Raw genomic sequence first — 286,852 nt, 5'->3', positions numbered from 1 at the left:
ACTGCTCCGTGGACTCCTTAGGGTGGGACAATGAGTCACTCCCTAACATTAGCGTGGTTCCTGAGATACAATCCAGGGCCACAAATGGAACCTGCCAAATGGTGACCCAGGAAGAAACTCCAGTCATCCAGGATGTAAACGGTGGTCAGCTCCACCCGATCCCATCCCTCCTGCAGAACAAGACATCACAGTGGTCCTAATGAGACTCAGCCAGATGCAAAACTTGCCCAGGAGCTTATGAAGTAACCAAACTGAGAGCATAACCCGGTGAAAGGCTGGAGTACATGATGAGAGCACCTGTGGTCCCAGCTACAGGAGGCTGAGGCTGAGGATCAACTGAAGTGCTGGAGTTCAAGGCTAGCCTGGGCAACAAGACAAAACACTAAAAATAACAACAAAAAAATCCAAGCAATGAAAACTTAAAAACAAAAAAATTAAATATCACTTATAATAATAATATTAGAAAATATATGAACCAGGCATGGTGACATATGCCTTTAATCCCAGTACTCAGGAGGCAGAGGCAGGGAGATCTCCTTAACTTCAAGCCTGCCTAGTCTACACAGCAAATTCTAGGCCAGCCAGAACTACATAATGAGACCCAATCTCAAAACAAAACAACAACAACAAAAAAGTTGCTCTAGCAGAGGCCCTGGGTTCAGGGTTCAATTTCTGGCACCTACATGGTGGCTAACAACATTCTGTAACTCCATTTCCAGATTGTCTAAAGCCCCCTTCTAGCCTCATAGGCACTGCATGGACATGGTGCACAGATACACACACACACACACACACACACACACACACACATCTTAAAAAAAATAAAATTAAATCTGGGCATTGGTAGCACATGCCTTTAATCCCAGCACCCAGGAGGCAGAGGCAGGTGGATCTCTGTGAGTTCCAAGCCAGCCTGGTCTACATAGTGAGATCCGGGACAGCCAGGGCTACACAATACAATGAAACCCTATCTTGAAAAAAAAAACAAAAAAAATTAAAAATATAAAATATATCAGCCTTATTTCTATTCAAAAGAACCTATGGACCACATGTTGTAAGTGGACCTTTGTTGAAGTTTTCAATTTCTAGGACCAGACTAGACCTGAGAGCATATTTACCTATAGCCATTGATATAACTATTGTTACAAAGATTGAGATTGAAGCAAAAACAGGAACATGGAGGGCTGGGGATGTAGCCAAATTGGTACCGTGCTTGCCTAACACACACAAAGCCCTAGGTACAGTTCATAACACTGTGTGTATCAGCCATGCTGGTACATGACTGTAAGCCCCACATTCAAGAGATGAAAGCAGGAGGAACAGACATTTAAAGTCATCCTCTGCTACATGGATTCGGAATCTGAGGCCAGTCTAAGGCACATGAGACTGTAGTGATATTATGTCCCCCAATATATTGTGTACCCTAATAAACTTATCTGGGTCAGAGAACAGAACAGCCACTAGACAGACATAGAGGCCAGAAAATGGTGGCACACACACCTTTAATCCCATCACTTGGGAGGCAGAGATCCATCTGGATCTCTGTGAGTTCAAGGCCACACTGGAAACTACCAGGCATGGTGACACACACCTTTAATCCCAGGAAGTGATGGCACGAAGCAGAAAGGTATATAAGCCGTGGTGAGGACCAGGAACTAAGTTTGGTTAAGCTTTTAGGCTTTTAGCAGCAGTTCAGCTGAGATCTGTTCAGATGAGGACACAGAGTCTTCCAGTTTGAGGAAACGAGATCAACTGAGGAATTGGCGAGGTGAGGTTGGCTGTGGCTTGTTCTGTTTCTCTGATCTTTCAGCATTCACCCCAATACCTGGCTCGGGTTTGTTTTTAAAAATAAGACCTTTTAAGACTCGTGCTACATGAGACTTCGTCTTCAAAGATGGAAAAGTGATGAACACCTGGTCCAGCGGCCATCAGCAGGTGAAATGGGTCACTATGCTGGCTTGTTTTGTCGACTTGACAGACACAACCTGGGATCATCTGGGAAGAGAGGACCTCAATTGAGAAAATGCCACCATCAGCTTGGCCTGTAGACAAACCTATGGGCCATCTTCTTGATTAATGATTGATGTGGGAGAGCCCAGCCCACTGTAGGTGGCAATACCTCTAGGCAGGTGGCCCTAGGTGCTTTAAGAAAGCAAACTGGAGCTGGAGAGATGGCTCAGGGTTAAGAGCACTGGCTGCTCTTCCGGAGGACCCAGGTTCAATTCCCAGCACCCACATGGCAACTCACAACTCTGTAACTCCAAGATCTAACACCCTCCCTCTCTTCCTCCTTACCACCCTCCCTCCTCAATTAATAATGAAAATAAATCTTACAAAAAAGAAAAACCTACCAGACAGGATCAGACATCTGTGGTCTAGGACCTTGTAGGACCAGCATAGCATAAAACATATCCGTCAAGAAAACGAATTGTCCGAGGTTCTGTCCTAGGTGCCTGGGTGGCCATTGCAGTTCTATCGGGGCTTTGATCTTGACTTCACTCTCTGCCTCATACCACTTATGGTCAATCTATGTATGTCAACATTAACAAGTTGCATGGCTACCTTGCCCATTCCCTCTTTCCGAGCACACTGTCTATATTGTCCAGCCCCCATGTGACTGGTTTTTAACCAGTGGTGTATAGGAGGAAATGACATGGTGCCATCTCAAAGCACAGCCATGTGTCCTTTGTGTCCTGCCTCATGGTCATCAGTTGAATGGATGCGGAGGATCCAAAGGAAGCCACCAAGGTGCAGAAGCCTATGTCCCCTTCAGTGGTAAAACATGGGAGGGATCCAATCAGATGATGCTTGGGGGAGGAGGAGATACACCAGTGTTGAGGAGTGTTGATTCCAGCAGCCAGTGTCTCCCTGATACACATCTGAGCTGTTCTCCTTTATAGCTCCCAGCGGATCAATAAATGTCTGGAATGCTAAACATCACTGGGATCACCATAAAAGTGCAGTAGTTTTACTGATCTTTGTAGGTAGAGTGGGGAGGCTGGACAGGGGCCCTGCAGCTCCATTTATGGTAAGCCAGGCTTTGAACTGAGCACTGTCTGCTCCTCCACCTCAGCCCAAACGAAGAGGTGGTTAGAAGTTGATCAGACTCCGGGCTTCTGCACACCTGCTGTTGTGACTTACAGCAGAAACTCCTCCACGCCCCACAGTAAGTGACGTCATTTATGTATGATGCCTTTGAGCTTTATGTCCCCATCATCCCCAAGCACTCAAAGTAGGGGCAGTTAAAATGACGACCATTTTCTCCAGTTGGCCATCTCAGTGTCCTAGAATCCCATCTTTTGCCATGCAAATACCTTCCCCATCAGCTTCTTCCACTCATAATGTCTGTTGTGATTCAAGTGAGAAATGTCTTCCATTGGCTCAGATATACAAACACGTGATATTCCAGCTGGTGGCGCTATTTGGGAACAAGGTGCCCAAGGAAATCCCTCGCCAGGGGCAGGATTTGAGAGTTCTTAGCCTTGCCCTACTTCTGGCTTGCTCTCTCCACTTGGTGTTCACAATTGAGGATGTAAGCTCTCAGCTTTCTGCCCCTGCCCCCATTCCTGTCCCCAGCTACCATTCCTTCTCTGCCAAGATGAACTCTTAGCCTTCTGAAACCATTAAGCCACAACGGACTCTTTTGTAGCTTGATTTGGTCATGGCATTTTGTCACAGCATCAGAAAAGTGGCAGATACGGTCTGCTCTGTGTCTCTCTTACCTAAATAATCACATCTTCGTCCTCCCTGCAGTCATGATGGAGCAGACGGCAGAGCCTCCCGCTAAATCCTGGTGTCCTCGTCTATCAAATGGGGACTCGAGACCAACCATGTACAGCCATCACTCAATAACATAGCAAAGCCAGGTGTGGTGCACACCTGTAATTCTAAAACTCAGGACGCTGAAGCTGGTGGATCTTTGTGAGTTTGAGGCCAGCCTGGTCTACATAGCAAATTCCAGGCCTACCAAGGCTAACTACCCTTTCTTTAAAAAAAAAAAAAAAAAAAAAAAACTTGTATGTGTATGTATGTGTGTGTATGTGTAACATGAATCTTAAAAGGTCTTGTTAATAAAAAACCTGGAGCCAGATATTGGGGTGAAAGCTGGAAGATCAGAGAAGCAGAACAAGCCAGCCACAAGTTCTTACCTCTACGAAATCCTCAGCCTCAAGAGAGTGAGTTCCTGTTTCTTCACACCTTATATACCTTTCTGTGTCCTGCCATACTACTTCCTGGGATTAAAGATGTATGTCGCCACTGCCTGGTTCTCTTTCTCTCATGTAGCCCAGTGTGGCCTTGAACTCACAGAGATCCAGACGGATCTCTGCCTCCCGAGTGATAGGATTAAAGGTGTGTGCCACCACTGCCTGACCTCTATGTCTAATTTAGTGGCTGGCTCTGTCCTCCGATCCCCAGGCCAGCTTTATTGGGGCACACAGTGTATCACCACATGTATGTGTGTGTGTGCACACCCATTATAGCTAGAAGTTGGAGATACAACTCAGTGACAGAGGCAGCAATTGCCTAATGTGTGTGTGCAAACCCCTGATTTGAGTCCATAGAGCCACAAACAACAGCAAAAAACACCCAAACAAACAAACAAACAAAAAGGGAATTTATAGCAAGATGAAAGCACAAAAAAAAAAGAAAAGAAAAACAGCCCAGACACAACTGCTGCTTTCTTTTTAGAATGTAAACTAATCTTTTTCTGTCACACATATATGCATAATTTACCATAATGAGCTTATGCAGCAATACAGGTTTCTACGTTGCTTTTTCCTTAGCCAATAACTCATCATGGTTACTTTACACATTAAAGATTCTCCCAGGGCAGAGTGTTTAATGGTTTGTCAGTGTCTATTTATGGAAGCATCTTGATTAAAAACAAAACCTGGGGTGGTGAAATGGCTCAGCAGGTAAAAGCATGGACTCTGCAAGTCTGAGAGCCTGACTTCAAATCCCTGGAGCCCACAGTGAAAGGAGTCTTCTGATATCCCCGCTCCCTCTACACACACACACACACACACACACACACACACCTGCTGCTACTAGTAATAATCCTAACAATAATAAAGTAGATGACACCCCCCCTGGCCAGTGTTTCACTGTTGTTTTCTTCTGAGCATCACCAAGCATCTTTACATGCATCCCTTCATCTTAACTATTTTCTTAGGACCCACAAGTATAACTCAGTATCCAAAGAAGAGCATGTGGTCCATCTTTTTGCTCTCCCTTCGACAAATAGCCACAACTCCACCAGCAGTGTATGAGAATGCCATAAAAACAACAACAACAACAACAACAATTACTACTACTAGTTTCTGGGAAAGAAGATGACTGTGGAAAAAAAAAAGACGATAAGCATTTGCTAAAGGCCACCCCACGGCAGCTGTGTTTATTTGTTGAACTCTATCTCCATGTCCATGGACCAAACACCCATGATCCTTTAGATTTGTAGTTTATATAGTACATCTTTCAACACCCTGAAACTTTGACCCAGGTTGTAGCTGAAGGAAAGAGGGTTTCTGGTAAATACAGTTTCCAGTCGGGAATCCCAAGCCAAACCTTCCCATCCCTCTTCCTGGAGAGGACCACCTCTGTGGTTAAAACGTCTGGCAATCCATCAAAAAGGGGGGCGGGGTGACTTGGAGCTGAAACTGTAAGTGCTTATAAGAAATGAAAGACAAGGTTTGGGGTGAAAAAGTCATGCTTCCGGGTACAAAGGCAAAACCACTAATAACCCAAGGATTCGGTGTTCCGTCTGACCTGTTCTGATGCTGTCACCATGGCGATGGTCTCCATAAACAGCTACAAAATAACCAGATGAAAAGGAAGGAGAAACATCGACCCCGTTGATCTGGAGTTATTTTAGGGACCAAGGCGATGTCATGTGGGGTAAATATGGAATGCAGAAACTGTTCTTTTAATAACCATCCTCCCTTCCTTTTGTGAGGTTGAACAAAGGTTCTGGCAGATCACAGAAAGAAGCCCCGGCCCAGTGTCTTCAGGGTTCAGAAAGTGCAGCCAAAAGAACTGAAATAAATGGGTACAGACGCTCAGATTCTTCACACACCCTCCGCCTGGGACACTCAGCTGAGCCTTGTGTGGAGTCCAAGGGTGGAACAAGGCTAATGTTCTTTGGAAAAGAGGCTGGGTCTGGGACTCCAGGGAACTGGATTTGGTTGCCTGCCCCTGACCTTGATCCCTGAGCCAGCAGCAGTGATGGAGGGAAGCATCTTCAAGCCACACCATGTCTCTGGGGCATCTGCATCTGCTGCAGATTCCTTTACCACTCCTGGCCTCCTGCTATTCTCTTTGAATCCCTGACTCAGCGCGCCCCAGTTCAGAGAGCAGAACCAGCTATGTGTTTATAATGCCAAGAAAAAACTTCAGGCAGTATGCTTTGCCGACTTCTTCGCTGACCCTGAATTCTTCACTGACCCTGAATCACTTCCTCTTCCAACTTAACCCCTTGCACTCTTCTCTTCCAGTCTGCTAAATTGAAGAGCCTAACACAGAGACTGTGTTCTCTGTTGGCCAATAGAAACAGAATCCAAGCCAGCGGTGGTGGCACACACATTTAATCCCAGCACTTGGGGGGCATAGACAGGCAGATGTCAGTGAGTTCGAGGCCAGCCAGCTCTCCTAAATGGACATACTCCAGCAAGCCTGTGACTGTGGCCATCTGTTCATTTAGTCAACAAGCATGTATTGAACACCTACTAGGACTCAGTGAGGAATGGAGCTACAGGGATGAGCAGGATCCTGGGCTCTTCCTCTCCCTCTCTCTCTTTCCAGCAGTAAGGATTGAACTAAGGACCTCAACCATGCTAAGCGCTCTCTCCACAGCCACCTCTTTTGGAGAAGGTCTCATAGTGTGTCCCTGGTTTGTCTGGAACTCATTACAAATTCATACTGTCTTCCTGCCTTTGCCTCTCAAGTGCTAGGATTAAAAGTGTGCTCCACCACACCTGGTTTAACTTTTAATTTTGAGAAACAGCCTCAGCCTCTGAAATAGCTGGGATAAAGGCTTGTGCCATCAGACTAGGAAGAGATCATATTTTTTAAATAGTGTGTGCGTGAACATGTGCCATGGTGTACGTGTAGGGATTGGTCCTCTCCTTCCGTCATGTGGGTTCCAATGATGGAACTGAGGTCCTCAGGCTTGGCAGCAGGTGCCTTTATCTGTTGAGCCATCTCACCAACCCCAGAACCTTATATTCTTGTGGAGATTACATTCTTGTCTGAGCACTATGAACGATTTCTGTTACCACAGAACTTTCTCTGACATTTGGACATAAACTGCACTATTTCCATGGAGGCTATAGAGATGGGTCAGAAGTTAAGAACACTTGCTGCTCTTCTAGAGGACTGGAGTTAGGGTCCCAGCACCTATGTCGGGAAGCTCATAACCGTCTATAACTCCAACCCCAGGGATTAATATGCCTTGGTCCTCTGCAAGCTCCTGCACTCACATGCACATACCTACATGCAGACACACACACACACACACACACACACACACACACCTATACGTAATTAAAAATAACACAGATAAACCTAAAACGGTTGCATTTATTCCTCCTGTGTTGGTTTTTCTTCCTTGCTCATTCTGCCTACACCATCTGTCTTCCTGTGAATAAGTACAGCAGCCTCTTTGAGGATACTTCTTCCATGGGATCCCATGCTGAATCCCTGGCATGGAGAACCAGCCTCAGCACCCAGCAGGTGTCATAGTCTGTTAAGTATGACAAGATGTCACAAACTGATGTCAGCCATGGTGGCACATGTCTGTTATCCCAACAGACCAAAGTGATCCATTTGAAATGTAAGTGAGCCGTTTGAAGATGTGGTTCAATGAGTAGAACATTTGCCTAGCATGCATGAAGCCCTGGGTTCAAACCCCAGCACTGCCTAAAAAGGGCCTGGTGCTGCAGGCCTGTCATCCCAGCACTTGGGAGACAGAGACTAAAGAATCAGAAGTTCAGGGTCAGCCTGTCTCCATAGGGAATTCTAGGCCAACCTGGGCTATGTAAGACCCTGTCTCAAAACACCTAAAAAGGAAATGTAAATAGTAAGATGTCTGTGTGAATTCTCATGAGTGTAATAAGTAGATCACTTAATGTGCGACAGGCAAGTACTTGGGATAAATAAAAATCACAAGCTACAGATGAAATGCCTTTCCCAGCATGTATGTGAAATAGAACAGTGCTTATGTGAAAAACGGGGAAGAAACTCATGAGAATGTCCATAACCATGTGATGAGATTTCCAAAGATATTTCGCTCTCTAGTTGCTAATATTGCTGTAATGCAGATAAATGGCTTTTGCAATTTACAGCTTTCAAATGAAATTAAGTCAGGTGTGGTGGTGCACACCTTCAATCCCAGCACTCAGGAGGCAGAGGCAGGTGGATCTCTGAGTTCCAGGACAGCGAGGGCTACATGGAGAAATGCTGTCTCTAAATAAATAAATAAATAAATAAATAAATAAATAAATAAATAAATAAATAAACAAATAATAAAATTAAGAGCCTCTGTTCATGAAACCAGTAGCATTGCCCACATGGCACATGGATGGCAGGGACTGTTTCAAATCGCTAACCAAATAGGTGGATTTCCTTTGGTATCTGCTCAAACCATAGAGCCGAACCACCTCTCTCCCCTGGTCCCCTTGTGTGTGCTTCGGCATTCTAAATAAACACAGGTGATTTCTTAAGCACTTAAATGTTTCACAAGCTGAGTATGGCAGTGTGCAGCTGTGACAACACTCAGGAGGCTGAAGCAGGAGGATCTTGAGTTATTGGCTAGCCTGGGCTATATACAATGAGCTACATAATTGGCTATATAATGGGACATAAATCTGGAAAAGTCAGGCAGTGAAGGAAGGAGGAAGGTTGGAAGAAATAGTTTTTATGTCAAATGTTGTCAGTGAGACTTCCTGAAGTCCCACGTGTCAAGCACTGTACATACTTGGTTCTCACTTATTCCTCACAACCACGCAAGGTTGCTTATGCCCAACAATATTCCCTAGAAGAAGACACTGGAGTTCAGAGGAGTCTCCAAACTTGCCCAACCTCATGACCCTGAACCTCCAGATAAAAAAGCTCCTGCACTTTCTGTTATACTGACCAGTCTCGCGGGGTATGCCAGGCCTCATAGAAGGATTCTGATTGGTCACCCTTAAGACCCACGTGGCCTAGAAAGACTGGCTATCTCTATTGGTCAGATTCGACCAATGAGCTCATGGTCTACCATTAACGTGGATAGGGACAGTGACTGACTGTCCCATCCAAACCGTCAAAGAACTTTAGAGCGGAGAAGGATGAGGCCGACTAAAGGAAGCCCTGCTGCTCACTTACACCCATTCAGCTTGCTCACATGCTGACCTCATTTTATGAATTAATCAGAGAAAACACTCCTGACAGTCATTGAAGGTAAAGGCCCCATGCCCTGTGCATGCTCACACTTGAAACTCCGTCGTTTCTCTTTCCTTTCCTTTTTATTATTGCGTTTAAATTTTATCTGTATGGGGTTTTTTGTCTGTGTGCACATCTGTGCACCACTTGTACACCTGGTGCACACGAAGGCCAGAAGAGGATGTGGGATCATCTGGGACTGAAGTTATAGATGGCTGTAAGCGGCCATGGGGGTGCTGGCAATCGGACCTAGGTCCACTGAAAGAGCAGCCAGTGCTCTTAACTCCAGAGCCACCTCTCCAGCCCCCTCCATTGCTTTTCAATAGAGTTGGGCTGTTTTCTTGCTTTGGCTAGAAACAGGTTGTATTTTCTAGATGCTCAGACTTGGTCTTCCCAGCTTCTCTATGGTCTGTTTCTCACCTTTTGCAAGATGATCTGGTTCAATTCAAGGCCAGTCTTTTGCCCTGATGTCTGCCCTGCCTTTGGGAGTTAAGTGAAGGAGACCTTCATGCCCAGGACTGTTCACTATGTTGATCACCAAGGAGGCCCAACTCTGAGACAGTCCGTGGGCTTCACAGGCCAGCCTGGGAACTGGACAGTTGAACAGACCATCAGATGCCCTCCTGAGGTCCACTGAGATCTGAAAGGTCTGTTCCAGTGGTCCTGGGAAAAGGAGGAATGTCCCAGAGCCATAGCTTCTCCTTGGATTGAATCCAGCCTACACAAGAGCCGCTTGGGACCCAAGCTGTCTAAGTAAACATGGATTCCTTGATGAATTTCCAAAAATCAGGAGTGCTGTTTGGTCTGAACAGGCTGTGCACCCTAAATTACCCCTTACAGATCACTGGGGCCCTGTGTAAATATTTTAGCCATAGATTTCGAGAACACGGTGTTTTGGGGATTCCCATCCCTTCTTTTCAAGACTTGGAATCTGAACTGTGTGGTGCTTCTGTTGTTAGATGGAAATCAATTATGTGTTATAGCTATTCATTGGCAAGTCCAGGCCTCTACTTGGATTATAACCCCTTTGGATGTGTCTCTATGGAGGTTGCTGGAGTATGGGAAGATCCCAGAAAATAACATACCCTCTTCCTGATTGAATCCAACAGCAAAGGGAGATAGGTTGTGGGTGTTTATTAGGCAGATTTAGCCACTCAAGCCAAAACAATGCTGGGCAGGGGCCGACCTAAGCCTCAGAAGTCAAGCCTGCCCTACAGGACTGAAGGCGTTAGACACACTGTCTAAGAGAACAAAGGGAAGGAAACACTGAGTCTACACTCTGTTGCTGGACTGAAATACCGAAGTCGTGTAATTTATAAAGGAAAGAGGTTTATTTGGGCCCATAGTTCTAGAAGTCCAAGAGCTTGGCCCTGGCTTCTGTTCAGCTTCTGGGAAGAACCATAAGGTGGCTTGTAGTGGGTAGCCATTCCAACCTTGATCTGGAAGTTCCAACCCCCTTTGAGGCTTCGGTAACTGTCACGCCTACAAGGTGGGGCCAAGAGAGGGCCCCGAAGACAGGAGATCTGGATGCGCCGCCCTCTCTTGGTTCCTGGACCCTGGACGCTGGAGGTAGACCGAGCAGAGTTCTCCAGAGAACACTGCCGAACTGAGCTACGTCTTTCCCAGACCCTGCAACCTACCTATCCCTTCATTTGTAAGTTATGCCACTAAATAAACCTCCCTTTTAACTACGTGGAGTGGCCTTAATAATTTCACCAATAGTGGCTCAACCTTTAGTGCAGAGTGGGGAACAGGGAAAGACAAAGAGGTCAGACAGCTTGCTCTCATAATAACCCCTCCTGCGGGAATAACAAGAACCTTTCATGACGGCAAGCCCCCGTGACCCAGACACCTCCTTCAGGCCCTATTGCCTCTCAGTGGTGTGACACCAGAAATGAATTTCAACAGTTTTGGCAGGAACAGACCACATCCAAGCCAGGGCAAGTGTAGCGTGTTCAATTCTTTCTCTCCCGCCCATCAAGTAGTTATCTCTCGTCCTGTGGGAAGCAGTAAGAGAGGGACCAAACGGTAGGGATATAACTGTTAGAAGAGTGAAGCCCTGATTCCATCCTCAACACTCCATAAAGTAGGTGTGGCGGCTCATACCATAACCCCAGCACTCAGGAGCCGGAGGAGGGAGGATCAGAAGTTCGAGGTCATTTTTTGGCCACATAATGAATTCCAGGCTGGCCTGGGATACATTACACCCTGTCTCAATCAGTCAATCACTAAAAAAAGGAGGGATAAAGCAGCTAAGATGTTACTCTGATGGCTCCTGCCCCATGGATACCTGAAGCTCACCACCAACAGACACCTTGAGGAATGACACAAAGCTAGTGTTCATCATTGATCGCTTCCAGATCCCCCGATTGCGACCAACAACATGTAACTGCTAGAATCAGGAAGCAGAACTTGAGTGTGAAGAGGAAGTTGGCCCTCAGGCTTAGTTTCAATCCTGCGACACTCCATTTTCTCTTTCTTTCTTTCTTTCTTTCTTTCTTTCTTTCTTTCTTTCTTTCTTTCTCTCTTCCTTTTTTTTTTTTTTTAATTATTTTTCAAGACAGGGTTTCTTTGTGTAGCTTCAGAGCCTGTCCTGGATCTTGCTCTCTAGACCAGGCTAACTTTGAACTCACAGAGATCCACCTGGCTCTGACCCCCGAGTGCTGGGATTAAAGGCGTGCACCAACACTGCCACCGGCAACACTCCATTTTCTAAGTAGAATAAGTAACACTGGGCACGGGGGTACATTCCCATGATCCCAGAGCTGGACAGACTGAGGTTGGAGGATGACGAGTTGAAGGTCAGCCTGGGCTACATTAAAAAAAAAAAAAACCGTACAAAAAGAAAACTAAAGAGAGAAGCAGATGTAGCTCAATTAGTAGGGGGTTTGTCTAGAATGAATGAGCCCTGGGTCCCATCCTCAGTCCCATACTAAGCAGGCATAGTGGCACACCTACAGTCTCAGCATTTGGGAGGTAGAGGCAGGGGATCAGAAGCTCCAGGTCGACTACTGCATAGCCTGGGCTACATCATGTAACAGGAAGGTGGTGTATAACTATAATCTCAGCATTTGGGAGGTGGAGGCAGGAGGATCAGAAGCTCCAGGTCAACTACTGCATAGTCTGGGCTACATCACATAACAGGAAGCATCACTCACAGATCTTTACTGATAGCATTCCTGAATTCTAACTTTAAAAGCACAACTTTTCCTTTTCCTACTTTTTTGTTGTTGTTGTTGTTCTGTTTTTTGAGACAGGGTTGTGTGTGTGTGTGAGTGTGTGTGTGTGTGTGTGTGTGTGTGTGTGAAACCCTGGCTGTCCTGGAACTAGCTCTATAGACCAGGCTGGTCTTGAACTCACAGAGATCCACCTGCCTCTGCATGCGCCACCACCGCCCGACCCTTTTTCCTTCTTTTTTGTCTCTTTTTCTGATACTGACCAACAGCCTGTGCGTGCTTTCCCTGCCATTCTGAGTTTGCTCAGTGTTCTCTGAAGACACACACACACACACACACACACACACACACACACACACACTTCCGTTTCTTTCTACAGCTACTTGTTTCACTCCATGAAGGCACCAGTACTTGTAAGTGTGTGCACATTTGGGCACAGGCACACACACACACACACACACACGGAGGGGAAATAGTAAATAAATATATTTTGTGTGTTTTTTATGTGTATGAGGGTTTCACATGCATGTTTGTATGTGTACCACGTGCATGCCAGGTGCCTACAGAAGGAAAAGAGGGTATCAGATCTCTGGAACTGCAGTTACAGATGGTTGGGAGCCACCATGTGAGTGGTGGGAACCAAACCCAGGTCCTCTGCAAGAGCAGCAGGTGCTCTTAACCCAAATAAATGTAATTTTTAAAAATCTAAAAAAAGGCCGGGCGGTGGTGGCACACGCCTTTAATCCCAGCACTCGGGAGGCAGAGCCAGGCGGATCTCTGTGAGTTCGAGGCCAGCCTGGGCTACCAAGTGAGTTCCAGGAAAGGCGCAAAGCTACACAGAGAAACCCTGTCTCGAAAAACCAAAAAAAAAAAAAAAAAAAAAAAATCTAAAAAAAGAGTAGCTGGGAAGATCACTCAGCCATTTAAGAGCATGTATTACTCTTCCAGAGGATCTGAATTTGGTTCCCAGCACCCACATCATGGGACCCAATGCCTTTGGCCTCCATGAAATACCATACATGTAACTGAAAATATCTAAAAGTAAATCTTAAAAACAAATAAGCAAACAAATCTAAACAAAACAAAAACCAAAGGATTACCTTGGCCTTGGCCAAGGATTCCCCCACTCCCTGCCCCACAGCACCTCCCTTCTTGACTGGCAGGGGGAGGGGGTCTGGGTCGTCACCGTACATAATGGTATGTACTACACTTTCATACGCATGGCAGGTCTGTTCATGCCAGCCTGGCCACAGACAGTGAGCAGTGCAGTCTTGCTGACGTTACCAGGCCACAGGGAGTTGTCATTGTGGTTATATTTATGCATTGTGTGTGCACTGCAAAACTGAAAAACAACAAAAACAAGCTTGGCAGATAAATCTTGCCATCATAGACAAGATACACACTATCTTAACATTGACCATCCTCCCTCCCCCCAAAAAAAAATCCAACTCAATCTTACAGATCCTTTTATAAACAAATAGAAAAATACATATTAAGCGAGTTCCAGGAAAGGCGCAAAGCTACACAAAGAAACCCTGTCTCAAAAAAACAAAACAAACAAACAAAATACATATTAAAAGACACTACAGAGGTGAAATTGGCCAACTAGTATGTGGTAGGTTGAATGTAATCGGCCCCATAATCTTGTAGGGAGTGGCACTATTGGGAGGTGTGGCTTTGTTGGAGTGGGTATGACCTTGTTGGAGGATGTGTGTCACTGTGCGAGCAGGTTTTGAGGTTTCCTACGCTCAGGATATTGCTGAGTGTCTCAGTTGACTTCCTGTTGCCTGTAAGACGTAGCACTCTCAGCTCAGGCACCACACCTGCCTTCACGCCACCATGCTTCCCGTCATGAACCCTGAAACTGTAAGTGAGCCACCCCCTTAACTCTTTCTAAGAGTTGCTATGGTCATGGTGTCTCTTCACCGCAATAGAAGCCCTAACTAAGACTGTGTAGAAGATAAATGAATGACATTTTTAAAAAAATTAAGGGACTAACGGACTGGGAAGATGGCAGACAAGCCACTAGCCAAAAAGCCCGAGGGTCTGAGTTCTATGGCCCATACCCAGCAAAATGAGATAGGAGACATAATGAGAGAGACAGGAGAATTAGCTAGAAGCTCACAGGTCCGCCAGTATGGAGCACACAGCCCAGCAGACACAGGAGAGGACTGCCTCAACACACTGAAGGGAGAAACAGACCCTTTTAAAAATAATGATTTTTGTTTGTGAGTATTCATGTGTACCTGTGGATGTGAGTGGCCCTGTGTGTTGCAGGTGCCCTTGGAGTCCAGAAGGGGGACTCTATGGAGCTGGAGACAGGCAGCCATGAGCTGCCCCGGCTGCTCACATCCGAATCTGGGTCTATGGACAGAGCAGCAGCAGCAGGCTTTTTGTTCTGTTCTGTTTTGTTTTTGAGACAGGACTTCTCTATGTAGTGATAACTTCCCAGGAACTATGTAGACCAGGCTGGCTTTGAACTCACAGAAGCCTCAAATGCTAGGACTAAAGGCGTGTGCCAGCACACCCGCCCTTCTTAACCACTGAGTCTCTCTCCAGAACCCCTCTCTCTTTTCAAAAGATTTATTTTTTTAATTTATGTGCATATGTGTGAGCTGTAGGAGTATATGTGTAGCATATACATGCAGGAGCCCTCAGAGACCAAAAAGGATGCAGGTCCCTACGAACTTGAGTTACAAGTGGTTGTGAGCCATCATGTGGATGCTGGAATCAAACCCGGCCCCTCAGAGCAGCAAGTGCTCTTACCCACTGAGCCATCTCTCCAGCCCCGCTGGACCAGTTAAGCCAGGAGGAGGAGAGGTGGGTTCTAGGACAGCCAGGACTGAATGGTGACACCCTGTCTCAAAAAATTTTACGGAGCTAGAGGGATGTCTCAACAGTTAAGAGCACTGGCTGTTCTTTGAGAGGACCCAGGTTCAAAGTCCAGTCCCCACATGGCAGCTCACAACTGTCTGCAACTCCTGGTCCTTGGGATCTGACAGACATGTGTGCAGGCAAAACACCAACACACATAAAATAAAAGTAATTTATTTTTTTTAAATTTTATGTGTATGTACCTCTGTGTGTGTGTGTGTGTGTGTGTGTGTAACACATGTGTGCTTATACGTGGGAGACCAGAAGTCAAGTGTTGTCCTTTATTGCTATCATTTTTATTTATTTGTTTATTTATTTAGAGACAAGACCATTTCAGCTAGGCATACTGGCCATTTTATGTGATTTGAACCAGGTCCCTCTTGCTTTCACAACTAATGTTCTTCCCCAATGACCTGGCTTCCATGTAGCCCTAACTGGGCTTGAGTTTGTCATGATCCAGCCTCCCAGCACTGGGATGACAGGTGTACACTATCACATCAGGCTACAATTTTCCTTCCATCCCGGATCTTCCAGATGTGGTGTGTGTTGTCCAGGTGCAGCGTACCTCAGTTTGGCCTCGTCACACTTAGCCATGTGTCACTAGTGACCACAGTGTTGGAGGAGCAGGGAGCCGACGCGGGGCTCCTGGTTGAGTGGCCAGGCCTTCTGGAGTTTGGTTCCCGGGATTTTCTCTGCATCTAGTTTTCATTTGGTTCTTAAGACAGTTTCTTTTGGTATTTTGTTGTTGTTCATTTTCCTTTGTGGTTTTATTTCTGTTTATTTTTCTCCTTGGTTTGTTCCTTTGGTTTGGGAGGGAGGTTGAGTCAAGGTATCACTGTGCACTTCTGTGCACCTCAAACTCACAACATAGACCAGGCTAGCCTGAAACAGAGATCAGCTTGCCTGTGTTTCTCAAGTACTGGGATCAAAGTGGTGCCCGCCACGTCCAGTTGTTTTTGTTGATTTTTTGGGACAGTATCTCTTGTACTTAGGCTGGCTGAGAACTTGCTATGTAGCTGAGGATGACCTTCAATTTCTGATTCTCCTGCCTCTACCTTACCAATGCTGGAATTACAGGCATGTACCACCAATGAGCTGACTCCTTCATATATATCTGCAAAGGGACATTGCTCAGAAACCAGAATGGTGGCTCAGTGGTTAAGAGCATTTGACTGCTCTTCCAGAGGTCCTGAGTTCAACTCCCAGCAGCCACATGGTGGCTCACAACCTTCTATAATGGGATCAGATTCCTTCTTCTGGTGTGCATGAAGACAGAGCACTCATATACATGAATAAATAATTTTTTAAAGAAACCAGAATGGTGGGTTTCTTGTCTACTCAACAGAATAAAGAGCCTGGCAAATTCTTTCCGGGTATGTTATAAATTCCCTGTTGGCCCAGACCTTCCATTGCGGAACCGAAAACTGGAGAAAGAGTCAAATTACCACGCAGACTCATCAGCGGTCTAGACCTGGCTGTTCCCCAAGCCTCACCCCCAGGCCTGTAAGGGAAGATGAAGCAGAATTTAGCAAGTGACGCTCAAAGACATCTCTGTTAGGGATGACCAGATGTTCTCGCACCCAGGAATACCATCTAACCACATTAGAAGTCTTCTCCAGCACCCATGGAACAGGAGAGCTTGACTCCCTGGTGGGCAGGACGCTGAGCTTCTCGGTGTGACCCAGGAGGCTTTCCTAGGAACTAAAGGGCACTGTGTAGATAGCACCGCCATCCTGACTTTGACACCCACACTACCCACCGCTCCTCAGGTGAGAGGCCTTGGCTCCAGGAAGATTCATTGTCCCACAAGTGTTCCTGTCTATAAACGACTGGACTGGATCAAAACAGGGGTGCCCCCATTGTTCTTTTTTAGTGACATTTTTACAGAGAAGCCCACTGTATTAAAGAGAGCATAGAGACTTCAGCATGGAATAGGGACAGGGAGCTGGCTCTACTTGAGTCCTATTGCACTGACTGCACATCTGGTCTACCCTAGGTCATCTACTATTCCACACAAATCCCCTAAATAATGCTGTGAGGAAGGAATTATTTTGACCCACAGTTTATATGTGGCAACAGAGGCCCAGAGAGGTTGAGTAAGTTGTTCAAGGCCACAGAGCAGGATTCAAACCTAGATAGTCCTATTCCAGGACTCATGCTTCTCACTTCTCCGAGCGATGTGGTTCTATCTTCACATAACCTGGGATGCACTCACAGCCCTACTATTCACCTCTGCCAGAAATGCACTTACAGCCTTATTATTCACCCCTGCCAGGGATGCACTCATAGCCCTATCACTCACCCCTGCCAGGGCCAAATTCTCTATGAGGCACAGTAAGCGCAGGCCTAGGGCCCATGAGACTTTCAGCAGCCTACAAAATTACAAAATGGTTCTATTTAAATGTGTTTTGCTCAACATTTTAAATTTTTCTTTATTATAATCATCATCATCATCATTATTAAGAGAGAGAGAGAGAGAGAGAGAGAGAGAGAGAGAGAGAGAGAGAGAGAGCGCACATGTGCCACAGCACGCTTGTGAAGCTCAGAGGACAACTTGCAGCTCTTTCCTTCCACAGCATGGGTTCCAGGGCTTAAACACATCATCAGACTTGCATTGAGAATATTCTTAAGTGCTGTGGATATCACTCTGTATAAATAAAATGCTGATTGGCCAGTAGCCAAGCAGGAAGTATAGGCGGGACAAGCAGAGAAGAGAATTCTGGGAACAGGAAGGCTGAGTCAGGAGACGCTGCCAGCCGCAGCCGTGAGTACCAACATGTAAGGTACTGGTAAGCCACGAGCCATGTGGCAAGGTATAGATTTATAGAAATGGGTTAATTTAAGTTGTAAGTACTAGACAGCTAGAAGCCTGAGCCATTAGGCCAAACAGTTTAAATAATATAAGCGTCTGCATGTTTATTTTATAAGTGGGCTATGGGACTGTGGGGCTTGGCAGGACCTGGAGAGAAAAACTCTAGCTACACTTAAGTGCTAGGATTATATGTGTGTACCACCACGACCAGTTCGTGGCGTGCTGGGAATCTGATCCAGAGCCTTGTATGTTAGGTGAGCATGTTTCACTGAGCTACAGCTCCATCTTCTTTAATTAAATTTTTTTGTTTAATTAAATTTTTTTTGTTTAATTAAATTTATTTAGCTGGGCGGTGGTGATGCACGTCTTTAATCCCAGGACTCAGGAGGCAGAGCCAGGTGATCTCTGTGAGTTTAAGGCCAGCCTGGTCTACAGAGCAAGATCCAGGACAGGCACTAAAACAACACAGAGAAACCCTGTCTCAAAAAAAAATATTTATTTGGAGTGTTTATGTACGTGCAAGCTATGGTGTGTGTGTGTGTGTGTGTGTGTGTGTGTGTGTGTGTGTGGTGTATGTGTGTAGTGTGTGAGCGTGTGTGTGGTGTGTGCGTGTGTTCGTGATGTGTATGTAGGGATCAGAGAACAACTAACAGGACTTAGTTCTCTACTTCTACCATGTGGATCCTAGGGATCAAACTCAGACTGTCACGCCTGATGGCAAATGCCTTAACTGGCTGAGCCATCTTGCCAGCCCCACCCCTCTTTTTTTAATGTAGTGAAGTGATCCACAAAGGCAAGATTGCCTTAACTAAGCCCTTGGGTTTCAATACACCACTCTGTGAGACCAAGGTAACTGCTATTTTTTTAATATTTGTTTTTAATTTATGTGTATAAGTGTTTGCTTGAATGTGTGTGTTTACATGATAGTCTGCTGCCCTCTTAGGTCAGAAGAGGGCATGAGATCCTCTGGAACTAGATTTACAGACAGTTGTGAGCCCACCATGTGGGTGCTGGGAATCAAACCTGAGTCCTCTGCAAGAGCAGCCAGTATTTTTAACCACTGAGCCATCTCTCCAGCTCCCAAGGTAACTTCTTGAAGACAGACCATGTGCAGGGACTCAGATAAGAGTGCTTCCATCCAGGCCTCAGGCTTGGCCACCACATGAGAGGAATAGCCAGCATGGTTGTCTGTGGCCGCAGGGATGCAGGACAAAGGTGAAAATGTGCATGAAGTCTTCTGCTCAACGAGGTTTCTGTGTGATGAGCCCCACCTGACCTTCGACCAGGACAGCAGCAGGGACTAGACCTGCTCTGAGAGCCAGCCAGCTGACAGCATCTGGGACCAACACCTCATCAGACTCACCAGCCATTCCAGAACACCTTCACAGCAGCCTCCAGAGACATTCTGATGGGTTCTTCATCTGACTAAGGGAGATCCATGCTCATAAAAGCTTCCAGACCTCTGAAGTAATTTCCCCCTTCCCACCTCCTCCCCAGTCCCTGAGGACCCTCCCATCTTGACTGTGGAGGAAGAAGGACAGAACACACAGGACACTCACACATGTTGAGTGAGTGAAAAAGAAGGAGCCCAGACTGGGAGCTCTTGGTTGGGGGACCTGGAGGGGTGGGGTGCAAAAAAACCACCTGGGATAAGTTAAGTCCGTGAAACATGAGAGTCCTCAAGCAAGTAACAGATCTACACCATTAAAGATGCTAATAATATCTGTGAGTTTGAGGGCAGCCTGGTCTACATGATGAGTTCCAGGATAGCCAGGGCTATGTGGAGAGACCCTGTATAAAAAAAAAGATGCTAATAATAATAATAGGGGGCTGGAGAGATGGCCCAGTGGGTAAGAGCACTGGCTGCTCCTGCAGAGGACTCAGCGTTGATTCCCAGCACCCACATGGTGCCTCCCAACAGTTTGTTGCTCCAGTTCTAGGAGATCCGATACCCTCCTCTGGCTGCTGTGGGTACCAGGCATACATCTGATGCACAGATAGACAGCCAGGCAAAATAACCACACACACAAAATAGACTTTAAAAAATATTTAAAAAGAGACCCTCTAACCCTCTCATGACAAGAAAAGGCACAGCCATCTATGAGCCAGAAAGGAGAGCCTTACTTCACACTAGATCTACGGACTTTATTGCCTTGGGCTTCTCTATCTCTAGGTCCATGAAAAATAAACCTCGGTCATGAGGCGTCCAGTAGTTTTGTTGCAGCAACCGGAACAGGCCAAGACAAGTTTCAGTTCTGCTGTGGCTCTGGCCCCGGAAGACCTTCCCTTTCTAAAGCTAAAGTGTACTTTTAGTTTTTGTTTTTAAAACCAGCTTCTCATGAAACCCAGGCATGCCTGGAATGTACTATGTAGCAAAGGAGAACCTTGAACTTCTGATCCTCTTGCCTCCCAAACGCTGGGGTTACAGACATGTGCCACCCCACCCTGCTGAAATGCTGCTTTAAGCTGCTGTGCTTGAGGATCATTTGTTCCACAGCAATACACACACTTTCCTTGTGGAGACTTCTCCGTTCATTCTCCAAGGTTGCTTTCAAATTGTTCAGAAAGCCTTAATGCCGTACTTTACCGGTGACATTTACCGGGACTGTGTTGTGCCTAGTCATCGATTAGGGACCTCCTCTCTTCAAGATCTCAGGTTGGCCGCCTCCTGACATGGTCTGTATTCCACATCTCCACTGGACCAGGAGGGGGAGAAGTCAGGCTCAGGAGCGGGCTTCCATCCAATCAGTAGCTCATGTTTGGAAGCATCTTCTTGTCTGTTTCAGGAGCATCACCGCAGAGAGACTATTCCCTTACTAACAGTTCCCCGGCTGTTTCCGCAGGAGCTCATCCTTTCCCCTTCTTTGGAAACAGCTTCCCTAGCAAGTCGTGTGTCCCCTCGGCAATGAGTGGAGAGAGCCCCCGTAGGCCTTTGTGCTCAAGAAAACGCTGTCTGTCCTGGGAATTCTCATTTCATAGTAAGCATATTAGCCATCCGTCTGGCCCAAGGGTATAGCGGTGGTGCCAGACAGACTTTGGGCTAGTCATTGCGCTAGTCTCCGGGGATAAGGCCAAGACGCAAAAGCAGACGAACAAAGTCCCGGCCCTTTAGCCCTGATGTGGATGCTGGGAACCAAACTCTGGTCCTCTGCTAGAGAAGCAAGTGCTCTGAACTACTGGGCCATGTCTCTAGCTCCTAATTTGTATTTTTTTAGTCTAGCTGCGGGAGGCAGGCAAACATCAGAGTAGCCAGCCGTGAATTTCCTATCGGGCAGGAACTGAGCACAGAGCACCTGGAGCATGGAAGGTCCCTGGGCCTTTGGAAGCGAAGCACCAGATCTGGTGGGGACCGAGGGAGAATGAACCACATGCAAGAAGCTAGGGAAGGTTTCCTAGGCAAAGGGAAGGGCCCAGTTATGCCTAAGCTAACCAGGAAGCTCGCATGTGGCAGGGGAGGCATGAAATGGAAGAGGGCCTTGCTGTCGTGTAGAGTTGGGGACCATCCTGGAAGTGTCAGGCAATGGCTAAAGGCTTCTGCAGAAAGGCGGCAAGACCGGGTCTAGATTGGGAGATGTTCACTAAGGCCACCCTGGGGAGGCTGGAGCTGGAGGCTGGAGACAGACAGGTCTGTGAGATAGCTGTGACAACATGTCCAGCCAGCTTTGGAAGTAGCCTTGGGAATGGAAATGAGGGGAGACACTCGAAGAATATAAGGCTTCCAACCACAAGTCAAGTCCGAGAAGCACTGGGTCCCCCAAGTGCTTGGTCATTGTCACTTCTGGATTGGCTGGGGTCTAATTTACATTGTCCTGTTCCTCTTAGAGTCAGGTGGAAACATTAACAGACAAATTGGATTTGCCCTTTGAAGGAAAGTCTCCCTAATAGGCCCACAAACCCACTTCCAGTTTCTGATAAGGAGCCCAGACAACGGTCGAATGCAGACTTCTCTCCGTTCCTCACAGAACCCAGGTCTTAGCTACTGTCCTCTCTTGATGGGGCTATTTCTTCTTTCTTTTCTTTTCTTTTTGGTTTTTCGAGACAGGGTTTCTCTGTGTAGTTTTGGTGCCTGTCCGGGATCTTGCTCTGTAGACCAGGCTGGCCTTGAACTCACAGAGATCTACCTGGCTCTGCCTCCCGAGTGCTGGGATTAAAGGCGTGCGCCACCACCGCCTGGCCATCATTCCCTGTTTAACAGGCCTTCCATTCTAGTACCTCCCTTCCCATGGCCTGTCTAACCCTGTGTCTGCTTCTGCCCACCCTGGAGCCTCCTCTTTTGTCCTGCCCTTCTTGCCCAATGTGTTCCATATGCTGGTTCTTGCCCCCAAACTCCTCTTTCCAATGTGATCCCTCCATTCACGTAGACATGTTTATATGTTTATGTGACATCGGCTCTGTGCCACCCACGGGGAACAAAATGAACACAAATTTCTACTCTTGAGGAATATACATATGTATGGATGGATGTATGGATGGATGTATGGATGGATGTGTGGATGGATGGATGGATGTATGGATGGATGGATATGAATGAACAGGGTCTGGTGTCCAAGCTGACCTCAGACTTTTTGTGGAGCCAAGTTTCTCCTGAGAGCACTGGCCCCGAAAACCGGAATGATTCACACACCCAGGAAATGAGCTCTGCTTGGAACTATGTGGACAACCATGATCGTCGTTCTCAACTGCAAACTGAGAGAAACCACCTTTCCTTGCCTTAAAGAAAAAAGGAGTGTGTGCCAAGGAGATTAGCTTAGCTTGTATGAAACCCTGGAGTTATCTCCAGTGTAGCAAAACAACAAAACCACCAACCAGCATGCTAGCTGCTTGCAAGCTGACACTGCAGAGTTCTGAGGGTACAGCCTCAGTGACCTCAGTACCTCTCATCTGGCTCCACCTCCTGAAGGTTCTGCCTCCCAGCAGTTCTGTCCTGAGGGCAAAGCCTCCCAGTCAATCACAGTGGGCCTTTGGTGGACATGATTAAACTATATGATACGGTGTTTGCTGGCATGTGTGAAGCCCTGGATTAGAGCGCAGTGTTACAAAAACCTGGTGTGTTGGCATGTTCCTGTAATAGAAGCACTTGGGAGGTAGAGGCAGGAGGATCAGAAGTTCAGGGACATCCTTGGTATGTAACAAAGCCACATGGGGCTGCATAACACAAGAGAGACAAACACTTAGAGGGTATGTAATGTATGTTTAACCTGATTCAAACATTATACAATGTATTTGTGTATTAAATAACATTTGGAGGGGCTGAAGAGATGGTTCAGCTGTTAAGAGCACTGGTTGCTCTTCCAGAGGACCTGGGTTCAGTTCCCAGCACCCACATGGCAGTTCACAACAGTCTGTAACTCCAGGAGTTCCTGGGGGTCTGACACCCTCACATCAATGTACATTAATAATTAAAAAAAAACACTTGGAGGGCTGGAGAGATGGCTCAGAGGTTAAGAGCACTGACTGCTCTTCCAGAGGTCCTGAGTTCAATTCCCAGCACCCACGTGGTGGCTCAGAACCATCTGTAATGAGATCTGGTGCCCTCTTCTGTGTACATAATAAATAAACAAATCTTAAAAAAAAAAGTATTAGCCGGGCGGTGGTGGCGCGCGCCTTTAATCCCAGCCTCGGGAGGCAGAGCCAGGCGGATCTCTGTGAGTTCGAGGCCAGCTTGGGCTACCAAGTGAGTCCCAGGAAAGGCGCAAAGCTACACAGAGAAACCCTGTCTCGAAAAACCAAAAAAAAAAAAAAAAAAAAAAAAAAAAAAAAAAAAAAGTATTAAAAAAAAAAGAAAAAAAACACTTGGATACATATATACTACCAATATGTACAATTTTTATGCTTTTAAAAATATATGTATTTATTAACTACATGTATTTATGTGTACTTTCAGAAGCTCAAGTGTACCATGTCCTTGCAGGTGCCCACAGAGGTCAGAGGGCATCAGATCCCCTGGAACTGGAGTTTTATGTAATTGTGAGCCACCTTACGGGTGCTGAGAATGGACTCCAGGTCCTGTGCAACAGCACTAAGTGCTCTTAACCACTGAGCCATCTCTCCAGCCCCCAATTTTCTGCTGTTATTGTTGTTAGTTTCTGTTTTTCCAGACAGGGTTTCTCTGTGTAGCTCTGGCTCTCCTAGAACTCTCTCAGGCTGGCCTCAAACTCCTAGAGATCCACCTGCCTCTGTCTCCTAAGTACTAGGATTAAAGGTGTTCTCCACCACCGCCCTGCCCATTATTTTTGTTTATTTGTTTTTTGTTTTAGACAGGGTTCCTCTGTGTAACAGCCCTGGCTGTCCTGAAACTCACTCTGTAGACCAGGCTGGCCTCATATTTACAGAGATCCACCTGCCTCTGCCTCCCAAGTGCTGGGATTAAAGGCGTGTGCCACCACCACCACCACCACCACCACCACCACCACCACCACCACCACCCAACCATCTTTTTTAATTACAGATTTTTAAAATTATTTTCAAATTATGTGTACATGTGCCAGTATGGTGTGGGTATGTGCATGTGAGTGAGTGTGCATGCCCTCAGAGGCCAGAGACATCAAACCCTGCAGCTGGAATGACAGACCTTTGTGAGGGCACCCACACCAATACTCTGGTACTGAGAACTGAACTCAGTTCCCTGCAAAAGCAATTAGCACTCTTAACCACTGCTGAGCCGTCTCTAGTCCCAAAACAATCTTTTTAAGTCCTCTAATGAAAGTGTTCTGCTGTTTGGTTTGCCAGCTTGGAAGCTCTGAGCAAAATGTCTCCACCATCGACGCGACACCTGAAGTGACAGGTGCCTAGACAACTTCCTATCTTAACCTGCCTCTTAACGCATCTGATTTCTTTTCTCTCCTGACTTTTGCTTAGTCCTGACTTCAGCAGTCACCTTAAAAAATAAATAAATAAATAAACAAATAAAAGAAGGAAAGAAAAGAAACTGCCTGATATGTATTTAGTAAACCCTCTTTGGAACATGGTAGAACATATAAATAAATCAAACAGAAGGGAACAGTATTGACGAAACATCTTAAGTTGTGAGATTCTAAGCATCATCAAGGCATTCCTTCCAAGGATAAACAAAACTCCAGCAACTCTATGAAGTCTGTCTCATAGAGCAGGAAAAGTCAGCAAAACACTGAAGCAGACCCCTTCAAGCAGCATATCTCATATCCCTTTGCAAACAGGAAACACACGTTTCTAACCGTCAAGCCCTGATGAATGGAGGAGAGGGAGTGGCTGGATCTGTGAATGAACAAATTAGGACTGGGAAAACTTATGATGCCACACAACCCTGGTCAGAGAACACAGGAACTTGGGGCTGATAAGAAGGGGTTAAGTTGCTTGCTACCAAGCCTGATGACCGGAGTTTGCCCCGCTCCACATGATGGAGAGTGAGAACCAGTTTCCACAAGTTGTCTCTGACTTCCACATGCATGCTTATCCATGTACACACAGGCACATGTATACACACCCACAAAGAAACGTAATTTTGAAATTACCAGTTTTAGCCAGACAGTAGTGGCACACATCTTTAATCCCAGCACTCAGGAGGCAGAGGCAGGCAGATCTCTGAGTTCCAGGCCAGCCTGGACTACAGAGCAAGTTCTAGGACAGCCAGGGCTATGCAGTGAGACCCTGTCTCAAAACAAAAAAAAAATAATTTCTGGCCCAGAGGGATGACTCAATGGATGATGGAGCTTGGGTTTGATCCCTGGGACCCACTTATCAGATGTAGAGAAGCAACTCCTGGAAGCTGTCCTCTAGCCTCCATATGAGAACCATAGCATGCACACTTGCACATATACCAAATAATTAATTAATAATGATCCCATGATGACGCATGATTTATGGCCCTAGCACGTGGGTAGGCTAAGTAAGGCAGAAAGATAGTCTGTGACCAACCCGGGCTGCGTAGTAAGGCCTTATCTCAAATACTACAAGAGTCATTTTTCTTTGAGCTGATTCTGATCAAGGACGTTTTTGAGGAAACGGAGCATCTGTCCTCAGCTTGGCTGTCAGGGTCACTTTCTGCTCTTCTTCGTTTTCTCTGAACTACTTGTGCACTTCGTAAGTTGTACAACGTTGGCAGTGACACAAATGATCCTTGTCCACAGACGCGCTTGCGCGCGGTGTGTCTCATGAAAGGCAGTCAACCCCTGTGTGTGGATCCTGGCCAGCATCGCCGGCTGTGAACCCGTGTGAACCTACTGCAAGTTCACCTCCCTGTTCCCTCTCTGATTAGCATTGTGGAATATTCGGACTTCCCTTCATCTCCCGAGAATTTCTGGACAGCTCCTTCATTACTTAGTAAGTTCCATTAAAATGTTTTGTGTGTGTGTATGTGTGTGTGTGTGTGTGTGTGTGTGTGTGTGTGTGTGTGTAAGAGAGAGAGAGAGAGAGAGAGAGAGAGAGAGAGAGAGAGAGAGCGCACATGCTCTCGAATGCACATACAATTTGGAAGCTGACTTTGGGTGTCTTCCTCAATGGCTCTCCATTTAGACTTAGTCTCTCACTGAACCTGGAGCTCACTTGTTCTCAGCTAGGCTGGCCAATCAATCCCAGGGATTCTTCTGTCTCTAAGTCCCCAGAGCTACGGTTAAGCAGCAGGCCCACCACACCCAGCTTTTTGTTTTGTGTTTTGGGGTTTTTTGTTGGTTGGTTGGTTTTGATTTTTCAAGTTTGGTTTTTCAAGACAGGGCTTCTCTGCGTAGTTTTGGTACCTGTCCTGGATCTCATTCTGTAGCCCAGGCTGGCCTCGAACTCATAGAGATCAGCCTGCTTCTGCCTCCCGAGTACTGGGATTAAAGGTGTGCCCCACTTTTACATGGGTTCTGGGGATTGAATTCAGATTTTCATGCTTGCATGGCAAACACTTTATTGACTGAGTTCTTTCCCTAGCCCCATTCCACTCATTTTTTTTTTCTGGAGTCTTTATGAATCCCTCTGCCAGGCTAGAGTCCCTCCTTCAGTCTTTGCATCTTCCCTCTGAAGCTTTTGTAGTAATTATGTTGCAACTGTCAAGTGTTCTGTCTAATCCATGAGCCCCACATTAACCCAGGACGAGTCTGGCTGGATCTCATAGCACACAGCTGGATCCTACAGCAACCCCAAGTGCTAGAGCTGAGACTTTGCGATGCAGATGTGGGGCACGTGCTTTGCAGAGCTGACCCAGAACCCCGGTTCCCCTGTCCTCTGACGGCCTAAGCTCCCTGGGTCCCAGGAAGCCCTAGGGATCATCTAGGCTCCTCAAGAGGATGCCCAGGGCCACTAGCCTCTCGTGACTTTCTATTTTGTCTTCTTGTCATTTTTCCAAATCAAATTCCACAAACCCAGGTTTAAAAATAACCAAGAAATGCAATCTTCTCCACCAGGCAGCTTGGCAAAAACAAACCCTCAACAAGAACCAGTGAGCAACTCGCTTCACACTTACTGATGTTCAGGCCCCCAGCTTAGCTCAGTTCTGGGCAGGGAGGAGCGAGGAAGCAGGACTCCTGGTCACTGAGGACAAGGGCATGGCAGCCGGGCCACCAGCCCAGAGTGGATGGGAGGCCCTCCTGGATTTTCAGGCACACGCCCTAGTAGGAAGACAGCTGCTGGGGACTGCTGAAGAATCATTTGCTTTGGAGTCCTGGCTTGCTAGTCTCCAGCCTCACACTGGGCAAGAGATCAAAGCTGCCCTGCAGAACTGTCTCCATTAGTAATCCAAAAATCTAGCTCCTTCCCTGGGGAAGCATCGCCTGTGTTCCAGGCTGTCCTTCCCCATCTTGACTCTGGAAGCTGGCTGGTATAATAGGAAGAATACTTTGGCTGGAGACCCATTTCAAACATCCCCTCCCAATCTCTTTTTTTCTACATGGTCTATTTTTCAAACACTCACCTTTATTTATTTATTTTTTTAATGCCCATTTTGTGGGCAAGAAAAAAAACGTGTGATGGAATGGTGGACGGTGGACATTCAGGTCCAGGCAAGGCCCGGAAAGCAGTCCAGGTTTGTATTCCCTCCTCCTCTGCATCAGCACCTAAGCCCCGAAGTGGGCTTTTCCTGCCCGTGATGGTGTACCTCCCTGTTAAAACACTGTTTGCTGCTTTTTCCTTTCCCTGCCCCTGGGTAACTTATTCCAGGGAACTGCTTTCCACCTCAGGGGGAAAGAGTGGACAGGAAAAAGTGGTCCTGTGGTTGGCAGCCCTGGCTCCCTGTGGATTCTGCGCTTTTTTTTGAGAATAGGACACAAGCCTCACCCTCTAAAGGGAGTTTCCAGGAGCTCTGTGCCAACAAGGGGAAGATACTCCTTCTAGATCGTGCACATCTAGGAAACACCCACAAGTTGCCGAGTCCTTTTCCAACCTGTTTGCTTAGTCCCTGCACTCTGTGAGACGCACTTAGTGACTTATTGGTTACAGACAGCTTAGAGAGATCGGTGAGCTGCCCAGGCCGCACAGCTGTTAGCAGCAGAGCTGGGATCCCAGTTTGTCTTTTACTGTATGCGGGGTGTGTGTGTGTGTGTGTGTGTGTGTGTGTGTGTGTGTGTGTGTAGGGGGGGGTGACCACAGAGATGGCTCGGAGGTGGAGTGCTTGCTGTTCTACCAGAGGACCAGGGTTTGGTTCCCGACATCCACGTGGCGGCTTGTAGTCACAAGCAGCTTCCCTTCCAGGGCATCTAACACTCTCTTCCGACCTTGGAGGGCACCAGGCATGCAACACGGCGCACAAACATACATGCAAGCAAAACACCCATACACATACAATAAAATAAACAGATCTGAAAACATTTTTGTGTATATGTATGTGTCTGAACCCAGAGCTCCTCTATTTGGTCCGTCTAACCAGCTTGCCCTGGGGATCCCCAGTCTCCCAAGAGCAGGGATTACAGATGAGCCATCACACCCACCGGTGATTACAGAGGCATGGCATCGTGCGCTGACCTCCATGTCTGCTTTCTTATTTTATTTTATCACTATTATTGTTATTGTTGTTGTTGTTATTATTAATTGTTTTGGTTTTTTGAGACAGGGGCTCTATGTAGCTCTGGCTGTCATGAAACTCACTATGTAGACCAGGCTGGCCCTGAACTCACAGAGATCAGCCTGCTTCTGTGTCCCAAGTGGGCCACCATACCTGGCCCATTTCTGATTTTTTGTTGTGACTGTTCACTATAATATCTGCCAATCACTTCTTCCTTCCTTCCTTCCTTCTTTCCTTCCTTCCTTCCTTCCTTCCTTCTTTCCTTTCTTGGTTTTTTGAGACAGGGTGTTTCACTATAGACCGGGCTGGCCTCGAACTCCTAGGCCTGCCTCTGCCTCCTTAGTGTTGGGATTAAAGCTGTGCACCACTGTACCTGGCTGTAACCTTTGTGACTGTAAAGTAAGTCTTAACTTACTTTACCGAGCATCTTTTCTGTACCATCACTTACTCTTGCCACAGCAATGAGCAAACTACAGGGTCATGTGATAAGATGGCGTGCCAGAAGCCTCAGGACCTGAGTTCAATCCCTAGACCCCACAAGGTGGAAGAAGAGAACCAATTCTTTTTTTTTTTTTGGTTTTTCGAGACAAGGTTTCTCTGTGTAGCTTTGCACCTTTCCTGGGACTCGCTTGGTAGCCCAGGCTGGCCTCCAAAGCGAGTTCCAGGAAAGGCGCAAAGCTACACAGAGAAACTCTGTCTCAAAAAAAAAAAAAAAAAAAAAAAAAAAAAAAAAAAAGGCGTGCGCCACCACCGCCTGGCTGAGAACCAATTCTTAAAAGTTGTCCTTTGACCGGTCAGTGATGATGCACCCTTTAATCCCAGCACTTGGGAAACAGAGACAGGTGGATCTCTGTGAATTTAAGGTCAGCCTGGTCTACAGAGTGAGTTCCAGGATAGCCAGGGCTACACAGAAAAACCCTGTCTTGAAAAACTATTAAAAAAAAAAAAAAGCTGTCCTTTGACTCCGACACTCTACTGTATAACAAGGGTGTGGACACACACGGGGGATACATATAAAAAGTAAAGATCCACTGTGGATCCTACACTGCAGTTGAAGATGGACAAATACATAACATGAGGTCTGACACACTAAGCATAAGAACACATTCGAGCAGAGGAAGGGGCCTGGGAGGGCTAGAAAAAAATAATTGCATGTTTAAATAGAATAATCAGAATAGGATGTACAGGAGTAACAGTTGCCCGAAAGCGTCCTAGAGATGTGAGGGTGGGGTGTGTGTGTGTGTGTGTGTGTGTGTGTGTGTGTGTGTGTGTGTGCTTGCCTGGTTCATCTGTGAACAGTGAGGTCTGGAGGCCTGCAGCAGGGTGAGCAGAGGCCATGCACAGGACGTGAGAGTGGAGTTCAAGGAGGATGGGTGATGGGGACTCCATGGGGCCCAGACTGGGAACCTCGGTGGTCAGATGTGGATTCGTCAGAAAGCAGACTACCTGGGCTTCCTGATAGGTTGGCAGGACCTGAGACTCTAGAACTCCAAGGTTTCTGTGGACATCTAGAGAGGAAGCTAGCATCCACTGAGCTGAGCCGGGGAGGCAGATCTTGGGCTGCAGGGGAGACCAAGAACTTGGTTTAGGGCATAGTGAATCTGTGACGTATGACTGTTCTTAGCCCAGGGCCCTGGGAACCTGAATGGGAAATGCACAATTCTGTTTTAAAACTGATGAACTTCATGGCACTGAGTAGTGTTGCTTCTGATGTGGATCTCAACAGCAAAATGATTCTTAGGAGGAGTAGGACCCACTAACCATCACCAATGAACACTTCCAATATATTGCCAGGTGGTGGATCTCTGTGAGTTCAAGGTCAGCCTGGTCTACAGAGTGAGTTCCAGGACAACTCTGTCTCAAAAAGCAAAAAGGAGGAGGAGGAGAAGGAGGAGGAGGAGGAGGAGGAGGAGGAGGAGGAGGAGGAGGAGGAGGAGAAAACCTTCAATATAGGGCTAGGAATGTGGCTCGGTGGTAGAATGTCTGCCCAACATGCATGATGCTCTGAATGTGATCCCCAGAATCATATAAACCAAGCATGAAGGCACACATATGTAATCTCAGCACTCAAAAAGTGGAAGCAGGAGGATCACGAGTTCAAGGCCATCCTCAGCTACATATCAAATTCAAAGTCAGTCTGAGCTACCTGAGACCCTCTCTTAAAAAACAAGAAGACGCCGGGCGGTGGTGGCACACGCCTTTAATCCCAGCACTCGGGAGGCAGAGGCAGGCGGATCTCTGTGAGTTCGAGGCCAGCCTGGGCTACCAAGTGAGTCCCAGGAAAGGCTCAAAGCTACACAGAGAAACCCTGTCTCGAAAAACCAAAAAAAAAAAAAAAGAAAAAGAAAAAAAAAAAAACAAGAAGACTAGGCTTGGTGACACAGGCCATTAATCCGAGCATTTGGGAAGTAGAGGCAGGCAGCTCTCTGTGAGTTCAAGGTCAGCCCGGTCTACATAGTGAATTCCAAGCCAGTCAGAGCTACATGGTAAGACCCTGTCTCACAAAAAAAAAAAAAAAAAAAAAAAAAAAAAGAGTGGGGGTGAGGGTGGGGATTGGGCTCAGGGCCTTGGACATGGCTGTACCACTGGCCTATACCCTCCACCCTTGGGGTTTTTTGAAACTAGGTTCTGTTATTCTGGTTCAAGTGGGCCCTAAACCCACTGTGTAGCTCAGCTGGTCTTGTTTTGTTTTGTTTTGTTTGAAACAGTCTCTCCTACAGTCCAGGCTAGCCTTGACTTTATAACCAGGACTAACCATAAACCCCTGATGCTCCTGCCCCATCTTCAAGTACTGGGATTATAGGTGTGTAGCACCACACTCAACCTGAATTTTGTTGCTCTTCTTTTCCTTGTTTTTAAAATTATTTTATTTTAGTTTTGGCACTGGAGATTACATTTTATGTCTTGTAAATGTTAAGTAAATACTCCACCAATGGGAGATATCCCAGCCCTCTTTTTTACTTTGTATTTTCAGATACACACTCACTAAGTTGCCCAGGCTGGCCTTGAACTTGAGATTCTCCTGCCTCAGTTTCCCCAGTGACTGGAATTAGCAGCCTGAGCCACCATGCCTGCTCAGTCTTGAAGTTTTTATCCTTATGCTTCAGCTCCTGAGTGCTGGGGTGTACTAGCATGTGTTAGCATAGCTGCCTAGGACATGTGGATATGGGGGGGGAGGCAAGTATGCGTGTGTGTATGTGTGTGTGAGACAGACAGAGACAGACAGAGACAGAGACAGACAGAGAGAGACACAGAAAGAGATGTATATGTGCGTTTGTGTGTATATGTGGAGACTGGAGTAGGATGTTGGGTATCTTCCTTTGAGAGAGGGTCTCTCACTGAACAGGAAACTTCCCATTTTGGCAAGCCTGGCAGGCTGACTAGTGAGATTCCAGGATCTACCTGTTCTGCCCCTAAAGCTGGGATTATAAGTACATGCATTATATTCATGACTTTTTTAAAATTAGTGTTATTGTTAGTGGTGTTTTTTTTTTTTTTTTGGTTTTTCGAAACAGGGTTTCTCTGTGTAGCTTTGCGCCTTTTCCTGGAACTCACTTGGTAGCCCAGGCTGGCCTCGAACTCACAGAGATCCACCTGGCTCTGCCTCCCGAGTGCTGGGATTAAAGGCGTGTGCCACCACCGCCCGGCTGGTGGTGGTTTTTCAAGACAGGGTTTCTCTGTATTCCTGGCTGTACTGGAACTTTCTCTGTAGACCAGGCTGGCCTTGAACTCATGGAGATCTGACTTCCTCTGCCTCCCGAGTACTGAGATTAAAGGCGTGCACCACCATGCCCAGCTATTATTATTATTGCGCATGTATGGGTGTTTTACCTGCATGTATGTCTGTGTACCGTGTGTAGTACCCATGGAGGCCAGAAGAGGGTGGCAGATACCATGGAACTGGAGTTATAGACAGTTGTAAGCATCTGTGTGGGTGCTGGAAACCAAATCTGGGTCCCCTAGAAGAGCAGTCAGTGTTTAGCCATTGAGCCATCTCTCCAGGCCCCTGACTTTTTTTGTTTTAATGTGTATTCTAGGATTCAAACTCAGGTCCTCATGCTTGTTCATTAAATGTTCTTACCCATTAACTTACCTTCCTGACTACAACAATCTTGATACTCACTGTTTTTTGGCTTCCCTGGTCTCAAGTAATTATTCTTACTATTATGGTTATTCATTATTATGGCTATTCTTGGTTGTCAGCTTGACTATATCTGTAATTAACTATACCCAAGTGGCTGGGGAACTTGTTCTTAATTAAATCATTTGACGTGGGAAGACCCACTTTTTTGTTATGTGTTTGTTTTTTGAGACAGGGTTCTCTATGTAATAGCCGTCACTGTCCCAGAACTCACTTTGTTGAGGAGACTGGCCTCAAACTCACAGAGATCCACTGCCTCTGCCTCCCAAGTGCTGAGATTAAATGCATGTGCCACCATGCCCAGTTCAGGAAGACCCTCTTTCAATGTGGATCTTTAGAGGTGGGAAGATCCATCTTTAATCTGAGCCACACCTTTGCCTGGCAGCCTGTATAACGAACATGGAAGAAGGATGCTCTCTCTCTCTCTCTCTGCTGCTTGCCCTTGCTCTTGCTAGCTAGTCCGTTCCTTCACTGGCAGTAGAGACTACTTCTTGGGGATCCTGGCATCTACTGAAGACCAGCTGAGACATCCAGCCCTGTGGACTTTCCATTGCTAGACAGCCATTGTTGGACTAGGTAGATCACAGCCTCGAAGCCAGTCTGATAAATTCCCTTTCTCGCTATTTATAGATTCATTCCATCAGTTCTGTTCCTCTAGAGAACCCTGACTAATACAGCAGCTTCCCCGGTTATTCACGAGGTTCTTGGCATAAAGGAGTTAAGGTCCCACACTACAGAGGTTAGAGTCACCCAGCCAGTTAGTGCAATACCAGGCCTTCCATGTCAGAGCCTCATCTTTCTAAAGACTGTCATTTATGTCAGCAAACAGCCTCAGGTCTGGCAATCAGCTCCATCCTCTGGGTCTGCTCAGTGTCATTGCCAAGCACAGGAGCTGGACCAGGACCTAACCATGTCACCAGCTTAGCCTTTCTGTGTTTTGTTTTGTGTGTAAGTCTCATGATGGAGATAAAGAATTTTGTCTGCCCAAGACTAGTAAGGGGATAGTAGAATGTGGACCCACAGTGCTGGCTTTCTAAGATTTATTTATTATTTTATTTATGTGTATGTATATGTGTATGTGCCTGTATGAGTTTACGTGGACCACATGTGCTATTGGATCTCTTGGAACTGGAGTTACAGGTGGTTGGGAGCTGCTACAGGCACTAGGCACACATATATGCAAGCAAAAAAACTCTTACACATAAAAATAAAGAAATCTTGGCCAGGCGGCGGCGGCGGCGGCGGCGGCGGCGCACAGGCACTAGGCACACATATATGCAAGCAAAAAAACTCTTACACATAAAAATAAAGAAATCTTGGCCAGGCGGCGGCGGCGGCGGCGGCGGCGGCGGCGGCGGCGGCGGCGGCGGCGGCGGCGGCGGCGGCGGCGCACGCCTTTAATCCCAGCACACGGGAGGCAGAGCCAGGTGAAGCTCTATGAGTTCAAGGCCAGCCTGGTCTACAGAGTGAGTTCCAGAACAGGCACCAAAACTACACAGAGAACCCCTGTCTTGAAAAACCAAAAAATAAAATAAAATAAAGAAATCTTAAAAAAAAAAAAGTTTTAAGTTATATTTATTTATTTACTGTGTGTGGGAAAGGCAGCATAAGTGTGCTGAAGTGTGGGTGGAAGTCAGAGGACCACCTTGGGGAGTCGATTCTCTTTCCATGAGGGGTTTCAGGGATCAAACTTCAGTCACCAGGCTTGGTGGCAAATCCGTTTAGCTCCTGAGCTATCTCACTGGCCCCAAAATTAAAAGTTCCAAAGAAGATCTTCATCTCTTCATGCTTCTCTTCCCCCACCCCTTCTTTCCTTTTTCTACGAGTTTAAGGTTTATTTTATAATTTTTAATTATTATTTAATTAACATAATTAATGTGTGTGTGTGTGTGTGTGTGTGTGTGTGTGTGTCTATGGGTATGTGCATGTGACTGCAGGTGTCTGTGACAGGGCAAAAGTTCTTCCATCTTGTTTCAACCGGAACCATTTTTGGTTTAAAGTGAAACTGAACCCCGCCTCCTGCCTCCTGCCTCCCTTTTCTACCCCCACGGGTGAAAAGTTCTGTGGGAAAGTACCCAACCCTGTTCTAGAAACTCCAGGTTGAAATGCCCCAGGTGACTGCATGCTTTTGGCTTCTGTTAAACTGCTTGCTCGATTTACTTCCTCCTGTAACTGCCAACCAGGATGTAGTTTTTCTGTGTTCTTTGTCTTTAAAAGCTCCCTGTAAAGGGCATTGGAGGCTCCTCTGTGAGAAGTGCTTCTCTCTAGGAGAGGCCAGTCAGCTTAATACCGACTCTCAAATGGGACTTACTTGGACATACAGAGTGGGCTCTGGGTCTCTAACCTACAACAGTGCCCCCCTGGAGCTGGAGTTACAGGCAGTTGTGAGCCACCTGATGTGGGTGCTGGGAATCTCACTCAGGTCCTATGTGAGAAGTAAGTTCATGGCCAGGCGTGCTAGCACATGCCTTTCATTCCAGTAAGTGGGCTGGCTGAGGCAGGTAGATCTCTGAGTTCAAAGCTATCCAAAGCTACACAGTGAGCCTCTGCCTCAACAACAGCAAACATTTTGGTTCATAAAGAGACCACCACTCCAGCTGAAGTGTCTCCACAAAGCAGAACTTTTCTCTTGATCAAGAGCGTGCATTTGGAGCTGGATAGTGGTGGCGCACACCTTTAATCCCAGTACTGGGGAGACAGAGGCAGGTGAATCTCTGAGTTTGAACTAGCCTGATCTACAGAGTAAGTTTCAGGATGGCCAGGGCTACAAGACAGAGGGTGTGTTTGGAAAAGCAAGAATATTGGGCCAAGAAGAACACTAGGTTTTTTTCCTAAGGAAGTAACTGTGTCTCTTCCCATTGGCTGGGGTCTGACCTCAACAGTGTTAGAATTCCTGGCCACTACCCCAGCTACATGACCACATGGGCGCTGGCAAGATGCTTAGTTATCCCAGGGCCTTACATCCTACGTAATTCTTGTGCTGTGTGATCACGTAATCTATGCACATGTATGGCAAAGTTTTAAATTCCAGGCTGGGCTTGGAGGTGCATGCCTTTAATCTCAGCACTCAGGAGGCAGAGGTGGTGGATCTCTGTGAGCTCGAGACCAGCCTGGTCTACAGAGCAAGTTCCAGGACAGCCAGAGCTACACAAAGAAGCCCTGTCTCAAAAAAAAACAAAAAACAAAAACAAAAAACAAAAAACAAAAAACAAATAAACTAAACAACAAAAACAACAACACAAAATTGAAATTCCTTGTTATGAACATCAGTTTTATGGTGCTGGATAGTAAAGCCTCATATTTATCTATTATTATATTTTATTTATTTATTATTCATATTTATTATATCTTACTGTTATTACTCCTAGCCACTTCTGGAGTCACATGACTGCACATGCGCTGTTAGCAGTTAGGCAAATGCTTAGTCACTCCAGGGCCTTAAATCCTACGTAATCCATGCACAGCGTCGTCATGTAATCTATGAACATGCGTGGTGTGGTGTAGCTACACAAGCCCATATACGCATGTGTGTGTGAGGTGACCTATAAAAGCAGTCTCTACCCCGTTCCCTGCTCTCTCCCTCTCCTCAGAGGTAGTGCGCACCTGTCCCCGCCCCACCCCCGGGCCCACACCTTTCTTTTCCGTAGACCTACCCATCTCCACCCTTTCCCTTCCCTAATAAAATCTCTTGTAGTGGGTTCCGTTGTGCCTCGTGTTTTCTTGCGCCCAGTAAATAACGCTGACAAATAAAGAACACAACTCTGGAAGAGGAGAACATGCTCAAACTGCTGAGCCATCTCTCTAGCCCCTATTCAACTCTCTCTCTCTCTCTCTTTTTTTTTTTTCGAGACAGGATCTCTGTGAGATCCCCCTGCCTCTGCCTCCTGAGTGCTGGGATTAAGTGAGCCACCACTGCCCTGGGCTTGTCTCCTTTTTATAAACAGTAGGTGATCTTGAACTTCTGATCTTCCTGCCTCCATTCCCAAAGTTCTGAGATTTTGGGCTCCTGCCACCACACCCAGTTTATGGAGTGCTAGGGATCAAACCCAAGGCTTGCTGCATGCTGGGCGAGCACGTACTGATTGAGCTGCATCCCTGCCCCTCTCCTCGCTGTTGAGAAGGGCTGTGGAGGCATCATCAGACTACCAGTCCATTGACATCTCTTTAAATGGCCGGGAGTGGCATATCAAGTCTGGGCCAGAATGTGATTCAAAGTCACAGCACACACCCCCGGTTTGTCTGGAACCTTTCCCGACCACCTCCTTGTTTTTCCACCCTGCTACTCCTTGTGCAGAAATTTCTTGGTTCTCAACTCTCTTTGTTTTGGCTGCAGACACAGTCTCTCTCCTCCACCCATCCCTTTGCTGGTCTGCGGGGCGTGACTCATTTTTCCGGATCTCCACAGCCCCAGAGTTCCAAGTCACTGCTTTGGGTCTTTGTCCTTGAACCTCACCCCCACATAGACAGCATTCTGGGGAGTAGGCTATCTGTGGGGTCTGCTAGATGTAACTCACCTCTCAGTAGAACCATAGGGTGGTTGTGCCGGCCTGCAGCTTTGAGATGGTAGACTAAAGCCACTGTTGCTTCCTGAAAACAAAACAAAACAAAAAACAACAAAAAAAAACTCACCTCCAAAGGGTTAGGATTATAACTACCATCTTGCTGGCACATGCCCATAATCCCAGAATTAAGGGGGCAGAGGCAGAAGGAATAGGAGGTCAAGGTCACCCCAGGACACCTAGCAGCTGAGTCTGAGGTTAGTTGGGACTGTTTCCCCCCCAAAAAAAGGTGGGGGAGGAAGGAACAAGGCAAAGGCAGACAACAGCACACACCTGTAATCCCAACATGTAGAGGCTGAGATAGGAAAAGCACATGAGTTTCAGGCTAGCCTGCACTAATGGGCTACATCTAGTGATCCTGTCTCAAACAACAACAGGATGGGGAGGTGGAGACACAGAGACCATAGGAAGAAACAGGGCAAAGACCCCAGGTTCTCCTTTTGGGGACATGAGATGTGTTGAACTCAGGACCTCAGACATGCGGGTCAAGTACTCTGCCTCTGAGTTACATCCCCTAACTACCCCCAAGGTTCTTTGTACATTGGCAGTCATTTGGGAACTCTCTGAGAAACATCAGGCTAGACTTTAACCTAGATCTTTTTTTTTTTTTTTTTTTTTTTTTTTGGTTTTTCGAGACAGGGTTTCTCTGTGTAGCTTTGCGCCTTTCCTGGAACTCACTTGGTAGCCCAGGCTGGCCTCGAACTCACAGAGATCCGCCTGGCTCTGCCTCCGAGTGCTGGGATTAAAGGCATGCGCCACCACCGCCCGGCTTAACCTAGATCTTGAAGACAGAGTTCAATGTATGCAATCTTCATTTTTATTTTATTTTATTCATATTTTACAGTCTCTATGTGTTTATCCTTAGAGCTTAGCATGGAACTTGCCCAAATCAAGTTGTTGGTAAACACCTGATCAAATTACTCTGTCTAGCTCACAAAACAGTCATCAGTATTTCAAGGCTTTTTTTTTTTAAAACCATAAAGAACTGTCAAAGGTGCTTACTGCTGACTGGAGAGATGGCTCAGAGGTTAACAGCACTGGCTGCTGTTACACAGAACCCAGGTTTGATTCCCAGCACACACATGGCTGCTCACAACCACCTGTAGCGTCAGTTCCAGGGGATTTGATGCCCTCTTTCTGTCCTTGTCGGTACTGCACACAGGTAGTGCATATACATACATACAGGTAAACACACATATAAAATAAAAATAAGTATAAAAACCATGTTTACTGCCTTGCTGAGGAAAAGAACTCTCGGAAACACCTCTGCCTTGCTGCTTAGCATTTCATAGCTTCAAACAGGTACATTGGCTTATATGTGTGGAGGAGGTGGTTGTTATTGCTGCTTTGCAGAGCTGGGGATGGAGCCCCCACCTCACTCCCTCCCCCATGCATAGCTAGGTAATTGCTTTGCCACTGATCTATCCCCACCCCAAGGTACATTCTTAAATTCACAAAGCCCACCCTTTCATTAGCCCTGCTTTAGTCTTTCATTGTTTTAACGTGAATTTGGTTCCCATGGGATCGGGACTTGATAATTACATTCAGCCTTTTGCAATTATTGGTGAGGAACCAGGTAACGGCACTGACATTTAATATTTAATTGTTTTTGATCAGCATTAATTAGTCACAGATGCATACCAGATTCCCATTTAATTAAATACTCTTGGGAACATATTGCAGGCTCGCGGATTGTAACCACATCAAAAAGTAAGCATTCAACTTTAAAAGTTGGGCCCTAGAGATGCAAGCAGCCATGGAGAGGAGATTCCAGATGTCTAGAATTCCCTTTGCCTCAAAAACAAACCTCCTGCCTCCAGGTCTCCAGACCTCAAATCTCAGTGTTTCTTCTGGGAATTTCCAGACTCCCCTCTTTTTTCCTTCCTCCCTCCCTTCTTTTTCCTTCTCTGTCTCACTCATCACTACCACCACCACCATTATTGTCTCTACCATCTCCGCTGAATCATTCCCCTGCCCGTGCAAACACAAGCGATTATTTCTCCCAAGCAAAACAAGCCCTCTATGGACCCTTCCTCTTCCCACGCTACTGCCGCTTCTCTTTGTCCCATTTTGGAGCAAATCTCAATGATGTCATGTGGGGCTGGGTAAACTTAAGTCAGCTGGTAGAGTGCCTGTGAGCCTCAAGTTCAACTCCCAGAACTACGTAAAAGGGATGTGGTGGTGCAAGCATCCAAGCTCAGCAGTTAGGAGACAGATTCGGGAGGATCAGAAGTTCAAGGTCATCCTCAGCTACAACAGCAAGTTTGAGACCAGCCTGATCTACATGAGACCCTGTCTCCAAAATAAATAATAAATTAAACAGAGTCTGCACTTGCTATCTCAGATCAGGTTCCCTTCATCCCAGTCCGACTTGAGCTCACTCCCTTTGGCATTTGATCCTGGACAGTTTGGTTCCGGTCACTCCGTGCATAGCATCCTTACCATTGTTACCAGTGGTACTTGCTTGATGCCGATTCTGGTGATAGTCACTATGCATTTCCTGACCTGGCTGTGTCTGATTTATTTTGCTTCCTTTTGGAGAGATTGGATCATGCTATGCACCACCCACTGTCCTTAAACTCCTGAATCTCCTGCCTTAGTCTCCTCAGAGTGCTAAGATCAAACCATGTCCTCCTTCAATAGATGTGAAGTCTGCGTTATGTGATCCACAAACACTATTCATTTTATATGAAGGACTGGAACTTTCCTACATTTTGGTACCTTCAAGGGTACTTTACCATTTGAGCCTTTTCCCAGCCCTACTTTTATCTTTCTCTCTCTCTCCCTCCCTCCTTCCTTCCTGTCTTAATTTTTTATTGTTTGTGTGCCACCTGCGTGCAGAGGTCAAAGGGCAACCTTGGGTGTCAGTCTTCCCGCCAATTCTCATTTAAGATGGAGTCCTATTGTTTACTACTGTGTACACCAGGCTAGCTACCCTATGAGCTTCTGAGATTCTCCTGTCCCCATCTCCCATCTCCCGTGCCATCAAAGCTTACAGAAGTGTGATAGCGCATCAGGCTTTACAAGGGTTCTGGAGTTCTGAACTTACTTCATGCTTGAGCGGCAAGCATTTACACAATGAGCCTGCTCCCAGGCCCTGAACCTTCTCTTTCATAAGAGACGGAGGTGCTGTGGCTCCGCCCTGAGTCTCTGGAGATGCTCTTCTGTGAATGAGAGCCCAGCTATGCTTTCCTGAGCATGTGTGGCTGGCTCCAGGACCACCTTCTGTTTGCATTCCCTAGTTGCCTGCCTCATTTCCTTTCCTCCTCCCTCTTTTCTAATAGAGCGTGGGTGTGGAAGCTTTGCCTCAGGCTGTGATTTCTATGGAGCCCAGGCTAAGTCAACATTCCAGTGGATTTGCAGAGCAAGCAGGGTGAGGTCACTGCTAGAGATAAAAATTGGGGCTTAAAAAGCATAGATAGTCACCTCTTGGTATCCATGGGAATTAGTTCCAGGACCCCCCGAACACTGGGTACCAAGACTCATATAAGTTTAAGTTCCCTAATATAAAATAATGCAGATGAGCATGTAACCTGTTCACATCCTCCTGCTCTGGATCTGCTTATACTTAATGTAATGGAAAAACTATGTGACATTTTTAATGCATTTATTTATTTATTTATTTATTTATTTATTTATTTATTTATTTTTTTGTTTTTGGTTTTTTGAGACAAGGTTTCTCTGTGTAGCTTTGCGCCTTTCCTGGAACTCACTTGGTAGCCCAGGCTGGCCTCGAACTCACAGAGATCCGCCTGGCTCTGCCTCCCGAGTGCTGGGATTAAAGGCGTGCGCCACCACCGCCCGGCTATTTTTTTATTTTGTGTGTGTGTGTATGCACAGATGCCACAGCACTCATGTGGAGAACAGAGAACAACTTTTTTTAAATTACACTCATGATAGTCACTAATTATACTCATGATATTAATCACATTTGTGGTATTTATTGATTACATTCACAGTATTCATTCAATAACTATCTTTATGATATCATTAATTACATTAATTGTATTGATTTATGACATTCATGATATTATGTCCTGATACTACTGTTCATTTGTGGGGTTTTTCCATCACACAAAACAGAGATTCTGTGCTTAGGAAATCATTGCTCTATATTCCTTTCTTCCCAATCCTGAGATAACGTCTAATCTTTCTGTCTCTATGAATTTGTATATTCTATATATTTCATGTAATGCAATTCTATACTATTTGTCCTTTTTTTAATGTAAAAACATTTTATGTACAACTGCAGGAGAAATAATACTCAGATAAGCCTTTTTTCAGACAAGGTTTCTTTTTTTTTCTTTCTTTGAGCTGAGGATCAAACCTAGGGCCTTGTGCTTGCTAGGCAAGCGCTCTACCACTGAACTAAATCCCCAACCTCTGGAACACGCCTTTAATCCCAGCACTTGAGAGGCAGAGGCAGGCGGATCTCTGAGTTCGAGGCCAGCCTGGGTTCCAGAGTGAGTTCCAGGACAGGCTCCAAAGCTACACAGAGAAACCCTGTCTCGAAAAACAAAAACAAAACAAAACAAAAAACAGGTTATAATTCAAAAGTCCAGGGTTATTTTAAACAGTAAAATATTTTCTCTATAGAAAATAGTAAAAATTATAACATTTCCCAATAAGCCCTTTTAAGCCAAATGATAGCTGAATTATACATATAAATATTGATTAGATTCTGGGATACAGAAGAAACCTATCTTCATCTGTTCAGAGAGCTATGTTTTACTTAAGTTGTATAAGTGAGATTCCCATACATCTTCCCCTTCACTGTTTGAGAAACCACCATACTGGTTTCCACAGTGGTTGTACAAGTTTGCATTCCCACCAACAGTGGAGGAGTGTTCCCTTTGCTCTGCATCCTCTCCAACATAGACTGTCATTAGTGTTTTGATCATAGCCATTCTGACTGGTGTAAGGTGGTATCTCAGAGTCGTTTTGATTTGCATTTCTCTGATGATTAAGGATGTTGAGCATTTCCTTAAAGGTCTTTCAGCCATTTGAGATTCTTCTTTTGAGCAGAGAACAACTTTTGAGAATCAGGATTTGCTCTCTACCATTAGGGTCCTGAGAATTGAACTCTGGTCATCAGACTTTGTGGCAATCACCTTTATCCCCTTAGCCATCTTGTTGGCCCCATACAATGAGAGCATTTATACTGTGTTATTTAGGGGATGACAAGGAATACATGCTCAGTCTAAGCACACGTTGAGAATGGAGTGCTGGGGATCAAGCCTAGGGCCTTGCACATGCTAGGTGTGCTCTACATCTTTTTAAACACGTATTTTAACCCACAATTGGTCTAAGACTCCTCTGTGCACTTCCCTCAGCTTGTACACTCTACTCCAGCCGCCTTGTGCCTCTAAAGAGCCCAGAAAGCTAGAACCCCAGATCTTTGCATCTGCACCTCTGGGTGCCCTTTAGAATCTCTCCAGTTATCTGTGTGGCTTGCTCCCTCTGTCCCTCTGAAACTTAACATGTATACCCCACTGCCTGTCAGCCAGAGGAGGCTCCATGGAGGAAAAAGGACCTGAGGATGGGAAACTTAGTGTAGCTAAAATTCCTTTCCAGGGTGTGATGGCTCTTCTTGGTTGTCAACTTGACTGCATTCAGAATGAATGAAAACCCAAGTGACTGGTAAACCTGTAAGGGATTTTTCTTATTTAGATCATTTCAAGTGGGAAGACCCACTTCATACACACACACACACACACACACACACACACACACACACACACACACATTAAATATTTATTTTAAATTATTTATTTATATTTTATAGATGAGTACTCTGCATATATACTTACAAGCCAGAAGAGGACATCAGATCCTATTGTAGATGGTTGTGAACCACCATGTGGTTACTGGGAATTGAACCTGGGACCTCTGGAAGAACAACCAGTACTCTTAACCAGTGCTCTCCAGCCCCCAATCCAGATCGTTTGAGGTGAGAAGATCCACCTTTAATCTGGGTCACCCCCCTTTGTTTTTTGTTTTGTTTATTTGTTTGTTTGTTTGAGACAATGTTTCTCTGTGTAACAACCCTGGCTGTCTGAGAACTCACTCTGTAGAGTAGGCTGGCCTCTGCTTCCTGGGTGCTGAGATTAAAGGTGTACACCACCACTGCCCCGCTGGGTTACCCTTTCTGTTGGTGGTCTGTCTAAAGAATATGGAAGAAGGATGCTCTCTCTCTTTACCTGCTTGCCCTCACTCTTGCTAACAAGTTCATTCCTTCGATGGCAATTAGAGCCTATTTCTTCAGGTTTCCAGTGTATACTGAAGACCAGCCGAGACATCCAGCCTCATGGACTGAACAGTTACTGGATTCTTGGACATTCTGTTTGTAGACAGCCATTGTTGGACTAGCTGGGCCACAGCCTAGAAGCCATTCTAATAAATCCTCTTTCTCTCTATAGACTCATTCTACCAATTCTGTTCCTCTAGAGAACACTGACTAATATACAGATGGAGACATATGCAATTTCTACCCCTTTCCCTAAGGGTCCCAACTACAAAGGCGTGATTTGGCCAAAGTTCACTCTGGGGAATCAAAGAGTTCCCTGGGTTTTGGACTCTGGTGTGGCTGAGGGTCAGAAATGGAATGTTAAAGGCAGCCCCACAGGGAGAAGCAAAGGAAGGTTAGAGCCCTTGGCTTAGGCCAGGCTTGCTCAACCTCAGGAATTCTTGATAACCAAGGTCAAGGTCAAAGTGACTATGGGCATCACTGCCCTCTGCTGGAGAGATTGGCATCCTGCCCAAGATCTGTGTTTGGCTCAGGACCAAGGTGTTTTTTACTCTCTTTAAACATTAGGTTCCTTTGAGAACGTGAAGAAAGCTTGAGACTTGAAGAAAACTTGGCTATGCAAATCCACACATGAAGGTTTGTATAAGGGCTGGGCTTGTAGCTCAGTGGTAGAGTGCTTACCTAGGTTTTTGTTTTTTTTTGTTTTTTTTTTTTTTTCCGAGACAGGGTTTCTCTCTGTGTAGTTTTGGTGCCTCTCCTGGATCTCACTCTGTAGACCAGGCTGGCCTCGAACTCACAGAGATCTGCCTGCCTCTGCCTCCTGAGTGCTGGGATTAAAGGTGTGTGCCACCAGTGCCTGGCGCTTACCTAGGTTCTTGAGGCTTTAGGTTCTGCCCCAAGAATGCAAAGAATGGGAAGGGATTTGCCTAGAGTTTCAGTGATTGACAGACAAACCCTCTGGAGCCCATCCAATGTCCCAAGCGAAGATGTGACTTTAGAAGCTGATGGGTCTGTGGTCTAATCCCACATTCGGGAGGTGGAGGAAAATCAGGAGTTCAAGGTCATCCTCTGCCACATAGTCTGGGCTACATGAGACTCTGCCTCCAAAAAAAAACAAAAATAGCCAAGCAAACCAGTTTAGTGCCAGTTCAGGTCTTCTCTGGTTTTGAACAGGAAAAATTAAGAAGCAGCCAGGCATGCCGGGAGGTGGTGGTGCATGCCTTTAACCCTAGCACTTGGGAGGCAGGTGGATCTCTGAATTCAAGACCAGCCTGTTACACAAGACAAACCTTGTTTTGGAAAAAAACAAAAACAAAAAAACATAACAAACAAAAAATGCATTGGATCAGGATTTTGCTGGGTGTGGTGGCGCACGCCTTTTATCCCAGCACTCGGGAGGCAGAGGCAGGCAGATCTCTGTAAATTCAAGGACAGCCTGGTCTACATAGCGAGTTACAGGCTGCTGGGGCTAGAAAAAGGGAAAAGGAAATGATTCCTGTTAATATTAATTAATTAATTAAGGAACTATTAATTAAATGCTTACCATGTACAACCACTATGCAAAGCATCAGGAATGTATAACTTAGCAGAGCCCCCAGGGATGGTAGTCCACACCTGTAATCCCAGCACTTGGAAGGTAGACACAGGAGCATCATGAGTCCAAGGCCATCCTCATCTACTTAGCAAGTTCAAGGCCAAACTGGTCTATATGAGACCCTGACTCAAAAAAGAAAAAGAAAAGAAAAAAAAGAAAGAAAACAAGAAGAAAAAGAACAAAATTAATGGACATGCCTTCGCCTGCCCACCTCCCATCTTGCTACCTTGCTGCAGGAGTTCTGGGAATACAGATGTGGCCATGGGACATTCAGCTTTTTACTGGGGATCATCAGGCTCACAAGGCAAGTGCATTTAGCCACCGAGCCATCTCCCTGGCCCTTAATCTATGCGCAGGTTTTTCAGCACTTTGTGTGTTTGTTGTATTCTCACAAATACACGCATGAAAGGGGTTAAATAAAACAGTGAGGAGTAGCCCCACGACTCTGGGTACATTCCGGAGGGAGCACAATGATGCGACACCCCTCTTGGAGAAGGAAGATGTGAAACAGAAGGTGTGAAGTCCCCTTTAACAAGGAATTTACTTTTGATTGACGGGAAAGCATGAAAGGAGTCAATGGTGTCTTTATTTATGCAGGTGCGATGCAATAAAGCAGTTGAATCGCCCTTGTTAATGACTCTGACCTTACAACCCAGTAAGTCAGACAAAGGGACTGTTTCTAAGTGATGAACCAGTGAGATTAAAATCAACCCTACTTATGTAACAGCTCTGACTTCTCAATTTTTCTTCAGTTCAGATACTGGTTGTCTTGATGCGAAATGGCTTTGCCACAGAAGTTTGTTTTACCTGCTCGAAATGCAAACTACGTTCTTTGTGAAACCAGTGCCTGGTGACTAGGGACCTGCTCCAGGTGCGGTGGGCTTTCTCAGGGATCCAGTTAGGAGCAATTAGGAGCCGATCACTCTGAGGTAGCGCATGCTCACTAAAAGTTTGGAGCACAGATCTATAAAAACAGAATTTGGAAGGTGGGGACAGGAGGATCAGGAATTCCTGGCTAGCTTTGGCTACATTGCGAATTCTAGCTTAGCCAGGGCCACAGGAGGCTCATCTAAAATACAGATGTGTGTGTGGGAGGGGGATGGAGAAGTCGCTCAGCAAGAGTGCTTGCCACTCTTACAGAGTACCCAGGTGTGATTCCTGGCACCCACATGCCAGCTCACAAAGACCTGTGTGTGACTCCAGTTCCAGGGAATCAGACACCTTCTCCTGGCATCTTCCCTGCACCTATACTCACAGGGGCACGCGCACACACACACACACACACACACACAGGAATGAAAATCTAGTTTCTGGTGTGGTGGCAAACATCTTTAATTCCAACACTCAGGAGGCAGCCAGGAGGACTACATAGTGAAACTCCATCACACACACACATACACACACACACTTTAAAAAAAATTTTTTTTGGTTATGTTTGGTGGTTTGAAAGAAAATGACCCCTATAGGGAATGGCACTATTAGGAGGTATGGCTTTGCTAGAGTAGGTGTGCCCTTGTTGGAGGAAGTATGTCACTGTGGGGGTGGGCTTGAGGTCTCTTATGTTCAAGCTATATGCTCAGTGTGACACACAGTTTCTTCTGCTACCTGTTGATCATGATGTAGAACTCTCAACTCCTTCTCCAGCACCATATCTGTCTGCAGGCCACCATGGCACCTGCCGTGACAATAATGGATTAAACCTCTGAAACTGTAAGCTAGCCCCAATTAAATGCTTCCTTTTATAAGAGTTGCTTTGCTTGTAGTCTCTTCACAGCAATAGAACACTCCCAAAGATATACATACAACAAACACAATAATTAGATAAATATGCAGCCCTCTTGTGTGTACATGAGTGTATATGTTTATTTCTTGACCCTGTTCTGAGCCAGGGCCTTCAATAGCAACCAGTAGCGACAATCAAGGCTACATCTTGCTCCTAATACCATTTTCTGGACCTGTGTGCTTCCACTACCCCATTTTTAGTGGGTGCTGGAGTTTAAACCTGGGGAGGATGACATTCCCTTCACTGAAATACACCCACAGCTAAATACCATTTTTCAAACTGTCTGTAAAGCAATGGTTCTGGACTGGTGGGTCACAACCCCAAGGGGTCGCATAGGAGATGTTTATATTACAGTTCATAATAGTAACAAAATTACAGTTATGAAGTAGCAAAGAAATAATCTTATGGTTGGAGGTCACCACAACATGAGGAACTGTATTAAAGGATCACAGTTTTAGGAAGGCTGAGAACCACTGCTTTAAAGGCTCCTAAGTAAAGCACTATTAACTGCACGTGGTGGTGTATACCTTCAATCCCACAGCGGAGGCATTCTGGACCAGCCAGGACTACATAGTGAGACCCTGTCTCAAAAATAAATAAGTACCTTAGGTCCTTGGAAAAATGATTGAGACCCCATGCTTGGACAGGGAACGCACAAGATAAGCCTAAGAGTATCTTGTGTCACAAACTAAGGAACTTTTCAAAGGATGACAGTGACATATATTGTCTTCTAAGGGTTTTTATTGCTGTGAAGACACACCATGATTATGGCAACTCTTATAAAGGAGAACATTTATTTGGGGCTTGCTTACAGTTTCAGAGGTTTAGTCCATTATCATCATGGTAGGAGCATGGCAGTACATAGGCAGATGTGGTGCTGGAGAAAGAGCCAAGAGTTCTATATCTGGATCCACAGGCATCAGGAAGGAGAGAAAGAGAGAGAGAGACACTTGGCCTGGCTTGGGCTTCTGAAACCCAAAGCCATTGCCCAGTGACATACTTCCTCCAACAAGATGACAACAATTCCAACAAAGGCCACACCCTCTAATCCCTCTCAAGTAGTGCCACCCCTAAAGACCAAGCATTCAAATATATGAGCCTATGGGGGCCATTACTATTCAAACCACCCCAGTGCACATGTGTTTGTGTGTGTATGTGAGGTCCAGAAGAGGCCATCAGGTATCTTCAATCACTCTTTGCTTTATTTCCTTGAGATAGGGTGTCTTAGTTAGGGTTTCTATTGCTGTGAAGAGATGCCATGACCATGGTAACTCTTATAAAGTAAAATATTTAATTGGGGTGGCTCACTTACAGTTTCAGAGGTTCAGTCCATTATTATCAATGACAGAGAGCATGGCAGTGTGCAGACAGATGTGGTGCTGGAGCTGAGAGTGCTACATCTTGCAGGCAATAGGAAGTCAACTGATGATCACACTGAGGGAAGCTTGAGCAAAAGAGACCTCAGAGCCCGCCCTCCTTCCTCAAACAAGGCCACACTTCCTAATAGTGCCATTCCTTTTGGGGGCCATTTCCTTTCAAACCATCACACAGGGTCTCTTGACAACTCAGGTTGTCAGGGTTGGTGGCAAGTGCCTTCAATTGCTGAGCTGTCTCAGTAGCCTTAATGTGTGTGTGTAGGGAAGTCCATACCCTGGTACACATGTAGAGATCAGAGGACAATTTTCAGGAATCAATTCTTTTTTTTTTTTTTTTTTTTTTTTGGTTTTTCGAGACAGGGTTTCTCTGTGTAGCTTTGCGCCTTTCCTGGAACTCACTTGGTAGCCCAGGCTGGCCTCGAACTCACAGAGATCCGCCTGGCTCTGCCTCCCGAGTGCTGGGATTAAAGGCGTGTGCCACCACTGCCCGGCTCAGGAATCAATTCTTGAATGAAATGAGGACATGACTGCTCCTAGGTATGGGTGAGGGTAAGATTTTAATTGTGGATATGAGGGAAAGTACAGCCAGAGCTATCTAGAAGAGTCCAGAGCAAAGAGAGAAAGTAGTGGACTAAACATGGCTGGCCAGTAGACTGAACCAAGCCATGAGAGGAGAGAGAGGAGAGAGGGAGAGGGGCAAGAGAGACCAGAGAACCGAGAGCGAGAGAACCAAGAGAGCAAAGAGAGCGCGTGGCCAAATGGCAGAGTTATATAGGAAGAAGCTGGGGGAAGGGAGGCGAAGCCAGTGTGCTGGAGAGGTTTAGGGTAGGGGCAGGTGAGAAGAGCTGAGAGGAGCCACAGGAACTGTGTGAGCCTGGAGACGTGCATATGCTTTATTTGGTATGTGGCACCACAGTCAGCCTTTTGTCCCAAGTTTCTTTTGGATCTGACCGTTCTCTCCTTCCATCGCGGATCTTATGTCAAACACAGTTCGTAAGGGTTGCATAGCAAGCTTGTCTACCCACTTGTGTGGCAGCCCTTTCTTTACATTTTTATTACATTTATAGCATGTGTGTGTTGGGGGGGATGGGTGTGTTTCATGGTATATGTATGTAGGTCAGAGGACAATTGGCTGGAATCGGTGCTCAAATTCATGTGGTCAGGCCTGGTGCAGGGAGTCTTGACCCCCTGAGCCATCTTGCTAATTCTTTTTGTTTTTTCTTTTTTAATTACACTTATGATATTCATTAATTACACTCATGATATTAATTACATTTGTGGTATTCATTGATTACATTCGCAGTATTCATTCAATAACTATCTTTATGATATTCATTAATTACATTAATTGTATTGATTTATGACATTCATGATATTATGTCCTGATGCTACTGTCCATTTGTGGGGCTTTTCCATCACACAAAAGAAAGATTCGGTACTTAGGAAATCATTGCTATGTATTCCTTTCTTCTCCATCTTGAGATAACGTCTAATCTTTCTGTCTCTATGAATTTGCATATTTTATATATTTCATGTAATACAATTCTACAGTACTTGTCCTTTTTTTTTTTTAATGTAAAAACATTCTGTGTACAACTGCAGGAGTCATAATATACAGATAGCCTGAACATAAAAACAGGTTATAATTCAAAAGTCCAGGGTTATTTTAAACAGTAAAATATTTTCTCTGTAGAAAATAGTAAAAATGGTAACATTTCCCAATAAAGCCCTTTTAAGCCAAATGATAGCTGAATTATACATATAAATATTGATTAGATTCTGGGATACAGAAGAAACCTATCTTCATCTGTTCAGAGAGCTATGTTTTACTTAAGTTGTGTAAGTGAGATTCCTATTCATCTTCCCCTTCACTGTTTGATTTACGGCAGACATTTTTCTATAGGCTAATCCATAATCTAAAGAGATTTTAGCCTCCCCTCCTGAAAATATGGCCAGCATTTTCTTTCATTAGCTTGATACAGTACAAATTCTTATCCTAATAGTGAAATGTTTCACTAAAGCTTGCCCAGTGATTGGGCAAAACCAAAACTTATAAGCCACAGTCATCCTACAGTCCTCCCTGCTAGGTAGCCTCCCTGGATCTGTGGGTTGCAGTCTGATTGTCCTTTGCTTTGTATCTAGTATCCACTTATGGTGAGTACATACCATGTTTGTCCTTCTGAGTCTGGGTTACCTCGCTCAGGATGATATTTTCTTCCATCCATTTTCCTGCAAATTTCATGCTGTCATTGTTTTTCTCTGCTGAGTAGTATTCCACTGTGTATATGTACCACATTTTCTTAATCCATTCTTCAGTTGACGGGCATCTAGGTTGTTTCCAGGTTCTGGCTATTACGAATAGTGCTGCTATGAACATAGTTGAGCATGTATCTTTGTGGTATGATTGAGCATTCCTTGGGTTTATGCCCAAGAGTGATATGGCTGGGTCTTAAGGTAGATTGATAACCAATTTTCTGAGAAACTGCCATACCGATTTCCACAGTGGTTGTACAAGTTTGCACTCCTACCAACAGTGGAGGAGTGTTCCCTTTGCTCTGCATCCTCTCCAACATAGACTGTCATTAGTGTTTTTGATCATATCCATTCTGACTGGTGTAAGATGGTATCTCAGAGTTGTTTCGATTTGCATTTCTCTGATGACTAAGGGTGTTGAGCATTTCCTTAAATGTCTTTCAGCCATTTGAGACTCTTTTGAGAATTCTTTGTTTAGTTCTGTAGCCCAGTTTTTAATTGGATTGTTCAGTTGTTTGATGTCTAGTTTCCTGAGTTTTTACATACTTTGGAGATCAGCCCTCTGTCAGATTGGGGTTGGTAAAGATCTTTTCCCGTTCTGTAGGCTGTCTTTTTGTCTTATTGACCATGTTCTTTGCTCTACAAAAGCTACTCAGTTTCAAGACGTCCCATTTATTAATTGTTGCTCTCAGTGTCTGTGCTACTGGTGTTATATTTAGGAAGTGGTCTCCTTAGTGCACTTGTTTTTTATCCTAACTCCATTGGCTGGGGTCTGACCTCACAGCCTTTTGTAATTGGCTAGCTTTCAATTAATTTGAAAAGGGAAATGAAGGTCAGAGGAAGGGGATGGTCACTTTAGTTGTGAGCATGCAACAGTGCTTTTGTGTAAACAAGGTTTTATTAGGTTGGGTTGGGATTTTAAAATTTTAATTCCTCTTTGTAAACACAAGTTTTCCAGTGTTTGATAGAAAAGACTGATACTTAATGTTTCTTACACACTCATATGAATGGGGTAGACATGTCATCTGGAGCAATACACAACAACAGTACTTCACACAACTTAGAAGCAGTGGTTCTCAACCTTCCGAATGCTGCAACCCTTTAATACAGTTCATTTTTAGGTCTCAAACTTGGGACAAACCGCTGAGGTGCCTATTTAATATATCAAAGTGGGTCTGGCTGCCAGGTTCTCCCAGCATCCCTCAGTCCCTACCTGTTACAGGGTATGGCTGGCATACCCCACCCCTACTCTAAACTCCGGGTTGAGAGGGGGCTGCCCTTCCCTATATAATCCAGCAATTTTGATTACCTGGCCCTTTTGGTCTACCCTTTACCCTCCTGGTCTCTTAGCCAGTGTCTTGGCCCAGGCCGCCCCTCGGCAGCTCCTCTCTCGCTTTCTTTCCCCCCTCTCTTCTCACATGTTCACTTTGGGCTCTCCCAGATGTCCCTGCCTCTGCCTACGCTCTCCCTTTTATCTTCAATAAACCTTCTCCTCCACCATACTTAAGAACAGTCAGGTCCTTCCTTTTTATTTCCTTCCCTTCACTCATGTTGTGGTGACGGCTGACCATAAGATTATTTCATTGTGTTGCTACTTCATAACTATAATTTTGCTACTGTTATGAATCGTAATGTTAATATGATATGCAGGATATTTGACATGTGAGCCCCCCCAGGGGTCATCCCTCAAGTTGAGAACCACTGATTGGAGTGAACATGCTTAGATGGAGGTGTGAGAATGAACATTCTAAACAGGTAGGAAAACAAAAGAGAGGCCTGGAGGAAACTGTCAAATTAGGGAAGGGTGGCGTCATGCAGTTATGAAGAGAGAAGGAAACAAGGAAGGTGAGGAGGCAGGGACATTTGGGTTGAGGCTCCACAGTGTTTTTAAAAAAAATCTAGAGCCGGGCGGTGGTGGCGCACGCCTTTAATCCCAGCACTCGGGAGGCAGAGCCAGGCGGATCTCTGTGAGTTCGAGGCCAGCCTGGACTACCAAGTGAGTTCCAGGAAAGGCGCAAAGCTACACAGAGAAACCCTGTCTCGAAAAACCAAAAAAAAAAAAAAAAAAAAAAAAAAATCTATTAAAGGCCGGGCGGTGGTTTTTCGAGAAACCCTGCCTCGAAAAAACAAAACAAAACAAAAATCTATTTAAAAAATTCATTTGTAAATTGTTCATGTTCCAATAAATAATGCCCCACCACGGCCATGCAAGCTACCCTAATTAAACTCAGTGGGTCCTGGCCAGTCTGTGGTGATGCACGGCTTTATTCCAGCACTTGGAAGGCAAAGACAAGCAGATCTAGCTGAATTCGAGGCCCGCCTGGTCTACAAAGCGAGTCCCAGCACAGTCAGGGCGGTTATACTGAGAAACTCTGTCTCGAAAACAACAAAAAACCCTCTGTGGGTCCTATTAAAAAAGGGGGGTGGAGCCGGGCGGTGGTGGCGCACGCCTTTAATCCCAGCACTCGGGAGGCAGAGCCAGGCGGATCTCTGTGAGTTCGAGGCCAGCCTGGGCTACCAAGTGAGTTCCAGGAAAGGCGCAAAGCTACACAGAGAAACCCTGTCTCGAAAAACCAAAAAAAAAAAAAAAAAAAAAAAAAAAAAAAAAAAAAAGGGTGGGTGGGTGGGGAGGGAGGCTTGTTAAGAAAGGGTTCAGGGGGTACGGGATGGGGGATGAGAGAGGGTAATGGGGATGGAAATGACCAAAATATATTATATACAAATATAAAACACAGGCGAGGAACGTCCTTCTGGACTCTAGATGTTCATCAGGAAGCTGTCAGTCTTCGCCACCTTTCGGTGTATCTCCAAGGTCAGGGTCACCTCCGGCTTCCAGGCAACCTGTCACCTTGACGACAGAGCATAGAAAACCGGAAGAGACGGAAGACACACGTGATCTCGCGATATCTGGAGCGCCGGCTCCTGCCGGAAGCCTACGGCGGCGGCCGGCTCTCGCGAGAGTAGTGATCAGTCGGAGCGCGGGGGCCGGCCGTGAGGAGCGCTGGAGTTACCGGAGGGGAACATGTCGGAGTCCGACCTGGGCAGAAAGTGGGACCGGTGCATGGCCGACGCGGTGGTGAAGCTAGGTGAGCGCGTCTGTCTCTGGTAGGCCCTGTCCGGAGCCGAGCGGCCCGCGCGCGGACGGAAAGCCGCAGGGGTCAGGCCGCGGCCTGCTGCAGCCCCGCGGTGCGCTCTGAGCTGCGGGGCGCCGACAGGTGACTGTCAACCCGGGCGGCGGGGACGGCTGGCGGAAGGGCGCGGGCGAGCTCCGGGGTAGAAGGAGGTGCAGGCTCGGGGGCGAAGCGGCGCTCGGGGAGTGGGAAAGAGTGCGGGAGGCGCCGTGGAGCTCTGCCGGTCCATGCCACACGTCCCCTGCCGGAGCCCACCCTGCTGCCCAGCTGGGAAAGCTGCCTTCGGAAGAAGGTCAAAGGGGCGTTCTGTAGCCTCCGCGGGGCCGCGGTGGGAATTGCTGTCGTGCGGGACGTCATTTATCTGAATCTGACCATCTCGGGTCTGGAATTGGAGACGGTGGTGATGCTCCGGAAGAACTGCCCCAGACAGTACGATCGTGGTCACTGCATGCCTCCTTGTTACTCCAGGTTGTCTTTTCCACACGCGTTCTGTGACGAAACACTTTATGAGGTCATGGGGTTGGGGAAGGAACACCGAGGGGATTCCACTTAGCGTGCTGCAGATGTTAGGCGTGCTGCTTGAAACTAGGCGTGAGTGTTTTTTCCACGTTGAGAGTCCAGTGAAGCAATTTGCCTGGAATCTCATTGCTAATCTGTGGCATAAGTTTAGCATTTCCCCTAGGATTTCTGGCTCTGGGTCTCGGGATGGCTGCTGATCATCCTCCTCTGCATCTTTCTCGTGTGTGTGTGTGTGTGTGTGTGTGTGTGTGTGTGTGTGTGTGTGCGCGCGTCACCTGTGCCTTGCAGGTATTGATATGTAGGTCAGAGGTCGATGTGGTGTCTTACTCAATAGGTCTTTACCTTCATTTCTTTATTGAGGTGGGATCTGAGTATGTAGCCCTGGCTGGCCTGGAAAGCTGTGTTGACCAGGTTAGCCTTAAACTCATGAGACCTTCTCTGCTACTGCCTTGGGAGTGCTGGGATTAAAGGTGTGAACCTTCTGTTTTGAAAGGGGATCTCAGAAATTGGAACTCAACAATTTGCCGAAACTGGCTGCCAGTTGAGTTTTTTTTTTTTTTAATTGCCTGTCTCTCCCTCCCCAGTAGGAGGATTTTTGCTTGGGTGCTGAGGATTCGAGCTCAAGTCCACATGCTTTTAAGGCAAGGGCTTTACCTACTGAGCTATCTATCTCCCCAGTCCCCCAAGACTCTTTCTTCTGTACTAACATTTATTGTTGCAAATTCAAGTGTTTTTTCTTTGAGACAGGCTCTCCATGTATAGCCCTAGCTGGCCTCAAACTAACAGATCTGCCTGTTTCTGCCTCCTGAATGCTGGGAGTAAAGGTGTGCGCCATCACACATCGGTTCATATTTTATACTTACTGCATAGAAATCTATTTAAGAGAATTTAGGATTATATTCTTAGATGAAGATATCAGGAAAGAATAAAATCTTAAGCTTAGTGAAGTTCTAAGCTTAAGAATTTCTGTTTTTCTCACTGTTTTTCCCTGAACCCCAGAAGAGTGTAGTGTAGTTGTTCAGGATGAGCCTGGCGGCCTTCTCACACGCCTTTAATCTTAGCACTTGGGAGGCAGAGCCAGGCGGATCTCTGTGAGTTCGAGATCATCCTGGTCTACAGAGTGAGATCCAGGAAAGGCACCAAAACTACATGGAGAAACCCTGTGTCGAAAAATTATTCAGGATGAATCAATACATGGAATATTTTATCACAGTTACTTTTTTACTCCCAGATTTAGCCCTAACCAGTTTTGCCACAAGGGGCAAGTTAGCTAATGACCCTACCTCTATTTCCTCATTTTAAATTGTCAGTAACTGTTACTATCTTAGAGGGCTTCGGAGGATTAAATGGGCTAAGTTATTATTAGAAATGAGTTATTCTGGAAGTGGCCAAAAATGTTATACTTACTGTGCATGAGTGATTTGCCTGCATGCATGTCTGTGCATTATGTACATGTCTGCTGCCGGAAGAGGTCAGAAGAGGGTGGTGGATCTGCTAGAGCTGGAGTTACAGACAGTTGTGAGACTTGAGAATTGAACCTGGGTCTTCTGCAAGAGCAGCAAATGCTGTGAACCACTTAGCCCTCTCTCTAGCCCAAAATATTATTTTTCCAGGACTATACAAAGAAGCCTGTCTCAGGAAACAAACAGACAAACAAACAAAAAACAAAAGAAAATAAACAATTATTTTCAATGGTTTGTAATTTGAGAGAGGAGATTTATATACCAGCATAGTCCCTAAACAGTACGATGGGGAGTTTAGAATGCTCTTTGTCTGCAGAGACAAGGTTTAGTCACTCACTTTCTTCCTCATCCTCACTAATTTTTTTTCCTTTGCTTTTGTTAAAATCTATTCCTCAACCCCGAATGGAGATCAAGCTAAAAGGATAAGAAAACTTGGCTGCTCCCCTTTAACCCCAGCACTCTGGAGACAGAGGCGGGCAGATGACAGTGAGTTCCAGGCCAGCCTGGGCTGTTAAACAGAGAAACTCTGTCTTGAAAAACCAACAAAACAAAACAAAACAAAACCAAAGGTAAAGAAAACTGGAGGAAGTGGGCATAATGGCACACACTTTTGGTCCCAGCGCAAGAGGCAGAGGAAGATGGATCTCGTCCAGATTGAGGTCAGCCTGGGCTGTATAGGTAGACCCGGTCCCAAAACCAAACCCCCGCCTCCACCGAAACCTGCAGGAGAAAGCTGTAAATCCTTAGCACGGACTGCAGGTACCTAAGCAGGCATGGTGGAATGTGAGTGTTGATGCTGCAGGGTGTCTGAGGTGAGTTTGGTGCTGCTGGAGGGGAGCGGACAGAAGCAGAATAGTGAAGTGAGGCCAGACAGTGTCGAGAGCAGATGAGAGGGCACTGAGAGTGAAGTAGTTTCTGCTGGAGAGCCTCTGAATTGATTAGAGAGTGGCAGAGCCCTCCAGTGAGAGACAATGTGAGAGCACAATGGCTTGCATTTGGGTAGTATTTTGTTTTTAATTTTAAGTTAAATACCTTTTTTCAGACTGTCCTCAAACTGGAAATGTAATGGGGCCTTGAATTACTGATCTTTCTGATTCTCCTTCTAATCTGCCTCAGCTTCTCAGCACTACCAGGTCCTCTAGACCCCGACTACATGAGTAGGGTTTTGTTGGTTTTTTTCGATACAAGGTTTCTCTGTGTAACAGCTCTAGCTGTCCTGGAGCTGGCTTTGTAGACAAGGTTGGCCACCTGGCCTCCAAGTCGCCTGCCTCTGCCAACCCCCCCCCCCCCCCAAAAAAAAACCACTGGGTTTACAGGTGTAAGCCACCACACCCAGCTATAAGTGGATATTTTTAAGCATATGAAAACATTTCTTAAGCCCGTTGTAGAGTAGGAACTCAGTCAAGGTGATTGTCTCTCCTCTTTCTCATCTGATTAGCTTGTCTGCATTTCTTAGAAGGATAGTACCAAGACTGGAATTTTCCTTCATGGTAATTTTTTTTATTTAAATTTTTATTTTGTGTGTGTTTGTTCCTGCCATGGTGAGCATGTGGAGGTCAGTGGGGCAACTTGTAGGATTCAGTTATGTCCTTCACAGTGTGGATCCTGGGGTTCTAACTCAGGTCACCAGTTACCCACTGAGCCATCTCCCTGGTCCACTGGTAAAGTGCTTGATCAGCATTTGGAGTAAGCTGAAGGGGTGCAGATAAGCCTCATCACACTAAGTCACAAGACAGAACTGATTGTACATCCCAGTGCATACCAGACCACAGTGAGGACAGGCCATGATTTCAGTCACTTCTAATGGTTGGATTTGAACATGATCCAGTAACACTTGAGAACAGGCTTTCAGGTTTGAGGGAGCACCAGAGTTGAGACTCTAGTGGGCCGACCCGCTGACAATGGGCTTAGAGAAAGAGCAGAAACGTAAGGGACAGGAGCCCGGGGTCCCCAGACTGAAGAACATTGCTCTCCTGCAGCTCTCTTCTACCAGTTCCTATAGGTTCCCAGAGGTGTTGGGCGCTCTCTGAGTCTCCTCACCAAGTGCTTTCCTAGCGCTTGAGAAAGGAGATGGAGCCTCAGGGAGTGACAGTCTGCACTGAGATGTGGAGTAAGATGCAGGCTGGGAGAACCAGTCGCTGCAGCTTTCAGTTAGGTCTGTTTGATGATTTTGCTCTGGCTCTGCAGACTGCAGAGCAGCCACTGTGATTGGATGGAAGCCGCTGTGAGCCCCTCTCCGTGCCGGGGGTGGAATCCAAGACCTTGCATTTTAACTCTGAGCTCTACCCCCAGCCACAAGAGGACTATTTTTTATTACAAGTGTTGTACAACTGGGCACTTTTAAGAAGTGTTCTTAGCCAGACTATGGTGGCACACACCTTTAATCCCAGTACATGGAAGGCAGAGGCAGGCAGATCTCTGTGAGTTGTGAAGCCAGTCTGGTCTACAGAGCGAGAGAAACCTTGTCTCGGAAAAAAAAAAAAAGAAGCGTTCTTCAGGCTAGAGATGGGCTCAGCAGTCAAGAGCACTTACTGCTCTTTCAGAGGACCTGAGTTGGTTCCCAACACCTCGATCACAGCTCACAACCACCTCTAACTCCCGCTCTAAGGGATCTGATGCCCTCTTCTGACCACCGTGGGTACTGCACTTGGATGTACAGACTAATGCAGCACCAACTACAGCCCCACCACACTCCACCCCTTTTTAAAAAGATTTATTTTTGGGCTTGTGTGTGTGTCTGCCTTTATGGACTACTGAGTGTGGCTATCCACAGAAGACAGAAGACAGTGTTGGACCCACTGGCTGGAGTTTGAAGCAGTTGTGAGCCACTTACTTGGGTGCTGGGAACCAAATCCAGGTCCTCTGCAAGAACAGCAAGCATTCTTAAGCACTGAGCTGTCTCTCTAGACCCCGAGAAACAGTTGTTTCCCCTGTTGATTCTGTTAATCTATCCTGTTAATCCCTGTTAAACTACCCATTTATCTTGTTGCAGTTAGTGTTGAAGAATAGGTAATTATAGATTATCTGACATGGCTCCCTGACTTTGGACAGAAGGTACCAAGGGACAGACAGACAGATCCTTGCTCATTACATCAATTTTGCACATTTCCTCAACAACCCGTATTCTTTTCCTTTTGTCTCCTGTACCGCCCCACCCCCCACCCCCCATTTGTATTGCTGGGGATTGAACTCAGGCCCTAGAGCATGTTAAACAGGGTCTCTGGCAGACTACACTCCCACCTCACATTTTACCCTCCTCTTTGGTCGTGTTCATCCATAAATATGACTTTGTTTGTGCTGACAACCCTATTGGTACTTAGGAAGTTCTTCAGTGTCCTGTTTGCTGAGGTCAAAGTATTTTTCCCTAGAAGTGGATATTGCCATCTGAAGTTTGCAGTTTGTTTCTAAACTTGATTTTTGGTGAGCGACACAGTAGTTGTTAAGTGAATGGCATGTATTGCTGAGAATTTTGAAGCCCATGTTCTGTGCCCGTATCTGAGATTCAGAGTATATTTATTAACTGAATCAATTAGCATTTAAATTAAAAAGTCAACTATTTTATGTGAATTTTTGCTAGTTCACATACTTGATCATGTGTCTTTAAACTCTTGGGGAGTTTTGTTTTGTTTTGTTTTGTTCTGTTTGTTTTTCGAGACAGGGTTTCTCTGGGTAGCGGGTTGGCCTGGAACTCAGAGATCTGCCTGCCTCTGCCTCAAGAGTGCTGGGATTAAAAGCATGAGCCACCACTTCCCGTGGGGAGGGGGGCAGCTTTTTTTTTTTTAAACCAACTTTTATTTCCTTGTGGAGCATAAGTTATGGTCAAGAGGTCTTAGCATTAAAGTAGTGTTAAAGCCTGAGAGGCAAAGGCAGGAGGATTGCTGCAAGTTCAAGTCCAGGCTGGTCTACATAGTGATTTCCAAGCTAGCCAAGGCTAAATTCAAGACCTTATCTCAAACAAAGAAAATAAAAAGTGGTGTAAGCACTATTTGGGAGAGGCCGAGTGAGAGCATAGAGCAGAGAGCACTTGGTATTTAAACACGTGATGTTGTTTTAAGAGAAGTGCCAGAGCTTTATTGCGGGAAATTAAAAAGGAGTGAAGAATATTACATTTTATGAATGGCATGTTCCATTAGTTATATGTGAATACATCATTAAAGGTTTTGCCAATTTTATGAATTGATTTTTAAGTTTTATCAGATTTCTGGGATGCTCTGGTTTTCCTTTCCTCTCAGTTGAAGGGCTGTGCTGCTCCTCTTCCTTCATGTGCTGAGTGGTTCAGCCTGTGCACCCCCAGTGTGACAGCAGGAAAAGGAAAATGAGTTGTTTCATTTTTGTTTTTTGAGACAGGGTTTCTCTGTGTAGCCCAGGCTGTCCTGGAACTCACTGTGTAGACCAGGCTAGCCTCATCACAGAGATCGGCCTGCTCTGCCTCCGCGGAGCTGGGATTAAAGGGTGCATCACCACTCAGCTAAGGCACACAGTCTTTGTTAGTGGGCATGGAAGGCAGAGTGCCCCAGTTGGAGGAGGCCTGATTGTTCTGGTCTCTGCAGAGCTGGTGCCCTCAGTTTGGATTTACTACTCTGGGCTGCATAGGGATTGTTCGCTTTCTTTGTGTGCATGTGTGTTGGTGCATGTTCATGTGTATATGGACCTTCAAGGCCAGCCTAGTAGGCTACAGAAAGAGATTCTGTCACTAGAATAAAATAGAGTGTACTTCCTCAGATAGTTTAATACTAGTTACTGGGATAAGCTCTGGGAGTGGAGGGTGGTGCACACATATTGAGGTTCTGGGAAAGAAGGGAGTGACATTTTCTATCTTGAGAATATGTAGACTTAGAGGGTAGAAGGAGTGTTCCAGGTCTTAGAAGCTGTCCTGTGCCGTAGAGGAGAGAAAATCTGAGCTGGGCAGTGGTGGTGCATGCCTTAATCTCAGCACTCAGGAGGCAGGGGTAGGCAGATCTCTAAATCTGAGGCCAGCCTGGTCTATAGAGTGAGTTCCAGGGCAGACAGAGAAGCCCTGTCTCCAGGGAAAAAAAGAAAAAAAAAAAAGAAAGTAAGTCTGGGTCCCTCCAGGATGATGGGGTGGCAGCAGTGACAGCTCTTAACTGCACTCAGCATGCTGTCTTCTCAGCTCCTGTTCTCTGGAAGGGAGAACATTCTTCACATTTCTCCCATGAGGACGTGGGTGCCTGCCTATAGGGGCTGAGACTCTGGCTGCATAGTGTGTCCAGCCCCTTTTGTCTGCTTCCCTAAGCCATACTTGCGGCTACTATTTACTAATGGCAGAGGCCTGGGAAGTGTGTTAAAGAGCTCATGTGGGGGAGGGATCAGAATTGAGACAAGAAAGGTAGAAGGGAGGAGGTAGTTGAGGGGAGTCTTTACACATATTAAAAAGTTGGGATTTCCAGTGCTTGGGCAGCAGAGGCAGCCTGGTCTACAAAGTGAGTTTCAGGACAGCTAGGGCTGTTACACAGGGAAACCCTGTCTCTAAAAACAAAAGACCCCAAACCAAAAACCAAAACCTGCTTTGTTGAGGTGTATTTCAGGCACTATTAATTCTATTTAAAGTATTTATTCACAGAATTGTGCAACCATTCCCGGTCTCACTTCAGAGTATTTGTTCCTGCCTCAGAACCCCCAGACACCGGTGCTCCCGTTTGGAGCCCCTAGTCCCCGCAGCTCTTCCAGACACTTCACAAAACGAAAATATACACCATGTGGTATAGGTGTGGTGGCTCGTGCCGGTCATCTCAACACTCAAGTGGCAGAATCTGGACGGTTGGTTGGGGCTCAAGGCCAGCCTGAGCTACAGTGTAAGACTCTTATCTTTAAACAGAAACACAACACAACATGTGGTCTTTGGTGTCTGTGGTATTTCACTTAATTTAATGTTTTCTTGCTCTTTTTATGATTTAATTTTTAAGTGTGTGTGTTTACGTGAGGGGGAGGGCCTGGGGTTACAGGTGACAGAGGAGCCTGATGTGGGTGCTGGGAACTTGGGTCCTGTATGAGAGCAGCACACACTCTTAACCACTGAGCCATGTTTCCAGCCCAGCTTAATGTTGTCACAGTACATCCATGTTGTATGTGCCAGTATTTCATTATTATTATTATTATTTTTTTTTTTTTTTTCCGAAACAGGGTTTCTCTGTGTAGCTTTGGAGCCTGTCCTGGAACTCACAGAGATCCACCTGCCTCTGCTTCCAGAGTGCTGGGATTAAAGGCGTGCACCGCCACCACCGCCCGGCATCATTATTTTTTGTTACAAATGACATGTAGTAGTGAGGCAGTTCATCTGTTGTTTATTCACTAAAGTCGTTTGTACTGTGTGTGAGAATGTGGGCAACACTGAGTGCATATAGAAATCAGAGGACAACTTTCAGGAGTTGGTTCTCCTTCATCTTGGTTTGAAGCAGAATCTCTCTTACTTCTGCCGCCTCACTGTGAAAGCCAGACTTGCTGGCCTGCTGGCTTTTGGGCCATTCTCCTGCCTCTATATCCCATCTTGCCAAAGGAATGCCAGTTCTTACCATGTTCAGCTTTTTACCTGGGTGTCAGCCACCAGAACTTGGGTCGCCAGACTTGAGTGAGCAGCAAGTGCTTTCACACACAGAGCTGTCCCCCAGAATTCTGTAAATACTTTTGGCTGTTCTGAATTATGTTGCTATGATTAAGTGACAAGGTTTATGTGGACAAAGGTTTTCCTTTCTCTTAGGTGTGTGTACCTAGGAGTGGAATTGCCAGATTGTGTGGCAGCTCAGCTTAATTAACACTGAGGAAATTCATTGACTGTTGTGTTGAGCCTTAAGAGGAACATGGTAGAATTTCAGATTTCAGAAAAATCACTCTCAAGCACACGAGAATAAATTGGCAGGGGGTTGAGGGGGCAAAAGGAAAATGGGGATATGGGTTAGTGTGTTAAGGTAAAATCCGGCTGAGAGGATGAGGTGACAGCAGAACTCAGGAGCAGGAGTCCATGGATGGCAGGTTGACCTAAGACAGTGCACTAAACCTGTATGTGGCCGTTGGTGGCATGTGGCATGGCTGGAGTCGGTCATCTGCAGCTCAGTCAGAGGTGGAAGTTGCTGTTGTTTTGTTCATGAAAACAGAGGGTTTGGCCTTGTCCTTCCCTTGCTAGGAAAGCAGGACACTCCGGATTCAGCCTGACCTGCTTCTCATTTAGCCAGCAGAGCCAATAATCAAGTCTACTTAGATTGATTGTTTAAAGCTGTTTACTAAACATTTTACTGAAGGAGGTCATTGAATGAAGTCATGGAAAAAGAAAGAAAGCAGATTCATGTTTTTCTTAAAGTACCAGTTCATCCGATGAGTTTGGGTTACCACAGCATTGGTGGCTCACCAGGGAGTGCCTTTGTGTACCCCAAGTTTGTAAGCTGATGCCTGGCTCTTCATGGAGTATTATCAGTCAGGCTAAACTAAATACTTGAAAGGCTCTTGGTTCTGTCGAGTTCAGGTTTCAAATTAGTCCATGTTAATTGTTGAATAGTCATGCTTTGTTTGCTGCGAGGTTTTCAGAGCAGTGTGAGCAGACTTTTCTGTTTGCAGCAGCAGTAAAACTCATGGACATTGTGATCCTCCTGGAGAATTGCCTGCGGGCATTACAGAATAATGTAATTAGGCGCTATATGGAACTTGAAAACATTTAAATTGTGTTCTGCTGTGGTTTTATGCTTTCCTGAAATGTGGCCTGAAACAGTTTATTAGTAAATATGCTGAATTGCTTTCTTTGGCAAGTGTATTTCAGGATTGAGTCCAAGTAAAAATTTAAATATTTACTTATAGAAGTTGTTTGGTGTGGTAATATTTTTGCCGTGGCTGTTGACCCCCTGGTACAATTAGGGCATCGCTCCACTGGAGCTTGTCTGAGACCCCCTGAGAGAGGGGGGAAGCCGCTGACAGTACAGTACTTGCTGCTGGCATGTCTGCTACATGGACACGTTACCTGGTTGCTGCTGCTTCTCCTCCTCCTCCTCCTCCTCCTCCTCCTCCTCCTCCTCCTCCTCTCCTTTTTACTAGAAACAGGGAGATTGTAATATCTTCTCCTTTGAGAAAGGGTCTTACTCTAGCTGTGGCTCACCTGTGAGTGAGTCCATGTTGACCTCTAACTCACTTTTCCCTGTTTCAGTCTCCCCAAGTGCTGGGATCATTGGCATGTACCACCACACCCTGCTAGGACTGGTTTTTGTTTTTGTTTGTTTTTCTAGTGAGAGAACTAAGGTTTAAGGCTTGTATGGGAATTCAGAGGCTGACTTGTTGGTTTGGGTTTTGGTGCTGTGATGAAATCCTAGGCCATGGTGCATGCTTGCTGCATCTGTGTTGTATTACTAAGCTGCACTTCCTGACTTTCAAATATGTATGAGGGACTAGAGAGACGTGGTTAAGGGCAGCTGGCTACTCCTACAGAAGGCTTGGGTTTGATTCCCAGCACCCACATGGTAGCTCACAACCTTCCATAACTCCAGTTACAGGGGACCCAACCCCTTCTTCTAACCTCTCTGGGCACTAGGCATGCATGTGGTACACATACTTGCATACAGGCAAAACTTTATACACATAAAATAAATCCAAAATTAAAATAAAATAATCTATGCAAAAGTATAAACAGTTCAAATTCACAAAGGGGTTTTTGTTGTTGTTTTGTTTGTTTTTAGACAGTCTCATTGTAGTTCATGCTGGCCTTGAACTTGTTTTTGTTGTTGTTTTGTTTGTTTTTAGACAGTCTCATTGTAGTCCATGCTGGCCTTGAACTTGTTTTTGTTGTTGTTTTGTTTGTTTTTAGACAGTCTCATTGTAGTCCATGCTGGCCTTGAACTTGTTTTTGTTGTTGTTTTGTTTGTTTTTAGACAGTCTCATTGTAGTCCATGCTGGCCTTGAACTTGTTTTTGTTGTTGTTTTGTTTGTTTTTAGACAGTCTCATTGTAGTCCATGCTGGCCTTGAACTTGGAGTGATCTTCTCAACACTTGACCCCAAGTACTGGGATTACAGGTGTTAGCAGAATAATTTTTAACAAGAACAGAGCTGGGGACTTAATTACTCTGCTTAAGTACAAAGCAGGGTGGTATTGGAGGAAGGATATACACAGAGTAGTACAGAGTCTAAAATAGGCCAAGAATGTGTGTGTGGCCAGTTCATTTTTAACACACACAGTTTAATGGGGAGAGGAAAATCTTTTCAACAAACTGGAGCAACAGCTGTGTCCACACAGAGACAGAATGGACCTGATTTGATTGTAAAAGCTGAAGCTGCAAAACCTTGGGAAGGAAAAGTAGAGAGGAGTCCCTGTGAGCTGAGGGCGGAGGAGGGCTCTTAGGACACAAAGAGCAGCACTCACCAAGAAAAGCTACAGGACTTGTTCACATTTTAAACTGAGTTCTGAAAGACACCTGGTGATTTTTGAAGCCTTAGAATGGGAGAGGATCTTAGCAGTGCACACAGCCGACAGAGAGAGGACTTGTTTTGGCATATGGGGAACGCTGATCACAAGAAAAACTACGTAGGATGCTTGAAAAGAAGTTTTACTCCCAGTAACTAAGCACAGGAAAGGACAGCTCCATCTGCAATCACGGGAAAGATGTGGTAAGATTGAGCTATGCCATTAAGCATTAGAATCGCCAAGCTTTACAAGTTGTACAGTAGAATCACTGAGATAAGTAAGGGGCAGGCCCTGACGCTGTGCAGCACTGGTGGGAGAGGGCTGGGAGGGCTGTCTTGGCCCAGTGTCAGCCCTTTCTTAGGACAGGTCCACATGGACACTCAGGAGTGTCCGTCCCTAAGAGCCCCCAACCGGAGACGGCTGAGATGTCTATCTGCTGAGGAGTAGATAACCAACAGTTGTGGACTAGCTTACACTGAGAAACTCAGTCATAAAAGGAACTCATTGTGCTATCTCTGACTTACAATTCCAGTTATATATAAAATTCTAGAAAATATGCTCCACAATATAATGAAAGAAAGTAGGTAAATGATTTCAGGAGACTAAGGGGAGAGGGAGGAACGGGCCATAGAGGGTACTATAGAGGTAGTGTTTGTGGGTTTCAGTTCTGGTTGAACAGGCATGTACTTATTTTAAAAGTTTTACATTATTGTGGTGTGTGTGTGTGTGTGTGTGTGTGTGTGTGTGTGTGTGTGTGTATGTATGCACATGTGGAGGACAACTTGTGGGAATTAGTTCTCTCTACCATGTGTGTTCTGGTATATCAAACTCAGGGTCTGGGAGTTGGCAACAATTGCCTTTACCTTGCTGGCCCCAAATGTGTACGGGAAGGGGGGGTGCTGGGGTTGGGTGGGCATGGACTCTCAGACATGCTGGGCCAGCGTCTTACCACTAAGCAACTGTGTTCCCAGACCATGCCTGGGTAAGAAAGTAATTGAACCCAGTGGGTCAAACCCAGGGGGACTTGCTGGGGGAGGAGAGTTCCAGCAGGAGAGGGGGAAGGGGTGAAAATGGCAACGTAGCATCCGTGTGTCACATGATATGTGTCTAGAGGAAAACCTGCATTGGTCCTTACCTTCCCCAGGGTCTCTTGTTCCCTGTATGCAGAGCAGGCTAGCTGGCCCAGAGGCTGGAGAGTGTGCTCCTTCCTTCCACCTTTCTCCTCGCTACAGGAGCACTGCAGTCACAGACAGGTACTGCTACCACATCCCTTCCGCTGGTGCTGGGACCTGAACTCGGGTCTTTGTGCCTACTCGGCAAGTGCTTTGCCCTACCCATAGATAATCGTTTGTAAAAAGAAAAAAAATCAATCAGTGTCTCTGGTAGTTTGAATGTAATTGACCCCCATAAGCTCATAGGGTGTGGCACTATTAGGAGGTGTGGTTTTGTTGCAGTGGGTATGGCCTTGTTGGAGGAAGCGTGTCACTTTGGGTTTGAGGTTTCCTATGCTTAAGATACCGCCCAGTGTCATAGTCCACTTCTGTTGCCTTCTGATCAAGATGTAGCCAGCACCCTGTCGGCCTGCATGCTGCAGTGCTCACCACCATGATGATAATAGACTCTGAAACTGTAAGTGAGCCAATTAAATGTTTTCCTAATAAAAGTTGCTGTGGTCATGGTCTCTCTCTCTTTTTAAAGTATTTATTATTTATTATGTATACAGCATTCTATCTGCATGCATGCCTGCAGGCCAGAAGAAGGCATCAGATCTCATTATAGATGGTTGTGAGCCACCATGTGGTTGCTGGGAATTGAACTCAGGCCCTCTGGAAGAACAGGCAGTGCTCTTAACCTCTAAGCCATCTCTTCAGCCCTCATGGTGTCTCTTTACAGCAGTAGAAACCCTAACTAAAACAGTGAGTGTCTCACTATGTAACTCTGGCTGCCCTGGTATTTGCTGTATAGACCAGACTGGCCTCCAATGCAGAGATCTCTCTGCCTTTTGGTAGTTACTTTTTAGCTTGTTGTTTTTAAAAGTGCAGAAAACTAATTGGAAATATTGGGGCAGGCAGCACAGAGGGAACAAGAGCTCAGGGTAGACTTGGGCACAGAGTGGTGGGTGCCGGTGGCTAAAAGTGTCTCCTCCTGGTGAGGGGCTGTCTTAGAAGCTCATGGGCCACTGTTGATGCATGAGGGAGACTGTAGAACAGGGAGATTTGTGTAAGTTGTTCAGCTTTCCAAGTCCCTTCCTTACGGTAGAGTAGAAAAACTGGGTCAGAGTTGACAGTTTGGGAGAAGCCGAACCCAGTGCCTGCTTTAGTGTTTGCTGTCTAACCCAAGTCAGAGTGCCTAGACTCATCTCTGTTGTTGTTTTCTGAGACAGGGTTTCTCTGTATAGCCCTGTCTGTCCTGCAGCTTGCTCTGTAGATCAGGCTGGCCTCAAACTTAAAGATCCACCTGCCTCTGCCTCCCAAGTGCTGGGGACGAAAAGCGTGTGCCACTGCCCGGCTCATCTATTGTTTTTGCAGTGTGCTGACATGATGGTGGACAGATTTCTTCTCCAAGTACTTTGACAAAGTGTTTTTGAGTTCAAACAAATGCTGCTGCTTCTCCTCCTTTTCTTGTCTGAACTTGTACAAATTAGACCACTCAAACTTCTTCCTTCATAGATCTGAAACGGAAGCACATGACTGAGCTCCATCCTTCACTCAGTAGGAAGGTTTGTTCTAGAAGACTCCAGGTTCTTGTCATCATTCAGATGATGACGTTGAAATCTGGTACTTGCAGACTTTGTTCTTCACATCAGAATAAAAGCCACTCATCTTAGCTTTTCACAGAGCGGCTGTACTCTGTGAATGACTTGGACTTTATATCTGCTTCTAACTGCTACTTTAGAGCATTTCCCCCTTCACGAGAACTGTGTTCTTGGGCTCTTTCTTGGAGAGCTTAGTACAAGCTTGGAGCTTGTGGAGCTGTGCAGTTAAGGGCAGCAGAGATCTCTGCGGTGTCATTTCCTCACTGGACCCTGTCTGTGGCAGTTTAAGCAGCAAGAAAATGTTGCCACTGACAGAAGTCCTGAAAGTGAGGCAGGTCCATCCAGCACCTTTGCAAACACCGTGTGAGTATTAAGTTAAAAAACATTGATTCATGCCAAAAACATTTGTCCTGGGGCCGGAGGGATGGCTCAGTGTTTAAAGAGGACCCAAGTTCAGCTGGGTGTGGTGTGCATGCACAGTACTTGAGAGGCAGAGGCAGGTGGATCTTTGTTGTTGTTGTTTTTGAGACAGGGTTTTTCTCTGTAACTCTAGCTGTCTTAGAACTCACTTTGTAGACCAGGCTGGCCTTGAATTTACAGAGATCTGCCCACCTCTGCCTCTTGAGTGCTGTGATCAAAGGCGTGCACCACCACTGTCCTGCTGCAGGTGAATCTCTGAGTTTGAGGCCAGTCTGGTCTACAGAATGAATTATAGGACAGCTAGGGCTACACAGAGAAACCATGTCTGGAAAAACAAAAACAAAAACAAACAAACAAACAAACAAATCAAAACAAAAAACCCAAACCCAAACAACAAAAACCAGAGGACCCGAGTTCACTTCCTAGAGCCCAGGTCAGAACGCTTTTAACTATAGCTCCAAGGGATCTGTTGCCCTCTTCTGGCTTGGCAGGCACATCACTCATACATGTGAATGTACATATACACAATTTTTAAAAATGTATTTTAAGAAAATGTTTGTCCCTTTGCTGTCTCCATTAATCTTTTTTCCAGGATTTTTGCTGTGTCCTTCCCTCTGGATCCCTTAAGCTAAACACTGGTACCAGGCACAGCCACCCCTGATCCTTAGAAGTTCCTAGTGCCACCCAAGCCTGGCTTTACTTTATATTGTCTGGCTTTAAAAGCAGGTTCCACCTTTGTCTTCATGGAAATCTGGGATGGGAGAGGGAGGACTGTTGAGGACAGACAGAAAAGTGTAAGTTGCAGAAGAAGCTGCAGACTGCTGGTAGGGCCTAGGGTGTGGCTCGGGAAGAACATCACTCAGCTGCTTAGGCCCTGAGTTCCAAGAGCAGCACCACAAACCCAATCTGCCTCTGTGGAGAGAACTCTGAAGTCTGGATCCTGTCTCCTGCTGTTTCCCCTAATGTGGGAGCCCACAAAAGCTTCCTAGTTAGATCTGAGCTTGCTTTACACAGCAGGGCTGCATTAAGAATGGCTTGACCACATGCATGGTCACCAGGTGGTTGAGATAGTCTACACTTGGCTGTGCTAGGGGGCGGTCTTTTGCTCCACTCCTTTGCATTCCTTTAAAAGCTCTTTAGTAGGGACAGAAGGGGCTGGTGGGTTTTGACCTAGGCCCTCCCAAGGCTATCCTGTGTTTCTAACTGTCTCTCTCCTCTGTATTTTTATCTACATATTCCTCATTTCTCCCTGCTCGAAAATACCCTGGGGGGAAAAAGAGGGAGCTGGTCTCCCTCACCCTAACTACTCTCTCTGTCTTTTATGGTGCTTCTTAACTCCGTCCTCATTCTGCCAGTCAGCTGTGAAAGTGTACATCTGATGGCCACGTCCCCATTGGGAGCCCTCTACTGCTTCCCCGTTGCTCAATGGACAGCGGCCATGAGGCTGCAGCATTGGTTAGCATGACGCAAAGGCCAGTTTGCTTCACCTCCTCCCTCCAGCTGCATAACTTAGCAGCAGGGAGCTCCTGACAGCCCACTGTCACCTCCTTCTGCCATAGCCCTTTAGACTTCCAGTTTCGGATCATTACCCACCTCAACACTGGACAGTGCACTTATGTGGAGATGTCCTTTCCCAGAGCTTAGAACAGCACACAGTAGGTATTCAGTTGGTATAATTAGGGAATGCCCAAATTACTGGCCAGACTCTATTTTGGAAGGGTTAGTTAGTCTCTTGTGCTGAGTCTAAATTGATTATAATGGTTAAACACTTGCCAGTCTACCCATGTGTGACTGAAGGCAAGTATTTAACTTTACCGTGCCTCAGTTTCTCTTCTCTTAAATGGGGCTCATAGAAGTTTATTATAAAGATTAAGTGAGGAAATTGAATCCAGGAATGCAAGTGCCTACCTAGGGAGGGTTTTTCATTCTGCTACTGTGCAGTTCTTAAACACAATGTAGATTAAAAAACTTTCTTAAACCTTTATTTTGAGTGTATGGGTATTCTGCCTGGTTATGTCTGTATACCACATTTGTGCAGTGCTTGAAGAGACCAGAAGAGGGCATTAGATCCCTTGGGACTGGAGTTATAGGTTGTGAGCTGCCATGTGGGTGCTGGGAATCTAACCCAGGTCTCTGGAAGAGCAACCAGTACTCTTTAACTGCTGAGCCACCTCTCCAGCCCACTCTAGATGTTTTGAAAACTTGGTCACAGTTGAGAGAATTTGCTGTTAAAAGGCAGTTACTGTCTGCTATGGACAGCCCTGTCTTTACACACATGCACACACACTCATACTTGTCAGTTGTTAGGTTGTAGAATTATGCCAGCGAAGTCTCTCTTGCACTCCAGGTTGTTCCCACACCTCTCAGATGACCGGGGTGCAACTTCAGTCATGTTACTCCTTTTCCGCCTCTTCAGGAATGTCTGCTACCTCCAGAACTCCGGGCTCCTGTGCGGTCTGGCCTTTCCATCTTCTCCATCTGTTCTCCAGGATGTGTACAGTCAGGCAGCCTGGGTTTAAGCTGTGCTTTTTCAGATGTGTGTGCTTGAGTAAGTCACTTAACCCCTCTGAATTGTTTGTTTCTTCCTGTGAGATGGGTCATAATAAAGCTTGCAAGGTGGTGCAATGCTCAACACTGCTGTTAGAGCCAAAGCACACCCATCAGGATGAAAGCATTTATTTAACATGTTTATCTAAACTTAATAATTCTGTGTTATTTTCCCAGCCTCTCTAATAATGAATCTTCGAGCTGCTTCTCATTTTCCAACATAGTATTTCCACATGGGAACTAATTAGTTGCATGTCAGTAAAACGTCTACAGCCATGTTTATGCCTTCTTGAGGTCCTGCTGTACAGTGTTTGAGTTGAAGTGTGTTCTGTAGGCACTGCTTTAAAAGACTTGGGTTCCTCCAGCAGAGCATTCCATAAGGACTTCCACACAGCCTCTGTGTCTTCCTGCTGACTGCTCTGCCCACTCTGCTTAGAATCCTAGTGATTGACTTTCACCTAAATAGCTCCTGCAGCTCCAGCAAAATCCCATGAAAGAGCCACCTTCCTAGTCCTTCCTACAGAGCCCAAAGCAAGAGTGACTTCTGAGAAGCCAGTCAACACAGTCTCAGTCACTGGCTCTTGGACTTTGGTCTGGCACTGGCATCTTTTCTTGGCTAATTCATAGGACTTGCATTCACCTGTGGACACTTGGGACAGCCAGCTTTTGCCTTAGAGGATTAAGTAGCACCATTTAGAGCTGACTTAGAACTGTATTTTTTTTTTTTTTATCTCATAAGCTGGGCTTAGAGCATCTTTCATAAATCAGGAATGTTTCTTGGAAATGTGGTTCTCACTGAAGTCTGTCCCAAGTGTTGTTTATTCTGTAGTAACAAATGCTTTTGACTGTAATAGCATCAATAGAAACATGACTGACAAGAAAATGTGTCAATTTGTTTCAGTCCATTTCAGTGCATAAATACTGTTTTATTAAACAAGACAATGCTAGGGAAATCTCTATTACATTTTAAAACAAAATGATGCAGTTGAACAATAAAGCTGAAGGGAGTCTCCGTTAAAGAAAAGAAAGAGTTGGTGTGATGGTACACATCCTTTTGAGTTTGTGGTTCAAGGCCAACCCTAGTGACTGCTAGCCTTGAACCTCAAACATTCATACTGCTCTGAGTAGGAAAAGAACAGATTTTGAGCTGTGGCTCACATGATATAAAGTGATCCTGTGCGAGTCAGTGAGTTGTACTCTACGACAGGATTAACTGTTGTGCTTTTGACATCTTTGAGATCTATTTGAACAATGAATAGCTTACTGCTTCTTCCTGAACCCTTCATCAGGAAGCACTAGAGACTGTAGTGCTATTCGCGATGGGGCTGAGCAGGCTGGGCCTGGCCTGGTAAAGTAAGTGACCCAAGGTTGGAGGGTTGCCCTGGGGCCACTGTGCCACTGTCAGGAGAGTAGTCCTGCCAGTGTTAACCCTGTCTTTTTATCGTCCACTGTTGGGTGTACAATGCTGAGGGAATCAACACTGAGGAATTCTTATAGTTTTCACATTTGTAAACTACCAGTTGAGTGTAGTTCATGAGAGTTTTTCCTCCTAATACTGAGATGAGCTGTGCAAAATCAAGTGAAGTTGCTTTCCAACTTTAATTTTTAGATACAAATTAAGTTTTAGCCCTGATAACTATGCTGGTTCCAAGCTTATGAATAGTGAATCCTTGTTTAAAATGTTAAGTATACACCGAGGTCTTAGTAATGGTCATTTAAGAATCTGTGATACATCCCCCCAGGATGGTCTTGCCTTAAACACCTGGGTTCCCTTGTCCAGCCTCAGAAGTAGATGGGGCTACAGGCCTACAGCCTTTATCCCCCCGACCCCGTGGACATTTTTTATGTTTATTTTTAAATTGTTTATTAGATTTATTCACTTTATTTTATGTAGATGTATGTCTGAGCATGCACCACATGCATGCCTGGTGCCTCTGGAGGTCAGAAGACATGAGATTCCCCGGAACTAGTTACAAATGGTTGTGAATTGACATATGGGCGCTGGGAATCAAACAGGGGTACTTTGCAAGAGCAGCCAGTGCTTTTAACCAGGCTCTTCCCCAGCTAGTGATTTTTGTTTGTTTGTTATTTTTGTTTTGTTTTTTAAGGGTTTTTCTCTGTAACCTTTGGAGTTTCCTGGAACTCACTCTGTAGACCAGGCCAGCCTCAATAGAGATCCACCTGTCTCTGCTTCCTGAGTGCTGGGATTAAAGGTATGCACCACCACTGCCAGGCTGAGTGATTTTTTTTTTTTTTTTTAAAGAAATGTCCTAGGGTGGTTTTTGTGTGACTTTTTGTTCTTCCTCTGGGACTGATCATCCTTCGTGAGAGTGGGATGCAGTTCCGGCCTCTGCAGAGTGGGTCCCACAGCCCCTCCACCTGTTACTCCAGCTTTTCTGTGCAGAGGCTGGCACTGAAAGCAGTTCCCTCCCAGTCAGATTGTGGTGCCTGCCTGGGGCTTCCTGCAGGTTATTTCCTTATCTGCAGTGATGTGGAGCTTTGTGCTTAATCTAGAGCCTGGGAGCAGATTCCTCTACATCTAAACTGAAGTTGCTATTAACTGGAAATGCTCATACTGACCTCCAACACATGGTGCACCCCGTGTTTATCCAGTGATGGCGTACAGCATTCACTTGGTACCTTTAAGTTTTGCTTCCACACGCACTTAGGCATAAGATAAATCTGTACTGTGTGGTTGATGGAAATTGCATCCTCTGTTCTTTTTATTAATCAGTGTCAGGGGTTGGAGAGATGCTTCAGTGGTTAAGAGCACTTTACTGCTCTTGCAAAGAACTGGGTTTGGTTCCCAGCACCCACATGTGGTGGGTCACAGTCATCTGTAACTCCAGCTCCAGGGGATCAGGCACATACTTGGTGCACATACATAAATGAAGGTAAAACATCCATACACATAAAATAGAAATAAAACTTTGAGTGTTAAGACAAACATGCAAATGGTGTCAGGTAGGCCAGTGATTGCTTAGCAGGTAAAGGCACTTGAGTTTGCTCCCCAGGACTCACGATCAGAAAGGAGAACCAACTCCTGCAAAGTAATCCTTACACACACACACACACACACACACACACACACACACACACACACGTAATAGTAATTTACAGACTAATATCAAGCTGGGTGGTGGTGTTGCATGCTTTTAATCCCAGCACTCAAGAGGCAGAGGCAGGTGGTTCCCTGAGTTCAAGGCCAGCCTGGTCTACAGAGAGAGTTCTAGGACAGCCATGACTATGCAGAGAAATCCTGTCTTGAAAAGCCAAAACAGCAGCAACAACAAAAAACCCAGATGACCAGTTAAGAAACTGCCCCACCCCAAAGAGGTATTTCTTTGCTCGTTACTTTCGGGCACCAAACTCACCTCAGCTTGCACGGTTAGAATGATTTTGGAATAATACCTTTGAAAGAATTGGTGGCAGTTCTTTTTCCTCTCCTAAAGAAATGGCTGCAGAAAACTTGGGCTCTGGGCCTAATGTCGATTCCATAAGGCTCCTCTGTTGTTTTTCCCCTGTCCCTCTGCCATGCGGAGATGTGTGCTGATAAGCCACCCGCTCTGTACCTGAGGGTTCTTTGTCATTTCAGACAGCATGGGCTTTTGAGAGCGCCCCAGCCAGGGAGGCCAAGTTATATAAACTGCATTCATAGTTAAATATTTGCTTCCAGGGGGAGGTGAAAAATGCTTTGTACTTTTCCCTTTGGCTTTTTCCTCCAAAAGAGCTTGTCATGCAACAACAAGAAAAAGTGGCCAACGGCAGAGAAGGCTCTTCTCTTCCCGTGTTGGTTTGTTTTTGTAGTAAGGCAAACCTTTCCTGTTGTATTGTTCTAAAGCTTAAACCTGGCCTAGAGGTGCCAGTCTTGAGTGGAAGCAGCTGCAGAGCCGCCCGGGCCAGGTGGGACCGGCTTTGAAGCAGCATGCTGCCTTTTCAAAGCGAGCTGAACGAACGAACGAACCAGGGCTGAGCGAGCGAGCGAGGGCTTGACTCCGTAGAGCTGTCAGCATTCCACTGTTGTCATCTCTGACTGCAGGTTCCAGATTACATGTGAAGAAGACATGAGGTCCCTTTTCATCTACAGAGTAGTCTTGTTAGTGTGTGTCTTAAAAATACAGAAATGGTGGGGGGAGTCACTGTTAGCAATTAACAATGTAGCAGTCCCATCTAATTAAGACCGCAGAGAAGGTTCCTTGAGAACTGGGTTTGGCTTGTCTGCCTGGGGTTTTTGAGCTTGGTTAAACTTTCAGATAAGTGTAATTGGCAGGAGCCAGCTGGCTGGTCTCATATCCGGACTCTTGAGATGGAGGCTCTTGGTTGGTGTGGACATGTCTCGTCTTTTGATTGAGTGGTACTGGTAGCAGTGAGCTGAGCTTCACTTGTCTGCTGCTAGGAAGCATTGGGCATCAAAGAGCTTTTCTTCCTCTGGGAAAATGGAAGGGACAGGCATGGAGTTAAAGGGACAAGAAAATTACCAAAATGGTTTCCTCCGGGCTTTTGATACCCTTGCCAACAACTTGCCTCCAGATGGAGACGCACAAAATCCCCGATTGTAGACCAGCCTGCTTTCACTGGCCTGCCTCTGTGAGCCAGTCCAAACCCTTTACCTCATTCTCAGTACCCATCTGCCGTCCTACCCTCCAGCTGCAAGGGTGAGGCAAGTTGCCTTGAAACCGAACCTTCCACTGTTTCAACCAAGCAAGCAATAGCAGGTTCCTGGGCTTGGTGTAGCATGGCAGTGGCTTCCTTCCTCTGAAGTTCCTGGAGCAGTCCTGCCAGGTAGACTGTTGGGTGACGCGTGTGGTAAGAGGGTTCTGGGAAGGAATCTGAGCAAGCCCTGTGGCCCTGTGTGGGCTTGTTGCTAGCCTGGTTGCCTAGCACTCTGGGCTGGTGCATGGAGAGCGTGGTTCATGTTTGAACTGTATCTTACTTCACTGCTTCTAGAAATCTGGACACTCCAATTTCCTTTGGAAGGTAGTATTGGTGGGCTGAAAATAGAGGAGAATCCTGTGTCTGGATTACTGGGGACAGTGGCAAACTAAGACTGGCAGAATTGGGCACACTTGACTATTATAAGCAATAAGTTGTTCTTGGCAAGTTATTTTCTACAGCTGGAAAACAAGGGTATACCATCATAGTTTTAGTTAGTTTGTTGTTTTGAGATTCATCTGCGTCTGCCTCCCAAGTGCTGGGATTAAAGTTATGTGGCCACCACCACCTAGCTGGTAGTGTTAGTTTTTTAGGAAGGGTTTCATGTAGTTGAGACTTGTCTTGAGCTTGCTATATAGCTAAGCATGGCCTTGAGTTCTGATCCTTTTGCCTTCCTTTCCCATTGTTGGGATTTGTACTAGCACGACTGAAAACAAAACTGTTCGTTTTAAAAGACTTTTCTTGGGCTGGAGAAATGGCTCAGTGCTTAAAAACACTGGCTGTTCTTGCGGGGGTGGGGGAGTGGGGGGGGCGGGGAGTGGGGAGGTGGCGGCGTGTGTTCAGATTCGATTCCCTGCATCCACATGGCATCTCACAACCATCTGGAACTCCAGTTCCAGAAGATGGATCCAACACCCTCTTCTGGCACCATGGACAATAGCCATGCACATGGTGCACAGACATACCTGTAGGCAAAATACTCATACCATAAAATAAAATGAAAAACTTTTCTTGGAAAGGAGGTGCTGGGTACTCATGAGTAACATTCAGCGTTAATTCCCTTTCCCTTTCATTATGCTAGCCTCTGTTGGCTACTTACCAGACCAACCTTGGCAAACTACCTTCCCATGATTTTTTTGAAATGGAAATTGGGATGGCATTACTGATTTTCAGATACTGCATTTTAAAGTTGGCACCAAAATAGTTCATAGTATAGGGTGTATTGGATAGTGCCATAGCTGATTTTAGTTAGAATTTACATGGCATAGAGGCCAGCTGTGTATCCACTGTGTCACCTGTGCAGCTGTATTCTTAGAGATGCATCCTTAGGTGGTTTCATTGTTTGATCATGTTTTGTACTTAGGCATAAACAGGGTAAGTCCGCACACCAAGGCAAGGTCCCGGTGACTGTGCTCCCAGGCTGCCAACCTCAGGAGCACATTACTGTACTGCATGCTGTGGTAGCTCTAACACTGTGGCAAGTGTCTGTGCCCAAAGCCACGTGAGTGTCAGAGCAGCACAGTGCAGACAGGTGGAAGTGCAGTAGTGCAGCTTGCTCTGGAGCAGCTGGACACCGACTGGAGCCGTCCCTGCAGACTTCACAGGCATGCTGTGCTCAAACGGACACCGACTGGAGCCGTCCCTGCAGACTTCACAGGCGTGCTGTGCTCGGACGACCCTTGTTTAAAGTACTTTTATTTAAATGCGAGTACACACGCAGCCTCACTATGCAGCCATGGCTAGCCTGAAACTCACTATGTAGACCAGGCTGGGTTGATCTCAGAGATCTTCCTGCGTCTGTTGGGATTACAGGCATGGCCACCGTTCCTGGCAACCTTTTTATTCTTTGTAATTGCATTTAGCTTAAAATACAAACACATTGTGTAGTAGAAGTATTTCCTTTCATATTATGCAATCTTCTCTATTTTTCATTTTTTTTTAGACAATTTCTCTGTGTAGTTCTGGCTGCCCTGGAAATTGCACTGTAGACCAGGCTGGCCTCAAACTCAGAGATCCTCCTGCCTCTGCCTCCCAAGTGCTAGGATTAAAGGTGTGTGCTACAGATACTTTTCTTTTTAACATTTAAAATTATTTTTTGCTAAAATTTGGCAACCTACGTGCGCATGCATTTTCCTAGGCCTGGACCTGTTCCTAGGGTCAGAATCATTCATAGCACCTTCTTCCAGCTCCAGCTCACAATCTCCTGGAAGGTCAGCTGCAGTAAAGCACAGGGAACTGTCCCTGCCTGTGATGACAATGACACTTCCGGAGTACCTCGATGACCTGCTGGAGGTGTCCTCTTTTAGAGAGACCCAGGGTGCTTTGCTTTGCCTTTTTCTCCCTGGGTTTGCTGGTGGCAGAGAGTGGGCCGTGAACAGCCTCTTGGTGTGAGGTCCTGTTTAACTCTGTACAGAGCTGGTTGAGTCTTAAAGCAACTGCTAGGCCCATCCCTGGGAATTCTCCTGCCTTGTCCTCCTGTACTTGCCTTTCTCTGGTCTCTTCTTCCACCGCTGGTTCCGGTTTCAACCCCATGGAAATCTGTGTGCCACCATCACACATGTAATCTGTTGTTGCCACATGTTTGGTACTTGTCTGTCTATGAAAGAAACACAGCATGGCCCTGTATGTGGTATAATGACCAAAAACCTGCTGAGCATGCTGATGCCCACCACCACCCCAGTGTGTCTCTGTGTACAGCGCTGGCTATCCTAGGACTCACTCGGTAGACCAGGCTGGCCTCAAACTCAGAGACCCACCTGCTGTTGCTTCCCGAATGCTGGGATTAGTTTGTGCCACCACCGCCCGAAGTGGTGCACATCTTTAATCCAAGCAGAAGAAGCAAAGGCAGGTGGATCTCTGTGAGTTCAAGGCCAGCCTTGTCTACATGGTGATGCCAGGCTAGTCAGGACTACATAGTGAGACCCTGTATCTACAACCACCCCCCCAAACAAAAGAAAGTATTAATTATCATCCTGGGGACCAAGGAGGTGATTCAGTTAGTACAGTGCCTGCCATTCAGCTATGAGGATTTGACTTCAGTCTTCAGACCCACACTGAAAAGAAACAAAAGCCCAGCTTTAGAGGTGTGCTTATAATTCAGCATAGGGGAGGTGGGGTCAGGTGGATCCCTCAGGCTCTCTGGCCAGTGAGAACCTGTCTCTTAAAAAACAAAAGGCTGAGCCGGGCAGCAGTGATGACACATGCTTTTAATCCCAGCACTTGGGAGGCAGAGGCAGGCAGGTCTCTGAGTTTGAGGCCAACCTGGTCTACAGAGCAAGTTCCAGGACAGCCAGGCCTACACAGAGAAACCTTTTCTCAAAAAACAAACAAACAAAATAAACCTTGCCTTGGAGGAGGTGGGAATGGGGGGTGGATTGTGGGGGGGGAGAGGACGGGGGAATCCATGGCTGATATGTGAAATTAAGTTAATTATAAATTAAAAATACCATATAAAACAAACAACAAAACCCAAAAGGCTGATGTTTCTTGAACAATACCTGAGGTTGTTCTCTGGCCTTCACACATGAATGAGTGCATACACACCAAAAGAATAAGTAAAGGGCTGGACAGATGGCTCAGAGGTTAAGAGCGCTGCTTGTTCTTCCAAAGGTCCTGAGTTCAATTCCCAGCAACCACATGGTGGCTCACAACCATCTGTAATGAGATCTGGTGCCCTCTTCTGGCCTGCAAGCATACATGCAGGCAGAACACTGTATACATAATAAATAAATAAATCTTTAAAAAAAAAAAAAAAATAAGTAAAGGCCGGGCAGAGGTGGCGCACGCCTTTAATCCCAGCAGAGCCAGGCGGATCTCTGTGAGTTCGAGGCCAGCTTGGTCTATGGTGTGAGATCCAGGACAGGTACCAAAACAGCACAGAGAAACCCTGTCTCTGGAAAAAAAAAAAAAGAAAGAAAAAGTAAAGGAATAAAAAGAAACTATTGGTGTGAATAGCATGTGTACTGTACTAAATCTAACACCAGCTAGATTGTGCATGGGTGACAGAGTTCCTGGATCAAAAATACATACCTTGCTTGCTCATGGTGAGGTTTTCTTCTTCAGAACAGAAAAGTTAGCTTGCTTGAAGAGTACTCCGAGGTTTTGTGTTGCACTACCTAGAGAATTCTGCTTCTCCCTCCCCATTTCCCTTCCTCTCCTCTTCCCTCTCCCCTGTGTGTGTATATGTCTGTCTCTGTGTGTGTATGTGATATCCTGGAAGCTGAACGTGGGGCCTTATGCATGGGAGGTAGGTGCTGTACCACTGAGCCATATCCCTAGCCCAGTAGAAGAAACTTAGAATCCCAGTAGCACAAAGTTGGGCGGCGAGCGGTACACACCTATAATCCTAGCACTCAGGCCAAGGGCAGGCTGGACTTCAAAGTATCGTACCAGCCTGGGCTGCTTAGCAGGGTGCCGCTTCAAAAGACAAAACAGCAACAAAAGCCCACCAGATTTTAGCAGCAGCATAAATTTGGGAGAACCAGGACTTGTATGGCTTACTCATAAAGAGGTTGGTCTCAGGCTCTGCTGAGCTGTGGAGCAGACACACAGAACTTCAGAATAATCGGAGCACAATGTGCAGTCTGTAATCCCAGCAGAGCTAGGGAGGAGGATTGAGAATTGGAGAACATCCTGGGCTACATAGCCAGACTCTGTCTCAGAACCAAAACAGAGCACCAGGGTTCTGAACTGAATGTGTTGGTCTATAAGTCTGAAAAGGAAAACAGCCAGTTTGGCTGTGGCGGAGAAGTAAATTCATGCACTCTTATGTGAAGGTAAGGAGTCTGTTAGTAGACACCGTGGGACGAGTCCTTGTAGAATGGCGGTCGAAGGTTTTCATGCACTTGATTAGGATATACAGCTAGCACCTGAGTTGATCACGCCAACATTGTTATTTAAGTTGGGCTTCAGTTTACTCACTTTTGAAAGAAAATAACTAAATAATGGTATAGGTTACGTGTGGGCTAATGAGAAATTTTGAAGTTGGCATCAGAACTAGGGTTTGACGAATTCTGAGTCAGCTTATCCTAAAAGCCAGAAGTTTTTCCAAGCTGAGATTCAGAGTGAGGTGTTAACAAGGCTGGGGATGTAATTCCATGATACAGTCTTTGCCTATCATGAGGGCTCAGATAGGATCCCCAGCTCTGGCAAAGGGAAGCCCTTCTCCCTCTGTCTGGACACTGACTTGTGTGAGAGTGCAACCTTTGGGAATTGTTCTGGACCATTCCTTCTTCCTAAAATGTTAAGCATCACCCGGAGAAACAAAGTGACAAGGGGAGCTTTTTAGTGACTCCTGTGTGAGGTGAAGTAGGAGGTTACTACTGGTCAGTGCAGAAGATTCTGCAACAGTCTTTTGGGGTCTCCACCCTCACTTCCACCTTGCAACACTCCAGGACAGAATGATAGGGAATAAAGTTTTTCATAGACCGGAGGCATCTGCGTGTCCCTGTCAATGAGAAAGGTTAGCAACGAGAAAGCAACTTCCAAGTTATAAAAAGAAGCCTGTTGTCTTCTGTTCCTTTGGAGCGGTCTTAATTCTCCCTTTGTTTGGGGTTGCTGGATTACTGCATTGTAACACTGTTTTCCATTTTTGCAGGGACTGGTTTTGGACTAGGAGTTGTTTTCTCTCTCACCTTCTTTAAAAGTAAGTGACTTTCACCAGCTTCTCACTACAGTGTCTGCATAAAACGCTGCCAACTGGTCCATTGTAAAATGAGCTCAACAGACCGTGTACTCAGTCTGCATGGGTTGGACATCTCCGGTGTTCCCTGGGGGCAGTGAGTCAGGGTTGCCTGGTGTCTTAAACATGACATCCTTTCAAAAGCCTGCATTTCGTGCTGGCCAGTCCGCATGCCCACATATTTCTAAAGTGACCCAGAGATGTGGCTTGCTGTTAATAAAGGCAAGTGGGCCAGAAGTGCCCCTGCTCCTTCCTGAGTCTCCTCCTTGGGAAAACTTAAGTTGGAATATTGACTAGAAGCGAAACAGGTCACCTTGACCTCTTTTCCATGGAGAACTGACAAGGACTGGAACTAGAGAATTGTAGACGTGTAAGTAAACTCCATGGTTTACTGAATATAGCCAAAGTTTGTGAATATTGGTGAAATTAATAAACAGTTCAAACACCTTACTGACATGTTCCTTCTGTCAAGGTTAAGAAACTAGTTCAGGTGCACAGATGGTGACAGACTGGGCTATTTGCATCACACTTAGCAGCCCAGGCACTTAATAAGTGTGCTGGATTACAGTGCTGTGTGGCGGCCCGTCATGTCAGTCAGCAGTGATACCTACTCAGGGTTTGTGAATGCTGAGTACACATGCTGGGTGGAAGCTTTATTTTAACAATTCCCTGTTGGGATTTCTCTCTTCATGCCCAATAGGAAGAATGTGGCCGTTGGCCTTCGGTTCTGGCGTGGGCCTGGGCATGGCTTACTCCAACTGTCAGCACGACCTACAGGCCCCATACCTTCTACATGGAAAATATGTCAAAGTACGTACAGAATTGATAGTTCTCTCCCTGACAGAATTCTTCAAATTTTTACCAATTTTATTATTCTATGTTTATTTTATGAGTATAGGTGTTTGGTGTGCATGTATGTCTGTGTACCATGTGCATGCTGGTACCCATGGAGGCCAGAAAAGGGGCACCAGATTCCCCGGGACTGGAGTTATAGATGGTTGTGAGCCACCAAGTGGGTGTTGGACCCCAGATCCTCTGTAAGAGCAGCCAGTGCTTTGTCTAATGTTAGTTCAAGAAGAGCTGAGTGTTGTCCCGACCTGGTGACAGGCTGTTCCACTCTCCCTGGTTCTTCACCGTCCTGGCAGCAGAGCTTGGCTGAGAGTGGACAGCAAGGGGCAGGCAGAGCGCTGGGTCTTTCCATTGTTGTGAGTGTTTCTATTGTTCCAAGCTGAGTTGTCCTGGATGATGGATCAGAGGTGATTATGCGTAGTAGATGTTTAATGGCTGGGAGGTACTGTGGAAAATATTACATTTTCTGCAGCCTTGTACACGCTGCTCTAAAATAAATGGCCTTGTAACTTCATTTGGACTTGAGTCTGTGCCTAGATGTTGTCATCCTTCTCACATGGAGGAACAGAATCCCACTGGGGGCTTCTGCGGCATGGCTGTACTGTGGTAATTGCTGGCCAAGCATGGCCTGGGCCCCATGCACTACCCTGGGGACTTTCTTCATAGTCTTTTCCCCCCTCACTTCCCAATGGATTGTGGGAGAGGTGTATCCTCACTCAGCAAAGGGAGAGAATCTTAAAGAGGTGAGCCTACTAGCGACTGGAGTCAGCAGCTGCTGGTCAAGCTGTGTTTGGTGCTCACCCGGACCTCCTGGGTCACAGCTGAGTCTCCAGTCATGTCTGCCCCTTCCGGTCTTCTCCCTCTCAGCTGGGGCCTGTGCTTGTGAAATAGGTGAAACAGAAAGTTGGCCATGATTGGAGCCATGGGGTCTGACTGAGGCAGCAGCCAGTGGTATCAGAACGTCTGCTGCCAGTTCTAACCGAATGTCCTCGCTTTGTAGGAGCAGTGACTTATGCTGAGAACATCCCAGTGGGAGGAAAGAAAAACCGTGTTTATTCCTCAGGAATACTGAAGTGCCCTGGAGTGCGCTGACGTCCTAGGACTGTGCCATCAGCAACGCTTCCAACTCCAGCCACTGTTTATGTGTTTGAAACCAAGTCTGTTTCTTTTGTATTTTCTCTTTGGAAATTGTAAGGAGGTGATCTTAAATAAATTAAAAATGGGAAGCCCAGTGCAAGCCCTTCATTCCTTTCTGTGGCAGGAGGATTCTCTTTGAATGGTCTAGCTGTGGACTCCGTGACCTCTTGAAGCCACAGTCAGGCGTGTCCTCCCCATTCCCCTACTGTACGCCCCCCCCACCCCACCCCCCCGGAGACTGGTACTACCCCTGTGCAGTGATGGCCATGGTGGAGTCTTGAGGGGCGCCTTCCTGATGCTGCTCTAGGCCTGCGCACTGGCTCACAGTGGACCATGGCTGATCTTGGCCATACCTGCTGTGCTGACGTCTGCTCCATTGATGTCACTCCCAATACCACACGGAACTTCGTGCAATCTCAGTTCTGGCTGGCAGTATGAAGCTGGTGGCCACAGCCTGAATGGAAGGACATATAGAGGTTGGAGGACAAAGAGCCACTTCCCCTTGACTTGGTTCTTGTGGGTTCATGTGAAGCATGACAGAGTATTTTCCAGTTTCTTCTGATGTGTACAGCACACTTGTGCTCAGGCTTTTGTAGGTGTCCACTGTGGATGCTCTGGGTGATGGACGTGCTCATAGCTGGGAAATGACAGACAGGTCATGAGCTAGAGTGCAGGAAAGGCAGAGGTGGCAGCTGGAGGGGCCTCAGCCAGTGTCAGGCACATTGATTAGACCTCAGTCCTTGAAAGAGCTTTGGGGAGTCAATTCAGGGTGGCCTCTCCCCTCCCTCTGCTTTTCCTCCCTTATTCTTTGTTCTACCTCCCTTTCCAGAAACATGAGCTAGGCTGTGAACCTGAACAGGCGGCAGGGACGCTCTGCCAAAGTTGGGCTTTGCCCAGGCCAGCAAGTCATGGCCATGGCATGCCTCAGCCGCTTGGCTATTTTTCACACAGCTCTCTTAACCCATACAGAGCAGCCTATGCCGTTAGAAGAAAAATAGTCGTGCGCTGGGTTCCTCCCTTGCAGCTCTTCTCTGTATTTGCTTTACATATTAGTATCCCTTTAGAGTTAAGAATGACAGCCCTCCCCCATCCAAAAAGACAAAGGGAAAACCGCCCCCACATCCAGATAGAATGAGCACCCTTGGAGCTCTGCTGAAGTGCCCCAGGAACCTCCTCCAGGAGGACATGATTCTGGGCAGAAGCCAGGCAAGGGAGCGCTGGCTGTTTGTCTAGTCCCAGAGCGTTTTGTATTCCCACCTTGTATCTCTTAGCAGAGAGCATCGGAAGCACAGAGCCTGATCTCTGTGTGTGTGTGTGTGTGTGTGTGTGTGTGTGTGTGTGTGTGTGATCTCAGACGAGCCTTCACAAAATTCCAGCTTGTTGGCAAGGGGAAGCATTCTGTTCTACTTGAAGTTTCATTGGAAATTCAAGTCCTCTGGGGGCCCAGGTCCCTCGAGGGGGTTGTGGAGCTTTGAGTTCACCTCTCATCTGCCCTTCTGGAACCAAACACAAGGGAATTCTCAAACACAAGGGAATTCATGGGTTTTAAGAGCCACTACTGATGGGAACCCAGCTGGGCACAGGACACTAGGGCAAAGCTGTGGCGCCCCAAAAGTGGCCTGCGCTGCCAACATACATAAATACATACAGTCTGAACTTGAGACTGTATAATTTGGCCCAGAACAATATGTATTTTGAACTCATTTAGGTGAATGGTTTTTGCATTCCGAGTGGCTGGGGAGCCATTATTGGGACACATTTGCTGTCTACAGAAGCATGCCTTTGTTCTGAGAAGTGGCCTCGGAACACTTTGCTGAGCTGTCCCTTTGCGTGAATGTCATCTCTCACTGCTCTCAAAAGACCCAAGAATGCAGCCCCACAGTCCTGCAGGAAGCAGACACTGGGTGAAGGAGATGGCTCTTGTTTTTACTGTTGGTTCTCAAACCTCTGTTTACATTTTTTTTTAAATGTAACCAACCCATAATTGCATTTTACTTGTCATGGTTCAATCTGATTGCATTGTTGGAAGGACTATTTTTGAGCCTGTCCAAATAAACTCTGCAGAGTATTTCCACAAGGATGTAGTTCATGGAGCTGGGGCTGCCTTCCTCCGGACTGGTCTGAGACTCAAATGGTTTCCTGTTGCATGCTTTCTAATTGCATAAATGCACAGGGGTGGAAGGGAGAAAGTGGAAATTCTAAGTGCTGAAAAAAAAAATGTTAAATTTAGGATAATAAGCTCATCTGGAAGCCATCATCACTTCCTTCAAGTGTGCTGAGAGCGCCACTTCAACTCTGACACCAGTGGATGGTATCAGGAAACAACGTGGTCCCGGGCAGGCGCAGGGGAGATGTGTCCAACAGGCAGCTCTGTGTGGAATAGGACAGCAATGTAGGAGCAGAAGGAAGAGAGCAGATGGGCAGGAGGGGAGGCAGGGCTGGACAATAGACGTCAGGCCTACAGGCTCGATTGTCAAGCCCTGGACCCAAGCGCCTGCTCCATCCCTCACCTGCCAGGCACCAGGGGAGGTTCCTAGCCTGTAACTTCAGGTTCTTCATCTGTAAATGAGATCAGGGGAAAGCCCACCCTGTAGTCTTTGAGGCTCAGATGGGTGTGCCATTAGCACAAGCTTATAAAAACACCGTCTAGGGCAGGGCGTAAGTGCTCAGTGATGGAGTGCTTGCAGAGTAAGCGCAAGGCCCCAGGTTCTGTCCTCACCACACAGTGTATGGTAGTAGTACAGGGAGTCAGATGGTTGAAAAGAGCTGTTAAGGTTGAAATCTGTGTGCTCCGAGGGAGAGTGAATGAGGTGAGCAGTGTGAGCCGCTCAAATCAGACCTATTCAGTGGAAAATGCTCCCTCCTCAGAGTTAAGACGTCTTTTCCACCCGACTCTGCTTCATTCTGATGCATATTCATGAGACCACCAAGACTTCTAGCTTTCTTACTTGCTGCTGAGCACATGAACGTGGCCAGTAGCAGGCTAGGATGGGAAGGAGGAGAAAAGAATGGCAAAGAAATGGAGAACCTGTAAAACAGCTTCCAACCCGGGTCAGAACCGTGACTGCTGCTGCGCCGTCCAGGGTAATAGGCTTTGATTATCTGATCCTTACTTTGTGGGTTCAGAGCCAGAAGCTCAAGGGGGGCGGTGAGATGTCAAGAATTCTTGGAGGAGGTGGGATAAGTGAGGAGCCTTCAATAGGGAAGAAATAGAGGGTAGAAAGCTGGGCTTAGCAGCAATACTTTTAAGTACTCGGGAGGAAGAGGCAGGTGGATCTCTGTGAGTTCCAGACCAGCCAGGGCTATATAGTAAGACCCCATCTTTATAAAAAATTGAAAGGAAAAAAAAAAAAAAGAAGAGTGAGGAAAGGTAGGGGGGAAAAGTTCACTTTTATTACCATCATTTTCTGTGTCTAGCCAGTGTGAGCCAACATTACATACTTTGCTCGACTTAGATGACTAGGGTTAGCATTGATAGAGGATGTCGTACAGGCTAGTGACGGTTCTGACATATACCACACTTAGTTGCTGTAGCAATCCTGTGAGAGAATAGCACTTTCTCACTTCCTAAGTGAAGACAGGTTTCGGGAGCTGAATGAACTTACCTGAGAACAAGCAGGTTGAGGGCAATAATGGAGTAATGCCTTTGGCCTTGACCCCACAGCCCAGGCTGTTCCGCAGGCTCTGTGCTCCTCAAACACTGGGATGGGCCCTTGCCAAGTGGTTTGATTGTGCTTAAACTTGATTTGACTTAAACCAGTTTAAACTTGACTTGATACAATTAAGCCAGTTGAATTGGTAATGGCCTGTCTCATTGAAATGAAACTGGTAAGAATAGTTGATCCAATTTGAAATCAGCAATGTTTTTGTTTGTTTTAAATATCCATTTATTATTCAGAAATAGTTCTTTTTTTAAAAGATTTGTTTTATTATTATTATTATTATTATTATTATTATTATTATTATTATTATTTTGTGTGTGTGCCTGTATGAGTTTATGTGTACAGGCGCATGCATTGCCAGCAAGCATCAGTAGAAGGGATTGGCTCCTCTGGAATTGGAGTTACACATGGCTGTGAGCTGCCATGTAGCTGCTGAGGACCACACTTTGGGTCCTCTGCAAAAGCAGCCAGTGCCCTTTACTGCTAAGCCATCTCCCCAGCCATGCTTGGATTTTTATATGAGTTCTGGGGATCCAGACTCAGATCCTCATGCTTGGATTTTTATATGAGTTCTGGGGATCCAGACTCAGATCCTTATGCTTGGATTTTTATATGAGTTCTGGGGATCCAGACTCAGATCCTCCTCATGCTTGCATGGCAGGCTCTTTACTGACTAAGCCATCTCCACAGCCCCTTGGGGTGACACATTTGAAACCCTAAGTATCATAGCATCTGTATATGACTTTCTAACCCATTATTCACCAGGCATGGTGGCTCAAGCCTTTAATATCAGCACTCAGGAGGCAGAGGCAGGTAGATCACTATGAGTTCAAGGCCAGCCTGGTCTACCCAGAGAAACTCTATATTGAGAATCAAAACAAATAAATAAGCTAAACCCAATATTTCTTATTCTGTGAGACAGCCTCCACCCAACCCCATGCCCCCCTTTTTTCTGAAACAGGTTCTCATATGTATGTATTCTTGACTGTCCTATGTCGACCAGGCTGGCTTTGAAGTCACAGAGACCCACCTGCCTCTGTCTCCCAATTGCTGGGATTAAAGGCGTTCACTACCATGCTTCCCCCACCTTTTTTGGGGGGGGGGCTTTTTTTTGAGACAGGGTTTCTCAGTGTAGTTTTGGTGCCTGTTCTGGATCTCGCTCTGTAGACCAGGCTGGCCTCGAACTCATAGTGATCTACCTGCCTCTGCCTGGCTCTGCCTCCCGAGTGCTGGGATTAGAGACATGTGCCAGCACCCACCCAGCTGCTTCCCCCACTTTTAAATATTTTTAAGCTCCTTAAGCTAACTTTCTCTTTCAGCGGGTGACCTTGACTGATCACTGTGGATCAGTGACTTCAGCCTGAAGAAAGGCTTCCCTCTTCTTCACTCTAGAGCAATGGTTCTCAACCTTCCTAACGCTGCGACCCTTTAATGTAGTGCCTCGTGTTGTGATCCCCACCCATAAAATTATTTTTGTTGGTACTTCATAACTGTGATTTTGCTTTTGTTACAAACCGTATTGTAAATAATTTTGGAGATAGAGGTTTGTCAGAGGGTTGCAACCCACAGGTTGAGAACCACTGTTCTAGTTGGTCCCCTGCTCTCATCCCAGCACCTGGGTCTGTGTAACCATGAGCAACCAGTCTCTCAATCTCCTGGCACTCACTGGAAGACTGTGATGAGCCCTGTCTCCTCCAGCATCACAGTACAGATGGGATATCACTGAGGAAGAAAAGTGAAATGGCCAGTGAACTAATACCATGATCACATGTTACCATCCAAAGAATTGCTTTCCATACAGACTGTAGGGGGGATGGTTTTGTCCTCATACAGTAGCCTGTGCCTGAGAGGCTCCCCGCACTCTAGACTTCAGCGTCCCTCTATTACAGATAAAACCGGGTTCTGCCTGCTTTGTGAAGAAAACTCATTTTGTTGAGTATAGAAATGATGGTAGACTGGGTGGCGGTGGTGGCACACGCCTTTAATGCCAGCTCTTGGGAGGCAGAGGCAAGTGGATCTCAGTGAGTTCGAGGCCAGCCTGATCTACAGAGCGAGTTCCAGGACAGCCACAGTGGTTACACACAGAGAAACCCTGTCTCAAACTAAATATATGTGTGTGTGTGTATACATACATACATACATATATGTATTTATTTAAAAAAAAAAAAGGATGTTCGATCTTTCCTTTATCTACTGAGACTGCCTCTTGAGGGCTGGCAAACAGTCAGAGGAGGTAAAGCGTGAAATACATTACCCAGCAGCCATGTCCACAAAGGTTTTGTATGTTTCTGCCACAGTGGGACCAAGCCTGGAATTTCAAGCGTGTTAGGCAAGTGTTTACCGCTGAGCTATAGACCAGTCTGGATGGATTTTTGTTGTTTTTTTTCTCCTAATGAATTTATCTAGAGCACAGAAATGTCAAGGAAAACCCTGCCCTGTGGGATAGTAGGCTAACTCTCTAAGAAGGGAGAACAATTCTCCCGCTCATTGCGTACTTGTGGGCTGCTGGGAGCTGAGAAATGGAAGAAACGGAGAATGTGGAAGTGACCTGAGAACTAGTTGGTGCCATTTCTAGGCTGATTGATACAGATGAGAACTCAGTGCTGTCTGTTTCAGAGTGGGAGTGGTACAGGAGCGTGAGGGTATGGGATGCAGCCCACAGCACTCCTCCCTGTTAGGCTGGGCGGCACATACGAGCTCATTTCTCCTGGGGAGGCTCATCTGGGAAGCAGAAACTAGACAGTTGTGGGGTTGGTATTTCCATCTCAGAGTCCGTCAGTTTCAGTTCTCTGACCTTTCCACCCTCCTTCCCTCCTGAACTGGAGGCCTCGCCTCGGTCTCCCACCCTGAGAAGGGCATCAGGATCTCTTCATGGGCTAGAGAAATGGTTCAGCAGGGAAAGGCCCTACCACCTAGCCTGACAGCCTGAGTTCCATCCCCACAACCCAGAACCCACATTATGTACACACACGCGCACACACACACACACACACACACACACACACACACGTGTACGCAGGGACACACACAAACACACGCACATTCTACAGCACTAAAAAAGTGAACGGAAGAAAAGAAAGCTTTTCCCTGGACTTCATCCATACTGTCCAGGACTGGCCAAGGCATTACTTCCCACACCACTGGAGAGCAGACCATAGCCGATAGTCACCCTTTCTTGCTTGCTTCCCAGGCCCAGAGGGCACAGCCATGAATGCATAGGCCCAATGTCAGAACATCTGGTTCTGGGCCCAGACCTTTCTGCTACTGGTTTATTAAGTGAATGTGGGCCAGTCTTTTTCCTCTGTGGGAGAGGACAGTACAGCAATAATAGTAACTTCCATTTCCTGGGGGCAGAGTTTTGCTACCTGGGGGACCAGCCTCCAGTAGCACAGGGCTCAGAGGGAATCCACTGAGTTGGCGTACTGTGAGTATTTTATCTGAGGGGGTAAGGGAAAAGACACACACTCTCTTGATGGTTTCCTTCTTCTGTATTCTTTATTCTGTGTTCTGTATTCTTTTATCTCTATCCAGAAATGTCCCTTCTGTCTCTCTTGATGTTTTCCTTCTCACTCTATCTTTTTATTCTCTCCATTTTTCCTCTACAGCTTATATACCCCAACAAAATCTTTCAAGCAATATAAAATTACAGTGTGGTTATATTCTATTTTTCAAGTGAATGATTACAATGAATACAAGTAAAAAACATGTCTTTTGGTCTGGAGAGTTGGCTCCGCAGTTGGGAGCACTGACTCCTTTTCCAGAGGACCCAGGTTCAATTCCCAGCATCCACATGGCGGCTCACAACTGTCTGTGACTCCAAGCTCTAACACCCTCACACACACATACATGCAGGCAAAAAACACTAGAGCACATAAAAATAAAATAAATTATTTTTAAAAACCATGTTTTTTATTTCCCTTATATGATTTAACATTTTACGTATTACAGGTGAAAAACAAATCACCCCAAGAACCCTCATACATTCATACCCAAGTACCTTGTTGTAGGTTGACAGTGTAGACAAGCAAGCTATTCTTCTCAGCCAGTTCTTTCACAGGTAGGCTGCATGCTGCAGTTACAAAGAAAGGACCAATCACTGTATTACTTATCTTGAAGATCATCGTATAAGGAATCTTGAACCACAAACCGAAACATTTATACATGAAAAACAGTCAGATCTACTTTAAATCTTTAGAGTGCATACCCACTCATCAATAGTTTTTTCTATCAGGAAGTTGAGGGCAGAATTGGGAATTACAAGGAATTAATCATCTTGCAAGGAAAGTACATCAGCTAGCAATAATGGGGCTGCTTTGTTTTTTGATCCCCAACCTCAAAGCTATTATTAAAATATCTTAATCCAACCTGAGGTCATTCCAAAGCTTTGTTTCACCTATAATGCACTCCAAAACCTGTGAACACATCTTCCAACATTAAGATTAAAAGAATTTGAGCCAGCCTGGTTCCTAGGGACTCAATTGTTTTCCTTAATCATTAACCTGAGCTGCAATCTATGCAGCTCCTTAGGTGAGATGCATAGGCCCTAGCTGTGTGACATTTCCTTGTATAAATTTTTAATCATCAAAATTCTATTTAAACTAACATAATTATTATCAATTAGACATTAGGAACATTAACTTAAGAAGAAATCATCTTCATAACCACAGGTAAAAATGCCCAGTAGAATGGGGTGTTTCCATGAGATAAACACACTACATTACAGGCAGTGAGGATCTCCCAGCGTTATTCACACCATACCAGATTATCAGAGAAATGTGGCAGCAGCAAACGTGTGAAGGCACAGCAGAAGCAAAAGACATTCTGGAGTCTGTGGTGTTTAGATCTTGCCTGCACGAGATTCGCCCATCAGGTGAATCTTGCCTCCTGGTGGGCTGACTTCAATTGCCACCTGCCGCTCCTCTGCCATGGCCACCAGCAGCAGAGCCCATGCATGCTGTTTGATATGCAGGCCCCTCACTGGATCACTAAAAATGTTATCTATTCACCAGGCAAGGTGGCTCAAGTCTTTAATCCCAGTACTGAGGCAGAGGCAGGTGGATCTCTGTCACTTTGAGGCCAACCTGGTCTACACAGAGAGCTCCAGGTCATCTAGGCTACATAGTGAAATCCTGTCTAAAACTTAAAAACAAAATCACTTGTTTATTCTCAAGGCTGGAAAGATGACTCAGAGGTTGAGAGCACTGTTCTTCTGGAGGACCTTCTTTCAATTCCTGGCACCTACATAGTGGCTCTCAACCATCTATAACTCCAGCTCTACTAAATCCAATGGCCCCTTCCGGCCTCCAAGTATACTGCATATGTGTGGTGCACAGATATACATGCAGGCAAAACACCCAGACACAATAAAATGAAGCAACATTTTAAAAAAAGTATTCTCAATTTCATACATAGGTACATACTTTGATATATTTCCCCATTTCCTTTCTTATTTTCTTCCCCTTCTCAGTCCTCAGTAGGTTCCCTTCCAACTTTCGTGTCTTAAGTATGTATGTACAAATGTATTTTTGTGACCTACATTAAAAATACTTTTATTAGTATACTTATATATACATGGGGGAGGGGGTCTGTACGTATGAGTGCAGGTACCTGAAGAGGTGAAGCATCGAATTCCCCTGGAGCTGGAGTTGCAGGAGGTTGTGAGTCTCCTGACGTGGGTTTTGGGAATCAAACTGGGGTCCTCAGGAAGGGCAGTACATACCCGTAACCACTGAGCCACCCCTCCAGCCCTGACCCACTGAGTTTAAGTAGGGTTGCTTACTGTAACATAGGTGGGGGCTGCTTACTTGAGCAAGGGCAGCTTACCAGTGTCAGCGCCTCTGAAGAATGTGACTCCCCTCTCCCTCTCCCCGCAGCCTTTAACTGCCTGTGTCTCTCAGTTTCATCTCAGGAAATCACTAATGTTCCTAATTGCCAGATGAGGAAACTGAGGCTGAGCAAGTGTGCCCCTGGAGGAAGGCGAGGAAGCTTTGTGTTACCATCTGGCCTCCATCCAGGGAATCTGACTCCAGCGCCTCTGCTGCCCCGTGTACACGAACCTCCCTAAAGTAGCTTTCCTTTTATGGAGCACGTGCTATTTTCCAGGAACTGTGCCCAGCACTTTGCATCCATTTATCTCCTTCAATCCTGGCTCCTTCTCAGAATCTCACCTTAAACATCACCTCTGCCTTGTTTTCTGGAAGCTTCTCAAGAACTCTCCCCTCCCCCACTACCTTACTCACCTAGCTTAGTTCCCACACAAGCATAAAAGCCTCCCATCTGTTGGCTTCCTATGATGCCTTCCTCTCTCATTTCTTAGGCTCTGAATAGTTGGGTCTTTATTGGCCGAGGCCATTGTTGGGTCCCCAACATCTCATAGCTGCCTGGCACGTGGTGAACACAATGAATATTTGTTAAATAAGTGAATGAATGTTAGCAACATGCCTGGACTATATGTTCTTCCTAACTGCGTTTGGCAGATTGAGAAACCTAGGCACAAGCATGGAATAGTTTGCACAGAGCCCCATGAATGATGAAGAGCATGGAGTCAGACCATGTAGGGAGACTGCGGCTCTTCCCCTCAGCTCTTAGCAGTGCTGACGGGGGTCCAGTGGATGTTCTCAGGCTGTGAGCCTGAGCAAGAAGGAAGGCTTTTGGCTGCTTTCACTCTGCTTTCTCCAGGAGACTGCGAAAGTTTGGACCCCCAAGGAGGCCAGGCTGACAGGATTAGAGGAAACAGCTGGCTCGAGCCCCATGCCCCGCAGGAGGGAGCTTACATTCCCCAGGGACCCTGGAGGGGGCAGCTCCTTGCAGCCCAGTCACATTCCAGGTCAGTCGTTTTCCTGAGCCCAGATGTTTGCTAATGAGCTGGGGAGAGGGGCATTCAGCCCTCAGCTCCAGCTCTGGGCCCCACATTACCTCGGCCCCAAGAGACTGGCCCAGGGCCAACAAGCTCTGGCCATGAGCCTGTGCCCTGTGCCAGCCAGGCCTGCCTGGGCAGCTGGAGCTGTGCTGCCAACCAGGTGTAGCTCCTGGAGCTTGGAGACTCTGACTTGACAGGTTCTGCCTTTCCTGCTGGGGCCCCATTATCCTGGATCCCAGGGGTGCAGCATCCCAATGGGAGGGGCTCTGAGGCAGCCAAGAGTGTGTGGCAAGGAGAGGACCATGGGCTGTGCCTTCAAATCTAGCCTTTGTCAGTCACTATCAATGTGATCTGGGGATGGGGGTGGGGGTGGGGATGGCTATGACACTTTTGTCCTCACTAGCACAATGGAGCAATGGGATGTGGTGAAGAGTAGATGAGATACAACAGACAGACTGCTTAGCTGGGTATAAAACAGTAGCTGCTGAAAGATATTAAGTCCCTTTCTAGGTCCCCTACCCACACTGTAGCTTCCTGTCATCGCTGGTCTTCGCCAGACAGATGTAACTCAACTGCAAACCCCATGTCCTTGGTTAGGTGTTTGGAGCTGCTCTGGAACCTCTCTGTGTTTGAGAGGGTGCTGGGCTGCACTGCCAAGGGCGCTGGCTGGAATTCCAGCCTTCTCTTCTACGGTGTGTGTGATCTGATGAGCACATTACTCCACACAGTTATCCTCCTGCAGTGTGGGAACAGGGTCTGTCCTGTTTGTTTGGTTTTAAAATCACATTGATGTATTTATTTTCCTTTGTGTGAGTGTGTGTGTGTGCACACTTGTGCCACAGCACACCTGCGGAGGTTAAAAGACAACTCGCAGGAGTCAGTTCCCTCCTCCTCCCACAATGGGTCTTGGGGATCAAATTCAGGTTGTTAGAAGAGTCTCAGTGCCCTTACCCACTGAGCCATCTCACCAGCTTCTGTTTTGTTTGAGACAGGGTCTCCCGTAGCCCAGGTTAGCATGGACCGAGTTGAAGCTGGCCTGAGTACCTGACCCTTCCTTCAGTCTCTACTTTTCAAATGTAGGGATTACAAGCATGTGTCACCATGTCTGGTGGGAATGGGCTCTTACAGAACTTACAGAACGTAGACATCCACTCCTATCCTGCCCAAGGTCCGCACTGAGACTGCTGGCAAGCTTTGGCTGGAAAAACGCCCTACATATGGTATAATGCCTCAAGGCTGGTGTCTACAGTGCATGAGCCTCCAAACCTTAGCCTCTTACTGTGTAACTTTTTGGATGAGCTACTTAAAGGGCCCTTTCTGGGCCCTTTGCATGTATTAAATGGGGGTAACACTGAAATGGAAGGAAGATCTGCCTTTGAGGGGCTGATGGAGGCCATCATAAAGAGAGATCGGGGTGAACAAATGGATCCCAGGCTGCAGGATCACACCCGGAGGAGGAAAAAGTGCACACTACCTGAGGATCTTGGGAAGGCTTTCCACCCTAGTAGATGAAGACTGCACTGAATGGGACATGAAGGGAAGGGAGAATCTAGGCTGAAGAACAGCCTCACAGCTGTTGATTTGGAGACCAGATGACCTGGAACAGCCATGGTGTTACCACTAGGCCACTAGGAGGCCTCCTTGCCACTCCCCGACTCCACCCCCCACCCCCGGAGCTTGGCAGCTCAGAGATGTCAGATGAGCACGGCTGAGTCCATCTGAATGACTTAAATACATGGGCATATATGACTGACACAGATAGATCCCCAATTTTCACCATCCTGCTTGGTGCCCTGGGCTGTCACCTCCAAGGAACAAGGACACTACCTTCTTCCTCTTCTTAGGGTGGCTGTTTAGTTGACCCTGGGTCTTGGGTGGGCTCCGCTGGACCCAGTTTATGGGGTCCTGGGTATCAAAGCCAAGGTTTTCTGCATGCTAGGCAAGCACTCTGCCAACTGGGCTACAGCCCCGATCTAGATTGATCCTCTTATTCTGTTGGAATAGGCTACACCAGTGCAATTCACCTTAGTGGATTTAGGTAGATAGCCCTCCTTCAGGGGAGCTGCACTGCCCCCTCTTGAAGGAGTCAGAGTCGGTTTTGGCCTCTCAGACATTTCTCTGGATGCTACAGCTAAGTTGTTTGGAGGTAACTGAAGGTCAAGAAGGGTCGAGGACACAGACAGCCCAGATCGGAACCAGCCTCCTGAGGGAAGATTGGGCACAGCTTCGGATGGGCTCCTGGTGCCGGAACCCCAATAGGCTGGAGCGCTACACTCAGCAAGTGTCCAAGGGTTCGTCCGCTATTGTCACGCCAAGGCCTGGCAAGACCTGACGGCCCAGAAAAGCCTGGCGGAGGGGAATCAAAGCCTGGGAAGCGGCCGGGCGCCTGGCGCGTGCCCTTTCATCTCTGTCCCGGCCGTCGGGAGAGTGGGGCCCGCGGCCTGGGCGCCCCTGCTCGCGCGCGGAGGGAGCGGCCCTCGCCCGCCCGCCCGCCCTGCCCGCGCGTCCCTCCCCTCGCCGCCGCTGCCCCCGCCCTCGCTCCCTATTTGGAGCTGAGACACCCTGACGTCGGAGGCGCTCGGCCCGCTGCTCCCCCGCGCCTCGCGCCCGCCCGGGGCCGCAGACGGCCAGCAGAGCAGCCCAGCCGAGCCTCGCGGGGCCGCCCCAGCCCGAGGACCCCGGGTCTGCGACCCCCGAGGCCACCAACCCCCTCCCAGGACCCCCAGGAGGACGCGCCGCGCTCCCCCTGCCGCCGCGCGCGGTAAGTCTCGCCCGGGCCCGCACGCTGGAACCGGGCAGCCGGGGTCCCCTTGCTACCGCGCCCCACAGCGTCCCCAGAGTCCCGCAGTTCCTCTCCGCGCTCCGCCAGCCCGCGCCCCCAGCGCCGCGCAGTTCAGCGGCCGGCCCGGCGCCTCCGATCGCCCGCGCTGGGGACGTGGGCGCGGCTCCCTGGTGGCCAGGGGGCACCGGCGGCGTCCGGAGCCGGTCGCCAGCCGCGCCCCGGGGCTCCGTTTCTTGTAGGAGTTTCACCGTCAGGACTGAGAGTGGGAGGGAAAGCGTCGCCCGGCGGGCGCCGGGCAGCGCTGAGACTGGGCTCGTTGGTCCTCTGGCTCTATTCTGGTCCCCCACTCGATCCCTGTCTCCCATCCGCAGGTCTCTGGCTCTTTGCATCGCTCCATTTCCGCCCCCACGCTCTCTCAGGAGTTCTATCCCTCCCGTTGTCCCCCTGGTGCCTCGATTTTCACTTTCTCTGGGCTTACGTCTCTGCCTTCGTGTTTTCTCTCGGTGACTGAGCGCCTCCCTGACCTCCACCCTTCAAATCAAAGCATCCCGCCCCAGCTTCCGAGGCGCGGTCCCCCAGCTGGGCTCGTGCAGAGTTCCTCTGGCACTATGAAAGACCCCAAACCCTCCTCTTTCCTGCCCCAAAGTCTGGCCGGTTCATTCCCCCCTGCAGGGGCAGAGAGGGAGAGGGAGAGCAGGCGTGAGCGCCCGAGTTAGCTAGCCTTTCCAGGGGCTATAGCGAGCCTTGTAAGCATTCCACCCCAATGAGGCAGTGTTCACCGCAGGGCTCTGCTGCCGGCCACCTGCCCTCCAGCCGGCTCTGGCTCCCGGGCCAGGCGATGATCTTTTACAAGCGTCACTAAAGGGGGCAGCTGCTTGCCTTGGCCTGGCTGGGGGAGGTTTGGTGGGTGGGGGGGCGGGCGGGCATCAAGGGAGAAGGCCATATTTCCAGGCTTTCCGAGGCCCTTGCCCAGCTGGAAGCCACCAGCCTGCAATTCGGAACACCCCAGGAAAACAGCCTGTTGGCACAGGCTGAGAGTGGGGAAGTAAGTTGTCAACAGGCAGCCCCCCGCTCTTTGTCACTACGCAGCCAGCCCCCCGAGACTCCCACGGATGCTGGAACTGCCTGGGCGGGTTCGCCTTGAGTTCGAGCCAAAGAAGAGACAAGGCTGGGGCATTTCTTTGTGACCCCCACCCCTCCCCACCCTTCCCTGAAAGCCAAACCTCTCTCCTGGGCCTGTGTGTTGGAGGGATAGACAGGGGAGTGGATCCTGCGCCACAGCTGGGGTACAGCCTCCTTAAAGTGAAATTTCAGCTCTTTCCTCCTGCGGGCAACCCAGGGGTCGGAGGCTGTGGGGTGGGCAGGGTTGTTGGTGAGGTCTGAGCGCAACTTCTGTTGAGCAGATGTGTAAGCCTGCCCTGCAGCCGGTAGTTAGCATACATTTGTTTTGGAGACTGTTTTTGGTCTGTTCGGCCCGACTGCGTGCATAGAAATAAATACCCAGAGCCATAAGGTGGAGCCGCCTGGCCCTAGGAGGTAGGCCCGGGTGGCATGGGACGGACCCTGGGTATCAACCCACTGCACAGTTGGTTCATGCTTTGCCCTGGAGCAGAAGGAAGGAAAGCCACCCTGTGGTGCTCCTGGGGTCATGGAATCCTTGTGGCCTTAAGCGGCACACTGGAGCCAGACTCTCCCCAAGGGAATCTACTAAGCCAGATGTTCCCAGGCTACGCCGACGTCTATTTCACAGGTGGTAAGTGTGAGGCTTACTGAGGTGAAGTACAGGTCACCGACACGGTCTATATGAACAGCCCTGCCCCTAGGATACTCATTCTGAGACACCCCCCTCTCCCTCAACACCCAGGAATCCAGAGCTGGGCCTGACCGGTGTAAGCTGGACCTCAGGCTAGAGACGGCTTTGCCCCTTCCCCAGCTGCATTTTTCAGTTGCACCATTCAAGGAAGTCCCTGTACTCATTCCAAGACCTGGAGGATTGCCCCACCCTACCGATCCCCAAGCCCAGGGCAGCGGCCACAGGCACCACACCCTCTCCACCAGCCGCATGCGCAGTGGGTACCAGGCATAGCCTGAGTCTCCGTAGCTAGATCTTGAGGGGGCTGCGCTCTCGGGGCCTCTGTCTTCCAGAGGCATAGAGTTTGCATCAGGTCATGCCTCAGTTCCTACCCTGGCAAGTGGGCGTGTTGGGTGACACTTGGCAGCTAGTGAAACCGTTCCCAGTGATCTTGCTGCTTGCTTGAGTTTCAACTCAAGGGATCCCCCTAAATCCCTATCACAGCAGAAGCGTCTCAGATTGAGAAACATTAAGGATTAAACCGGATCTGGAGGGAGGAACAGAGGCTAAGATGGTTAAGTGACCCCAAGCCGTGCTCATGGTGACTTCCTGAAGCTGTAACCCCACCGTGATAACCTCTCCAGAACCTTCCATACGCTCTTCAGTTTACCCCTCTCAGCTGCCTGGGGAGAGGTCTTTACTGTTCCCACATCGCAGATAAGCAAACTGAGGCACAGACATCTTCAGTTGGCTGAGCTAAGGTTTGAACCTGAACCTGCGAGAGTTGTGGAGAGTGGAAGAGAGACCCCTCCCACACCATGTATGTGTGTGTGATTGTGTGTGTATTAGAGAGATTGTGTGTGTGTGTGTGTGTGTGTGTGTGTGTGTGTGTGTAAGACTGGGGATGTGGTGTGGTACAGCTACAGCCTACCTTGAAAATCCCAGCGGGGAAGGAGTGACCCTGACTTTTCAGAGTTAGCAAAAGAGGAAATGGAGGGAAGGGTTGCGGGGGAGCGGGCATAGTGTTGCATGCCTTTAATTACAGCACTTGGGAGGCAGAGGCAGGCAGATCTCTGTGAGTTCAAGGCCAGCCTGGTCTACAGAGTGAATTCTGGGACAGCCAGGGCTGTTACACAGAGAAACCCTGTCTGGAAAGTTTTTTTTTTGTTTGTTTGTTTTTGTTTTGTTTTTTGTTTGTTTGTTTTTTTTTGTTGTTTTTAAGAAGAAATAGTGGACAATTGTTCCCTCCAACAAGTCACCTCTTTGCGGTGTAAAGGCTTTAGTGGGTGGTGTTGGTGACTGTCCTTGAGAGCTAAGTCCACGCAGCATTTAGAACACCTGCTATAGGCGTTAGAATCCGGTGGTGGGACCGAGAGGATCTTGTCAGTCATGACATTAAGGAGGCCTTTTTTTCTGGGGAACAAGGAGACCACACATGGATCCTGACCCTGGGCCTCAGAGTCATGCAGGGAACACAGACAGATGCCCATTTAGGCCACACCCCGGGCTCTGGTGGTTTGATTTTGCAGGATAGGCCCAAGGCTTTCTACATTTCTGGTGAGCATCTCAGGGCAGCTGCAGGAGTCTGGCAGGTGTGCTGTGGGCCAAGCCTTGTGTATTCACAGCCCCACCCCCTGGCATTCCTGAAGGGCCTGTGAGTCAAGGGCCAGGGAAGCTACCAAGGTGCTTCCTGCCAGGGAGAGATGGACCGGCCTCTTTGTGACCTGTGTGTGAAGGCAGGGGTCAGCCTGTGGGTGTCGCCCTGTGGGGGCTTCCTTTCTGTACGAATGGCAAGGTGGGAGAAGGCCAGGCACAAGGAGGCCTGCGGGGAGCTGGACAGAAGAGCTACACATCTCAGAATCCAGCAGTTGCCGAGAGGTTCACCAGACATATGCTACCCACCCCCAGGTCTGAGGTGTGGCTAGGGTGGGCATCTGTCTACGCTCCACCTGTGCGAAGAATGCCACTGAGTTCATAGCAGGACATGTCCCTCCAGTATCTAGACCTAGGAGCCAGTTTCTGCCGTGACCACATGCTTGTCTTTGGGGAGCCAGGAATAGGGCTCAAACTCTGGTCTCTGAAGCCAGCTTCCAGATGAGGCAATAGCTAAACACCAGAGTTTTGACAGGGATGGGAAGACTGCCCCTAGGGCACCCCCAAACCCATTCCTGCTCTTCATTCCATAACCCCACTCCTGGACGCCTCTCTCCCCAATTCTTGCTTTCTCTTTCTCTCTCTTTGGTGAGCCTTCAATCTGTGAGGGTAACTGCCGCTCACCTGATTCATTCATGATCAGACCTTGGCTTTCCTATCATTGGATATGTGAGCGCTTTCAAATTCCAGCTGCCGCTGTTTTCATTCTTCAAGTAGAAAGTGGGGGAGACAGGGCCTACCCAGTGGAGTTATTGTAAGCTGACATGGTGCGGTTAGGACCCATTTCCCTGCCAGGCAGGAGAGGCCCCGGGCTGCCGGCTGTGATCCCCTCTGCCGACTTTTGCTTCAGCAGTAAACTCCAGCCAGGAGCGCCCCCGCCCTGGACCTTCACCATAACCTATTTGCAATCCTCTACTCCACTTGGAATTATGAACTTCTACCCCTCTCGCTCGGGCATCTGCATTTGCCGGTGGGATCTGAGTTTTGGAGGGGGTGAGTATAGCCCTTCTGCTTCACCCTCCCTGAAGACCCCCAGACAGGGAGTGCCAGCTCCAGGGAATGAATGGCCCCGGGGAGGGTATGGCTCTGCTCTTGCTGGAAGTGCTTTGAGACGACCTCTGCAGAGCTGGGTGTTGATCTGACAGATGGCTCGTTCCTGTCCTGCCCTGGCACTCTGGCACTCTGGCGTGTGACCTTCGGGGTGGAAGCTATGAGAAGCTGGGTGAGGCTCTGAAGGCCCAGGAAGCAAAGTCCAACTGTTGCTCAAGCAGAAATGAGCTGAGTTGTGGGTTGAGAACACACACAAGAAGGGTAAATCGATAGAAGATTAAACCTGCAAGGAGCCCATCCATGGGTGGAGGGCATCATGTCTGGGCAGGGTGTGAGGGCTAGAGCAGGGGTTCCTAATGGCACCTCTTTGTCCTCCCTTCTGACACTGCCCAGCCTTATTCATGATCCCTCCAGGGAAGAGAGCTGGTGTTGAATGCTGAGTACTGGGGTGGGTGCTGAGTACTGGGTACTGGATGCTGGGTCCTGGGTTGGTGCTAGATGCTGCGTTCTGGGTGCTAAATACTGGATATTGGATTCTTGGTGTTATCATAGGAGCTTCCCAGTTCTAGGAAGGAGCCATGTTCCTTTACAGCCAAGGGAAGTAGGCCATGAGAGGTAAACACTTCCTCACAGCCACACAGCTCCTAGGCTGCAGACTTTTAACACCGGGGATTCCAGGGGCAGTGGGCCAGTCTACTGGTGGTCCAGCTGCTGACCTGGGGAGATTGAGGGTGATCCCAGCGTTCTGCTCCAGGTCCTGGCCAGGTTCTGGTGGGTTGGGGTGCACCACTCTTCCAAGGGGCGTGTCTGGTCCTTGTGTTTGCTCCCCACTGGGCACCTGAGAAGCAAGATATAGGAGCTGGCCTTCTAACTCAGACTACCTCATTTCTCCTCAGCTTCTACTTGATCTATCTAATAACAGGGCCTAATCTCTGGGCCAGTGACACTCTGCAAATGTCCCCTTATCCTGTCTCCAGGTAGCCTCATAGTTAAGCTCCAGGCCGGGCTCCACTTTAGCCGGTCCTGACCTTGGCAACCTCCATCCCTATCTCTCCTAGTTCCTGTCCAAGGCGGACTCACATGCCCATCTCCTGACTGCTGTCACTCCGCCTCAGGTCTCAATCCCAGCACCTCCCCAGACCTTAGGTTCACTTCCTACCCGGGTCCTATTCATTCCCTGCCTGTCATTGCCAAGAAAGTGTCACAGAGTCGGGGACTATATCTGGAACTTCTCTGGTGCCTAGAGGGCTAGTCCAGCTCAGGGAGGGCCCAGAGCTCTGGTCTTCTATGGGCCTTGGAACTCTTTAGAAGGTTGTAGTCACACCTTGGCTCAGGCTAGTTCCTATCAGGAGCAGGAGGCCTTCTGGATGCTGAGACTATCACCTACATTTAGGAATGAGTCCAGTCGGTTCCCTTGGGGTGTGCTTATTCTAAAAATGTGGGTTTTGTTGTAGATCTTACGGGTGAGTCTGAAGTGTATAGCTGAGTGTGGATCACAGCAGAAAGTTATTGGGATCTGGGCACACTGTCCAATCCCATCTCCAGCTGTCCCTCTCCCTGTCAAGACAGGGGCAGAGGTCATCTCCAGGGACCAAGACTTCTACAGAGAGAGGAGCAGTAGCTGGGGGCCCTCCCTGCCTGATGAGCCTGAAGGCCGCTCCACCCTCCCTGACATCCTTCTCCCTCAGCTCTGTTCCCTGCAGGAACGGCCACTTCCTCTGTCACCTCCCTGGACATTGTGTAGAACACCTGTCATTGCCGCCCCCCATCACTTCCTGGGAACGGTAGGTCCAGGGCAGGGCTGTCACACAGAGGAACCAGCTGTCCCCACTCGTGGTACCCGGCTTCCAGAGAGCAGGACTCCTCTATCCCCCATCAAGCTCACCCAGGCCCCTCTGGGGGCAATACTAAGACACAGTTCCCAACTGTCCGAGCTGGGGATATTCCCTTATCTGGTTGCCTATCAAGGGTGAAGATAGATGGATGGATAGATGATAGATATATAGATAGATGATAGAAAGATAGATAGATGGTAGATAGATAGACAGACAGACACATACATACATACATACATACATACATACATACATACATACATATATAACTTTTCCTACACTCTGCCTTTGAAAGAACTTCCCTCTCTGTTCAGGTCTCTCGGAAACCCTCTACACTATTTTTTGAGGTGGTGGTGGTGGTGTGTGTGTGTGTGTGTGTGTGTGTGTGTGTGTGTGTGTGTGTGTGTGTGTGTGAAGCCTACAGAAGATAAAAGTTGGGGAAGGTGGCAGAAGTCCCCCTCTGAGTGGCTCCTTTAGAACACAGACTGTCCTGCAGCGCCATCTTGTGGCCAGCTCTGGAATTAATGCCTTACTCCTGAAGCAGAGAACTTCGTTAAGTGGTCCTCTGCTTGACTCCGGGTTACGATGCGATGCGGCTGGGGGTAATGATGTGTGGGGATCTCTGGTGGTTGGACACTCTGGTGGGGAATCCTAGGAAGAAATACATCTGTCTGAGTGGCACAAGGTTGAGTAGCAATATCTTTTTAGGAGACGTGGACAATGGCCTCCTCTAAGGCTGTAATCAAAGGATCACGTTGAATTTATGACATGAGGGATCCAACTCAGAGCCCTTGCACAAGCTAGGCACACACTGTACCACTGAGGCACACTCACAGCCTGACACTAGTAACTATCCCACTGAGGACCACTCAGTCTCCGCAGTGCTATCAGGGGCAGTGTGACGCACAGCTGCTTTTGAGGTTTGAGGTGTACTTGGAGCTGGGCATGGCGCTACCTGCCTTTCATCCCAGCAGTGGGGAAGTGGGATTGGGAGGATCAGGAGTTCAAAGTCATCCTCGGATATAGACCTAGTTTGAGGCCAGCCTGGGCTACATGAGATTATGTCTCAAAAACAAACAAACAAACAACAAACAAAAAACATTAGTTTGTCTGTGGAGAGCTGGCCTTGAACCCTGGGGTTCAAGCTTGGAGCACACCTCTGCTCCCCACCACCTATCCTCCTTGGCCAAACTGCACCTCACTTGCCACCTGTGCTCAGTTCCAGGGCTCTGGAGGTCACAGGCACAATGCTTTGGGCCCTGGTGGGGACTGCCCTCCCTGTCATGTTGCTGGCTGCCCCACCACCCATCAACAAGCTGGCCCTCTTTCCGGACAAGAGTGCCTGGTGTGAAGCCAAGAACATCACACAGATTGTGGGCCACAGCGGCTGTGAGGCCAAGTCCATCCAGAACAGGTGGGACTCTGGAGGGGGGGGGGAGGCCCGGGACTCGGGGAGGGGTAAGGAACCTCAGGACTGTCTACCCCTGCCTCCCGTTGGGAGATCCGGGTTCAGAGACGTTTCCTCCCACAGGGCCTGCCTTGGACAGTGCTTCAGCTACAGCGTCCCCAACACCTTCCCGCAGTCCACAGAGTCGCTGGTGCACTGTGACTCCTGCATGCCGGCCCAGTCCATGTGGGAGATTGTGAGTCCAGCTGTCCATCCCATCCCTGTACTGCCGCAGGAGGCCTTGGGTACTTCCTAAGGCTTCACCGCGTGTGTGAGCTGCAGGGTCCGTTCTGGGAATACACATAGGGTATACTGCTCAGTCTGACACCAACTTGTCGCGGGTCCCAGATTTTCCTGAGTCTCCACCCATGTCACAAACACTGCAGTTACAAGCTAAGACTAAAATCTCTGCCCTGCTCTGATGGTCTGGCTCAGCAGTCCCTCCAGAACCGTCTTAGAGCCTCCCACCCTTCTTTCCCACAACCTGCCTCACTGTAGCGCTCCCTACGTGCTCTGTTCCTCTGCACCCCAGGATCTTTGCAGATACTCTTTCCTCTGCTTTAATACCCCCCTCCCGCCCCGGACCCCGTTCCTCAGCTAGTTAACTTCTACTGACTCTTTAGCTTTTGACTCAAGAATTGTTTCCTGGAGGGCACTGTTCCAGACCCTCTGACCCGGTCCAAGCCTGGTGCCGTGGACTCTCCAGCACCATGTACCTTTCCTTTGAGTAGACACCTCTCCCAACACATCCGAGTGATTAGGACAAGCAGACTGAGTCCCTGGAAGGACCTGGTCTGCGCCTGTGCCCCAGAGCGGCCGTGGAGTAGGTGCCCTGTGGAAGAAAGGAGAGGAATAAAGGGAGGGAGGGAGGGAGGAAGGACAGTTGGAAGCATGACCAGAAGACAAGAGTGGCGTGCTAAGGGGTTGCTATAGTGAACCTTGCTGCCTTGGGGGCTTGGGATGGAGCTGAGACCCAGTTTGCGACCAGTGGGAGGGTGGGTTGGGTTGAGCCAGAACCTTCCAGGCAGAGGGAAGGACATTAGCCAAGTCTTTGGGGTCGGAGTAGTTGGTGCAGAGCTGGTGGGGGTGCATCGGGGCCTGGGGTGGTGAGGTCAGCCAAGGCCAGCCTGAAGGTCCCGAGGACCCAAGGAAGGGGTCAGGAATTTCTCCAAGTTCATTGGGAGCATAGTTTGTGGGAGCCCCAAACAGGGATTTACTCCCCCACCCCCAAGCCTGGGGGAAAGGGTAGGAGAGGCAGGGCTGCCTGTAAGCAGATGAGATTGGAGTTCCTGCCAGAGCTCAGCGTCCCCCCACGCCCACCCCCGGTGGGTCCACAGAACACACTGGGCTGTCCTGGGTGGACTCTGGGATTCTTGGTCCCCAAGGATGTGTTATTCTTGGGGTCTCTAACACCTGCCCAAGCCTCAGAAAACATCCCTTCCCTTCCTCCTGCCCCATCCAGGTGACCTTGGAGTGTCCTGGCCACGAGGAGGTGCCCAGGGTGGACAAGCTGGTGGAGAAGATTGTACATTGCAGCTGCCAGGCCTGCGGCAAGGAGCCCAGTCACGAGGGCCTGAGTGTCTACGTGCAGGGTGAAGACGGGCTGGGCTCCCAGCCTGGGCCACACCCCCACCCCCACCCCCACCCCGGTGGCCAGACCCCTGAGCCTGAAGAACCTCCGGGAGCCCCTCAGGTTGAGGAAGAGGGGGCTGAGGACTGAGGGCCCCCCAACTCTTCCTCCCCTCTTGTGCCCTGTGGAATGTTGGGTCCCACCCTCCAGGGAAGAGGGAGGGGAGAGGTAGAAGCCCTCCTCCTCTTGGCACTGGATGGACTTGGAATGCTGCCCGGTTGTCATGGAGATCTGAAGGGAGGGGGTGGAGCCAAGCTGAACGATTTAATATATGCAAGATGCGGGGAGAGGGGGTGAGGAAGCAGACATCCTCAGGGCTCCTTTTTGGAAGGTGAAGTGTGGTCTCTCCTTTGCTTTCTAGAAATGGGTTCCTGGGATGGAGAGGAAGTGGGCTGAGCTGCTGAGGATGAGCAAGACCCTCAAATGGGGCGGCAGGCCCAGGCTAAGGTCCACACAACTCCTGATGGGGCAGGCTCCCCAGGGATGGGCAGAGGGTGGGTACCATGCCAGCATCCTCTTTGCAGGAGGGTCTGGGCTGGGAAGACTGCTGGCAGAAGCAGGAAGCTCCAGCCCCGTAGGTCTCCCTCACTCCCCACCTCCAGGGAAGCAACCCTTGAATGGGGTGGTTTAGGAGTCGGGCTGGGGCAGGACCCCACTGACTCAGGTGCCAGAGTCACTGAAGAAGAAAACATCCTTCCTGCCTCTCCCTCCAGAGATCTTAGCACTCTGCTCACCGCGTTCTGGACCCTTTGAGAAACTGAGACAGCCAGCCCCACTGTTTTTCTGAATGGGGGCGCATGCTTGGTTTATCTCCATCACCTGGGACCACAGTGGACAGGAGGCCCTGCGTAGGGCCCCTGCTGACCCCGGCTTCCTCTAGCTCCCCGTTCTGTTCTTCCCTCTTCTCCTTCCCGGCTGCACTTTAACCCGAGGGCAGGCAGGTAGTGAGGAAGAGCCCTCTGATGTGTGGGCACCATTGTTTGTGTCCAGGGGGCTGCCAGCTCACCCCCTGCCAGCCCGTGGCTGTTTGACAAGAGCCTTAGAGCTTGGAACCAGTAGCCATCTCCCCTGAACCCCAGTGTTTTCATGAATAAATACCTTCGATGCCTCCACTCTTTCCTGTGGACTGGCTCTGTGGATGCAGGGGGCGGGGGGACCTGCGGATAAGAGCTGGGTTTGGTCGGGACAGTGTGGTGCTGACTTAAGTATCGCTGTAGCCCCTCTCTGTACCCGGTGGCTCTCTCACTTCCCCGCCTTAGCACTGCCTCTGGTTTACCTCCTCTCTTGGGCTTCTCTGTGCATGTCTGCCTTGCTCACACGTGGCTGGGCCTGGACAATTAGATTTGAGCACTTGATCCCTTGGGATCCCTCTGGCCATCTCTTTACTCTCAGTGATCCAGTATGGGCCCTGGTACATGTCACCAGCTGATCCAAGCCCCCAAAGAAGAGGAAACAGACGAATCCTAACATCGAAGGTTACAAATGAATGTAAGGTTGGGCCCCGGGCTAAGTCATTTGCATAGGTCATCTTGCCCAGCCCTCAGTCCCATTTTGATCGTGTCCTTATTTTTTGTGCACGAGGCATCTTAGGTGCAGAGGAGTTAGTCATCTCTCCAGGGCTGTCTCGTTAAATGTCAGGCAATCTGGGCCAGAATCCGTACCAAGTTTGGCTGCACAAGCGCTTGTAAGCCTGTGGGGGACTCTCATTTGCTCTTGGGAGTCGGACAACCAGACTGTGGGTGCATACCTGACTCGCAGAAGCTCACAGATCTGAGGTCACCCCGACATGGCAGTCAAAAGACTGGCACCAAATATGCTCCAGAGGTTTCTGTGCTGAGCCCCGTGCCTCCAGTCTGGGAACTGTCTTACTGGCAGGTGCCTTTCTCTAGGCAGCGTCTTAGATTCTGGATACGTAATTCAGTGAGGCCCTGGGTACACGTCAAGTGGGAAGGTGGCTGCCAGGCAGCTGGCAGTCCCCGAATGGCAGCCAGAGACAGAGCTGCATGTCGGGAAGACTCAGGAGGGCTGGGTGGTGGAGGCGCACGCCTTTAATCCCAGCACTCGGGAGGCAGAGCCAGGCGGATCTCTGTGAGTTTGACGCCAGCCTGGGCTACAGAGTGAGACATAGGACAGGCACCAAAACTGCAAGAGAAACCCTGTCTCGAAAAACCAAGAAAAAGAAGGAGAAGAAGAAGAAGAAGAAGAAGAAGAAGAAGAAGAAGAAGAAGAAAAGGAAGACTCAGGAGGAATAGGAAGAGGGAAAGGCTGGAGACCAAAGGCCTGAAGGGAGCAGCCAGCTGGTGGGGTGGGCTCAGGGGCTAGAATTTTCTAGAGGCAGTGAGATTGGAGAGGCTGGGAGGGGCCGAAGGAAGAGCTGCCTCTGGTTGGATGTGTTAGTCTTGCCAGGGAGAGTGGCCAGATCTCAGGGATGAAAAAGAATTGTGTGTGTATGTGTATATGTGCATGTGTGCACAGATGTGTACATACATGTGTGTGTGTATTTGTGCATGGAGTTTCACAGGCACATGTGGAGGCCAGAAGACAACCTTGAGTATCATTTCTCAGGTGCTATTCACCTTGTTTTTGAGACAAAGTCTCGTAGTGACCTAGATAGTACTCACCAAATAGGACAGGCTGGCTGGTCACTGAGCACCAGGAGCCTATCTGTCTCTAGCTTCCCAGCACTGGGACTATAAATGTGTGCCACCACCCCAGGGTGTGTGTGTGTGTGTGTGTGTGTGTGTGTGTGTGTGTGTGTGTTGTAGGCGGGTGTATGCTATGGTGTCCATGTACAAGTCAGAGAACAGCTCTTGGGAGTTGGTTCTCTCCATCATGTGGGTATAAGGTGTTGGACTCACATAGTCAGGCTTGGTAGCAAGCACCCTTACCTGCTTCCCTCCTTCACCTGAGGATTTTTTTTTCTCTCCGGTTCAAGGTATCTCTGTGTGACAGCCTTGGCTGTCCTGGAACTCACTTTGCAGAACAGGCTGGCCTTGAACTCACAGAGATCCACCTGCCCCTGCCTCCCAAGTGCTGGGATTATAGGACTGTGCCGCCACCACCACCTGAGGATTTTTATTTTTTTTAATATAGGTTCTGGGAATCCATCTCAGAACCTCATGTTCGCATAGGACAAAACATTTTTTGTGACCAGGTCTTAGCCTAGGCAGGCTATAACCTAGAACTTCTGATTCTCTTGCCTGCACCTCCTGAGTGTTAGGGTTACAAGTGTGTGCTGCATGCCTGACTTCTAGAGTGTTGGGGATTGAATCCAAGCCTCCATGCCTGCTAGGCAAGCACTGCCGACTGAGCTACATCCCATTCTGTCTTTGGAGAACATTGTTCTGTAGCCTAGACTGGACTTGAACTCATGGTCCCCCTGCCTCAGGCTCAAGAGTGCTGGGATCACAGATAAGTGCCATCACACTCAGCAGAAAATAGAATTTGAGAAGCCTCGTGACTTCGAAGCTGTGTCTACTTAAAGTACATGTGTAAATGCATGTGTATGTGTGTGAATGTATGTTTGTATGTGTATATGGGGTAGTGATTCGGAGTTTTGCCTCCACCTAGCTTCAACTGAACCACCAAGAGAACCCAGGAATAAAGTTGCAGCCCTTCACCCCTTTGTACAAGCAGCAAGGGCTTTTAGTATCTCTGCAGCTTAGCAACTTAGGCAAGATGGCTGCCTAGCCAGAACTGCTTTCCTTCTGCTCCAGGCCTCTGGGGAGGTCTGCACTGCCTGGGTTCAAATCCTGGCCAGGCCACTTCCTAACTGTGATCGTGAGAGATCATAACGTCTCTGAGGTTCAGTTTTCCTTCATGTAGAGCGGGAACTATGGTTCACGGCCAAGCCTACTCTCAGGGTGAGGGTGAGTGTGCCGTAAATCAGTGCATGTGGCGAGCTGGCAACAGTGCCTGGCATTAGGCAGTACCTCAGGAAGTGTCAGCTGCTGTGATCATGGAGAACGAATGACTGCCCACATTGCAGGTAGCAGGATGGATAGTTTGTCCATGTTTCCATTCGCTTATTGGACAGGTATTTCTGAAGAACCTAGACAGCGCTCATGGTTAGCAGTGAACCTGCCTTTGTGGAGATGTGTCCCTCACGGCACCTTCTGCAAAGAGCGGCTTCTGGTGGGACTCAACCTCCCCAGATCTTGGCTTCTCCCTGTGTAGTGGGGAGCCGTCTTTGTCCCCTGTGTCTCCAGACATGGAGGTTGGAGGAGGGGTATGACTTCCTGAGATCGTTGTCCCATTATCCCACTGTGGTAATACCTGCCTCCTTCATAGAGGAAGCTCACCATGGCCAGGAGCAAACAGGAAAGGGTTGGAAATTCTCACAAGCCCCTCTGCACCCGAGGATGGCGAGGAAAGCTTCGACTCTCCCGTTCACTCCAGGTCACAAGGACAAATGGAGAACTTAAGTTGGAGGTATTAACAGTGTGACCACAAGGTGGCACCACTTCCAGGCCCAGTCATAAATATAATATAAGCAGTTGTTTCTTTCTTTTTTTTTTTAATTGTTGTTGTTTTGTTTTCCCCCAAGACAGGGTTTTTCTGTGTAGCCCTGGCTGTCCTGGAACTCGCTGTGTAGACCAGGCTGGCCTCGAACTCAGAGATCCTCCTGCCTCTGCCTCCTGAGTGCTGGGATTAAAGGCATGCACCATCACTGCCCAACTAAAAATAAACTTTTTAATTATAGCATAGTGCAGATCATACCATCACAAACATGCATGAAGAACTGCATGTCACTTAGAATGAGAAAGTGTTAAAATGGTCATGTTTTCGGGGCTGGAGAGATGGCTCAGTAGTTAAGAACGCTGGCTGCTCTTTTAGAGGACACAGGTTCAGTTCCCAGCACCCTCATGGTGGCTCACAATGGTCTGTAACTCTAGTTCCAGGAGATCCAATGCCTGCTTCTGGCTTTCCTGGCACTGCATTATGTGGTATGCATATATACCTGCAGGCAAAAATACCCATACAAATAAAATAAAACTAACTAACTAACTAACTAACTAACTAACTAACTAACTAACTAAATGATCATGTTTTCTTTATAAAATGTGAAGGACATTACTTATTATAGAAAAAAAACTAAAGCAAGGGGTTATATTCTATCTGTGCCAAGAGGCTCAAACATGCATCCCATTTGTATCTCCACTACTTGATGTTAAAGCATGGATAACTGAAGAGTATCCTGCAGCCAGGCATGGTGGTAATATCTGTAACTCAGTACTCAGAAAACTGAGCAGGAAGATAGAAAATTTGAGGCTAGCCTGGGCTATATAATGAGACTGGTGGTTTGAATAAAAATGACTTCAATAGACCCAGAGGGAGTGACACTATTAGGAGGTGTGGCCTTGCTGGAGTGGGTGTAGCTTTGTTGGAGGAAGTGTATCACTGAGGGGCAGGCTTTGAGGTCTCAGATGCTTAAGCCAGGCCAGTCTGTCACTGTCTGTTCCTGCTGCCTGTGGATCTGGTGTAAAACTCTCCGCTACCTCTCCAGCACCATGTCTGCCTGCACGCCACCTTGCTTCCTACCGTGACAATATTGGCCTAAACCTCTGAAACTGTAAGCCAGGCCCAACTTCATGTTTTCCTTTATAGGAGTTGTCATGGTCATGATGTCTCTTCACAGCAATAGAAACCCTAACTAAGACAGGCCCTGTCTCAAACAAACAAACAAAACCACATGCATACAAACAAGACCCATGAAGAGGAGATAGCTGAGGGAGAAGGCAGCTGCTGTTAAGCCTGATGACGTGTTTGTGCTCCATCCCTGGGTCCCATATGGTAAGAGAGAACTCCTGAAAGTTGTCCTCTGTCCTCTTACACACACACACACACACACACACACACACACACACACACACACACACAGAGTCTTTTTCTGTTCTGCTAGCCAGCTCCCAGATAATAACATGGAAACTTCTTATTAAAGCTTAGCCTTAGCTTAGTCTTGTTCCTAACTAGCTCTTATAACTTTAACCCATTTCTATTAATCCATCACATGGCATTACCTCTCTTCCATCTAGCACCTCCTCTGTCCTCTTCATGTCTCCTGGCATCTCCTGTGCACCTCAATGCCTCCTCCTCTTCTTTTCTCTCCCAGAAGTTCCGCCTATACCTCCTGCCTAGCTATTGGCCATTCAGCTTTTCATTACACCAATAACAGCAATACATCTTCACATAGTGTACAAATAAACCACAACACACACACACACACACACACACACACACACACACACACGCACGCACATACATACATATAATAAACATAATTTTTAAAAAAAGAACAAATTCTTTGCTAGGGGCCTGGGGAGATGGCTCAGTGGTTAAGAGCACTGGCTGCTCTTCCAGAGGACCTGTGTTTGGTTCCCAGCACCCACACAGCAGCTTGCAACCATTTGTAACTCCAGTTCCAGGGGACCTAATGCCCTCTTCTGGCTTCCACAGGCACTGAACATGCACGCAGGCAATCATAGGCAGGAAAACAAGCAAACAACCTTTGCCAGACTTCCAGATCAAGTAACAGATCATGATTATGAGCCCAGGTTACTGGGCCCCAAATGTATCTACTGCTGCTCATGTTATGCCTCCCTGGGCTATTGGAGGCACCCAATGGGGGACACAGAAGCCAACAGCATTGACACAGCACAGTCAAGCTGTCGGTCGCACAGTGTCACTTAATCTCCCTCGGCACCCTGTGAATCAGACACCAAATTCTGCTAACTGTGGCTGAAGAGTTGGGGGGGCAGGGGGAGGGGCTGAAGGATCAGGTGCCACTGGCCCCAAACGTGCAGAACTACTGAGCAGTGATGCTGGGATCACCAGGTGGTCTCTGACTCTCCACGCAGCAGTGACATTCTCTTCTTCAGGCCAAGTAGTGTGGAGTGGGGGAGGGAGGGCAGGCCTTTGCTTGCTGCTGCTGGCTTCACCCAGGTGTGAGCTCTGAGCTCCATAGCTCCATACCACTCAAAGGGTGAGTGGGTACTGCCTCTCTGAGGATTCAGGCAGGAGGCATCTTGACCACCTGCGCTGCTCTCCTTCTGCGTTGGGCAACTGACAGATCTGAGCCATTTCCCACTTGATTGCTTGGTGCCGGTGACCTCTGTAGAGCTTTTTTTTTTTTTTTTTTTTTTTTTTAATGGTTTTTCGAGACAGGGTTTCTCTGTGTAGCTTTGGCGCCTTTCCTGGAACTCACTCTGTAGCCCAGGCTGGCCTCAAACTCACAGAGATCCCCCTGCTTCTGCCTCCCGAGTGCTGGGATTAAAGGCATGTGCCATCACCACCCAGCTAGGTATTTCTATTTCGGAAAAGACATCCACCAGGTTCTCTTCATATTGCTGTGTATTTTCTTTCTTTCTTTTTTTCCCCTATAGAAATGGCCACTTTGTTTTCTTTGCCCGTTCCTTGCCTGTTTTCTTCTGCTAGAACGGAAGTTCACAGATGGGAAGCATCATCTGATGCAGAGTCCAGATTGGCCAGAACGGTACCTGGTACCTACTAGGTGCGAAGAAAAAATTGTCATCACTAGGAGGCGCTAGGCCCTGCCCCGTTGCTTGCAGTGACTCTACCCTTCCAACGGCGGAGATTCCCAAATCCCTCCACTGAGACGTGGCGCTCCAACAGGCCAGGAGGGACCTTCATGAATAGCCCTCAGTGCTGCTGGAGAACTGGATGGAGCCACCCAAAGGTGAAGAATGGCAGAAATTATTTACCCATTGCATAGATCCAGCAACTGAGACCCAGAGGGGTGTCAAACGACTGGCTCGGTCGGTCGGTATTTCCCAGCTGACTCCCCTTGAAAGCGTGTTGACTCTCACAGTGAGGGACCAGACCCCACTGGGGAGCAGTCTCCGGGTACAGAAAGGTCACATCCCCCTTCCTTGAGTTCTGCCTGCGCCATCACCACGTCCACGTGGGCAGGGGAGCCGCAGGCGGAGGCGTGGGGGATGCAGGCGCCCAGGAGCGCTCGCTCTGAGCATCTTCTCCAGGCCTAAGGTAGGGCTACCTGGCTCGCCTGCCAGAGGGGCTCGGCTCTGCCCGCCCACCGCGGGGCGGGGCGCACGCTCGGAGGCTCGGGGACCGCGCGTGGCTGAAGCGTCGCGGGCTCCTGCGCGCGTCTTCCCGGCTCGGGAGCCCCTTGCCCGCCGCGCCGCCAGCCGCCGCCTCTAGTGTCCAGCCCGGCGGCGCTTGCCGCAGTCGCCGGCAGCGGATCACCCGCGAGCGCCCAGGTAGGGAGCGCGGCCGGGAAGGCGGAGCGCGGCGCTGCGCTCCTCTGCCAAGCCGCTCACCCCGGCCCAGTCTGGCCCGGCCCAGCCCGCGGCCTCCGGTACCCCGAATCCCGCGGTGCCTCTGGGCGAAAGGAGACCTGCCTTCCGCGCCTGGGTTGCGCTCCAGCTCCCGGGCCACCCCTTTGAGACCCCCACGCGCGACAGCTTGTGATCTAGCGTACGCACACGCCCACCCTCCCCAGACAGCCTGCCCTGGCCCGAGGGTGCGAGTTCGCCTCTTTCTCCTATTTTCCCAGCTGTGCCTCTGGCCAGGAGCCCCACCCCCATCTTGTGCCATCCCAGGTGGCCCTGTTCACCCCAGGGCTCTCTCATCCAACGCCAACCTAACTTTAATTGACTCGGCGCATCAGGTACCCCTCCCCAAACTTCTTACCCGAGTTCTCCAGGTGGCCTCACCGTTGGAGACACCCCTACAGTCCCTCCCCGACCTCTTTTAATCGCTGCTTGGTGACCTAAGGACCCCGTTTTTGTTACATACTCCTCCGGGGCGCAGTTTTTAACCCAGCTTCCTTCCTCTTCCTTTGGTTTTATCCTGTCCCCCGCGTCCACCATATCCAGTCCTGGTCCTCAACCCTAGTCCCCATGGTCCCAGAGCCGGGCCCTGTCAATAATAGCAGCCCAGCCTGGGGCCCCGGGCCACCGCCTGCCCCAGGGGGAAGCGGCTGGGTGGCCGCCGCTCTGTGCGTGGTCATCGTTCTGACAGCGGCGGCCAATTCGCTGCTGATCTTGCTCATCTGCACGCAGCCCGCGCTGCGCAACACGTCTAACTTCTTCCTGGTGTCGCTCTTCACGTCGGACCTGATGGTGGGGTTGGTGGTGATGCCCCCGGCCATGCTGAACGCGCTGTATGGGCGCTGGGTGCTAGCGGGCGGCCTCTGCCTGCTTTGGACCGCCTTCGACGTGATGTGCTGCAGCGCCTCCATCCTCAACCTCTGCCTCATCAGCCTGGACCGCTACCTGCTCATCCTCTCGCCGCTGCGCTACAAGCTGCGCATGACAGCCCCGCGGGCCTTGGCGCTCATCCTGGGTGCCTGGAGTCTCGCGGCGCTTGCCTCCTTCCTGCCCCTGTTGCTGGGCTGGCACAAACTGGGCAACGCTCGGACACCTGCCCCCGACCAGTGCCGCCTATTGGCCAGCCTGCCTTATGTCCTCGTGGCGTCCGGAGTCACCTTTTTCCTGCCTTCAGGTGCCATATGCTTCACCTACTGCAGGATTCTGCTGGCTGCCCGCAAGCAGGCGGTGCAAGTGGCCTCGCTCACCACGGGCATGGCTGGTCAGGCCTTGGAGACCTTGCAGGTACTCACCGTGCGTTTGGGGGGACTTGGGCTCTTGGGCTGGGAAGGAATAAACAGCCATTGGGAATCCACTCAGTGGCTCTCTCAGAGTAAGCGCTTGCTGCTGATCCTATAAGGCCTCATGGCTCTGTCTTTCTAATGAATTTCAAACTCTGACTGTGGTGGGTTAGCTGCTATATACGGATACGGAGGAGGAAGCTGGCATGCTTCTCCATGACAGGCCCGGTCGTGTATCACATGTGGGAAACTTAGAGAGCATTCTCTCTCCCTCATATTCACACTTCTTTCTCAGGGCCTGTTGGTCCTGCCTACAGGTCTAAGCATACCTCCGATCCTGTTTCCCTCTGCTAGGCCACTGTCACTTCCCACCAGCGAGCCTTGATGGATTCCAGCTGGCCCCCACTGCGGTCTGCTTCCCCAGCTGGAGCCAGAGTGACTGAAAAGAAAGTGGTCATGTTGTTTTCCTTCTCCAAACCCCACCTAGCTTACCGTAAGGAGAAAACCCATCTCAGATTGGGGCCTGAGGATCCTTCCACGCAAAACTCCACCCTTCCTTTCTCCTCTCCCCCTTCCTTCCGCTTGGTCTGCATCAGCCTCAGGACCCCATGGCAGTCCTCAAAGTTACCAAACTTAATTCTGTGCCGAGATTTTGGCTTTTACTTTGAGATAGAGTCTTATGTAGCTTCGGCTAGCTTCAAACTCACTACGTAGCTGAGGGTGATCTTGAACTTGTGATTTTGCTGCCTCTGCCTCCCAAGTGCTGGGACTGTAGGTGTGAGCCACCATGCCTGGCTTAAAGTCTTTGCATTTGCTGTGCCCTCTGCTTGACTGCTTCTCCCTGGAGCTGCTCTTGCCTGGATCTCTTTCAACCCACTCTTCCCAGCTGACCCTGACTTCCCGCTCTGCAGGCCCATTGCCATCACAACCCCTATTTCTTTATTTGGCCCCTCTGGCTTGCTGACTTGGGAGCTGTGTGAGGCCAGGTCAGTTTTGACCCCCAGTACATAGCTTAGTAATAACCCGTGAATAGGGCAGGGCTCTTAGCTCAGGCAAGGATGGCGGCTCTTGCCATCTAGGTCATACTGGACTCCAGGCTGAGGTCCACCCTGAGGGGTGAGATGTAGACTGACCAGGCTTGAGCTTCTGAGACTTAGGTCTAAATCTAAGCCACTGGCAAAGGTCCCAGTTAGACTCTGCAAAGACATCTTGGTGAAGCCTCAGGTGAAGGAGGGTCTTTGAGGGTGGTAGCCTTGGGGTCACGTAGCAGCAGGGGACTAGGCTGAGATGGGAAAGGTACCAGGCTCTGGGCAGCCCCTGGGGTAGCTGGGCTGTAGTGCCCTGAAGAGAGGCCCGATCTTCCAAGGTCCGGTCTCCTAGGACAGTGGTGTCTGGGTGGGCAGGAATCCTGGCTGCAGCTCTCTCTGTCTCCCTCTGCATTCTGAGAACATTCTGGAGTTCCAGCAGCTGTCTGTGGTCCTGGCACAGAGGCAGGATGGATGACCTGGGCCTTCCACTTTTTCCTGAGCGCTTTGGAGGTTTCCTTTTTTGTTTGTAAAGATTGACTTCATTCTTGCTCGGTGAGTCATTCCTGCCTTGTCATGACTTCATTGACTTTCCCATTTGTCTTGAGACTGAGAGGTGACAGCACCTGCTTCTCACATGTGTAAATTTCCTGGCCTCAGAGGCAGGTGGCTTCTCCCGCGGAGTCCTGAAAGTGAATGAGCTACAGTCAGTGTTGGTGATGCAAACGGATAATATATAATGTCTCTATACAGTAGCGGCTTGTTTCTTACCCAGCAAAGAAGTCAAATGGTTCAATGGTTAAGAGAGCTTGCTGCAAAATCATGAAGATGGGAGAGTGGATCCCAGCACCCACATAACAAGCTGGCATTCCACAAACACTAATAACTCCAAGCATCATCAGTGCTGTCTCTTGGATTTGGTGCATATGAGAGTGAGCATGCCAGGACACACACATGCACACACACACACACACACACACACACACACACAGACATACACGGACACACACACAGAAACACACACAGACACAAACACACAGACACACAGAAACAGGCACACACAGACACACACACACACACAGACATACACGGACACACACAGAAACACACACAGACACAAAGAAACAGGTACACATAGACACACAGACACACAGACACAGACACACAGACACACACACAGACACACAGACACACACACCCCTCTTTTTAGAAAACATAAGGGACTGGCCAGAAGACTCAGCAGGTAAAAGTACTTGCCATCAAGCTAGAGGACCCAAGTTTTATCCCTACGACTCACATGGTGGAAGGAAAGAACACTCCCATTGTTGTCCTCTACCTCCACCTGTGTCGTGGCATGTGCATGGGCTGCTCCTGGCCACCCCACTGTGACCCCCTCCATGTGAGATGGCTTGTACACACACACACACACACACACACACACACACACACACACACGTGTAAATGAAAACTGTGAAATACAAATGGAAGCTCCCGGGTTCTTGAAGACATTGACTGACTGGCACAGGGTCTACCCCTGAGTCCCCCCTCCCTTGCTCTCTCAGATTTTGTAAAGGAAAGAGAATCATCTGGGGTGGGGCTTCTCTGCCTTCCTGTCTCTCCCATTCCCAAGCCCCATCTCAAGTCTGTCAACTGGTCTCTACCTGGTATTTTCTTTGTATCCCCTCATTTATCTTTTCACTTCCATGAATGTGTTCAGAAAGAAAATTTCCTATCTCTTCCAGGAATGGAAAACCAGTATCCCTTACCATGGGCCATCACAGGAAACATAAGAGCAAGAATGTCGGAGGGGCCCCAGCAGCGTTAGTGAAGTGTTTTTGGTCCATCTGCTGTGCCTGAACCCGAGGCTGGCTGTCTCGTTATGAGTTCGGGGAGGGGTATTAGGAACAAAGAACACGCCCTCTCTTTCTGGGATGACAGCTCACAGCTCACACCCTGTGTGTTGTATTTTTAAGTTTTAGTTTATTATTATGTGTTTGTGTGTGAGCACACACATGTGTGCCAGGATAGGTGTGTGGAAGACAGATGGCAGTTTTCAGGAGTTGGTTCTCTTCCCCACCACATGGGAGCCCGGGGTCTAATCAAGCTCTGGGCAGGCGCCTTGACCTGCTGAGCCCTCTCACTGGCTCTGTGAGTTTTTAAATTTTTCACTTGTAGCTGAAAAGTCCTGAATGCCCGTTCTTAAGGAAGCTCTGTACCAGAGATCAAGGTTGTTAGAAGTTGGCCTGTTGGGCTCCCCGGTCCCAGCAGGGCCCACACACAGGTGTTCTGTGGGTGAAGTGAGCCAGCTGGTATCAGGATGGCACGTGGTGACCTGCGCAGGAGTCTCCCATGGTCACACACTGTTGTCTTGAGTAATCTGTCAGGCACCAAGCCAGGCTTGGTGTCCAAACCACCTGCTAAGCATCTCTCCCTCAGCCCTGCTTCACAGTAGGGAAACTAAGGCCCAGAGAGAGCAGATGTGACTAAGTGACAGTTGATCAACACCGTGATCAGTGACATCATACCATGTCCCCCTGCTGACTGTTTTCCAGGTATTCCCTGAGCCTTGATCTGTCAGCGCAGTCTACACCATGTGGTTCTGACCCAGGTCCCTATTGCTCTTTTCCCATGTTCTCTCTGTTGTGGTTTTATTTTGTCTTAGGCCTGGAAATATCACCTACGAGTTGCCAGGCCAAGCCCTGCTCAAGTACTGACAGAACTGTGCACTTTCCAGGCTCCAGACTTGGCCCCCAGAGTCTTCTCCATGTCAGTGGATGGTGACCTCCTTTTTCCAGGCCAGGAGCTTTGGAAGCAGCTTGGATGCCTCTCTGCTTCTCACACCGTATACCCAGTCCTCTCCCCTCTACCTGTGACACATGTCCAGGCTCTGGGCACCTTGCATCTCTCCACTGCCACCATGGGGCTGCGTCCCTTTATCAATGCCTGGGTTACAATAGTAATCTTCTACCTGACAGGTCCTGTCCTGTGCGATGATGCTCTATGCTTGGGACAGCTTTTGTCCCAAGACTCCCTGACCCTTGTCTATATTCTCTTCTGTCTCCCCTTGATCGCTCTTCATCTTTCGGCCACATCGGCCTCCTTGCTATTCCTTGAGTATCAAGCGCATTCCTGTCCCAGGACCTTTGCACACGCTGTTCCCTCTTTCATTTCCATATGGTCCTTCTTCAACTTCTGCCACATCTTCTGGTTTCTTCTGTTCTCATGCTTCTGAGTAGGGACTGCTACTCTTCCTAGGTCCTCTCCAGGCCGCTGCTCTCCCAGCAGCCTCTGTAAACATCTTGCCAGTTGACGGATGATTGATTGACGGCTTCTCCTGAGTAGGAAGCGAGCTGTAAGAGTACAGGAGCTTGTCGTGTCTGCTGCTGTATTTTCAGCACCCAGAACCATGCCAAGCCTATCCCAGCCACTCAGCCTGTGCTGATGGTGGGAAGGAAATGGACACAGAGTTGCAGAGGGCCCCGGGGCTCCACCCTGGCTCACAGGGCTGCTTGTTCTCACCTCCTGCAGGCTCAGTATATGGAATGAGTCCTTCAGCTTTTCATAACGTGAATTCATTAGCCCAATCAGTGGCATGTGTTAGACACCTACTGTGTGCAGGAGCTATTTTGTGTGTGTGTGTGTGTGTGTGTGTGTGTGTGTGTGTGTGTGTGTGTGCTGTAGAGAGGTCCTGCCCTGCTTAAATTTATGCTGGTTGGAGAGATGGCCTTTGACCTTAAGCACTAGCAGGAAGGGAGGAGGGTGGATCTTAGAGGAGAAGAGACCTCCAAAAGCCATGTTCTGTGTATAGCTGAAGGCCTAGTCAGTCACAGTGAACCCTAAAGCCAAAGGCTGGAGGATATCCCTTCTGTCCCTAAGGCCACCATCCTACCCAGAGACAGGACGAGCCACCAGGCTTTCAAGTGAGAGGCATATCTATCCTCTCTCTCTCCTCCCATGAAACACCTGCTGAAAAGCCTGTTCATTCTCTCCCCCCTCCTTTTTTTGTAGGGGAGGGGAGAAGTTGAGACAGAACCTCTCTATGTAGCCCAGGCTGGCCTGGAACTTATAGAGATCTGCCTGCCTCTGCCTCCCAAGTGCTGGGATAAGCATGTGCCACCATGCCCAGCCTCATTCTCTTTTTAAAACAATATTTATTTTATTTTTAACTATGTGTGTGTGTGTGAGTGTGTGTGTGTGTGTGTGTGTGTGTGTGTGTGCATGTATGTGACTGCAGGTGTCTTCAGAGGCCAGAGATGTTCAATCCCTTAGATCTGGAGCTACAAGCAGTTGTGAGTCACCAGACATGGATGCTGGGAACGGAACTGGGGTCCTCTGCAAGAGCAAGGCATGCCCTTAACTGCTGAACCATATTTCCAGCTCCAAGCCTGTTCCCATGGCTGGTGAAGCATCAGACCCTCCACTACCCTGCTTTCAAAGCCACTCGGCTGAGAGCGAGCCTTCTGTGCCTGTTTCCCAGTGCCTGGAAGCTGCCTGCTTTTGGGGGATTGTGTGTGGTGTGGCACTCTCGCTCTGTCCACTTGGGGTTTGAATCTGTTCCTCCTTCTTTGTCTGTTCCTCCTTCTGAGCTGGCTTATCCCAAAAGGCAGCTCGCCAGGCATGGTGGTGCACACCTTTAATCCTGGCACTTAAACTCAGGAGGCAGAGGCAGGTAGATCTCGAGTTTAAGGTCAGCCTGATTTATGTGGTGAGTTCCAGGCCAGTCAGAGCTACATAGTTAGATCCCGTCTCAAAACAACAACAACAACAACAACCAGAAGGAAAAATAAAAAACCAAAACAGACAGAGTGGGAACTTGCAGCCTGGAGGTGGAGATGGTCTTAGCACTCAGATCCACAGGAAGGGTGCGGATGGATACAGAGAAGGCGGCATGAGCCCCAGTGCGGATGGATACAGAGAAGGCGGCATGACCCCCTTCCCTTCTAGGACCAGACTCTCTTAGCTCTTCTCTTCACCAGTGTGGCCTCTAGTTCCCTCGGAAAGGAGGCGGGAACAGGCCCCCAGTCCCTGGCATGGGCGACGTAGGAGCTAGCCAGCCCTTTTCTCCACTGACCCACATATGCCTTTGTGTGAAAATGGCCTTTAAAGAGACACTCTTGGCCAGTGGTTCCCACTAGGTTTTCCCAGGATTCCCAGAGGCTGGGGGAGAGGGGAGTTATTCTTAGAACTGGGGTATCAAGGAGATTTGTGGGGGACAGAGGTCTCTCAGTGACATGATACCAAGGCAGTTATGGAGAGGGAAGAGAAAAAAAAAAGAGATGTGGTAGTGCACACTTGTTACTTCGGCCTGGGAGAAAGGCTGAGGCAGGAGGATTGCTGTGAGCTTGAGGCCAGCCTGATTGACCTAGTGTGTTCCAGAACAGCGTGGGTTACAGAGTGAGGTCCTGTCTCAAAACACACACACACACACACACACACACACACACACACACACACCCCTCCAGAACTGAGGGAGGGAGGGAAGGATGGAGGGAGCAGAGAGAGAGGGCTGGATGGAGGGGTATTCATCCTTGGCTGACCCCAGAGAGTCAAGATCATTGTTGGGCAGTACCAAGCTTCAGTGTGAGTGCACAGCCTGACAGAGAGAGGCGAGAAGGGTGAGCCAGGGGTCCCTCCCCCGCCTCACCTAGCTTTTTCACCCCCAACTCCTAACCCGCTCATATCCTCCCCCTCCCGGGTGCTCCTCTCCCCATGGTCTTCCCCCTGCCTCCCCTGATTTCCCCCTCCTCTACCCACCCCGATCTTCCTCCCAGCTCTGCCCTTCCCTCCCAACTGCACATCCCTCTGTCTCAGTGACAAGTTTTCCCTCCACCCCCATCCTCTGAGGAGGAGGAGGTGACATTCACTGTTGGAGGAGGTGGCTCTTGCAGAGTGCAGGTGGCTGCTGTGCTGAGCTGGGGGCTTGGAGCAGAAACTCAGTGTTCCCTCCTTCAGGTCCTGCCTGCTCCTGTCACAGCTGAATGACCTCGGAGAAGTCATTTGGCCTCTCTGTATTTCAGGGCTGGAGATGACTATCCATAAGGCAGGGAGGCACATAGTAGGTTCTCAACAGGTTCCCCTCCTTGCCTGTTGGTGGTAGAATAGATAGATAGCTCTGAGGACTTCTGTCTTCTCTCCAGCCTTTCCAGGGAAAAGATTGCCATGGTGGCCACCAACAGCATCACCATTAAGTAGGTGAGACTTGTGGGATGCTTACAACGTAAATGATAACAGGTAACCTACATGGCATTTAACAGGGTCTGAGGGGCTGTTCAAACAGGTTTATATTACCTTATTTAACCCTTACCATACGCCTGTGAGGGGGATAGTATTAGCAGTGTCTTTTTTTTTTTTTTTTTTTTTTTTTGGTTTTTCGAGACAGGGTTTCTCTGTGTAGCTTTGCGCCTTTCCTGGAACTCACTTGGTAGCCCAGGCTGGCCTCGAACTCACAGAGATCCGCCTGGCTCTGCCTCCCGAGTGCTGGGATTAAAGGCTTGCGCCGCCGCTGCTGCTGCCGCCGCCGCCGCCGCCGCCGCCGCCACCACCACCACCACCACCACCACCACCACCACCCGGCCAGCAGTGTCTTTTTACAGAAGAGTTGGGAGAGGCACCGTAGCTTGCCAAATGTCACTCAGCTGCTAAAAGAGAGTTGGGGTGGGAAATCCTGTGGTCTGGCTCAAGTCCATCTTGTCAGCCTCACATGTGGCTAGATGATTATTGAGTTGTTTTTAACATTTATTTATTTTAATTAAATTTTAGATTTATTTACTTATTTTATATATTTAAGTATTTTATGTGCATGAGTGTTTTGCCCACCTGAATGTATGTGCAGTGAGTATATTGTGACACCCACAGAGGTCAGAAGAGGACATAGGATCTCCTGGTACTGGAATTATTCATGGTTGTAAGCTGTTATGTGGGTGCTGGGAATTGAACCCAGGTCTTCTGAAAGAGCAAGAAAGTGCTTTTACGCACCGAGCCATCTCTCTAGCCCCAGATTTTAATTTGTATGTGTACCTATGTGTGCCTGCTTGTCTGTATATGCACCACATGTGTGCAGTGCCCGTGGTGGCCAGAAAAGGGCATTGGATGCCCTGGAGCTGGAGTTACAGATGGCTGTGAGATGCCCACTGTGGGTGCTGAGAACAGAACTCAGGTCCTCTGCAAGAGCAGCCCGTGCTCTTAGCTGCTGAGCCATCCCTCCAGCCCTTGATTCTTAGCAATTGAAATAATAAGGGAATATATACACGCACTTCCTTTTAGTTTTTCGTGATGTTAGGTGGTGGAGCCCAGGACCTTGTGCTTGATGGGAAAGTGCTCTACCCAGCCCAAGAAGTACAAACAAGAAAAAAAAAAGATCCTTGAACCTGGTCTCGGCACTGCTGGTGACACTCCTGCCCACTTACAGCTCATTCTTGCTGTTATTCCATGTGCTTCTGAATTTGTGTCAGGTCCCCAAGAACCAGTTTATGTTTTATGTTAGTACTTACATGATGGAGGCATGTTGTCTGTCCACCAATCTCACTTTATAATACACCCCCTCTGGCCACCATGCTCTTTATTTATATGTATTTATTTACTTTAATTTCTTTAAAAAGATGCATTCATTTTATGCATTTTTGCATTTTGCTTGGATGTCTGTATATGCACCATGCACATGTCTGTTGCCTGAAGAGGCTGAAGAGGGTTTTGGGTCCTCTGGAACTTGAGTTATGGATGGATGTGAGCTCACTCCGTAGACCAGGTTGGCCTCAAATGCACAGAGATCTTCCTGCCTCTGCTTCCCCAGTGCTGGGATTAAAGGTATGTACCACTACGCCCAGCTCAGTTCTGTCTTTTCCTCCAGAAACCAAACTCATGTTGTGGGACTTGGTAGTAGGTACCTTTACCTGAGGGGCCGTCTCTCTGTTCCCAGTGCAGGAAAACAAACAAACAAACAAACAAACAAAAAACAAAAACAAAAACAAAAACAAAAACACCAGTGCTGTGTCCTGCAGCAGGAACATGCATGGCTTATTTGTCTGCTTGTCTTTGGGTGGACAGCTGGTGGTCATGGCACTCATACTTGTCTATGCCACGCATATAGTTGAGTTGTTAGCTGAACAGGAGTGTCCACGTGAAGTTGCTGTCTAGAAGGGCACTGCCGGATTGCACTGGATGACAAGCCACCCTCTGTTACTGGCACATTCCACAGACATATAAAGGGACATACAGACAACAGAAGGAGGCCTAGCAGGGGTGGCGTGGCTCCTGGGGAGAGAGAAGTAAGACACTGGCATCACCCTGTGCGTGCATGTATAGTCCACACTCTCTCAGTGGCTCTGGGAGCTGAGGACATCTTGTAACCATTGAGCTATCTCTACGGCCCCCATTCTCTCTCTCTCTCTCTCTTTACCATTGTAGACAAGGGACTCTTTCTCAAGTTCGTAGAGCTAGTGTGGGGTGGGGCTGTGATTTGCTGCAGACCACCCATAATAAAGGTCCAGCTTTTACCTCTGCCAACCTTTCAAGGCCAAGGGGAAGAGACCAGGGCCTCTTGCAGGCTGCTCTTTTGTGGATTTGCCCCGATAGTCATATCACCAGATTTCACCTGGAAAATCTGTTACCATGTGCTTTGCCCTTCAACTTACGTTTCAGAGCAAGACCCTGAGTCCTGGCCGGGCGGTGGTGGCGCTCGCCTTTAATTCCAGCACTCGGGAGGCAGAGCCAGGCAGATCTCTGCTAGTTCGAGGCCAGCCTGGTCTACAGAGTGAGATTCAGGACAGGCACCAAAACTACACAGAGAAACCCTGTCTCAAAACAAAAACAAAAACAAAATAAACAAACAAACAAAAGACCCTGAGTCCTGCAGAAGGGCAGCTTAAAGCTGGGGTTCCAGCATTATAGACAGGCCTCTGCTCTGCAAGCCTAGTTGGCAGGGAGCTAGGCAGAGGACTGTTCCTGTGTGAGAGTGCATTTGGCTAGCTTTGAAGCTCCCTGGCTCTGACACCCTGACTTTGCCTGTTCCACCCCCTCTCCATCTGTAGATGGTTGCCTGGGAATCTGGTTCCCTTCCCGCCTCCGCCTGATCTTTGCGTCTTTCCACACCCTTCCCACCTCTGGCTGCCTCCAGAACCCAGCCAGGCATGTTGGAACCTACCTGTCATCCTGGATCTAGTAAGATGGAGGCAGGAATATTTCCAGTTTGAGGCTAGCCTGGACTACGAACCCTGGACTACATGTCTCTAAATAAGTTAAAAGAAAAAGAACGAAGCTAGGCAAATCCCTGTATTCAAAACCTAAGTACGAGAAGAAGGCAAGAACATGGCTGGGAATGTGGCTCAGTTGGTAGAGTGCTTGCCTAGCATGTGTGAAGCCCTGGGTTCAGTCCCCAGCTCTGCATAAACCAGGTATGGTGGCACATGCTTGTAATCCCAATGTTCAGGAGGTAAACCTTAGAAAATTAGGAGTTCAAGGTCATCACCAGGGCTCGAACACAGGTCATCAGGCCCAGTGGCAGTCACTTTTATTTGAAAGCTGCATGCTTTTTCTTTTGTATGTGTGAAAATTAACTTTTATGAGTATCCTTTTCTGGGGAGAGGGTTCTCATATTTTCAAAAGGATCTCAGAGGTGGTCCAGCCTCGTTCCATGCCTCATAATGATCTGGGGCAGTTGGTTGCCAGGTGGCAGCCTCAAGCTCAGATCTCTCCAGGTGTTTGTCCCCTTCTTGGTGTGCTGGGGAGTGGCACCTTTCTCCTTCCCTGGTCCCCACCAGCGTTCATGAGGAGAATGGAGTCTGATGTCAGTCTGGATTGGAAAGGAGATGTGAAGTCACCAGCCAGCATCCCTACGAATTTACACAGGATCTCATCACAACCACTTGCTTCATGCACATAGTAAAAAGGAACACTTCTGTTTTGTGGACCATTAGGGTAAAAACCATAAGTCCAAAATGTGCAGGCAATCCATGCACTGTACAAATAATCTGCTCTTCGGCCATGGCTGTTTTTCCTCAAGTGTAACTGAGTCTTGAAGTGCCAAAGCTTGGAAAGTAATGGAGCTTCTTGTGCTGTGTGCCTAACTGTGTTGAATGTCATTATCCATCCAATCACCCACCCACCCATCCACCCATCCACCCACCCATCCACCCAGCCACCCACCCATCCACCCATCCACCCACCCAGCCACCCAGCCACCTACCCAGCCACCCAGCCACCCAGCCACCCAGCCAGCCACCCACCCATCCATCCATCCATCCATCCATCCATCCATCCATCCATCCATCCATCCATTCATCCATCCATCCATCCATCTTATTTATTTTTGAGACTGTATCTCCTGTAGCCCAGGCTGGTCTCAAGTCATTTTGTAGCTGAGGGCAGCCTTGAACTTCTGCACTTGCTTCGATTCCAGGCACTCCCTACACCTAGTTTGTGAGGTAGCAGAAATGAAACCCAGGGCTTCCTGCATGCTAGGCAAGCACTCTATCAACTAAGCTACATTCCGATGCCCCCATGTACTGAGTATTGGCTTTGCAGGAGGGTCGTTCGGAGCTGCCTACCTCTGGATCTGAACTGCCTCAAACTCCTGTGAAATGCTGCATGGACAGGGTGTAGTGTGGGACCTGGATCAGGGCTCAGTGCTGGAGGCTCAGCCTGAGGCCTTGGGCACACGAGGACCTATGGGCAGACTGTGCTGTGCTTAGCAATGATGTCAGGTTTGGTCTGCAGCCTGCATCAAGTTCAGTATGGAACTGGAGTTAGGCCTGGTGCTTCAGTCAAGGATCAGGGCTCAGTTATTTGCTGGCATACTAGGACTTGGTCTAGTATTAGGGTTGAGGCTCAGCCTGTGACTAAGATCAGTCAACTTATGTGGCCTTCCTTTCTACAGGTGCCCAGGACCCCACGTCCAGGGATGGAGTCGGCGGACAGTAGGCGTTTGGCCACCAAGCATAGTAGGAAGGCCTTGAAGGCCAGCCTGACCCTGGGCATCCTGCTGGGCATGTTCTTTGTCACCTGGCTGCCCTTCTTTGTGGCCAACATAGCTCAGGTAAAAAGACATGACTGTGAGGGCAGGTAAAAAATGACATGTCTCTCACTGTGCCAAGGCGGGAGGGAGGCAGATGGCTCATCTGTGGCACCTGGGTCTGTGTGTCTGTCCCATCCCTGCTGGGTGAGGTAGCCTGGGTCCCTGCCTAGGACCAGGTGTGATGAATCCTATCCCCACAGGCTGTGTGTGACTGCATCTCCCCAGGCCTCTTTGATGTCCTCACGTGGCTCGGGTATTGTAATAGCACCATGAACCCCATCATCTACCCACTCTTCATGCGGGACTTCAAGAGAGCCCTGGGTAGGTTCCTGCCATGCATCCACTGTCCCCCGGAGCACCGGGCCAGCCCTGCCTCCCCCTCCATGTGGACTTCTCACAGTGGTGCGAGACCAGGCCTCAGCCTGCAGCAGGTGCTGCCTCTGCCCCTGCCGCCGAACTCAGATTCAGACTCAGCTTCGGGGGGCACCTCAGGCCTTCAGCTCACAGCTCAGCTTCTGCTGCCTGGAGAGGCAACCCGGGACCCCCCACCACCCACCAGGTCCACCGCTGTGGTCAACTTCTTTGTTGCGGACTCTGTGGAGCCCGACATACGGCAGCATCCACTCAGTTCTCCCACGAACTGACCAGGTCAAGAGCTGGCCAGCAGAGAGCCACACCCCAGAGACCTCAGCCCACTCTCCCTAAGACTGGGAGGTGGTAGGCCTCCTGGAGCCTGCTGAGCTCCATGAGACATCCTCAGCTAGCCCCCATCTTCTGTTACAGGCCCCTTGACATGAGGGATGATCAGAAACACCTCTGTAGGGTGTAGGGTGCTCCAGTATGGGGGTCACTGTGGTTAGTGTAGTGTGGCTGGGGGAGCTGAGGGAGATGGGCCGTTTGGTCAGGCCAGCAGGAAAGCAATCTGTTTGTAGTCCTTTCTCTCTTGGTGAGTGGAAAGAACACATTCATCTAGACACCCTGGTTCTTGTCTGGCCCAATCCCCTGCTATCCAAAGTGCCATCAATGGGCTACTTGGGGGCTCTCACAGGCTCTGGGGAGTTTATTCAAAGTGCCCACCTTCTCCACTGAAGATGTGCTCAATCCAAATTGTATGTTCATGAGCTTTCCCACATATGCATTCGCTGGACACTTCAGATCTGCCAGCCCTTAGGATGGGGACTGCAACGCTAAGGAGCACCTTAGGCTGGAAGCCGGGCAGGCAGAAACATGACCCTTTCCTCAACTGTATCTGGCAGTTTGGGGACTTGGCACAGGTCTCAAGGGAGAGTAGTGTTACCACCTTATAAGACAATGTGAAGGCTGTGCCCAGCACCTCTGAGGGGTCAGTAGGTGGTAAATTCTGTGGCTTTAACCCCTGGTCAGCCAGGGCTTGGCTCTGGTGGAAGGCTGGCAAGCACCTCTCTCCTCCCCTCCCCTCCTTCCCTCTCTTCCCTTTTCTTACCTCCCTTTTATTTTTTTCTAGGGTCTCATGTAGCCCAGGCTGCCCTCAAGTTCCCTGTGTGGCCAGGATGACCTTGAACTTCTGATCCTCTTGCCTCTACCTCCCAAGTGCTGGGATCACAGGCATGTAGTACACACCAGGTTTATGTGGTGCTGGGGATGGACCTCAGGGATTCATGCATTCTAGGAAAGCAATCTATCAACTGAGCTATGTCCCCAGCACCCCCCCCCCCAACTTTTCTGTTAGGACTGCCTTGCGCATACTAGGCAAATGCTCTCTGCGGAGCCACACCTTAGCCCCATTGCTCTTTTCCAGCCTAGATTCCCATACCTTAACTCAGGCTCCCAGCTTCCTTGTTCTGGTGGGTGGGAACCCCGCCACTCAGGGACCCTTCCGGCCCCATCTGCTGTTCTGCCTCTAGAGGCCCAGGGGCTGGTGACAGATCTTGTGCAACCTCAAGAGTGGGTTTCCTCCACCCTGGGCTTCCCGGAGAGGAAGCAGCTGATGGAGGCGGACCCAGTTCCTCATCCTGCCTGCTTTGGTCCTCCCTAGGGTCGCTAAAAGAAAGGACAGCTGCTTGAGTGGGCAGAGCAGAGTTGAAGAGGAATATCCCTGACTTTAGGGTGAAGCCACAGACAGGCAGGTGGGCTCCGGCGTGGGCCTGGCTTTTGTGGGTAAGGGCAGGGGACTCTTGGCTCCATGCTTCTCTGCAATGAGTTCCTCTTGAGCTCTGCTCTGGGTCTTTCTTCAAGCCCTTATTACGTTCCATCAACCAGGTTCCCAGGCTTGCCCAGAGTGACCAGGAGCTCTCCTTGGTGCTGATCATATTCAACTGGGCCCTGGCAGCAGGGTTTTGGTGCTTGCCAGGGTTTCTCTGCCTCAAGGCCTGCCTGAGGGACTCAATAAACAAAAGCTGAAGAAAGCGGCTGTGTGTGGACTGGATCTTCTTGAAGCCCCGGGTGGTTGGAAAGTAGCTATGTAAAGGTCTCCGCCCAAGCGTCCTGGGCTCTGATCTGACTCCATGACTAGCTTGCTTTGTGACATCCCCGCCCCCCCCCCCCCCCACACAACAAATCACTGTCAACTGTTGTTTTTCCACATGGACACAGCGGCTTGTCCTAAAGGCAGCCCGAGTTGGGTAGGTGTCTGTAAAGTGAATAAGTGACACACACTGGAGGGGCATCCAGTTTCTGCATACTATGACACCCACAGCCTTGTATGGGTCTTATTTCTCCACATGCACAACGGGGGTGGGCCACCTCTGTCTCTGACACCCAGAGGAGGTGGGAGAAACAAAGAGGAGGTTCTCATGGATGCAGATGCAGGGCCATAGAGCTCGGGTCTGAAGTCCCAACCAGCTAGACTTCATAGTGACTCCATCATTGATCAGCTGTGTGGCCTTCAACAGGCTTTATAATTACACAGAGGCTCAGTTTCCCCAGCACAAAATAAAAGGTAGCCATGAAGGTCAAGAGAAAAGCCTTTAGTATTTATTGGTCCCTCCCTGTGTGTAATCCACATTTATCACCAGGCCCAGTTCTCTCTATGCCGACCGTGAATTCTGCCTTTATTCCTCTTGCTATAGTTCTACCCAGGGCCACCATGTTCCCCAAGCTCAGGGTGGGGTGTCACTCACATCACATCTATGTCTCAGTTCCTCCGGCACTTGTGCAGCTCACACTGGCTGTACATCTCTATGGGACCGAGCTGACTGGACCTCCCAAGAAGACAGAGGAAGGAAGCTGCCTCATTGGCACCTGAAAACGGGGCTGGCGGGCAGCCCTGGAGAGCTGATAAAAGGTCAAGAGGACACTTGGTTCCACTGAAGTTGGAGGAAGAGGGAGCATGGGGACCTCCAGCCCCACAGTGACTCCTGGGCCTCTGGGTGGGACCTGCAGGGCAGGAGCCTATACTGGCCTGGGGCTGGGTTGATGTTGCAGGTCACATGGTCAGTGTTTCCTCAGGAGCAGGTGCTTTCTCCATTAGTTCTCCATTCTAGGCTCTTTCTGTTTAAGAAAGGCACTTGTGGGAGTTCTGCACTTCCAGAACTCTCTGGGGAGCCCAGAGGTATTAGAGAGAGTTGCATACAGAGGTCTGGAGAGAGAGTCCAGGCTCCTGCTGGGGTCAGTCCAGTTCTGTACAGGATTCCTGGGTCCCCTGTGTGCAGTCAGGGCAGCCCAATGGGTTAGGATCCACACCATGGCTGCAGATCAGGGGTCCTTCTGCTGGATTGGCAGCAGTAGGGAGCAAGGCCTCTGTGGATTGGTCCAGCTCTGTTGGCATCTGGGCTAGCCTGGCACTGGAAGATATGGCAGTTTTGAGACAGTCTTCTGGGCCAGGTCCCTGGGTTTGCCCATCCTGGTGGATCACCTCATCTGTGGAGACTGTGGCTGTCTGGAGAGGCTCTTCTTGGGGCAGGCTGCCAGGGGCCAGTGGGAATCCCTTCTCACCCCAGCCTGGCTTGGTGCGGATGCCAACAGCCTTCAGGATGATATCCATTTGCTTAGCATAGTCCAAGTGCCCATTGACCTGCAAGGAGACCATGAGTGAGGACCATGGTGGGCAGGGCCCACCCTTTCCCTGGGATCCAAGCTAAGCTCTACCCTCAGCCAGTCACTCAGTATCCCAGGGTCCCAATTATTGATGGTTCTCAAGTCCAGAGTGCACTGGTGGGGGGTGGGGGTGGGAGCTATAGGATCTTAGCTAGGGAAAGCTGAAGAAAGCTTTCCAAATGTGTGGGTCCTCTGGGGCAGGAAGGCCCATACTTGGCTAGCAGGCAGGGGAGGGGCTCAGGGTTTGATCTTCAGTAGCCACGGGACCTTGGGTGGCCTTTCTGTGCCCAACATTAGGAGCAGCTTCCCCAGAGGGTGGCTGGGAGGGTTTCCCCAGGAAAAATCCCAAGTTGGAAATAAAATTTTGTCACAGCCTATAGGTTCAGTTTCTTCACAGCTCTCTGGTCCCCATCACTCCTCTGCTTCACCCAGTTGCCCTCCTAGGAACTCCCCATTTGCCCTGCTCAATGTGTGCTGAAAACTTATCTCCCAAAACAACAGTGTTGACAGAAGGGGCTTTGGGCTCTGTCTCTGGACTGACAGAGATGTCACCCTGAGGGCAGATTTGTTACAAGGCCAGCTTGCCACTCCACCATGAGATGATGCAGCCAGAAGCCGCCACCAGACGGCAGCACCCCAGCCGCAGGTGCCAGTTGTCACTGTTAAAAGTCAAATAACCTTCTGTTCATGGTACATCATGGTACATGATCTAGTCCCAGGCATTCACCTACAGCAGTCCAGAGGGGCCAAGGTGAGAGGAAGCAGTGCTGTTTCCGGTGCTTCTCGGAGCTCTTTGTGAGAGAATGGGTGTCTTTTCTTACCCCGCAGCCCCGCCGTGTGTGTGTGTGTGTGTGTGTGTGTGTGTGTGTGTGTGTGTGTGTGTGTGTGTAGGTCAAAGGTCGGGGTCTTCCTCAATCTATCTCCCTTATTTTTTGAGATAGGGTCTCTCACTGGCCCTGGAGCATATCTATTTGGCTAGACGGGCTGTCTAACAAGCTCCAGGGATCCTCCTGTCTCTGCTCCCCCCTACCCTACCCCAGCACACTCTGGGGACCTGAACTTAGACCCTCATGCTTTTGTGGAAAGCACTTTGCTGACTGAGCCATATTCCCAGTCCTCAAGGCATCTCATAGAGATGTCTCCCAATCCCGGTCAGTGCTAATGCATTTCAATAGAATGTGAGAAGTACATGCAAATCAAAACACTGTGCCTGGTGCTTAGTAGGTGCTGCATAAATATGTGTTCTCTGATTTTAGTTTGCCTCACAGGAGAGACAGATGAGGAGTTAGCTGGGCTGATCCATTTGGGAGCCCAAGGTGGCTGCTTAAGCTCTAGCTATCACAGCCAACAGAAATTTCAGACCCACAGGGACAAACACTAACCAGTTCCCTATGGACAAATAAGGGCTGCTTCCCTGAGCCTTCTGAATCCCGGGGAAGGCCTGGTGCCGGGGCTGTGTGGGAACAGGCAGCCAGCAAGGACAGTGTCATTGCCATGGCTGCAGCGGACTTCAGGTGACCATCATCCCTCCAGCCCACAGCTCTAGCCTCCTCTGCCATAGGCTGGTCCAGGTCTTGGCCATGCACGGTCCCCCAGCTCCTATTATAGAGACCCAAGATGGAGTCACACTCCATGTTTACAGTCAGCAGCAGGGAGGCCTCACGAGAGCAAGGTGGACCAAGGGTGGACGTGACACAGCTGATGTTGACTTAAGTTTTCAGCCTGTGACCATCTCCTCAGCTGTCCCACTGAGCCCTGCCCACTGCCCTGTACAGCCAGACATCACTAATGCAAAGCAGCCATCTTCCATGAATGATTCTGGGTAGGGGGTGCAGCCTCAGGACACACCAGGCAGCCCCCACCACATACTGTCCATTAGCAAAGGCTCATTGGAATACAAGCTGACAGACCATGAACTCGAGGAGTCATTGGGTCCATGTGGGTAGCATTTCCCCTTTCTTGCTTTGCAAGAGACCTGGCCTGGCTGCCACCACCCCACCTGTCTGTCCTGAGGCCCGGGGTTCCCTGGCGTCCCATGCTTCTTCTGTAAGATGAAATGACAATAACCCCAGCACCATGTGGGCTGGCATGAGCAGGAGACCACATGGATACAGGCGTGCGGGCAGGGCTGCACATTGTTGACACGGTTTAGGAGTGCAGGTGGCACAAATGTGTGGCCGGGGGCCCAAGCTCTGAGGTGGCGTCCCTGGGTTTCTGGCTTGAATCTACAACGTCCCCCTCAGGCCCATGTTCTTGATGGTTCATTCTCCAGCTGGTGATGTTGGGAGGATGTGGAACCTTTAGGAGGCAGGTCACTAGAAGTGGGCTGTGAATGGATACCCAGCCCCCCCCCCCTTTGCTGTCAATCCACCCCTCTGTCAACAGCTTCCTGCTGGGCCTTCCCTGCCTGGGCAGACTGAAGCCTGCCTAAACCATGAGTGTAAACAGATCCTCACTTAAGTTATTTATGCCAAGGGGCGAGGTCACAAGTGACTCAGAAAGTCACTAATATGCCTGTGTTTGTCACTCACTGCAGCCTCAGTTTCCACATCTGAATGATGGATCAGTATGTTTTCCTGGGACCTTTTGCAGGGTCACCTGATTCATGGTGGCTGTTGTCACCTGATGCTGGTACTATTACTGACTGTTGTGCTCTGTGGTTGGCCCTTTGTTAAGTTCTAGAGACCAAGGACATCCTCTGGGATATAGGGAGGTTTATCCTGGACCAGGTCTTCCTTGACAGCTTCAAACAGTGAGCCTTGGGGTGGTAAATCCTCCACCTGCTGCAGCCCAGAGAGGCATCCTAGCCAGGGTTCCTTTATCTCCCCCAGGGATGGCCCCTGCTTGCCACAGGGAGGAGGGATGGGACAGGTCTGCAGCCGTGCAGGGAGCCCTGCCAGCTCCTCCTCCAGCAGCGAGCTGCCAAGGAAAGCCAGGGACACAAAGGCAATGCTAATTACCTCTAATTACTCAGAGGAGGAAAGCACCGCTTTACTGAGGCCCCTAATGTGATAAAGAGCTATTATTAGGCAGGAGCGGAGCCAAAGCCAAGGTGTTTGAGGAGGGAGGGGGTCTGTGAGCAGCTGGTCTCCAAACTGGAGAAGTGAGGGGTGGTGGGGTGGCTGAAGAGGAGGGGGCTAGTATTAGGAAGCATTCATGAGCCCAAGGCTCTGGTTCCAGCATCTTAAGTAAACTCCCCATATGATGGACTCAGTGCTGGATTATGTTCTTGCTTGGCCAACACCAGGGTCTACTGCTTTGAGTCTAGACAATGCCCTCCACCTGAGTCCTCTGCTTGCTTTGGTTATTGCTGGGGCAGGGGGACAGCTCTGACTGGTGATCTGGTTATTGCTTTGGGGGTCGGGGGTAGGGGTGGTAATTTGAAGACTCTAGGGATTTGGATCCAGCCCTGTGAATTGCTAGTCTGGAGACAGGAATTCTTCCAAGCTTTGATTTCCTCATCTGTAAATGGGACACAACTGTTCCTGCCTGGCAGTAGCTTGGGGATTACAGCCAAGGCGGAAAGGCTGGCATGGAGCCCACAGGAGGCAGGTCCGTGCAGGTCCTATCTCCAAGTGCTGCAATGACCTGGTGTCCCTCATACACAGGCCAATGGGGAGCCCTTGGGTGGACAGACCAGGACTCACCACTGAGGACAGGTCCACGTTCTCCATCCTCCGGTCCTGCAGCAGCACGGGCTGGAGGCCTGCAACTCGGAGCTGCACAGATGATGTGCGGTACACGAAGCTCAGCAACCAGTCTCCCCTGAAGGCAGAAACAGGCACCATCGGCCTGAGCCCGGGTGGGTTGGGCCTCTGACCCCCGGGCGACTGACCAACTGGGCACAGCTGGACACTGTGTAGCCTGGGTTGGCCTCACAATCCTCCCACCTCAGCATCCAAATTCTGGGATGCCATGTGGACACCAGAGTGGTTGACTAGATGCTCTGAGGGGCTCTGACCCACAGCGGTGCTTCCTCCTTCCTCCTGAGATGAATCCCTTCAAATCCCTTCAAATGGAATCCTACCATTTGCTCTTTTCCTTCAGGCTCATCCATCATAGGCCCTCTGCTGTCTATCTGTACCTCTACTGTCTGTCTGTCCCTCTGCCTTCATCTGTCATCCAGAACCTCTGGTTCTGACCTCTGAGCCCTGCATTGCTTTACAGTGTGGGCCACATACTTTTGCTCAAACCTGCAGCCACTTCCCCCTCAAGTCCCTCAATGTATGTATGTATTATATACATGCACACATATATCTATTTACATAATTTTTCTTTAAATTGTAATATTTAAGTTGGGTCCCTGGGGCCTGGAAAAGCATTCTGCTCATTTGACAGGGTATTTGCCTAGCATGAACAAATCCTGCTTTTGACCCTCAGCACCGCATAAACCAGAAGTGGTGGTACATGTCTGTGCATCCCAACAGTTGGAAGGTGGAGGCAGGAGGATCCTTGGCTATACAGAGAGTTCAAAGCCAGCCTGAGCTCAATGAGAGCCTGCCCCAAAAAGATAAAGGTCACTGTTTCATCCTTCTAGCCTGCCCTTTGACTCTGAGCTTAGAGTGTCACCTCCTCCAGGTGACTTGGTCATCATCATCCTATGTTTTCACTGCAGGCCCCTTATCTCAAACCCTTGGGACCTGTGGCAGTTCATGAGCCTTGGGATGTTTACAGCTAACCAGCCTGCAGCCTGCGTAATACAGGATACTCACTCTTGCAAGCTTGGGATGAGGGGCTGCTTTTTGGGAGCTCGGGGTTACTGTTCAGAATGAAATGGCGAGGGCGTCTCCTCAGACTCCAAACGGGGCTGCTCCCCCAGCCCACCCCTAGGTCCCGCCGCATGCCAGAGGGCTTGCTGCCCAGGGTGCTGGCTCTCTCTGCACTGACAGCTGCTTCTCCCACCTTCCCGGCCCTGCTCAGAAATCATGTTCCCAAAACGGAGCCCAGACACCTCACTGCCAATGGCACACATGTGTGTGCCTTAGCCTCAAAGGACTCCCATTTGGATCCCTCGTGTGTTCCACTCTCAGGTGCCACCGCCATGCTTCCCCCTCCAATTCTAATCTGTTGAGTCATCCTGCAGGTGACCTTGGACCTGACATAGAGGTGAATCCTGCAAGACCTTCCTCTGTCCACAGCCATCCTGCAGGGTGGGATGGCTCCCAGATCTGAACCTCTGGCCCTGATAGCACTGCTGACAGCCAGCGGCCAGCTTCTGGTATCTTCTAGTATAGAGGCTTCTTGTCTCCAGCAAGGATGCGGGGGGGTGGGGGTGGGGGGGTGGGGGGGGGTAACTAGGTGCTCAGGAAATATTATTTCCTTCCCCATGGCATGAGGTTCAGACAGACCTGCAGTAGCCATTGATGATTCTCCCAGACACCACCTTCCGGAATGGTTCCCAGTGCTTGGGGTCCCCTTCTACTGGTGCGCCCAGAAGGACCACGTCCTCGATGATCCCTTGGCAATCTGGTGAGAGATACCAGCAGTCTGTCAGTGTTCCATGCTACAGTGGGTCCTGATGGGCAGGAGATGGGTGGTGCATGTGTGGGATGGGATGGAGAAAGGTAGAGGGTGTCAGGGGACTTAATAATGATAAAGGCGATCATTGTTGCGCACATATACATACACACTTGCACATGAATACACACATGAAGCATTTACCTATATTGTTCTATTATTAATAAAAACTCGGGAGTCTGATACTGGGGTAAAAATATGATGATAGATCCAAAGAGCGGCGGAGGAACGATCAGCTGACCCTAACTCTCCATCCTTCCCAGATCGAAGAGGCTGAGAATCTCCTAAGCCCCTTCTGATATCTTCCTGTGCCCCCCTATCTGGGTCCTCCAAAATCTCTATGGCTAATTCTGGTCAGCCAATTGCTGACTCTATCTCCTGATTCAAGATAAACTTAATTAGCAGTCTTGGAGTGTCAGTGTGAACAAATATCCCACAATACACACACACACACACACACACACACACACACACACACACACACACACGGCAATGGGGTGTTTGTGTGAAACTTACCGGGTTCCAGGCCCTGAGTCAGACCCTCACATGCCTGACCTAGTCCTGCAAAGTGTCACACTGTCACAGTTAAGGTAAACATCTGCACAGTTACACAGACAGCAAGTGACACAGCTCAAGTTGGAACCAGCGCATCTTTCTACTACCCAAAAGCTCACACCCACTGAAAACATGGATGACCTGCCTCCCTCTTTTTGAACCCTTCCCTTAGAAGATGGGGAAATAGGCTCAGAGAGGGGTTGGCACCAGCCCAAGGCCACACAGCCAGAGAGACTCCAGCAAGGACCGCAACCCAGAATCTCTGGATAGCTGTGAGGTCCCTGGGCCCATTCTCTCTTTTGATGCAGTAACCAAGAGGGCCAGACTGTGTGGATCTGGGGCCAGGATGGCCATTCAGATGCTTCCTTTGCCCTAGGGGATTCCATCTCCTTTCCTTTCCACGGCTGATCTGCCATGGGACAGCAGGTGGAGTGCCACACCTCCTTGTGGCCAACAGGGACAATAGCAGGATTTCTGAGCAACTGTTAGATCTAGGGAGAGCCACAGAGAAAAGCCTAAAAAGACACTGGCTTTGACCCTGAACTTCCCACAGCAGTCCAGAGCGAACGTAAACCAGGTTGGGTTGGACACGCATTTCATCATTCCTTCACTAAAGCCCTCTTTCCACTCTCTGATGAGTTTGCATTCAAAAGGTTTGCTCTCTGCATGGGGGTAAAACCTGGACACAAACTACGAGACAGGCTCCTAGCAACACACAGGCGTGGGCTAAGGGAAGCCGGCAAGAACCACCCACTGCAGAATCCTGGATGGGGGCCAGAGGCCATTACCCACCCTCTGAAGGTTCTAGAAGAGGAAAGGACAGGAGGAGGCTGTGTTAGGAAAAAGGGTGGGGGGAAATGTACAGCATCAATCTACTGTTTGAAGCTGGGCATGGGGTCACACATCTGTGATCCCAGCACTGCTGAGGTGGAGGTGGGAGGGTCAAGAGTTCAAGACCATCCTTTGGTATGGAGCAAGATCAAGGCCAGCCTGGAATACAATTAACTAGTCCACCCCTAAAAAGAGTCTGAAACTTTAGAACCCCAGATAATTTAGGCCTTTCAGGCAAGGAACAGAAATATCCTTCTGAGGGGTTGGGATCATCACTCAGGGTTAACATGCATGTGTAGCATGTGCAAGGCCTTGCATTGAAAAAAAAAATCCTTATCAGGTTGCACCTTCAGTATCCTCATAAGGACACATGATCTGGGGGGAGAGATGGCTCAGTGGTCAAGAGCACTGACTGATGTTCCAGAGGACCTGGGTTCAATTCCCAGGCCATCCCATGTCTGATCTGTGGTAAGGCTGTGGAGTTGGTACAGAACGCACCCACTTTTCAAGACCAAAGAAAGATGCCGAGGGCCAGTGAGATGGCTCAGGGTGAAAGTGCCTGAGTTTGATCCAGGAACCCACATGGTAGAAACAGAGACTGAGTCAAATTGTCTTCGGGCCTTCACATGGGAAGAGAGACATTCAGGTATGCACTAGTATGCATGCACATCTCCCCCCTCATACAAATATACATGCACCACACTCACACATACAACACACACAAACTCCCACTCCCACACACATATACAACACACACAACATACATACACAAACAACACACATGCACACATACATACACAGCACACACACATACACAGCCCACACACATAATGCCCCCCCCACCCCACACATAAACACACAAATAAGTAAATGTAAAAATGTAAAGATGCCAGAGATGAGCATTTAATGGCCCTAGTGTTCTCTTGCTGTGGGGACAGTGTCTGAAAAGTCATTTCTGGTTCAGGCATTCCCTCCAGTGAAAGTCTGAGGTATTAGGTACAGACCCACAGGGCTGAGGATGCAGCTCCACAGCAGAGCTCCTGCTTAGCATGTACCTTCCACCCCGCTCTCAGAAGCTTATAAATATTCATATTCTTCTGCAAAAGGGGTGAGATTATCTTCAAGTTCAGAAGTCACAGACACGGGCAGCCTCTGTGCTTGGATTTCTCATTTTTGCCTCAGCTCCTTAGCTCTTAATCATATTCTGCTGTTACCATGGGGTGGGTGGTTCTCCACCCCACTATAACTTTGGCCTCCCATCGAAAAGGAAAGCTTGTCAGTCAAGCCTTGGGCCTCTGCTCTCAGGACTTTCTGTCAGCCCATGTGCGGTCAGGCATCCTTCCTTCCACTGTTCTTTTTGTGTTTACCAATTCTGTTATCCTCTAGCCCGGGAACGATCCATTTGGAATGGAAGTCAAGGCTGAGGAGGTGGCAGGTTTCATCCACAGCATCAAATGAACTGGGTGAGCCAGTGGGTGTCTGAAAACCCAGCCTCTGAGGGCAGAGGCAAGAGGATCAGCAGTTCAAGGTTGTCGTGGTTTGAGAATGATCCCATAGGCTCATAGATGTGAATGTTTGGTCCCCAGCTGGTGACTGTTTGGGAAGGATTAGGACGTGTGGCCTTGCTGTGGAAGGTGTGTCGCTGGGGTGGGCTTCCAGGCTCCCTCTTTCTCTGCCTGCTGACTGTAGATGAGGATGTAGCTCTCAGCTACTTCTCCAGCACCATGCCTGCCTGCTTCCATGCTCCCCACCACGATGATCACGGACTAACCCTCTGAAACTGCAAGCAAGTCCCCAGTTAAATGCTTACTTTAATAAATTGTCGTGGTTATGGTGTCCCCTCCTAGCAATGAAACAGTAACTAACACAAAGGTCATCCTTGGCTACATTGCTAGTTCTAGGCCAGCCTGGGATACATGAAAAGAAAAACAAAACAAAACGAAACAAAACCACAACAAAGTGATCGGAGAATGCTAACTGCTGACAAGGCATGGAAGAGTATTCAACTGTTGTTTCTAAATCTCTTAAAAATATTTTATTTTTATTTATCTGTCTTGTATGTGATATGTACAAGAGTTGTATGTACAGGTGCCCTTGGAGGCCAGAAGAGGGTTCCCTGGATCCTATGGAGTTAGAGGCAGTTATGAGTTGCCTGATGTGGATGCTGGGAACTGAACTTGGATCCTCTGCAAGCGCAGTAAGTGCTCTTAACCACAGAGCCAACTCCTCAGCACCACTTTAAAAATTTCAAGTACAAATTAAGCAAATGTTCTGCCACAGCCACCCTCCATCTCCGGCTTTAAAATTTTAATTGTGAGGGGCTGGAGAGATGGCTCAGAGGTTAAGAGCACTGTCTGTTCTTCCAAAGGTCCTGAGTTCAATTCCCAGCAACCACATGGTGGCTCACAACCATCTGTAATGAGATCTGGCGCCCTCTTCTGGCCTGCAGGGACACATGCAGACAGAACACTGTAAACATAATAAATAAATAAACCGTTAAAAAAAAAAAAACAAAAACATTCGTTTCTTAAAAAAAAAAAAATTTTAATTGTGAGAAAATAATATAACATTTCTCATCTTGTCATTTTTGTTTGTTTTGAGACAGGATTTCATGCATCATAGGTTGGCTTAGAACAAGCTATGGAGCAGAGGATAGTCTTGAACTTGCCACCTTTCTGTTTTTATCTCCCTACTGCTGGGATTACAGGTGTAGGCCACCACTCTAAGTTTATGAGGCCTGGGGATGGAACTCAGGGTTTCATGCCTGCTACTCGAGCACTCTATCAACTGGAGCCCCATGTCCAGTCCCTACCACTTTAAAGTGTTCAAACCAGGGGGCTCGAAAGATGGCTCAGTGGTTAAGAGCTTTTGCCACTCTTGCCTAGGACCCCAGTTCAGTTCCCAGCACCCATGTTGGGCAACTCACAACTACCAAAACCTCACACACTAGGGAATCTGACACCCCCTTCTGGCTTGCAAGGGCAATTGCACTCACACCCTTACACATAATGCAAGACTGAAAATAAATCTTTAAAAATAAAGTGTTCGCTCAGTTGCATGGAGAACATCTGTGTCAACGTGCAGCATTCTTCCTTCAACTGTTTGTTTGGTTTTGGTTCTTTTGGTTTTTCAAGACAGGGTTTCTCTGTGTAGCCCTGGCTATCCTGAAACTCACTCTGTAGACCAGGCTGACCTCGAACTCACAGAGATCCACCTGCCTCTACCTCCCTAGTGCTGGGATTAAAGGTGTGTACCGCCACTGCTCAGCATCGCCCAGCTTCTTCCTTTGCTTTAGGTCAGCGTTTTGCTATCAGTTTGCACCTCTCAGCTGCCCCCTGACTTCCTGGGATGACACTTTCACCACTTGGCACTCCTAGAAGTCTAGAGATGGCTGGCTTCAGTTTTTCCAAAACCCATCCAGGACCCAGAAGGGACACCCTTTTCCCAGTGACAGCCTTGAAACTATGTATGTATAAATTCTAAAACCAAACATTTACAGAACACGTCACGGGGGGCCAGCTTCACCCGTGGGAACCACCAGAGCTGGTCTCACCTTTGCTAGCCTCCCTGTCCCCACAGCGGGCCTCCTTAAAGGGAAGCCAGCGTGCACAGAGCTTCTGATGTCTCCCCAGATGGCCAGAGACGCAAAAGCACACTCCCCCATGCCCGTCACGATGTCAGTAAGGAGGCGCTCTCAGCTGGAAAAGCCAGAGTGTCTCAAGTCAGACATGCAAAGTGGATGGATCCTCTCCCTCCCATCAGGGGTTCATGTGTGCAGAAAGTGATAAGGTGGGAATGGAGGGGGCAGCATCTGCCGGCTGTGGATTTGCAAGAAAGGCCTTGGAAATGATCTGAGCTGTGTCTAACACAAACCAAGTCCATTGAACAGATACTCACATATGCACCCCATAGGGGGAGAGGAAACCACAAAGGGAGAGAGATGAATCAGGAGAAAGGGGTCTGACGACAGTGCCGCCCCCACGGGAGGCTTGGCTCACACAGCAGGAAACCATCTAGAGGAACCTGTTTGGCCATCTGATCAGGGTTTGGGATGGATTCTTCAAGGGGACAGCCAAGCTTTCATTTCTGCTCTCTGATACCCACACAGAGTGAGACAGCTATTACTGTACCCCAGGAACCTCAAAATTAATCTGTTCCACCTGGCTTCTCCTGGCTGCCCCCCCCCCCCCAGGCAGGCTGGGGCTAGGTTTGACTCGGTTCAAGCAACTGGTGGGAACAGTTTCATGGGAAACCAATCACATCGAACGTGATTGTGGACTGCGTGTTATCGTGGCGATGAAAGAACCATCTGACTGAGCCACTGTGGGCCATGTTTCTCTGCTGGTGTCTGGTGACAGCCAAGTTAATGTCCAGTCAACTGGAGTGTACGGATTCTAGGGCTGGGCTATTCAAATATTTCTTTGAAGAAATCTTTTATTTTATTATTATTTTTAAAACTACATGTGTGTATGTACAGGTGTGTGTGCACATGAGTGCAGCACCCAATGGATGCCAGAAGAAGCTGACAGACCCTGGAACCAGAGTTACAGGCAGTTGTGACCAGCTGGACATGGGTACTGGGAATCAAACTGGGGTCCTCTGAAAGAGCACTACATGCTCTTAACCACTAAGCCATTTCTCCAGCCTGCCTTCCCACCCCCTTTTTGAGACAGGGTCTTGGCTTTCCCATCAGAAAGGTTAACATTTATTTATTTATTAACTGACAAGATCTCACATAGCTAAGGATGGCCCCAGACTCACTGTGTAGACAGAGCTGGCCTCCACCTCTCAGGTGCTGGGATTCCAGGCATGCACCAGTGTCCCTTAATTGAGTGTATATAATTTAGAAATACAATTTCCAGTAAACTGAGGACTGCAATCTGTAGTTGGTTGTTTTTGTTCTTTGGGGGCCTGCCACCAGCTCCCAAATAAATCCTGCAGACTCTTTTTCTTTCTTATGAATGCCTGGCCTTAGCTTTAATTAACTTTGCCAGCTTTTCTTAAATTATCCCATCTACCTTTTGCCTCTGGGCATTTACCTTTCTCTATTTCTGTATACTTTTTCTTTCCTCCTTCTTCTTCTCCTCCTCCTCCTCCTCCTCCTCCTCCTCCTCCTCCTCCTCCTCCTCCTCTTCTTCTTTTTCCCGAGACAGGGTTTCTCTGTGTAGCTTTGCACCTTTCCTGGAACTTGCTCTGTAGCCCAGGCTGGCCTCGAACTCACAGAGATCTGCCTGACTCTGCCTCCCGAGTGCTGGGATTAAAGGTGTGTGCCACCACCGCTCGACTCTTCTTTCCTTCTTATTCCATCTCTGGCTGTGTGGCTAGATGGCTGCCCCTTCTTTTCTCATTCCCCACTCACTCTCGTCCCTAGTTTTCTCCTATTTATACTCTCTGCCTGCCAGTCCTGTCTATCCTCTCTCCTGCCTAGCTATTGGCCATTCAGCTCTTTATTAGACCAATCAGGTGTTTTAGACAGGCAAAGTATCACAGAGTTAAACAAATGCAACATAAAAGAATGCAACACATCTTTGCATCATTAAACCCATGTTCCACAGCATAAACAAATGTAACACATCTTAAACTAATATTCTGCAACAGCGATCTAGTCAGGAACAGACTGTTTTTTATGTGCTTGCACACATACGAGTAAAAAGTGGCAGCCACTGCTTTGCACAAACCGTCCCTGCTCAGCAGCTCATAGTGAGCAGTGTTTATTCCCAAGAGTCTACTAACCAGGCATGGCTGCTCCCTAAAGTTCAGGAGCCGCTTCTGGAAAATTCTCAGGCATTCAACTCTCTCTCCCCCTCCACTCTTCTTTTAGATTGTGCACTAGGTGGTCAAGGAACTTCCTCTTTCCTCTTTTCCATTCCCTTATCCCCCCTCATGATGCATGATGGGTAATCTCTACAGGTCGATCTTGCAGCGGTTCCTCTCTTTCTCTGTCTAAGCTGCTACTGAACCATCTAGTATGGTTTCCACCCTACTTTCCCATATCCAGAAATTTCATTTGGTTTATTTTTAAATCTCTCATTATATTTTATTTTTTTTCTAGTGTCTTGTTCATCTGCTGGTTTTTTCCTATCTTTTTTATTTTCAGACAGAATCTCTATATGAAACCCAGGCTGGCCTGGACCTCATGGTTCTCCGGCTTCAGCCTCCTGGGTGCTAGGGTCAAAGGCCTCTGCACGGCCACCCCTCTGGCTTCTTTCTACTTTTATTTTTCCTTTTTGAGACAGGGTCTCACTATGTAGACCTGATTGATCTGGAACTTGATTTGTAGATCAGGCTGGCCTCGAACTCACAAAGATCTGCATGCCTCTGCCTCCCAAGTGCTGGGGTTAAAGGTGGGTGCCACCACACCTCTGGCTCTTTTCTACTTACTTTCAGTCCTTAAACCTATGACTCAGACAACTGTAACGTGCTGCTTTTCTAAGCATGAGGTCTGAGCCCAAGGCTTGATTCCTTTTGCCTCTGCCTCCCAAGTGCTGGGTTACCGGCCTGTGCCCTCACACCCTCCCAATACCTCCCAACGCTTTGATTTTCCAATCCTTTCATGTTTCTTCGCCTCTTGGGGGCTCAGCTCAGCACTTCCAGGAGTATCTGCTGCCACCTCATTAGCATTTCTGGGGTATGTGTAATGGGAGAATTTACACTGCAAGTTAATGGGGGAAGCTAATTAGTCTACACAATTGCCGCTCTAGAACTATGCTAATACAGACCTGTTTCTGCCCACCCCTGACTTGCGGGCCTTCTGGCTCTCACAGTTGTTCTCTTTGAGACAGGTGCTCATCTAGAGTCCGAACTGACCTTGAATTTGTGGTAATTCTTCTCCCCGAGTTCAAGCGTGAGCTATGACACTCAGTATTTGTTTAGTTAGTTTTGGTATTTTGTTTTGGCAGTGAGGAGGAGGTTTAAACCCAGGGCCTCACACATGCTGTGCGAATTCTCTGCCACTGAAATACATGCAGCCTCTTCCCCTTGTATATATTTTATTTTTATTAATTTATTTTTATTTTTCTGAGACAGAATCTCACCATGTAGCCATGGCTGGCCTGGACCACACTCTTGTAGACCAGGCTGGCCTCAAACTCATAGAGGTCTTACCTGCCTCTGCCTCTCGAGGGCTGGGATTAAAGATAAGCACCGCCATACCCAGCTCTCTCCCTGTTTTAAAGATGGGGGTCTCACTTTGTTGTACAGATTGTCCTTGAACTCTTAGACCCAAATAGTCCTCTCGCTTCAGTCTCCTAGCTGAATAGTTGCGACTGCATAAGGCAGAAGCTTTGCAACTCCTTACTCTATTTCTGGAACGGCTGACTGGCTGCTGGCAGAGAACAATGGTTACTCCTTGTCTGAGCAGCCCTGTGTTGCAGAGCTCTCGATGCTAGGACTGAGACAACCTGTGTCTCTCAATGTCCTTGAAATACGAGAATGTGTCTGTGGACCTCCTAAGTCTTGACTCCCATCTGAGAAGAGTCTCCATTGCCTGGTGGCTCCCCTTAAGCCTAGAGAAAACAATTCTACCTTGAACGTAGCTTTTCCTCTTCTCTGACTGAACTGTGATCCCACGAGCCAAAAATAAGCCCTTCCTCCTGTAAATCACCGCTTGTCAAATGGCCGCAAGAGAGACTAACACCACACTTGGCCATATTCTCATCTGGAAAACGTCCCAAGAACCCTTGCGGGCTGTCGGGATGCTTCTATGGGAGGCTGTCTGGGAACAGCCGTCAAACAGGTAAATATCAATTCCTTCTCTGCTTTGTAGACTTGGTGCCTAATGTTTATCCAGTAAAATAAAAGCAAGGATCACACTGGTGGCCATTTCTCAGGAAATCTGAAGACCTGCCAAGTTCTACACAGGCTCCCAGTGCAAGGCAGACTCTCCAGCAGGGGCTTCTAAACGCTAGTCTCGAGATGGAGGGTGGGAAGGGGGGTGGGGGGGAACAGCAAGCGGCTTCTGGGCCCTCCGCTTCTGTGAAGATTGCCCCCCAAAGCCACAACAAGGTGGAGCTGTGCTGACTACAGCACTGAGGTGTCTCTAAGTAGGACAGGACCTGAGAAGCCGGCAGGGAAGGTACATCATACGAAGTGGAACACCACCCTCATGGGACACTAGGAAGAGCCCTGTGTGTCAGCAAGGGGTGGACCTGCTGGGCCTCCTAGACCAATACTCTGTGACAGAGTCCTTAAATTCTCTGAGACTATTCTCTTGAAAACAGGGATAGTAGTCAGAGGGTGGGAGGTAGGGGGAGGGAGAAAAAAGGAAAAGAGGGTGGGAGAGGGAAGGGACTAGGTAAGGGGAGAGCCTGGGGGAAGGGGGAGGGGAAAAGGAGGCAGGGAGAGGAATGTGGGGGACTACCCATAGGTAGGAAGGGAGGCTGCTGGACAGCTGTGCCCGTGGTTCTGTGCTCCACACACACTAGCTGTCCCCTCCTTGGCACACTGGAGGGGGCACAGTATTCTCCATCAGAGCTCTGCAGAGGCCAGGCAGGACTGATTAACTCCACACTGGGATCACTCTCTGAGTATGTGATTAGCACACGCCAGGCTCACGAAGCTGCATCAGCTAACAGTCACTGGATTACAGAATATAAAACTAACCAGACTCCAGACTTGTGGCCTAATTAAGTCTTCGGGTCCCCAGGCGCTCACCAAAAGTCACAGCGGTAATTATCTGAAGAAGTCCCTGCTGCGGTTCCCTAGGACAGTTCTCAGTCCAAGCTGATAAAGATCTTTCCAGCCTGACATTCTGCCCACAGCTCCCAGTTTGGAACCTCCAGCCCGACCTTTCTAATGACTAAAGGCCAGAGACACTGAGGTTCCAATGGCTGGCTAATTAAGTCTGAACAGAGAACCTAGGCCCTTTAAGGAAATGGCTCAACGCACATGCTGGGTTGAAATGGAAGGCCTTGTTCTCTGTGGAGCTGGCATCTCCGTGTCCCCATGCATGCCCTGGTCAGTACTTTTTGTTTTTTGCCTTGACTAAGAGGCAGCTAATGGCTAAATTCATAGCATAATTACTGCACAGGCTAATAATAGAGAAACACACAGTGTCCTGCTCTTCCCCCCCCCCCCCCTTCCAACTTGACACAAGCCAGAGTCATCTGGAAAGAAGACTTCAGTGGAGAAAATAAGCTCAGACTGCAGGCAAGTCTGTGAGGCATCTTCTGGACGAATGAGTGTGGTGTGGAAGGGCTCAGCCCACTGTGGGTGGTGCCACACCTGGGCTGGTGGTTCTGGGGTATATAAGAAAGAAGGTTGAGCAAGCCATGGGGAGCAAGCCAGTAAGCAGCACCCCTCCACGGCCTCTGCCTCAGTTCCTGCCTCCAGGTTCCTGTCGTGAGGTCCTGCCCTGGCTTCCCTCAGGGATGGACTGTAAAGTGTAAGGTGAAATAAATCCTTTCTCCCCAGGTTGCTTTTGGTCATGGTGTTTTTTACTGTGACAGACATGCCAAGACGCAGGGTAATAATGACTGTAGCAAAATCTCCTGCATGGCTACTGCTTCCTGGCCAGCCACGTACCTCACTGCTTTAGAGATGTATTCCCACTTAAGCGTATGACTAGTTCTGTGAAGCAAGCATCACTGGGCCCTTTTCTCAGGAGACTGAACATGTGGAATTTGCTTGCTCAGCTGGGAAGAGCACCAACGGGTTTGGATGCAGGCTTGGCTATGAGCATTTCTGCTGGATCCAGGCTCTACTCTCTTGCATGGAAACTTCCTGATGACTTTATCTCCCATACTGCCCCAGCCTTCTCTTTGTGGTATTGGGGACTGAACTTGGGGTCTTGTGCATGCTAGGCAGGCACTTTATCACCACGTCACACCCTAGCTCTGCCAGGCGCATTGATGTATTTTCTGACCTTCACCTCATCAGTGCCAAGACCGAGAAAGCAGTGCCTATCCTCTCAGTGACGTTGGTTGTACTCAGTGAGAGAAAACAGGCAAAGCCCTTCACACACGGCCTGTCACATAGTCCACAGCCAGAAAGCGGCAACTGTTAGAACCCAGAATAACTACCACAGGCAGTGGTATCATTTTACTAATCAGCCTGAGGTTTGGAGCGTTGAAGTGACTTGCCCAAGGTCACCCAGACAGAAATCAGCAGGGTCTGGACTTGAATTCAGGTCTCTAAACTTTACATCCAGTGCTCCTTTGTACCTCTGATTCTCCCGTTGTCCTGCATCTCAAAGACACTTGGAAGGGTGATGAAATGTGTCTGTAGATGAGGAAGGGATGGGGAGCCAGCTGGGGCGGACAGAAGTGAGGGACCCCAGGGTCCAGCAGAAGCAGGCTTTTTAATTGCTTAGCAAATATGCCCCGAGGCATGCTGGCTCAGTGTGGACCGCATGGACAGAGCCACCGGGCACAGACAATATGTAGCACCCTTAATTAATTCCCTTCAAGTCCCTCTAGAATGAAGAGGAGAATAAATGCATAAATAAGCTGAAGCAGGAATTGATTTCTTGGTTCATAGGGCTTTTTTCCTGGCAGAGCCAGCTAGTATGAGTCAGTCTGAATTGAACTCCCTCTCCAACTGTCCAATTTTAAAAATCTTTTCAGAGCAAATACATAGAAAAAAATGAAGGAACGGTTCATTATGATCTGGGGCCCAGGGTCTCTCAGTGAGTGCTCCAATGGAGGCCCTGCTTGGCAGCAGACATCGTCACCTTTACCCCTGCCACCAGCTGGCATCATTTCCAAAGCAAATTGATGATGTCCTTGGCTGGTGAGAGTCCACTATTGCGGCGGGGGAGGGGGGCGCTGTTTATCTCGGGTAATTCTGGCATTGCTCATATCCTGCTCACTTGGCAGGTGTGCTTCCTGTCTGGGTTTTGAGAGGGCAGTGGGGGGTGTGGTGGGTATCCACACAATCCATGTGAACTGCTAGGCAGGCTGGAGTGGAGCATCTTGGTATGGCAGGGTCACTGGGAGGCTTGGACAATGGTTCAATCAGTCGGTCCATGCATCCTGTGCACTGTGGTGTCCTTTAGGCTAAGGCGGCTCACGACCCTCTCCTCCAAAGGCCTTGGTTGTTTTCTTCTGTAGGAGGAGCTCACAGCATGCTTCATGGCTGTCTTCATATATCTCAGTCATAAGTCAGTTAGCTGGAAATACAGAGGCGGCAAAACGGTTGTTCCTGGAAGCTGGCTTTGGTGACAGTGGCTCTCTCCTAGGCCACGTGCTCAGTGTTTGAAGTGGTGGAAATAATGGTCTACACTCCAGGGTGCAGTGTGAAGAGATGGGCATCCTCAACCAGGTGGCTTCCGAGAATGTGATGTACAAGGCAGGGAGAGCACCCATTTCAAAGCACCTGCTATGTGCCGGCGGCTGGGTCGGATGATAGGCACCCCCACTGCTGACTCCCATCCCTCACCTCAGACCCCAACCTATGTCTCTGGGAGGGCTTTTATTTCAATCCACCCAGCTCCATGAGGGTGAGGATGTCTCTATTATCTCTCCACAGCCTGGTACAGAACTTGGCACACAGTAAGCACTCCATAAATGAGCCAATGGCGTGGAGTACCATTGTGGTCTGTGAGCTGGGATATGGCTGCCATAAAATCCTATGGTGAAGTAGGAGCTCCAGAGTTGGGGAAAGACCCTAGCGAGTCCACCTTCTCCATCTTCCTGTTTCTTAATGTGTGTGTATGTGTATATGTATGCTTGTGTGTGGAGGTCAGAGGTTAACCTCAGTGTTGCTCCTCAGGGACTGTCCACCTCGTTTTTACTTGAACAACTTGGCTAGACTGATTGGCCAGTGGACCCTAGGAATCCACCTCCACCTGGCTCTGCCTCCACAGCCCCGGGATTACACACCGCCATGGCCAATTGCTTCTTACGTGGGTGCAGGGGATCAAACTCAGGTCCTTGTGCTTGTAGGGCAGCCACTTCACCTCCTGAGCCATCTCTCCAGTCCTGACTTCACTATTGCTAAATCCCAACTTGCACGTAGAAAACAGAGGCAGAATTACCTGTCTCATGGGTTGGGTGAGATTTGAAGAGAATGTGTATTAAAGTATAATCTGATGAAGGAGCAGAGGGCTGGGTCTTCCCGGGTGGACTGCATCAGTCATTCCTGTTACACACTCATTCCCACCCTTAGTGCCCTATGTCTCCAGGTGCCTCCACCATCCTCTCCCCTCTGATTCCCTGCACAATGGGCACAGACTAGAGCTGACCGTTCTCAAAGCAGCTCTCACTTTGGCTGGGATCTGCCTGGCCGCACTTCCAGGGTGAGGGGACCCAAGGCTGGGCAGTGGCTTTGGCTCTACCCCTTTGCTGCTGATACCCTGGGTGCTGCAGGAGAGCTGGAGGCTGGGCTTCTGAGCTCCTGGGACCACACACCAAGGCTCTGCCCTAAGGGCCTCAGGGCTTGCTTCATCTGGGTTTCCTAAGAAGGTTTCCCGCACCTTCCAAGCTGGAAGGATTGTTCTGTGAGGGAGAGCTAGGGAAGGAAGTTCTCCTACTGCAGACAAAGAAAATGCGGCTCAGATATTCGAACGCTTGGTCATCAGGGAGCAGAACTGTTTGAGAAGGATTAGAAGCACAGGGGGCGTGGCCTTGTTGGAGGAAGTGTGTCACTAGAGGGTGGGCTCTGAGGTTCCAAAAGCCCATGTCAGGCTCAATGTCTGCGCCCCTCTCTGCTGCTTGCAGATCAGGATGTAAAGCTCCAGCTCCATGCCTGCCTGCTTCCCACTGTGATGATCATGGACTAACTCTCTGAAACTATAAACAAAGCCCCAATTAAATGCTTTCTTTTATAAGAGTTGCCTTGGCCATGGTGTCTCCTCACAGCTATAGAACAGTGACTAAGGCAGGGCCCGTATTGTCTTGGCTGACCCCTTAGCTGAGAATTCATCACAGAGGCCAGAATCCCATCAAGGCCTTCTGGCTGCTAGTTTCTAGTGTGGGTTCAGGAAACAGAGCCTGCCCACAGTGTTGTTCTTGTGGGACTGTGAGGCCCCAAAGTAGATGCAAGAATAAGACGTCCTGGCTTTCAGCCTTTCAGCACCTTTTGTAGGAGGCCACTCATCTGTCACTTCCCTGTGTTAAGGATGTCTGCATTTCTTGCTTTGGTCAATGAAATGTGGCACGTGTTACTTCAAGATAAAAGCCATTTAGGGGCCAGAGCACGACTCACATTCTGTGACCTTACAGAGGAGGCGCCTGGTGAAGTGTTAGGCTGAGTGACTATAGCTAGCAGCACACCTGGCAACCCACAGTGGGGGACATCAGGTTGGAGAGGTGGCCCAGTGGTTAGAGCACTGGCTGCTCTTCCAGAGTACCCGGGTTCAATTCTCAGCACCCACATGGTGGCTTCCAACTATTTCTAACGCTAGTCCCTGGGAATCCTACTTTCTCCTTTGGCCTCCCAGGGCACCAGGCGCTCAGGTGGGGCATAGACAAACATGCAGGCAAAATACTCATATACATAAACTAAATACAGTGGAAAAGAGTGGGGGATGTTGGGGTTGGGGAGACGGCTCAGTGGTGAAAGTGCTGTCCCTGCAAGTGAGGACCGGAGCTCAGATCTCCAGAGCCCATGAAAATGTCAGGTGGGTCTGGCAGCCCATCCACGACTCCAGCTCCAGAAGGTGGAGGCAAAGGATCCCCAGAGTGAGCTGCCTAATGAGACTAGCCATATCCGAAAGCTCTGGGCAAACCAAGCCTCAATGAATAAGGTGAAAGAGTGTTTTGAGGATTCACAGGAATGTACACACATGCACGTGTATCCCACCTACATGCCAACATGAATACATACATGTACATAACACACATGAAAAATATAAAGTTAAAAAAAGAGAGAGTGGGGATGTTTGTCACTACCCTATAACCTTGTCTATCCTGACTGATACACTGTGATGGCTTGCTAGGCATCGAGTTCAAATCACTCACAGCACACTCCCTGATGGATTTATTCCAGGTACAGGGGCCACAGAAGTCAGTGAGACAGATTCCTATGCTCAAGGGGCTTCCAGGTGACGCTTATCTGAAATGAAGCTAACCACGCTGAACCTGAAGGAAGGGCAGGTCAGGCTGTGAGAAGCCCCTGTGAACTGTGGCTCAGTCCTCAGAGCAGCAACACCCAAGGTCCACAGCATCACCTCACAAGGGACATTAGGCATGAAGCCAATGGTCCACCCCCTCACCCCCCTGCACCTTGGGGAGAGGGGAGGAAGGATGAGCCAATGCTGGGAGGGTGAAGGGGAGCCTGGAAGAGACTTACAGGTGACTCTGGGATTTATAACCACGGATCATTATTGGCTCCCAGGGGACTCCAGAAACAGTGTGTGGATTCTGATGCACTAGAGCGAACCCTTCTCTTCACCCCTCAGATCACGGCAGCTCGTTTGCCATTAGGAGAGGCTCTCCTGTCTGCGATTAGTTGGGTGCTAAATAACCAGGGCTGTCTGGAACCAGACAGGTAGCTGGAAAGAGTTAGTCATGGAACGGGAGCCTGGGAAAGAGGGTAAGGAATCCATTCAAGATGGCAGCCAGCTGGGGATTGCTGCTCTATTGTCAGTAACCCAGGCTGGTGAACAGGCAGGCATGGCGACAGGAAGAAACAGGACCTGCTGTCCCTGACCCTTATGGTGGCTAAGTTTCCTCCAGTGAGGATTACAGGTGAGGCCACCTACATGCCAGCTCATAGCTACTGGACTCTGGAAAATTCCAGCACATTCTACACATTTATTTACTTGTTGTGTGTGCCTTGGTGGAGGTCAGAGGATAACTTGCAGAATGGTTCCCCCTACCACGTGGGTCCTGGGAACTGAACTCATGTCCTTTCTCGGCTGAACCATTTCACCAGCCTTCCAGCATGTTCTAAACACTCTGAGAGTCTTCCCGGCCTCTGTTACGGACACACATCCCTGTGCCGTGTCACTGTTAAGGTGGAGGTGAGAAGACAAACCACTCTCTTCCATTTCCACGGTCCTTCCTTCTCACCTCCCATTACTGGGTTCTGGGGAATGAACTCAGCTCTTGGTGACAGACACCCTACCCACTGAGATATCCTACCGGCCCTGAGCCCGGGTGGCTCTGAGGTACACTCCTAGGTCACAGTCACTCACGGGCCTGTAGGACAGGTGTGCGAAGGAGCAAGTACAGGGAGGGACACCTGGGGAGAGTGGACAGCGGCCAGGAGTGCAGTTGAGCACTGGGGTGGATGTCACATGGCCAGGCTGCCTGCCCTGCCACCTGCTGGCCTGTGATCGGGCTCCCCAGTAAGCTCAGGTCCTTCAGTGACCTCATCTGTGGAACAGCCGCGCTAATCAGAGCTCTCTCACAGGGCTGCTGATTACACGAGCTACTGTATGTTGAGAGTTCAGCACTTCTAGGTGCAGGAGGATAGTTAATGTCAACGTGATTACTGCTACTGTTGAAGGAGAACGTTCCAGACGGAGCGAGGCCTACCCTGGGGGAGGGGGCAGGGGTTGTTAGAGATGGGAGCACACTGAGAGGGAACATGGGTTGGCTGGGTGTGTGAGTGTGGCTGCAGCTCCACAGAGCGGGCAGCAGGTGGTAGAGAAGACGCTGGAAGGGAGGTCAGCTGTGGGCCTCGGGTGTCACTAAGAAGTCTGTGCCTCGTGCAGAGAAGAGGGTCTCCGCAGGCCCCTGGAATCTGCAGAGTTGCTGTGTGTGTCGGGTGTGGGATTGAGCACGCATGGGTGAGCTGCAGGTGGTCTAGTGCCCACTCCTCCAGCAACTCATTTGTGGGATTGACTCAACTGCTCATTTGTTCCAGGATTTAGAGACTTCAGCCTTCCCTAGCCTCCAACCAGTCAGCTCCAGCTCCACCTCGCATCTCGGCATACCAGCACCCCCACCTGCCCCCGGCCATCCCACAGCAGGCTTCTTGTGTAGGCTGTGGAAACCCCAGGCATACTACTTCCAGATGTACTCTGGAACTCCACCTTTGTGTTGATGATTACCCTAGAGGACCTCTCTGCCAGCCCCCTCTACACGATGCCTGCCATGGTTTGGGGTCTGTGTCCTCTCTATACAACACTGATGAAGAATGGTACCAGCTCTATACTTAGATCCTTGTGGATGGCCTTTTCACAGTTTCTCATCTGTGAAGCAGGGAGAGAGCCCCTACACCCACCTCCTTGGGCTGCTGCTGTGTACTGGGGGCTGAGAAACGAGGAAATACTTGCCCAAGCTCAGAGCATGGCTGTTGCCAGTCCACACCAACTCACATGCAGGTGACCTTGCTTGCTTCCCTCGCCCCAAGTCAAGCTCCTGTCTGTGCTAAATACCCTGACATGCCAGACAGTGGGGTGACAGACCCTGCCCATCTGGAGTTCTTGTCCACTGTGGGGCTGGAAAGGGGACCCTCTGAAGTTCAAGGACCCAGAGAATTGCGTGTCCCCTCATCTACACAGCACCCCCTCCCTTCTTGTGCCCTGTACGATCTTATATTAGAGCTTATAGATAGAAATCAGTCTTTGCTGAGTGCACGCATTGGAGCCAGCTGCTTCCACATCTGGGATCTCATTTTAATCCCTTAACCACCCTTTGGGGTAAGTATACAAAGTCTCATGTTTAGGTGAAGACCGAGGCATGGAGAGGTTAGATAAGTGGCACCTAGTGACAAAGCCAAGTGTGCTTCATGTTCTTACCCGCGGGCCAGGAAAGTGCAAGAGACCCAGAGAGAAAGTTGCTTTGGGAGCCATTACCAAAGGCTGTGTGCAGGCACACCCAAGGATCATGCTGCTCTAGCCACCCCCTGAGAAGCCAACTGTCCTCATCTTTCTCTTTCTTTTTTTTTTTTTTTTTTTTTTTTTTTTTGATTTTTTCGAGACAGGGTTTCTCTGTGTAGCTTTGCGCCTTTCCTGGAACTCGCTTTGGAGACCAGGCTGGCCTCGAACTCACAGAGATCCGCCTGGCTCTGCCTCCCGAGTGCTGGGATTAAAGGCGTGCGCCACCACCGCCCGGCCTCATCTTTCTCTTTCTTCTCTCTCCAGCTTCCTGACTCAACATAGGGGAGGCAGCTGCTAGGCAGTCTCATTCTCAGTGACCATGTAAAAAATGGTAATGGGACTCATCATGCCCAGCAGGGGAACTGAAGCCTGGCTTGCATTAGACCAGTGGTTCTCAACCTGTGGGTCTTGACCCCATGGGGCGGGGTAGAACAATCCTTTCACAGGGGTCGCATATCAGACATCTTTCATATCAGATATTTACTTTATGATTCCTAACAGCAGCAAAATTATAGTTACGAAGTAGTAACGGAAATAATGTTATGGTTGGTGGTCACCACAACATGAGGAACTGTATTAAAGGGTTGTAGCGTTAGGAAGGTTGAGAACCACTGCATTAGATGGATGGTGGTAACGTGTAATTTATACCATCTGGAGGCAGAGGCTGGCTTTTTTTTTTCTCCATGAAGAACTGCTTCTACCGATAAGAGCATGTCACTCTAAGTGAGGAGCCAGGTGCACGGTTTGCACATGGGGTCGGGAAATGGCAGAAAAGATGACAGTGGTCCAAAGGCCTCCTGGGGGAACAGCCTCAGAGAGCAGCAAGGAGCCAGCAACAACAGACAGATTCACAGGTGAGGCCATGGGGCTGTCCAGGGGTTCCAACTGTGACCCGCTGCAGGAGGGGCGCAGTGGAGATGGAGACCTCATTAGGCTGCCAGGGAATCATGGGAAGTGGCCCGGCTTTGCCGTCTCAAGACCCAGAGTTTGGAGAGGGGATTTTTATAGTAGTCTCTAATAACAGACAGGATGTTGGGGTCTGGGGTACAAGAGAAGAGTGTCTTATGTGTGTCTGCCTGTTTGCCTGGTGTTGGTACTCCAGGGAGCTATCAAAATCAGAGTACATCCCAGGTGGCCGCTGTCCCTGCAACCTTCCAGATGAATACACACAGAAATGACCTAAATCTAGCTAGCTGCTGGCAGCAAGACCCACTGACTTCACAGCCGGAACACAGCCTGTGTCAGATCAATCAAACCACAGCCAGCCATTATTAGCTCCCGAGTATATCGTGTAGCAAACCTCTGAGTCTAGGGGTGCTTTGTTATGTAGTGCCACTGTAACCATAGCTGACTGATAAACCCCTCTTGCCTCTTTAGAGCGTGGATGTTTTTGTATAGAAGATTTCACCACTTGAGAAGTATACCCCCGCTTTTTCCTAAGACAGATAAGCAGTGCAGTGACCATTTGTATAAAGTAGCACCACGGAACACAGCAGTTTGAAGCTGTTGGGACTCAGAAAAGGAGTAGGGGGTGGCAAGGAGCTGAGGAAAGGGAGGCACTGTGGCTCTCTCGGGGTTCATCCAGTAGTCCAGAGCATCATAGGTTAGTTACCTGAGGCAGGTGGATTGACTTGCTATACATCAATGTCATATTATCTATCTATCTATCTATCTATCAATCATCTATTCATCCATCCATCCACCCATCCATCCATGCATCCATGCATCCATCCATCTGTGGTACTTAAGAGAGGGAAGAATGTATACAGAAAGACATGTCCAACATCTTCCATCTTTACTAATTTTCACCCCTGCTTTCTTGCTGGTTCTTGCCTGACCTCTGACCTCAGCTTGGATTTTCCTGGTGAGCATACCCCAGAGCTGGCTGCCAGGCCCTTTTGTATGGTGGTTGCAGGTAAACCAGAACTACTTGAAATAGGACCACAGTGTCTCCCCATTGCTTGTACTGACTAGATACAAGCAGGGGAAGGAGGTTGCCACAAGCTAAAGGAGATTGGAGGTGGGGTGGGGGAAGGGGCCCAGGTGTGGACCTTCTGTGGCCAACGCCAAGGGTGGTATGTCCATGTTGTCTGTAACCAGGAAAACATCCCCTACTGTCAGTCTGATGGTGGGGGACATTTTGTCCACAAAGAGCAAGAATGGGCCGACCACACTCTTGAGCTCTGGACTTTTCCAGGGCCTTTTGGTAATACCAGTGCTGAAATGGATCCTGGCCTTTCCAGGTCTAGCTGATGGCAGACCTTCGCTCTTGCTGGTTGGGGAGCAATTGGGTCATATTCTTAGGCTGACCAAGGAGAGGGGTAGCTCTGGGTAAGCAGAAACTGGTGGGTCAAGGCTTCCCACGCCATCCTTGCACCAGCTGGTTTAAAGATTGGCAAAAACACTGTGTGGGTACCCCACCTGCTCTTCAGAACAAGGGGTAGGGCCCTCAGTTCTGTAACTAGGGAAAAGGAAGCTCAGAGCAATGCTCAGTGAGGTCTTGGGGACAGTGGCTGCCACTCCAAGCTGTTCCTTGCCTATCTGCCCTGCCGTGCGTGCACGCTGGAGCTCTCTTCCAGATCCTTCTCTTGTCTTCAGTGTCTTGCGTCTATATGTGCCACCAGGAGGTCGGGGAGCAGGGAAGCCTGTGTCCCAGCAACAGTGCCATACCCAGAGTGTTCTGCAGCTCACTCTCCCAACAGCTTCTTCCCCCACAGCTTCTGCAGATGGATCTGAGCAGAGCTGCCTTGGTATTGTGTCCCTTAACTCTCACCTGCCAGTGACAGCCCCCCCAAGCTCTCACCCACCAGTGGCAGGCCTCTCAGACCTTTTGTTGTTTTAGTACATTACAGAGAGAATAATACAGGGGCCTTACACTCCCCAGGGGATCTATGGTAGGCTGAATGTGGCCTCCTAGAAGAGTTGTTCAGCTAGAATTTGTGAATAAAGTCTTTCTGGGAAAAGGGAATATGCAGGTGTAATTAAAGATCTTGTAATTGTCCCGGGTCAGAATGGCCCTTGTTAGGATTCTGTACATGCGCAGCTCAGGGTCTTGTCTGGTACCTTATGTCATCAATGGGTGACTGTGTCTCCACCTTAAAAAGCCACACACAGACCCCCACGCTCTCTCTCTGTGCTCCTCTTTCTGTTTCCTCCTGTCTGCTCCTGCCATCTTTGTCTCTCCAGGCCTGGTTTCTTTCTAATAAAGCTCTTTCTAACTCTGATAACCATGGCCCATGACTCTTCTGCCGACCAACCAGCCCCGTTTATCCTTTCAGCCCTAAAGCCAATGACTCTGTTCTTGGAAGAAGAGGAACAAGAAGTGGTTCTATGGAAGATGGACACAGAGACTGGAACAAAGTATTCACAGTGTAAGGACCACCAAAGGATGACAGGAACCACCAAAGATGGTCAAGTGCAGCTAAGGCATGCCAATGGCCACCAAAGATGGCCAAGTGCAGTTAAGGGATGCCAAGAACCACTAAGGGATACCAATGGCTACCAAGCACCACTAAGGAATGCCAAGGGATGCTAAGGACTGCCAAGGACCATTAAGAGGGGGGCAAGCACCATCAAGGACCAACAAAGGATGCCATGGACTTCAGTGAACTGCTAACAATAGCAAGGACCACTAAGGCCAGACAAGGACTGCTAAGGGATGCCAAGCCACTACAAGCTGGAAGAGATAATAGAGGCTCCTCCTTCATGGGCTTCATGGTAAGTGTGGACCTGCAGACCCCTTGACTTTGCCCTCCTCACTGTCACTCCCATGCAAGAACATGCATCAGAGCACAAGGACCACTGTCATCATGACGGGACGGTCTGGCATTCATGTACTCTAACAAGAGTATGTACAGAACTAAGCCTCTTTCCATTTAAAGACCATTCATTTTCACTGTTATTTTAAGGACTGGGAATACACAAAACTGACGACCCCAGGCCCAGAACCAGTGTCCTGGGGACCAACTTGAGAAGGATGTTCGTTTGTGACAATGAGTGGACTTACCTTGCTCCTGAGCCATCTCTTGCAGACAGAAGTAGATGACTCTGGCTCCCAGGCTGAACCCAATCAAGGTGACAGGTCTCCGGCCCTGAGGGAAAACAGGACACAGGTGTCTGGAGAAGTTACAGCAAGTTTAAACAGGTCAGTCCTTGCAGCGACCGCAAACTCCTCAGCTGTTGCTTGTGTACACAACATTCTGGTTCCCACTCTGAAGTATTCATCAGTGGTGTCAGGGCCCTTGCATAGGCAGGAGCTGGCAGCTCTGGGATTGGTTTCCTCCAGAGCAGGCGGCCGCTGGCTAGGCTAATTCCCTTTCATCTCAAACCATTATCAGCCATGGCTCTTCTTCCCGGTGAGACAGAATGAGTCCATTACATGGACCCCCTCCCTTAGACTCATCTGCCTACAGCAAAAGACTGGAGCGATGTGGGGTCCCTCTGGGGATGGAGATTAGACACAAGGTGCAATGTGATGAGGAAAAAGTAGAAAGGCATGGGACGGAACTTCATTTTCTGGATAGGAAACGACAAGATGCTGACTGGGGAGCCTGGAGAAAAGGTGGGGCATTATGGGAAATAGGAAATTGGAAAATAGGAAACAGGAAATTGGGGAACAGGGTCCAGCTCCACACAGGAGGTGCAGGAAAAGGCATTTAGAGCTGCTGATCATCTTAGTGTCCTCTCTCTTTCTGTCCTGAGTCTTTCTAGGTACACAGCCAGAGAAGAGGAAGCTTCTGGAAGTCCTTTGTGGCTAAGGATGTTCCCAGGGTGAGAGTCCTAGCCAGGGGACTGAAGACCAGGGACAGCTATGACTTCTAGGAATGCCTTTCATTTCTATGTTCTAACTTCTGAAAGTCTGGAATGTGCACACAATGTTGGGGGATGCCCTTAGGCAAAGAGAGAAATCAGTGCTTGGTGCAAGAGGTCACATGACTGAAGGAGCCCAGGCTCCCAGGAGACAGTGTGGTGGTTTGAATGAGAACGGCTCCCATAGGCCATGTATTTAAATGCTCGGCCCCCAGTTGGTGCAACTGTTTGGGAAGGATTAGGAGGTGTGGCCCTGTTGGAAGGAAGTATGTCACTGGGGGTGGACTTAGAGGTTTAAAAGCCCACACCATTCCCAGTTAGCTTTCTTTGCCTCCTGCTTGTAGACTGAGCTGTGAGTCTTCGGCATCTGCTTCAGCGCCATGCCTGCCTGCCTGCCTAACTCTCTGGAACTGTGAACTTCAAATTAAACTCTTTCTTGTATGTTTCCTTAGTCACAGTGTCTTGTCACAGGAATAGAAAAGTAACTAAGACAGAGTGATGGCTCCTGCTGAGGTGTGCACATCCTAGGTCCCAGAACCTGTGAATGTCACTTAATGTTTAGGACAGGGACTATGGTGGTTCGAATAGGTATGGCCCCCATAGACTCATGTGTTTGACTTCTTGGTCCATAGGGAGTGGCACTATTAGGAGGTGTGGCCTTGTTGGAAGAAGTGTGTCACTGTGGATATGGGCTTTGAGGTCTCATATGCTCAAGCTACCCCCAGTGTGGCTCACAGTTTCCTGCTGCCTGCAGATCAAGATGTAGAACTCTCAGCTACTCTCCCACACCACCTGCCTGCATGCCATCATGCTTCTTGCCATGATGACAATGGACTAAACTTCCAAAACTGTAAGCCAGCCCCAATTAAATGTTTTTCTTTATAAGAGTTGCCGTGATCATGGTGTCTCTTCACAGCAATAGAAACCCTAACTAAGACAGGGACTTTGCAGATGTGATCTAGTCAAGAATTTTAGCTGGGTGTAGTGGCTCATGCCTATGACAGGCAGCTGAGGCTACATGACTGCTAGGAATTTGAGGCCAGCCTGGGCTATGCTGTGAGTTCTTGGGTAGCCTGGGCTACAGAGTGAGGCACTATCTCAACCAAAACCAAACAAATAAAGAGGAGTGTAGAAATCAGAGGGACACAGGAGTCAGAGGGACACAGTAATCAGAGGGACGCAGGAGTCAGAGGGACGCAGGAGTCAGAGGGACACGGGAATCAGAGGGACATGGGAATCAGAGGGACACGGGAATCAGAGGGACGCAGATGTCAGAGGGACACAGGAATCAGAGGGACACGGGAATCAGAGGGACATGGGAATCAGAGGGACACGGGAATCAGAGGGACATGGGAATCAGAGGGACATGGGAACAGAGGGACATGGGAATCAGAGGGACACGGGAATCAGAGGGACATGGGAATCAGAGGGACGCAGGTGTCAGAGGGACACAGGAATCACGGGAATCAGAGGGACACAGTAATCAGAGGGATTCAGGAATCAAAGGGACGCAGGAATCAGAGGGACACGGGAATCAGAGGGACACGGGAATCAGAGGGACATGGGAATCAGAGGGACACGGGAATCAGAGGGACGCAGATGTCAGAGGGACACAGGAATCAGAGGGACACGGGAATCAGAGGGACACGGGAATCAGAGGGACATGGGAATCAGAGGGACGCAGGTGTCAGAGGGACACAGGAATCAAAGGGACACAGGAATCAGAGGGACATGGGAATCAGAGGGACACGGGAATCAGAGGGACACGGGAATCACAGGGACACGGGAAAGAGAGGGACACAGGAATCAGAGGGACATTGGAATCAGAGGGATGCAGGCGTCAGAGGGACGCAGGAGCCAGGCAGAAGGGAGGAGGAGCAGAGAGGAAGAAGCCTGTGGATGCTCCAGACACCGCTAGCTTTGAAGAGGGAGGAGAGTGCCCAGCAGAAGAGGACAGAGGCCTCTGGGAGCCCAAGAAAGCTAGGAAATGGACGCTTCCTTGCAGTTTCCCGAAGGAAGGCAGCCTGTGGAGGCATATCAGAGTCTCCACACCGTGAGGAGAGCATGCTCCTGCGTGAGGTGAAGATGCCGACAGCCGTCACCTTCCTTGGTTGTTGACACCCAGACTGCCCCGTGGCAGATGATAAAGTTCTACCTTGTTTAGCCAATGCCGCTTCGGTCTTTGCCAAAGGGCTACTCTGGTTTGGGAGAGAAAGATACAGGAGTTGGCTGGAGTTAGCAGTTTCCCAGGCAACATTCCCATGTTGGCAGAAACTACTGGGTCTCTCAGTATCTACTCTCCCTTTGTCCGCAGTAATTGAGTTTCAGCTGGCTGCATGCTTTTTCAGAATAAAGCCTGAATTTCCTGGCTTTGGAGGCAGTGAAGTGTGATCACGTGACCAGTCTCTGGCCAAGGGGCAGACACGGAGAGGCTGTATGGCAGGCACCTGTCTTGCTCTTCAGCTCTTCCTTTCTCCTGCCTCCGGGATCTCAGATACTGTCACTTTGGGGCAGGAAGTCAAGGCCATACCCAAGGCAACAATGGTGTGGCCTTGACTTCCTGCTCAAGGCAAGAGGCCTCTCTCTTATGGCACACACCATCAGAGTGCATGACGTCTGCTCTAGGCTTCTCCAGTGAAAATAAACTTCCACCTTGAGTGTGTGTGTGTGTGTGTGTGTGCAAGCATGTGCAAGCCCGAGGTCAACACCGAGTGTTGTTCCTCAGGAGCTGCCTACCTTGTTTTATGAGGCAGGGTCTCTCACTGGCGGGGGATGTTCCGATTTAGCTAGCCTTGGTGAGCAGCGGGTCCCACGGAGCCACTTGTTTCTACCTCCCCAGTGATGGAATTAAAGGTGTGTACTACCACATCTGGTGTGTTGTGTTTTGTTTTTAAATGTAAGTTCTGGGGGGAATGTACTTTATTGAATCTCTCTGGCCCTGGATCTAAATTTTATTTTAAAGCTATTTTTTTAAAAAAAAGACTTATTTTTATTTATGTGTATATGTGTATGTATGCCATGTGTGTGCAGGTGCCCGAGATTTCCTGGAGCTGCACTTAGAGGTGGTTTTGAGTATCCTAGGATACTTTCCTGATTTGAACTTGAGTGGCAACAAAGATGACTTTCTCTCCCAAAGCTGCTGGGCTGCTTCCAACCGACTTACTGTTGGGGTTCCCATCGGTATACATGGTGTACGCATTGGTATACAAGCTTCCCCTGCCTGCCTCCCCACCCCACCTCCACCATTCCGGGGTACCTGCTGCCTTGAGAGGAGGATGTGTGCCAGGTGCTTGCCAACCTCTGCAGACCGGTGAAGACACACCCCCCAGGGGTTGTCGATGACGTTGGCGACACTGAGGAGGGAAGCCGGCCAGGTCAGGGCAGCCACGATACCTGGGGAGGTGGGAGCCCAGAGATGAAGCAGGGGGAGCCTTGCTGGGGTAGTGTGGCTGATGGATGCTCTAGTGAATGTGCATGGAGTCTGTATAGCCAGGAACCCGAAAGATTTCCTAGTGTCAGACTCTGACTAGCAAAGGGGGAAACTTGAAACAAACATTTCTGATATACAAACTACATCTCTTGCCTGAGCACACATCATTGTGAGATTCCAAAGACAGCCCCATCTACTCACACCATCCAGTATCCTAGATCCACCATCCTGCCCAGCTCACGTGACTTATGTAGGCCAAAGAGACAGCAGCTGTGAGGTTTGAGCTAGCCTTGGGTATGGGACCGCCTCTGCTGCACTTCTCCCATTGGAATGGGCTAGCTTGGTTGTCTTCAAGAGATGAGACACGTGGGACGGAGTCAAGCTGTTTAAGTTGCCTCTGAAAAGCTGGTCCTGAGTCAGGGGACAGTTGGCTGACCCACAGATCTAGGAACAGGCCCAGATAAGATGAGCCAACTCTAGTCTTGCCTCTCCTGAGCTGTTAGTATAAAGGATTATTATGCCATGAGTTCGGGGGCGTCTTGTTATGCAGTGATAGCCAATGGATACATTATGCAATTGACTGTTGCCTTGTCTCTTGGCACAAAAATCCCAGACTTTTCACAGAGGAAGCTGAGGCAGGAGGGTTGCCAAGTTTAAAGTCTGCCTGGGCTACTCAGTGAGTTCAAGGTCAGCCTGGACAAATTTAAATGAAACCCTGCCTTGAGACAAAAAGAAAAGCAAACTTGGGGGAGGGAAAGAATATGATCTTAAATATTAAATATATTTAATATTAAGAACTGCTTTAACTAACAATAAAAATATCCTAGTTTCAGACTGAGATTGCTGTAGCCACTTGTCTTATCTCCAAATGCACAATAAAACTGTGATTTTTCTCTCTCCACTCAAAATAAAAACAAACAAGGTAAACACAGTGCTGGAGAAGAGCCAGTTGGTGGAAGGCTTGCTTGGCATGCACGAGGCTTTAGTTTGATCTGCAGCCTTTGTCTCTAGCATGGTGCCAGGCTCCCTTGGGTCATAAGCATTCAAGGATTTGGTGCCACTGTGTCATACCATGGCTGATCAGGGAGGGGTGCTTACCAGAGAGCACGGTGTACTTGAGAGCCTCCTGGGCCACCATGTTAGCAAGGCCACTGAGGATGGTCTCCAGGGCGTTGCCCAGCTCCATCAGGTACTTAGCTTCCCAGGCCAGACAGTACTGCTCCTGGCTTCGGGCTAGGGCCGTCCATGGGGCGCTGAATGTGCCTGAAGAGAACACAGATAGTATAGACAGCATCTTCTATTGGCTGTGGCAGAGGATGCCCCACCCACTAATCAGACAGACAGCGACAGGGGCCTCTTTCTCCTAAGGGTTTGCCCTGCCATCAGTCAGATTCAGTCAAGAGGACAGATGAGTGTACTGCTGCCCTATAACTGCACAGAGATGGCTGCCAATCTCCTGCCTCCATTAAGAGCTAGGTGACCTTGGGAACATCACTATGTGACCTTGAACCTGACTTTGCTCATCTATGAATCAGGAAGATGTCAGGTAAGCATTTGAATTACTCCAAGGTAAAGGATTCCTTCCCCTCACCCAGGAAGCATTCCAACAACAATCCACCAGCATACAGGGGGACTAGCATGGAGGCCCGTGAGTTGGCAGCACCCAGACTCCAGAAACACCAACTGGGAATAGTGTGGAAGTTGGAGGTCTGGAGTAGGGAGAGGCAGGACCACTCCATTGTTCTTAGCCTCCATTTCCTCACCTAGAACATGGAAATGGGAAATGACCCTGAATGAGGACCAGGAGACAGCATGACCACAGAGACCAATGCTCACCATGACCCCTGCTCCATCCTCCCCTCCCTAAGGCTCTCTGTCTTCAGAGCCCAGCAGGGCACCTGATTTGGTCCCACCTGTTTCTGCCTGTGGCAGGATACACACCTGCTCCAGACCCTGGTACAGGCACTTAAATAGCACCCCTACCCCACCCCTGCTTTGAATCCGTTCCTTACTTTCTTCCTCTGGTCCTTGGGGTTCCAGCCCCACATCTCTTCCATGGCCCTTCTGACATATCATAGACACTCATCCTCCCCCAGCCCCCAAGTTCCTGTCACTTGGTCTGTCTGCTAGATTGTGTATCCCGCAAGAGCACAGGAAATGGCCGTGTTGCCCTCCATTGACTATCGAGGGCTTGGCTTGCTGTGGGGGCGCATGGTAAGCCTGATATTTTATAAATACAGCTTGGTGACTGAATGATGGTGTGTAACGGATTATAGCTGGATGGAGAGTGGACAGTCTATAGTTATTGCTGGCTGGCTGAATGAACGGCTGGATGGATGGGTGAATTCTTATCTGGATAATGGATAGTTGGGTGCACAGGTGGATGGATAGAAGATGGTTTTCTCGCCTCTCTGAATCTGTTTTCTGCTCTGTGAAATGAGCCTCCCACAGAGAGAAAGAACTAGGCCAGGGTCTGACCAACAGCCACAGACGTGGTTCTATCTGAGTCCCTCTCCGCCCCGGTCCTCACGGTATCTGCCGGACCCGAGCCAGCCAGTGATGGCAATGGTGATGTGCAGCTGCCTGCCTTCTGTCAGAGGCAGGAACATGAACTCCTCAATGGCCCCGACTCGCTTCTTCATCTTGTATCCTAAGGACATAGAAATGAGCAATTGTGGTCACCTATTCACACAGCAAACCCTGTTTATATTCTCTGCTCCTGGACAAATGTATTTCATCCGTGAACTCTTTAAGACAGGCACCACTAGTGACCTGACCAGAGGATAGTAAGACACTACTGCCCAAGGCCACCAGAGCCACACCATCGCTGTGTTCCAAGTTTCCTGCTGGGCCTTAACTCTCACAGAGGTGATGCTGACTGCTATTCTTGGCAGTGTTCCACATGTCTGAGTGTGACTGGGGGCCAAGGGCATGGGCAAGGCTGGAGGGCTGAGGCAAGGACTTTAGGAAGCTTCATGCCTCCAAGGGATGGTGCCTGGGTACTTCCTGGTTGATGGCAACAGACTCAGCTGGACTCTTTCTCAGCAAGTGCTCACCAGGTGCCCATGGGACAAATGAGTTTGTCAAACTTTGTCCTGACCCTGGCTGTGCTGAATATAAGTCCAGCAACTTCTGAGGGCTGCCGAAAGTCTAGCTTGGTGGGACTCTGAAGGGGCGAAGCCACATTTCCTCCTCTTCCCCTCAAGTAGCCATCTAGGCATCCTTTTGGCGAGTCGTGCTGGATCAAAATCCTTTCCAACTCTCTGTTCCTTCTTAACTGTACCTGTCAGGCCAGCTCCGGCAGCACCGAACAGTGAGGTCATAACAGCTATGCCAGCCACCGAGCCCAACGCGGCTGCCCCAGCACTGCCAATGATTGTTGCGGCTCCCGCGGCAACAAGGGGGGCGGCTAGCCCCCCAGTCACACCTGCAGGGTAAGAGCTCAGTTAGGATTAATGGGTTCTTTTTCCATGAGCTGCCCACTGCCTTCAGTGGAAGCTTCCAGCAATACCTTTAAATTACTTTTTATTTTTAGAGACGTTCTCATGCAGCTTTGGGTGGCCCGGGACTCACTAGGCAGCCAAGGATGACCTTGAACTCCTGATCCTTTTGCCTCTATCTCCAAGTGCTGGGATTATAGGCATGCACCACCATGCACAGGCAGCTCCTATCAGTGTTAATGAGTGTATTTACTACGGAGCTGAGTGCTGTCACGTGCTGGGGCCACCTCCCTACTGATACACAGACCATGAGCTACCCCCTACAGCAGGCCTCACCAATCACTGTCCCGCCTCCGACTGTGGCCAGGCCTATCAGGAGATAGCGTTTCCACTTCCTCCGTTTTTCTTTCTTCTTCCGGGATGCCTCTGCGGTCCTGGAGAGAAGAGGTTGGTTTATGGCTAGCTATGGGCCAGGATCCCTGAGATCTCCCACCTCACCAACCCCTAAACCCGAGATCAATGGTAGGTAGGCCCTAGGTCCATCCGTGGTTGGGGGAAATCTCAGTGAATGGGGCATACTACTTACCCAGCAGATCCATCCTAATGGGTGCAATTCAAATAATGAAAAGATAATAATAATAATAATAATAATAATAATAATAATAATAATAATAATAGTAAATAGTAATAATAGCAACAACAGCAAGAGAAGTGAAGATTAGCTTCTACAGAACAGATGGGCCAGAATGAGTACAGTATGTACTCCATCTTGCCAGCAGAATCCACCCCCCTGGGGATTTTGGGAAACCCATGCCCTCCAGAGCAATTACTTGTGGGATGGGCTAGTGAAACATCTGTATGGGTGATGATGGCCTTGTGGCAACAGCTGGGTTGGTCCAGACTCAAAACACAGACCCTATAAACCCCATCAAAGGTAAGAAGGCATCTGTGGCAACAGCGGTTGGGGTCTTATGAGTTGAGAGAGGGTCTCAAGGCCCAGGCAGGCCTCTAACTCTCTATATGGCTGAGAATAACCCCGAACTTTGGACCCTCCTGCCTCCATTTTTCAAGTGCTGGAATTGCAGGCAGGCCCCACCATGTTCAATTTATGTGGGACAGGTGTGGAAGCCAGGGTTTTCAGAAGGCTAGGTGAGCACACCACCGACCGAGTGGCCATCACCAGCCTCTCTGAGAATGGCCGTCTCAAGCGCTCAGAGTCAAGATGCTCAGTTTTCCTGACGGACCTTTAGCCCTTGACTGCTTTAAGGTGATTGGAGGCAAGAAGAGAGGTGGAGGGTGGGTGGAGAGGCCATTACGAGAGAACTCTGGACCGAAGCTGGAATTTGGACAGCTGAACTCGGAGCAATCATAAATGATGAGAAACGGTTAATATTTAGTGAGGGCTTCTCAACACCATCCTCCACACTGTGCACTTCTCATATTTTGCCAAGAAGCAAAGCAGTTTATTGTGGTCCCATAGTCTGGATGCTTTAAGAGATAATAGTGGTTATTCCAGAGGGGCGCTCTGTGTGTGTGTGTGTGTGTGTGTGTGTGTGTGTGTGTGCGCGCGCGCGTGCGTGCGCGTGCGCTAAGAGAATGCTTAAAATCTTTAAGGATAGGGGCTCATGTAGTACATGCACATTCTTGGAGGTAACAGTGGCCGTTGCTACCACACAACACAGGCCTGAGCTTTAGTCTTCTACAAAATGAGGACAATAATATATACTTTTTGAAAGAGAAATTTTTTACTACATTCATTTATTGTGTGCGTGTGTGTATGTGTAGTTTTGAGCACAACATGTGGGTGTAGGCTTTCTCCTGCCACCATGTGGTTCCTAGGGAAAGCACTCAGGTCACACATTAGCCCAATGACAAATTGCTTTTCGAGGATGAAGCTTAACTGTGCTATGGCTATTTAGCCAACAAACATACCGTAAATGGACAATGCACTGGCCCCCCTAGAGTCTACATATCTGTGGGCTGAACCCCCACCCCCAATCCATGCTCAGCCAACATGCCCATATCTTTCCTCACGAGCAAACCAAGAAATGGATTTGCCTCAGGCACCAAGGAGCTGGAGAACATTCGGCTTCCCACCAGCGCCATCCCACCTCAACACACTTTTCTCCTGCGAGGGCCCTGTGTGGAAAGCAGCCCTCTCAGCTGCTTCCCTGCGGAGAACCAGAACCAGTGAAAAGAATCTTTGCCTGCCATGGGTTTCTGTGAGGAGATGGAGCATGCTGCCTGCAGGTGGGAGGTGAGAGGTGACCAGGAGTGAGGGGGTCTGGTGTCAGGATCTAAACTGGGACATTCTGCAGTCGCCCTCAGTACTGCCAGGGGTTGATTGTAGGTGTCCCAGAGTACACCAGAATCCACAGGGGCTCAAGTCCCTTACATGTGTGTACATTTGCATATAACTTCTGCATATCGCCGGGCGGTGGTGGCACACGCCTTTAATCCCAGCACGTGGGAGGCAGAGCCAGGCGGATCTTTGTGAGTTCGAGGCCAGCCTGGTCTACAGAGCGAGATCCAGGAAAGGCACAAAGCTACACAGAGAAACCCTGTCTCGAAAAACAAAAACAAAAACAAAAAAACCAAAAAACCAAAAAACAAAACCAAAAAAAAAACAAAACAACCTTCTACATATCTTCTTGAATGCTTTAAAGATGTTTAGATTTCACGTATCTCATATAATATAGTAAGCTATGTGTTATGGTATTCATACTGTTTATGTAAAATGACAAAGGGAATAAGGTACATTCAGTACAGACCTTATTTTTAAAAAATAATTGTTTTGGCTAGGCATGGTAGTACACACTTGAATCCCCAGAACTAAGGAAATGGAGGCAGGAGGATCAGAAGATCAACCTTGTACAGCCTTGGCTATTATATTGAAGTCCAGGCCAGACTGAGCTACATGACACCTTGTAAAAAATTTTTTAAAAAAACAAAAATATTTTGTGATCCATGGTTGGCTGACTTGGAGGGTGTAGAAAAGTCAGGGTCAAAGCTACTGGCCAGCTTTCCTCAGGGAAACCTGGGAGGAAATGACCCTGCCATTTCTGCCAGAATCTTTAAAAGCCAGCACGGGAGACTACAGGTCTCCTTTCGTTCTAACCTGAGGACGACAGCATTCTAGACAGGTGCTGATCGGTCAGCCTGGAGATCAGAACCAGAACAAGGTGGACAAGACCCGTAGCCGATCTTCAGTGGGCACTGAGAGCATGAAATAAGCCCTTGGTGCTGCAAGCCATCGGGATTTGGGGGCTGTTTGTTACAGCAGCAAAATCTCCCTCCCTCACTGAGCGCGTGACTCTGTACAGATTACATCTGAACCTCTTCACCCGGCAAACACTCTGGGGGTGGGGTGGGGAGTGTCTGAAGGTCTGCATGAGATGACTGGCCAAGGTGACTGGCTTACTGTCACCGGTCAATATGTTTGTTGCTGCTACCATGTGGCTCCTGACTAAGTTCACTTCCTCCTACACAGAGGCCCTTTGACCCTTAATGGCTTTGACCCTTCATTAATGACCTTTCCATTAGTTCAAACAGGAGACCTGCAAATGACCGGCTTCTGGTGCAGTGGAAGGACCAAATGAAACATTCTAGAGGCTGACAACACACAGTGGGGACCAGCCGTGTGGCTCGGAGCCAGTGGCACCTCCACATGGCAGTCGTGGACTATGGAACAGATGGATGCTGAGGGAGAGGTGCAGGGCCCAGCACCGCTGACTCATCCATCCCTACCCATCTACGCTCTGCAGCCTTCTCCGGGCATGGGCAGTGTTCTGGGTGGGTTTCTTTTTTGGGTCTGAGTACAGATGTGTTCAAAAGCATGTGCCCATTGAGTGCACGTGGAGGCCAGAGGCTGACATCAGGTGTCCTCCTCAATTGCTCTCCACCTTATTTTTTGAGCCAGGGTCTCTCCGTGGACCTGCATGCAGCTCACTGATTCAGCTACACTAACTGGCTAGTGAGTTTCTGGGCTCTGCCTGTCTCCACCCAATCCTAACCCCAAGCACTGGGGCTGTAGGCTCCTGCTGCCACATCTGGATTTTTCACATGGGTGCTGGGATCCGACTCAGCACAGCAACACTACCCACAGAGACATCTCCCCGGCCCCGGGACAGGTTTCTCAAATAGAACCGATTATTCCAGGAAGTGCTGACTACTCCACTTCAGTGGTACGGCTCCCTGACCACTATGAAAACCCGAGGGACACAGAGGGACACAGAGGGACACAGGCTAAATGACAACATGCAAGTGAAGCCAGTTACCATCCAGTTAGATACTTAGAGAACAAACAGGAAGTGTCAGAAAACATCTATGAGCTCGAGGCCACTCTGGTCTACATGGCGAGTTCCAGGCCAGCTGGGGCTATATAGTGAGGCCTTGTCTCAGGTATATAAATAAATAAAATGTTCATAGCTACTATTAATGTATTTTACTAAGAACCTAGTAAAGTTTGCAAGTTAGTGCCATTGACGTGACATGGCATTGTTGGCTTCTGGATTGTTCCCACAGTGACATCCGTATAATAATGGCACCAGATGGTCAGCGGGCTTAGCTGAGCTTGATAGAGTCAAATGACAACAAAATCAATAGGGTCCCTGAGGTCTGTGTGACTTAAATGCATAAAGCTAGTACAACAGAGCAGTTCTGCAGAGGCCGTGCTCACGAGATGCTCTGGCCCCTCACAATCTCCTCCACGTTATCATTTATGTGTTTGCAAACATTTTTTTAACTGGAAAAGTTTTTAAAAGAAAAAATTTTCTTTCTTTTAAAAAAGCTTTATTATTTTATTTTGTGTGTGTGTTTGTCTACATGTGGTCTGTGCATCAGATGTATGCAATACCAGCGGAGGCCAGAAGAGGGCAACAGATCTGGAGTTACAGCTGGTTGAGAGCCACCATGTGGGTGCTGGGAACTGAACCTGGGTTCTCTGGAAGAGCAGCAAGCACTCTTAACCTCTGACCCAACTCTACAGCCACCTTTTGTAAACAAAATAACTTATTGATTCTTTTAAAAACAAAATAACTTATTTTACTTTTTCAAGTTTTTATTAATTTTTACAGTATGTATATATGTATGTGTGTATGTTTATGTATGTGTATATAAGTGGAGGACAGAGGGTAAATTGTGGGGATCAGTCCTCTGCTTCCACCACGTGGGTCCCAGGGATTGAACTCAGGTTGTCAGGCTTGGCAGCAAGGGCCTTTACATGTTGAGCCATCTTGCCAGCCCTCAAGGAATCCTGCTCTCTGACATTCACTTGCACGGCCTACTGATTTCCGGATGTGCACCCATCTTAATAACTGCTTTCCTTGTAAAATGAACAGGCTCCCTTATCTTCTCTGATTATCGCAGCATTTATTCTTGCAATGATTCCAGGTGTCTAGTTGACTTTCAACACTGAGCACCCAAGGGGAGACGTCTGCTCTGAGTCACAGCTAGGATCCTTTCTTCCTTTTCCTTGGACGCTGAAATTCTGAGAACTCTAAATCTAAATGACGGCTTTACTCCTGCCATGGACTTTGCCATCTGATTAGACAAAATGGCATCAGACAGTCAGTCGCTGGCCACACCCACCCTCTAGAATGAATGCTAGGCGTGAACTTCAGCTGATGTTTCCATGTCAGCCAAGGGCAGACCCCACACTGGCTGTAAAAATGGCTCAAGAAGAGCAAGATCCCAACACTGTTCACGGTGTGGAGCCACCAATCAAACGTACCCAGAGGCACCTGATCTCCCACAAGAGTGTGTTCTCTCTGGCCTCCTCCCCATCACTGGTTGCCAAGGGAGCTCAGGGCCCACATATGCTAGGTGAGCACTCTACCGCTGTGCTTGCTGGCCATTCGCTTAGCTCCAGGTTCAGTGAGAGACCCTGTTTCAAGGGAATAAGGTGGACAGTGATAGGGCAGGACACCCATTGTCCTTGTCTGTCCACACACACACGTGTGTGTGTGTGTGTGTGTGTGTGTGTGTGTGTGTGTATGTGCGATTTACCTGCAAATGGTGTACATCCCCCTGCCTCAGCCCACCCTGAGAGCCTTTTCTAGTTAAAGCTGGGAAGGAGGGAATCTGGATTTCAAATTGGGCCTCAAGAAAGTAACACACAAGCTGGGCATAGTGGCGCACACCTTTAATCCCAGCACTCAGGAGGCTGAGGCTGGCAGATTTCTGTGAGTTCGAGGCCAGCCTGGTCTACAGAGTGAGTTCTAGAACAGCCAGAGCTCCACAGTGAGACTCTGTCTTGGGAAAAAAGAAAAGAAAGAAAACAACACACAGGCTGGATGACACAGTTGAGTCAGAGTGCCATTGAATGGCTATGTGACCTGAGCTGAATAAGTCACCCAGCCGAATCCTCATACGGATTGTACTAGTCTTAAATGGGGCAGCCCTGGGGCCTGCTTCAGGAAGCCCTCGACAGGAGTTAGACATTCCTGTAGGAGCTATGAAATTCAGCCTTGTTTCAGCTGAGGGTCACCGAGGCCCGCAGCATACCTGGCACTGTCCCAAGCTTTTGATGTGGGTAATTAATTTAATCCTCCTACAGCCCTCTGATGTAGAACTACCATTAACTCTACACCAAAGCTGAAGTAACCAAGACACGGAGAGGTGAGGTCACTCAGTACACAGGGAGGCTGGGGTAGCCTTAGCATTCAGGTGAAGAACAAGCACATTGGGGTGGCATGTCACATTCTGAGTCCCACCTACAAAGAAACACTGCAGATAAGCTCACTAGAAAGCCTTAGTATTAAAAGAAATTTCTATAGAAGCCAGTCCCTTAACACAAGAGGTCACAAACTGGTCCTGGTGCCCAGAGAAGGCAAGGAACCTGCCCAAGGCCACACAGGAGAATCAGTGGAGACCTGGTCTGAACAGCTGCTTTCCTCTGATCTCAAATCCTTCTAGAGAATTCTAGAGTTCTCTGCAGTGCTTAAAATGCCACATTCAGATGTAGTAATAATAACATAATTGCAACATCACTGCTAACAAATAGATGATGAACTATATGGACCCATCACTCTTGGCTTCCTTTCTGCCCCACAGGAAACCGAGGCAAAAGGTCTTGACTGTTATCCCCATTTTACAGGTAAGGAAACTGAGGCCCAGAGAACTTCAATAACTTGCCCAAGATCACAAAACTAGGGAAGTCTGGAGCTGGACCGTGTTGGGGCTTCTGGTGTCCATCTTCTTGGACTCTGTGATATGGACAGGGGAGAACAGGCCTCCCTGGGTAACATGCTCCTGTCTAACAAGGTCCTCAGGCACTAACTGCGAAGTCTCTCCATCTCAAGACTGTGAGGCCCGACACACTTTGAACCTAGCTGAAGAATGTGGTAATGGTTCTTGTGACAATGACCTTGTGATTAAGGTCATTGGCCCGGGTCCAGCTGTTTGCTCCCTGGCATAGTTCTGCGCATCAAAACATAAATATTTTCAGATTATTTCTTTTGTCTTTGTGTGTGTGTGTGTGTGTGTGTGTGTGTGTGTGTGTGTGTGTGTGTCTGAGGATAAGTGTGCACATATGTGTGTTTATGGGGGTAAGTGTGCACATGCATGTGTATTTGTGTGTGTGTATGAAGACCAGAGGTTGACACCAAGAGTCTTCCTTGATCACTCTCCATTAGAATTTTTTGAGACAGGGTCTCCCACTGAACCTGGAGCTCCCCAACTAGCACCAGGACTCTCTTGTCTCTGCCTGCCCACTGCTAGGGTTACAGGTGCTCAATGCCATGCCCAGCTCTTACATGGGTGCTGGAGGCCTACACTCAGGTCCTCATACTTGCATGGCAAAGTACTGACTGAGCCATTCCCTCACCCTCCCTTTAGGTTATTTCAACAAACTACCTGAGCCTCTGGTGGCACAGACCTTCAGTCCCAGTACTAGGAGGCAGAAGCAGGTGGATCCCTATGAATTTGAGGCTAGCCTAGTCTATAGAGTAAGTTCCAGGACAGGCCAGGACTACATAGAGAGACCCGTCTTAAAACAAAACAACCAATGGCCAGGGGGTGGTGGCGCACGCCTTTAATCCCAGCACTTGGGAGGCAGAGCCAGGCGGATCTCTGTGAGTTCGAGGCCAGCCTGGTCTACAGAGTGAGATCCAGGACAGGAACCAAAACTACACGGAGAAACCCTGTCTCGAAAAACCAAAACCAAAACAAAACAACCCACAAACCCCAAAACTACCCAAAAACCAAAATCAAACTACCCTTGCCACTGCTAACACCCTCCTTTTGTTTTGGAGGGAGACGGCTCTGCCTCTGAGCTGGGCTGAAGATTTCTGTCTCCCACTGGGTTGAACTGGTGTAACTGGGGGCTGAGGAGAAGCCTGTGCTGGGCTGCAGTGCCTGGTGCCTGGTGGAGTAGGTCAGCCTCAGGATGGCACTGGGGTTGATTTACGATACTAGGATTAGATGACGCCCAGAGCTGGGCTCCGGCCAAGTCACCAGGATGATTTTCCTTTCCACATTCTTAGTGTGTATAATGGGTGGTGGCAGGGTGCATGGTGTATGCATGCACGTGCTCGTGTGTGTGTGTGTGTGTGTGTGTGTGTGTGTGTGTGTGTGTGTGTTGTCAGAGGACAAGCTCTGTTTGACACTTCTCAAACACCATCCACTGTTTCTCATATTTAATTTTGAAGCGGGGTCTCTCAGTGGCCTGAAACTCACCAATTTGGCTAGGCCGGCTGACCAGCGAGTGCTAGGGATCCACCCACCTTAGTGAATGCTGGGATTACAAGTGTGTACCACAGTAACCGGCCTTTTCTGGTTCTAGGATCAACCTCAGGTCCAGTGCTCAGAAGGCGAGTACCCTGGGCTATCTCCCCACACCCCTTCCCATTCCTGACCACACATACGGCACAGGGGCTTCTGAGTGGTTCCAGGCCCTTACCACCTGCCAGCCCTGGGTTGAGCATTTTCTTTTTCTTTTTTTTAAAGATTTATTTATTATGTATACGGTGTCCTGCCTGCACGCCAGAAGAGGGCACCAGATCTCATTATAGATGGTTGTGAGCCACCATGTGGTTGCTGAGAATTGAACTCAGGACCTCAGTGCTCTTTAACCACTGAGCCATCTCTCCAGCCCGGGTGGAGCATTTTCTGACAGGATCACATTCCTTTCTCCAATGACCCCGAGAGGGCACTATCCTTACAGCCATCTTATATACAGGGATACTGTCATTAGAGAAAAGAGGCCACCTGTCCACAGACAAGTAGCGGATGGTTCATGTGGTCCCACAGACAGTGCCATAAAAGCTTGAGGTGGACTAGGGCGTCAAGACCGTTGGATGGCGGCCATATATCCAGGGCCTTTAATGAGTATCTCTTCTTGCAAACACAGCCAAGCCCAAAGAGGGTGGCAAGTGACTTGCTAAGGTCACTCAGCGAGGCAGGGCCACTTGGACTCTTTGCCTAGTGGCCCTTCTACCTCACTGCATGGCCTCCACATGGGAAGGGAACCTGTGATGGGCAAAAAGCCCTCAAGTGGAATTCAGGTTTCTCCCAGGGGCTGAAAGGGTGTCTTACTCAGACTCCTCCTCTTTGGTGTCCTTTAGGCTCTCCAGGAATGCCTCTTCCAGTATATCAAGCTCCTCCACGGGCACCTGGAGCAGGGAAGTCACGTGACAAACGAGGACTCTGGCCCGGGCATCATAGTGTCCTTGAAAGGAAACAGAGTGCCCGAAGTCAGGTTTTAAATCTTTTTTTTTTTTTTTGGTTTTTCGAGACAGGGTTTCTCTGTGCAGCTTTGCGCCTTTCCTGGAACTCACTTGGTAGCCCAGGCCGGCCTCGAACTCACAGAGATCCACCTGGCTCTGCCTCCTGAGTGCTGGGATTAAAGGTGTGCGCCACCACCGCCCGGCCCGAAGTCAGGTTTTAATCCAGAGCTGTTAGCAGAGGTAGAAACAACCAACCTGGAGGCAGAAATAAGAGTCCCAGGGAAGCCAGGCCCAGGGGCGGAGCTCAGCAGCTCCCTCAGCATCATCCCCTGACCCAAGCACACCGGGCCACACATCCCTGTGTGCCTATAACGCTCCAAGTGGACAGTCTCCATTTTCTGTCCTAATGACCTCGGGTCATGTGATGCTCTGATTCCTAGATAACAAATATGAGTTTCTCACAGCAGGGCTTCAGAATGTTAAGCTTTATGAATTTGTTTTCGTCGCGGCAATGAACTGCCCAAGCATAATCTTTTTTTAATTAATTAATTGTGTGCATGTAAGCCATGGCATATGTGTGGGGATCAGAGGACAACTTGCAGGAGTCAGTTCTCCCCTTCCACTATGAGGGTTCCAGGAAAGAAACTCAGGTTATTGGGCTTGTCAGCAAGCTCTTTTAACTGTGGAGCCATCTCACTGGCCCAGATGGAGTATCTTAAGACAATGCAAGTTCATCATTTTACAGTGCTGTGGACACATGCCAAATCAAGGTGGCAGCTGGACTATTTCTCTCAGGGAGTCAGAAAGATCTGTTCCTAGCCTTTCTGAGATCTTGTACATGCTGTGTGTGTGCGTGTGGATGTGTAAGAGAGGGAGAGAGAGGAATGTGTATGTGTTCATATTTATTTGTGTGCTCATGTGTGTGGAGGTCAGAGGTCAACAGGTTTTTCCTCCACCTCTTTCTACCTTATCTATTGAGACAGGGTCTCTCACTGAACCTGGAGCTTGCCAGTTTGACCAGTTTGACAAGTTCCAGGAATGTACCTGTTTCTGCCTCCCCAGTGCTGGCATGACAAGTATGTGCCACTGGACATGGCTTTTCTGTGAATGCTGGGGACTGAACTCAGGGCAAGCACTTTAGAGACTGAGGCACCAGTCCCCAGGTTCTCACACATACTCCGCTCCTGTCTTTATATAAGGTTTGCTAAGTATCCCAGGCTGGCCTTGAACTCACTAAGTAGACCAAGCTAGCTTTGAACTTTCAATCCTTCTACTTTATGCCCAACTCCTTTCCCAGTTTCTAGAGGCCGCCCACAGTCCTTGGCTCTTGGCCACATTACTCCAACCTCTGCTTCTTACTGGGTCTCCTTTCTCCCTCCTCCAGGGACCCTGGACTCCATCATGCCACCATCTCCATTCAGAACCATCTCCTCATCTCAAGATGCTTCATCTGGATGCAATTCCAAAGTCTTTTGTGTCATGTAGGGTGACAGAGTCAGAGGTTCCAGAGCTGAGGGTTGGCACCTCTGAGGGGCCAGGTTCTACTGAGCCTTGAACCTTTATTCTTCCCCAGGACGTCTGGACCCTCTGCAGATCACACCTGTGCTGGGGCCTGTGGTCCTGCATACAGCCTGCCTCCTGGCATTCCTGTGTGACTGCCTGGTCTGTGTCAGCCTAGCAGACACGCTGACTCGTCCAAAGGTCTATCTATGGTAGCACCTGCCTTCAGTGAGGGACAGCGTAAGAGCTTAAATTCAGATTTTTGTTTTTGTTTTGTTTTCAGAGACAGAGTCACAGGACTTGGCATTATCCATTCTACAGTCTTGTGGGCCTTGTGGAGACACGAATCATCAGAAGTTTTTGGTTCCTGCTGCCCATCTGTGTTGTGTGATGGCAGGGATGAGGGTTCCTGGCTGGGGATACAGCTCAGCGGCAGAGCTGATCTAACATGCACTGGGCTCCATCCTTAGCCACACACACATACACACACACACACACACACACACACACACACACACACGCACACACACACCAGTTCCTGCCTTGACTGGTGGGGGCAGGGAGGGGGCGTCCTTAGACATACGTTATAATGGGAGCTGCCTACGTGCTCAGGGACAGACAAGTATGTGTTGAGTCTTGGGGTCACTGGGTTAACACAGACAAAGGCACTCCTTTTTCTTTGAAGAGAAGCTTGTGACGCCCAGGTGGTAATCGGGTTGCAGAGAAGGCTTGGCTGGGGTGATTAATGGGTGGCAATTGTAATTAGCTGGTAATATATGCTCCATGGGTCAAGGCTGTGGTGATTCAGGCTGCCACGTGCATGGGCACTTAATAAGGAGGGGTTAATATCAGACACAAGGCCCCTTCCTGTGAAGGGGAAGCTGACGGGAAGAGTCATTTCAAAGACTGTGGGGGCTGGGCTTCTGTTTGAGGCAGATGGGTGGCTCCCAGGTTCTAGACTATCTCAGGCAGTTTGGAGCTGGTCTCCTACCAGCTTACTAGGTGGCCAATTCACTTAGCTACCCAGCCACTTTGACTCTGGGCATTGGTCTCAAGCAGTGGCTCTCAACTTGTGGGTCGTGACCCCTTTGGGGGTTGAACAACTCTTCCACATGGATCACATATTATATCCTGCGCATCTGATATTTACACATTACAATTAATAACAGTAGCAAAATTACAATTAAGAAGTAGCAATGAGGGGGCTGGAGACATAGCTCAGTGGTTAAGAATACTGGCTGCTCTTCCAGGGGTCCTGAGTTCAATTCCCAACACCCACATGGCAGCTCACAATCTGACGCCCTCTTCTGGTCTGCAGGCATACATGCAGACAAAGTGCCTGTATACATTAAAAAACAAATAGTAATGAAAATATGCTGTGGGATGGTCTGTATGTCAAATGTGTTGCTGATTGGTCAATAAATAAATCACTGATTGGCCAGTGGCCAGGCAGGAAGTATAGGCGGGACTAACAGAGAGGAGAATTGAGAGAACAGGAAGCTGGGTGAGGGAGACACTGCCAGCCGCCACCATGACAAGCTGCATGTGAAGATGCCGGTAAGCCACAAGCCATGTGGCAAGGTATAGATTAATAGAAATGGATTAATTTAAGCTGTAAGAACAGTTAGCAAGAAGCCTGCCACGGCCATACAGTTCATAAGCAATATAAGTCTCTGTGTTTACTTGGTTGGGTCTGAGTGGCTGTGGGACTGGCAGGTGAGAGAGATTTGTCCTGACTGTGGGCCAGGCAGGAAAACTCTAGCTACAAAAATAATTTTATGGTTGAGTGTTACCACGACATGAGGAACTGTATTAAAGGGTCGCAGTATTAGGAAGGTTGAGAACCACTGGTCTAGAGGCTTCTGATTCTCCCAGCCTAACATCCAGGCCATCAGCTAAGGCCAGAGCCGTGTCTCCTAAGAACAGAGTGGTTTGAGCACTCTGCACCGCTCTGTTGCTACCAGCTGGCATGCTGTGGCCATTGCTCTCCCGCCTCCAGTCCCCCTGCTGGCTCCTCCTTTTTCATGCTGGCCTCATGCATTCCATTTTCCCCATGGCAGCCAGAAAGATCCATTAAAACCTTCTATCAGATCATTTTCTGTCCCAGCTTAAAACTCCCAACAGCTCCCAATGTCTTTAGAAAAAAACCAACACATCTTGTCATGGCTTGCAAGACTGTCCATTCCCAGGCCCCGCCTGACAGCTTCCTTGGCATCCTCTACCACCCATCAGCCATCAGGCTTCAGCCATCAGTCAAGCCCAGAAGCCGAGTGCGTGCTGACCTCAGGCCCTTTATACTTGCATGCTTGCTGTCAGCAAAGCCCCTCCCCCAGTGCACTGCCAGGCTGGCCCTTGTCCACCGGCCACGCTTCAACTTAAATATCGACTCCTTGGACAGGCCACTGGCTCCTCACCAAGAGCAGCCCAGGCTCAGTCATTCTGTTTCCCACAATTGTGTAGACTGGTGTCTGGCTCAGCCCATCAACATGTCGGTCCCACAGGGCAGGGCTCTCTGCCTGCTCCGGTCTGTGTCTTCATGCCTGGCTTAGTAGCTGCACTCGCTGACACATCACAGTCCTCTTGGCCCACCAGGTTCTCTGCTGTGTCCACAGCCCCACATGACACAAAAGGCCTTTGCCACCTCGATGTGAGATATTTTTTTCAGGAACTCAGAGTCTTTCCTTCCTAGGGGACATGGGGGTGGGGCACAGAGCATAAGTGGCTAAGCCCTCCCCCAAGCCCTTATTATGAGGCCAGATCTGGCGATGGTTAGAACATTCTGTCTGAGGTTTATGCATAGCTCAGTTCCTTCTCAGGGGTCACCTCCTCTGGGAAGCCCTTGTGGATGCCACACCATGGCCCTGCCTCAGCAGCAGCAAGTCCTACTGATCACCATGTAGATGGGCAGTTCTGGAGCTGGGGATGTAGCTCAGTTGATAGAGCACTTCCCTGACATGCACGAAGCCCTGGCTTCCATCCTGCATGCCTGTTACCCCAGCACTTGGGAGGTAGAGGCAGGAGGATCATTTTGGGACCTTGTCTCAAACAAACAAAAATAAATATGTTGGTGGTTTCAATTGCCTACATTTTTACTGTCTGCCTCTTGTTGTGAGATATCTGATATCTTTACCAGGTAAAGATATGTCACTGTAGTTGGTTTAATAACAAGCTGAACGGCCAATAGCTAGGCAGGATATCCAGGCATAGAGAATGCTGGGAAGAAGGTAGTGGAGACACCAGGGATGCAGAGCAAGCAGCATGGGCATTACAAAGTCAAGGTAACTGAGACACATAAAAGAACATAGATTGCTGGGCAGTGGTGGTGCATGCCTTTAATCCCAGTACTTGGGAGGCAGAGCCAGGCAGATCTCTGTGGGTTCGAGGCCAGCCTGGTCTACAAAGCGAGATCCAGGACAGGCACCAAAACTACACAGAGAAACCCTGTCTTGGGAAAAAAAAAAAAAAAAGAATCCTGTGATTTGTAATCACACTAATCTAGAAGTTTCAGCTCTCTACTGCCTACTCTGGGCCACATTCTGAGCTATACTTTTGTTCTACCCTGCTTTCTCGAACCTTTTCAACTTCCTGAGGAGGCAGGCATTCACACCACCATGTCAGAGGAAACCGCACTAGGCTGGGTCACTTGCTCAGGACCATTGGCTCCTTGGTAGAGAAGCAGGCCATGCCCTTGACCCCAGCTGCGATGTGTGTGTGTGTGTGTGTGTGTGTGTGTGTGTGTGTGTGTGCACTAGGATGGAACCCAGGGTCTTGGGCATGCTACATCTGGCCCCAAGAATATGTTTTAAATCTGGCTTTGTTGAGATATAACGGGAGGCTCCCGGGTCTGGCCAGCACTAGAGGCATGAAGTACACAACCAAAGGCACTCAGAATTGCTGTTTGTTTTGTTTAAAGGCAAAGACTTACTGTAGCCCATTCTCAGTCCTCCAGCCTCTGCATCCCGAGGGCTGGATTACAGGCACGCACCGCCCAACTGTCCCTAGTATTACTCATCCTGCCACCTGTAAGATGGTTCTGCACGGTAAAGAACAAGGCACAACCATGTCTATCCTCTCTAGCACGTCACACTGAACAGCCGCCTCTGAGCTGGGGCTTCGAGCAAGGCTGTGAGCTGCCTGCTGCTGTGCAAGAGCTATGTCCTTGAACTCTCTTCTTCCCAGGGTCTGGGGACACCCCTCCCAGACCCACTGCACCTCTCAGGCACCCGCTGGCCTGCCTGCTGCTCTGCTAGCTCCCTTGTTCACCAGCTTTCCCGACTATGCATTTCCAGGAATATTTATAATTTATCCCTTTTCTTACTCTAAGTGAAAATTCTCCTACGAAAGAGAAGCCGCCCCATATTTCGATCCCATTTGTGGATTGCCTGTGGCTAGGGCAGAGGGCACAGAGATAGACTTCAGAGGCCGCCTCCAGCTCTGCCTCCTCAGAGGCCATGCCAGCCATGTGGCTGCACACATACATGCCTGTGTCATTCAGGCCTGAAGGCAGTACAGCAAGGGATGGATTGTGGGTGACGCTTCAGGGTTAGAATCCCACCACTTGGCTTCCAGCTATATGGTCTCAGACCGGTTACTCTATCCTCCGTGCCATACTGTCCTCTTTCGTAAGATGGGGACAGCCATTGCACCTGTCCCCTGGGGGATTGTGCGGCTTCTACCAAAGAGTGCTTGGAAAGGAAGTTCTCAGCTAGGAGCCAGGCATCCAGCAGGGACCCAGTGAATTCTGCTATAGGAACTGCTCCCAGGGCCTTGTGCAGGGCCTCTGCACACAGCAGCAGTTCAGAGCTTATTTGCTGAATAGAGGAAGCGGGATGTTGCAAAATTATCAATTGCCCACAACTCAAGGATACAGCCAGGGAACTCAGCAATTCGGTCACAGGAGGGACATTTCAGCCAGGCCTGCCTCACTTCTTCACAAAGCCTTGATCATTAGCGGGAAGCAGTGCAATCCCTCCAGAAAGACTTCTCACAGAAAGTAGAGTCGAATGTAAGGCACATGCTGCTATGGCTCACATGCATGCACGTGCAGGGGGCGCTGGCTTTCTATCGATCTGTGGGGGATCTGTGATAGGTATCGAGAGTGCAGAGGGCAAAACTCAGGGTTCAGCTGCCCTGGCTCTGATTCAGAGTTCACACTGAGGTTCACGCTGCCTTAAATGGAATTTTGAAACGTAACTCTGGGCTACCTGCTTAACCTCTGGGGCCTTGATTTCCTGCCTGTAAGCAGGGACAACAGTATGGATTTCAGTAGCTGAGCTGAGGTTTACATACTATGCAATAACTCACAATCTATATAAAGGGCCCAAAGAGCAACTTGAATGACTTGTAAGGATTACTGAGTGCAAATAAACAGGTCTCAACTGTGATAGCAACGTTTTGATGTGGCACTGACATTTGTGTGTGGGTGGATGCATAAGCACATATATGAGGTCAGAGGTAGGCATCGGATGTCTTCCTCAGTTGTCCTCTCATGGGACCTAAAGCTCACTGATTCAGCTAGGCAGGCAGGCCGGCCGGCTAATGAGCTTCAACGATCTGCCTGTCTCCATATCCCCAGTGCCTAATTTAGAGGATTGCTACTGTGCTTGGCTTTTGCGTGGGTGCCGGGGATCTGAACTCAGATCCTCACACTTATGCAGCCAGCACTTTACTGACTGAGCCGTCTCCCCAGCCCTGGAGACCCTGTTGATGATCACATGAGATGTGCTATTGACATCTAATGGAGAGAGGCCAGGGAGGCTGCTTGACACCCCACAGCAGGCAGGATGCCCTACCACGCAGGATCCTCTGCTCCAAACATCCACAGAGCCCGCTGGGTGAGAGCTGCCAGCTCAGGCTGGTTACCTGTGCTGCATGGCTGACTTTTACAGTTGTGTGGGCAAACAGCCTTGTGAGGTACGACCGGATAAAAGAGCATGACTGGGAACCCACCCAGTGGCCAAAATAGCATTTCTTTGTAACAATCATCCCCAGACTGTCAGGAAAGGTCAATTTTCCAGCAAGTTTTGAGAAATGTGGCCTTTCATGTTGATATCCTGGGCTGATTCTATGATTATTCATCCTGCCCCACACAGGGAGAAATCTAGTCTCCCTGCTGGGCAACCCCAGCCAGCCTCTGGAGGAGAAGGATGTTCAGAGGGGATGACAGCTCTGATCTAGGCTTGTTCTCTGAAGAAAGACTGCTGTGGGATGTTCTGTATGGCAAATGTGTTGCTCTGATTGGTTGGTAAATAAAACACTGATTGGCCAGTAGTCAGGCAGGAGGAAGTATAGGCGGGACAAGGAGGAGAATAATTCTGGGAAGTGGAAGGCTGAGTCAGAGACACTGCCAGCCGCCAACATGACTAGCAGCGTGTGAAGATGCCGGTAAGCCACGAGCCACGTGGCAAGGTATAGATTTATAAAAATGGATTAATTTAAGATATAAGAACAGTTAACAAGAAGCCTGCCATGGCCATACAGTTTGTAAGCAATATAAGTCTCTATGTTTACTTGGTTGGGTCTGAGCGTCTGTGGGACTGGTGGGTGTCAGAGATTTGTCCTGACTGTGGGCCAGGCAGGAAAACTCTAGCTACAAAAGACCATCTGCCTATCACTCTGCTTCTTCCTTTGTCCCCTCTCCTTCTTTCCTCTCATCCTTCCATCTACCCACTCAATGCACCCATCCATCCATCCATCCATCCATCCATCCATCCATCCATCCATCCACTCATCCATCACTCAATGGAGTTCTGATCCTGTGAGGTGGATTCACTCCTGGTCAGATCAGAGGATGACTTCAGCTGTCTACTTCGTTCTGTATTCCTGAGTATATTTCCTCAACTTACCTTAATAAATTTCCCTAAAACTTTTTAAACAGACTCCCGTGGATTTATTGCTTTATCTGGTGCCCAATATGGGGCACAAAAATGCAGCTGTACAAGATGCCAGCAGACCAGTAATGCCGCGGCCATGTGGCAACATATAGATTAATAGAAATGGGTTGAGTTAAGTTATAAGATCTAGCTAGCAAGAAGCCTGACCCATAGGCTATACAGTTTGTAAATAATATAAGCCTCTGTGTGTTTACTTGGGACCAAGCAGCTGTGAGATGCCAGTAGGAGAGATTCATCTTGACTGCAGGGCTGGGCAGGATCAGAGAACCTTACAACTACAGTTTGCCCCACCCCCACCCCAATTAAGATGTACCTGGGATGGAAAGTGACTTTATGTCAGAAAGACACTTTTTCAGATATCAAACTAAAGCTCTCGAGATAAGGTCCTGATCAGGTGTCCTTCCAAGAGATACATACATAGAGGGGAAGAAGGCAAAGTCCTCGGGAAGGCCAGAAAGGGATTGGGACCCAGGCCAAGGTGCTCTGACAGTAAACAGAAACTGAAAGAGACATGAAAGATCTCCTTAGAGCCTCCAGGGGGAGTGCCACCCCGCTGTCTGCATTTCAGACTCATGGCCTCTCAGAAGGTACAGAGAAGTCAGGTGGACAGCAGCACTTTGCCACAGAAAGCTAACACAGACCTTGCCACTCATTAACTCTGGCAGATGAAATGGTTGAACGTCCCTGAACTGCCTCCCTCCATAAAGAGAACGATTTCCCAAACTTATTCAACAGGGGTTTGCTAAGAGCCTGGTGCTATGCTCAACTTACTGGAAGCTTCCTGGTGGCAAGGAAGTAGTTACCAAGGGGCACATAAGAAAGTGCAAAGCTACTTTGTTGTCCACACTGACAGACCCAGTGGCTTCCCCTTGTGTGGCAGTTCAACTTCTTCATCAGTCTGACTGGATTTGGGATCACTGTGGGGCTGTTTCTGGCAAACTTTAACCGAGAAGGAAGGCCAGCCCAGAATAGAAAGAGAGAAGAAAGCCAGCTAGATGTGAGTGAGCATCCATGTTCTCTGCTTCCTGACTGCAGGTGTCATGTGATCTTGCCTCATGTTCCTCCCACTACAGCCAGAAAGGCTTTCATCACCGTGCCATCCCCTCCATGATGGACTGTATGTATCCTGGAACTACGAGCCAAAATTGTTAGGTCTCAAACCCGAGACAAATGGCTGAGGTGCCTATCTGACATATCAAAGCGGACCTGGCCACCAGGTTCTCCCAGCATCCCTCAGTTCTTACCTGTTACAGGGTATGGCTGGCATACCCCGCCCCTCTGCCCTAAGCTTTTCCAACCCAGTAATTGGGCTGCCCTTCCCCCGGCTGCCCTTCCCTATATAATCCAGCCATTTTGGTTACCGGTTCTTTTGTCTACCCTGCACTCTCCTGGCTCTTCCCTCTCTCATCCCTTCACATGGCCCAGATCAGGGTCATGTTCACTCTGGACTCTCCCAGATGCCCCTGCCTCTGCCTCTGCTCTCTTTCTTATCTACAATAAGCCTTCTCTTCCACCATACCTAGGAACAGTTAGGTCCTTCCTTTCCTTTATTTTTTTTTCATTAAAAAATAAACCCTTTCTTCCTTGAGCTGGTGGGTTTTTAAAAACTTTTTAATGTGGGTGGGTGTTTTGACTGCATGTGTGTCTGTGTACCTTATGTGTACAGTGACCAAGGAGGCCAGAGAAGTGCTGGATTTGAATCCAGGTCCGCTGGAAGAGCAGCCAGTGCTCTTAACCACTGAACCATCTCTCCAGCTCCAATACTCTATTTTAAAACACAGGGGAAAACGGTCCCCCATAATCATAAATTATGCAGTCGAATCGCTCACACTTGGGAGATGAACACCTGGAATGAAATGAATGCGCCTCACCCTGGGAAAACCACTTTCTTGTGGTGTCTTTCCCTCCAGCAGAGTATCCTTAGGTTGTTTTGCTCAGGCCCTTTGTCATAGCAATAAGAAGAACACAACTGATGCAAGAAACGTACACCGACAAGGATCCCTGTACCCCACAGTGCGGCCCATAGGCCTTTGGAAGAGTCTGACCTGCAGGCTAGAGAGTTCTAGAATGCTGTAAGCCGGGCATAATGGGCCACTCTGGAGAGTTTGAAGACCTCATCTATGAAAGGCTCCAACTTGTGAAAATGAACACTTATTTGAAAAAAAGCTCAAACTGAATGTCAGGAGGCTTTCTCAGCTTGAATTCAACTTCCTAGAAGTGGTTTCTCAGGTTCAGGCCCTAGATATAGAGGAGACACCCACTATTCAGCAGCTATAGGGGGCAATTTTATGTTGACTTGACACAAGTAAGTCATCTGAGAGGAGGGGACCTCATTAAAAAATGTCTCCGTAAGATCTGGCTGTAGGCATTTTCTTAATTAGTGATTGGTGGGGAAGGGCCATCACTGGGCTGATGGTCCTGGCTTCTGTAAGAAAGCAGGCTGAGCAGCAAATGAGGAGTGAGCCAGTAAACGCAGCACCCCTCCATGGCCTCTGCATCAGCTCCTGCCTCCAGGTTCCTGGCCTGTTTGAGTTCCTGTCCTGATTTCCTTCAATGATGAATTACAATGTGGAAGTGTAAGTCGAATAAACCCTTTCCTCCCCAACTTGCTTTTTGATCATGGTGTTTCATCATAGCCATAGAAACCCTAACAGAGGGTATGCACAATGCATGAGTTACTGGGTCATGGAAGCTTGCATTGAAGTTCCAGAAAGCTGTGGACTCTAGGTAATGTGTGGCAGTTAGATTCCCTAGAAGGAGGTCCTGAGACCAACCATTGGATGAAGCTGTGAAGGTGAATCCTAAAATCCAATGGAGATTCCAAAAAGGGTGGAGAAAACCAAGGCCACGAGACATAAGCCAAGGAAAGCTACTGTACACGGAGTGAAGTGTGCCCAAAAGAGACCTCTGTGCTGCAGGGGGCAGAACTGGAGAGGCGGGCTGCTGAAGCTTGCTGGGGCACAGGAGTCACATGAGGAGGGACCGCTGAAAGCTCCAGATGTCAGATGCAGGGTGGCAGGATACGCTCCTTGTCCTCCTGGGTTTTGGTCCTGATTGGACCCATTCTAGTCTCTCTCTGCCCCCACTCCTTCCTTACTCTGTGCCTTTGTATATTGGGAGTGTGTGTGTGTGTGTGTGTGTGTGTGTGTGTGTGTGTGTGTGTGTTTCAAAATAGGGTTTCTCTGTGTAGCTCTGGCTGTCCTGGAACTCACTCTGTAGACCAGGCTGGCCTCAAACTCACAGAGATCCTCCTGCCTCTGCCTCCTGAGTGCTGGGATTAAAGGTATGTACCACCACCATAACTTTATTTTTTTTTTTTTCTGGATTTACAGAGACTTATAGTTAAAATCACCTTGAGCATCAGAGGAGACTTTGGACTTCTGAACACTGTTAGAACTGTTAAGGTGAACTAAATACATGTTGCATTATGAGACGGCTATAGACATTGAGGTCTATGGGTAGAACGTTACCACTAAAAATTATGTGTTAGGGTATCACATTGATGAGGGTGGTACTGAGAGGGTCAATCTTCACTGAATAACCTCTGGGCATGTCTGTGAGGGTGTTTCCAGATAGGTTTAACTGAGGGAGGAAGGTCACCCCAAGTGGGTAGCACATGGGCTGGGGTCTTGGATTGAATAAAAAGGAGAACACAGACAGGGGACCAGCACTGAGCTCTCTGCCTCCTGACTGTGACTGGAATGCTACCAGCTACTCCAGTCTCCTGCTCCCATGCCTTCCCCACCACGATGGGCTGTGCCCCCAGACTGTGAGCCGAAATCAACCCTGCCACCCTTAAGTCACTTATGCCAGACATTTGTCACAGCCATGAGAACAGACACTGACATGCCAGGACAGAGCAAATGGGTGGACTAGGGACAGCGAGTCATGGTGCCCAGCCTGGAGAGTGTATGCGAAAGGGTCAGAGGAGGGTGTGTGCAAGGACTCCAAGGTGCAGAAAGCACCGGACACCAGGGAGTTACAAGGAGCCCCAGCTGGTAGAAGCCACACTTGGGGCTGCGACTTGACTGTATTGAAGGAGGAGGTGGGAGAGAGGATGTGAAGCCCACTGGGGCTTTGGGGCCATATTGGATGTGCTGGAATCCCATGGTGGGTATGGGGCAGGGAGACAAGGGCGGCCAGACACTCCTCTGGAAACATCGTTGAGATGTAAGTGGAGAGAGAGCAGGGTACTGGCTGGAGTGACAGGGAGGAGACCCCAGCTGTCATCTAGGCGGCCCCAGGACAATGAGTGGGGGGAAGGGGACAGACTTGAGGGTTATGAGGTAGAAATTTAAAAAGCCCCATCAATATCACACGGTGACACCCTGGGGCAGACACAGGTGCGGCATGGTCACCAGCTGCCCATCACCCACATCACAAAGGCAGCAAATCCACTTACCATCCTTGAGTGAGAAGCTGAGGAGGTCCTGTGGGGAAAGGAGACAGTTATCAGTGAAGTGCTGAGAGCCCACCACCCAGCTCATGCGGCAGACGAGCCCTGAGTCCTATCAAGTGGAGATGGCCTAACAGTGGTGAGCCAGGTAGCCACTGTGCACGTAAGTGAATAAGCAGGTCAAGGAGAGGAGGGGAAGGCCCTGCTTCCTCCCTGTGCACGTGGCCACCAGCAGCCCATGTCTGTCACAGCTTCTGCCTACTTAAACTGCACTCAGAGAGGGTGAGTGACATGCTCAAGGCTACACAGCAAAGCTGCTGCTTCAGAAAAAAGTCATAGCTTGGTAGAATGCAGGCTCTAGGGGCAGACCACCAAGGTTCGAATCCTGGCTTTGGTTACTTATGAGCTGTGTGACCTGGGGCAAGTGACTTAACCTCTGCCTCATTCTCCTCAACTACAAAGTAGGGATGATTACCCAAGTTAAACATCCTAATTAAAAAAATCCCAATTCCAAAACTATATATACATTTTAAAAGATTTATTTATTTAGTGTATGCATGTGAGCATGTGTGAATTTATGTGCACCATATGTGTGCAGGAACCTGAGAAGGCCAGAAGAGGGCACTGCATTCCCCAGAACTGGAGTTATAGGAGCAGCAAGTGTTGTTATTGATTGAACCATCCCTCCAGTACCTCACTCCCAGTTCCAAAAAGTTTTCAAGTGAAAAAATTCTATACTGTGAACTGTGGTACTATGCACATAAAATTACCCCCAGACTATGTGTATAAGATGCACAGGACACATGTGTCAATTTTGTGCATAGTACGCGTGTCTCATCTAAAGATACCTTATATATAATATGTGCGTAAATATTCCAGCCTTGGGGCTGCTGGGGACGGAGAATGAGTCATTTCCCTCCAACTCAGTCACATGGGCTGGGGTGGCGCATGGTCCAGTACTCCATTGTGATATATTACAGCGATGCTGAATAGTCATGGTAGGAACCATCACTACCCATTTAACACTCAGAGTGCTTATAATGGGATCTTGCCTTTACAGAGGTTAGCACATTTAATTCTCAAACAACCTCCTGGGGCATGTGACACAGGCTGAGTACCCCATGTCCAAAGTGCTTACAACCAGAAGTGCTTGTAAGACTTCCAGTTGGGAGGGGGAGGCTGGAATATTTTTTGACTTATTTTTATTTTATGCATATGGGTGTTGTGTATGCATCTATCTCTGTGCACCACATGTGTGCAGTGCCCGTGAAGCCCAGAAGAGGGCGCCAGAGCCTCTGGAGCTGAAGTTACAGATGGTTGTGAGCCGCCACCCAGGGGCCAGCGCACCTGAGTGACTGCTGATGGGTCTCCTTTCAGGATGGGGTCCTTCAGTAAAGTCTGAGCAAAGATGTCGGCTTCTTCACCTCCCAGGCCGCTGGCAAAGGCAGTCATGGTTGGGAGGACAGCGTCGGACAAATGCAGCCATTTTACCAGGCCCGTCACAAATTCTGTGCAGAAGGAACTATAAAGAGATGTAGTTAGATCCCAGCCCTCTGGAGAACATGGCCTGGAGAGGCCCACGGAGGATGGACAGGGTCACATGTGCCAGCTTGTGACTCAGGTCCAGGAAACACAGAGACGGTCTGAATGGAATCTCAGGTGACGCAGCTCCTGCCTTCAGTTCACGCCAAGACTTTTTACCAAGAGGCACATGAACCACAGGGATGAAGGCGCCAGCTGCTGCCGCCTGTGTGACCTGAACCGTGACCTGAACCATGATGGGGAATAAGGAATCAAGGGACAGAAGTCACCCCCAGAGTGGTGTGATGTGTGAGGACAGAGGGAGGGATCGTGTCCTAAGCAACCCTAGGTCCACCTGCAGAACTGGACAGCAACCCTGGAAAACCAGGAGACGTGCCTGGATGTCACCATGGACTCATTTCTGGAAAGATGTCCGCTGCAAAGGGAATGCTCACCCCAGCAGGTCCGCTGCCATGGGGCCTGCTAGGGGACAGCGGGGCCACTGTGGAGAGTTGGGAGCCCCATGATCTGAGATAGAAGCACACTGTATCTTCTTGGGACCACAGAAGAGTCCATACTAGACGTCTGATGCAGGCTGCCCTCTGGAAAGGGCTGAGGTTTTGGAGAAGGGTGGTGGGCTGTGGGGAACAGAATTCATTAGGAAGTAAAGAAAAGGGAAAAGGTTGAAGTCTAGATCCCTCATTTAAACTCTGAAAGCAGAGTTTCAGCCTGTAAACACTGCCCTGGGCTTCCAGTCCTGGGCTCTGCTCCTGGAGGGAAACTGGCAAGACCATGGTGGACTCCAGGAAATATTTAGAGATCGCTAGCGGTGAAGGAACCTAAGGAGCCCCCCCCCCTTACACCACCCAGCCCACCCAGCCCATTCCTTACAGCTGCTGTGGGGCAGAGAGAGCTTTACAGCTAGTGCCATCAGGGTGTGGGGTGGGAGCTGGGGGCCAGACCCTGGCTTTGCTGCCACCAGAACCTGGTCTGAAGGGAGATTATTGCTCCCCCACCTAGGACCAGCACCTACAGAAGGGAAGGAGGGGGCGGAGCTCGGCAGAGGGAGGGCAGCAAGCTGCCACCTTGAGGGACACCTCGACTGCCACTGCCATTGACCCTAGCGGAAGTTCTGAAGATGGGTTCCTCCCCCCACACACAGTGGTTTCAAGGGGTGACTCTATGTGTCAGGTGACATCTTGGAACCGTGGTCCTGTACAGCTGGGGCAGGCCCCAAAGGTCATAGAGAGCTCAGGGCTGTGCTAACAGCCCCTCCTTCATTCCTCTGAGGAGAACAAGAGAGCCACAGCAACTTGGGAAGGTAGCTTGTCCTATGTCTGTGCCTCTGAATTACTTATCTGTAAAATGGGTTCAAGAGACTAGCATCCCAAGGCAGAATACAGCAAGCAGAAAATGTCTGAGCAATGCTAGTCAGCAGGGTAACTGACGGACAGGAGACTGAGGGAGAGAGGAAGGAAAGGGTGAGAATTGGACTGTGACATCCAGCCATCCTGGGAAATCCTCAGAGAACCCACTTCACCTTTCTTATTTTCTAAGGCTGTAAAAGGTAGGTGACACTGGGACCCACCCCGGGAGTTATATAAGAAGATAAGATGACAGGAACAGTGTGTGGCATCTGCAGACCTGCCGTAAATGTTATCTCCCGTGATGGCCTCCTGATAGATAACTCACTTCCCACTGGGTCATCCTGGGGATAGCAGGTGGGTGTGGATGGCGATGTCTTCAGGAATGATTAAGTGGGTGAACACGACGGACCAGTCAATGTAGTGGAGAAATGGCTCGGGGCCAAGGGAGTAGTCTAGCCTGGCGTCTGTCAAGGAGGACCCAAAGAACTATCTTGTCGGGCTGGAGAGATGGCTCGGCCGTTAAAGGCTAGGCTCACAACCAAAGAACGATCTTGTCACAAGAGCACAAGGTTAAAGAGCAGAGCACCGGTGCTACCGCCAGCTGTGGGGTCCTGGGATCGGTTACTCCAGCTCGCTATGCCTCCGACTTTTAATATATAAAATAGTTGTGATGATGAGGAAACCTAATTCACAGGGTTGCCGGAAAGGTCAACAGAGTTACTCTCTGTCCTGGGCTAAGAAGGGCACCTGTGAGGCACCACCTCCCGACGTATTTCTATAGTGGGTGCTCTAGTTCCTTTTCTGTTGCTGTGATAAAATATCCTGACGAAAAGCAGCTCAGGGAAGAAAAGGTTTATGTGGCTAACAATTCCAGGTTACAGTCCACCACTGTGGGGAAGTCACGAGGGGAACGTGAAACATTGGATCTGCAGTCATAAACAGAGAAGGAACAAGTCCATGGACTCTTACTTGTTTGCTGCTCTCAGCTGGCTTTCTCCTCTCATACTATTCAGGACCCCCTGCGGAGGGAATGGTGCTGCCCGCAGTGGGCTGGGATCTTCCAACATCAATTAACAGCGAGACAGTCCTCCACAGACATAGCCACAAGCCACCCTCATCTGGACGGTTCTTCATTAAGACTTTTCCCAGGTATACTAGGCTGTGTCAAGTTGCCAGTTAAAACTAAACAACACAACGGTCTAGTGGAAGAGTGTGTGTGTGTGTGTGTGTGTGTGTGTGTGTGTGTGCAGCCAGCATAGCAAATGAACAAGTTAAGCAATATGTCAAATGGGCAGGGCCTTGGTAATTGCTGTAACTATGGTTGACTGGGTTGCAATACATAAAAATAAGGCAATGATGGGCGGGGGGTTTAGCTTGGTGGTAAAGTGAAAGCATAATGTGCGCAATGCCTCAGGTTCCATCCCCAGCACCATGAAAAAGGAAACAAAACAACATCAGCAAAGGCAGTGACACTCAGCACGCAGCTGAGTCTGCCTGAGCTGTCTTTCCATACAGAGACTTGAATTCTTACCACAACCCCATGAGGCCAGGAAGGTCTTATGTCAACCCCTGTCCCCTCAGATGTGGCAGCCTAGATGCAGACATGTTAAGCTCTAGGCTCAGACATTTGTCTTGTATCCCCACCACCATGATTACCCACCATGGAGCCAGCCCCTCTTTAGCAACTGCATCACTCAGGGTCATCATGTGCTGGTCACTCACTAAGATTGTCCTTACAGGAAGGGCACCTGGCTTTTGGGGTTCAAGCTCACCAGGGTCCCAAAGGGGAACATAGGCAAGGCTTCCTTGGAATCTTGGCTTCCTCATTCTTCCTCCAAAGTTCTTCCCCGCACAGACCACAAACTATAGCCTTCAGGAATCTGGCCCCTCACCTGCTTTCATGAATAAAGTTTTATTGACACACAGCTATGCTCTTGTTGTAGCCACTTTGGGTCCACAACAGTGAGGTTGAATAACTGACACAAACCACAGCCTGAGAACCAAAAATACCTGAGCCTTGGCAGAAGGAGTTTGCGCTGAACTTTGTCTACCCAACTAGTTTTGACTTCTTCTGAGACGTGGTCTCAGCATATAGCCAGCCCAGATTGGCCTTGAACTTGTGATTCCTCAGCCTCAGAGCATGCAGCAGGAGAGAGGTCTGAGCCTGGAGCTGCTGCACCTGTCTCTATACTGCTTCTTTGGTTTTATTTTTGTCTTTTTTCTTTCATTTATCTTTTTGCGGTGCGGGACTGAGCCTCATGCAAACTAGGCAGGCATTCCCCTGCTGCTCTTCATCCCTGCCCTGCCTGGCTTTACATTCTGAATAAATTGAATCAATTGTAAGGAGCAGCATCTGGGATGCTCACAGGATAGATAAGAAATAAATATTCGGGACATTTGCTTTGATGTCCCAGGAGGACAAAAACCCAGCTACCGAATGTTTTCCAAAGATAACGGAACCCAACAGCCTATCTGGGCTTTAAAAGGACAGAGAGTTTTTTTTTTTTTTTTTTTTTTTTTTAAAAAGTGTGTTCTGCCTTAAAATTCAGATGGGCAGCAACTTGGAACACAGCATGGGAAACAGTGAGCCCAGGGAGAATGCTGGGGACACAGGAACAGAACTCACATCCCTAGTGTCCTTTTAGTAGTGTCCAGGACAGGCCTGCAGTTGGGGGCGGGCATCAGGACCTGCTTTTGGAGGGTCCTTGGTGGTAATGGTGGCGATGGCAGCAGTGGAGATGGTGGTGGAGGTGGTGGAGGTGATGGTGGTGGTGGTGGTGGTGGTGGTGGTGGAGGTGGTGGAGGTGGTGGAGGTGGTGGTGGTGGTGGAGATGGTGGTGGAGGTGGTGGAGGTGGTGGAGGTGGTGGAGGTGGAGGTGGAGGTGGTGGAGGTGGTGGTGGTGGTGGTGGTGGTGGTGAAGGTGTGGGGGTGCTATCTGGCTCATCTACTTAAAGGAGCTTTTGGGAAGATGGAGGCTTCCCAGGTTTGGTACAAGTAAGGGACAGAGTAGGTGTTGAGCTGAACTCCTTTTTTTTTTTTTTTTTGGTTTTTCGAGACAGGGTTTCTCTGTGTAGCTTTGCGCCTTTCCTGGAACTCACTTGGTAGCCCAGGCTGGCCTTGAACTCACTAAGATCCGCCTGGCTCTGCCTTCCGAGTGCTGGGATTAAAGGCATGCTTCACCACCACCACCACCACCTGGCAAGCTGGACTCTTATAGGAGACAGACACAGGCTTGCCGGGTGAGGTGGTTTCAATGAGATGTCCCTTAGAAGTCTCAGGCACCTGAATGCTTGGTCCCCAGTTGGTGGCTGTTGGGGAAGGATTAGGAGGTGTGGCCTTGTTGGAGGAGGTGTGTCACTGGGAGTGAGCTTCGAGGTCTCAAAAGCCTCCTGCCATCCCCAGCATGCTCTCTGCCTCCTGCTTGCAGCTCTGAGAGGTAGCTCTCAGTTGCTGCTGCCACCATGCCTTTGCTTTGCAGCCATGGACTCTACCCCTCAGAAACCACAAGGGCAATCAAGCGCTTTCTTCTATAAGTTGCGTTGGTCGTGATGTTTATCACAGCAAGAGAAAAGTAACTAAGACGCCTGGGAACAGAATACCCAAGATATTTCTCACTGCCAGATGGAGGCTATGGGAATGATGACATCATCATCATCGTTTGAAACAGGGTCTTATGTAGCCCAGGCTGGCTTCAAGTTTACTATGTGGGCGAGGATGGCTCTGAGCTCCTCATCTTCCCGTCGTCACATCACGAGTGCTGGAGTTGCAATCCTGTGCCACCATGTCCAATTTAATGCAGGGCTGTAGCTCTGAGCCAGGTTCCCCAGAGGCCATTTACACACATCCCCTGCCCTGCTACCCCCTGTGACATCAATGCAGTACCAGTTGTTTCTCTGGTGGCAAAAACTGCCAAATACTCCCTCCTCTGCGCTGCGCCCCCATCCCAAGGCTGAGGCTTGGCCATGTGACCTAGGGCTACATGCCTATGCAGAACAGTGACCCTAATTGCCCTGATGGGGTAAGGGCAGCTTGGGGAAGGCCACTCAGAGGCCACCCCAGGCTGGCAGGCAGTACATACAGGAGGTCACTGGGTGTTTGAGGGAACATCAGACTGTATGGTCCCTTTCACAGGATCTAACCAATGACACAAAAGAAAGCCTTAGGGAAGTGGTGGGGGTTGGGAGGTAGGTTAGGAAAGACTTTCTGTCTGTCTGTCCTCCCACCTTGGGCCTATTCCTGTGAAGATGTGATATATAGAACTGAAGCAGCTATTTTGTGATCACGAATCTTATAAATAAGCAAGTGTCTCTGGAGGCAGCCCATCAACTGGGAATTATTTACCTTTGGTTGGTTTGTTTGTTTTTAGCACATAAGGAGAAGAAAACTATCACTTACTCTTTTTTGGTTCTGTGGTTTAGGACTCGTTATCCAAAGTACCCTGGCTGCAGGATCAAGTTCCACTGCTATCCTCACGTTATGAAGAAACTAGTGTTGTGGGATATTTGTACACTCTGTGAAGATGTATTTGCCGTGATTGGTGTAATAAAGAGCTGAACGGCCAATAGCTAGACAGGAAGAGGTTAGGCGGGACTTCTGGGGACAGAGAGGACTCTGGAAAAAAGAAAGGCAGAGTCGCCAGCCAGATGGAGAGGAGGTGCAAGAAGAAAGAAAGTTAAAAAGCCCTGAGGCAAAACATAGATTAATATAAATGGGTTAATTTAAGTTATAAGAGCTAATGGGACAAGCCTAAGCTAAGGCTGAGCTTCCATCATGAATAAGAAGTCCCTGTGTTGTTATTTGGGAGCCGGCTGGTGGGACAGAAAAAGACTCATTACAAACGAGGGCAAAGGGAGTAAGGTGTTTGTAGAGCTGGTCAACACCTGCAACTATGTACTGCGCACCTACTGTGTGCTAGGCACTGTGATGCTTACCCTACAGATGCAGAGCCAGAGTGCTGCTCCCCACCTGCTCAAGTCACCCTCCCAAAGTCACAGGATGTAACGAGCTGAGCGTGAACCTGTGGAAGGTTCCCCTTGCTTCTGCGAGAGCTGAGTGTGAACCTGTGGAAGGTCCCCTTGCTTCTGAAGCCAGCAGCCGCTGTCATTTTCTCAGGGACTTCACTGAAGGCCAGGGCGCCACCGAACTGTGGGGTGGTCCTGGGATTCAAAGGTGACTAAGGTGACTTCTGCCTTCCAAGGAGCTCAGGGTGCAGGGGTGGTGGGTCTGGGAAGCAATCTACTGGGAACTGGGGGAAGTTGCCGTGTGCCCTATGCAGAACAGTGGGCCCTAATTACCCTGATGGGGTGAGGGCAGGTTGAGGAAGACCACTCAGAGGCCACCCCCGGCTGGCAGGCAGTACAATCTGGAGGCCACTGGGTGTTTGGGGGAACATCAGACTGTGTGGTCCCTTTCACAGGGACATCTCTCACATTTAGGCTCTCTTCCCTCCTCGGGGTTAGTCCGTTAGCTCCTGCTTCTCCCTCACCCTAACATTAAGCAGGTCCCACACCAGCTCTGCCCTACCGCCAACAGATGGACTCTGCTGCACCCTCCCTCCAGGCCGCTTTCAGCCTCCAAACTCTGCCTCCACTCCCATCCTTGCAGACTGAAGCGCAGGCTCCTAACCATCCCACTACACTGCCACCAAATGCATGATTTAAGCCCACACCTGGTGGGCAGCAGCAGGGACAGACATCAAATGCACACACGCACACACCTAGCATTCCTTTCCCTCATGAAGCCCCCCTTCTCATCTCTGCTTGCCACTGTCACATCTACAGGGGTGGGGGTGACCCCAGGAATAAGCACCAAGGGCCCAGGAGCCAGGTCTCACATTTTTCAGTTTCATCTACAAGGCTGGCACTATGCCCAGCATGTGGTAAGTGCTCACTAAACACACATTATGAATGAATACATCTCTTGTCTTCTATAGACAGTGACCTACCTGAGGAGAGGAATGGGGTCTGTCTCATTTATATATATATATATATATACATATATATATATATATATACATACACACACACACACACACACACACACACACACACACACACACAATGTCATCCATGATCTGAAAATTGTGCCTAGCACCCAGTAGGAGCTCCAAAGATGCTTGAGGACAGCATACATGAGCGATAACTCAACAAGGGGCATCTCAAGCCCCTCGGAGACTATGGTTTCTGGAGGCCAGGATGTGTCCTGAGGCTTGTGGTTGACTGTGGGGCTTGGCAGCTAACTAGCTTTTGGGGGTGACCTCCCTGAAGAAGCCTGGGCTTTCTTTCCTCTGAGAGACAGAAACGCTCACCTTTGCTCAGGTTCTGCAAACAGCTGTGACAAAGAGATGCCACAGAGGGCGGCATAGGCAAAGCGGTTGGCTTCTGTCAGCTCTCGGCCCAGGGGCTGCTGAGACTCCCCTCCTGCAGCTGGCTCTGCTGCCACAGGCTGCCTCGGGGGTGGCCTGTTCCATGTGGCCATTCCCAGCCCTGCAAGAGAGAATCCCAGTGAGCTGCTTCCAGGGGGAGGTAGAGGTTACCAGAAGGGACACAAAAGTCAAACTGTGGTGGTGCTTGCCTGGCATCCCAGCACTGGAGAGGCTGAGGCAGGAGGACTGCAAGTTCCCAGTCAGCCTAGGCTACACAGTGAGACCACAAAACAACAACCGGAAGAGACGAGACTAACACATTCGTGTCACTAAAATGATGAATTTCTGTTCAGTACCTTGTTTTGTTTTGAGTTGGGTCTCGTGCGGCCCAGGCTGGCCTCAAACTTGCTACATAGCTGAAGATGACCTCGAACTCATGCTTTTTCTACATCCACGTCCCGTGTATGGGATTACAAGCTAGGCCACTATGATCAGCTCTATTCACGTACGGGCTGGGGTGGGGGGCCGGGTGCACATCTTTAATTCCGGCATTTGAGAGACCAAGGCAGGCGTATCTTTGTGAGTTTGAGGCCAGCCTCCGCAGTAGAGGACAGGCACAGAGACAGGCAGGTATCTGGAGTTCTCTGACCAACCATCCTAACTCTGAGCTGCTGAGGTCCAGGCTCAGTGAGAGAGAGATTGTCTCAAAAGAATAAGGTGGAGAGGGATTGAGGGAAACACTTGAGGTCGACCTCTGGCTTCCACATGCAAGCATTTGCATGTGCACACACAAGAATACACATACATATATACTATACTATAACACACACACACACACACACACACACACACACACATACACATACACACACGGGATAGCTGGTTCTGTACTGGGACATATATATATATATACATATACACATACACACACACACATATATATACATACACACACACATATACACATGGTTGTTCCCTGTCATTGTCATTACCCCCCACAGTGCAGAGTAACAACTATATACATATGCTATTTAGAGATGACTCAAAGTCCACTTTGGAAGTGTGCAGCTTATGCATGAATACTATGCTGCTTTGGACAAGGGGACTTGAGCATCACCACATTTGGGGTGTCTGTGAGTGGTTCTACAACCTATCCCCACATGACACCAAGAAGTGACCATAGTCCCAAACTGAAAGCAGCCTAAATGACACCCACAGCAGAGGGTGTAGATTGAGTCACATGACCATGGAACGCTACATAGTAATGAAAAAGAATGAACCCTGGAGGAAACCATCATAACAGAGACACATCCCCAGACAAGACACAGTTAGCAGAAAGCCATACATACCCTGCATGTGGCTGGGTCTCGAGGATAGGATGTGGACACATAGGTAAGAAAGAGTAAACAGTGACAGAAGACAGAAACAGTGTCTCCAAAGGACATGTGGAGGCTTCTGGGTGATGAAAATGTGCCCTATCTTGACCTGGGTGGTGGTTACAAGTGTATAAATATGATCAACAATCATGAGGTGTGTACTTTAGATCCATGAGCATGGTGTGTACTTCATCTGGATGAGTGAAGGAGGGGAGGTAGAGAGGGAAGCTCTCCTCATTCCTTGAGGAGAAGGGAGGCATAGAAAAGCAGGGAGGAGAAGGGGGCGAGCCAAGCCCAGCCAGGCACCCAAGCGAGGAGCAGGAAGAAAGATCCAGGGAAGGATGCACCCCAAGCATCCAAGATCTGGGATAAGAACACGCGTTCAGACCCTCATGGACCTCCAGTCCTCTCCACCTGACAGAGAGGAGACCCTGGCAATTCCACCTCACCAAACTTAGATGTTCTTCACTGAAAGGTGACTGTGAAGCTGTCCAGGAAAGCCACTCCTCAGTCACCAACAGAGCCCACGTGTGATCAGAGCTGGGTCCAGGGCTCACACTACAAAGTACTTGTTAAAGAAATGAATGCCGCTGGGTGTGGTGGCACACACGCCTCTCACCACAGTGCTTGGGAGGCAGAGGTAGGCAGATCTCTGAGTTCCAGACCAGCCTGATCTAGGCTAGCCAGGGCTATACAGTGAGACTCCGACACACACACACACACAAAAAGAATGCCTAGGACACCCATCAAAGAAACAAATGTTTCTCTGGTGCCTGAAACACAGCATGGGTATAACAAACAATAAAAACTAATACTGGGCTGGGAATACAGCTGAGTACTTGCCCTGCATGCACTTGGCCCTGGGTCCATCCCCAGTACTGCATACATCAGGTGTGGGATACACACCCGTAATCACAGCACTTGGAAGGTAGAGGCAGGAGGATCCTAAGTTTAAGGTCACTCCAGGCCATATACAGCTGGAGGCCATCCTGGGATATACAGATCTAATCTTGAAGACTAAGCCGTCTGTCCCTGGGTGCTGGGGCTGGGCTTCTAACTCCAGATGGTAAGAAGGGCCATAATGTACAGTTTGCACATCCTCAGCAGCCTCGGAGGAGAAGCCATGGGCCTGGGTCACACAGCCACCAAGTGGCAGACAGACAGAGCCAGGCTAAACTCTGGGCCACTGCCTCTGTTTGAAATAAGGGTCATGATTCTAAGAACGTCTGAGTTTCATAGCCAACCTCACACTGTCCTCAGCCCACAGGTTTGTTCTTATCCAGCTGAGGTATTTTATATATATATATATATATATCTCAACCGTCCATAACCAATAATGCATTAGTTTTCAAAACATAGTTAGTTAGAAGCAACAAATGTTTTGTTTTGTTTTCTGAGAATCAGTTACTCTGTATATCCCTGGCTATCCTGGAACTTACTCTGTAGACCAGGCTGGCCTCGAATTCAGAAATCTGCCTCCTCTGCCTCTCGAGTGCTGAGATTAAAGGTGTGCACCACCACCACCCAGCAACAAACTTTTTTTTTTTTAAAGAATGCCCTTAAATACCAACTTCATTTAGGGTAAATTAGACTCATATTAGTCTCTGAAATTTTCTATCTATCTATCTATCTATCTATCTATCTATCTATTTTTTTGTTTTTCGAGATAGTGTTTCTCTGTGTAGTTTTGGTGCCTGTCCTGGATCTTGCTCTGTAGACCAGACTGGCCTCGAACTCACAGATATCTGCCTGGCTCTGCCTCCCAAGTGCTGGGATTAAAGGCGTGCGCCACCACCGCCCGGCCCAGAATTTATATTTTTTAACAGTGAATCAGTTTGCAAAGCATTTTCTAATCCATTTAATTCTTTTTTTTTGTTTGTTTGTTTGTTTTTCGAGACAGGGTTTCTCTGTGTAGCTTTGCGCCTTTCCTGGAACTCACTTGGTAGCCCAGGCTGGCCTCGAACTCACAGAGATCCGCCTGGCTCTGCCTCCCAAGTGCTGGGATTAAAGGCATGCGCCACCACTGCCCGGCCCATTTAATTCTTACAAGTACCACGTAAGGTTAAGTAGGCAGGGAATGAGGCAGTAGGGATCCCTCCTACAGCTGAGGGGTGGGCTCGGGGAGGCCACGCCCCTTCCCCAATGTTACAAAGTAATGAATGATGAGACCCGACTCCGACTTTTGATTCCAAGCCTCTATTTCTCTCCTCTACCCCAGCTTGTGAAACTTCCTTCCCTTGTCTCAGATGGAGAAACTGGGGACCAGAGAGGTTAAGACCTTTACCAAAGTCACCCAGGAAGACTCGTCTCCAGTGCTCGCTCTAGGAATCTAGGTTGGGGACTGAAAGTGGGTTGACCCGGTCCTGAGGACCAGCTGCCAACACAGTGGTGGGGTAAGGGGTCTTCAGGTCGGCAGCTCCAGCCATCTCTGCTGTGTGCGGGCAGTGGTAGTTGCACCTGTCACCCAGGGGAGCCCAAGATGGTATTGTACTGCGCTGGCATCTGGGGGAGCTCCAGTTAGTTCTCTGTTGAAGGAAAAGCAGTCTGTGACCAGACAAATGTGTGCCAGCTCGTTCCCAGACAAATGTGTGCCAGCTCGTTCCTAACCACGGGGCAGGAGGAGTGTGCTAGGCTCACTCTGAAAGCTCCACTCTGGCCAGACTCACCGGCTCATTCTCCACAGTGCCCTGCTGATCCCCTCCAAAGCACCTAGTGGCCTTTGTGTCAAGTACACTGATGCTGTCACTCTCCTATTTAAAAGCTTCCCAACGATGGCCCACCTCAGTGGTTCTCAACCACTCACGTTGTGGTGACCCCCAACCATGAAATTATTTTGTTGCTGCCTCATAACTATAAATTTATTCATGTCATGAATTGTAAGGTAAATCCAATATGCAACCCAAGAGGGGTCGTGACCCACATGTTGAGAACCACTGGCTTCCATGCTCCATCTGTTGTAGAACCCTCTCTTGTGGCCTGGGGACTGTCTGGTCCCTCACTCCCGAGCCATGCTGGCTGCCCTTCTGCTCTCACATCTGCAAGTTGCTCTCTTCTGAGCCTCTGCACTTGCCCTGCCCCCTGCCTGGGACCCCCCTCCCCTGCCATCACATCTGGCCTCAGCCTGAATGTCACCTCCTCTGGGAAGCCTTCATTGACCACCTAAAAGTGTCTTTGCCCCTCTCTTCCATCACCCTGCTCTATTTTAATAATGCTTATTAATAACTAAAGAGTGTGTTTTCCCAGATTGGCTCGCCTGTGCATACACACAGAATGTAAGATGGCGCCCTTGCTGTTCCCACTAGCTTTCTCTGGCTTAGAACACTGCAGGCATCCAACACACTTGCTGCAGAATGGAGAGGCTTCCTTCCTGCTGGGAGACAGATGACAACACACTGACACGCAGTGACATGGTAGTCACATTAATGCTCAAAGTTACAAAGTGAGAAGGGGAGGGATGGCTCAGTGGTTAAGAGCCCTTGCTGCTCTTGCCGAGGACCCAGATTTGGATCCCAGCATGGCCATGGTGGCTCACAACCACCTGTAACTCCAGATCCAGGATATCTGGTGCCTTCTGACCTCTGTGGGCACCTGCACACACATGGTACGTGTATATACATACATTCGGGCACACACACATACACATAAAATAAAAATTTTTAAATCTTAAAAAAGAAAAGAAGGGGAGGGATCAAGACTCTCACTCAGGTCCAGTGCACTAAAGAAGCCAGGAAAGAGCTGGGTGTGGTGACATATGCCTTTAATCCCAGCACTTGGGAGGCAGAGGCAGGCAGATCTCTGAGTTTGAGGATAGCCAGGGCTACAGAGTGAGACCCCATCTCAAAATGGGGGTGGATAAACACTGTACTAATATGAGAGATGAAAGGTTGCCAAAGCAAAGCTGTAGTTGGAAAAGACAAGACAAGGATGCGACCTGAAGGACAAACAGGAGCAAATTAGATAGGGTGGGTGGGCCGGAAGGACATGTCCTGTGCAGAGGGGACAGCATGTGGCAGACCTCAAGGCAGAAGAGAGACAGGATTTTGAAGCATCAAAGAGATTCTCCAGGGAAGCCAGGGCTCTATCAATGGGCATGGAGGACGGTCCAACTCATGAGATACTGGGGGTAGCTGTCATGGTGACCATGCAGGGCCCACTGGTCCAGGGAAGGCTTTTCTCGTGTTCAAAGGCAGTGGCCACCCAGGGAGGGGGTGAGGGAACACAGGAGTTTCCAGCATTAGTTCTGTAACTTCCTTTACATTTGACCTCACTTTGAAACAGAAGTCAAAAGAATCCACTAGGAGCATGTAGAAAACATAAAGAGGCCGTTTCTTGGGGCCCAAGTCAGTCCTAAGTGTCCATCCCCACTACAAACTAACCGCATGTAAGATTTAAGAAGCATGTACTGGCACTTACCAGGTGCCTGACACCAGGCTGTCTGGTGGGGACACAGGGGGACTATGCCAAGTCAGACAGACAATGGCTCCCCTCGTGGGGACTCTAGGCTAGAGAGAGAGAGAGACTTTAAAGAAATGCAGCAAAGGAAAGCCCCAGGGTCCTTACCCAGGTCTGGAGAACCAACGTGGGCGTCCCTTTCTCTAAGTCCCAGGACAGGCTGTTCGGCTTCAGAGGGTTCTTCAAGGAAATATGCAAATTGCTCTAGAGACCAAACGAGAAAAACCAGCCATGGGTCCAGAGGGTGTGGAACCTGGAGCAGGTGGGAGAAGGGGCAGTCAACCTGGGCTGTGCCCCTTGACTCACTCAGGTGCCTGTCCCAGCACAGCAGCAGGCAGCCTCAGAGTGCCAGGCACAGCTCGGACCATCTCACAGATGTCCCTGTGCCTTGGGCTGTGGCTACACTTGGTCCCTGGGTTAGCCTGGTCACCACAGGCAGGAATTATCTCTCTGTACGGCAGCTCGCTGGGTCCATGAAGCGTCCAGCAGAGCAGCTGCTCAGAAAACACCTGTTTGTGAACAAGCTAATGAGCTGAGGTTAGATGGGAAACTTTCCACACCCTCACTGGATCTCAAATGGAAAGGGAGATGGGGCTGTGCATGAGATCACTCAGGGCTGGTTCTGAACCAGGGCACCCCCAAATGTCAAACGACTTGGACTCCAGTCTGTCCATTTGTTTCAACATTGCCTCACACATGTGCTAGGCAAGAGCTCTACCAATGAGCTACAACCCTTTCTTTCCCTTACACACGCATGCACGCATGCACACACAGAGTCCACTAAGTTGCATAGGCTATCCAGATCTTTTTATAAGATAGACACTCACTATGTAGCCCTGACTGGCCTGGGACTCATTATGTAGATCAGGCTGGACCCAAACTCCCAGAGATCCACCTGCCTCTGCCTCCCAGGTCTCCTAACTGCTAAGATTACAGACATGAGTTACTATGCCTGGCCATTGGCCTTTACACCTTTGTTGGGAATCATTGTCCGTATGTCTGGGTGTCTTGTGTCTCTGCTTTGTCTGGCGATCTGTTTGTCTATCTTTGTGCCTTCATGTAGCTTTAGAAGCCTTGAAAGCAGGGAGTGTTCTTCTTGTACTTTGTTCTTTTTCTTTTTTTTTCTTCTCCTATTTAAAAAGTCATTGTGTAACATGGTACTGGCATCTCCAAAATGCTGGAATCTTCTATAGCAACTGGGGCTGCATTCCAATAGCCTTTCCTGGGCTCTCTTTATGGTGCCAATCCCTCAACTTCTCTCCATGACCCCTTCAACCTTGGGCCTTCAACTGCTACTCTGGCTGCACCTGCACCAATGGCCGCTCCTGGCCTCTCACAGTGCCAAGCCCCAGCTGTTCTCCATCACCCCTGCATGCCTTCAAAGCCAGTACTGTGGGAGACTTTGATACGTGACCCTGTTCAGCTACCAGCACAAGGTACAACTTTGACTGCCTCTGAACCACAGCTTCTGTATGCTGACTCTCAGGAAACACTTCCCAGAAGATTGCACCTCAGTGATGCTGCTGGTCTTGTCTTAGTCACCAATAATTTCTCAGCTCCAGCTGACCAGCATCAATTATCCCAGCAAAGTAAAGGTTTTCACTTTAGTGGTTCTGGTCTCTTGCTAACCACAGCTGATTCTTCAGCCCCAGCTGACCAGAACCACAGATTCTTATTCCAAAATATGCAATGGCTCTGATCAAGTCTTTTTTTTTCCTTGAGACAGAGTTTCTCTGTGTTGTTTTGGTGCCTGTCCTGGATCTCACTCTGTAGACCAGGCTGGCCTTGAACTCACAGAGATCCGCCTGGCTCTGCCTCCCGAGTGCTGGGATTAAGGGTGTGTGCCACCACCGCCCGGCAATCAAGTCTTTAAGGGACCCTCAAACTTCCCTCTGGAACTTCAGAAGCCAGGCCTTCACTGTCTACATTTCTCCCAATACTGTTGTTTTCCAAGATCCCATAGAACAGCTCACCAAGGTTAGAGCACTTGATGGCTTTTCTAGTCCAAAGTTCCAAAGTCCTTCCACAATCCCCTCAAAACATGGTCAGGTCTGTCACAGCAATGACCCACTCCTGGTACCAATTTCTGTCTTAGTTAATGTTTCTGTTGCTGTGATGAAACACCATGACCAAAAGCAACTTGGAGAGGAAAGGGTTTATTCCACTCACAATTCCATTTCACTGTTCATCATGGAATGCAGGTAGGGCAGAAACTCAAGCTTGGCAGGAACCTGGAGGCAGTAGTTGATGCAGAGGCCATGGAGGGGAGCTGTTTACTGGCTTGCTCAGCCTGCTTTCCTACAGAACCCAGAACCATCAGTTCAGGGGTGCTCATACTCACAATGGACTGGGCCCTCCCCCATCAATCACTAATTAAGAAAATGCTCTACAGGCTTGCCCAGAGCCTGATCTTATGGAGGCATTTTCTCAACGAATGTTCCCTCCTCTCAGATGACCCCAGCTTGAGTCAAGTTGACATAAAACTAGCCAGCACACACATCCAGCAAAGAATATTACTTTTTGCCTTTTTAAAAGCTAACCAAGTTTTAAGCCGGGCGGTGGTGGCGCTCGCCTTTAATCCCAGCACTCGGGAGGCAGAGCCAGGTGGGTCTCTGTGAGTTCGAGGCCAGCCTGGACTACCAAGTGAGTTCCAGGAAAGGCGCAAAGCTACACAGAGAAACCCTGTCTCGAAAAAAACCAAAAAAAAAAAAAAAAAAAAAAAAAGCTAACCAAATTTTAAATACTTCATCGGTGCACAAGAATCCCTAAAACTGAGGAGATTTAAATTGAATCTAATCACATAAAAACATGCAGAGAGAAAAAACATGATAAGGGCATTTTCCAAAATCATTCCTGAGAGGTAAACTGTCAGGGATGTGAGTGTATTTCTACTGTTTTCTGCCATAAACTCCTTTGAACTTTCTAGAAGGTGCCATATGCGTGTGTGCGTGTGTGTGTGTGTGTGTGTGTGTGTGTGTGTGTGTGTGTGTGTGAAACCTGTGACAGGAGCTGACCATGGCCCACTCCACAGAGATAGAGGTTGAATTCAGGGTTATTTTCCTATTTTTCTTTTATGTTTGTGTTTTGTGAATTCTTAATAATGGGTGAATATTGATTTTAAGATCAGAAAAAAAAGACCTTTAAAATTTAGAATATTGCTGCAGTTTATAACCTCCCCTCACATGTCCACATGGAGAGGGAGGGCTTGGTGTTCAGTCTGCTACCGTGTTTGAAGGCGGGGTGACAGGGCAATCTTTAAGAGGGGAGCCCAGTGGAAGGAAGTGACGTCATTGGGGTCTACCGGCTCCACCATTTCCTAACTCTCTGCTTCTTGGCTACTGTGGGATGAACAGATTTCCTCCACCCTACATCCCCACCATGATGCCCTGAGCTGCCACAGGCTCCAACAGGAGGGCCAAGTGATCCTGACGGAAACCTTTGAATCTTTGGGAATCTCATTGAATTAATTATGGAACCATCAGACATGGGGGTGAAGCTGGCTCAGGCTGGCCCGTGAGCATCAGTTCTCTTCCCAGCTCTGTGTCCAGTGCTGCTGTTAGCCTGGAACTGACAGTGAGGGCATTTACACCACAGGAATTGGCAAAGGCTACAAATCCTGATTTTTTTTTTCCTAGAGAAAAAACTTAGCATATTACCAGATACGTAATTAGAGTTATTCTTTAAATTTTTTTTATTTATTTATTTTTATGTGCAGGGGTGGGGGTGGGGGTGGGGTGGGGTGGGGGGCAAGTGTCTGCATATGGCTATGTGACACAAGTCCAGGTGCCTGAGAAGTCCAGAGGCATCAGGTCTCTAGAGCTGGAGTTACACATAGTTGTGAGAAACCTGATGTGGGTGCTGGGAACTGAGTTTGGGTCCTCCGGAAGAGCAGCAAGCGCTCTTAGGAGCGGGGCCTCTCTTCAGCCCTCTAGTTACATTTTACAAAATGTTTACAGAGTAAAAAGACCTGAAGGGAAATGTTCATGACCCTTTTCTCTTGGCCAAGGAACTAGAGGTTACTGGGTTCTAATTTTCTAACATAGTCTGTCATGAGCTTATCATTATAATGAAAAGAGATAAATCAATTAACTTAGAATTACATTCTGTGTGTGTGTGTGTGTGTGTGTGTGTGTGTGTGTGTGTGTGTGTAGGCACACATGCCACAGTGCACATGTGGAAGTCAGAAGACAACCAGCGGATGATGGTTCTCCCCTTCCACTGTTTAGGACCCCAGGATCAAACTCAGGCCCTCAAGATTGGCAGTAGGCACCTATACCTGCTGATCCCATCTCCCTGGACTAGAAAAAGATATTAAATGACAGTTCTGTTACTTTCTCCTTGGGCAGGGGGTGTTTTAGGTCAGAACGACAGCTCCATGTAGCCTAAACCAACTCAGTGGGACCAAGGTCACCAAAATGTTCCATTGCTTGACCAACAGGCAGGTCAGTAAAACAGACAGCCAGAGGCAATGCTCAGCCATCTACAGTGTAGGGATGAAGGAGCCTGGGGTTCCAGCTCTGGGTTATGTGATTGGTTGGGCTGCGCCCCTCCCCTCTACCTAAGGAGTGTGGAGGCACCTGTGGGGGAGGGGAGGGAGCACCGCCTGAGCTGTGTGCACTGGTCCAGGGAGCCTCCACTCCTTGCCGTGGGTTAAGATCAGGACTCAGCCCAAAGTTAAACCGAGATCCTCAAGTGCGTGTGAGCAGACACTGATGCTAAGAAACACCGGATTCCTGTGGCAAGAAAACCATGCTGCTGGTCCCAGCGTCTGTGTGCCCTGGGTTTCCCAGCAGCACCAGGGACAGGAGGTCATGAGGGTGGGAGTAGCCACCATTTCCCAGAGTCTCCGGGGGATCGTGTCCAGGTATTGTAAAGACATCCAAGGACTCCAAGCAAGGTCCATGTTTGATCTAGAAGAACATCGTATGCCAGGGGAACAACTTTTACAGTCTGAGAGCCGCCCCACCCACAGTGAGGCTGTGAACCCAGACTCATGCCGGACAGGGATGGCTCTGGAAAGTCCTCATTCCTATCCTCGACGATTGTGACTTTTAGCCAACCAGGCACATTATCTACCACTAAGGAAAATGCTGGTCAAGTGATTTTGTCACTGTTGGGACTGAGAGCCAGGCATTCCATAAATAGTAGCCTTGTGCCCAGCCAGCACCAGTGCTGAGCACCCAGTGGGCGTTTGCTGACTGGCACCCAAAAAAACGCAGTGTGATTTCTTCTTAGGGGAAGAAGAAAATCCCAAAGCCAGCATGGAAAAGGCCATCAAGCAAGGTCAATATCATGCTTTAAGTCATCCTAACACTGCACGGCCCAGGCCCAGGCCTTTCTTTATAAGACCCCACACAAGAATGAACTAATGTTTTTCCAGCTGTGGCTCTTGCTGTGAGCAGTCTGTGAAAGTCAAGGTCAGATATGATAGGAATGTGTGTGTGTGTGTGTGTGTGTGTGTGTGTGTGTGTGTGCGCGCGCGCGCTCATGTGAACAGGAGGAGGTGTTTTTTCTCTCCTTGTTCTGGTCATGAGTGAATTTTTAGATGATTCTACAGGGCAACCAGATAATTAATAGAGAGATGGCTATGGTGTCTAGGGAGGGCTGGAGACTAAAAACCCCAAGCACAGGGCCAAGAAAAACATTTATCTCAAAAGTCCATTTCAACACAGATCCACAGCAGCCTCCTTAAACCTTTAAGAGTATAATTGCAAACTCTCTCTCTGCGTCTCTGTCTGTCTGTCCTCTCTCTCTCTCTCTCTCTCTCTCTCTCTCTCTCTCTCTCTCTCACACACACACACACACACACACACACACACACACACACACACACACACCTACTCATCAGATAAGAAGCTTTGGGGCTGGAGAGATGGCTCAGAGGTTAAGAACACTGGCTGTTCTTCCAGAGGTCCTGAGTTCAATTCCCAGCAACCACATGATGGCTCACAACCATTTGTAACGAGATCTGGTGCCCTCTCCTGGCATGCAGGCATACATGGAGGCAGAATGTTGTACACATAATAAATAAATAAATCTCTTTATAAAAAAAAAATGCAAGTTCTGATTTGAATAAAATCTTCTCACATAAAAAAAAAGATAAGAAGCTTCTAGAAGCAAGGACTCTAGCTCCCCCTGCTTCTCCCCCTGCTTCTCCCCCACCCCAACACAATAATCACTCCATACCTCTACCTCAAAGTCTAGCTGGAAGCTAGAGATAAATGAAGTTTGTTAGGAGATCTCCATAGCAACACTTCCAACACAGAAGAGCCCAGAGGGTCTGGGACAACCACCTTACATACCAGAAGGAGGAGATGTTGGGCCTGGAAGGTACCATCGCCTCCCTTCAGCAGCCTGGAGTGGGACAGGAAGGGAGGATGCGTGCAGGACAGGCCCTTGTGGTCTGTGTCCACATTTGCCACTGCTCCCTTTCTTCCTGCTGGGGCCCTGGCACACACCACCACCATTTCTCATGGGGGGCACAGAGGAGCCTCCTCACTAGTCCCCCATGTCTTTCTGCCTTCGCTTATCGCCACTCATCATGTGTCCTGAAGACAGCACCATCCCAAAGAAGTCACACTGCATGCACTCCTCTGCTTCCAACCCTTGGAAGAGCCCTTTCTCACCCCGTCCAGGCCTTGACGAAGGTGACAGGGCCATAGGCAATCTGGTCCTATGGCCTTACTACCCTCCTGTCTGTTTCCTCCTCCCTCACTCTGCTGTTGCCACACTGTCCTGCTGGTCCCACGTCCCCCAGACACTGCGAGGCCACGGCCTTTGCACTGCCTGTCCCTTCGTGAAATGTTCTTTCCCCCAGATGGCCATGGGGGCAACTAACCCCCTCACCGAAGCCACTCAGCCTCCCTTGGTCTGTGTCCCCATGTCCAAGTGGGGCCTTTTATACATTGTAATCATGCTAACAAAATCTGCTAAGATTCCCTGGGGCAGATTGTCACAACCCTTTGTGCTTCAGAGCATCCTTATGAGGAACACGCCATCCCCATCCACACCCGACACGACGAAGCCAATGCTCACCAAAAGTGGGGGTCACATCACTGGCATGCGGCAGTCCCACCACGAACCCTAAGTGCATGTGACTTCAGATTCCAAGTTCTGGCTGGAATGTAGTCCAGTGACAGAGTGTTTGTCTAGCACACACCAGGGCTCCAAGAACTGAAAAATACAATAAGATAAATAAATAAATATAAATAAAAGAGAACCCAGGATACTTTTTCCTCTGCCATGAGCCTTCCTGGGTTTGTAGTGCTAACGTGGGTTCTACCTCTTCCATGTGCCTGCCTCCCTGGCCAAAAGTGTCAGGGAGTCAGTGGCTCAAGCCCAGGGCATCAGTGTGTCTCTGTCAGTCCACTCCACTCCCCCACGTCCCATGAGAGCTCTAGGTTCACTGCAACCCCATCACCTCGGCCCTGGGTAACTCTTCTGTCTTGATTTGTTTACTCAAGATCAGTGGTTCTCAACCTGTGACTCAAGACCCCCTCAGGGATCACATATCAGATATTTACATTAGGATTCCTAACAGTAGCAAAATTACAATTATGAAGCAGCAACAAAATAATTGGTCACCACAATATGAAGAACTGTATTAAAGGGTCACAGCGTTAGGTTGAGATCTGCTGTGAATCAAGATGATGTCACTCCAACTAGAAAGTGGCACTTGGGTTATGTTACTTGAGGTACCCTGCGATAGCATCTGGCAGAGACAGTGCTGAACGAATGAATGAATGAATGAATCAATGAATCAATGAATGATGAATGCCTCTCTCCACAGCTGAGAAAAGACTTCAGTATATCCTTGCAAAGGGAAATGTAGTTTTATGTCCAACAAGGTCCTCAGCTTTCTCAAAAGGTTCTTTCTATCAATGGCTTTCACTACTGAACACCTAGCAAGCAGCCTCAGACCAGATCCTAGAAGTCACGCGCTCCCTAGCACATGTGGGGTAGAAATGAGAGTTCATTGCCACCTGGGCTTAACCTCTGACACACAGATCCCATGACTAGAGTGGCCTGGGCCTTTGGAACACAGAGCTGGGCTGGGCTAAAATCTGATGAGCACGATGTTTATCAGGAAAAGGGGCAGCGAGGAGGTAAGGCAGGGGACTGTTGGTGGGCACTCTGAGCTAGAGCAGGCACAGGGGAAGGACCTTGGAGTCCGTGACACATGAATTTTGCTCTTTACCCTAAGAAAACAGGGAGCCGGGCAGGTTTTAGGCAGAGGCACCATGGCCTCGGTCCAGCTGCCAGTGTGAGGAGGTCAAATGGAACAGGGTGAACTCTGCCTGCTGTACCAGGTTCAAGGAGCCAGGACCCCACTCCTCTGCTCCCCCAACCTTTGCTGGATAGCAGTGTCTCAGAGACCAGGGATCTCGGTTGGGAGAGTGCTTGAGGCATTCTGTGTGCTATTCATGCCTGCTTGAAGCACTGTGTGCTATTTTTAGCATCACAAAGTCAGGTGTGAGGGCACACATATTTTATCCCAGCACCCAGGAGGTGGAGGCAGGATGACCAGAAGAGCTAGGTGGTCTTTGGCCACATAATGAGTTCAAGACCAGCCTGGGCTACACGAGACTTTGTCTCCAAGAAAACAAAAACTACTGAAGGCACGTAAGATGACTATTAACTGCCTAATGTAATGGACCGTCTTCAGGTCCCACAGCTGCCCACCCAGGCTCTGGTCTAGCCTTCCCAGTCCCATGGTATCCAGGTACAGGCAGAGCCACAGCAACCTAAACCATTCTGTTGTGTCCTCTCAGCCACACACTGAAGCCTGGGCCTGTAACAGTCCCAAGGGTGCCAGACATGGCCCTGCTCTGCTCCAGTCCCCTGCCAAGCTTGCAGACAGATTATTTTGTAAATGAAGCCAAGGTGTTCCCGTTAGGCCACGGCTTGCTGGGGACCACTCAGGAAGCTGAGGAACACAACCCGACTGTCTGACCCTGTGTGAGTCTGTAGGAGTGCACAAACCGGAAATGCAGAGTGTGAGGTGTGCGTTGTGTTTCCAACCCCAGAGGGAGCCTCAGCCTCCTCACCTGGAACTCAGCCACCCCCAGCTCTGCTTCTAAGATTTCTCCACTGAGAGCAAGAACAGGTTATCAAGTCGCTAGACCTCTGAAGAAAGCCATCTTTGCTTGCTTGAGGTACTTGATCTCTAGCACTCAAAGCAAATATTTTAATCCCCCCTCCTTTTTTTTTTTTTTAGACAGGGTCTCTACATAGCCCTGGCTGTTCTGGAACTCGCTAGGTACACCAGGCCAGTCTGAAACTCACAGAGATCTGCCTGCCTCTTCCTCCCAAGTGTGGGGATTAAAGGCGTGCGCCACCACACTTGGTATTTAATTTACTTTTGACTTGGTAAAGACCCTCTGTACTGTGGTTTTGCGTTCACGAAGCATTCTGACAGTATCTTCAGCACCAGGAGGAATTATGATCCCTTTGTGTTATATAAGGAAACATAGGTCCAAGAAGACACCCAAGGCGACGGGGAGAGGAAGCGGCAGGAGCACGCTTTGCCAGGTTCCTAGGTTCACTGAGGGCATCTGTTAGGCCCAGAGATTCATTAACCTATTCCCCAGATTTTTGGGAAGTGGGAAACTCAGGCTGGAAGAAGCATTTCAATGAGGCATAGACCTTCAGAAGGTTTAGTACTGTTCTAACTATGAGGAAGGGTCCCCGGGTCCCTGCCTTCTCCACATCTGGGTAGTTGGGAACATTTCGGTGGTCTTGTCTGCCCAGTCTCCACCTGATTCATCCTCTGGAGAGTGCTCCCGAGGAAGGCTGTTCACTGCTGTGTCTTCAGAGCCTAAGCAGTGTACACACTGACACACGGTAGGTGTTCCATAGATACATAGTGAGTGAATGGAGGCCTGGGAAGTCTCATGGGTTTGGTGTTCCCACTACTTCAAGGCAGCAGTGGCCTCTGGATCAAACCTACAGACTTAGCCAGGCTCTGCTTCTACTCCAGGCCACACCTGGAAAGACAAGGACATCAAGGAGGCCAACTTTGCATCTAACCCTGGGTCAAACTCTGGAGCCAGCTCACTCTTGTTATCCTCTTTGCTCCGATTGCCTGGTCCTAGCCAAACTCACCCCCCTGTCCCCAGCTTCCGTTTTTCTCTGTAAAAATCTGCTCCCACGTCAGTAGCAGGAAATGTCCCCAGTTCTGTAAATACCCGCCGGGCGAGAAGCCACGCCCCGGCCACAGAAGAGAGGGGCCGGACCTTTCCCGGACTCAGGGGCTTCTCAGGCCTCTGGGAATTGAGTCTAGGGACATGGAGAGCGGGAGCGGGAACCTGGGGCCCCCAGTATGCAGGGGGCATCCAGTGACCCTGAGTGACCTTGGGCAAGACCCTTTCTAACCTTCCAGCCCAGCTCTTATCCTTAGGGGAGTGGTTTGGTGCCCTGGGCTGTGCTGGCCCGCGTGCTCCGCAGGCATCAGTTTCCCCTCCTGCCGCCCCGCACTTCCGGGTCCGAAAGCGCAGCGGCCGCGGTCTGGGGGCGCTCCAGGCTCCCGGCCGGCTTACCTGGAGGTGGCAGCGGCCGATGGGACGACGGCTTGGATTCCGGCGGCCCGGTTGCTCCCGCCCCGGCGATCCCCGCCCGGCCTCGCCCAGGCCCAGCCGCCCCACACCGGCCTCGGCCGGTCCCGCCTGCGCAGCCCCAGAGCTCCGACCTTCCGGGCTGGGCCGGGCGCACCGCCACCTAAGCCACCAAAGCCACCACCCCGGGTGCTGGCCTCGGGGAGGGACCCGCAGATCTGCGCCCCAGGAAGCAAGAACGCGGAGCGCAGAAGGACTCTGCAGAAAGTGCTCGCCAGGAGCTCGGCTGGTAGGAGAGGGTTACGCGCAGACACTTAGAGGGAAGTTTCCAAAATGTGCCTCCACACATTGAAAGAGCCTGTCCTAGAAGCAGCCTCTCTCCTGCATACACTGCTCTGTGAAGTTTGCAACATTCACGCCTCCTGATTCTCCTTTCACTTTCTCTAATGCTGCCTGCCAGTCTGTACCCGCAGCTCTTACATCCCCCAGGCCTCCACTTTGGGACCCCATTCCTGTGAGACTTCCCTAACCACTCACTCAGCTTTAGCCATTTAACAAATATTTGCTGAGCACCTATGTGCCGGGTCTTGTTCCAAGGCCATGGATTGGCACACCAGGCATTCAGGCCCGTAATATTTTAACCATAGTACTTAAAACTGTGAAGTCGATCGTTTTCCTGTTTGCCAAGTTACAATCTGTGTATCCCACACTAGCACTTAAAAGGCCCAGAAATGGAGTCTCCCATGCCTCATTCGCTGCTCTGTGCCCAAGCCTCAGGGATGGTGTCCCAGCACTTGGGAGATGGCTCTTGTTGCCCTGGTAACCTGTGAATTTTCATCACACCTAGTCTTACAGGCGAGGAAGTGGGAGGCCATCCTGGTCAGGGTTGGAATATGAGTCACCATGACCTAAGCAATGACCCCAAAGGCCGTTGCTCTTTCTCCTGGAAGGTAGGTTGGAGCTGGAAGTGGGAATAGTACACTAGCTGGCAGGTCAGACACGCAGCATTCCAGCCCAGAGCCTGTGACTCAGGACCCCTCTGGAATGCCATGGGCCTCTGTCACCTGATCTCCCGATCGGCCAATCAGGACCAAGAACAGCTAGCCGGTTATTGTAGGTCAAAAAGATCAGTTATGGAGGGCAGAGGGGTTCCAGCTGAGATTCTGGGCATCACTAAGGGCAGGCAATAGCCACACGGAGGTGGCCTATCCCACCCCTTCCCCCTCCCGCGCGCCCATAAAAACCAGAGTTTAGAAAGATCCTATTGTTGGCTATGAGGAATTCAGGACAGGAGAGACCAGAGGGTTCCAGGCTGAAGTACCCAGCCTCGGCCTGAGCAACTAAGAGGTTCTCAGGCTTTCAGTTGTGAGACAACTGCTGTTCCTATTTCAGCATAGGCTGATGTAGTACAGTCTTGATATAAATAAGTAAATAAATGTAATTCTGAAAGTTAAAAAAAAATCAGGTTCCTTTGCTAATGGAGGAAGGAATAACAATAGATAAATAAAATCAATATGGAAAGTAATTTTAGAAAATAAGTTACACTCAGTACAAAGTGGTCCCCTAGTGGGTTTTGGGACAATAAAGGCATTAATTAGGAAACTGATCAATGGAGCCTCTGCTTTATTTAGTCAATAGCCACATACCAATATTGATTTTTTTAAAATCTTGACAAATGTATCAGTGTTAAGATTAGAAACCAGGGCAACGGGCACATGGATTTTTGCTAAGAACCCTCCGCTGTCTCTGCAACTATCCTGTCAATCAAAAACCCTTCTAACATACAACATTGCTAAACAACACAGAGACTGAGTCCTTCGTGTAGTTAGCAGCCACCCTGAGCTAAGCCCTGGTTTGCCTTTGTTTAAACAGATTATCAGGCCTGATGGTGAAGGGCTGGAATCACAGCAACTTGTAGGGACTTACCAAGGCTGAGGCAGAGGGATCACAGGCCCAAGGTCTTTCTGGGCTTTAGAGTGAGTTAAAGGTCATCCTGGATAATTTAGTGAGACCGTGTCTCAAAAATAAGAAAGTAGGACAGAGGTTCCATCCCCCAGAATCCATAAAAAAGGATGGTTCGCTCCTGCCAGGTGACCATTCAGAGTCTGAGGGCGTCACACCACCTTCTCCACAGAGACCTGAAGGAGATGGTGTTCTCCAGGTGCGATCTGAGAACGATTAACACGTGTTCATGGACTGGTTAAAAATGTGTTGTGTATCACCAGGATATGAGTTGCAGACATTAAAATAATGTATCAGATTGGGGACAAATGCCAAGGATTCTCTTTTCTTTACTGGAGGTTGGACCCAGGCTCTCAAAGCAGTGCTGTACCACTGAGGTGAACCCCACCTTCATTTTAGGTCAGAGGAGGGCATCAGCATTCTGCTCTGTCATTCTCCACCCTTTTCTTCTAAGGCAAGGTCTCTCGGTGAACCTAGAGCCACCCTCCCATTATCAAGCGGACAAACCAAGGCTCAGATACATTCTATAACTTCCTCCAACACGGGCCAGAGCCCGGCACTGAGCCCAGGGCCTCTCAGCTGGTTCTTTCCACTCACACTCACCTGTCACACTGCCTCATTCCTCTGCCCTCTCCAGGACAGCACTGGCCTTGGCTGCACCCTTGTCCCCAAGCTTTGAAGTTCCATAAGATGGGGCCAGGTCAGCTTCAAAGGCCCAGAGGACTGTAGTGCTAGACTACCTTTGCCCAGAGACCCCAAAGATGCCTCGATTGGGGGCCAGAAACGACAAGCCAAGGCTCAGGACAGTAGTCATGTGATCACGAGGATGCACCTCAAGCCTGTACTCCAGTGTTCCCCCCAGTAGGATTCCCTACAGGGAAGGCTGGAGGGGGAGGCAGCAGGCCAATCCCGTTTTTATCAATCTTCCTTCTAAAATGCTGATCTTTGAGTCCTGGAATCTCTGGTTCCTGGAGTTTGTCTCATATTTTCTATGGCATTTCTCCCAAGCCCATAGGTGGCGATCAGTCTCCAGGTAGTTCTGTGGACAAATGAGGCCTCATGTTGAGACAAAACTCGGGGCTAATTCCCCAAAGATCTCTGGCATAGACTGGCTGTGCAACCCTAAGCAGGAAAATCCACCTTTCTGATGGCAGTATCTTCCTCTGCAAGAGGGAGCACCATGGTTTCAACTTCACAAGGCTGTTAGGGACCCATAACTTGGCTGTTAGGGGAACGCCTGGCTATCTTGTGAGCGCTGGATAAACACGCTCCCACCAAATGGTAACAAATGGTATTTCCTTGATCAACTGAAGACTTCGGGGTGGATTTTGTCTCCAGGAAGTACAATGGGCCTGGAGGAGCAGGTGGGGAGACAACGTCCTTTTGCTGTCTGACTGGCAGCCATCCCAAACTGCACACACCCAAGGCCAATGGGGGAGATGCTTGAAGGCCCTTTCCATCTGCTCACCCTCTGGAAAAGGGTATTCTTCAGGCCCATGCTGGCTGACTATAAGAGCCTGAGTCCATGCACACACACACACACACACACACACACACACACACACACCCCGCCCCCCAGCACTCTCTTTCTGCGCTGAGAATTGCCTGACCTCCTAAGAAAAGTAAGGAGGCATTGTGATTTTCAGGACAGTGTGCTGCACATGGACTTTTGTTTACTTGGGCACTTATTTATTTTGCAGCGTTGGGGATGAATGGAACCCAGGCCTTCACATATTCCAGGCAAACACTGAGCTCCGTCCTCAGCCTGCCACACAGTGAGACAGGAGTCCTTGTTGTGACCTCCTTGCAGGCATTCCAAGAGTTTGTCCCCTCCATCCACCTGTGGCTTGAGCCATGCCCTGAGCAGTTGGGACATCCTGGAGTTTTTAAGACTAATCGATTCAGACTTACTCAGTCTGGGGAAAGGGAAGGAAGCTGAGAGCCAGAGACCCTGCTCAACAGCATGTGACTACTGACCAGTGGCAGAGTCCTCTCATCACTCCTGACAAAGGTCCTGTCACCATGAACTGTGCCCTGTCTGCCTGTTATTCTCCTATTTCAGGAAATGGAGAGTCCCTCTGGAGTTTCACATCTGTCGCCACTAATCATAAGGACCTTCCAATATGCTAATAGGCGCCACAGGCTATGTTGATGGATGAGCCAGAGGTCCATGCTTCCAGCTCCCATGCTGGACCTCTTGTCCTCCCATTTCCACCCTGGCAGACCCTTAACCTGGAACCCACCAGAGCTGATTTCTGAGGGCAGATGCTTCCCTGTGTGAAGAGGAAGCTCAAAGGGTCTTGAAGAGATGACCCAGGGACCTTTCTAATGACTGTCACGCTGAGTCTGAGGGGTGGGGGATGTCATTGCTGAGGACCGTTGCATTTACGAGATGTCTTATCTTTATGGCAAAGGAGCAAATAGGACTGTAGATGTGATAAGGAGGGTGGTACCATTTGGAAAGCTTTCGTTCGGTCATGTGGGTCTGGGAGTCTGATGGAGAGCTGGATCCCTTCTCTCTCTCTCTCTCTCTCTCTCTCTCTCTCTCTCTCTCTCTCTCTCTCTCTGTGTGTGTGTGTGTGTATGTGTGTGTCTCCTTATAACCCTCAGATTCTATGAGTTGGGCCGGATGGTACACAACTGGTGATCTCAGTGGGGAGTCTGGGGACAATTCCTGGACCCACCCTCTCCACACCTCCCCAACTCTGTCTGCTGAACCTGGGGTATCCCCCCTCCCCAGCTTTACAAGTTCACCTCCATGTGGTTTCTTTCTCTCCCACGCTGGGGTGGCCCCTGTGGGAAACCCTGATGAGACCTTTGCCGTGGAGGGTTTAGGATGGGTTCAGTCAGTGACTCTGGAGAAAGCCCAGCAGTGCTCCCATGGGCTCCAGCATCCCAGGAAGGAGAATGCACAACACCTAGAAACGGCCACAGACCTTGCGGCACAACAAACAGAAAAACCCATACAAGAAAATGCAGCCAGCTACAAGGATTACAAAAGAGCGCTATTACAAAAGAGTTCTATTTGCTTTGTAGTAAGGCCAATGTCCCAATATGTCCAGAGTGATATATACAAAACCCAGGAGCTCAGGAAGAGGGGTAGGGACCCCACCACCTGTGAAGTCACTCATTCAGGGAATTCGTCTCCTCCCTTTCCCCCTAAAAGTTGAGCTATGCTACACAAGGGCAGGCAGACAGGTCCAAGCCCATCGTCCCAGCACTGAGTCCTTGATCCAACACAGCCAGTCTGGCTTTGGCATTCAAGTCCAGTTCGCATGTGATTTCGAAGGGAGGCTCTTAGCCCCTTTCCCATGTGGGTTGTAAGATCTGGGGAAGGGGGAGCCATGGCAGCACTGGTCCTGTGGGGATCTGGATCTCTTAGGCAATAGAAGTGATCTGGGCTTGCTTTTGCTTTCTGCAGAACAGAGTCCTGGGGCAAGGCCAGTTGCTGCTCTGGCTGTGAGGGTGACAGCAGAACAGGGTGGACATCAGCAGCGCCAGGGCGATGATAATGGCCAGCACCCACCGGATGACGCCAGGGTAGATGAAAGGCAGGATGAGGACAATGAGAAGAGCCAACAAGAGCAGGTGTACAGCCAAGCGCCGGGCAGCTACACGGTTGACATTCACTATGTCCTGATCATCTTCTCCTGTCCAGTTGGCTGGCCGCGCTGCTGAAGTGGCAGAACCCACTAGCCCCTGGGGACATAGGCGCACCTCTGGGTATGGCAGGGCCAGCCGCCTCACCATCGCCTCCTGGTCTCGCAGGCTGCAGATAAGACCTCCCGGGACAGCGGTGACCTTTCGGCACAGTGGACAGGGGATGGACCAGGTGTCTTCCTGCACATAGAGCAGAAGCTTCAGGCACACGGCACAGAAGGTGTGCTGACAGCTCAGCAGCTTGGGGCACCGGGCACAGTTGTAAGGCTCTCTGCACACCAAGCATTCCAGGTCAGCCTCCATAGAGATGCTGAGACGCCCAGTGGGTCCCAAGGCAATGATGGTGGTCGTGGTGGTGGCACCTGCTGAGATAGGCTGGGGGGCCTTAGTGCAGGATATTCTGGGTACGGAGTTGCTGAGATGAGGCTGTTCTGGGCAGGGGCATCCGCAAGGAGTGTCCACCGGTGCTGCCGGAACTTGCATGGATTCTGGCCCTGTGGAGACGCCTCCAGCCTCCTCTCTGCTCTCCCCAGGTACCTGCTGACAGCAGACGTCTGGCATCTTTCTCTCCTGGTTGTCAAGCTTGCTTCTCAGCTTACGTCGTCCCCTTCAGTTATTATTATTACTTTACTCGAAACCCAGGGTTAATCAGTAACTTGGAGACCTGGAGACTTTGAATTACCTGATAGAAGGGCCAAAGGGGGCGGAGTCTCATGAATCAGGACTTTCCTGTTGGGGCCCTGCCTGGTGAGTGTCTGTGTACATGACAACCAACTAAGACGCTGTGATGACAGAGGTCCCTCCCAAGCTCTGGGGTGCATCAGCGACCCCCCCATCAAGTTTCCTGGTCTGGGTAAATGAGGGGACTCCCCACAACCTTTTTAAAAAATTACATGTATTCTGTGTGTGTGTGTCATGGAACACATGTGGAGGCTGAAGGACTCTGAGAACCTGTTCTCTCTTCCCACCAGGTGGGTCCTAGGGATCAAACTCAGGTCGTCAGGGTTGATGGCAAGCGCCTTTTCTTGCTGGGCCCCCTCACTGGCCTTTAAAAATGCCAAGTGCCGGCCTTCAGGACTCAGAGTGGTGGATGTATTAGGCCTGGATGGGGTCTAAATAGCCACACAGTTCACAAACATTCATGTGGTCCTGATGAGGGTGACTGGGGAGCCTCACTTGGAGAAAGGCCTCCAGAGATGGGTTTCTGACCAGATCTGGGTTCCAGAATCAACGAGGCAAAGTGTGTGTGTGTGTGTGTGCTTTGAGCACACGGGTAAATGGTTGACCTGATGAAAGAGATGTGGTAGGGGAAGTGTTGGGAGCAGAAGAGAACAGAAAACCGAGTCTATCAAAGTGTCCGTTGGCCCATTCAGCTCTTTGTCATCCTGACAGCTGGATTAGCAGCCACTGGTCCCCAGGCATCTCATCGGTGTACCACAGGAACAGGTACCTTAAGAACAGGCACCATTGACTGTGTCCTCGGGGGCCATGAGCACAAGCTGCCATTTATTTGGGCCTTCTCAGAGCAAACTCTCAGAGAAGAGGAGGCCTGGGTCCTCACCTGTGGTCTCCTGGAATCCCAGCTCTATAAGGAAGGTCTGGGCGCAGGAGCAGGGTGTTGGCCTCCTGGCTGCCTGCCAAGGGGCCTTCCACAGGGGCAGGACCCAGTCGTGTCCAAGGTCTGGTTCCCAGTCTCGTGGAACTCAGCCATGTCAATAGGTGCAGGTTCGATTGACCTCCGGGCAGCCGGCTTGAGCTGGCAGGACTCACATGGGGTGGCAGATAGGACGCAGCATGGCAGTTATGAAATTCTGTCCCCCTTACTATGCCTGGGATGCTAGATCTGGGATGGATGTCCTCGCCCTCAAAAAAAAAAATGCCTCCACAGCCACCCCAGAGATTGCTGTCAGTGACTACTGGGGTCCAGCTCTTTGAATTAAGCCCTTCCCTCCTCCCCAAGGGTGGTGCTGCAGGCTCAGCCCCTGTGTGTGGAGCCCCCAGCAGGCAGAGGCCACTGATTTTTCCATTGTCTCCCCCCCCCCCGCCCCCCCCGTGGCCCTCTCACTCTGAATCCCAACCCCAATTTCTATTCTTTTCTGCCTTAGGCTGGGTAAATGGTGATTTCTCTACCACAGTTTCTGCCAAGTTCACTTAAAGGGGCCTTGGCTCTAGCACTGGATATCTGTGCCCAGTACGTTTCCCACTTTCTGACTGACAGTGGCCTGTCTTCACTTTGGGTGATCACTGCTCCCCCATAGCCCTCTTGTGTGGCCCCACATCATGAGCTTCAGGGTGGAGACTGGTTAATGCCTTGAGATTTAAGGAGGGAGAACCAGTTAGCATATTCCATCCGGCTGCCTGTGATGATTGGTTCCGGCCTAAGCAAAGCCAATGAGATTGGATTCTGGGACTCCTGTTGGAACTCCTGTTGAGGGTGGCTTTCTCCTGGGTTCCCAAGCTTAAGCCCTCGGGCAGGGGACAGGGCCACAGTGTGCAAAGAACTTGCCCAGGAAGAAGATCAAGGCATGAGACATTCTTTTAGCACCTGGATCTGGCCATGCCTGAAGTCAGAGAAAGTTATGTGTAGATTTTTCAATTATATTAGTGATGAAACCTACTTCTCTTTTTCTTAGTGCTCGGACTAGAACCCTCATGCACCCAACTCCCCAGTTCCTAGTAAGTCAGTTCAAACTGGATTCCTGTTTCCTGCAAGTGAAAGATACCTGGATAGCACCACAGTAGCTGAGGAAAAGCAGCTTCCGCTCTCTTGTGAGTGAGAGTCCACAAGACAGCATGCACACAGCCACGGTGACGCAGCGTGTCACCCTGCTAAGATGCTGGCTTTCCCTGCTTTAGCCTCGGGGAGTGTTCCTTTCTGTTTGCTGGGTCTAGACGGGGTTGAGGAGGGGAGGGGAGAAACTTGTCTGGCCACATTCATTTATTATATAATAAATATATAATAAAATTAAAATTAAAAAAAATCAGGCAGACTGCAGAGAGACGTGGGATGGCCAATGTCTTCTCTCTCTCCCACCCACCTATGGGAAGTCAGGTTCTCAGGAGGTCATTAAGGAAAGGCTAGGGGATGTAGCTCAGTTGATAGAGTGTTTGCCTAGTGCATGAAGTCCTGGGTTCAATCTCCAGAGCAGCATAAACCAGGCCTGGTGGTGCACACCTGTAATCTCAGCCTTTGAGAGATAGAGGCTGGAGGATCAGGAGTTCAGGGTCATCCTCAGCGACATAGTGAGTTCATGGCCAGCTGGAATACATAAGACCCTGTGTCAGAATATGAGGGGGAGGGGCAGAGAGACAGCGCAGTGGGGGAAAGGACTTGCCATGGAAGCCTGCGGACCTGAGTTTGATCCTCAGAACCCATGTAAAACGCTGATTCCCTGGTGTGCGAGCATCTGTAATTCCAGCACCCCACGATGGGGGTGGAGAGAGGAGAATCATCCAGAAGCCCGAGGGCCAGCCAGACACAAGTTCAAAGCTTTAGCAGCAATAGCAACAAGGACCCTGCCTCTCAACAAGGTGGAAGGAGAGAACCAACTCCCAAACGTCATCCTCTGACCTTCAGGGGAGCACAGGGGAGCACACAGGTGGGGGTGGACATGAGGGAAGAAACACTGAGGAGACTGAAATGTGATCAAGGAAGGACACTTGGGGTTCCTGTCTGAAGAACAACCTTTTGATGTCCTTGGGTAACTGTCAAGGGACTGAAAATGTGGGTTGGAGGCAGATGCTTCTCCAGCGTGACCGAGGCCCTGGGTTAAATCTTATCAATGCAAAAGATAAAATCATAGTCGAAGTAACCAAAAAATTACAGAAAGATACAGTGGAGAATATGAGCCGGGAGTGGTGACTCAGACCTGCAATTCTAGGACTCCAAATACTGAGGCAGAAGGATGGCATATAAAGGAGGGCCTGGGTTAGATGGTGAGTTCTAGGCCAGTGTGGGCTATAGAATGAAACCCTGTGTCCAATAAAACAAAGCGAAGTAAAATGTGACCCCTGAGACCTGACCTCCGTTATCAGTGGGTCCCTTCATGTTTTCTTCATCTTGGCTTGCAAACTGACTTTGCCTGCTCCCCCCCCCCCCGCCCTTCCTTTTCCTTTCTCCCTTCCTTTCTTTGTTGATACAGGTCCTCCCCATGTAGCTCAGGCTGGTTTTGAATGCAGTCCTCCTGCCTCACCCTCCCCAGCGTTGTGACTACAAGTGTGGGAGTCCACACTTAGCCTCACAATTTTGTCTCACGAAGGGTGCCTGACGTAGCCATCAGCTGAACCAACTTCCCAGCTGGAGATCTGGCTCCTGTCGATTTGCTGTGTGCGGTTTGGCAAGACTTTAAACCTCACCTAAGCTTGATTTGATAGAAAGGGGACAGCAACAGGTCGGAACATTGGGAAGCCCCTCATCCTTATTGGATCCTGCTCAGGGACCAGTGTGCTCTGGTAACTGATCTGGGTGTAACTCAAGCCTCTCCCAGGGACTTGAGAAGACCTGAGCTGATCAGGTAGGGCGTCTGAAAGGGAAGTGACTCTGACAGGCTTGGGGCACAGCCTGAAGTCATCCATCCTGGGGGAGGTACAAACGGTTCCTGAAGACTGAACCCGCCCAGCAGGGTAGAATGCACCCTGTGGCGCGTGTGCCGTGGTGTTGGGATCCTTCCAGCTCTCCAAGTCAAATTTTCGATTGTTTTATCATGCAGATTGTACATTGCTCTACAGATACAAACCTTAATTTTCAGTAAAGCTTGTGGGGTTCTGTTTGTTTGTTCGTTTTTGCTTGGAGCTGCAGACTCTCCATTCTGAGGCTTCCGACAGCCTGGGGGCGATACAGACTTGAGTGATGGTGGAATGTTCTGCCTCAAAGCCAGTAGAAACCAAGAGGTAGCAGCAGTTAGAGGGGACTGTCCTGGAAGTCACACTGCTGATGTCACCTGATCAAGATACTTCCACCTAGCTGGGCAGCGGTGGCGAGTGCCTTTGATCCCAGCACTCGGGAGGCAGAGCCAGGAGGATCTCTGTGAGTTTGAGGCCAGCCTGGTCTACAGAGCAAGATCCAGGACAGGCTCCAAAGCTGCACAAAGAAACCTTGTCTCAAAACAAAACAGAACAAAACAAAACAAAACAAAACAAAACAAAACAAAACAAAACAAAACGATACTTCCACCTGAGCTTTAGGTCTAGCCCATGCCTGATCCTCTTAGGATCAGCTCACCCTGGGGATGCAGACAGCCAAGTCCTGGCCAGCTACACACACACACACACACACACACACACACACACACACACACACACACACACACTTCTTTTATCTTCTGGAACTGGCTACCTGCAGTCTTCTCTCACATTTTTGTCCCAGAATTCTCTGCTATGTGCTTTTAGACCTTAGCGACAGTAAAAACTAAGTACCAAACAAACAAACTTGGTTCTGTCAATCCTGACTTTACCACTAACGTATTTACTTGCGACATCCACCCCCAGCCTCTCCCCTATTTGGGGCAGTGCTGGGAGTCAAACCCAGGGACTCGCTCCGTCATCAGGCTACTTTCTCAGTCTCAGAAACCTTATTTTTTTAGATTTATTCCTTCTACTTTTCTGCATATGAGTGCTTTGCCTGCATGCGTGTCTGTGCCCACAGAGTGCAGAAGAAGACATGGGATCCCCTGGAACTGGAGTTATAGATGGTTGTGAGCTGCCTTGTAGGTTCTGGGAATCAAGCCTGGGTCCTCTCCAAGATCAGCTAGTGCTCTTAACTGCTAAGCCATTTCTCCAGTTTTCTGAAGGCTCTGGTGGAGTTGTGTTTTGGGGACCACTCTGACTGCTTTCTCCAACAGTTTTGAAACCTGTTCCTATATCCGGAGGCCAGGCCAGGACCCTGGATGTGACAGTCCTCAGTATCCCCTCACACAACATGGAAACTGGTCTAGAGGAGATGAGCTTGAAGGGACACTTGGCTTCCCCGATGGTATGTTCTGTCCACACCACTCAGATGTTCTGAACTGTACAGTTGTCTGCTTCCCAGTTTTACACTGGCTACCAAGCAGCTCAGCCACAGTAACAGTAAAATACCACTTGTAGTACACACTGCCCTATTCTCTCAGCTTGTACTTTCTACTCCACTTTATGGCCTACCCAGTCTTGGTGCCTGGTATTTGATTTATTTGTTTGTTTGTTTTTCGAGACAGGGTTTCTCCATGTAGTTTTGTTTTGGTGCCTGTCCTGGATCTCACTCTGTAGACCAAGCTGGCCTCGAACTCCCCGAGGTCTGCCTGGCTCTGCCTCCTGAGTGCTGGGATTAAAGGCGTGTGCCACCGCCGTCCGGCCGGTATTTGATTTTTGTATTTACATTTTGTTTGTAACCATTTGTTGTGAGCAATCCCAGGGCTTTCTGATTAAGAAGAAATGAAGATTTAAAAAAATGAAGTAGAGGGAGAGACGGCAAACAGGCCAGAAGGCAGAGATGGCAGGGAGAGTGGGCACTACCTGGCGTCCTCAAGACTAAAACCCTGGGGGGTCTCCCTGGAGTTGGCGTGTGCCTATCGTAGTGAGAACATTTCTCTGCCTGTTCCTACTCACATTCCAGGGAGCAGAGATGGGGATGTGGTTCACTGGACCATGTGAAATTAAGCCTCCCAAGTACAATTTGTGATCCATTAAATCACTCTCTGGGGTGTTCAGCCTGAGCTCAGGAGGCTGCCTGAGCACCCCCTCTTTTCTCTCCAAGTGTCAGGTTTCACCTTCATGGAAACTCCCCAAAAGAAAGAACATTTGACTAGAAAATAATGAGAGTCCTGAGCACATGGGCTTTAGTGGCAGGTGTAAAGGCTGCTTTTCTGAGTAGACTGATAGGTCAAACAGACCCTGAGTTCAAACTTGAGCTGTGCGTCCTTGGGGAACCAGTTTAACCTCTCTGATTTTTAGTTTAATCATCTTCTTAATGGAGATGAAAATGGTGTACTTTTTGTTCCAAATCATTTGATTCTAAGAGTTGAAAAATTCACTCGAGCTGTGGTAACTCACAGAGACTGAGGACGCTCTGTGGCTCGTGTCACAGAGTTCCAGAAGGGGTGTGGTGTATTTCGAGCACGTGGCTCCTGAGAGCTAACATTAGGTAAGTGTGGTCCTTGGTGTAGTCATCCACAACACACCTGAGAAGTAAATATCATTTCTACTTTGCACAAGAGGAAACTGGGTCACAGAGAGATTAAGTCAGATTACACAGCTCACAAATGGAACGGCACTTGGGACACGGTCCAGAGAGTCCCGACTACTGAGCCAACACTCCAAGGGCTGCGGGACTGCCTCCCTGCTGAGGCTCCCCCAGGTGGCCGTGCATAGCGCTCAGTGCCACCCTCAGTTTCCTCACCCATAAGGAGTTCTTTTGTGCGTATGCGGGCGTGTTGGTGTGACTACACATGTCCACGTGTGTGCATATGGAGGGCAAAGGAGAACCTCAACTGTCGTACTTTTTTTTTTAAGTTCTCCAACTTTATTTGACACTCAGCAGCTTAGTTCTCATCCACGTTGACATCTGTAGATTTTTGAACGTGGTAACAGGTACGTAAGTTACCAATGTGTACAGCTTGTTTGGTGAGTCCTCATCCTCATTTCTGGACAAAGGTACACGGATATGGTATGGAACATTCCTTATTCCGACGGCTTTATTGAGCCTGGTATCAATGCGCACATCTGGAGTCCCCATCTCCTTCACGGCAAATTTCCGGATTTCTTTGAGTGTCCTAGGGGCACGCTTCTTGAAGCCCACTCCATGGATGCGCTTGTGAATGTTGATGGTGTATTTTCGGGTCACCACCTTGTTGATGGCAGAAAGGCTCTACTTCTTCTCGCCACCCTTCTTTGCGGGAGCCATTCTGCTGGGCCCAGCTGTCATTCTTTAATTAACGGTTCATGCAGGAATTGTGCTGATTGATTTCTGTCAAGCTGACACAAAGTGGTGTCACTTGGGAAGAGGGAACCTCAACTGAGGAACTGCCTCCATTCGACTGGCCCATGGGCATGCCTGTGGGGCGTTTTCATGATTGTTAATGATGTAGAAGGGCCCAGTCCACTGTGGGTGGTGGCATTCCTAGGCAGGTGGGCATGGTTATATTAGAAAAGTAGCTGAGTCAGCCAAAGAGAGCGAGCCAGTAAACAGCATTCCACCATGGTCTCTGCTTCAGTTTGTGCCTTGAGCTCCTGCCCCGGCTTTCCCTAATTATGGACTGTGACCTCTAAGCCAAATTAACACTTTCCTCCCCAAGCTGCTTCTGGTCAATGTTTTATTACCAATGGAAAGCAAACCAGGACATATGTATACTGTATTTACATCATTTCCACTCTGGTCTCTCCCCACAATTCCTCCTGTGTCCCCCCAACTCCTTCCATAATTATTAACGTTTTACACATAACACATATAACCCACCAAGCCTGTTTAGTGTTACTCTTATGTACATGCACGTGTGTTTAGGACTAACTACTTGGGACTGGAGAACTTACTGGGGGCTTCTCCCTGGAGAAAACTGATTCTCCTGCCCTCCACAGCCATCAGTTGCTGTAGCTTTCCTATAGGGACGGGGTCCTGCGATATTGTCCCCCATTCTCTTTGGCTTGTTGACTAAGGTGTTCCTAGTGCATGTCTTGTGACCGTATTGCTGATATTTCGTGGGTGCCGAGTCCCTGTTGTGTCAAGAAGATACCATCTTGCCGCAGATATCTTGGCCCTGTGCCTTTTCCAATCTTTCTGTTACCTCTCCCACTGTGTTCTCTAAACCTTACATGTAGGAGGTGTGTTATCAGTTGGGGTCGGTACCCACAATCACTTATCCTCTGCATTTTGGCCAGTTGTGGATCTTTGTAGTAGCCTCCATCTGCTGCAGAAAGAAGCTTTTTTTTTTTTTTAAATGAGAGGTGACAGCTGCACTTATCTGTGGATATAAGGATAAGTATTTAGAATATAGTTAGAAATTATATTGGTTTAGGAAAACGGCTATGGTAGATTCTCCTCTGCGGTCTATGACCTCTCCAGCCACCGTCCTCAGCTAGGTTCACTCTGTCAGGTGTGAGTTGGGCCTGTTTGCTGGTTTTGGGACTGAGTCTCCCATGGGCTTGGGGCTCACCAAACATGCTAGGCTGAGAAACTTCTTTTCTTTATTCTCTTTTTAAAAGATTTATTTATTTAATGTACATTGGGCTTTGCCTGCATATATGTCTGTATGAGGATGTTAGATCCCCTGGAACTGGAGTTACAGACAGTTGTGAACTGTCATGTGGATGCTGGGAATTGAACCTGGATCCTTTGGAAGAGCAGCCAGTGCTCTTAACCTCTGAACCATCTCTCCAGCCCGAGACACTTATTTTCTACTGGTTAGCTCTCATGGTGCTGGAAGGCGCTGTCCAGGCTGCTGGGGGAGAAAAGGCATGACAGTCTTTCTCCTCTAGGGATTCTGTGAGCTACAGTACCAATGTGCTAGGCAAGGTGTGGCCGCTTGCGCAGCAGGGCATGACTCTTAAGGCGGCAAAGCAACTGCTTTCTGATTGGACTGGAGAGCTGCTGGGGTCGGGGGTCGGGGGTTGGGGTGGGATTCATGTCCAATGTCATAAACCTGTCAAAAGCCTGGAGAGGTCATAGGCTAAAGTGGGGAAGCTAATACTGCTGCCTTACTAAATGGGCATGTTACACTTGTCAAATCGCCTTCTAAATCCTCGTGTTACGCCCACAGATGAGTGCTGCTGTCAACTCTTGTCAGAGATGCTTCTTTTTACATCAGGCAGCAGATACTTCAGAGAGTCCTAGTTGGTCAGGGTGCTGAGAGAAAGTGACCGATGAACACTCCACCCTAAATGGGATATAGCTCCAAGGCTCATGGGACATTGCAGAACAGGGCTTAGAAAGAAGGTAACAGCCAGAGAAAGGGGTGGAGTGATGTAGAACACCGTGTTCCAGGGGTGACCTAGCCACTGTGCTCTTGAACCCTCAGGGGCTGTGATTGTCTGCCTGTCAACCTCTGTCACAGAAAGCAGAGGGTCTCACGAGGCCCCACCTCTCCCTGAGGAGTTCACGGTTTCTGGGTCAAGGAGAGACGTTTTCTTCAGTAGTGTAGCCACTGCCAGGACACCCGTGCTCCAGAAAGAAATCCTAATGAAACACACACACACACACACACACACACACACACACACACACACACACACGAAGGAGGACTAGCCTGGAAGAGAATCAGCTGAGGGGAGCTGAGGAAGCCTTGGATGAAGACGTAAAGAACAGATGAAGTCCTGAGTGAATGCATACAATTCAATCACAGGTGGAGCTTGTGTGTGAGAGAGAGTTCAGGAGATGAGACAGGAATCCAGAGAGCTGGGGACGGGCCAGCCTTGTTATTTTACGACAACCCTCTTGCAAGAACAAACCAAGGTCCCATGAGAAAGAACATCAGTTTCTTCCAAGGGTAATATCCTCAACGACCTAATCATCTCTTGCTTAAGGGTTCCACCCTCTTCCACGTTGCCATCCCGGTGACCCAGCTTCCAGCACTTGAGACACTGGAGGCCATATTCAAACCATAACCAATGCACAGGACATGTGACCCAGCGATTCCACACCAGGTGGACATCCAGCAGAATTGAAAACGGAGCCTTGGCTATCTGTCCACTCGTATTCCCAGCATCTCCACCAATAACAGCTAAAATGAGGAATTCACCCAGGTGCCCATCAGTGAAAGCAGGTGAGCAGACTGAGGTAGAGCCACCCATGAAGGTATTACTCAGCCTCCACAATGACGGTAGTTCAGACACGAGCTGCAATGATGTGCTTTGAGGACAGTATGCTAAGTGAAACAAGCTGGCCATAAAAAGGAGCCTATGATTCCATTTATGTGAGGCACTTAGAGCAATCAAAACACAAGGCAGAACGTCAAGTGCTGGTTGCCAGGGACTGGGGGAAGGGGGAACGGAGAATTATTGTGTAATGTTTAGAGAGTTTCAGTTTTACAAGATGAAAAGCATTGTGGGGGGTGGACGGTGATGACGACCGCGTGTGTTATGCAAGTGTTCGATGCTATTGAAAGATGTGTTTGAAATAGAGGTGGTAAGTTTTATGTGATATGGATTTTTACAACAATAAAATGAGGCAATACCATAAAGTTGAAAGAAGCTTAAGGTGAACAGCAGCGTATCTTCCAGGGCATTCTACCATCAGTGTTCAATGACACCTGTTCGTATCTCGGTCCGTCCTTTCTACCATCCTCAAATCATCCTATCTTACACAAGTCAAGTCCGTTTGAGGTATCACCTCACTTAGTCTCCCTTAAATGCTATCTTTTAAATAATATTAGCAATGCCATCTTCTACCTGTATAGGATTTTTGTTGTTGTTGTTTTTGCTAAAGATTTGTTTGGTTTTGTTTCATGTGATAGGTGTTTTGCCTGCCTGTATGTATGTATGTATATCTTGTGTGTGCCTGGGGCCGGAGAAGGCCAGAAGAGGGCATCAGATGCCCTGGAACTGGAGTTACAGATGGTTGTGAGCCACCACATGGGTGCTAGGAATGGAACCTGGGTCCTCTGCAGCAACAGCCAGTGCTCTAACCACTGAGCAGTCTCTCCAGCCCCACTTTTGTTTTCTAAGATAGGGTCTTACTATATATTCCAAGCTGGCCTCGAACTCACCATGTAGCCCAGATTGGCTTGGAGCTTGTGATCCCCCTGCCTCAGGCTCCTCAGTGCCAGGAGGGCTTCCCTCATGCTTCTCTTTTAGCTCAGCTGAAGCAGGATTTCATTCATCACTGACCTCCATGCTTCCAGAATCAGTGTGTAGTCCTTACTCTGTCGTAATGGAGGCAGTGGTGTTCTCTGCCTTCCTGTCACTTTCCCCTTTCTCTATGGACTCCCCCATGCCGTCTACTTGATCTCATCTCCCTAGTCACTTCCCAGTCTCCCTTGCTGATCTTGTGTCTCGGACTCGCTTCTGTTGGAGGAGCCAGCGCTCGGGACTCCATCCTCCTTGCTTCCCTGCCCACATCTCACCCATCGTCGTTCACTCTGGGTGCCACCTGTTGTCTTAGTCGGGGTTACTACGGCTGTGATGAAACACCATGACCAAGCGACCAGGGAGGGAAGCGGTTATTTGGCTTATGCTTCCACATCACTCTTCATCACCAAAGGAAGTCAGGACAGGAACTCAGACAAGGCAGGAACCTGGAGGCAGGAGCTGATGGAGAGGCCATGGAGGTGTGCTGCTCACTGGCTTGCTCTCCATGTTACTTTGCTGTTTTGTTTTGTTTTGTTTTGTTTTGTTTTGTTTTGTTTTGTTTTGTTTTTCAAGACAGGGTTTCTCTGTGTAGCTTTGCGCCTTTCCTGGGACTCACTTGGTAGCCCAGGCTGGCCTCGAACTCACAGAGATCCGCCTGGCTCTGCCTCCCGAGTGCTGGGATTAAAGGCGTGCGCCACCACCGCCCGGCTTGCTTTTTTATAGAATCCAGAACCACCAACCCAGGGGTGGCACCACCCACAATGGGCTGGGCCCTTCCCCATCCATCACTAATTAAGAAAATGCCGTACAGGCTTGCCTACAGCCAGAGCTTGTGGATGAATTTTCTCAGATGAGGGTCCCTCCTCTCAGATGACTAGCATACCTGTACACCAACATGTAGCTCGAATTCTATAATTGGTCTTTTAATAATAATAAAAAAACGGAGTCAGATATTGGGGTAAATGCTGAAAGATCAGAGAGATAAAGGAATAAGCCACTGCCACATCTCACCTCACCAAGTCCACCAACCCTCTCACTGAATGTCTCTGAGTCCTCAGCTGAAAGACTTCCTCAGCCGAAAAGCTTCTAGTTCCTGTCTCCTCGTGCCTTGTATACCTTTCTCCGCCCAGCCATACTACTTCCTTCTTAGTGCTAGGATTAAAGGCATGTGACTTCCTAGTACTGGGATTAAAGGTGTGTGCCACCACTGCCTGGCTCTGTTTCTCTCCTAGACTGAGTCAATCTCATGTAGTCCAGGGTGGCTTTGAGTTCACAGAGATCCAGATGGATCTCTGCCTCCCGAGTGCTAGGATTAAAGATGTGTGCTACCACTGCCTGGCATCTATGTTTTATCTAGTGGCTTGTTCTGTCCTCTGATCTTCGGGCAAATTTTATTAGGGTACACAATACATCACCACACCAACAACTCCTAGGCTCATGTCTGAAGCTTGTCCCTGAACTCCAGATTTGCATATGCAACAGCCTGCATCTCCTTTTACATGACTGACATCTCAGCCTCTGAATGTCCGTAACTGAACTTCTGTCTCTCCCCTCCCCCTATCCCAGAAGGTCCAAGATGTTTGCATCTTCCTCCTGCCCTAAAACAAAAGGACTTGGGGCTGGAGAGATGGCTCAGTAGTTAAGAGCTCTGGTTTCTCTTCCAGAGGACCCGAGTTCAATTCCCAGCACCCACATGGCAGCTCACAACTGTCTGTAATTCCAGTTCCAGGAGATCTGACACTTTCACACCAATTCATACAAATAAATAAGTTAAATAAGTTAAAAAACAAACAACCAAACAACCAAAGGACTTTCATCAGAGCAATTTTAGATTCCCAGCCAAATTATGAGGAGTGAGTACAAGCTGGTGAGATGGTTCAGTGCTCAAAACACTTGCTGTGCGAACATGAGGAGCGCAGTTCAGGTCCCCGGGTGAGTACAACAGCCAGCCTGTCATCCCAGCACCGTTCCCAAGGCAGAGATCCTGGATATACATGTATAACTATAAACAGAGAGAGGGAGGGAGCTGAGCAGTACATGGTAGGGGTGGTTGTCTGTGCTTTACCCCTGAAGCACCACCCCTAGCAGGCAGCAGATAACTGCTAGGTACCTGCCCCCACCAGGCACGGCAGAGGGGGCCCCTTAAGACCTGAAATGTGCACGTGCTCGCTCTCTTGACTACCTCGTGGTCTTGGATGCTGGATGCTGGTATGGTGGACCAAGGCAGAGTTCTCCAGAGAACTGCGCTGGACTGTGCCTCACCTCTCCCGGATCCCACGACCAACTCCCCTTTGCTTGTTGTAAGTTAACTCAAAATAAACCCCCTTTGAATATCAGACACACTCTGTGGAGTTGCACCAAATTGCACTTTATCTGGCACCCGTGGCTCCCTCCTTCTCTAAACCCAAGCGTGTTGCTGAAAGAAAAAGGCTAAGAGATTCTGTCTCATATCAGAAGAGCCACCTGGTGTGGGACAGGAGAAAAGCAATAATTTAGGGACCATTGTCATCTAGACTCTGTTTCTTTCTATACATGTGTAGCAGGACAGGCCCATAGGGTCGAGGAAATTGGCTCAGACCAGTAGCCAAGGCATGGACATAATGCACGTTAGCACATGAAGTCACAGTTCTCTTCTTCCTGCTGTGGATGCAATGTGACCAGCTGCTTCAAACTCCTGCTGCCATGACTACCCCAATATGATGGACTGTGCCCTGGGGCTAGGGGCCAGAATAAGCCCTTTCCCCTTAAGTTGCATTTGTCAGAGTATTTTTTTTAAATCACAGTCCTGGGAAAAATAAACTAAGACAGGAACTCAACTATGTGACCTCATTTAACTTAATTACCCCCCATAAAGACTCCATCTCTAAACACAGACACATGAGGGACTGAACCTCAACATGTAGGTTTGAGGGGATGCAATTCAGTCCAAAGAGGGTGTTCTAGTTTGTACTTCTTGCTGTGATAAAGCAATCAGACCAAAAGCAACCTGGTGGAGGAAAGGGTTTCTTTCAGCTTACACTTCCAGGAAACATTCTATCGTAGAGGGAAGTCAGGTCAGGAACTCAAGGCAGGAACAGTTGGGGAAGGCTGCTTACTGGCTCACTCTCCAGCTCATGCTCAGCTAGCTTTCTTATACAGCCCAGGCCCACCTGCCTAGGGATGGTGCTGCCCACAATGGGCTGTGCCCTCACAGATCAATCATCAGTCTTGACAGTTCTCCATGTCACAGGTCTTGACATGACCGCATGCCACTCTGATTTAGGCAAAACCTCAAATGAGGTTCCCTCTTCCTAGGTAACTCTAGGTTGGATCAAGTGTGGGAGCCCACAACTGACTCAGTTTCCCAGTTTGAATCTGAAGTCTATTCTGAGTCAATAGAGTTCAGACTTGCTTGCTCCAGGGCTGTGAGAAACTCCTGATTAGCCCATGGGAAGGAAAATGCTATTCAGCTAGACACAGGCTGCTGACGCTAGCCAGAGGTACATTGAGATAGAAAACGAAACTGTCTGCTCCTTGACGCAAGGACAGGATAGACAGTGGTTGAATGCGTGTGCTGTGCATTGTTCTACCTCTGCCCTTCAAGACTGTATATAAGCTGGCTGTGAAATAAACTCAGGACTGTCCGGCATTGACTGGCAGTCCTCTTTCTCTGTTCTCTTTTCCATTGTCTCTATAATCCACACGCCTCCACCCAGATACCCGGCCAGTGGACTCGTCAGCAGGCTCCAACAATCAAGTTGACGATAAAACTAACCAGAACGAGTACAAGTTACGACGTAGTCAGTAAGGTGGGCACTGAGGACACAGTGGTGACCATGACTGGCAGTCCCACTCCGGGAATCTGAGAACAAATAAGCCTACAGTAAACAGAAAAGTGTAAAAGAGAAGGACAAGGGTAGCAGGCTTTCTTTTGGGCCACCAACCAGCTCCCAAATCCATGACATGGAGACTTATTGTTAGTTATCAAGCTCAGGCTTAGCTTGTGCTTGTCCCACTAGCTCTTATAACTTAATTTAACCTGTTTCTCTTCATCTACGTTTTGCTCAGGCCTTTTTTTTTTAAATCTTTCTTTCATTTTGTGTGTTCTACTTTCCCTGCTTCTTCTGTGTCTGGCTGGCTGGCGGCTGCCTGGCTGGCCGACCCTGGGCATCTCCCTCTCTTTCTCCCTGTTCTCTCTTCTCTTGTTCCTCTCAAGCCTAGATTCCTCCTCCTCCTTTTCTCTCTGCCCGCCAGCTCTGCTTATCCCTCTACTGCCTAGCTATTGGCTGTTCAGCTGTTTATTAGATCAATCAGGTGCCTTAGGAAGGCAGAGCAGCACATCTTTACATCAATAAACAAATGCAGCAAAAACCAATGTAGCATAAACAAATGTAACACATCTTTATATAGTTAAAGTAATATCCCACAACAGACAGTAGCAAAAATTACAACAGGGTGATATGGTCCTAAGTCATTGGGGAAAATATTTAGACTGAGAACCAGGAAGTAATGGGTAAGCTGAGTTCTGAATGAGTGTTCAATCATAAAGAGCCACTGTTCTCGGCTATGAAAGAAAACAAACCCATGACTTGGGTCTGTTCTTGACCTTGCCTACCCTTTCTCGGTGCTCTTGAGCATCACACTTAATTGCTCCAATTCTTAGTTTTCTTATCTGAAAAAGAAAACTCCTTTTGTCTCCTTTCTCTCCCTGAACAGCTTAGTCCTAGATAGGGAAGATAAAACCACTAGAGACAGTCCATGCCTGGGAAGAGTGGAGTGGTGTGGAGGTTAAGGTTGATTCTTGACTAGACAGGTTCTAGAATCACCCAGGAGACAGCCTCTGGGCATGCCCGTTAGGGAGTGTCAAGATTAGGAAGAGGTGGGAAGACCCACTTAAACCATGGGTGGCATCATCCCGTAGGCTGGGGTCCTGAACTGAATAAAAAGGAGAAAATGAGACTGAGGATGAAATGTTGGAAACTACACACAGGGAGTCCCTTGGTAAATACTGGGGACTTATAAATTCCTGCTATTTAGGGGAATTTCCATCCATTTATTGACTACCTAGTAAGTGTACCAAACTTCAACTCACACACAATCAAGAATATGAACTTTATATATAATTAGTTTATAAAAGCTGTGAAATGAACCACACAAAACAGCAACAAACAATTTTAACAAATAGCAACAATGATCCCTTAGGAAGAGGAAGAAAATCAATTCCCAGTATTGCCACAATGTATTACTTCAAGTGTTTAGTTTTCAATAAAGATTTAAGAAACATACAAAGAAATAAGAAAATATGACAGATACATTAGGTGGGCTGGGCAAACAATCAATAGACCAAGGAAGCAATGGTATTGGGATTAATAGACAAAAACTTTAAATGAACTATTTAAAATATATTCAAGGGCTGGAGAGATGGCTCCGTGGTTAAGAGTGAGTTAAGAGTCCTCTTACATGGAACCTGAGTTCAGGGCAATCTGACACTCTGGACTCCATGGGTACCTGCACTCATGTGCACATAACCACCCATATACATACAACTAAAAATAAAATGAATCTTAAAAAATATTCACAGAGCTAAAAGAAAATGCCTCTAATGACCTAAGTGGAAGTATGAGAATGTCTCATGAAAGAGGGAACTTTTTAAACAAACTTTTTAGAGATCTCAGAGTTGGAAAATTATAACTATAATAAAAAGTTCACGAGAAGCTCAAAAGCATATTTAGAATAGGAGGAAGAATCAGGGAACTTCATGATAAATTGAGAATATTCAGTTGGAGGAACAAATGATAAAGGAAGGGAAAACTAACAGAGCTTCAGCTAGTTTTGAAGCACCATCAAATGACTAATGGGTGTAGAATGAGTGTCTCAAGGAAGAGGGGAGAAAGGAGGGGCAGAAATAAAGTACCTGGAGAAACAGTGGCCATGAACTCCTCCGGTTTGATGAGTAACTGTGATGGGTGGATATTGTGGTAGTTTGAGTGAGAAATGTCTCCCACAGGCTCATCGTGTATTTGAACACTTGGTTCCCAATTGGGAGCACTGTTTGGGGAGGAGGGGTGGAGGAGTGGGCTCTGAAATTGTATAGTCTTGCCCTACTTCCAGCTTACTCTCTGTTTCATGCCTGAGTCTGAAGAAGCGAGCTCTTACCTTCCTGTTCCTACCATGTCTACCATTGCTGCCATGCCTGCCCACCATGGTAGACTCTTATTACTCTAGAACTGTAAGCTAAAATAAACTCTTTCTTTGTAAGTTGTTTTTTTTTACTTATTTTTATTATTTTATCTGTATGAGTGTTTTGTCTGCATGTATGTTTGTTCATCACATGTGTACCCAGTGCCCGAGGAGATGACGAGCCTCCATGTGGGCGCTGAGACTCAAACCTGGGTCCTTTGCAAGAACAACAAGTGCTCTTAAACATTGAGCCAACTCTCCAGCCCCCATGAGTTCCTTTTGATCATGGTGATTTATCATAGCAATGGAAAAGACTTATCCAAGAAGCTCAGTGAACTCCAGCTAGGAGGAAATCAGAGTTCCACATCTGTACACTGTCAACTGTCATCAAACCTCCAAAACCAAAGACTAAGGGGTGAAAATATTGGAAGCAGCATGAAGCTACTCATCATGTGCAAGGAGGGTTCTCCATGAGGTAACATCTGCTTTCAGAAGTTATGGAGGCCAGAAAGCACTGTGGGTTAAAGGCACATTCAACTAGGATATAAAGACTTTCCAATCAAGAATGCTATACCCAGCAACACTATCCTTCCAAACATTCAGAGAATTCATCAGTGGTAGGCCTGCTCTACAAGGATCATTCATGATGACATGAAAATACACTACTGTGGTGAAGATGTGTCTCTGCCAAGGCACCTTCTGATTGGTTTAATACAGAGCTGAATGGCCAATAGCTAGGCAGGAGAAGATAGGCAAGACTTCTGAGAAGAGATAGGAACTCTGGTAAGAAGAGAGGCAGGATTCGCCAGTGAGACGCAGAGCAAGTCAGACGTATGGTACTGAGGAGAGGTAACAAGTCACGTGGCTGAATGTAGATTAATATAAATGGGTTAATTTAAGTTTCAGTTGAGAAACAAGCCTAAGGCCAAGCTTCCCTAATAAAAAGTCTCCAAGTCATTATTAATCTGACTACACACTATGCATAACTTAAACCCTCATCAAAAAAGACCGGTACATGCAGCGTGTTTTTTTATTGTTGTTTGGTTTGAGACAGAGTCACATTGTAGCCTAAGCTGGCCCCATACTTCCTATGTAGCCAAAGATAACCTTGAACTTGATCCTCCTGCATCTACCTCTCTCTAGTGTCAAGGTTACAGTTGTGCACCACCACACCTAATCTTATGTAATTCTGGGAATTAAACCCAGGGCTTCATGGATGTTAGGCAAACACTTTACCAGTGTCAACTATGACCCTTTAGGGCTTTAAAGGTAGTTCTATAAGTAATGTAAAAGACAATATAACTGTATTTTATAATACTTTTGGCCCTATATGATTCAGAATACAATTATATAGGCCCAATTGTAAATATGTATTGATGGACATAAAGTGCATGCAGGTGTAGTTTATATGGCAATAACGCAGAAAGGCAAAGGAAGGAAATAGATTCATAGTAATAATCTGAATTTGATGATGACAAACTGAGATGATGCTGCAATCCATAGAGCAACCACTAAGAAAAGAACTGAAAGAGCTGGAGAGATGACTCAGGGGTTAAGAGCACTGGCTGCTCTTCCAGAGAACCCAGGTTCAGTTCCTAGAATCCACATGGCAGCTCACACCTGTCTATAATTCCAGTTCCAGAGCGTCTGACCCCCTCATACAGACATACATGCAGGCAAAACACCAATGAACATAAAATAGAAATAAATTATATATATATTAAAAGCAGCTGAAATGTATGCAGTGAAATAAGGGACATGGAAATTAATATTTAAAAATGTTAAAGTGTGTGTGTGTGTGTGTGTGTGTGTGTGTGTGTGCATGTGAGTGCAGTTGCCCACCAAGACCTTCCAGGAACTAGAGTTGCAGGTGATTGTGAGTCATCTAATGTAGGTATTGGGAACTGAACTCTGGTCCTTTGCAAGAGGAGTACATGCTCTTCACCATTGAGCAGTCTCTCCAGTCCCAGGGCAAGGAAATTAAAACAGCACAGGTGACAGTTACTACGTAACACAAATAAGGCAGTCACAGAAGCAGGACCAACAGCAAAGACAAGACATTAGAAAACAAATAGCAAGTCTTGTGTTGTTGGTGTCCATCTCATCTGTAAACTAACTAATCCAACGCTACAGATGGCTCAGGTGGTGAAGTGTCTACCATTCAGGCATGAGGAACTGAGTTTGGATCCCTGGCACCCACACCAAAAGTCAGGCATGGTTGCTCACATATGGAATTCTAGCACCAGATGATCAAACAGGAAGTGAAGACAGATTGCCTCAGCTCGCTGCCCAGCCAGTATACCAATGGCTGAGCTCTGGGTTCAATGAGAAACCCTATCTCAAAAGAGAAGGTGAAGAGCCATGGAGGACTCAGCGCTTAATGTCACCTGTGGCTCCCACGTACATGCACATGTGTGTAATCACACATGCAAATAACCCAAAGAAGATACTAGAAGACAGTTTCTTGTCTAAAAGAGATATGATTTAAATTCAATGTCAAAATGTGCTGAAAGTAAAAGAATAGGAAAAGACTGCATGAAGTGGTACCCAGAGTGCAAGCAGAGCTCTCCTAGTACCAAACCAAATAAACAATGTTGTGAGAGGTGGTTATCTATCAGGAATACAGAACTCTTATAGACGTACAGGGGAAAACAACAGAGTCCCAAAATACATTAAGCAAAACTTGTCATAATCATAGAAAACAACAATCATTGTTTACTAGATCAAAGAAGGCAGCCACAAAAGGCCAGATATCCCCTAAGGTGTAGTGTCCAGGACAGGTGAATATAGAGAGTCAGAAGGTCGGTTAGCAGCTGCAGGGATCAGAGGGTTGTTAAGGAAGAGTCAGGGCATCACTCATGGATACAGGGTTTCTTTTGGGGGTGTCAAATATTCCCTAAAATTAGATACTGGTGATGGCTATAAAATAATGCAAATGCATGAAATATCGTGGAAGTGCACATATTAAATAGGTGAATTTTTGTAGTTTGATAATTATGTCTCAATAAACAAGTGAGTCCAAGGCTTCATTGCTGGAGGAGGAGGATGCAGGTTGAGAAAGGGAGAAAACTCAAAGAAGTGGTTCTGTGTCTGTTTTGAAACTGGAGCCTTGGGGGATGGGTGGAGGAAGGGAGGAGAGGGGCGGGGAGATCTCATAAATGTGTGTGCATGGCCATACACACACATACTTGAGTGCACACTTTTTTCATCTTGTCCCCTTTGGGACCTAGGAGCAGTGACATCCCACAGCAATGAGCACAAGAACCCCAGCCAGATCTTGGGTTCTCACTAATGTTTCCCGCCCAGGATTCTATTAAGAAATCCAAGGAACCAGGGCACCTTGGGAAAGTGACTGACAGCAGGACCAGGGTGGAGATGGTACATGATGGGTTGGAAGCTTGCTGTGTCAGAAACCGAGGATGTGCTCAGAGCACTGTGCCTGTGGTCCAGGTCAGGGGCAGTTACTGCAGAAAGGACGGCAGAACTGTATCCAGATAGAAGTTAAAAATGGATACGACGGAGGACATCTGCACTGATTACAGAAGCATTATTTCTTAGTGGGAAAGCAGACATCACCTTAGTTAGGATGAATCACTGATAACGGGATGTGTCTATGGATTGCTGTCTGGGAGGATGTGAGGAGAGGGACTCGGCACTACTTCTGCATGTGGATTTCCCACCAATTATATAAAACCTCAGTAGAATTGTGAAGAAACAGCAGTTGACCCCAAATTTAGGGACATTTTATAGAATAGCTAGCACGGAATCATCCAAAATGTGAGGGGTTGGTGGACTGTGGGATGGTTCTGTTGGTAAAGAGCGTTCTGCACAAGCCAGTGTGTGTGTGTGTGTGTGTGTGTGTGTGTGTGTGTGTGTGTGTGTGTGTGTATGTGTGTAAAACCTGAGTTCACATGCTCGGCACTCAAGTGAAAGGGCTGGACTGTGCGCCCACATCTGTAATTTTAACACCGGGGAGACAGAAGGATACTGGGGGCTTGCTGGCCAGCTAGTCTAGCTGAACTGGGGAGCTCCAGGCCAATGAGAGGTCCATCTCAAAAAATAAGGTGACCTCTGATAAAGACTCCTGATGTTGACCTCTGGCTTCTACATGTACACACAGGTATCTGTGGCTACACACACATACACACACACATACACACACACACACACCACATACACACACCGTAGCTGGAGTTTTCTCTCCGAGTCCCGCCAAGCCCCGGCAGTCCAACAGCCCATTTATAAAATAAACACACAGACGCTTATATTATTTACAAACTGTATGGCCATGACAGGCTTCTTGTTATCTAGTCCTTATAACTTAAATTAACCCATTTCTATAAATCTATACCTTGCCACATAGCTCATGGCTTACCGGTATCTTAACATCTGCTTCTCATCATGGCGGCTGGCAGCGTCTCTCTGACTCAGCCTTCCACTTTCCAGAATTATTCTCCTCCTTGTCCTGCCTATACTTCCTCCTGCCTGGCTACTGGCCAATCAGCGTTTTATTTATTAACCAATCAGAGCAACACATTTGACATACAGAACATCCCACAGCACTTCCCCTTCCTTTTTTTCAAAAAGAAAGGTTTTAACTTTTACATAGTAAAATTACAGATAACAAAACAATTATCAAGCAAGAATTACAGTTATAATATCTAGTCTATTTATAATAGCTAGTCTATTTGGCAAAATTAAAGAATATATTCTATCTATCTTATATTTGTGAGTCTAAGGTTTCATATCTAACTTATCTTTTATCATAACTAAGGAAAATTATAACTATCTCTAGTCTTCAACTACATCAAAGACCTCAGAAGGATATAGTATTACCTGAGAAATGGGAGAAGGATGCAAGCAACTTTCGGGAGTCTTGCAGGGTAGACAGAGTCAGCTGGCAGCCTGGACAGTCATCCAAAGTTCTCTTCTAAAGTTGGGGCATCTGTCTTCATCCCACAGGCCTAGAGTCTCTCAGTCATTTTTCTCAGTGTCCTGTAGAATGTCTGGCAGTTTCCTCTGTGAAGCAGGAACCTGAAGAACCATTTTGCCAAGCAAAGTTTAGTGGTTACCTTGTTATGGGTCCTGCATGTCCAGTCGATCAAACAGTCCAGGCAAGAACAGTTTCTTGCCCAAATGGCTATTTTTGTCAAGAAGAAGATAAACTCCATATGGAGTGTCTTCGATGCCCATCCTCCTCTCTGAAGTAAATCGGTGCTGCCAGGAGTAGACATGTCTCACTATCCAGAAAGTCTAAATTTTTAAAAATATTTTAAATGCCATATTCTGTAGGTCTTTGAAGTGTTTGAAGATTACCTGTCTATCTGAAATATATCTATGTATACCTAGAAAACTTAACTAACATGGGCCATTTGTAGCTAGAGAGTTTCTCTCCAGCTCCCGCCAAGCCTCAACAGTCCCACAGCCCACTTATAAAATAAACACACAGACTCTTATATTACTTAAACTGTTTGGCCTAATGGCTCAGGCTTCTAGTTATCTAGTTCTTACATCTTAAATTAACCCATTTCTATTAGTCTATAAGTTGCCATGTGGCTTGTGGCTTACCAGTACCTTACATCTCGCTTGTCATGGCGGTGGTACATTTTACCGCCAGCTCTGGGTCTGGAGCTATGTGTACCATCAACTATCAGAAGCAGTTCTATCAAAGCAACACGTCACTTGTAGACTCCTCATTCCCGCCATACTGCAGGTCAAACGCACACACCAGGAACCCGCCATAGTAGCTCAAACCGGCAGGCTGTCGCTAACTTGAGAGAGACAACGAGGAAGCTGTTTTTAGCTCCGTTTTAGAATCTTTTTTCTCACGTTTTAGGTGGAAACTCTTGCCAACCCGTTGGGCGCCAACACACCACACACACACACACACACACACACACACACCACACACACACCACATGCATCACACACACACACACACACACACACACACACACACTAAGTAAAACAAGCGGAAGCACAGGAGAAAGGGTCTTCGTGTCAGCATATGCTGTCACCTTCCTGTCTCTCTTCAGTGACTTGTGTTGCCAGTGGTGGGAGTGCGCCGTCACCTCTCAGTATCCACAGGACACTGGACTCAGAACACCCCAAGAAACCCAAACCTGTGGGCGGATGCTCAAGTCCCTTATGTAGTGGGGGTGGTGTTTGCACGCAGTCTATGCCATCCATAGTGTGGACCGTGTAAACCGTCTCTCAGCTGCTCGCTGAACCCAGTGCGCTGAGTGCTGAGTAACGCCGTGGGCTGTGTTTAGTGAGTAACAAGAGAGTCTGCACACATCAGTGCAGAGGCCACGTTGTCCTCAAAAATTTTTGTCTTAAGTGGTTGAATTTACAAATTCAGCAGAACCCACAGAAACAAAGGTCAACTGTGTTTACTCCATGAAAAGCGGTTACAACCGGCTCTTCTGTTCTTTTGTTTTCTCCACTGCTCCAGCCTTACTCACCCTGAGCCAGTGTGCACTTGTGTGCACATTCCTCATTCTGTCTTTGGGGACATTTTTTTATGTGTTTGTATGTGTGTGTAGATAGATGCATGTATATTTGTATATATGTGTAGGTGTGTGTGTATGTGTGTATCTATGTGTATATAAGAATATATATGTGTGCGTGTGTGTATGTATGTGTGTATTTGTGTGTATCTCTGTGTATCTGTGTATATGTATGTGTATGTACATATGTGTGTATATATATGTGTGCAAGTGTATGTGTGTGTATCTCTGTGTATCAATGTTTATGTACATAGATATGTGTGTATGTATGTGTGTTTATGTGTATGTGTGCATGTTTGTGTGTATGTGTATCTTTGTGTATGTATATGCCGATACATATGTTTGTATATGTGTGTGTGTACAAGTGTTGCAAGCATGACAGTGTGTTGGTGTAACCAAACATGCATACATATGTGGAACCGGAGCAGGATAGGATATTGCATGTCCTCTGTAACTGGAAATTTCTCTAGTTCCACCGACCCTGTGGTCCAGACGAATCTCTCCCACCTGCATTCCCACAGCTGCTTATAAAATAATCACTCAGAGGCTTAATAATAATTACAAACTATGTGGCTTATGGCTCAAGCTTTTTCTAGCTAGCTCTTATAACTTAACCCATTTCTATTAATCGCCACGTGTTCCATGGCTTTACCTGTGTATGTTGCTCCTTGGATGGCAGGCTGGCGTCTCCCTTCCCGCCTGTCTCTTTCCTGTCTCTCTGCTTGGATTTCCCACCTGCCTGTAAGCTGCCTTGCCATAGTCCAGTGCAGCTTTGTTTATTAGCCAATGGGAGCAACACATATTCACAGTGTACAGAAAGACGTCCCACAGCAGTCCTCCTCCAGAACTCTCCGCTCTATTCCTTGAGGCAGGGTCTCTCACTGAACCACCGCTTTTTGGGCTGGGCTGTCTGGCCAGAGAGATCCTGGCATCCACCTGCCTTCGCCTGTCCCAGTGCTGGGGGTATAAGCACATGCAGACATTTCTGGACTTTTATGTGGGTACTGAGGATTCAAATTCAGGTCCTCACATTGCACAGTGGTCACTCTTACCCGCTGCACTATCTCCCTAGCTTTACATGTCATCTCTCAAACTTTCATTTTTTTTTTTGTAAATTTGATTGTTTCAAAAATTTATTAAAATTTTAAAGAGAGAAAGTGATCTAATAAGTTGCTGCTTAGCTTGGATGTTGCTTGTTTAATAAATATACAAGCAATGTTTTGGAATATTTTATAATTAACAGCATCAAATCTCTGTGTTCACTGGTATTCTGAGAATTCCTGTAGGTGGCTGTTGCGGAGATGAGGAACTTGGTAAATTGTGACCTTGATTTGAGGACAGAGGCTTTCTCCAGTCATCCTTCTCTCTTGGCATCTGACAAGTGGAAAAGGCTAGCCGCAAAGGACTCCAAACCTCATGCACATGTTCGTCTTAATGTTAACCATACCATACTGCATGAATACATTATCATAATTTTTAAAGATTTATTTTATTTTTATGTGTGTGTGTGTGTTTGTGTGCATGCGTGCGTATGAATATGCTACACCCCGAGTACAATGCGCCAGTACAGAAGCCAGTGTCAGATCCCCTGAAGCTAGAGTTATGAGCTAGGTGGTTATGAGCTGTCTAAAGTGGGTGCTTCCAAGTCATCTGGAAGAATAGCAAGCACTCTTAACCATCATCAATTTTAATAGAGAGTTGAAGATGGAGCTCAGACAATGCACACAGGAAGCCCTGGGTTTGCTCCCCAACATCATACAAAGTGGAAAGTGGTAGGTAGCCCTTATCTGTGAGTCCACATTTGGGGGAGGATAAGGAACTCAAGACTATACTCATTTCCATAGCAAATGGAGGTCCCCCTGGGCTACATGAGACCCTGTCTCAAAACAATTAACAAACACAAATACAATTGAACACACTAGAGGCAAGTTTGACCACGTTCATCAGCCTCCCACCCAAACCCCTGAGAGCAAGCTTCCCCAACAGGCCTTTTTCTATGCACGTGGGTTTTCCTCCAAACCAGGCTTGTAGGGTGCCTTAGCCTAGCTGGCTTCAGCAATCAGGGCTGCAGTGTTCTCCAGCAATGATCGCTTACACTCTCCCAGATTCTCAATTGTCAACTTTGATTTCCCCTCACTCTTTCATGACAAAAAACACAGTCAGGGCTAGGGAGTGTAGCCCAGGGGCAGAGTACTTACCTTGAGTGTGTGAGGCCCTGGGTTTCATTTCCAGAACTTAAAAAAAAAAAAAGTCTTCACTGTGCAGCCCTGCTCTACACAGAGGCCTCGAATTTATTTCCATCTCAGAGTGAAGTTCTAGTTTGTAGAAGCTGTCACAGAAAAAGTCTCACCAGGGTTGCTGCATGGTTCCTTAACAGAGATCTGTGCTCTTTAAATAGCTGTGACTGCAAAAGGGAATAGAGACAGAATATCTTACATTTAAAAACGAGAAAGAACGCGGGAGAAGGGTGTTAGCCGGAAGATGGTGCTCTCGTTGGTAGCTGTGGGTAAAGGAACCTTTATAAAGTCAGTTTACCCAGAGCCTTCAGAAAACGGACTGAGCTGGCAGCTGAGGACACCTTTGTTCGTGGGTATTGGGATCTAGGTCAGAGCTCAAGGGCTGGCAGTATGAGCTTCCTGCCTGCTGTGATTTGAACTGGGAATATCCCCCAGACGCTTAACACTTGGACCCCCTATTGGTGGCGCTATTTGGGGAGGTTATGGAACCCTTGAGGGTGGAGTCTTGCTAGAGGAGTGGGGGCGGGCTGTGAGAGCTTATAACCTCACCCCACCTCCAGTTTGCTCTGTTTCCTGTGGAGAGGTGGGATGGGAGTTTTCAGCTCCCTTCTGCCACGATGGCTTCCCTCCCACTGGGGACACGTAGCCCTCTGCAACCATCCTAAATCAGACAAACAAACACACAGAAACGAAACAAAAAACCCAACAACAACAAAAAGCCGCCTTCCTTGAATTGCTTTTGGTCACGGTATTTCAGCAGTAGAAAGGCAGACTGGAACACTGCCCAAGGTCCTGTATGCTCAGAAAAAAGGACATGGCACTGAGAGCAAATAGAACTCTCTGAGAGTCCTAGTAAAACGCTAAATAAACATGACATTCTCTTAAGCTGACCTGCTCTACAGAGGGAGGTGTCAGGAGGATTGAGAGAAGTCCTGTGAAGGCCACCCTCGGCCGCCTCAATAGAACAAGGAGTCATGCCTTTCTTCTTCAGGTTCTAGTCTCCACTCCCAACCAGGACTCATCCTTGACTCACGCGTGGTGTGAGGAGCATGGAACACACTACTGTGTGTGTGCGATGGTTCATTTATATCCGGATCCTAAGAAGATAGCCGGGAGCGGGGATTTCTAGACCCTTTTGATCACAGGTCCCCTATCTGTGTCTAGGATTTGGGTGGCCGGAGTTGGATTGTGTGGGACTCTCAGAGCTCCAAGAATCAACACCACCAGGCAGATATGAGTAAGAAGAAGATAGGAAATCCTACAGCCCAGGCTAGCCTCTATGTATATGTGTTCCAGGATGGCCTTGGGCTCCTGATCCTCCTGCCTCCACCACCCAAGTGTAGGGATTCCGGGAGCTTACCACCATGCCTGGCTTAGAGGGAGAATTTGAGAGCACTCCTTAGAGAAAAAGAAACATGGAGGCACAGGTCAGAGATGCTGCCTGGGTGCTGGGACGTGGGACCAGCAGACGCTCCATTGAGACCATTGGCCTAGGTTTGGCTCCAAGGCCGCAGAGATGCCACCTTGAAGATTAGTCTAGGGTGATGGGTCTGGCAAAGCCTGGCTGAGGATCATAGGGCTCCTCCCTGAATCTTTCAGATGGCATGATTTCCTCAGGACATTTGCACAACCCCCAAAAGAGAGGGGCCTACAAACCATGGCCAAGATGGAATTTTCCAGAAGCCAGGGAGGTGGGGAGAAGGAACTTTTTTTTTTTTTTATCCAATGATCAGGGAGCTTGACCCACACCCACTATATAAACACTGACTTTGAGCCACAGACAGTCTCCATCCTGGTACCTTAAATTTGATCTCTATGGGTGGATTTGTTTAATAGTTCACGAGAGTCTCACGTTGCATTTTGGCAGCACAGAAGGCAGATGTCGTCTTGTTTGCTGAAGCCTGGAGAGGAACTTGACCCACACATGCGTCCAGGAGGCCTCCCTTGGGTGTCACTCTTGAACCGCTGGCCTCAGGAGTCCCCCGGAATTTCCTTGCTTAACTCCCACTCCATTGTTGGCCTTGTGCCCTTGCATATGAGGGCACCCTATGGGTGTCCCTTATCGGTGCTCCAGGCCTGGCTGTGACCCCAGGAAATCCACATAGGGATGTGTCCCTCTTGTATTTTCACCCTGTTCATATGATTACACCTGCTGTGGGCACTTCCTACGGCCAGCTCTGGGCGAGGCATTCTCAGTGGACACCTCGCTTGCTCTTGTGTGTGGAGTAAAACCACCTATGGTGGTTTGGATGAGAAATGCCCCCCATAGGCCCAACCATTTATCACTCGGTCTCCGGCTAGTGGTGCTGTTTGAGGAGGTTATGATGAGGTGCAGCTTGGTTGGAGGAAGTAAGTCACTAGCTGGGGGCGTTGAGAGTTCTTAGCTTTATCCTACTTCCTGTTTGCACTCTCTGCTTCATGCTTGTGGTTGAAGATGTGATCTCTCAGCTTCCTGCTCCTGCCGTGTGCTGCCATGGCTCCCCATGATGATGGACTCTTATGGCTCTGAGACCATAAAAAAAGCTAAAATAAACCTTCTCTTCCGTAAGTGGCTTCTGGTTGTGGTGTCTTGTCACAACTATAGAAAAGCAGCCAATACTGCCTGAAGTTTAGAGGTAGACATTCAGAAGGTCATTCAAAGCCACCCAGATAGGAACTGGTACGACAGGGATTCCCACCTTCCTTCCCCGAGTTCAAGCTTCTGGTCTGTGAGTTCCCAGGCTTCTGGCTATTTTCAAAGAGAACGTTAAGGTCGAGGGTTGGTGGCTTGGCTGGTAGAGTGAGCACTTACCCAGCAGGCAGGAAGCCCTGGGTTTGATCCCCGGCACTCATAAAATGGACATGGTGGTGTACACCTCTAATCCCAGCACCTGGGAGGTGGGGGAAGATCATCACAAGTTCAAAGTAATTCTCGGCTACATAGCAAGTTCAAGGTCACCTTGGATTATGCAAGACTTTGTGTGTGTGTGTGTGTCTGTGTGTGTGTGTGTGTGTGTGTGTGTGTGTGTGTGTGTGTGAGAGAGAGAGAGAGAGAGAGAGAGAGAGAGAGAGAGAGAGAGAGAGAGAGAGGGAGGGAGAGAGCCGAGCTATCTACCCTTCTCTGCGGTTGCCCAAGGTGTAGGACTCAGTCTTGACTATTACCTTAGACACATGGCCACAACAGCAACCCTAATTCTTGTGCCTCAGTGTCCCCAAGTGAATCCCATGGAATAAACAGCTGTTGCACTGGATGTTTTGTGATCAAGAGAAGCTGCTGGCAAAGTGTGGGGATGTGGTTGAATTGCAGAGGGACGAGTGGTGTAAATGTATCTTACAGTGTTTCCCGAACCGTTTTGACTATAGAATTTCCTTGGTCCCCTTTAAGTGGAGTCTGTGGGTCGGCTTTCAGCTGCTCTGATAAAACACCCGAGATAAAGAATTTAAAGGGAAGAAAGAGTTAATTTGGCTCTGGCTCTCTGAAGTTTCAGTCTGTCGTTGATTGGCTCCGTCACTATGGGATTTCAGTGAAGCAGAGCATGGTGGCCGATGGGACACGGAGGAGCGAAACTTCCCACATTATGATACCCAGGGGCAAAAAGAGAGAGAAATGAAGGGGCCAGGGATAAGATACAGCCTTCAAAGTCATGTCCCCATGACTGGCCTTCTCAAAGTAGGCCCCGCCTAGGGGGAGCTCGGAACAGCATGACCTCGTGAATTAGTCTACTGACGAATTTAGAGCCATCTTAACCCAGCCAGCTTTCTGGGGTCCCACTTCTGAATGCTGCTGTCTGGTGACTGAGCAGTCAATGCAGGAGCCTTTGGGGGAACGTTCCACATTTAAAACACACCGTGGGACCCCTTCCAGAGCCGCATGAAGCAGGAGGAAGCTTTCTGACTCCACCATGGTCTCGCAACAGTTCAAAGCATTTCAGTTTCTCCCTCTAGCCCCCGACAACCACCAAAGCCATGTCGGTCACTGCCAAGAGCCAGAGGAAAGTCTGCGCAGATGCGCCTGTCCCTAGCAGAAGGGGGTGGAATTGACAGGCACAGTCTGAAGGCTAAATGATGCCAGAAGCAGCCCCCTCAACTTCCCAAGGGACAGCTATGTCCAGAAAGAGAAGATGAGGCATCCTAGTCATGTAGCCAGGACTCCAGCCCCAGAGTCTCCATGCTTGGCATCAAGGGGTTAAACCTCACCAAGATGCAGGAACTTTGTATGTTTTATCTTGTTTAACTTTGAAAGAACATGTGTACACAGAGCATATGTGCTTTTGACTTCATGGCCATAATAACCATAAAAAGTTGAATGCCAGGCCATAGCCAAGAGGGCCAGCAGCATAGAATTTCAGACAGAAACAAATAATACTTCTACTAAAAAATAAAAAGTAAACCTATCCATCACTTATCTGTATTTTTTGTCCGTTAACTACTAACTCCTACATGGATCCAAAGCCTTTGGAAGACTTCTGGCTACGGTTCAGAAGGAAGATTGGAAGCATTTTGATATTAGGTTAGGATCCTAATTTGGCTGTTTGCAGACTTTGTGACCTTGAACAAGTTACTTAACCTTTTGGTGCCATGAAGGGCTGTATTCAAATTCACTCAAGTCTCACTTCCAGGAAAGTGAGCTGCACAGCACCCAGATGTAACTGGCCCTCAAAAGACAGCAGTTATTTCATGATTATAATTTTCTTATCACTTTCTCAGGGGCCTGTCCTGGTGAGAAAGCGTGAATGTTGATCCTCGGGACACCATCCGGACATAAGTACATGCCCTCACCACCCCACCACCCCGTCCCACCATAGCCAGAAAGATTGAAAGCATGAAGTGCTGTGCGCTCTGGCAAGTGTAGCTGCTTACTAGGGAAGACCCAGGCCATGCAATTGGGTGGGAAGAGGGTTAAGAAAAAGAATATAAAATCACGCCTGCCTTGGCGTGTTAGGTTCCTTAGTTAGGTATGTAACCTACAGAGATACTCGCTTCGTATTCATTCTTAATTTTGAATAGGATTCATTTTCTTTTGGTAGCAATATTTCTAGCTTTAAAAATGACAGGCAGCTCCCTATTCCATGCTCTCTTACAGCTAGGCATGGCTGTATGACCTAATTGTGGCCAAGGGATGCCAGCTTCAGAGAACCAGGAGTTCAAGGTTATTATTGGCTGAGTTCAGGGCCAGCCTTGGCTACATACATCTCTGTCTCAATAGCAAAGTGAAACAAAACAAAGCATTCTTTCTTGAAATGAGGATGCTGTGACAGCCATCTCACCACCCAGGGGATAAAAACTACAGGTTAATATGGCTGATGAGAAAGATGGAAGACGTCTGGATCCCTGGAGGCATCGTGGAGCTGCTGCGGTTGTTCTGGACTGTTTCTAGAATTCTTGGGTGTGAAAAATAAATCCTTTGAGTCTAGACACCTAGTCTGTTTTTTTTTTTTTTTTTTTTGACACATAGAGTCAAATACAGATTTAGCTGGACCAGCAGCAGACTGGTGCTGGCTTCCAATTCTGACTCTGACACTATTTTTGTGACTTTGGTCAAGTTATCCAAATTCTCTGAAATTTGATGGTTATATTTGTGACAAAAAATCTGTAGACTCACTGTGTGTACGGGAGCTAGTGTATACAGAAGTCGTTCCACAAACCAGTGTGGGGACAGATTATTTAGTAGGTGGTGCTGGTGTTTAGTGGGTGGTGCTGATGTTTAGTAGGTTGGGTAGTGCTGATGTTTAGTAGATGGTGCTGGTGTTTAGTAGGCAGTGTTAGGGACATTGAGCTATAAGAGGAAAATAAAGTTAGATCATTATGTCCTACACTATGAAAACATACCTAGACAGACATACCTAAGAAAGATATTTTTTTAAAAAAATCAAACAAACTGAGCTTCATTCCTAAATCACAGACTTTAGAAGAAAAAAAAATGAACTTAACTGTTTAAAAATTAGTGTATTATTTATTCGTTAATTTTTCAAACAAACTGAGCTTCACCCCCAATTTACAGATTTCAGAAGCAAAAAAAAAATGAACTTAACTGTATAAAAATTAGTGTATTATTTATTAATTAATTTTTGTGTTTTGTTTTGGAGAAAGGGTCTCTCTATGTAGCCCTGGCTGTCCTGGAACTTGCTATGTAGACTAGGCTGGCTTCAGACTCACAGAGATCCACCTGCCTCTGTCTCTCAAGTGCTGGGATCAAAGGCGTGCGCCACCATATCCTACTTAGAATATTACTTAAACAAAGGATGCCATTAGCAACTAACAGATAAGTAGAGCAAGGACTGACTTTGATATTAAGACGAGTCTGGGACAGTGGTTCTCAGCCTCCCTAATGCTGTCTGTGACCCTTTAATATAGTTTCTCATTGTGGACCCCCAACCATACAATTATTTCATTGCCACTTCATAACTGTAATTTTGCTACTGTTGTGAATCATAATGTAAATATTTGTTTTTTCCAAAGGTCTTAGGTGGCCCTGTGAAAGGTTCATTTGACCTCCAAAGGGGTCATTGGCCACAGGTTGAGAACCTCTGGTCTAGGGCCTGGCATGGATCTCAGTGGTAAAGCACATTCTTAACATGCATGAGGCCCTGAGTTTGATCCTCAACACTGTAAAAATATATATTTTTACATTCTAGTTCTGAACCATCCCATCTAGTGCTCACTAGCCACATGTAACTAGTTCTTTACTTAGGACACTGTCCAGATTGAGACATACTTGTAAGACACACATCAGCTTTCAAAGTCTTAGCATCTTCAAAGGACCATGCAACATCTCCATGGTTTTATATCCATGGCACCTTGAAGTGATATTTTTTAGAAAGATTTGCTTATGAAAACACATTGCTAAAATTAATTTTACCTATTCATTTTTACTTTTTAAATATGACTATTGATTAAAAAATTTGAGGGGCTGGAGAGATGGCTCAGTGGTTAAGAGCACTGGGTACTCTTCTAGAGGACCTGAATATGGTTCTCAGCACTCACATGACAGCTCACACTGTCTATAACTCTAGTTCCAGTCATTATGATGCCCTCTTCTGGCCTCCTTGGGTACTGCACTCATGTGGTGCATATACAGACATGCAGGCAAAATACCCATCACATGAAATAAAAACAAAATTTAAAATTTTTTTAAAAGAAAAAATTTTAATTACGTGTGTGTTACCTTACATTTCTATTAATCATCACCATTCTAAATTGTACAAGATATTTCTACATGTCTGCAGGCATGAGGAATGGAGTGTCCAATATGAAAAATGAACCAAAGTTGCAAATTAGAATTCACAGAAGGGGACTCCCATGCTAACTCTATGAGAAAAGGTGGCTTTACTAACAAACAGAGGAAACAGTTGCACACAAGAATGATTCTGACTTGACACCCATCAAACATGTGCACGATTTATCCCATGGCAGCTGGCAGAATGGAAGGTGGAAGCTACCTTGGCATCTGCAGAAAGAGGGGCTGATAGGTAAAATCTAAGACTTCCGTGAACTCTAAACCCATGGTTGGGGCTGGAAAGATGGCTGAGGTGGTAAAGTGCTTGCTGGGCCGGCATGAGGACCCGAACTTGATCCTCAGAAACTATGAAAAAAAAAAAAAAAAGCCAAGTGTGGTGGCATGCTTGTGACCCCGATACGGAGGATCCAGAGGTCCCTGGAGCCGCCAGGCTCTCCGGCGAGCCTGATTGGCAAGCTCCAACCAGTGAGAGAGCCCATCTCAAAAAGGAGGACTCAGGTGTGGTGGCACACACCTTTAATCCCAGCACTCAGGAGGCAGAAGCAGGTGGACCTCTGTGAGTTCGAGGCCAGCCTGGTCTACAGAGTAAGTTCCAGGACAGCCAGGTCTACACAGAGAAACCTGTTTTGAAAAACAAAATTAAAAAAAGGTGAACAGCATCTGAGAAACAATGCCTGAGGACACACACACACATCATATACACACCTCCACACACACCACACACACACACATCATATACCCCCCACAACACACACACACACAATACACACACACATACACACACACCACACTCACATACCACCCCCCACATCACCCCCACACATACCACACACACACACACCACACATACACACCACACACACACACTCCACACACATACACACACACATCACACACACACCTCCCTACACACACATCACACCCCCACACACACCACACACACATACACCCCATACACATCACCCCCCCACCACACACACACATACACACACCCACACACACACATCACACCCCCCCACACCACACACATACACACACACCACACACACATCACACCCCCCACATCACACACACACACACACACCACACACACATCACACACACACACCTCCCTACACACACATCACACCCCCACACACCCCACACACATCACACACACACACATACACACCTCCCTACGCACACACCACACACACCACACACACACACACACCCCACACACATCACACACACACACATACACACCTCCCTACACACACATCACACACACACATCTCACACACACACACACACACACACACACACTTTGGACAGGTCTCAAGAGGTAAGTGTTGAGAGGGGGGCGGGAGAAGGAATGGTGAGGGGTACAGAGTAATTCCTTTAGTTTGAATTAGAACACAAACACAAGCAAATCAGCAGGATACCATTTTCAACTTTCTGCCTACTTCAAAATAAACAGGGGAAGGCAAGTTAGACGCATTTGCATTAAATGTGTTAGTGCTGGGGCTGATGGAGAGACAGAAAAACAGAAACAGACTTAGGGCATGGGGGCGGGGAGAGGAGAAAAAAACCATAAAATAGAACAAAGTAATAAAATAATAAAACCAACATATGCCTTTTCCCCCAGTTGTCCAATTTAGTCAATGACAATAACAACCATCCGATTAAATCCGAGTGACAGGTGAGCAACAAACCACTTTGCGTGTGCATATCAAATACGCCTGGTTAAATTTGCATTTCTGAGAAGTGCCTAGTTGTAAAGTTTATCAGGTACAGTTGTTGGTAACTTGGTCCCTGATTCCTGTGATGACGTCTGTAGGCGAACCCTGGCACTAACTGTATCTGTCACTAGGTATCACCGGGGACTCTGTCCTCAGCAGGACTGTAAGTGCTCAGGGTCTCTCTGGCCCTTTCTAGTAAAAAGCCACTCCTGGTGCGTGTTTAACCGAGGCAGTGTTGAAGGCCGGTTCCTGGGGCCATCCTGAGAACATCCAGGCCACCGTTTCTCACATCACCAGGGGAGAACTCCTGAGAAGCAGGGAGAGAGAGAGCAGGTAGTAGGGGAAGTCACAGGCATGATTGCCCTTCCAACCTTGGTGCACACAGAATCACAGCACACGGAGCTGGAAGCAGGAGGACCACGGGTTTGGGACCAGCTTGCTGCACAGTGAGACTGGGTCTCAAGACCTCAGCCTTAACTAAGTCTCAGTTTTGTGGCTTAGAGGTTGCTTCCCTTCTGAGCCTTTGGGTTTTCATCAATAGAAATGGGAGAGAAAAAAATTCAGATCCCTCACAAGGATCACAATAGAAGGGAAGGAGAGGGAGGAGGGGGAGGAAGGGGGGACCATGTACAGGGCACTGTGCAGCTACTGTATATATATATATATATATATATATATATATATATATATATATATGTGTGTGTGTGTGTGTGTGTGTGTGTGTGTGTGTGTGTGTGTGTAGAAAAATACAGAAAGAGATAGAACAGTGGCTGAGTAAATACTAAATGAAATTGATCATGTAGTGCTTGACACACGATAATCAATAATGCCAATTATTATTCAGATCCAGCGCTCACATACCAAGCTGGAACTGGTTATGCACACACCTAAGACCCCAGCCTTGCTGAAAATCCTTGAGCCCTGCGTTCAGGGAGAGACGCTGCCTCAAAGAATCAAGGCAAAGGGAGATAAGAGCACACCAGGGCACTCCTCTAGCCCACTAATGTGCACACGAGTGTGCACCTCACCACACACACACACATATACATACACACCATGTACACATACACTACATACATACACTAAATAAATAAATAAATAAATAAATAAATAAATAAATAAATAAAGTTGAAACTGGGCCAGCGTGGTGGCTCTGCAGTAAAGGCAGTGTTGCCAAGCCCTAAGACCAGAGTTTGATCTCCGGGACGCACATGGTGAAACGGGGAAGAGACTCTGAATTGTCTTCTGACCTCCTTAATGTTGACTACATAGCTAATTTGAGGCCAACCTGGGCTACCTGAGACCCTCTCTCAACAAGGAGGCTGGAGAGATGGCTCAGCAGTTAAGAGCACGGCTGCTCTTGCAGAGAACCTGAGTTTGGTTTCCAACACCCACACTGGGTAGCTCACAACTGCCTGTAACTTCAATTCCGGGAGATGTGACACCCTCTTCTGCCATTGTGGACATCTGCCACTCACAGGACACACATACAGACAAGGAGCAGACATACATACACACAAATAAAGAATAAAAATCAAACAGACAACAAAAAGAAACAAGACACAGACTACTAGTAGCCCAGGCCTACCCAGAGTCAGGATCATGAATGTCGCTGTCCTCGCCACATCTTGTCCCCAAAAGGTCTCTGTCCCACAGTCGGTCACCTCCTCTGGTAACAATGCCCACTTTGGAGTATGTCCTGAAGAACCCAGCTGAGGCTTCTCCATGATGTTTGCTTGGTTGTTTGGTTTAACAACCCATTAACTCAATTCATTATCACAGTTGGTTGTTGCTTTGTTTTGTTTGCTTTGCTTTGAGACAGGCTCTCACATAGCTCAGGCTGACCCCAAACTGAATTGTTAGCCGTGGCAGAGTAAGACTTTGAATTTCTGACGCTGTGTTGCACCACCATCCTAGTGGATCTGCTGTGGAGATCCAACCCAGGGCTTCATGCAAGTGAGGTGAGCACTTTACCTACTAAACTACAGCATCCCTGCCCAAATGGACTTTTTTCCTGATCAGGCACACTGACTAAAAATCTCCTGCCCCTATTCAGGTCAAAAGAAACAAAACCTCTTCCTTAAGGTAAAGGCTCCTAGGAAGGATGCTCAACAGCTACAGTTTTATTGCCTTCACATAAATATTTTCTCCCCCGATTTTAGGGGAACTCACAGCATTCCCTGCTGTTTGCTTGCTGGTGCTTTAACTGATGAGAGGCCTCCAAACTACAGTATCCAACTCTATCTGTTGAGCGCTTAAAAATGAAGAAGCAAGTAAGTGGTTGCCTAAACTTCGGGAGGGGTGGGAGCCATGCTGTGCAGGTGAGGTTATTGTTTTGTTTTTGTGTTTGGTTTTGTCAACGTGACATAGACTAGAGTCTAGGAAGAGGGAACTTCACCTGGGGAATTCTCTCCATCAGATTGGACCCCTAGGTGAGTTTGTAAGACATTTTCTTGTTTAATGACTGATGTAGGAGGATCTAGCTCACTGTGGGTGGGGCCACCCCGGGAGGTGATCCTGGCTGTTGTAAGGAAGCAGACTTGAGCACATCATGGGGAGCAAGCAGAGTGCATCCCTCCATGGCTTTTCCCACAGCTCCTGCTCCCAGGTTTCTGTTCGAGTTCCTATTGTGACTTCCCTCGGCACTGGACATGGGAGCGTAAGCCAAATAAACCCTTTCCTGCCCCTCGTGGCTTTTAGGTAGTGTTTTGTTACTGCTGCGTGTATGGTCCTGTGTGTGGCTGTAGTTTGCATAAGCACAGACCCTCTGCCCTCCAGGCCGGGGAGCCCCAGTGCCCATAATTCTCACACCCTGTAATCTTTGGTGAGATTAAGTGACTGTGCCTCTGACTTGAGTATTCTCTGCACTGTGTTTTCATTGGTATTTGAGGTAGACTCCTTTTACTTATTAAAAAGTTCGCTATAAAGGGCCAGGGCTGTAGTTTAGTAGGTAGAGTGCTCACCTCACTTGCATGAAGCAGATCCACTAGGATGGTGGTGCAGGCCGGCAATCCAGGCACGTGGGCAACACAGCATCAGAAATTCAAAGTCTTACTCTGCCACGGCTAACAATGCAGGGATGAGGAGACCAGCTCAAAGGGTGGGGCTCTGGGCCAAGTGTCTCTATGCTTCATCCTGAGCTAAAATGGGGACAGGACCTCCCCAGAGGTACCCCTGGATAGCAACTGAACTTCATGCAACGTTGAAAAATGACTCAAGGGACACGTGCCTGCCTGGCTCTTGGCCGTCGGGGTGGTGGAAAGAGCATTCCTAGGTGTGTCCTGGTTGTCATGTCAACCCGCATGTCAGTCATTCTGTACCTACCCTGCTGTTTTTAGAGAAATCCTCTGCTTTTTCTAGTTTCCTTTGATCTGGGGTTCAGCTCCACAGCCATGGCTGTTTTCCTATTATGTTTACATGTTCATGTGAGGAACGTACATGTAGGTACAAACGTAATCGTGAGTGAGTGTGTGTGTGTGTGTGTGTGTGTGTGTGTGTTAGAGACAACAGGAGCTGTTCACCAGGCACTGTTCCACTTTTTGTGGACATCCTCAGAATATTTAGAAGTGCATTTGAAGCAATACATGTGTTTTTATACAGTGTCCGTGTGTGTGTGTGTGTGTGTGTGTGTGTGTGTGTGTGTGTGTTCACGCATGCTTTCACTTGCCATGACCCTTGTGAGGAGCTCAGAGGAAAACTTTCAGAAGTCAGTTTTCTCCTTCCACCGTGTGGGTCCTGGGAAGCAAACTCAGGTCATCGGCAGCAAGCGCCTTTACCCACAGAGCCATCTTGAGAATTCTAGAATCACAGCTCATCTCGAGGTGGGCAAGGAAGACAATGGACGGTCTCAGACTTCAAAGTGCCTGTTGTTTCCTCATGAGAAGGATCCGTAAGCATTTTACTCCCAAGGCGTGGTTTCCTAACCTGGGAGTGAGGTTAGCACCTGAGTCTGTAGAGGATCGTGGCAGGTTACATGAACGACTACAAGAAAGTGCTTGAATGACGTCATGAACGCAACCAGCGGCACTTTGAGTGGATATCTGTGCCCAATAAATTTAGGATGCTCTTTTCTCCTCCCACTGGTTCCCTGGTCTTTCTTGTACTGTTTTGCTTAGAAGTGGCGTCCCCCAGTGAAGTCCCCTCTTGGGGAATATTATTTTAAAGTATGTTACTTTTGTTTATGTTGCATTTGCTTAACTCTGTGAAACTGTGTTACTGTGACTGTCTGAAATACCTTATTATTCTAATAAAGAGCCGAATGACCAATAGCGAGGCAGGAGAAAGGATAGGCGGGGCTGGCAGGCAGAGAGAATATATAGAAGGAGAAACCTGGGAGGAAAAAAGAAGTAGCAAGAACAAGGAGAGGAGGACTTCAGGGGCTAGGCACCCAGCCACACAGCCAGCCATGGACTAAGACTGAAAGTAAGATTTACAGAAGTAAGAAAAGGCAAAAACATAGAAGCAAAAGGTAGACGGGATAATTTAAGTTAAGGAAAGCTGGCAAGAAACAAGTCAAGCTAAGCCTCTGTGTGTGATTTACTTGGGAGCTAGGTGGCCAGCCAGAAAAGAGTAGAGTCAAAGAGCAAAATCAAACAAACAAACAAACAAACAACAGTCCCCTGTGCAGGAAGGCTTCCAGGGTTGAGGGGCAGGTGTTGGATTCTGATCTTTGGGGTTGATTCACCTGCTTGGGCTGAGAACTGGCAAAGTGGGCAGGACAAAGTGTTTCTCTGTTGCGGCCCCACCCTCACCTTCTGGTTTACAGGGCTGACAAGAAGTCAGTTTGGTCTAAGGTGTTCTGATCTCCCCTAAAGATAGCCGGATGGCAGTGGCAACAATGTTGCAGTTTACAGACCGGAAGCCTGAGCTTCAAGGAAATTCCTCCCTGTTCCTGGAACTGATTTAGTCTCATGCACATGTGGGGTAAAAACGCGGAGGTTGCTACTGGAGAACCGACGGTCCTTGGATTGATATTTGGGTCTGAATCCATGCGGTAGGACAGATGATTCTCAAGTCCTTGACTTTTGTTTAAAACTTTAGTGTGGCTGGGCAGCAGTGGCGCACACCTTTAATCCCAGCACTCGGGAGGCAGAGCCTGGTCTACAGAGTGAGTTCCAGGACAGGGTCCAAAACTACACAGAGAAACCCTGTCTCAAAAAAACCAAAAATAAATAAATAAATAAATAAATAAATAAATAAATAAATAAATAAATAAATAAATAAATAAAACTTTAGTGTGTGTGTCACACAGGTTAATAAACACACATTTAGCCCCAACCATTCCCAGACAGCATGAATAGAAAGGAATCTATACTTGGATGTTTAATGATGGAAACATTAAATGTTAGACTCTGATGGCTCCATATTCTTGGGACACCCTTCCATGGTGCCCATTCTAGCCAAATGCTATCCACAATTCAAAACTTGCTTCAGATCTAATAAATACCACAATGTTTCTGATCCCTCCTCTTCCTCCTCTCAGCCCTGAGTGAGGAGGCCCAGCTCTTGGTTCCCACAACATCCTGAACTTAGCTTTTCACACTCATGCCTCACAATGAATTCTTTATCTTTTTTCTTCTCTTTCTTTCTTCTTCTCTCATACAATACATCCCAACTGCAGCCTCCTCTCCCTCCCCTTCCTCCCATCCACTGCTCCTCTGTTGGCTTTCAGAAAAAAGCAGGCCTCCTAGTGATATCATCTGAACACAGATGCAATAAGACAAGGCACAAACCCTCATATCGCAGCTGGATGAGGCAACTCAGTAGGAGGAAAAGGGTCCTATGAGCAGGCAAAAGAGTCAGAGACACCCCCCACTCCCATTGTTAGGAGTCCAACAAAAACCCCAAGCTAAACAACCATGGCATGTATGCAGAGGGCCTACCACAGACCCATGCAGGCTCCATGGCTGCTGCTTCAGTGTCTGGGAGCCCTAGGAGCCCTGCCTAGTTGGTTCTTCTGGCAGTGTTCTCATGGTGTCTTCGACCCCTCTGGCTCTTACAACCTTCCTTCCTGTCTTCTTCAGGGTTTCCTGAGCTCCATTTAATGTTTGGCTGTGGGTCTCTTTGTCTGATTCCATCAGCTGCTGGATGAAGCCTCTGATAACAATTGAGGAAGTCATTGACCTATGAGTATAGCAGAATAACACTAAAACTCATTACATTGACTTTTTTTTTGTTAGTCATGTTTGGTTCTATCCTAGGTCTCTGAGCTATCCAGCTTCCAGATCCTGGCCATCCAGGCACAGTCAAGCATGGGCTCTCAATTTAGACCAGACATTGGTTGGCCACATCCAAAAGCTCTAAGCTGCCATTGCCCCAGCATATCTTGCAGGTAGGTCAGGTTGTGTGTAGGTTTTGCGGCTGGGTTGGTGTCCCAGTCCCATCACTGAGCACCTTGCCTGGTTACTGGAGAAAACCAGTTCAGGCTCCGTATCCTCCATCACTGGGAGTCCTTGATAGGGTCACCCTCATAGGTTCAAGGAAGTTTCCACTGCACTAGGGTTCCACATGGCTCCCCCAGTTCCAGTCTTCTTTCCCTGTACCCACCTTCCCTCCACCTCCCTCCCTTACCTGGCCCCTCCTGCTTCCATCTCCACCGGCCCCAGGTCCACCCACAAAAATCTGTTCTTTATCTTTCTTTTTCTCCACCAGGAGAGCTTCAGGGTGTGTTTGTATCACTCAGCATGATTCCCCAGAAAAGGGCTGAGAAAAGCTTGCTGAAGGACAGAGTTACAGGTATTCCTGAAGCTGCACTCTTCTCCTCCCAAACAGACACGATGGAGCCCATCTCATGCACTCTCTCTAGCTACATGAGATACAATGTATGGATCAGACATTTACAGTATCACACAGCCATGCTGCACTACAGCATGCCCAGCCCTACCCTCCAGGGAGTATGTTTCCAAAGCCCTGTGAAGGATGTAGGAAACTGTAAACACAGATGGTACCAGATTTTGTGTGTGTGTGTGTGTGTGTGTGTGTGTGTGTGTGTGTGGTTGTGTGTGTGATGTTTCCTATACTCATGATAAAGTTTAATGTAGAAATTAGGCACAATAGAAATAAATCATAATAATTGGGAAATAGAATAATGATAACAACATATTGTAATGAAAGTTATGTGAATGTCCTCTCGCCCTCCCTCCCTCCCTCCCTTCCTCTCAAAATATCTCAGCACAAGGGCTGGAGAATGTCTCAGTAGTCAAGAGTGCTTCCTGCTCTTCCTGACCGGTGCAATCCAGTTCCCAGCACACATCTCGGCAGCTCACCACTGTCTGAAACTCCAGCCCAGGGGGTCCTATGCCCTCTTCTGGCCTCCACAGGTAACTCCCAGGCACAAGCATAGGTAGACTGACACAGACACAGATACACACTCACACATGCACACACAGAGATTCACACATACACAGACTCTCTCTCTCACACACACAAATGCTCAAATAAAAATGAAAAATTTTTAATGCACTGCATTCACTCTCCTCCCTTTTCTTAGTCCTGTGGTACTGAGGATAAGTTAGGGCTCGTGCGTGGTAAGCAAAGAGCTCTGTCACTGTGTGCCCAGCTCTCCTTTTTCTGATAAGGATGTGACATGGCACAGTACATAAGTGATGAGATGAAGAGAGATGGCTGATACGGGCGTTGGGACATCACACCGGGCTTGGCACAGGCATCTGGACACCACAGCAGTGAGTCTGTTACCCAGACAGCGGCCAGGTGATGAGCGGGTGAGCAGCAAGTACAGGGTGGACACAGTGAGCAGAAGAGGGAGGTTCACAGCCCCAACAGGACAGAGCAGGACACACTAGATCTCAGCATGCTACCCGGAACACTGTACCATTTAAACCTGGTGAACTTGGGGGGCTGGTGAGTTGGTTTCGTAGTTAAGAGTCTGTACCGTTCTCCCAGAGGAACTGGAGTCTGATTCTCAACACCCACATCCTGTAACTCCAGCTCCAGGGGATCTGATGAGTCTGGCCTCTGCAGGCACCCGCGCGCACACACACACACACACACAAAAAAATAATAATAAAATAAATAGGGAAAAAAACACTGTTTATTTCTGGAATTTTCCAGGGAGTAGTTTTGAACCATAGTTGGCCATGAGTAACTGAAATGACAGGAAGTAAAACTAAGGACAGATGGTGGTGGGGACTATGGTGTATTCGATTTCCAATAGGATCAATAACTCTTTATTACAGAACAAGCTATCAGTCCCGTCCTAATTGACAGTGACAGTTCACTGGGGTAAAGGGAGGCTGTCTGTTGAATGCCTATGGTGAGCCACATACCCTTCTATGAGCTATGTAGCATCATCTCAGTTTCAAATTGATGGAAGCATGAAACATCCAGTCATCCATGGTATCTACGAAGGGAACCCGTCCCAAGGTCCCCCTCACAGGGACCCAAAAACCATGCCCATATGGAGTCCCTTGAAACAGTGTTGTACATAGTGTTAATGAGATGCTGCGTTGTTTCTTCCTGTGTACTTTAAATCACTTCTACTTACTTGATGTACCCAACACAATGAAAACACTATGCATACACTTGCCCTGCTGTATGTGAGAGAACCAGAGAAATATCCATGCATATTCGACACAGACACAATTAACAGTGTATTTCCAATCTACAGTCGGGTGCAACTGTGGTCATGGACCTTGAGGACATGGAGGGCCCGAGGCAGCCTGCTCCTGTCTCTTTAGATGCTTGAGAATGGAAATACTTAGGGAGATCTCAGCCCAGAACTGTTCTGGAGAATGAGGAAGGAATGAGAATGAGCTGGTTTGTGCTCTGGGAAAAACTCTCATCTGCCAACTCAGGGCTCAAGGAAAGAGAGATGGCCATGGGGCAGGCATCCCCCCTCTCCTGTCGGCAGAAAACCAAACCAAATAAAACAAACCCCTCTTGTTAGCATAAAAGTCTGCAAGGCCCTGGGGACTCTTAGTGATCTTAGCCCAATGTCCTTCCTCCTGGAGTCGAAGCCTGTCAATTAAAACCACAAGCTCTGGAAAGGGTGAGGATGGGTGAGAGCTCAAAGTCTCGAGACTGACAAGGAAGGGGTCAAATCCCACACCTGGTGAAGGTAGCACTCCATCAGCAGCCACTGGGGGTGGATACACCACCTACCCCCCAAAGGTGGCAGACTGTGACACACTCATTCCACACTCGTACTGTAGGGTTGTGCTAATCAGTGTCATGCAAGGTGCTGACATTTCAGAGACCCTAGGATTCCAGCAGCTTCATGGCCCGGAAGTTTGTTTTCTCCTTCTTAACCATCCAATGGGACAACGGACATTTCCTCCACATGGGGACTTGGGGATCTGGGTCCTGCGCCTGCATGTTCTGGTAACAAAAACCTTTCCCATAGTTGAAGGGCAGAGAAATGGGATCCAGAATCCAGAATAGAGGAGTTGTTTTTCAGCAACCACTTCCCTGCAGCTCTGGAAGGTGGCACGTGAATTTTTGATGGACAGCTAGCCATCTCTTTCTTACCTTCGTTGTTACCATTGTCACAGTCACTCCATGTGTGAAAGCTCCAAAGCCTCAGTAACTTCCCCAAGGACCAGAGCAAGTAGGTGGAGAAAGCAGAGTTTGAATCCAAGTTGTTTGACTGTAATTCCCCGTGCTTACCACCTCATTCGGCCAGCCCTCGGGGTACATGCTGGAGGATTTCCGCAAGGTTGAAGCCGCTCTGGTCTGTAGAGTGAACTCAGGCCAACCAAGACAATAGAATGAAACCCTGTTTTAGAAACCAAACCAAACAGAAGTAATAATTGGTGTCGCATACCTGTAATCACAGCACTTGGGAGGTGGAGATAGGAGGATCAGAAGTTCAAAGTCACTTTCAGCTGAGATAGCTGAGTTTGAGCCCCATGTCTCCTATTCTCTAAAAAAGAAAAGAGCCTGGGCTGGGGAGGGGGCTCGGTCAGTAACGTATTTGCTGTGAAATCATGAGGACCCGAGTTCAGATCCCCAGCACCCATGTGAAAAGGTGTCGTGGTCCTATACGCCCAGTGCTGGGGAGGCAGAGACGGGAGGATCTCTGGAGTTCACTGGCCAGACAGTCTAGCAGAATCGTCAGCTCCACCTTGTCTCAAAAATAAGATTGGGAATGATACAGGAAGCCATCCAATGTGGACTTCTGGCCTTTACACACATATGCTCACATGTAAGCATGCACCTGCACCCCACTGACATTTACACATACAAAACACGCACAGTCTTCTCTCTCTCTCTCTCTCTCTCTCTCTCTCTCTCTCTCTCTCTCACACACACACACACACACACACACACACACACACACACCCTGAGTTCTTACTCTCCAATTTTCTGCTGAGGCAAGGCAAGCCAATGATTGGCAGCTGTGATGGGTCTTGGCATTAATGGATTTGCTTACAGACTGTCACAGTGATACACCTGCATGAATCAAAGTCAAGGGCGACCAGACTGGAGGATGAGGGATCTGACATTCTCCCTGAAGAACCTGTACATTCTGGTGCTGCGTGCAGCTTGGGAGCAGGCTGAGAGCAAAGGGCCAGGTGTCCTAGAGGCTGCTCACCCTTTCAAAGGCTTTTCTTAGGAACATCGGCAAGAAATCTGTGTGGGCTGAAGTTTAGAAAGCTGTAAACACACAAATAGTGCAAAGAAATGAGAGCCCAGAGGCAACCAGCTTACCATGGGGTGGGGGTGGGGGGTGGCGAGCGGGGAGGATATGACTCTGTCTGTCTTTGCCTTCTTTCTTTACAAACTTTCTTTTCATCCAACAACACACTCTACACACCATTCCAACCCAGCCTAGCTGCTATCTTCAAGGAGACTCCAAATGGTTCTCCTCTCTGTCTCTGTCTCTGTCTCTGTCTCTCTCCTTTATCCTCTCAATCCCTCTCTTTCTCTCCCCTACCCCTAGACAGGATCTTGTGTGTTCTGGCTGACCCAGAATTCATGACGTAACCCAGGCTGGCTTCGAGCTGATGGCAGGTCCTCCTCTGTGCATGGCTTTTCTTCAGTGGAGAGAACATAGTTTATTTGAAAATTCCCCAGTATTCAACACTTAGTTTGTTTTCAACTTTCCCCATGATCTTAAGTGCCCCGTGATGGCTTTGGACCTAGCAATTGAGTTGAATGGCATATATGGGCCCCTTTCAAGTATGATGTATTTTCTGCCAGAAAAGTGGAGAAACCCCAGCAGATCTCGCTATGAAAGGCTAATTTTAAATTGAGTTTGTGATTTTTTAACGAGTTATTTTATTATTTGTGTGTGTGTGTGTGTGTGTGTGTGTGTGTATGTGCATGTGTGCGTACACACGAGTGCAAGTGTCTGGGGAGGCCAAAAGAAGGTTTTAGATCCCCTGGAGCTGGGATTCCAGGTGTCTGGGAACTGCCCAACATGGGTGCTGGGAATGGAACTCCAATCTTCAGGAAGAATAGCAAGTGCTCTTAACTCTTAACTGATTCACCTCTCTAGCCCTGAGGGAGTGATTTTACTAAGTAAAATTAAAATGCTTATTTTTATTTAGTAGATCTGCTCCAAAAGCACCTCTTTGACCTTGATCATTTGCTTCTAAGAAAACCCCACAAATATATCTATATAACTGCGTGTCTAATCTTCATTTTGGCTATCTATATCTGCATCTAATCTCTATGTCCAGATCGAGAGGGGTGCTTATCTTTGGGTTACTAAGTGATGGAAATTCCAGACTGCCCTTCCTTTTCAGATGCCTTTGAGTTTAGGATTTTGTATCTGGCAACTTTGGAGAGGATGCCACTTGTCTGGAGATAGCCACAGTCTGAACATATTAAGGGAAAAACTCCAGAAAGAAATAGCGTGTAGATTTCCAGTTCTGTACCTGAGCAGTGTAATAAAATCTCGTGCCATTCTGCCCCATCCCGCTCGGGCGTGAATCACGCCTGTGCCCGGCATGTCTGGCTTATGTAACGCTCCCCGCCCATCTGCCACTCGGTTGTTCTCTCGCTTATCAGATCCACTGTTGAGATGCCTCAGGACTTGAGTTCAGCTAAACTTATTTTATGTAATAACGGCCCCAAGGGGAAGAGTGGGGAGACCAGATGGAAGACACATCAAGAATGCAGGGCTGGGTCTGCGGTCTCAGGCCTCCTCTAGACTCCACAGATCTCCCATGGAGGGGGGTGGGGGTGGGGGTGGAGGAGGTGGGGGGTGAGGGGTGGGGGTGGGGCGACCATTATACTTACATCTTAGGAATGGAAACTGGGTCCTTCTCTGCTGCGACCTGGGCGAGGGATGCCCAGTTTCAGTTCGTCAGGGAAGCAGCTCTCTTTTATTCGTACCAACATGGGTTTATATACCCCTCTAACAGCAGGAGTCAAGAAATGGTTACTCTGTATCTGTAGGCAAGCCGGACACTGTTTTCCAAACAGGAAAAACCACAGGGGAACTGATCCCCAGCACCCTCCGGAACCCAACTGCACATTTTTCACACAAACAACTTAACTGGAACAGGACAAAAAAGGGCATTTAAAATTAAGGCAGCAAACTTACTGCTGCCGACATGTCCTTCCTTTTTATTTTCAAAGGGAACACATCAGCTAGAACAGCCTGTGGAAGATCAGATAGCCCCTGCCTTAGGTCACCTGTTGCAATCCCCAAACTTACCCGTCATAGGGGGCTGCCCTTATGCCCCCTGCCTTAGGTCGCATGAGGACCACAGGAGTTGCCCGTCTCTGGGTACTATCTGTCCAACATTTATAACCACACTTGTGCAGATTCAGAGGGTGACATGGCCAGAAGGGCTTGCTTGGTTACCTGTTGGTGTCGAGTGAACTGGTGTTGCCATCGGCATAGCAGAAATAACCCAATTCCCATACCACCTGCACAGATTAATAAGAGGGAAACAGACCCTGCCATCTAGTAATCCACCCAGCAGCTTTAGACATTAATGACCACCAGGTCTGCTCTTTTACAGGAACAACTCTAGTTTTGTTAATCCTTACAATGGCATGTGCTAACTGAATTGTATAGTTCAAAAATGTTCCATTCCAAGGCCCTCACAAATAAGCATTCAATTTTGCAACCTTGGCCGATGCATTAAAAGCTGCATGAGGGGTTATACAAACTTCTGACATTCCATAAGCACATAACATATGTTGGCGTATTCACAACATATCTATTTGTTCTTGTAACAGTGCTGCTTGCTGATTAAGCATCAGAATTCCAAAGTGTAATTGTCCATTCAATGTTTGCTGAATGTCCAAGGCACCAGCCACCCTCTCAGATAATGTGTTGATAACGGCAGCCTGTTGAACAGTCTGAGATAATGCAAGCCCAGCAGCTGTAGCAGCAACAGCAGATGCAGCCACAGCTGCAACAATTGCGGCAGTAATGCCAAAGTCTCTTCCTGTCCTCTTCAGTTGCAGCAGAAACTGATCAGAAGGACTCTCCAGAGGCATCACTGCAAATGCAGGTATTCTCACAATCACTGCATGGGACCAATGTGCACTCCAGCAATTATTCAAGCTACAATTTAGAACTGAACAGTTCAGTAGTCCCTCCCCTCCCACATCACCATTCCAAACAACAAAAAGGGAAGGGAGCACTTGGAGACCCACAACACGAGACATGCTGGAATTACCTACAAAGTCTGCCAAAGAAGTATTACTCAGGACTAGGCAATCATGAAAGCTGCCTTTCAGATTCAAGGAGATGTCATTGGTATTATTCTTGCCAGCTGTACTATTTTTCTCAAAACAAAGAGCATTTTTTTTTAAACTGCAAAGTAATATCTACAAAACCTTTTGGAGTTTTACATTGCTGGCAGCGGTACCAATTGTCCAATTAGAAGAAAATACAGCAAGAAAAACAGGGCTATCAATACTCACAGGCAGTAACACAGGTGGATTTCTTACTAAACTCCATAACGGCTCAGCTTCTCCCTGAGGCATCATCTTTTAAAGTTAAAGGAACATGCTCCAGGACCACCTGTCCAGCTCGATTCTGTGTTTCAATGACACCCCCCCCTTTTTTTTTTTTTTGCCTATATCTGTCCTCTGACTCTTTTTCCTCCCCTATCCAATGAGGGTTTCTTGGCGGGGGTCGAGACAATAGAGGCGCAGAAGGTGCTGACTGTGCTTTCACTTTTGCACGGCGCAGTTTCTGTTGTAGTTCCTCTGTCTCTTTTTCTAGCTGCTCTTCCTCCTCTACTACATCTGAGACAGAGGCAAGATCATCGTCTTCTTCCTCATCTGTTAAATCTTTCACAAATATTCTTACACGCTCTTTACAGGGAACCTTGACCTCTTCCTTTTCCCTTTCAAAGATTCATTCATCTCTCCCTCCTGAGCGTTAGCAAATGCTTGCTGGAACTCCAAAAGTTGCTCTTTCACTTTCAATTTATCAGTCAGAAGAGCATCTTTCCCAATCTGGGATATTCAGACCTCCTCCCGTCAGAAACCAAGGACTTGCTTCAGCTATGGTGTCCACAAATGTGAGTGCGGTGCTAGACTTAATTCCTGTTCCTTGCTTACTTAATTCCCGTTCCTCAGTGGCCAATCGAGCTTTTGCAGAATTACCCATGGTACATACCAATGTTTCAATCCTCCACCCCTCCTTTTAGGGTGAGCCTCGTTCGCTTACCCCTCTTTCCAGGTCCTGGTGGTAACCTCCACTTGCTGCGACCCGCGCAGCAAGAGCATGAAATCTGGCAAGGGACGCCGAGGTTAAACAGCACTCTAGACACCCAGTTTCAGTTCGTCAGGGAAGCAGCTCTCTTTATTCGTACCAACATGGGTTTATATACCCCTCTAACAGCAGGTGTCTGTAGCTAGAGTTTTCCTGCCTGGCCCACAGTCAGGACAAATCTCTCTCACCTGCCAAGTCCCACAGCCACTCAGACCCGACCAAGTAAACACAGAGACTTATATTGGTTACAAACTGTATGGCCGTGGCAGGCTTCTTGCTAACTTTTCTTACAGCTTAAATTAATCCATTTCTATAAATCTATACCTTGCCACGTGGCTCATGGCTTACCAGCATCTTCACATGCTGTTTGTCATCATGGTGGCTGGCAGTGTCTCTCTGACTCAGCCTTCCACTTCCCATCTTTATTCTCCTCTTTGTCCCGCCTATACTTCCTGCCTAGCCACTGGCCAATCAGTGATTTATTTATTGACCAATCAGCAACACATTTGACATACAGACCATCCCACAGCAGGAGTCAAGAAATGGTTACTCTGTATCTGTAGGCAAGCCCGACACTGTTTTCCAAACAGGAAAAACCACAGGGGAACTGATCCCCAGCACCCTCCGGAACCCAACTGCACATTTTTACAAACAACTTAACTGGAACAGGACAAAAAAGGGCTTTTAAAATTAAGGCAGCAAACTTACTGCTGCCAATACTTCTCTCTCCTCTTATATGGTCCCGACAGGGTGCCATAGTACTCTGAGTCTAGAAGTGACATCAGGAACTGTCTGCCTCTCCCAGATTCAAGAGTCCCTCTTGTTATTGTCAGGGCTGCTTGCCCGAGCATCAGAGCTTTGTGTGTGTGTGTGCGTGTGTGTGTGTGTGTGTGTGTGTGTGTGTGTGTGTGTGTGTGTGTGTGTGTATGTGTGTGTGTGTGTGAGACAAGGTGTCATGTAGCTCAGATGGGCCTTGAATCCACTATGTAGCTGAGACTTGTCATGAACTTCTGACTCTCCTGTCTGCTGGGATTACAGGCACATACCTGTCAGGTTTTTGTTGTTGTTGTTGTTGTTTTTTTTTTTAGCACACCAGATTTCATCTTTTTCTTCCTCACCTTTGACCATTCTTCTCTAAACTTGCTTGTGGGGCTCCTGGGGCACCACAGAGGGCTAAGACTGACAGAGTCTTGAGCAAATCAGAACACTTAAGAGTTAAATAAATGAATAAATAAAAATAAGCTGGGCCATGTGGAGTATGCCTTTAATCCCAGCTATCAGGAGACAGCTGCAGGAGGATCTCTGTGAGTTCCAGGCTAGTCAGGAATATACAGTGAAACTCTGTCTCACATAAATAAAGCAAATGAGTGAACAGAAGTCACATGTGTCAACATGGATAAGAAAATTAAAGTATCTGTACACTGTTTAGACAGCAATAAAGATCACCAAAGATAATATCCAGTTTGGTCTTCTTTATATGAAGTTGGACATGGTAGACAACAATACATACTATCTGGGATACAAACCCAGGCACAGAAAAAAACACCCAGTTTGTGAGTTGGGCTTGCAGGGAGGGGGTTCCTGAAGCTGAGAAATAACATAAGGGATTTCAGTTACAGCGTGACATTGTATTTCTCAAGCACTTCTAGACACATTTGCAACTTCAGACTTTAAAGACACATACATGCGCATATGTGTAGAGTACTGTCTTCATTTTGTATTTTAAAATGTTTTATGTTTGACATGGAGAAAAGGGAGCAGGTTAGACCACACAAAGCTTTGATTTGTGTAGGGCACAAATGGTCAACTAGAATTAGGCATGGTGGGTCAGTCCCTAATCCCAGCACTCTGGAGGTTGAGGCAGGAGGATTGCCCATGAGACTGAAGTCAGCTCAGGCTACATAGTTGAGTTCCTGGTCAGCCTGAGCTACGAGGAGAAACCCTAAGAGAAGGGGAGGGTTGTCAAATAGCAACAGTATCTTAGGGCTGAACCTGACACACCAAACAGCAGCAACGATGATAGTCTCAGAGAGTGTGAATATGGGCCAGTTCTTTGTCTTTTTACAACATGACGTCATTTTGAAGTTTTTATATCATGAACATGTTTTGTCTTTTTCATGTTTGAAAAACCTCAATGCTCATGATTGTAGACCCCAGGGGCTGCTCAGGTGAGGGAGATGGGAGGTCGTGGGCTGCTCCCTACACTGCCACTTACCAGCAAAAATGACTCACAGGCCCAACTCAACTTCTCAGGGCTGAGGTCTTCTGGTGAGGTGAAACAGCAGTGTTGCATTAGTGCACACAGTTTTTCAGAACACCTTGGATGCTGCCCAGATGTGCCAACCCCAGCACGTCTCTCTGCTGCCCCCTTGTGGGCTTTGTGGGACCAACCGACATCACTCCCTGCCTGCCTGCCTGCCGGGCTCCTTGCATGGCAGGGTGGGCGTGGTCCTGCTGCCAGGCACAGGGAAGGATGGAGCAGTTGCAAGTAGTGAGTTTGTGTAGCATGAGGATTACAACAAACTCCTTGGGCAATTCAATCCTGGCACAGGGATGCCAAACAAAGAAATTGCTTCGGAGTTGTAAAAGGTAATCCCAGGGCTCAGGGGCCAGCAAGTTCAAGAGAAGCCTGAACAAGCCCTCCGGCCCCACCCTTTGCCCATTTTCCCCATTCAGGCTCAGAGATAGAGTGATGAAATCAAGAGACGGTCACCTGCAAACAGAAACTGATGTGTCTTATTTCCCCTGGCTGCAGTTTGCTAGGAAAGTAATAATGGTTTTTAAATTCTTTGTTTGCATATATAAATAATTTAGTATGTGGACTATTGGGTTTATAGGAGAGTGGGGAGGCAGACGGTGGAGCTGGGAGAGATCATGGAAGCACTACTGTGCTGGTGGCTGTGAGGAGCAGAAATGGAAAAGGTCCCGATGGCATCCTTCCATTCCAGAACATTCCCTTTAGATCCCATACGTTAGGAGGGTGAGACAAGGGGCTCTAGGAGTCCTGAGAAAAAGGACAAAGTCATGAAGGGCAAGTGGGACTAACAGGCACAGACGGTGGCCAGCAGCACCACCACCAGCAGAAACCACACAGAAGAGGAGAAAGGGGAGGGGCTGGGGAAATGGCACAGGGCCTGCAGTGTAAGCATGGGACTGGAGGTCTATCCTCAGCATCCATGTAAAGCTGAGTGTGGCTGTTAAGTGTGTAATCCAGGCACGGGGAAGGTGGAGACAGGAAGATCCCTGGGGATCAAGGGTCAGCCAGCTTAGTTGCATCCATGGGCTCCAGGTTCAGTAAGAGACCCTGTCTCAACAAGTAAGGTGAGGAGCCATTGAGGAAGCTCCTGGCTGACTTCTGGCCTCCACACAAAGGGACAAGTATGCACACATACATACATGTGTATGAAAAATAAGAGGAGAAAAAGGGACCACAAGTTGCATTCTGTGTAGACACATATAAACATGCAAATATATCCACCAAAATAGAAGCAGAAACACACACACACACACACACACACACACACACACACACACACACAGAGAGAGAGAGAGAGAGAGAGAGAGAGAGAGAGAGAGAGAGAGAGAGCGCTTTTACTGAATGTCATGCTTCACTGTGGTCCACTAGAAGATTGTCACAGACATCATATGTTACATATATGCAGCATTAAGAACAAATACCAAAAGTCAAATCCCATCTATAATGGTACCATGAACTCTACAGTAAAATCCCATCTATACTGGTACCATGAACTCTACAGTAAAATCCCATCTATAATGGTACCATGAACTCTACAGTAAAATACCATCTACACTGGTACCATGAACTCTACAGCCTGGCCATCCTTCTTAGCGATTGCACAGACAGCTGCCTGCACAGAATGCTGTGCTGAGGTCACTGACCGAGTGTGTCTGGGTGGTGGGCAAAGGGGTGCTCCACATCCTGGCTGAGTAGTGATGCCTAATTTGTTCTCTGTGCCCAGCAGGCAGAGTGAGACACCATTTACAGAAATCCTAGAGATGCCCAGCCTGAGACAATTGGACACGGTTGAGTTGACACTTGACATTGCTTAGGGAGTCTGCCTTCATGACAAGAGCAAATGGACAGGATAATCAAGGTTGATCCAAGGGTGACATGGAGACAGCACAGTGCCAAGAATCCCTAAGGTCTTCGACAACCAATGCCCCATTTCTAGAAGAAAGCAATAAGTGTATTATGAGTTCATGTTTGTTGACCTCATAGAGCTCTGTAAGGCTCCAGTTTGAAAGAAATAGTGTATTTTGTTACTAGAGCAAAAAAACCCAATGAATTATAATTACACAATTATAATTACACTTGAATCCAATGGTTCTTGTGAAAAAATACATTAAAAGTAAGAGCAAAGCCTTTTTAAAAATTCTTTTCTCCCTTGTCAATGTAGTGTGCATTTCCCCAAACCATTTCCCTTGTCTTTCAGTCTGCATGTACGTATGTTTTCATCTAAGTATTTAACATGCTTTGAGCATATCCCCCCATATCCTAACTCCATATCCCTTCCAGCCCCCACCCCACCACCCCTTTAGTCCCTTGTGTAGAGACAGCCTACAGAGTCGCGTGATATTCTGGCTAGCGGTACATCTGGCAGAGAATTAATATCTAAAACACACAAAGGATTAAAAAAAACTCAATTAAAGGCCGGGAGATGGTAGTGTACACCTTTAATCCCAGCACTCAGGAGGCAGAGGCAGGCGGATCTCTAAATTCAAGGCCGGCCTGGTTTACAGAGAGAGTTCCAGGACAGCCAGGGCTATGCAGAGAAACCCTGTCTTTGATAAACAAACCAACAAACAAAAAGATATATATATATATATATATATATATATATATATATATATATATATATATATATATATATATAACAGCCCTCACCTTCTGATATCTTCTCCAATTTCTTTCTTCAAAGACTTGAAGTTCTTGTCATACAGGTCTTTGACTTGCTTGGTTAGAGTTACTCCAAGATATTTTATACTGTTTGTGGCTATTGTGAAAGGTGTTGTTTCCCTGATTTCTTTCTTAACCCTTTTATCATTGGCATATAAGAGGGATAGTGATTTTTTTAAGTTAATTGCTAAAGGTGTTTATCAGCTCTAGGAGTTCCCTGGTAGAATTTTGGGGGTTGCTTATGTATACTATCATGTCATCAAATGTGGTACATTTACACAATGGAGTATTACTCAGCTGTTAAAAACAATGACATCAGGAAATTTGAAGGCAAATGGATAGAACTAGAAAAAAAAATCATCCTAAGTGAGGTAACCCAGACCCAGCAAGACAAACATGGTATGTACTCACTCATAAATGGATATTAGCTGTAAAGGGTAACCATGCTTCAATCCACAGACCCAGAGAGGCCAGGTAACAAGGAGTGCCCAAGGGGGAACACAGGGACCTGGGGAAGGGGAGAAAGAAGATATCTCCTGTTGGCCTGGGGGAGGTGGGCATGGGAACTTGAGGAACTGGGTTGGGGGTGGGCAGAGGGGGAAAGTGCTGAGAGAGATGCCTGGAAAGGGCAGAAGCCTGATGCAAGGGAAACTCCCACGAGTCTCCAAGGATGGCCCAGCAGTGGATGAACTGGCCATCCCTGTGACTGGATTGGTGACTATCCCAGTTGTCATCAGAGAGCCTTCATCCAGTGACTGATGGAGGCAGATTCCGAGACACTGGGCCACCTTGGGGAGTCCTGCTGAGACGGAGGAGGAGGGATTGTAGGAGCCAGGGGGGTCAGGGACATCACAGGAAAACTCACAGAAACTAACGTTAGCCTGGCTCATGGGAACTCACAGAGTCTGAGCCAATAACCAGGGAGCCTGCATGGGGATGACCTAGGCCCTGTGCATATACGGGACAGTTGTGTAGTTTGGCTTACTTGTGGGATTCCTGGCAATGGGAGCAGGGCTGTCCCTGATGCTTTGGCGGGCTCTTGGGAACTTATTCCTCATGCTGGATTGCCTCGCCCAGCCTGAATACAGGGGGAGGGGGTGCTTGGTCTTACAGCTTCATGCTATGCCATGCTTGCTGATGCCGTGGGAGGCCTGCCCCTTTCTGAGTGAATATAGAGTAGGGGTAGATTACTGGCAGGCAGAGGGGAGTGGGGAGGGAGTGGGAGGAGAGGAGGTTGGGGAGGCTGCAGTCGGGATGTAAAATAAATAAATAAATTAAAGAAAAGAAGAAGAAAACCACCTTACTCTGGTCAGAATGGCAGTCATGGACAAAAACAAATGATAACTCAGCAAATGCTGCCTGGGATGCTGGACCAAGGGAGTCTCTTCCATTTGCTTTATGTGGGTGACTCTGCTTTACACAAAGGCCACACAGAACAGCTCATTCTGCCATACGCTGTGTATAGGAGAGCTGCCCATGTGACTTGGTCTTATTTTCCCCTGGCTTCCTTCTTTTAAACGCTGTGTGGTGTTTGATGACTGTTCCAATTCAGGGGAAGTGGTGCTCCTGCTGAAGCGGACTGAGGTTGTTTCTAGTTGTTTGTGCTCACACATCAAGGGCTCCTAGTAGACGCACTCCTCATATGCAAGTGCATGATTCTCTTTAGGAGGGATGAAGAGGTGACTGGGACATGACAGACATACTCCTCCCTCCACAGAGTCCAACTTCATTTCTGTTGCTGGGATAAAATACCCGACAGGGGCTGGAGAGATGGCCCAGAGGTTAAAAGCACTGGCTGCTCTTCCAGAGGACCTGGGTTCAATTTCCAACATCCACATGGCAGCTCACAGCTGTCTATAACTCCAGTTCCAGGACTTCTGACACCCTCACACAGATATACATGCAGACATAACACCAAGGAACATAAAATAAAAATAAATTATTAAAAAAACCCAACAAGGGGCTGGAGAGATGGCTCAGAGGTTAAAAGCACTGGCTGCTCTTCCAGAGGACCTGGGTTCAATTTCCAGCAACCACGTGGTGGCTTACAACCGTCTATATATAATGAGATCTGGCGCCCTCTTCTGGCATGCAGGCATATATATACAGGCAGAACACTGTATGCATAATGAATAAATATTTTTTTAAAACCAACAAAAAGCAACTTAGGGGAAACAAGATTACAGTTCATCACAGTTCTAGTTTATCTTTGCAGGGACATCAAGGCAGGAACGTGAAGCAGCTCATCACACCCCAGCCACCGTCACGAGCAGAAGGAAATGAATGTGTGTATGCTCAGTGCACAGCTAGAGCTCCCTAGTCTTACCGCGTCCAGGGCCCCAGATCGGGTCATGGTGCTGTCCACTTTCAAACTGAGTCTTCCCACATCCACTAACGTAATCAAGACAATTCCTACAGATAAGCCTGCGGACCAACCTGATCTGGACAGTCCCTCACGATATTCTCCTCCTGGGCCATTCTTGATTGTGTCGAATCGACAAAACTAATCATCACAATTCTATTCCTCGTCAACTTGACACACAGCCACGTCAGTTGAAGCCATAATTCTCTATCCCTGGTCCTCAAGGTCGCATGTTTGCCACATAGTATGAAATATAGCCTGGCATTTAAATGTTCCCAAGTCTTTGAGAATTCTAACACTTCAAGTCCTAAGTCTCTTAACAATGAGCAACTATAAAAGAAAGAGAAGTTATGAACTTGTAACATACAATGCCAAAGAGCAGCCATTCTTATCCCAAGAGCGAAGACCTGGACCATAGTAAATGAGCAGTTGCACCAAAGCAAAACCAAGACCTAGCATGGAGAACGTCAAATCTTGCAGCTCCATGTCTAGCATCTGGAGCTTGGAATTGAATCTTCTGGGCTCCAAAGGGCTCAGTTAGCTCCACACTTTTAGCTCTATCATCTGCCACAGACACTGCTTCTATCAGGCGCAGGCTGGCTCCATTCCACACCTGCGTTATACATTTCTAATGCATAATGGCAGATGCCCACCATTCTGGCACCTCCAATATCCTAGGGTCTTCACTGCAACTGAGGCATCACCTTCACAGTTTCATGGAATGGCCTCTCAGGACCTCTTTGTGGGAACTGCGACCCTGGCACATGGTGCCTGGCCTCAAATGTCCATTCTGGCTAGCTTTCATGGTAGTGGAAGGAGCTATATGTCTACTGGGGGAGAAAAGGCATTGATGGTCTTACCCAGCTGTGAACCACATGAACCACAATACCAACCTGCCCAGCAAGATGTGTCCCCTTGTGCAATAGTGGCATTGACTGAGATGGAGGTAACCAATCACTCTCTGGTTGGATTTGTGAATTCCCTCACAGGAGAGAATTTATGCCTTGTACTGTAAACCCTGTCAAAAACCCACAAATGAGGATGTCCTAGACTTTTGAGGGAACTTACTGCTGTTTTGCTAAATTAGCCTGGTGCCAAACTGCTTTCTAAATATTTATGTTTGTACTCCTAGACAAATGCTACTCTCTACCTTGTCAGAGAAGCATTGCTTTGCAATGAATGGTGTGAGTGGAAAGAACCATGGCTGCTCAAGGTGCTGAGAATAAGTGACAGTTGCATGTCCAGCCTTAAACAAGGTATTTATACCCCCGCCTCCTCAGGCTCTGGGAAATCACGGAAGAGAGGGCCAAAAGAATGGAAGAGATGGACGATAGGGAGAAGGGCTGGGCATAAGACAGTCACTGCAACCGTATTACAGCAACTGCAACCACAGTCATAGCAACCGTGGCTGTCCACACAAGAAAGACTGGCCTGTCAACAGTCAATCATGTTAGGATAGAGGCTCATAGGGCCCATCCCTGTTTGCTGAACTCTTGGCTACTGATGGATTCTTGAGGAGGAGCAGCCATGTCACCAGTTGTGTGCTCACTGGTGAGTCCACCGGCTCCCAGGTATGGCTCCAAACTCGTGGCCTTTGCCGATTTCACATATGTTTATAATGTGTTCTGATCACTGTCACCCCGACCCCCGCAGTCTCTCTTAGATCTCTCCTATCATGTCAGCCCTCCCTGCCTCCCACACTCAGGGCTCTTTGTGTCGGTTTTCATTCAGCCAGGGTTTGTTGTTTGGTTCCCAGCTGCCATGTCACTGACACTATTGATCACCCGTGGCTGCCGTGTCACTGACACTATTGATCACCCATGGTGAGTGTCACTGACACTATTGATCACCCATGGCTGCCATGTTACTGACACTATTGATCACCCGTGGCTGCCGTGTCACTGACACTATTGATCAGCCATGGCTGCTGTGTCACTGACACTATTGATCAGCCATATTTCCTGTGTCACTGACACTATTGATCAGCCATATTTCCTGTGTCACTGACACTATTGATCAGCCATGGCTGCTGTGTCACTGACACTATTGATCAGCCATATTTCCTGTGTCACTAACACTATTGATCACACATGGCTGCCGTGTCACTGACACTATTGATCAGCCATATTTACTGTGTCACTGACACTATTGATCACACATATTTCCTGTGTCACTGACACTATTGATCACACATATTTCCTGTGTCACTGACACTATTGATCAGCCATATTTCCTGTGTCACTAACACTATTGATCACACATGGCTGCCGTGTCACTGACACTATTGATCACCCATGGCGAGTGTCACTGACACTATTGATCACCCATGGCTGCCGTGTCACTGACACTATTGATCAGCCATATTTCCTATGTCACTGACACTATTGATCATCCATGGTGAGTGTCACTGACACTATTGATCACCCATGGCGAGTGTCACTGACACTATTGATCAGCCATGGCTGCCATGTTACTGACACTATTGATCAGCCATGGCTGCTGTGTCACTGACACTATTGATCAGCCATATTTCCTGTGTCACTGACACCATTGATCACACATGGCAAGTGTCAGACAGCAGTGGCCTTCTGCTGCTTGTCCTCAGACATCGAGTTCCTGGCTGTCAGATGTTACCAGGTCTAGACTAGCTTAGTTCACTTGTTTTGTGTTACTATAGTAAAATGCACTGGTTTGGATATTTTGTAAATGAAGAGGTCCATTTGGCTCACAATTCTGGTGCCTGTAAGGTCCAGACAGCGTAGTGCTGATATCCTAGCAATGGCCTTCTGGTACATCATAGTCCAGTGGAAAAGAGAGGGAGCCAGCTTCATGCAGAAGACACCAAGGAGTTGGAGGGCCTCTCTTTGTAAGAACTCATTCTGGAAACACAGAGTTCATCTTTCACCAGGGTGGAGCTCTCCTGAACCACTTCTGGAAATATAGCACTTATCCTTCATCAGGGTGGAGCTCTCACGAGCCCACGTCTCTTTAAAAAAGATTTAATTTTTATTTGTGAGTGTGTATGCATATGCATGCATGTGTACATGAGTGCAGTACTTGTGGAAGCCAGAAGAGGGCTCCAGGTATTCTGGAGCTGGAGTTACAGGTTAGGAGATGCCCTGCATGAGTGCTGGGAACTGGACATCTATATTCTGAGAGAGTAGCAAGTACTCTTAACCACTGAACCAGCTCTCCAGTCCCAGACCCCACTTCTTAAAGGTCCCACCACCTCAGCAGTGCCACGCTGGACACCAAGCTTCTGATGCACCAACCTTTGGAGGATGAACCATATGCAAACCACAGCATGGCTCTCCTTCCATCTCCTGCCTCAGGGCTCAAGCCTCACGTTCCTTCAGTTCCTCAAAGCCCAGGTGTGGTGCTGGAGACCCAATACCCTCTGCTCTGGACCACTTCTACCCATCCCTTTAAGCTTCAACTGAGAATCTTCTCTTCTGAGAAGTCATTTTGCATCCTTTGACAACTTCTCTTTCACCCTGCTACCTGCTACACACCTTCCTAACAGCATTTGTCATACAATATTGTCATCACTGCATCCTTGCTTATAATAAAACCTTTGGATTCTGGGCTGGCCGTGTCTCTAATTCTGCAACTTGTCTGTTCTGTGTAGCAATCTCCTCTGAACCAAAACATTCCTCCCAAAAAGGAGGCTCATGAAACTCAGGAAGTGAACAACCTGTAAGTCTCAGTAAGTTCCTGAAGCTAATAAAAAACAGTTTATGGAAGCAGATGAAAGAGACTCTTTGGCCTGGTATGTGGCCTGCAAGTCATGCAGGGAGCTCTGGAGATGCAACTTTTCTGAACTGGGACATTCAGACTAGGGTGGGTCTCAGTGATGCAGCTGCCTTTGAGTCATTCCTGCTTCTGCAAATAGCTCTTCATTCATACTCCTATAAGTCACCCCAATAAACTTGTTGGTTTACCAAGTTGGCCTTTGTGGAATCATTTATTATTGATTTTATGAGACAGTGTCTTCTCACTCTAGCTTAATCTAGCCCAATAGCACTCTGAAGCCCAGGTTGTCCTCAACTTCATGGCACTTTCCTGCCTTAGCCTCCCTGCTGTGGGATGGTCTGTATGTCAAGTGTGTTGCTGATTGGTCAATAAATAAATCACTGATTGGCCAGTGGCTAGGCAGGAAGTATAGACGGGACAAGGAGGAGAATAAAGCTAGGAAGTGGAAGGCTGAGTCAGAGAGACACTGCCAGCCACCACCATGACAAGCAGCATGTGAAGATGCCGGTAAATCAAGAGCCATGTGGCAAGGAATAGATTTATGGAAATGGATTAATTTAAGCTACAAAAACAGTTAGCAAGAAGCCTGCCACGGCCATACAGTTTATAAGCAATATAAGTCTCTGTGTTTACTTGGTTGGGTCTGAGCAGCTGTGGGACTGGCAGGTGAGAGAGATTTGTCCTGACTGTGGACAAGGCAGGAAAACTCTAGCTACAAATGGCGCCCAACGTGTTGGCAAGAGTTTCCACCTAAAATCTGAGAAAAAAGATTCTAAAGCGGAGGTAAAAACAGCTCCTAGTTGTCTCTCTCAAGTTAGCAGCAGCCTGCTGGTTTGAGCTACTTGTGGGCTCCTGGCATGTGCACTGGACCTGCAGTATGGCGGGAATGAGGCCTCTGAAAGTGGCACATTAAGCTGCATGGTGGATTTAGCCTTTACTAGTACAAAAAAAAAAAGAGGTTTCTGGGCCACACACTGCTTTGATAGAAGCATAGACCCACTATTTCTGAGAGTTGATGGCTCCCAGAGCTAGCGGAAAACGTACCACCGCCATGTTGGGAAGCTGAAGTGGGCAGAGCCAGCAGCCACAAAATGTGAGCTCCCATGCCTGCTTTGTGTTCCCAGGATAGGTAATGAAAGATCTCAATTGGATAGAAAATCCAAAAGAGAAGACAGTGACATTATTGTGGAAAGCGAGAGGGTAAGATAAAGGAGCCAAGATGAGAGAAACGTGATTACTGGTGGTGTTAGCTCCCAGAGCAAGTAGGCATGGCTTAGGGCAATCAACTATCCTGGTTTTTGCAGCACTATCAGTTTTGAAACAGAAAGTTCTGCATCCATCCCAGGAACAGCTTCAGTCCAGGCAAACCTAGCTTAGCCATCTCAGGATGGAATCCAGATTAATGGACAGAAGGGCTCTCTCCTTTGGGCTATTGGGAAAGGGCAGGAATAATGAAGCGTGTGGGCTCCAGATCAGGGCAAAGCCTTGCTTCTCAACAACTGGCCCTTACAGTTACTTAACCTCTTGGGTCTACTTTCCTGTAATCTGGAAAGGAGGAGCAACATAGAAATGTCTCTCTCAATGAGGACTCGCATCTGTATATATGTGTGTGTACCTGTGTGTATGTGTGTGTGTGTGTGTGTGTGTGTGTGTGTGTGTGTGTATCATGTGGAAGCCAGAGGTCGGAGGTCAGAGGTCAGCATCCAGTGTCTTCCTCATTTGCCCTCCACCTTTGTTTTTGAGAATATTAACCTATTTTTATTTTATGTGTATGGGTGTTTTGCCTGCATGCGTGTGCTCGAGTGGTGTGTGTGCACACACCAGGTGCATGCAGTGCTGCAGAGGCCAAAAGAGAGCCCCAGATCTCCTGGGATTGGAGTTCCAGATGGCTGTGAGACATCCTGAACTGAACCCAGGTCCTCTGTAAGAATCACAGGTGCTCTTAATCATTGAGCCATCTCTCCTGCCCCCCTACTATTAAAATTGAATATCTGTTATTTATTCTTTGACAATTTTGTACATGTAAATAATGCATTTGATTTTATACACCCCAAACTTCTCCCTCCCATTCTACTAGGAACCTCCATCACATGCCCCTTGAGATAACTGATTAAATTAGTGCTTCCTTTTGGAATGTTGACTGACCTTGTTGACTTGATCTTGTGCAGGTAATCATAGCTACAGTGACCTCACCATTTTCTTGTGACAGGGTTTCTCATTGAACTTGGAGTTCACTGATTGGCTGAGCTGGCTGGCCGGTAAACTGTTGTGGATTATCTCTGCTTCCTCAGTGATGGGATCACAGGACTTGATGACATGCCTACTCTTCTTTAAAGTAGGTGTCTTAATTAGGGTTTGTATTGCTGTGATGAAACACCATGACCCAAAAGCAAGTTGGCGAGGGAAGGGTTTATTTGGCTTACACTTCAGCATTGCTGTTTGTCACTGAAGGAAGTCAGGACAGGAACTCAAACAGGGCAGGATCCTGGAGACAGGAGCTGATGCAGAGGATGGAGGGGAGCTGCTTACTGGTTTGATTCCCATGGCTTACTCAGCCCACCTTCTTATAGAAGCCAGGACCAGCAGCCCAGGGATGTCACCACCCACCATGGGCTGGGCCCTCCCCCATTGATCACTAAATGAGAAAATACCTTACAGCTGGATCTCAAGGAGGCATTTCCTCATCTGAGGCTCCTTCCTCTGATGATTCTAGCTGTGTCAAGTTGACACACAAAACCAGCCAGTACAACTGACCCTTGTCAACTTGACACACAAACACATCACTATTAAGCCACAACCCTTCCTTTCTTATTCATCCCCAAAATCTTAAATAAGTTTATAAGTCCCACAGTCTTTTACAAATTCAAACACATTAACATTTCAGTTCCTTTAAAATAGTCAATCTCTTTAAAAATCTGAAGTCTTTTAAAATTCGAAGTCTCTCAACTGTGGGCCCCAGTAAAATACGTTCTTACTTCAAGGGGGAAGAATCAGGGCACAGTCACAATCAATGCAAAGCAAAACAAAATTCCAACCGTCCAACGTCTGGGATCCACCCATGATCTTCTGGACTCCTCCCAAGGGCTTGAGTCACTTCCCCAGCTCTGCCCTCTGCACACACACAGCTTGTCTTCTAGACTCCGGCTGGCTCCCCTCCACTGCTGCTGCTGTTCTTGGTGGTCATCCCATGGGACAGACACCTCCAAAATGCTGGGGTCCCTCGCTGCAGCTGGGCTGCACTTTCACCAATAGCCTCTCATAGGCTCTCCTCATGGTGCTGAGCCTCAGTTTCTCTGCATGACCCCTTCAGTCCTGGGCCTTCAACTGCCACTGAGGCTGCACCTTCACCAATGGCCTCTCCTGGCCTCTCCTGGCCTCTCACCGTGCCAAGCCTCTGCTGTTCTCCATGACCCCTTCATGCCTTCAAAACCAGTACCGCCTGGGTGACTCTGACACACTACCAAGTCCTGATGCCAACATGAGGTACAACCTTGGCCCCTCTAGAACACAGCTTCTCTGTGCTCTCAGGAAACACTTCCCAGAATGTTTATTTTACCTCAGTGATGCTGGTCTCTTCTTAATCACCGCTAATTTCTTAACTCCAGCCGACCAGCATCAAGTATCCCAGCAAAACAAAGTTTCACTTTAGTAGTTCTTGTTAATCACAGCTGATTCTTCAGCCCCAGCCAACCAGAACCACAGGATCTTAATTCAAAATAACAAATGGCCCTGGTGGAGTCTTTAAACTTCCCTCTGAAACGTCACAAGCCAGGCCTCCATTTTTTGCACTTCTCTCAACTTTCTTATTTTCCAGGTTCCTATAGAACAGCTCACAAAGCTCTTAATACTCAGTGGCTCTTCTAGCTCAAAGTTCTAAAGTCCTTCCACAATCCTCCCCAAACATGGATAGGTCTGTCCCCACTACACCCCACTCCTGGTACCACTTTGTCTTAGTTAGGGTTTCTATTGCTGCAACAAAACACCATAACCAAAAAGCAAGTTGGTGAGGAAAAAGGGTTTATTTGGTTTACACTTCAGCATTGCAGTTCATCACTGAAGGAAGTCAGGACAGGAACTTAAACAGGGCAGGGTCCTGGAGACAGGAGCTGATGCAATGGCCATGGAGGGGTGCTGCTTACTGGCTTGTTTCTCAAGGCTTACTCAGCCCACCTTCTTATAGAAGCCAGGACCAGCTGCCCGGGGATGGCACCACCCACCATGAGCTGGGCTCTCCCTCATTGATCACTAAATGGGAAAATGCCTTACAGCTGATCTCAAGGAGGCATTTCCTTATCTGAGGCCCCTTCCTCTGATGATCTGTGTCAAGCTGACAAACAAAACCAGCCAGTACAGTGGATGATGGTGATTCAAACTCAGGTTCTCAAGCTTGTGGCTGGTGCAAGCACTATACCAACCGAGCTATCTCCCCAGCCATGTAGGCCTAGTCTTTAAAAAGTCTTTTTCCTGCACGCGCGTGCGTGAGTGTAAAATCGAACTC

General features: G+C 48.4%; 5 protein-coding genes, 1 long non-coding RNA gene and 1 pseudogene across 9 annotated transcripts; 3 read left to right on the top strand and 4 right to left on the bottom strand.

Annotated features, from left to right (window-relative positions):
* Window positions 1-54,078: 54,078 nt before the first annotated feature.
* Micos10 (mitochondrial contact site and cristae organizing system subunit 10) lies at window positions 54,079-83,829 on the top strand. Its single transcript, XM_059255287.1, has 4 exons — window positions 54,079-54,272; window positions 81,666-81,713; window positions 82,450-82,559; window positions 83,599-83,829. The coding sequence occupies exons 1-4, from the start codon at window positions 54,209-54,211 to the stop codon at window positions 83,605-83,607; spliced, it is 231 nt and encodes a 76-aa protein (XP_059111270.1). The 5' UTR covers window positions 54,079-54,208; the 3' UTR covers window positions 83,608-83,829.
* Window positions 83,830-96,871: 13,042 nt separating this feature from the next.
* Window positions 96,872-107,453, top strand: Nbl1 (NBL1, DAN family BMP antagonist). The gene is made up of 4 exons (XM_059255285.1): window positions 96,872-97,017; window positions 104,588-104,782; window positions 104,900-105,011; window positions 106,278-107,453. The coding sequence occupies exons 2-4, from the start codon at window positions 104,616-104,618 to the stop codon at window positions 106,533-106,535; spliced, it is 537 nt and encodes a 178-aa protein (XP_059111268.1). The 5' UTR covers window positions 96,872-97,017; window positions 104,588-104,615; the 3' UTR covers window positions 106,536-107,453.
* LOC131904229 (uncharacterized) lies at window positions 105,547-106,648 on the bottom strand. The gene is made up of 3 exons (XR_009377706.1): window positions 106,589-106,648; window positions 106,283-106,325; window positions 105,547-105,647 (listed from the first exon to the last, which is right to left on the bottom strand). It is a non-coding gene; the product is annotated as an uncharacterized LOC131904229 (long non-coding RNA).
* A 7,430-nt stretch (window positions 107,454-114,883) lies between the features above and the next one.
* Htr6 (5-hydroxytryptamine receptor 6) lies at window positions 114,884-130,344 on the top strand. The gene is made up of 3 exons (XM_059256227.1): window positions 114,884-116,038; window positions 127,930-128,088; window positions 128,268-130,344. The coding sequence occupies exons 1-3, from the start codon at window positions 115,325-115,327 to the stop codon at window positions 128,709-128,711; spliced, it is 1,317 nt and encodes a 438-aa protein (XP_059112210.1). The 5' UTR covers window positions 114,884-115,324; the 3' UTR covers window positions 128,712-130,344.
* A 653-nt stretch (window positions 130,345-130,997) lies between these two features.
* On the bottom strand, window positions 130,998-215,547 carry Tmco4 (transmembrane and coiled-coil domains 4). Of its 4 annotated transcripts, XM_059255281.1 has the most exons (16): window positions 215,445-215,547; window positions 211,942-212,079; window positions 205,015-205,110; window positions 199,022-199,199; window positions 191,173-191,347; window positions 189,832-189,859; window positions 176,906-177,038; window positions 167,708-167,805; window positions 167,215-167,358; window positions 166,462-166,581; window positions 165,030-165,194; window positions 163,758-163,894; window positions 159,699-159,783; window positions 137,430-137,547; window positions 135,729-135,846; window positions 130,998-132,058 (listed from the first exon to the last, which is right to left on the bottom strand). In XM_059255281.1, the coding sequence occupies exons 2-16, from the start codon at window positions 211,997-211,999 to the stop codon at window positions 131,654-131,656; spliced, it is 2,058 nt and encodes a 685-aa protein (XP_059111264.1). In that variant the 5' UTR covers window positions 212,000-212,079; window positions 215,445-215,547; the 3' UTR covers window positions 130,998-131,653. The 4 variants fall into 4 exon arrangements, with proteins under 4 accessions (XP_059111264.1, XP_059111265.1, XP_059111266.1 ...); XM_059255282.1 differs by lacking the exon at window positions 215,445-215,547 and having other exon boundaries at window positions 205,015-205,159; window positions 211,942-212,053; XM_059255284.1 differs by lacking the exons at window positions 130,998-132,058; window positions 135,729-135,846; window positions 137,430-137,547 and adding an exon at window positions 149,263-150,091.
* A 4,854-nt stretch (window positions 215,548-220,401) lies between these two features.
* Rnf186 (ring finger protein 186) lies at window positions 220,402-221,741 on the bottom strand. The gene has a single exon (XM_059256225.1). It carries the CDS (start codon window positions 221,640-221,642, stop codon window positions 220,800-220,802), a length of 843 nt encoding a protein of 280 aa, XP_059112208.1. The 5' UTR covers window positions 221,643-221,741; the 3' UTR covers window positions 220,402-220,799.
* A 6,854-nt stretch (window positions 221,742-228,595) lies between these two features.
* Window positions 228,596-228,957, bottom strand: LOC131905257 (large ribosomal subunit protein eL31-like; annotated as a pseudogene).
* Between the last annotated feature and the right edge of the window lie 57,895 nt (window positions 228,958-286,852).

Source organism: Peromyscus eremicus, chromosome 2 (assembly GCF_949786415.1).
Source record: "Peromyscus eremicus chromosome 2, PerEre_H2_v1, whole genome shotgun sequence".
NCBI classification, from domain to species: Eukaryota; Metazoa; Chordata; class Mammalia; order Rodentia; family Cricetidae; genus Peromyscus; species Peromyscus eremicus.
This window is presented reverse-complemented; position numbering and strand designations above follow the sequence as displayed.

What these genes read in the sequence shown, in the direction of transcription:
- Htr6 (XM_059256227.1), top strand. Translation starts at nt 115,325, where the DNA reads ATGGTCCCAGAGCCGGGCCCTGTCAATAATAGCAGCCCAGCCTGGGGC. An exon ending in AGGCCTTGGAGACCTTGCAG is followed by an intron (nt 116,039 to 127,929) that starts GTACTCACCGTG and finishes TCCTTTCTACAG; the next exon opens with GTGCCCAGGACCCCACGTCC. An exon ending in TTGTGGCCAACATAGCTCAG is followed by an intron (nt 128,089 to 128,267) that starts GTAAAAAGACAT and finishes CTATCCCCACAG; the next exon opens with GCTGTGTGTGACTGCATCTC.
- Tmco4 (XM_059255281.1), bottom strand. Translation starts at nt 211,999, where the DNA reads ATGCACTTAGGGTTCGTGGTGGGACTGCCGCATGCCAGTGATGTGACC. An exon ending in CAAGTACACCGTGCTCTCTG is followed by an intron (nt 163,895 to 165,029) that starts GTAAGCACCCCT and finishes CCACCTCCCCAG; the next exon opens with GTATCGTGGCTGCCCTGACC. An exon ending in ATCATCAATGGCTACTGCAG is followed by an intron (nt 135,847 to 137,429) that starts GTCTGTCTGAAC and finishes TTCTGCCTTCAG; the next exon opens with GGGAGACTGGTTGCTGAGCT.
- Micos10 (XM_059255287.1), top strand. Translation starts at nt 54,209, where the DNA reads ATGTCGGAGTCCGACCTGGGCAGAAAGTGGGACCGGTGCATGGCCGAC. An exon ending in CGACGCGGTGGTGAAGCTAG is followed by an intron (nt 54,273 to 81,665) that starts GTGAGCGCGTCT and finishes CCATTTTTGCAG; the next exon opens with GGACTGGTTTTGGACTAGGA. An exon ending in CTCTCTCACCTTCTTTAAAA is followed by an intron (nt 81,714 to 82,449) that starts GTAAGTGACTTT and finishes CATGCCCAATAG; the next exon opens with GAAGAATGTGGCCGTTGGCC.
- Nbl1 (XM_059255285.1), top strand. Translation starts at nt 104,616, where the DNA reads ATGCTTTGGGCCCTGGTGGGGACTGCCCTCCCTGTCATGTTGCTGGCT. An exon ending in GCCAAGTCCATCCAGAACAG is followed by an intron (nt 104,783 to 104,899) that starts GTGGGACTCTGG and finishes TTCCTCCCACAG; the next exon opens with GGCCTGCCTTGGACAGTGCT. An exon ending in CCCAGTCCATGTGGGAGATT is followed by an intron (nt 105,012 to 106,277) that starts GTGAGTCCAGCT and finishes TGCCCCATCCAG; the next exon opens with GTGACCTTGGAGTGTCCTGG.
- Rnf186 (XM_059256225.1), bottom strand. Translation starts at nt 221,642, where the DNA reads ATGCCAGACGTCTGCTGTCAGCAGGTACCTGGGGAGAGCAGAGAGGAG.